The sequence below is a fragment of the Chlamydotis macqueenii genome, chromosome 9 (genome assembly GCF_036417535.1).
Source record: "Chlamydotis macqueenii isolate bChlMac1 chromosome 9, bChlMac1.mat, whole genome shotgun sequence".
Lineage (NCBI taxonomy): Eukaryota > Metazoa > Chordata > Aves > Otidiformes > Otididae > Chlamydotis > Chlamydotis macqueenii.
The window spans coordinates 11,611,270-11,899,627 of NC_141564.1; the positions used below are offsets into that span (position 1 = coordinate 11,611,270).

The window sequence follows — 288,358 nt, forward strand, 5'->3', positions numbered from 1 at the left end:
CCTCCTTAAAAAAAAAAAAAAAAAAAAGTCAAATTAAGTGGAGGGGGGGAGGTAGGAAAAAGCGAAGCAGGTTCCTAGTCAGAAGGATTTATTCTCTTGGTAAAAACAATAGTCCTGGCAGTGCATTAGAGAGATTGGCTGCACTGTCCAGACGTATGCTCAGTTCAGCTCTGCAGACTGCTGTAAAACCTACTTTGGGTATTTGAATTCAAGCCACTGATGCAAGACAGGGAAAAGCAGCCTCACAAAAAGGGAAGCATTTACAAGGTAATTGCCACCGCACATGGCAAGCCACTCTCTTAGCACAAGAACACTGTCTGCTAGGACTAACTTCTCAGTTAGGATTAAGCTTTTTTTTTTTTTTTTCTCCACATAATAATAAGCCTGCAGCTGGACTTATGCACAGATCAAGATTTTGGCAGGTAGATCTGAAATTAAGATCACACTGGGTCCCTGTAACCTTCCCCTCTCCGAAGGGAACCATGCTCTGCTTGCATCTGAAAAACAGAATGGTTAAAACTTATGTATCACAGGGCTATTGTAGACATTGCCAGCAAGATCTGTCTTGTTAACACTGGGAATAAAGATGGGAGCCACATGGGAGATAGCTGCCTAGGTCCTGGGTGGCCCAGCTGTGGTGGCAGATGGGTGGGTTTCCCACTGCTGACATGCTGGCAGGCAGAGGTGCAGTCTGCAAGCGCTCTGCTGCTCCTTGTTCTCCTCAGGCACCAAGGACCCAGTGCTGGTGGGAGACTGAGACCATGGCCACTGCCTCTGAGTGTTAGAAATGTCTGTTAGCTCCTCTTTCCTCTCTGAAACTGAATGCTGTTTCAAATTTTAAAACTTGCCAATTGCTCTAATTCATTTAAAATGGGGTAAAATGCAGAAAAATGGAAATTTGATGCTGCTTAGTTACTTCTACCTTCTCAGCTTTCTCTTGAGCCAGTAACAATTAGATTTTATGGAAAAAGTCAATTATTCCACTTTTTAGTTTGAAACTAAATATTTAGTTTAGAATCATGTTATCAAATTGAGAAAAGTCCAAGGGAAAGATTTTGAAGAAAATTAAAGCATTTTCTTCTAAAAGTAGAAGTCTAGATTTTATGCTAGCAGAAGAGATTTTACTGGGGAAAGGATTAATATACTGTCTCTTCAAAAGTGTGTGTGCTGTTTTTTTTCCACCCCATTTTTATATAAACTTCCTGATATGCCTTTTTTTTTTTTTGCCCCACAGAACTTTTCTTAAACAAAACACCAACCAAAACTCCCTCCAAAACCCCAACTTTGCAAACTTGCGGAACTTGCCAAGTTCTCACAAATGTGTGATTCCTATTGTATAGGTTTCATTTTGACATAGATGTGATACTTGAAAATGTCTTCATTTTCTATGTAAGGGAATAAAATGAATGCATTTGCCAAACAGACAGCTTCTGTGAATGACTTATGATTTTGTTTTTCAACAGAAATCTACCAGCTATGTGCAGCTGGGCATTTAATTCATACAGAATAATTTATGCAAGAAATTTCTCTTTTTTTGTATTCATAAATTATTTTAACATAATTTTAGTCTTAACTGCAGTTTAACAGATGCTTTTGCCCATGAACATATTAATAGACAGTTGTCCTTCCTTAAACTAGCATGAGTTTCCTGGCTTTGTCGTCATGTTCCCATTTAAACCTCTGGGGGTTTTGAGGCCTTGTCATGGAAAAAGATGATTGTTGTGGGATGGAGCTTAGTTGGGTGAAGCCGACAGGGAGCCAGCAGAGAGAGGAAGCTAGCTGGTTTGAGAGTGCTGGAGTTCATGTGATAAATGACATTCTTTACTACTCTGTCACTGCTGGAGTAGAGAGATACTTCTTTTTTATCTGGGAAGCCCTGTGCATGTCCTGTGTCCCTGGCAGGGCTGTTGGCTTGGGCTCGGGGCCTGGAAGCAGCCTAAAAAGACACTGCTTACCACGGTTCAAGGAGATATGTTGGTGTTTTTGTAACAGCTAATCCTCGGGGGACAGAAAATTCTTGTATTGGAAATATTTTCCCCATTCTGAACCAGAATGAAAACCTGAACCAGTATTGCTTAATAATTTCCATATTTTTAAATTTCTTTTGAATTTGGGTATGGTATATGACGTCAAATAATATCCCTCTATACTAACATTTAATGCAGTAAGGATACAAAAGTGTGAAACTTTAACCAAAACAAATCAACAATCAAAGTGATGAATATTGATTTCCATTTCACAGAGCTTTTGGCGAAATCAGCACAGTATTGTGCAATGTTTGATTTTGATGTAAAGGTGCTTTTTTTAAACTGCAAAACATCTGAGCAGTATTTTTGATCAGTTCTACAGCAAGTGCCCTGCAACCATGAGAGCTAATTTAACTATGGTGCTCTGAGTTCTGTAGCTTATGGATGGCAGTGCAGTGGAACAGCAAAGGGAAAGACTGTCCAAGGGGTGCAGAAAATGGACCATCAGTGAATGTCAGACCAGAGGACTTTGACTTTGTCCTGTGATTTTTTTGCACTGGCTTTGCCAATTGTCTGCAATGTTGAGACAAGAAAGACTATTTTTATATATAGAGGGGGAAAAAAGGACCTGACTGATTCTGAGGGCAAGAGGGTTTGCGGCTACCTTCAAAGGGGTGATGCTTGCTGACCTTCAGCTTCATATATACAGCATTTTTCAAAGGTTTTGAGGGAGATCTGGCCCTTCTGAAGACACCAAGAAGGAGAGTGGGCCAGTGCAGGAGGACAGTTTGCCATCTTCAGGGAAGCATCAGCATAACACTGTGACAGGCACTAGGGATAAGTGCTCGGAATAAGTGATTTGTTTTTCCGATCTTCAGTGATAGTGGCTTTTTGTCAAATCAGTTTACCTTGGAGGAAAATGTGGACATAGGAGTCCCTGCAGGAGGAGAGTGGGAAGGGTGTATTTCTTGTCTGCCTGGGATGGCAGTTGTCCATGCAGGTGCGGGCAGGATCTGGCTGGGTTCCTGTGCCCCGGGAGCTGGTGGAGCAGGTCGTCCTTTGGATAGTCCTTCACAGAAGCCTGCTCTAGGGATGCTCCAATACCTTATCCCAGCACAGTTACAGGTAACTGGTACCTATAAAGTCTTGGAAACTGAGCCAGAGTTTGTTGAAGCATGATTTGTCAAGTAGGTGGAAATAGGCCAAAAAGTCAGGAGTAAGGGCTGGGAGCTGTGTTATCAGGGAGATAGATATTCCCACACTTTATTCATGTGGCTATAGCTTAAAATAGTTTAAACTATATTGTAGCAGTAGCTTAAGTTGCTAATTATTTGGAAATATTAATTTCTAGGTAATACAAAACTTCTTTGTAAGGACTGTGAAGGTAGGTGACATACTAATGAAGTCGGCCAGTTTATCTTTAATTAGAAAAATCTTATAAGCTGCCTTAGTTTCAAAGAGTTTGAGCCTCACTTAATACTGCAGAGCTGTGTAATGGCAAATTCATGTAAACCAGAGAATTGTTTTACTGTGATGCAAAGCTGAAGCATTAGAGCTTCAATCCTCAGTTTACACCCGAAGGAGAAACCTCATAGATCTTTTGAACTGTTTTCCTTGTATGCAGTATGTCCCAATATAAATTGCAGAGCTCATCTGTGTTTGTAGCTGCTTGTGGAGCATATTCTCTTCATGTTTTCAGAATTTGGAAGAACAGATGGTGAAAGCTGAGTCTAAATAAGCTGATTCTCAACTAGGGCTCTCAACATGAGTAAATCCTGGATGTTAAAACCAAAAAGAATCCTAGAGCTTCAGGCATTGTTCAGCTCTAACCACCGCATCTCTAGCCTTCTCTAGCCTTGTGCTACTGTGTCCTGAAGTGACACCTTTCTGAGAAAATCCCCATCAAGTAAGGCTGTTCTGAGCAAGAGACCAAATCATACAGAAGGCATATGCTGGAGCAGCCATGGAAGAATAAGCTGCAACACAGAGTGGGCTTTCATACAAATCCTGGCTCTCCTGAGAAGTCATGCAGACTGCTCCACATTGCCTTGGCTGGGAGGCTGAACAAAAGATGTGGTCACCACTCCTCACTTGTTCAGCTGATCCTCCCTAGGTAGCTGTAACTTCAGAAAAGAAAAAGGAAAAAAAATCCCAAATCTAGCAGCAACGGCCTGAAAGGGATCAGTACAGTTTAGGTCTCCATGTTGTTCTTTACACAGTAGCTGAGTCATGCTGCGATGGAAATCAGATTCATTCTTAGACCAAGGAGCTTATTGTGCTGATCAGAGCAAGGTGCGTTTTATGGTGCATTTCATGCTGCATTTTTATCTTACAAGCCCTGCTGACAGCAGTGAGTGTTTTGGCACTTCCGATGGGCTAATTTCAGTGCGACTTTAAGGTTGCAGTAGGTTTCAGTGTGAGCTCCTAGGTATTAATCACTTCCAAAAATTAGATTTAATCAGGAGCCTGTGAATTTTAGGAGCTGAAGCTTAGACTCACTTTTAAAAATCATGGCTCAGTTTAACATGAAGCAAATCTTTGGACAACCTTGGACTTCTGAAAAATTAATTTAGTAGTGAAGATTAACTGAGGGTTATCATGTGCTGCTCCAACTTATTCTTGGTCAGGTTCCTGTAGGATGTGAAGGGAAGAGTGACAAAGGAGAGGCTGTGCACTGCTGGCAGCATCTCCCCTGCCCAGTCATTGAGGCTGGAGCGGTGCGAACGCACAGACGGCTGGCTCAGGTCACCCACTTAGCATGGTGGTTAGTGCAGCAGATGGAGGGATACTGAAATAACTTTCTAAGTAACTAGAAGTCATTGACAGGTCTAGAAATCATCTGGAAAGCTCTAAGGATAGAATTGATTCTGTAGTGGTCTTCCTTACTCCCATTGCACACTGTGGTGAATTTTTAATTTTTTTTTTTTTTTTTTTTTTTTAGAAAAGCACCTAATGAAAATCTTTGAGGTCATTCAGGTAATATTCATTATACAAGCATTTCTAAATCTTTTGAGGAGCCACATTAAATCAGTGATGAGCTGTGGCTATTTTTAAGGGCACCAATGGATCTGTTTCTTTAATAAACCTTGTTAATCGGAGTTTAAATGGTTTCAGAAAATGGTGCCAAGTGTCTGGAATAAACCAGTTTTCCTCAGACTTCTGAATAAGGTGGGACATAAAACCAATTTAAATGTATATTAGTATTACTTTGTTCATGCAAATGCATTCACACTGTGTTTTGGACTGTATATTCATGGTACACACTAAGTGTGCCACTATTTGTTCACTGTGGATGTTGCATGAGCATAAGGGAATATTCCAAATAACTTTATAGTTTTATGTACAGCAAATGAAACATCTGTAAAATGGCTGTAAGTGTTATTCCTTGGTAAGTTTAGCTGGAATATCTGCCTGTAGTTACAAATACATGCAAATAGTGTTCCTTATGTGTTTGTTTTTTTTAAGTGAAAGTTAATTGTTGGCAAAGCTGTAGTTTACAGTTACCCTCCCAGAGCACCTGAATGACTCTAACAGTCAGGGAATCTGCATCCGTGTTCCTGCCTGTATACAGAAATCCTCTTTCAGGGCTTTCAGATCTCAATTTAGGGAAAGACCATTGCATTCTCCCATGAACCAGGCCAGTGTGAAACCCTGCCAGATACTCGCATATGGGGTGCTTGTTCAGAAGGGGAGGATGCTTGTTCTGAGCCAAATTTAGGGAGCTAGAGGGTCCATGGCAGTTTCTCTATTACTGATGTTCAGTTCTGTAAATATCAGGGCCTTGGTGCTTGCAGGCAGATCCTTGCAGTAAACAAAACAGTTAAGAAACAGAACAGTGATAATTTTTTTTTAATAGACCTGATTCAGCAGAAACTAGAGTACTTGGAAGCTAACGTCAAGCATGGGTGCTTGATACATCAGAAAAGGTGCTCCAGTCGCTTCTCAAATCAACAGTGACAGCAGGGCTCTTGGAGTACCAGGAGGCAAACGTGCCTGGACCATGAAGCAGTAAGAGCAACACCACTTTCCCTGCTCTGCCAGCTGGAAACCTCTGCTTGTTCTGTGGCAGATAAATGAGCTCTCCCATGGGTGAGGAAGCTCTTCCTCCGGGAGCTGCCCCAGGCAGTGGGAGTGTGTGCAAAGGGGGAAAAAGATAGTGTGTTTGGATTTAGGGTGGTGTGTATTGGTGCTCTGCAGCTATTGTCAGTGTGCTGGCACCCCCCCAGCAGTGGGTGTAAGCTAGTGTGCCCTGGCTTTTGAAGGCTAAGCTGCCTCCTCCTTGCTATAGGAGAAGAACATGCAGACAGATTGCTTATATGACACTGCTGGCTGGCTCTGAAACCATGTCATGTCTGCCTTGCTGAGTATGGTTTCTACTGCTTTGCTCTGAGGTTTTTGCTCCTGTTGGTTCCTGTAGTTAAAATAGACAAGCACTTGCTCTTTACTAGCCATAGTGAAGTGCCTAAAGGATATTGCAATGTGTTTGACTGACTTGTCTCTGGATATGATCTCTCCTGGGGTAGACATTATATAGTTCACCCACTCTTGCATCATACTTGTTTCTTTTTGATGAACTATTAAAATTGTGTTGGGTGAGGACACCATGCAAAGGGGGAAAAGGACTTCACAAAGTTTTGCTAGCCCAAGAGATGGGGAAAGTAAAGTTTTCATCTGAAAATAAAGGTAAACCAGAGATAGTGAAAGAGACAACTTGGGGGTGGGGTGGGGGGGGAAGCTGGTGAAGGAGAGAGAGATGAAATAAGGAAAACTGAAGAACTTACATCTTCAGGGCTTTTGTTCCACACTTCTACAAATATCAGGCTTATGTTGCTTTTACTACTTTAACAGTGCTGTTGAAGGATTAGCCTTTCACCTTGGGTCTTTTTTCTTAATTTTAAAAAAATTTGGTCAGCCTTCAGCTGGCAGTGGTGGCTCCCTGGGGGCCTGTGGAATGCCTAAGTTTTTACAGTGCAGCAGTAGTGTCAGGGATGTGACTCTAGCAAAGCTTGTAAGAGTGTTCTTCAGCCTAATTCTTAGTTTCTCATGCTACTGGCAAATACTTAGTTTCAGTTTTAGTCTGCAGTTGCTGTGAATATCTTTCTTATCTTTTTCAATTTGAGTATCATCTTTGGCAGCGATTCTTCACCCCCCTCTTTGTTTCCTCTTTCCTTCCTTCATTCATTTCATTGTCTCTTATGTTTTCACTTCCAGTCAGGTAGGTATTCTGAAGTTCTGGGCTATATTTAGAAGACACTGTACCTCTGGAATAAGAAATCTCATGCTTATGAGATATTATCCTATTTCAACTCACTTGTATATAATTTGCTCTAGGCCTGCATAATGCCTAATATTATGGCATAAGGTTATTTCTTTCGGTGTTTAGATTGTTAGGCGTAGTGCGCTCTCTAGTTTCAAGTGCTTATTGAATAAAGCACCAGTGTTTTCTTTATGTCTATCTGCCTTTGCTGTAGCACACCAGAAGCAGACAGCTGTCGTAAAGAATGGTGTAGAACAGTAGCTGGAAAACATTCCTGAGTATTCTCTACTGCTTCTGGCATGAGAATTTCAAGCCCTGCCAGGTCCTTGGAAGGATGATGTTAATTTGACTTGCTCAGATTTGGGATCCTCTGAGGGCTGAAATGTATCTGTTCTTCTGTATCTCACATATGATTTTTGTAGAACAGCATTGAGCAGTGACACTGAATTAAGTGGGCAAAATGTTGTTTTTCCCACTGGTGGGAAAAAAAAAAAGGCTTATCTGTGGGCAGAATCATTCCTGTTATGTGTATCATGCAGCAGAGCTTGTGCAGCACTCACTGCCTCCTTGGGTGTCAGAGGAAAGATTACCCAGAGCCAAGGTGGGCTGATGTGGGAGGAAGCCAATGTGGTTTGTTAACAGTGGGAAAGCTGGAAGGGTGTAATTGGAAACATGAAGACTGGGGTTTTCCTGCAGAATTCCATGGAAGTATGAGACAGTCATGGCTGGTGGCTTTTCTAGCAGTGCAGCTGCAGTGGGCCCATGCTGATGGTGCCAAGGGGCTGTTAGGAACAGAGCCAAAGAGGGAGATGGAGACTTGACACACCTTGCGTTAACTGTAGGGAAATCCCTGTGCTTTTCATAATAGGAAAGACAAACCTGGGCCATTGATTGGCACCATGGAGCTGACAGACATTATGGTTTCCTTTTTGAAGAATTTGTCTGTGCTTCTTAACAGATGCCAGAATGTCCAGTAGGTTGTTTTAAACCTGGCAGCGTGACTTGCACCACCAGGCTGCGTTGAAGGGGATGTTTGCTTGGCTGGTGTCCGTCATTGCACTAGGCTGTCCTGTTCCTTGAATCACTTGAAAGGGCTGAATAGAGAGAAAGACAAGTACTGCATTGGCAGACAAAGTTTTCTTTCATACTGTCCAGAAACTTGCACTCCAGTATGTGATTATGATGTAAAAAATGTATATGTAACTTCCCAAAACCAAAGCAACAAACAAACCAGTATTCAAGGAAAGCCATGTTCAGGTGTTTTGTCTAACTGAACAGTAATATCCACTGCAAAAAATAATTGCTGAGCTAAAGGAAGGAGGTGACTTCATGATCTGAAAATTGACTGGTATTGGGACCAAGGCTGTGGGTTAAATTAATGCTGGTGTAGGAAATTTGGATCAGACAGAGAATTTTCAAGTTCTGAAAGACTGTTTATAAAATAAAAATGAAAACAAGTCTTTTACAGTTCACTGAGCAAAACTCATGTCTGTTGGGATTATATTGCCAGAGATGAGCTTGCTTGTGTAAGTTGTTTAAAATGCTCAGAACTGGTTTGCTTTAAGATGTTGAAAAGGGTGATTACCCTTTTTGCTAGAAGGAAGTAGAGGAAAACCAGCTTCATTTTTAGAATAAGTTGTTTCCAGTCTCTGAAGTGGGTATTCAGGATATTTTCTTTATTTTCTGAAGTCCATAATTAATGTTTGTATCCCAAGAATTCTCAATCTCTGTGACAAGAAATAATTTTTTGTGTCTGAAATAGTTATGTATATTGCTCCATTTATGTTGTACCCAAACGTACATAGCAATGAGGATGTTACATGCTCAGCATGACTTGATAGCTGACAGCAAAGTACAGACCCGCTTTCAAGAGGAAAGACAGACCTATTGTATAGACTATCCTCAGCCCAGCAAGGCACACAACTTGCTAGGTGGAAAGGGGGTGAACTGCTCTCATGGCTTCAATGCAATTAGTTCAGCTGATGAAGTTATGCACGGGATTAATCGGTTTGCTGAAGATGGCACTAATGTGGTTACTATGGAAAAGTTTTAGCTTTTAACATTGCAATATAATGTTAGCTTCCAATGGCCTCCCCTTTTGGTAAGGATGCCAAATCTTGCACTTCTGTGAAAGTTATCATCGTGACCTGGTATTTTTAGTACAGTGTCTTTTTGGACTGGCTCTGCTATGTAGCTGGGATTCATTCTGCTGCTTCCAACCTTAGCCAAATGCTCTCTGCAGTTCAGTATGAAATTTCGTTTATTACTTCTGAAACCTGAAAGGTTTAGCAATATTGCAGACTTCAATCTTTCCTAACATTTTGGCCTTCATACTAAGTATGTAGTCACTACATTTTGACAATACATTTTACATTTAATTTTCCAAGCAGTGTTTTATTAGATTAACTCGGATAGGAAGAATAGCTTCACATTTATCAGGAGAGTGACTTACACGTTCAGTCAAACACTGTGTGGTATTGAGCAGTTTAAATCTCCAGCGTATGAACTGTAAATTAACATTAAAGGCCTCTCTTAACATCCATTACTCTGTTTAAACAGTCGTGCAGAATTACTAGTTGCCAGTAATTTCTCCTTGAATACAAATATATAATCTGTTCTAATGTTGTTTTAACTCTCTCAGTCTGTGTGTCATGAAAAGAATATCTTAAAATTGGGAAATGGCAAGGCTGAGTGGTGTAATGGATAATGGAGACGTTTATTACTATCTACTAGAAGTTTCAGGTTTGCTTGCAGCTCAGATTACCAGTTTTCCTAAAAGTCAATGATACTTGGTTGCTGAGCATGGGCCTGGAGAATAAATACCCATCCTACTAGGACCACTGATTCGGCCTCTTGATAGTCTTAGCATAAAAATCTGACCTGTGAAGATGTGAAGTATGCACCCTTCTATTACAAGGGGTGATCTTCTTTACTGACTAAAGTGGCCCTTTAAGGCATGAAGGCAGAAGACTGTGGCAAGTATTCACTACAGACTTTCTGATAAACAGAGAATTTCAGACCCCAGAGCTCTCCATTTATCACATTGCTCATGTGTGAGAAATTTGGACATAAGCACAATAAATAAATCAGTAGAGGCCCCGTGGAGTATGCTATGTGATGCATTTTGGAGTAGGATCTAAGAGTGGAACTGTTGATGAAGAGCTTGTCATTTCCAGTTGTGAAAAACAGCTTTGCATCTTTATAATACTGCAGCAGTTTATTGATTTGCACTGTAATCTAAGGATTGGGATCCATGCTTCCCAGGGAGCTTAGGAAGCCTGGTGACATGCATTCAATACTTCTAAAGATTGAAATCAGAAACTCTGGCTACTGAAATCAGGACTGTGCTAGCACCCATCCATAATAATACCTTCCTATTGTGTTGCCACATATTCACCTCACTGCCGTGCGTCTCTACCTGCTTATCCTGCCTCCTGTTATCCTTGCTGTGTCCCACTGCATGCTGTACAGTGCACAGCATGGGGCTGTAAAACCTTACCTCCTCATCCATTCTCCATCTCTTCTTGCAACCTGCTGTGCATCTTTTCCCACCTCATGCAGCTAAACAAGGCAAAGCAGGGAGTTGGAAATTCATTAGTATTTCTCACAACTTGTTATCATGCTTGAATATTATTTGTCTTAAACCACACGGGAATCAAGATCCTTTGAAGGTCCTTGATTAGTGTTTAGGGGAAAACAAAATGCTAGTTAAGCTTTTCATCTTTTGTAACAGCATATAGAACTCCAGTGTTCAAATTTATGCTTAAAACAGCTGTTCTGGAGTTACATTTGACCAGAAATTAATTCGCCTGGAAAAGAATGACTAAAACTTGATTATATTTAAGTTTGTATTTCAGCTTCCGTATGTGGTGAAATAAAGATCTATTCAGCTTTATGATTGTTCATGGAGATGGCTTGATTTTTATTCTTGTAGATTACAAATTTCTTGCTTACTCATTGTCTTTGTATATTAAGAGTAACCTTATTTAAAACTCCTCATGGTTTAACCTTCTTAGTGGGAACATTATCACGCATACTTAGTTGAAACTTCTGTGGTGAGAAAAAACACATGCTCTAACAACAGAAGCCTGGCTCTGTCCCTGTATTTGCACTATTTAACTGATATGTGCAAAAGCTGATCTGTGCTATAATGCTTGATGTTAGTATGTGGCAGCTAGCTGTATGTATACAGGCACAATTAATACTTTCATCCCTAAAGTGTCGTCTTGTTATTTTATGTCTAACCACCGCTGTCCTCATCACTAGTGTGATATTGGGTGCCCAGCATAAATGGGGAGATGGACAAACTTTATCTTTGGAGCAGCCAGTCTTAAGATATAGCTATTTTGCAGAAATATTAGATTAGAATGAACTAGCTTTCCTTGAATAACAAGAAATGAAACAGTCAACTTCTTAAATCAAAGCGTATGTTTAGAATAATCTGGCAAAACAACAAAGCTTTTCCCGGTGTGTAAGCTTTGTGTACTGTGAAGCTGCAATGACAAATGCTGTGTGGAATAACTGCTGTTGCAGTAGTGGTCGTGCCTATTCAGTGCAGCAATAAAAGGGGGCCTGTTGCTGTTTCATAGACTCAATGTCTCCTACTATCGGTGTTTATTTTGTGGCAGCCTGGTTCAACCCTATATGGACTAGGCTATAAGGTGCATTTAAAAAGCAAATGTTGGTCTGGTTATCGAGAGAAGTCTATACTGTGAGCATGAAGGAGCTTGATTTATCCAAACTGAGGTGCTGCAATGCATATTTTAAGTATTTTTAGCTCACGTGCTCATTGGACAAAGAATCTTCTGCTTCTTCCTTAGAAGTGTAATAGCTACTGGAGTTGTAGCTATCCGGACCTGTTTAGGACCAGCTATGTAAAAAGTGCTGTCACCATGTGAGCATGAATATGTTAGGAAGATATTTCTCTCTTTCAGCTGACTAAAGACTATAAGCGGCATTCAAAGGCCTGAGTACGTGTGAGGGGCATGGTACAGTCAAGCATTATTTGAGATAACACATGATTGTAATGGATTTACAGTGGCCTGGCAGTGCCCTACGTTTTTTTATTATTAAAAACTGCTGTAGTCAGAAAACCTGCATATTCTTCTAGGTATATGGATGATGGTAAACTCTTTCACGGGGGGAGCAGGCATTTAGTTAATAAAAATCTAAGTTTTCTTGGATTTTTTTTTTTTTTTTGTGCTTAGTATGTTTTCTAGCATCTTGCTCACATAATAGCATCTTTTATTTCTTTGGTCTTATTTCTTGTGATTAACGCTCTTCATGCCAATGGATTCATCTGGGGTTGACCTGCAGTGTGTTCAAGCTGGAGTTTGTACCCTCCTAATCCTAGGTCTCCTTCATTAATATCTTCCTTGTTTGTAGCTTGGATGGATCCTGTTCTGTCCTGTGCTGTCACTGGTCTGTGAGCAGATGATTCATAATTTTCAGTCAATTCATCATTATTTATGATATAATCTCTGTCATCATCCTTCAGTTGATCCTGTATTCAAACAAAGAAAAAGATCAGTGGGAGACTCTTGAGGAGGATTTTTGTTAAAGCTTAAATGAAAAACAAGTGTGATGCAATTCCACTTTTATTTTATTTCATTATTTACTTTTTTTTTCAGGTGTTAGTTTACCATCTTGATGTTGATTAAAGCAAATAGTTGCTTACCATGTTCTGCTCTGTAGCAGTGTTGAGAAACATACACTTCAGATCTTTAAGATAATTTCAGTGCTTAAATACCACTGATGGATAGCCAATACTTTCAGCATCTGGCTGAATTATTTGGAACATGTAACTCATATTTGAAGCTCACAGTATTAGTGGCCATTCTTGAAAATGTGGCAGTGTACCTTCTGAGACATCATCTCCACAACCCTGAAGAAACTATGTAATTCTTAGCTTTAATAAGCTTTGGAAAATGGATTTTACCGAAGTGTTTCATTGAGTATGGCTGGTTTTGAATTACCCCTTAAATACAGTTAGCTAAGCTAGGTACTTACGCTGTATGCACTGGGGCTGGTCAGCAGTCTGGCAACAGGATTACACCATTCAGGTAATGTCGTCGTGAGAGGCGGACCGGTGTGGGTTAAGATAGGTTTTAGATATCTGTGAAGTTTGTTAAAGAATATTTCCCATACAGATGTTGATACTAACATGCTTCTTTATTACACAAAGAAATTTAATTTTAAAGCATAAGGGAATCATTTAACTGAATGGAAACATAGGAAATACCATCTCTTTACTCACCTATTTACTGCATACATTCACCTGTCATCAGTCTTGTCTAATGTTTTTCAGTAACAAGAAAAAACCCTGAAACTGAAAACCAAACTGCCCACCCCCAAAACCAAACCCCAAGCAGAAAGCAAAAAACCCAAACCACTTGATGCTCAAAATCTGTCTTGAAGGGTACCAGAATAGCTGAACAGGATGTGTCGAGGGATACATAAATGCAGCCAGAGCTGGAAGAGAGGAAATGTGCACTACATTATCCTGTTTACTATTCTTGTCTACTGTTTGCTGTAAGTGTGATCTCTTATGCCGTTTTAACAGGAAACAATTTAAGATGCAACCTTATCAGCTACTTTATGTAAGAACAGTAGTGAACATTTTTTTAAACACATACTCAGCCTTTTGTAAAATCAGTGCATTTCTTCAATAGGCAAAGTATATTTCATCCAGTATTACATTTCTTTATCACTGGGAGTGTACATAAGTTGTTCTCTGTAATACTTTATTTTCAGCATTCAACGCATTTGTCTTAAACTTCATACATTAATGCTCCTTTATATAAAATGATGTAAATAAGTTAGGAACAGGCTTTTTGCTATTGACTTGCACCTGTCTTTCCAATCTTTTCATCCAAAAGTGCTTCCTTGAGATAAAAGGAAAAACCTGCTCATCTTGAGCAATTATATCATCCTCGTATCTGTCAATAACAGCTCTCCCATGCGTCCCTCAAGCTGACTTATCTTCTCTGCTACTATTACTTGCAAAGTAATTTGCAGTGTTCTTTGGGAAGCAGGTCTGTCAGCTATTTTTGCTGCTAAGGAAAACCTGCTTTATTGATTGTCATCCCACTTTCTTCCCACTGCTCCTTTCTCTTGGTTGCTTGCTCATGCTCTCTCCCTCTCTTTCTCTCTGCTCTTTGAAGAAGAAAGGAACAAATGTAAAACCGAGTAGTGATTAGAGGTCTGCAGCTGTATTGTAGAAGTACAGAGTAAGTAACAGTGGGTCTTAAATCCTAACCATTCCAGTGCCTCCTTTTCTTTCACTATTGATTGTATCACTGTGTTGCACACAAAGTAAAGATTCTGTATCCTGAAGAAACAACCTTATGATTACAGTTACAGGTTGAAAGGTTAAATTACTTGCTCTGCTGTCCTCTATACTACAGCCATGGAAGTTGGTCTGTAGTATCTGGGTTTTGTGTGTGCATTTTTTAATTAAAAAAAAAATTGCATCTGTCAGAAGACTGATTTCTTCATCCAAGGTCATATACTGAGTTAGTGTGAAAAATTAATAGAGCCTGCTTCAAAAAAGATTGTAAAATTTTAATATAAATTCTTCTCGGAACTATATTCAAGGTGGGAATTTCATGAGATCAAATTGTGTAGGGAAACTTTAGATCCTTTTGCTTCTGTAAGGGTAAAATAAAATAAAAATCCTTTTCTGATCCACTCCCAATCGTGTTTGAAACCTCCAAAGTGCTAAGCGTTAAGTTATTATTAAAAAGCCATGTATGAAAGCCATCAATTAGAGTTGTTTTGTTTTCACTGCTTCAGAAAAACCTAATTAAAAGGCAAAAAAAAAAAAGAAAGTAGGAGACTAATTCTAGGTTTTTAATCTTTGGAAATATTGGCTTTGTTATTACAAACAACTTGAATTGTTTGAACTGTGTTGTCAGACCTAGCATGAAAAATACAGGCGTGTAGTGGAAGTTAAATTTGATTATACTGAGTCCTGTCTGCTCTGTTCCTTTATTCTCTTCCAGAATAAGTAACTGAAGATGAATATTACTCTAGGTTTCCTCCTTCATCTGATGATCTCTGAGCTAGGCCTTACTTCTAAGCAGCCTTATAACTTTATAATGATCTTTTATACCTCTCAGTAAAAATTTGAGTCCTGTTTTCCTCTCATGCTTGTGTGAAGCCTAGCACCACATCAGGTAGGAATAGTGGGTGCGTGCTGAAACAGGCAATCTACTTGTTCGCCAGAGTCTTCAGTCTTCTGAGCCACCACCACTTTTAGCATAGACTCTTGTCTGGTGTGTTTAACCGGTGGCTGTGTGTGTGCCCTGTTGTTCTTAAGTTGAGTGAATGGCACTTCATTTGGGCTGCAACAGGTGCTTTAAGTCCTCTTCCTTTTGCACTTGCTCTGACATGTTCATTTTACATTGTCCATGCACAATGGCAGTGAAGACAATTTTCTTGTGCTGCTTGTGATGCTTCTGATTCTGTAACAAATTATTTCTTTGCTTATTTATGTAGTTATTATTCAGCCCACTAAAGGAACTTAAATTGCACTGGCCTATTTGCCGTTGTTTTAATAACCTATGCCATAAGTGTTTTCTCTTTATTTTTGACACAGTTGCTTTATAGTATTACAAATATAATCACATCATTCAGTGCAGCATGAAAGAGGAATTCTAATCTATGTGCAGTGCTGGCATTTCAGAACTATATCAGGCATGGGTCTACAGCGTTTTAAGGCTGACAGGAAGTCTTATCACACTCCAGCTGTTCTGGCTGCATCTCCTAGCATCTCCAGGGAGAAATAATTTAAATAGTGTAATAGAAAAGGTAGGTATTGCACTAAGGCTACTTCAGAAATTGGAAGAAACTATGTATAAACATCTCAGCGTAACTCAGAAATTACTACCGAACCAAATTAATATTCAAAAGATAGCAGGAAAATATTGTATCAGTCAACTGATTTCTAGATTTGCACTTCAGCCCTCCATGGGCAGAACAGCTTGCTTACATCTCTCAGATTCTACACTGTACGACACACAGTGCTAAAGAGCATTATTAATGTAAAGCTGGTAACTTCTAAGTTGGAAAACTGAATTCAGGATGCCTATATGTGCACATCTATAGAATTTTAATCCATATACAGTGCTGCCATGTTAGTATTTCTTACTTTCATAATCAAATACCAATTTTTCCATTGATTTCCCCACCCCCCATCATGGAATTGTGTAATTTTTACTCTTTTTTTCCCCAAAATATTATGCTTGAAACAAACATCTATTATGGAAGTTTTCCTCCTATATTGTTGCTGTTTCACAAAAATACAGATAACCTGAACTAGAGTTTAAGTGAGAGGTCTCAGGTAGTCTCGATGAGAAACAGTACTGCTGCTAGCTGTACTGCAGGACATCTAGGGCTTCCATTATGCAGAAAGTTCTGATATTTTTAAAACAGTTGTATCAGGATGAAAAATCAGAATCTCAAAATTTCTATTCTTTTAGCCAGTAAGCATCAGATGACCACACTGTTAAATTGACATGTTCTGTCCAAGTTTTGAGAATGGTTGGTATTTATCGTTTTGATAAAATAATGGTATTAGCATGCTCAAATAGGGGGAAAATGTTCTGGCAGAAATGTTGTGGCTGTTCTGACTGAGAGTTAAAGGAGGTTCACTTCCTCCAACTTTTTTTTGTTGGAGGAAGAGTCCTAGTCCACCTGCACAACACCTTTCACACTCACCCAACAAAGCAGATGATGTGGCTACAGTTAGAAATCCATATGGCAGCTCTGCTTCAGTGCTGTCGTGCCCTGTGTTTGGCCCAGAAGCTGTTTCGCCTTTTGCCTGGTCGCATAATGGGGACTCAAAGTAATCCCATCCTTCCCAAAGGGAAATCAGCTAACACTATAATATTTACTATTAAAGCCCCAAAGTACAGGAATTCTTGTGATACGAGTCAAAATTACTTTTAGTCACTTTTCCAGAGAGACTTTTCCTATATTAAACTGTGCTGTAAATACACACTTGTTAGAAGTATGTTATTTACTATGCTATGGCTAGGCACTGTATTTCTACTGTAGGCATAAATCTCTAGAGGTAAGTGTCACCACTCTCAGAACCTATCCTTTGGCAATATTTTTAAGATTTCTTGAGGTTTGTAGCCTGTTTAAGTATCACCTTTGTGAATATTTTTAAGTCTGAGTTTGTAAATTAGTGATGTTGTGGGTTTAATATTACTTTGTATTTATGAAGAAACATACATAAGAAAGGTATCAAAGAAAAGATGTTGCTCTGTCCAATCTATTTTTCTGTAGGACAAATGATGCTTTGTTTTGGTTTTTTTTTTTTACTGACTCCTGCTAACAGCTGATTCAGATTATTTGGTTACTTTATACAACAGCTTGTGTGCATGTCGGAGCTGGTGAGGCACAGAGACATCTCTAGGTCTTAAGTGCATGCACAGTAGATTAAAATCACCCAAAGGAGAAATTTTTTAGAGGGGTCTCTGCTCCAGACTCTTGCAAGAGAGGATGATGTTTTCTCACGTACCATGGAATTTTCTATAGAGGACAGGGAGTTACGAGTGTAGACTGGTTGAAAAGTGCAGGATATGGTTGTATTAGAATTAATTGTTACAATAACAGGTATGTTTCTGAAAAGACTGAGATCTATGTGATTTTACATGTAAATAGAACCTAATCTGCACTGTGGAGAAAGCTGAGAGGAATCACTAAATCTGGTATAAATGATATTTTAACTTATAGTTGCTACTAGTGAATTCTGCTCTAATTCTTTGTGACTTTCTTCTCTTTTCATAGAATTTTTTTTTTTTTAAAGAAAAATCCCACTACTGTTGTAACTTCAAATACTGAACAACTGAGGATAAATGGAATCATACTATAGTCCTGCAAAGTCAAATAGTCAGGTGTATATATATATATATATTTTTTTTTTTTAAGATTCTTTGTCTTAAGTCTGAGAGCAGGGAGGATGGATGGAAATGAGTGGTAATAAAAACTAGTTCAGTGAATCCTTACAGGAAAGTCTGTCTGACTGTCAGTTTCTAGAGCCAGATATAGTGTCAGACCCAAAGAATTAAGTCTGGCTTTTATGCAGAATATGGCCAAAAATTTGCTGCTTTCAACTTTGAAACTGGAAGCATTGCAGAGATGTGGACAAAATGGAGGGAGTTAATAGAATTTATCTTAGTCGTCAGGTCTTTTTATATATAAGTAGCTGTGGACTGAGAGGTGGCTTGTTCTCTAGTATGCACCAAGTTAAATGTCTGGGATATTTGCAGACCATGGGCTTCTAGTTGTGAAGCTCACTGAAGCAGACGGGGAAAATGAGGCATTTTACTCAAGTTATTTGAAGCCTATTACATCCTGAATATAACACAACACCTCCATGCAATGAAAAAATCCAAGATCTAAATGGAGACTTGTTTATATAATTGAGTGGGTAATGCAACTACTGTTGAAAATAGAAGGATAGGGCATGCAAAAGGATAGAAGAATACTTGTATAAGATTAAAAGGAATACATGAACAGGCAGTAATGTCAGATTAACATCAGAAAGAGCTTTGGAAGATGCAGACTATATGAGGCAGCTAAAGGGAAGAAGAAAACCTCCCTGACATCAGTGGTAAAATAACAAGGAAATGACCCTCCACCTAACAAAAAAATACCCTCATCAAAATAGAACCAACTTAAAAACATGCACCAACAGAGAGGGACAGGAGTCAGCTGCACACAATGAAGAGATAAGACTGGCACTAGCAACATCAACATTGATGACATGCGTGTGAGTTTTCAGAAAAATGTGTTATTCAAAGTTGATGTTATTAGTAGGATTCATCTCCCTTATCTTCAGACACCTTACAGTATTATATCAGGAAGAAATCTAATCTACCAGTCTCTTTCATTAATAAAGAGAAATGGCTAAATCCTAAGGCAGTTAGTCTCATCCTGCAGTGCTGGAGTTAATTGGAATGAATTGAAACCAGGATGAATTTCTTTCCCTTTATTGACTATAAAAGTCTGAACAACTAGATTAGACTTAGATGCCTAATAATTAAGTAATCTAAAGTTTGCTGAAATGAATCTCACTTCAGGACATAAGAAAATAGAACTCCTGAACAAAAATAGAAGAAACTAAACACAGCATCCTACATACCAAGGAAACTAGAAGCGTGTGAAAGGCATCCATTTTCATAATTAGGAAATACTTTATTAAATGCATTCAGAAGAAAAAACATATTTATTGCAGAGAAATTGATATTATTATGGCATTAAAGACAGCTGCAGAAATAAAAACTTTAAATTAAACTTGTGGAAACCTGAACGGTCATGGAATTCAGAAAAAGACACTTCACCTCAGAGAAAACTTAAAAAGATTTCCTGGCATGTTTGAAAGCATAGAAAACACCTCAGGACATTGCAAAACTGGTCTACCAATGGCTCGGCAGTAGGCTTTATTTTCCTGGAGAAAGGGAACTTCTGCATGTGGTACATCTTTAGCATGATTGCAGAACTGGAGACACCATTGGCCTGAGTAAGCTAAATTATTGCATTAGAAAAGATGAACACTGGTGTGACCTGGCTGTGCATAGACCTTTAGGGCTTTAAAAAGACTCTGATTCCAGCTGCCTCAGATGAGATCACTTTCAAGCTCTTCATATGAAGTGCATTCATTGTATAAAATGCTTCAGCTCTGGTACTGGCAGAGGGAGCGAATGTAGAAGAGGAAGCAAGTTAGCAGGGATTTCTGCACTCTGTGTGGAAGACTGTTTCATGAGAATGTCCTTGGCATCACCATCTGCCTGAGAAAGATTCCAGAAAACAGATGTGTGAAGAATGAGGACTGGCAGTGGTTACACGCCTTGCTAATGACAATCCTAGTACCGGTGGCACCACGAACGTAATCATTTGCAAGATGCAGGGGCAGCAAAGCTTAAAGATTAAGCATGGTGAAGTACAAGTACAAATCACTTTTTTTTTTCCTCAAATGAATTACTTCAGTAATTCACAGAGGAAGAGAGAAAAGATCTGAACCAAATAAAGTGAAAACTATAAAGCTTTTAAAAACTTCTAATAAGTAAATTTTATCAGGTACAATGAACTTGCACCAACTAAGATGGATACTGAGGGATAGCAATGGTCGTAGTGCCTCTGCTCTGGGAGAGGAGAACTTGGAGACCCTGAGGGTGGTGGAAGGAGTGGGATAGTAAGAGAGTAATATGAACAAGACTTTCCAAACAAGATGGGCATTATTCTGCTCAAACTAAAATACTACAGTGCAAGCACGGCAATAAAATGGCTGCAAGAACTTTGTAAGCAGCAGCTGGAGTAATATTTTTGTTATGGGCCTTTGGTGATATGGATTGAGAGCTAAAGCCAGTGCATCAAAATCATACTCATAGGAAAATAATTATTTGGCATCTTTTCAGAAAGTCAGATCAGCTATTTCATTGTTACATAGATATAGCTGCACAATAACAGTTAAAATAGTTCAGATCTGCGGAGAGTGTTTGTCAAGTCTCCAGCTTGTGCACTGCCAAGATTCAGAGGATGCTTTTGCAGTTATAAAGGTACAATTTGAAAGGGAAATATGATTCTATGATTCTAAAGTCCTGTAAATAACTCTTCTTGCGCAATTTTTTGAAGGATAAGCTGTGAATGTGGAGGAAGGTTTGGAGGAACAATGTGTCTTATATTCTGATGCTTGTTTGTGTTTGTTAAGATGCCAACAAAACCAGAGAAACAAAAGTGATAATTCACGATATCTTTTAGGGGAAAAAAAAATTAGGATGATCTCCCTAAAAATAACAGGATCTCTCTTCCTCTAGTGGAAGACTGTGGAATAAAGACTAAATAAGGAGATGTGTGTCATGCCAGCAGGGAAGAGAACAGTAGCTCCAAAGAAAATGAAAATTGTGAAAGTCTTTTGAGGACTGGTTGGTACAGTAGTGAAGACAGACCCGAGAGCTGTTCTCTTGGCCCAGTATGGGTGTACAAACAGAACTGTGATAGGGATGTTTGTATCCCTACAAAACACAAGCAGGGCACCCAGGTGACCTGTTCTGAGTGAAAACCACAACAAATCTGACAGCGACAATGTGTTAATGAAATTATATTATTGGTTATTTTTACAGTTGTGAGAAACCACACTGATTCCAGATATGGAAGAGAATGAAAAGCACGATCGGGACGTGGTTTAGCACTTTTGCATAAGAGTATTTTGTCCAGTAATGACTTGTATTTCTGGCCCGTTAGGTAATGAGTAAGAGGTGCTGGGGGTGCCTTAAAAAGAGCAGCCTTTTAATCTCCCTATGCTGAGCTGAGCTGCGGAGAGCAGGATAGCCTTTGTAAAGCCTTGTTAATAGAAAGCTTGTTTAGTTTAATATATCCTCTAAGAATCTCTAGTCCTGTGAGCAGATTGGTCCAGAGATTGTCTTCAGATTCTCCAGCAGCTTTTTCCAATGTGTAACCCGTGTTATATGCACAATTAGCTAGCTGGATGAAGTTGTAAGTCTCTAATAGCTTTATGAAGAAAGCACGTTAAGAAGTGAAGGGCTCAGTGTTGAGGAAGGGAAGACATATTGCACAGGAATAGATTCCACTGTAATCCAAAGAAAGCGACCTTCTGGCAAGCCAGAACTTACTTTTTAAAATGTATTTTAAAACAGAGAAAGACCAGCTAGAAAACCCTCATGATATGATGTTCTCTAAGAGGTATGCAAATTTCAGTGCGAAGAACAATTGAGGGTAATGAATGATGGCAGATTGTCCTAGGAAAAAAAAAAACTGAACAAGGATAATAGCAGCTTTTATACTGCCAAGAGTGAAAGAAATGTGAGGTATTTATCCTAATAATACAGTTGAAAATTTTAAATAGGTAAACCAGGATATTCTGTTTTGGAAGAGTGGCAGATTAAAATAACAGTACAAGGGATACATATTAGAAGATACCAAACTGCCTTTTGATCAGCAGAGAAACTTATCAAACATAAAATAGAAATAGGGAAAAACTAGCACTATAATTCCAGTTAGGATAGTTCATCTTACTGCTGCTAACATCACACTAGTCTGGAGTGGGATAACCAAACTCTTACGCTCCTCTTGGTACAAAAGGCTTTCCTGCGAGCCTGTGAATGCTGGGGAAAAGTATGTTGAGTGAGGAAAGGGTGCTGTGATGGAGAAAGTTTGAAATGCATGGGGCAGAGGTGGGTGGGTGGAGTGGGAACAAGACAGATTTTTTGCAAGTATGAGAAGTGACTTCTATGGTTTGCTTAGAAATATAGTTGGGCAAAGGTGGAAAAATAAGATTATTTTTGCTAGAGTGAAGACTTGAAGGGGATATAGTTTTGCAAGGGATCGTATTCCAGATGAGAAGCTGCAATGAGATTTTTCTAAGCCTTTCTCCTGCTTTAGTACACTTTTAAAGGAATGTGGGACTTTAATGACATTAAAGGGCACTTGCTTTCAGGCAAACAGAGATGTATGATTTTACAGTAGGTATTCAAGGTGTGGCAGCCATTGCCTGAAGAAATCATGGAGCCTGTGATAAAGGGAAGTGTGACCTGATACTGTAACACAATTACAGCTGTGCAAGGTAACAGGGCATGCCAGACCTTATGCGTCTGGGAGGTGTGAGGGAATTCCCCTCACTTTTTTGTGGTACTTGGAGGGTTTTATTTCTTCAGTTTGCTGCTGGAACATCAGCATGATGGTAAATAATGGATCTGCCACAGTATGAGTAAATCTACGCCCTTGTAATGTCATTGCTGTGTTTGGCAAAAGTATAAAATGATTTTGCAATTATTTTTAATGGATTATTTTGACATGTTATTAGAGATGTTGCAGGTATTAGGCATCGGTTTCAGAGAGGTTAAGCCAGTCTCTTAAACTTTGCCTGCTTCATGTCTGACAGTTCATTATGTTTCCAGTGAAAGATTCTGGAAATAAATTATGAAAAATACTTTTGTTTTAATTTGGCATAATTATTTTGTATTTATTGGTGCAATACGCTGCACACATGTACCAATGCTGGCATTGACCCAAATACAGGCAATAATAGAGGTGGGGAAAAGTACAGTGCAGCATGAATGAGCATGAGGTTTTCTCATTCTCTGTGTTTCATTACAGATGGAGGTCAGCTATCGGGGTTTCAGTCAGGAGTTGCTCGTAATACGAAAGCCAGCTATCCTGTGCATGAGCAAGTGTAGCTGTTCCGTGAATGTGATTTGGTTAAGAAACAGATTCATTGAGATCACTGCTTTTCTTTCCCATCTCTGACAACTGTGCTCAACTCCTAATCCAGATCTGATTTCAAAACTGCTACTCAGATTTCACTCTAATTGCTCATTTCCAAATACCTTCACATTTTAATTGATTTAAATGTAGATTTGTATTCAAAAGCCTAACTCTGTGTGAACTTAGGCTCAGTTTATTTTTCATAGCTATTCTTTCCCCGCATAAAACTAATGTAGTCATTTGCCTTATCATTTTAGAAGTAGTACGGCCTGTTCTGATTTGGTGAACTTAAAAATTATTGCTTGGCTGTCATCAGACAGCTTAGGTTGGATGATAGCATTTGGATAGCTAGGCCCATTGATCTGTTTTACTCCTGTGAAAAGGGGGGGAGTGAATTAGAACGGTAAAAACAAGAAAACTCATGGGTTGAGATAAGAATAGCTTCATGATTGAAATAATAATAAATTGTAATGAAAAAGAAAACAACAAAAAGAGGAAACCAAACCCAAGAAAAAAAAGTGGTGCAACTGCTCACCACCCACCAACTGACACCCAGCCAGTCCCTGAGCAGTGATCAACACCACCAACCCCAGCCAGCTCCTCCGAGTTTATAGGCTGAGCAGATGTCATATGGTATGGAATATCCCTTTGGCCAGTCTGGGTCAGCTGTCCTGGCTGTGCCCCCTCCCAGCTTCTTGCTGGCAGGGCACGAGAAGCTGAGAAGTCCTTGAGTTAATGTAAGCACTACTCAGCAACAGCTAAAATATCAGTGTGTTATCAGCATTATTCTCATACTAAATCTGAAACACAGCACTATACGAGCTCCTAGGAGGAAAATTAACTCCACCTTAGCTGAAATCAGAGGGCACTTGTTTTCAGCAGTGTGGTTGGCTCTCTCCAGCATGTTCACATAGCTCAGCAGTCTGCTGTGGAAGTGAGGCAAAGCTTCAGGGACTTCAGCTTTCAGGATTTATGTTAGCAGCCTTGCTTGCTTTGGTTTCCAGGGATGCCTGTGACTAAGACCTGGCAGATATAAAAATGACTTCTAAGTTTGTGAGAGGAGCATGGATAGCCTGGCCCTATAAATAACCTGTCTTCTGCAATGACATAGCTAGACCTAATTCAGTAACAGCCAGAGTGCTATGGTGCAGAGGACAGAAGATCAAGCAAGCAACTGAAATTTTGTCTGGAAAAAATGCCTATGTTTCTCAAAGTGTGAAAGAGCTTTGAGCAGCAGCAGCTATGACACGCCTCCTGCTTTCCATATGAGCTAAGGCAATGGACCAGATTCACTGTGTGTGAACTGCAAGTCCTGTAAGGTGTTTGGAAGTGATAAATCTGAATACAATATAGGTTAGTTCGATTTCTAACTGAGGTGACGTCAGGTATGTGCCATCTAGACTGAATTGTTCATGTTGAACTGTAATAAGCTCTTATCTAGAGCTTCACCATTAAGACTCCCAAGGCAAGGCACTCCTTGGCATGTCACCCAGTGACTGACATCACAGAGTCCTCCAAGCTCCTGTCAGAGGCATGCGATACCGCCACAGGCACCTGAATTAGCAAGGCTTTCTAGGACTGTGGTATGGACCACTACATCTAGGTTTCTGTCTTGTTAATTAATAATCCAAACTGAAGGTCATCTATTATTTATTAGGAGAATGATAACCTTTGTTAGTTTTTTTTTTTTTTATCAAAATCTATTATGGTGCCTTAAAAAAAAAAAACAAAACCCCCAAAAAACCCCCCAAAAAACACAAGGAAACCAAACCAAAACAAAAAAATATGCCCCCAAAAAACCACACTCCCAAAAAACCACCAAAACAAAACAGGAAAAAAAACCGCAACCTCCTAAAAACTCTGTAGAAAGTGTGGAAACTTAATGCAGTGAGCTTATAAATGTGTTTTATCTTAGCAGAGTAGCAGTCATATTTTTGAGTACTTAATAAATTTTATGTAACACTGCAGTACAGAAATGACTGGCATCAAGGTAATCTCTTAGAAGATACAGAGCTTGCAGTGCTGTACCAGGAAATGAGCTGCCTGAAAGGTTAAAGTAAAATTTTTCTAGAAAAAGTGTAAAAGAAATAGGGAAGAGAAAAGGGTCAAATAAATGTTTTGATTTTGCCAGAACTGGAAATTTTTACTGTCTTGCACTAGACATAATTTAAATTTTCAATAAATTATTTTAGACTATGTTTACCTTCACTCTTAATATTGTAAATTGTAAAAAAAAAATTAAAAAAAAGACCAGTCCAGCATTAGTGAATCAATTAGTTTTAAATCACATAATATGAATTTTAAAAATACACTCATATTTTCTGATGTTTTAGTACTAGAAACCTTTTCCTATCTCTTTAATATAGCCCTTGGAGATACACCATTTTAGGCTGTATTTGGAACATTTTTCCTGTGACTTTCAAGAAAAAAACCTAACACAATGACAATAGCATCTATTTAACCTCTACATATAAGGCTGTTGAGAATGTTTTTATAGAAAATGGATATTGTCAGACAAATCTAACTTTATCTTTGGATGAAATTACAAGTTTGATAAAAAATGACCCGCATTTAATAAGCTTTAAGGCATTTTGATAAAAAATTAGCTCTCAGAAGTATCAATAAGACATATATTAAATCGATTAAGAATTGGCTGGTTGATAGACTGGAAATAGTAATTGCCAATGGAGAAGTGCCATGAATTGGTGAATGTTTGAATGCAGGTTTTAGAGGGGCCAATAGAAAATTTGATATTCAGTAATTTTGTCACTATGAAGTCACTGATGATAAAACATGTGGATGATGCAGACTATAAATCACGATAATGACAGAGCAGCCGTGTAGCTGTACCTGGATTGCCTGGTAAGCTGGTTTCATTCAAATGTATTTCCTCTAATATGCATTCTGGAAACAAGTAAGCAAGGAGGGGCAAACGTCCCTGTGATGCTGGTGGGTTGTAGTGCCATGACTTTTCATGAGCTCTGAGGAAAGTGTTGCATGCAAACAGCGAATAGAGAATACAAATAATGTGCCAATGCTTTTTGTATTAGACAGTAGCGAGACCAGTTCTGGAATACCATGGCCAGTGTGGTGGTCCATGTTTTAAAGTGGTTTTCAAAAAGTTGGGAAGGATGTAAGAAAGAAAGAGCCCCCTCATTCTTCCCCCTAAATTCTAAAGATAAACGAAAAGCTGAAGTAGTAACTTAATGAACTTTTTAAGTGCCTTTTCGTGATACTGGAATGTTTATTTTTTTAAAAAATAAATTAATGCAGGCAATAAGCTAAATCTGTGCTAAAAGACACAAAGTAGGTGTTTTAACAGTGACTAACTAGTGGAAAATATTCCTAAGGGAAGTAACGAACTCAGCATTGCTGCTATTTTTGGATTACAAATTGATACCCTCCTGATACCTGGTATCCTTTAGGTTGCACAAGTTTTTGAAATCAATACAGAATGAAATTTAAGAGTCTGATGTCCAGGAGTTCAGACTTGATAATTTAAAAGGTCTTGTGCAGCCTAAAATTAAAGCTTTATGAATGTAATCAGTTAACACCTTAGAAGCCCTGTGTGGTGGTGGGTGTTATTCTGGAAATTGTCACAGTAGTTCTTGACTATTGCACACCCGGGAAAGCTCTCTTTCATCAGTGAGAGACTCAAACTACAATTCCTGGAAGATGCTAAATTAACATTTATAATAGAAATAACTGTTTTCTCAGATGAAATTTTTTCTGGGTTTATGTGCCTGACATTTCAATGAAAAGTCAGAATTTTCCAAGAGCACTTTCATCCAGTTGAAAGCTGTGGGGGTTTTTTATTATTTTGAAAGCAGTTTTGATGGAAAATATTTGACCAGCACAGTTAAGGCTCAACTATATATACAAATAGAGCTTTGTCTGACCTAGGATAGTCATCAAGGACAGAGGATTTGTAAGTATTTTGGGTTGAGTCTGACCTCAGTACTAAGTAGTCTTTGAACACCTCTTGAAGGAAAAGGGTAATCCAAGGACATAAAGTTACATGGAAAATTGGATAAAATGCCATGTGTTTTAAATAAAAGCTGATTGTGTCAGACTAGGCCAGTATTTATCTTTGATAAGATAACTGATTTGCTGGACAAAGTTGAAGTAACAGACCAAATAAATATGTAGGTTTAAGTAAAGCATATAAGGTACATGGCCTCATGGGAAAATATCATTTGAGAGAGACAAAAGGGAACAGTATGCATTGGAAGATGGATAAGATATTAATTTTCCATTTAGCCAGCTTGGGTCATCTTGCAAAGGGCATTTAAGAATGGAGAGAGGTTGTATGGAGCGTGCCTGAGGCCCTAGTCTCGGCAGCAGTCACGTTACACGTAAGTGTAGGTTGATGCACAAAGTAGTATTCATAGGCAGATTTCATAAACAGGTGCAAAACAAAACCCAGTGGTGTCATCAGTACTGAGGAGGATTAGATTACTTGAGCAAAAAGATAATCTTGAGGACAACAATAATAGAAAGGGAAGAAATTTAATAGTATAAAATACAGTCTAGCACCTAGTGACTAATAAAATGAGAACACACTGCGAAATATTCTTGTTCAATACATTTTCTCCCTTAGTTGGCAAGTCCTTATTTTTATCACTTGTAAGGCAAGGAGAGCTTCTTAGTCGCAGTGCAAAAGCAGGATGACTTTGAGTGTCAGTAAACAGATGCAATTTGCTCAACAATTGCTTAGATAAATTTGTCATACCTTAAGAGCAGCTTTTCAGGATGTTTCTTGTAGCTTATAGATTTGGTTATGTGAAGATGCCACTTGAATAACAGGGACTTACATTTGTTTGCAGCTCTGTGGATGTGAGTGCAAGTATATTGATATATTTGTGGCTTTTCATCAGGGGCCATGAAGCATTATAGTGGAGAAATGGAATTAATTTGATCCATTAGGCTTGTGACACATTTTTAAAAGCAAAAGCATATAAAAAAATCTGTCTGTTTAAAAGAATTTGATAATAATCTTTTCCTATATTTCAAGTTTGACTCTTGCTTAAATGTTTTGTTTTAATCTAATTTTATTCTGACAAATTTGCCAAGTGTTTAATTACTAGCTGCTCTTTGCAGAAACTATACCAATAAGGTGTAATCATACTTTACACTTCCATCAGGCACTGTATTTCAGTGCTTCAGAAATATGACATGAACTTAACAAAAATACACCATCGGGGAGGGAATCCTAGCTCAGTCAATGATTTGCTTTGTAAATGCCTTTTTCAGTTTATCATTCCATGAAACAGGATTACTAGTGTGGTATTTGACCTATCTGAAGTATGTTGTAATCTGCTCTGTTTCTGAGAATTTATTACTGCATCTCTCTGGTTCTGATTTAAAGTATCTTTAAAATATCTTCAAAGAGAGTTACCATTTGAAAAGCAGAGGCCTTTGCATCTATAGTTCAAACTCAAGATAAGTAGACAGATTTTCAAAAGAACATGACAATTCTTGCTGAGTATTGTGGCTTGTAATTATAACTATTTTTGACTCACATTGTGTTTGTCGGACAAATGAGAATTTTTTAAGGGGCTACGCTTTAAAAGATTCGTATTGGTTATTTTTGAGACTGAAAGAGACTTGAAACCAGAAGAAATTAAGATCAAAAGGAATTAAGAGTGACTTTTATAAAAAGCCGTAAGGTACTCTATCATTGGAGTGACTTAGTTCCAGTTTGAATGCCAAGTTTTTAATATCACCATCAGTTACACTGATTTACCAAGTAGACAGAGGTACGAGGCAGGTAGTATAATGTTTTGGCAGTCTTAATCTGAGACAGCATTTGAAATGAAAATGTGTTTAGATGACAGATTCATATGCAGAGTAAAATGATTTGTGTCTTTATCTGCAGTAATGCCATCAACCTAAATAAACTTGAAATTTACTCCTCTCACTTTACTCAACCCTTTAAACACTTTACTCATCTGACTTTTGCAATCAGGGATCTCAAATAGCTTAATCTTACACCAATCTATTGAGAAGAGGCACTTTTTAATAAAGCATTTTAAAAAATGTTATTGACACAAGTAAGTGTTACCTGATTAGATCCTTTTCATGAAGTCAACTCTGACAGCAAATTAAGCTGCATGTCATAAGATTATGTTGTCATTTAAAAAAGAAAATCCCCTGTCCTTTTGAACTGTGTGACCTTGTATACTTGTTTGTGGGATGGTATAAAAGAAATGGAATGATACCAGACTTCTGAAATTAGCAGTACCAGACAGGTATCTAAAGGGGAAAAGATGGGAAAGGAATCATACTGCAATTCGAACTCCAGTTTGTCATAATTATTTACTTGAGCTTCCTTTGAGAGTTCAGCCACTGTGGCCATGAAGCCTGCTTGTTCGTAATGATATAAATGGTGCTCAGATACCTGTGTTGTTATTTTAATGTTTCATCCAGTGTTGGCAACAGGTTGTCTGCACGTGCTGAGGAAAGGTATTTGATACATAATCTGTCTTTGAATTAGGAAGCAATTAATTTGAGCCTTCCATAAAAGCTAGGCATCTAGCTTTAAAACTTTTGGCCTGTTTGCAAACATTTGTGTTGTATTTTGTTTCCTAGTATTTGTATTCATGTGCTTATGCAGTGGACAAAAAGCAACATCTTTCATGTGCCTCAGAGCAATAAAAATAAGAGCAGCTAGCCTGATGTCCAACATATAGCATTAAGGATATTCTAGAAGTTATCCTTCTGAACTGTTGTGCTGGTTTTGATTCCCCCCCCCCCCCCTCTCTTCTGTAAGAGTGGATCCACAGTACGTGGAGTTCACAGGCTTCCACACTCTTTTTATGGGTCCTGGAAAAGACTAATTCATCTTAGTTAATGTGGGTTTATGTATATACCACCTAGGTTTTATGCAGCAATTTTCTTCCAAATGTCTGAACTTTCCTAATTGATACTCTTTTTAAGACGTGTAAAAGATCCTTTTTTGGACTTACTATAAATTGTGAAACTTCTCAACCTTTGTGCATTCATTTGTGTCTTAAGGAACAAAGTCCTGAGCTGCTGTAAAATACTCAGTTTGATTCCTCATCCTCTTTAAATGCTGACTCCTGAATTAATTCATGCACGTTTGTTTAGGTTAATGATATTATTGCAGATGAGTAGACACAAATTACAGCATATGAATCTATAATCTAAATATATTTTCCTTTCAAATGCTGTCTCAGATTAAGACTGCCAAAGTGCTATACTGCCTTTCTTATTTTACCTTTACCTACTTTGCAAATACTTTCACAGGGTGTTTAAAGATTTACCAGTTAGGTGTTATATTTTTTTATATGTGGTAAATGATTTCTCTTTTCCTAGAAGGACAATGGCTAAAAAGGGAAAAATAATAGTTGATCAGCAATTGTGAATGACAAATTCCAGAAAAGCATGTTTAAAAAGAACTTAAAATGAAAGAGCTGACCCTTTAAAAGTCAAACTTCCTCCAGTCCAGTTACTGTTCAGTGATGCTGTCCGGCAGGAGGAGAAATTGATTTCCTAAAAATCTGTAGACTATGCTGAGTAATCATAAGTTGGTGGTTTTCACTTTATTTTTGCTAGTGAGGTAAAGAAAACAATACTGGAATGATGGTAGAAACCATGGAGATACTGTTGTTTATCTGAACTCTTGGAGGCAGTTATTGGAGTGATGTGACCCTATGCTAACACTATGAGACAGGATGATATTTTGGTGGCCTGTGGTAAACAGTTTGGTGAACTGTCATGATTTCCAAGATGACAGGTCTTTGACATTAAAAAAAACAAAACACCTCAATCTGAATTTTATGGTTCACAAGGCAGTGAAGCATGTTGGAAAGTGTATTACACAAGAAACAAAAAGGCCTACATTTTTCCTAGTTTGCTAAACACGCCTGTTCCAAGTCAGAGCCGAGCACAGGAAGGTGGTGGTGATGTACAGTAACAACGTATGGCTGTCCTTGCTGTGTTTGTGAATAGCAGGAACTATAAAAATAAGTTACATTCTGTATAATTCTTTCCTTGGTATTTTTTTTTTTTATTCCTAGTTATTTCTCTCATAGTATCAGGCTGACTGCCACTTACAGTGAAGCACTCTGACAGTGTGGGAAAGGTGCCTGAGAAGTGCACGTTTCCACTGCTGTCACTCTGGGAAACTGAAGTGTTCTCCTGTGAACCTTCTCAGGGGAGCAAACTGAAAGAAGTGGAAAGAATTTAAGATGTAGAAAGATTTAACAGCAGAGCACTCTCTTGACAAAGAAACTCTTTGGCGCCCCCCCCCCGCCCCCCAAGAAAAGATGACAGCAGATTATCTCTTATGGTGCAGTAACATTGTCTGAATGGGTGTATCGGGCTCCTGTGTTTGTTTAAGGATGAGACAGAACTCTGAACAGACCTAACATCGTTTTGAGATGCCATGTGTCAGGTAGTTTTATTTGCATGTGTTATGATTCCATCGCTGAGGAAACTGAGACAACTCATTCAGTCTGTAGCCATACTGTGCTGAGCTAAATCAACTTCAAGGTCTTTCCCTAGCATTAACAGTGTACAGAAAATACTCTATTTTGAACATTTTTTTTCAACAACCAAGGGATGATTGTTTTAGGAAATATTTGTGATTCACTTTGCTCTCTCTTCCAGTTCTGAACTTGCCCTAATTATCTTTTTTATATTGTTTGGTTAAAGATCAAAATTAAAACTAGGAAAAGTAAAAAAAAAAAAATCAAACACTAAAATAATAAAGAAACAATGTTTTTATTGCTTTTCATTTTGTAGTCTCTAACTTGCTCTTATTCAGTACTTTTTTACCCAATGCAGGAATTATTTCTTCAAAATGAGTTTACCTTTGGCTTTTGGGCATTAATGCACTGATTTTCTTTCTACTCCTGAATATTATCTGATCCTGAAACTGGCTACAATGAATTATAGAATGTTCCTGCCAAACACAGCTGCTTATCTGAGTTTTATTGGGGCTGAAATTTAAAATTCCTTAGTAGTGTGATGATGGAGCTTTAAGTATTTTCTCACAAGGGTCAAATTGTATTCCCTTCCTCCTTGCCTCTCCTCTTGCATCGCATTCATGACCAGCTGCAGTGGTTATGATCTCACGCAAAGTGTTGGGGTGAATCTCTGGGCATTTCACCTTGTGAATGTGGGGGATGCGATGGTAGGAAGGAGTCATTAGCTGAGATAGGGAACTAGCAGAGTGCATAATCTATTCTTAAGCACTTGAGCAACACTGTTGGTGCAGCTGTTGCTGAAAGGTGAAGCTATTGCTGCCCTATAATTCATGAAGGAAGATTCTGACTCAGTGCACACAGCCTCTTTTCCTAGGTTTTGCAGGGTACTGCTTGCTTCCCCTCTACCTGCTCAACTCCCAGGAGATGTTAGAATAACATAATGTTCAGATATCTGTCCCCAAACTGACAACTGCTATTAATAATTCATAATTTTGTTTGTTAGTAAGAGTTGTGTTTACAAGGGCACCATAACTTCAAATCATGCACAAAATTTAATGAAAACTGTACTGGGAAAGAACAAAGAGCGTAAAGGTTTTATAAAGTGATGATAGGAAATTAACTTGTAGAAAAGAAACTAAACCAAAATGCAATTGTGAAGTATGGAAAAAACCTCAACACGCTAAACCCACCATTTTCCTTACAATGTGTATGACAGCTGAGTAAAGGCGGTATTCTTTTTTTTATTTACTATCTCTGTGTTTACATAGCATAATATTAATTCTAATTTCTCTCTAACTGAAGTATTGATCTCTGCTTCTTTGGAGAACTTGTAAAATAAAAATAAACCATCCTTTTTGCAAGCTGTTTCATGCACCTTCTGTTGTATATTTGATATAAGTAGACTGTGTCATATGCTTTGCAGAAAATTTGATTTAAATTGATGAAACATATCATAAGCCAAAGCAGTCATAAAACTCCTAGCACAGCACAGTCTTGATGTTTTGGAAGTCTCAGGGAGTTAGCAAAAAGGCAGGATGCAAAAATTGGAACCAGAAGGAAATACTCTGTCTCAGATTTTCAGACTCTTTTCCCTGTTTGCGTTTCTGAGTAAATAAAACCTCTATGTGTCAATGCAAGTGTGATAACACATTAGCACAGCTGAGTGCAGTTGTTTTCATGAGACTATAGGCTGGTGCTGGACACACCTGAGTGATGCCTACCAAATAAAAGGTCTTGGCAACTGTCTGTCATGGTCCACAGAGAGAGGATGGTTATTGATAAACACCCATCTAACAGCCTCTGAGAAGGGAGAATACATTTGTGTTACAGGCAGAGTCCACTCTGTTCTATTCTTTGGGGTACTGATAGTTACATTACTTAAAGAAAAAAAGCAAACTCCTCCTTTATTTGCAACCAACATGCCTAAATGTCACCTAGTCTGAGAAGCCTTTAAAAACATTCTCAATCTGGGTAATTAAACTTCATTTATATCATTGAAGGATTAATCAAGTAGCTTTGCTTACAGGCATGGAAAGACTGCAAAAACATTACTAGAAACAAAGAAATATTCTGAGGTTTTGGTTCTAAGGGCTTAATATAACTATTCATATGAAGAAGTTTGCAAAATAGGTGTAGAGTTCTCTGGTTTGTTTTAGAAAGAAACTTTTGGAGTCCTGTTCACATCAGAGTTTTTGATGAAGGCATAGCGTGCTGATGGGTATTTAAATAGAGTCCCCGTGACCCTACTTGTATGTGTGTGCAGATGAATCTGTTCACACCGGGAGCCAGTGTAAAACAGATGTTACCTTTGAAAAACTGATCTGTTTGTAAAGTTTGTTTATTCTGTTTGTGTTATTAAAGTTTGGCATCTCTCCAAACAACTACTAGAATGCTCAGGCTTTTTACTGTGTTTTGCTACTTAATTTGTTAGCTTGGGGGACATTTATATTCAGAGCTGTACCACTGAAACTTAAATCGGGTGTTTCAATCATAAATCAGGTATGTTCAGTGTATAGGGCAGTAAAGGTGTCCACTCAAGGTTTTGCATCACTTTAAATCAGTAAGTTTTAAAATATCACCACTGAGCTAGTGTGATGTTGAATAAAGATTGAGTGTAAGTTCTCCAACCTGTTTAACTGGGTAATGTTGAGAACAGAGGAAGAGGGATTTTTCATAAGTAACACTGGCAGACCAGCAGTCACATAAAACAAACTGCCACCTGAAAATATTTAACAAGCTTATGCAACCCAGTCCTCCAAAGATGGATTACTTCCCTTTTCTCTTATCCTGTCTAGCCAGTGTGACTGGGCAGGACTTTCTGTTCTGAAACAGAAATACCCAGTGCCACTGCCTGGGTATTCTGTTCTTTTGAGAACAGAAAAGGAAGTAACTGATTTTTTTTTGTAACTAGCTGTCAACAAAGTATGGTGGTAGTTATATAATAATTAAAAAAAATGATGTAATGAAGATTTTATGTGTAGTGATAATATTGTTTTGTTACAATAAATCTAGAGATTCATTTCTATAGCCCTCTCTAATAATCCATTTTCTCAGCTTTCTCCCTGATGTTACTCATTTGTGTAGGTGCCATGTAGCATGCACAGGAGTGAGAGCTAAATCTGCTGAGGTACTGTACAGTCCCCATCAAAACTACTCCTGAAATGGATTATTTGGGGTACTTTGGTGTTGTAACACTCAGTGCTGCACTACCTAATTGAAGGATCCCAAAGTGCCTGCTGGAATCATGAGCTTTGGGCTCTATAATAACAAGACTTAAGTATAAATAGACTTGACAGTCCAGATAAGTGAGAATGTGAAGCTGCAGAGGAATGAGATGCTGAGGGAGGGTGCGAAGCGTAAGTACTTCTCCTTGTTTAGTGCTCTGCTCTGGCAGGCGCTACCATCAGTGGGTCTCTATCTCTTCTTGGGATCTTGAACTGGAATCTGGTGTTAGACATCTCTGAAAATAATGCCTCCAATATTTTCCTTACATGAGGCACAGACAGGCTTTAGAGTCCATTCTTCTTCTCTGCCTCATGGAGTATTTAATTACTTAGATAAGATGAAGTAGCTGTAATGGGAGAAAAATGACAGATATCTGCACCTGAAGAGATTTCCAGGTTTTTTTAAAAACTGAGATTCAGTCTTTGATGCAAATGTGTGGCTCTTTATAGGTTACATAGCCAGTGAGCTCTGGTGGGATGGGGAAAAGCTGCACTCAGATGGTCTTGTCATCTTCTGAGCATGCCTAAAGAATAGGAGCCGGCTGGCAACTTAGGCAAGGGATGGCAGTGTTGTGAGTCACTCCAGGATGACAACAGCAGTTATAGTTAGGTTGCATGCTTTTGCCCACTGTTGGAAATACGGACATGTGGGGCAGAAATTCAGCCACTGCAAAATGTAAGTGCTTCTGGGGATAGTTCACAAATGAAAAGGTATCATATCTGCCATTTAGACTGATAAGCATCAGCATATGTGAAAGCTTGGAGGCTTCTGACTTGTTTTGGACGCTTTCAGGAATTATAGGATACTCTGGTATGCTGCTTCTCATGCGCTTGTACCTTTAGTTGAATATACTGAAAGTGTCCTTGAATTCAGTGGTTTTGTTTATTCGGGTTTATCCTATAAATTATGCTATAGCTATATGAAACAAGATTAAAGCTCTAAATATATCAGGAGCATAATACATATTTTAGCTCAGCACTGCAGCCATTTGAGAAAATTATTTACACAGAGAAATGCAATAATAGAAGCGGTAACTCATGTGAGACACCTATGCAAATCAAGTCAGCATCTACTAAAAAGCAAGAAGTAATTGATATCCTTGGGTGACAGACTAAAGAGGAAATAGAAAAGTGAGAATTACTGTACTAAATCTAAAAATTATTGTTAGAATTAGAAAGTCTGTTTAGGACATCTACCTGCAAAGTGGAAGAAGAATTTATGGAATTTCATTTACACCTGTTAGCCACGAAGACTTTCCACTATGAAAAATGCCAGCTAATCTTTAACTTTGGGCTGATCGTCCCTGCTTGTAAATGCAGCACCGTCCAGTGTTGAGATGCACTGCTTTCTGCAGGCCTAGGTGCTTATCCAGCAATTATTGTCCAGTCATGCTAAGGATTTCCTGTACCGAAAAAGCCAGGTGTGTGGGCCATAGTACTTTCTAATAAAGTTGACCCTTTCCCAAGGCTATAACTGCTTTTATTTTAGTACCCAGACTGACTTATCCTCTGCATGTTTGAATCTGGACACTAAAAAAAAGAGGCTGGTAAAGTCAGTAAGAAAGGTGTTCATAGCAAACATACAGAAACAAAACATAGCTAAGTGAGCATTTTGCAAAAAAAAAAAAAAAAAAAAAATTAGCCTAACTACTAGGTTTTGGCCATGTTAGGCAGTTCTGCTATAGGACTATTTTTGTGTGGTCTTAATGTCACTTTAAAACATTAGGTGAAATAATCATACCATACTTGATATCTCATTAAAGAGGTGGAATAGTGGTCTGCCAATTAATAAAAAAAAAAATAATCAGAGGTACTTGTCCTCCCAAAAATGTTTTTTCTCTATAATTTTTCTTGGACTATTCCTTCACCAACTAAATGTCACTTGCCTCCTCTGCTCAGCACCCTGCTCCCCCGTAGCCAGGGCTATGGCAAGACAATCATCCCAAGTGGGTCCAGCCACTGACAAAAGCAGGAAAGGAGACAGCTGGTACTGTGGGAGACTTCCTGGAGGAGCTCACAGGGAAGAGGGGAGGGCTATACAACTGGCTAGTTTCCTTCCTTGGTTGCGGTGTTAGACTTAGATTTGTCTGATATTCCTCGTTTCACTACTGAATTGAGGTAAGGCAGTTTATGTATCTTGTCAGGTCAGCATTTGGTCAGACACGGATAAAACAGCATCCTGTAATCTCAGGTGAACCTCCTCCCTACTAGTGTTTTGCCTTTTTATAGTTTCTGTTCCAGGTATTTTTCTCTTCCTTCATGACTCACTCTTTAATATACAGGTAATAACTTTTTTTTTACACTCAGAATTACATTCAAAATTTATTCATTTAATATAACATGTTGTAACTCATCATCAGTAACAGCTACCTTACTTTTTTTTCCACCTTCCTTTATATCTAAACCTGTAAATACTTCAAAAGTAGCTGTAACGTTTGACCTCTGTGATTATGAAGCCTGAAATTTGATTTTTATATCTTTGCTCTATGGTTTTCTATGTCAACTGAACGTTATGATTGAATTAAGTTTGTGGATTACATTGCAAGTTTCTTGTATAGTACTCAATACAAGTTGTTTTTGCAGATTAGATATAATTTACTCTAGCTTTTAGGAAAGCAAGAAGTGATGGAACTGCTTGATATCTGTCCAAAGAACAGCAGGAAACATTCAAGGTTCTACTCTTGAATCTAAACATACTCTTTAGTTGTGACTTGAAACATGTGTGCTCTGCTGAAAGAATGCTATCCATTGAAAAAAAAAAAAAAAAAAAATTCCTTAGTGTTGTTTGACACTTACTACAGTATGAGTAAAGCACGAAGGTGTATTTTAATTTTCATTCTAGCTTGGATTTATCAGGCATTAGACTTTAATATTAGGGACTGAATAGTTTGTGTGTTAGCTAGTATAAAATTTTTAGCTGCTATTATGTAATTTGATGGTATTTGAGACACATTCTGCTTCTCCTATGAGGAACATCTAAATAGTTGAACTCTAAGAGATTAAATAGTCTGTATCTAAATTCAACAAAAAAAAAAAGTGGTTTTAACATGGAAAACGATTGCTTAATACTTCATGTGGAATTATACTACTCATCCCTCCGCTGTTCTGAAGTTCAAGATGCATGTTCTCCACACCTATCAAAGTAACAGCTCATTCTTCTGTCCATGGCAGATACTACTGCAGCTGCCAACCTGCCATTATGGTATGGTGTAAGGACACTATGTCCTTAAACTGAAAAGAAAAACAAGCTTGTCTTTAAGAAAATCTTCTTAATCTGGTTGGTAAATGTTACTAGATCAACATTACTGATGGCAGTTTGTCTTAGATTGGCATACAGTATTATCTGCTTCACAGAAATATGACAAATAAAAGGGCAGATGATGAAGGCATCACTCACTCTGAGATTCTCATAGTGATCTTTGATGAAACTCAGAGCCACACCAGAAACTTCAAGAAAAGAGAACTAAATCTAGCATATGATGAGACCTGAAGGTCACACATCATAGGTATATCACCCATTGGTAAACATGGTTTTTTTGAGACAAGATTCAAAGGTAGCAAAATAAAGAAAATATCATAGAATGCAGATTAAAAGGAGCAAAATATAGGGCTGTGCCACACTCCTTAGAATTTCCAAGGCTAGGGATGCTAGCTAAGAACCAGGGCTTGGATATATTCAGTTAATCTATGAAGCCTCTATGTGGCAGCTTGATATGTGAGATAAATCAGATTCTCAAAGAGAGCAGCTTTCTGCATAAGCTTCGATATGTTTAAAAGGTTGCCAACTAGTAAAGACAAAACATAGCTAACATTTTTAGTCATTGAAAAATGCAAGAAGGTGCATTTTAGTCCCATTTTTTACCACCTGTGGTACTTTGGAACTATTTCCCCCAAATTAGATTACTGCAAAGGTAAATAATATCATCTGACAAGAGCTGAAGTAGAAAATAAACAGAATCTCTGAAGTAACCATATGTGCTCATCTGGGTTTTCCAAGAATAGCCAAGGCTGGCACTCCAGCTGCAGGAACCAGTGAATCATTCCCCTCAGAAGACACATACATCAGTTTTTCTCCCTTAGAGGGAAAGAAGGATGAGAAGAAAAACGTAATAATAATACAAGGAAAATCAAGTCTATCATGAATTTTCAAACAGTAAATCAAATGGATATGTCAATTTTGGGGAATATATATTTTTAGTTACTATAAGGTGTTAGTTTGCATACTGTTAAAATGTGTTTTGAATTTGTGGTGGATAGGAAAATAAGAATATAGGTCTTCTAACATTGGCAAGTGTGTGCATTTTGGAAGGGACAGATGTTATTAGATTTCTTCCCAGTAGGAAGTCCTCTGGAGTCATCAGGCTTCCGCATTTAAGTAGGTCAAGGAAGGCTTCTTCCAAAACTTGTACTGTTTAGCTGCAAAAGGGGAAATTATTCCTCTTTTTTTTCTTGTCCAGAAGGCCATATTAAACCTGACCTCAAGCTTATGTACAGTTTTGCTTGACCTTTGTTTAGAATCCATTCTGCTAGAAAATTGCCTTTTGTTGTCACTTAAAACACATTTCACTGTCAATGCTAATCAGTAATTGGAGAGAAGAGCCTTCAGTCCAGTACAGAGGAATCCTGACTTCACCATGTTAGTGGAAATGCTTCCACCTGTTCTGATGGCACTAAGATTTTCTTCCACCTAGTTTATTATATCAATTGCTTTAATTATTTTTTCTCTTTTTCCTCTGGATTACATAAAAACCATTATTTTCACAGAACAGCATATGCTTCTGTTGTACAGAAGCATTCAGTTCTGTATTTATGCAATGACACATTTGCACAATTGTGGCATTGTCATGTCTTCATCACTCTTCTTTATGAAAGAAATGGTACTTTTTTGCTTCTCTTCAATTGCATAACATCTGCACAAAAGCAGAATTCTCAAACATGCTTCTTGTTCTGTTATTTCTTCCAAACATCAACGTACTTTTTTTGTAGCAAGAACAGTGACTCTGCCTGCAGACAGCATGCTGATAGCGTAAGAAATGCTCATTAGCCAGTTTTGTGGCTTGCTTCTCTCATGACACCGAATCTAATGAGAAAGCTTTGATAAGAGCTGGAGCAATAGCAAAATAGGTATCTATCAAGTTACAGTTTTCTTTTCATCATTTTTAAACATTCTAGTTTTTCTCTCCAGACTGTCTACCATAACACAAGCGTTGTTCCTATCTCTTGGCAAGTACTGTTATATCCACAACTTGTGAAAATAAAAAAAAAATCCTCATAAAAAGTGTGAATCATCTTTGAATGCTAAGTTACAGGTACAGTTTATTGTTACTGCATCTGTAGAAACAGACCTGGGTCAACAATTGGTACCTTAACTACTGTGTATTGTGGTTTATTCAGCTGCAAAAAGGGAACAGTAATATTTACATCATAGGTGATTTTGAAATAATAAGTGTTGTAAGGTGCTTTGAGACCTGTGCTGACACACTCTACTGATACATGCATTATGGACCTTTGGTTTGAATGTTGGGTGGAAAACCCCCCCAAATCTGCATGCATTAAAATGCATGGAAAAGCTCCCTTTGACTCCAGCGGTGCTGATCGTGGCCCGTGCAACTTCTGTGAAGTTACACAGTGAAACTGCTCTGAACCGGGGAGGAGAAGCCTGAGAATCCTTTAACTTGCAAACACCTATCATATGCTTAGATAGGTGGGGAATGTAGGGGCTTCCTTAAGAGCCTCCTTAAAACTTCAGGGGATTTCTAATTCAGCAGTTCTTGAATATTTTTGTATTTTGCAAAATTTACCTCCTAAGATTAGAGCCATTTTTAAGGGGGGAAAAAAAACCCAAAACATAAAAGTTGTGCAATATCCTTGATTTTTTTTTTTTTATGTCCAAGCAGTGTAACAAAATTAAGACACATAGCAGCAGCATGAAAACAAACTTGCATAGTGTTTTGACATATGCATCTCATGGAAGGATTGCTAATTGGTGAAAATGCCAATCATTACAGAAAGTGATTAATTCTCGGGAGTAGATTATATCTACCAGTGCCGCATGGCATAGAATCAATGGTGTGGGAACCAGCTGTGACCAGTATTTAAAGTACGTGGGAGAAATTTCAATCTTCAAAATAAGTCCCCCACAGAAAGAATTGCACTTTTATCCTGTTGTAAACACAGAAAAAGAAGAGTTTGCTTTTAAGGGAACACTGGAGTACAGAAAAATAAGAAATTGCTGAAGGAAAAAAAAAAATCTATGTATCCATATTTTTAATTTTAGTAAAAATGAAAAATAGTCCCTCTCGCCCACTCCACATTCACATAGTGGTGCTGGAGAATGAACAGCAACAGTTATCATGGGAGTGACGTGGCCTGGGCCCTGTAAGCACTCAGTTGTTTCCTGACAGCCAGAGTACGTGGGTTTTACAAAAGCCCTGCACTGGGGAGTGGGTTGGTGCTGCTGCTGGGGTTTCACTGGGACTGCATGTGCTGTGCTGGCAGAGGGTGCAAAAGGAGTGGGTGAGCTGTACCTCTATTCTGGCCCTTTCTTCCTAGATATTTCCCTGAGTATCTGTGCTGTCAGCAGTGAAAGATCTTATTAGGCATCCTATAAAAATCACATAGTCTTTTGGCCATTCTTAACCTTCCAAGACTACACCCATACCTTACCTCAGCATCTAAAAAGCTGTCAGCTCTGTGAGCCAAGACATCATTTTGTTTATGGAATGCCAAACTCATTCTGATTTGTCACTTATCCTCTAGATTCAATGATACCCCTGGTACTGCTGTCAGAGGTGCAACCGCAGCTTCTGCAGGCTGCTCCTGCTAGCTGTTACGTGAGCTGGCTCAGGCTCTGGTGGCAACGCGACTGCAGGAGCAGCATGGCCTAGCGTGGACCAATTGTTAGGGAATTTACTCATTTTTCAGGACAGGCGTTGTGGCTACTATAAGCAAACAGGCAAGAGTTATCATAGTCATTAGCCTGATTTAGCACGATACACACCATGTTCTCATCTATTGGGAATAAAGAGCAAGTTAAGTTTCATTAACAGGACATTATCAAATGCTTAAGAAAATCAGAAGATAGGCTTCTGTTCACACAAAGTTATCAAATTGCCTTCTCCAGTGACTGTTAGTCACAGCCTGTTGGTGTTAATAGCTTACAGTTTCCTAAGCCGTGGCCATGCTGGTGGTATATCGAAGTCAAGAATGAGAAACCTCGAGACTTGCACTTGAATTCTCAGAACATCATCTTTTAGAAGTCTCTAAATAAAATATAAGCTGTTAAATGTGTTGCAGCAATGAAGTGCTGATTTGCAAATGGAGTCAACTTAGTGCTTTTGTCAGAGAAAAAAAGGCAAGGATTTCAGCTACCTCGTAGTTTCACAGAGTACCAAGAGGTGGTTTTTTTAATGGAGCAGTGGGCAGCACTTCTTTTCTTACCATATCAAAACTACTATTGCAGAGAAAGGCTTTTTATTATCTGCCATGGAGATTTTTCTAGGTACTGGAGAAAATACCACAGTAGGCTTTGCTGAATCACAAGTTTGCTGGCTTGCAATTTTCAGGCTCAAGGTAGAGCCTACATTTAAATATGTGATCCTGTATTTCTCCCCTTATAGATGAGTTCAAAACACAGCAGTTGGTCCTGTGTGGAAGAACAGGAATAATTACAGTGGTGGTAGACTCTGTGTAATTATGGAAATTGCCTTGCCACAGTAAATGGAGAGGTTCTAAATGTCTCAGTTTGGAGTTTTATTATATTGTATATGGCTCAACTAATATTTATGAAAAGGGTTGTGCTTGGTTTTTGCATATATCTAATTCATGTTCTTTAGCATATGATCAAATATGAAGTTTAAAAAATACAGTTTGTATATACGGTAAAATCTGCTCTTAAAACCAGTCATGAGGCGTCTTTAAAGACTATTGAAAACCATGCTACTGGTTTGGATGAGAAAATGGATGATTCCAATAAAAACAATGAATCTATGGAACTAATACCTGTTGATTCTGTAGATCTTTTAACTTATAGATTGGAGGTCATCAAAATACCGTTTCTTCTACGCAGGTGGTGTTCTTAATGGTTGACATGCAACAATTTAGATCAATCAAAAAACCCGTGTGGGATGATCAAAAGGATCAGTCTACTAAGGAAGCATGACTTACGATGTTTATCAAAGTTTCAACTCTTCAGGTTTTATTAGACTTCCTTCAGACTTTTCAGAGAAAATATTTCCCATAGACAACAGCTGAGTCTTAGAGTCTGAAAACATTAGATATGGTATCAAGCAGTTGTGTTGCAATCTGTTTTAGCAGCAATTTATTAATTAATGTATGGTCAGATATTCTAGGCACAAAGGATTCTTAAAAGATGATGGGTTTTACAAGTATGCTCCTAGGGGATTAGTATTTATTGGTAGCCTAATACAACTATAGAACATTATAGACACTACAGACAAGTGCTTATAGATGGCAGAACGGCAGCTCAAAGCCATCAACTTAAAACAAAGCTCATGGTTTTTTTTTTTTTTTAATTGTCTTACAGATACAGGGGGATCTAAAAGGCCCAGTACTTTGTGCCTTGTTGACGCTTCTGACTTTTGGTGTGTGCCATGATTTTTTTTTCTTCTTTTCTTGTCTCTTCTTAGTAAAGCCTCATTTCAATTTCCAAATTCTTTTACAGCTACAATGATTGACCAGAGTTATATCATATGGAAAGCATGTTATCTCCCCTTGTAGATTGAAGCTATTTACTACAGCTTCATCTTCTGTCACGTATGCCGCAAGTACATCTTACGAAATAGATATTCTGATTTTTCATTTTCTATACTACTTTTTTTTGATACTGCCAATGAAGTTATCTGAGAATGTCACAGGCATTCTGTAAGATTGAGAGCGTGCACATCCTCACTAAAAAGTGTGCAAAGAAACTTGTATCTTATGAGCCAGCAAAACAAATGATCAAGTTTTCATCTGATCTTTTGCTACTTTTTGCTATGTTTTACCAGTAACAATAGTCTTTGTTTTGAAAACAAAAACAAAAACAAAACACCCCCCTGCAACTGAAACAAAAGAAAACAAAACCAACCACCCAACACCTAAAAGTAAGACTTAGGAAAAAAAAAAAACACATATAAAAAAGCAATGAGGAAAACGAATAATTCTAACATGAAAACATTGGCGTCTATTGGAAATTTCAGCTTGAGCTGAGCTACAGATTTAAGGGCCTTTCAGACTTGGGTGAAGATTAAAGACAAAAAAATAGGTGGGGAAACTACCAATCAAAACTAGATACTGACATAAGTGGAGCGAGAACTGAAGTTGATGAAGTGCTTCCCTGAGGATGAAAGAGCTTGAAAGAAAAACCTAAATGCTAACTCCTTAACAGTCACTGTCTCAAACCCCTGTGCAGAGCTACACTGAAGAATTTCAAAGGTACTGCAATGCTGGCAGTAACATTTGGTGATTAGAATTGAAGATTTATCAGATTATGAGGATAGAAAGCAGATACATTTTCAAGAAAATGTCTTGGAAATAATTTGGCCATCCATTGAAAAGGCTAGTGCCATGATGAATGCAGAAATGTCACTAAGCAGTCTCTTAGAACTGAAGGAAACTTGGAACACATTAAAGTGCATGTATTTTGGCTACATACTCAAACTCATTAGATGATTAATCTTAAATCAATCAGTGTGAAGGAATAAGCATGCCGATAGAAATGTTAAATATATTCCTTAGCAGGAGAGCAAAACAGTTCCCTCAGCACCTGAGAGAAAACTGGAAGAGGTTAACTTCAATTCTGTAAATGGCAGCATGGGAAGGATAAACAAGTGAAATGATGGTTAATGATTTCTTCAAAGCTTGATTTATCATTCATGGCTTTAATGCAGATCTACAAATCATGATCAGCTGCTTACTTCCAGCTGACCAATGTTGTCTTCCTTTGGAAATTGCATTAGGAAGGCTCTAGAATTAACTTCCTGCTGAAAGTTGGCTGTTCTCATTTCACACAGCTAATGTATTACCTTTTCTTTGCATTGTTGCATTGGTTGGTCTTGAGCTTTAATTTGCTGGCTAAGTTTGAAGCCATAAGCATCCTCTCCTCATCTTCCCAGTTGCTGTAAATTAGCCATGGCATTTCAGAAAGAGAGTTGGGTCATATGCTACTTTAAAATGCCATCATATCTGTGAATAGAGCAAATACAACTTTAAATGTAGGCCGCTTTTCCCCCTAATATATCAGTAATAATTTGCCTTTAGATTTTTTTTTGGTGATATACTATTTAATAAAGTAGGAATCTTAAGGGAATACTGAAGCTGAGTGAAGTTTTCACTTGTATTCTCACTGAATACATGTTTTACATGCACTCTGAAATATGTCTCTTCTTAATATCTGCCTGATCCCCTTGTGTTGTCTGCTCTCCATTCTGCTTGTCCCTACAATTTACAATTTGTGTCTGTATACACAAAGTTTTTTTAACCTAAGATATACTTATGAGAGCATCTTACATCATGTAGCTGTTTACTTGGGTTACAGATCTTGAAGATGGTCCTTCCAGTGTTAAGACACATGTGAAGGCTGTGCCCCTACTCTGCAGGGAAAGGGCGGTAGTGTAACTGGGTGCCCTTGTGCTTTCAGATTCCTTGTGCTCAGCTTGGGTTTACTCTGGCTTTCACAGCAGACAGGCAAAAAGCATCTCAGCCTTCAGCAGGAATGGTCTGCAAACACCATTCTTACTCATTACTCAGAGCCAGAAGAGCTCATTTAAGCTTTATTTCTATGATTTTTATTGTGTCTTGGGGCAAAAGGAATCAGGAGTAGTTTTTTCAGCACCTGCATGTGAAGGAGGAGGAAGATCTTGCATTCCACACAGCTCAGGTATCTACCCTTTCATTTGTCAGGACACAGGGTACCTGTAACGGTGGCTGTTGTTCCCAGATAGTGATAGTTATCGATAACCACTGAAATGTATGCTGGACCAAGCACCCTTCAAGACTGGCTATTCTTGCCTGGTGCCACCATTACATCGATCTTCACAACCCAGTTAAACAGGAAGGAGTTACCAAGGAAAATTCCACTGTCAGTTACAGCAGAGCTAATGCACAATAACTGACTCCATCTGTGCTGGATTTAGCACTTGGAGCAAGAGTTAAGTTATGTCAGGAATCATATCAATTCCATTCATTCCAAGGGGCTTACTTTGGATTTATTTTTTCATTGGGTTGTTTGTTGTTTTATTGACACTAATCCAAGCTGGCAGTGAATGTGTGTGCTATTTTTGCATGTAATTATCTATATACTTTTAACGTATGCTATTTTTGCAACAATTTGCATAACTATAGTTTTAAAATAAAACATAGGCAGCATAAACACAGAACAAAGAAATCACTTCTATGCTCAGATAACACAACTTTTACAGATGTAATTAATGCACAGTCTCAGAGGACTGGCTGAAATTCTGTGCACAATCATTATAATCCCTGACCTTCCAAGCTCTTTATCATTTACTCTGAAATTTGTTGCTAGATGATTTTTTCTCTCTCCTCTTTTGCTTCTATTTCCCTGAAATGTGTGCATTCTAGCAGCAGTCATCAAGACTGCAGGTATTGAGACACAGGGTGCAGAAATATAAGAATCCAATCATCTCCTGACTGTGTGTGATAGATCACAGCTCTTTAGAATCAGGCTTGAGCACTGTCTGATAGTTGCAGTTTTGCACACAGTAGCTCCAAAAAATGTGCATTGCCAAGGAGCTTACACCCACCTCTGTAAGCAACTAGAATCTGAATTAATGATAATAAGAATTGTTCATACATCAGAAGGAGAAAAGAATGCAAGAAAAGTAATTTTTCTCTTGAAGCAGCCTGTCTAGTTGACTCTGTCAGAAGGAATGCATACCTTAGGAAATCAGTCTTCTCTTGTTAATTCCAACTGAAATGTCTCAAAAAAATGTTTCTTGCAAGTGTTTTGACAGAAAGTACAGAGAAGAATGAGAGGCCTATTCCTCTGGTACTTCAGCTGGAACTAACATAGGAAGGCTTTTAAAAAAGAATATAGTGAAGGGGCTCTACAATCAAAATGGGAGCTTATGCATCAATATACAAGCTAAGTAAAGCTGCTATATCTGAAAAATTAAAAGCAAAACAAAATAAAAAGCAGGAAAACTTTGCTGAAAAACAGAAGCCTCTTAATAGATAAAAAATATTTAACAAATGGAAATAAGGACTTTAGTCCTCTTCTCCAGTGTCCAGAAGAAAAAGGGCTCGCAAAGGCTGATGCTGACAGCTCGTAATCTTATGAGAGGAAGTCAGGAAGGGCCCCATGCACATCAACTGCAAAGCGAATAAGCATTTTAATTCAATCTGTCAAAATTAATTAGAAACAAGATTAAAAAAACCCCTCACAATCAGATGAAGCATTAGCTTGTTAATGTTAATTCCTGTTCTGTTATTGTTTGTGATAAACTGAGTTATAGCTTTTTGCTTTGCAGCTGGTGAACTGATCTACAGAATCTGAATGTTCTTTTTATTTACCTCAAAGTTTGAGCAGAAAATATCTGTCTGTAGTGACAGGCTCATAGTGTATCTCCCCAGCTGGGAGATTTTGGGGGCAAGGTCTTGCTGAGGCTTCTGCTGCAGGAGCTCCCCTCCCACCCTAGGGAAGTGCACACCTCTCAGGGAAGGGTTGTGGAAGCAGCTCCCAGATGTACCTTATGAGGGACTCCTGAGAAAGCATTTGATTTGCATTTGCCCTGAGCTTCCAACCTGATCTCATCCATGGCTATGGCAACAGAGCCCAAAGCAAAAACATACAGAGATGTAGATTTATTTATTACTATATAAGAAGTTAAAATAAAATTGTAATTTTCAACTATCCTTTAATGTTATTGGAAATACTGGTGAAAGAGGCATAGTCAAATAGAATAGGCAGGGTTAGCATTTCACACTCTAAAGAATAAACCGCAAGTCACCTGCATGATTAGCCACAGATGTCCTTGGGTTCCTAATCATATCCCTATGCATGCTGAGAAGCAACCTGAGTGGAGAAGCAAGGCATCAAAGAGGTAGACATGTCAGCATCACTGTAATTTGGAGAGGATTGTGGGGATATTTTACTTCTGCCTTATTTCCTAGAGTGATGTGATAAGTTAGGTGTCCTTCTACCATCCCTAATTCATTGAGACAGCAGTGAAGTCAACCAAAAAATCTCAGCTGCCAGGTGGGTTACTGGCCATTTTTTACATAATAGTCTAGATATTAAAGCACTGATCTAGGAAGTGAAAGGTCAGGATTTTTGTTCATCTTAGCTCAAGAAGGTTTAAATGAACTGTTTCTATTTCCTAAAAGAATATCCTAGCAGGCAAGATACAGAGCAGCCTGTGTGGAAGGCATGCTTTATTGAATTCTGCTACCGAGGCTGCACCATTGTGTAAGCGAGAGTGAAAATGGGGGAAATAACAGTTGTCATATATTATGCTCAAGATGGACTACATGTGTATGTATACATACACATTTTCTTCATATTATTTCTTCTGTATATTTTGAAGATTTAAGGTATTATTGAATTGAGTATTACAGGTAAATAAACATAAAACCTGCTTCTTTTCATGTGTAGCAGCTTGTGGAACATTCAGATCCAGAGTTGCTTTATCTGCATTTTCATGGATCATTAATAAATAGCATTTTCTGCATAGCACCAAGGATAAGTCTCTAGCTTAGCTAGAAGGACCAAGCCCTAAAGACCAATTACATCTTTATTCACTCCAGTTCCCACTGATATTGGTCATTATACAAAGAATTGATAGCAGTTTAACTACGTCTTAGCAGAATGTATATATGTATTTTTAATCTGAGTTTTAATTAAATGTGAATGAACCTGATATGCAGTCATTTGTGCAGCAAGTGTAATCATATTTTATACATTTGAAACTTTTGGATGCCTGTGGTACATAAAAAGCACTTTATGGGTACTTGCATTATTGCATATTTCATTATAATGTATTTCTATATTAGATATTCTATTTATGCAGAATCCAAAAATAGTTTGTGCTGTGTAGCAATGCAAATTTCAGTGAATAATCCACAAAGAAATTAAAAGCCTTAACCATTTGTGACATGCACTACTCTGTATCTTTAATGAGGACTCAACCTTTGAATAAATCATACTGGGCTTTTAATGAGTAAAAACCATTTCTGTGCTTTCCCATTAAAGAAAGATCTATCACTTCTTATCTTAATCACATTGAAAATATTAGGGCTTTTAATTGCTGTTCAAAATTCCTCAAATGGGCCTGTCAACAGTTAAAGTGTAATTCAGGCTTCTGTTCTCGAAGGCTGTGCCCCCCCTTCCATGTGGTCACTGGAGAATGAGAAAGCATGAGTAGTTTGACCAGGGCTATGGAGGATAGAGCAACAGCTGAGGAAGAATCCACTCTCCCCATGCTTTCTTCTCAAGGAATCCAACTTAAATTGATGTAGAATGGAGTTTATTTCCCTGTAGTTTGGGGAAATGGTGGACTTGAATAGGGATCATTTGTTTTACTAGTGTAATTGAGACTTAATGATATCGCAGTGGTGTAACAATCACAGTTCAAGTAATCTCTGATTACACCACAGGTCCTTAGTGGTGTACCAAACACAAAACGAAACAAGAAAGGAATCTCTTGAACTACTTATGGGTGTTGCAAAGCTGGGGCTTTCTATTCTGTAAAACAGGTAGTACTGAACAGATGTTTGGCTAATGAGGATAAAATAAATAACAATTTACTGTTTGAAATATCAAGATTATGGTCAATATCAGTGGGTTGTTTTAAGAAATTCCATATTTCAAAAAGTGTAGAGAAATGCTTCATTTTTCAATTGTTTTTCCCTATTTCTATACCCAAAATTAAATATTTAAACTACCATGGGAAACAATCAGTTCAGAAAATCACCAGTTTGCTTTTAGCAGATTGAATAAAGCACCTCCTATAAGTTTCTCATGAACAAACAGCAAAACACTCTTCATCAGCACTGGCTAGGAACTTTTTAGAATTTGGGTGAAATTTTACCATTCATAGCACAACTATGTTCTCAGTACATAATTACATGGAAGACCAAAAAAAAAAAAACACCCCAAAACTGTAAACTGTCTGCATAAATAATACATACTTTGCAATAATTCTTAAATAAATATTTAACAGATTAAAAATGTTTTCCAGGTTTAATACATAAGTTAAACCTGATGAAAATAGTCAGATCAAAATATTTATTCCATTCTTTTATGTAATTAAATACGCATTTCCTAACCTTCTCTGATAGTATTTCTTGCTTTGCGAAATGGCAAGTCCAGGACACCGAATCTGCAAAATTTTGGAATTATTTTCATGATCTTTTAAGTAAACTATATACACTTTGTCAAAGTTACGATTTTTACAATCTAATCATTATTCCTCCCCCTCTGTGCACCTATATGACCAATTGTGACTAAGCCACAACGGAAGCATCTGGAAATGCTCTGTGCTGCCACCTATTCTACTACTACTCACCTTTAAGAACGGCTCATTTTTCTAAAAGTAGAAGTAACAAAGTTCATTAAATAATTGTGCTATCCCATTCTGTCACAGACCAAACCCACAGGCTAAGTCATAACATCTTCCTATGTCCCTCTGCTGCTAAGAGTGGAGAGAAACAGGTTTTATGGTTATGATGCTGGAGTCAGAGTAGAACTGGTGCTGTGATTGGAACTGCAGCTCATTTTCATCGTACATCAAACTGGACTGTTTATGACAACTAGGTCCTAAAAATCCTGTCACTGAAATTTCTTTAGCTTCTGGGCCTGTAGGACAAGATATATAAATCTGAATGCTATATTTACTATGAGTAACTAAGTATACCACACCATGCAAAGAAGGTCAGGATGATAAATTCTGTCAAATATCTGTCACTGAGAAACCTGCAAACATGTTCAGCTGGAAGGAATGCTGCTAGCTTTACAGGAAAAAAAAAAAACAAAACCAACAACAAACCTCTGCTAGAATGACTTCTATCTACAGAAATAGAGTTCCTGAGTTCTAGGTCTACATTTATGAAAAATAAAAGGCCACAGCCTTGATTTTCAGAAGTGCTCTGCTGGTTCTTTAGGCACCTAAATTAACAGATGGTGTTCCGACAGGCACTATAATCTGACTTCCATTGTACTTGAAGCTTGTAGTGTAGTGTAAGCTGAGAGGCAGCCTGTGTCTCCCCTGTTCAGGACTTTTGCGTCCTCTAACAACAATTAAAGTGAACTCATAAGGTGTGGTGATCTGCTGCAATACCTCATGCAAACTTGTAGTCAGTCCTAAATCAGTATTTTCTTTCTGATTTATCCTCTCCATCTTCCATTAGCATCTCCTTGAAAAGAAGTGCTGAATTAAGAACTGGTATTAAGATTGGTTGGTTCACAATATATTTGAATGTGTGATGATGCACATGTTCTAGTAAATCAGGCATCTATTTCAATATCAGAAAATAGAAAACAACTCTGGAATTTCTCTGCTGCAAAAAAATTGCATTATTTTGAATCACTGATTGCTAGAGATTTCTTAAAATTAGAGGCATTTTTTTTTTCTTACACATTTGTGTGTGTGTGTGGGGGGAATATTTTTTTTCATACTTTTGCATGTTTGCCTCAGCCTTATTGCTGGTTCTGTGTTAAAGTGTGCTAAAGTAGTTTAACTCAACTCAAAACTATCATAGCCAACACAAACTAAGGATACCAACAGTGTGTATTCCAGAGCAACCACCTGAAACTGGAAGAATACCAGCATACAGACTAAGCTTCCAATTAAGACCTGTATGGAGGGCCTCATCCACACCCGCTGAAGGCACTGGAACATGTCAGTGACTTCAGGGGTTTTGCATCCAGATACCAGCTTCTGTAAAAGAGTTCAACTCAATAATACTTTCCAATGGAAAATTGGAAAGTGCCCTTTGGCATTCCTGGTAATAAATTTAATCATACTGAATTCCTTTAGTCTCACAGCTTTTACAGGAATACCACTATAATTTAACATTAATAACAGACCCTTACTAGGAAATATTACTAATTTCTTGTTTAGATGGTGTTATCATTATCTTGCTGTGACAATTGTCGCTGAAAGAGAAGTGCCATTTATAGATGGTGTGACACAGGCAGCATGTGCTGCACGCACATCCAAGCATTCTGATATGTGCTAAGTGACTAGAAAGGCAACAGTAAACGATATATGTGCAGAAAGATGTTTTAAAACACTTTAGATATAATGCAAAGTAATTTTTTGCGCATACAGGGCTGTAAATGAAATAGTAAGAGACTTGAAAGAAGCTTTTAAGTTATGCTTGATTAAATCTGTATTATAAGCTTCTGGTAGTCTTATATCATACTTAAGTCTCCTGGGTGCTGCTAGGTATTGTCAGCCAACAAACTATAATTTCATGCTTGAGTGGACTAATACAAGCCTAGGCTTCTGCTTCTTTGTACATTCATGCTACTGTATGCTGTAATAACAAAGTGAGAAAGGGAGGAAAAATAAAAAATTGTCATATGGAATAATAATCAATACTTATGAATAAAATAGGATACTAAGATGGCTTGACCTGTATTTTGTTGAGGTCAATAAACTGTGGGTCCATTTATTTCAGCAGGCTTTAGATCAACTCCTTCAAGTTCTGTATTTTGATTTGACAGCTACTGTCACAGACAGCTATGCAGGTAGAAGTAAGCTGCAGAACTGGATGGTATTTTTTTTAAGCGTAGCAATTTTTCTAGCTGTGTCTTTTGTCCATGCTGGAACATTTGGCTCTTGGTCAGTAACTATTAATACAGCACCTCTGTATAAAATATGCCTATATGAGGAATCTTCTGTCTTGGTAGCGTATGTGCTGAATCTTTCTTATGCTAGATTGTAAATCTTGATGCTGTATAGTTTTAATGTGCTACAGCTGTATATGATGGCTTCATACAGCTGAAAATAACATTAAGGGAAAAAACGAAAACACTTCTGTAAGCTGGATTGCCTGACTGAGGCCTTGGGTGTATGAAGTGCTACGTGCTCTTGGTGGGACTTGTCAGTGTTCACTGGTCTGCCTTGTAGCTTCAGAAATGGCCCTTGGTAAATCTGGGAGGAATGGCTTGGATGCTTCAGCTCTTGGGTGTAGTGCAGGGGTTCCTCAGGCCAGGGGGACTGGCTGCTCGCCCGTGGGCAGGGATGAGGCACATAGTGGTGCTTTGCAGAGAAGTGGGCTTCTTTAATGCCAGCTGCCAAAACATACTGAAGGAATCAGTTATACCCAGTTAAAATTTTTCAGATGTGTTATCCCTGTGTCTAAAGTGTGGTTTGCTGAAATTAAAAAAGGCAGATTCAGCAGCATTGTAGACAGGAGTTTTACCTGTTCCCTGCCTCCTTCCCCTTCACTCCCCTGGCTCTGGCAAACCACGCAGAGGGCACGTTAACAGCCTCTGCTGAGAGCCCTGCAAAAGCCAGATTTCTGAGGGCTCAAGAGGCTCCAGTTCCACTTCTCTAATCTTTTGTCAACTTTCTGACCTATTTGGTGGGCTGCCAGACTCCTATGCAGTTAACGAGCTTCAGAAACATTTCAAAAATACTGGGAAAAAAAAAAAGAAAAACTTTGACTTTTAAAATGAGCTTTGGAGTTGTTTTGTACTGGAAAGATTAACAGGTTATTTCTTCTAGGAACAATTTTATTTTTAAACTTTAGAACTCCTTGTGGGCTGAGGATTGTACTTTCTAGCTATTCAATATTTTAATGCTTTTTAATATATTTTTACATGACAGAAAGTGACAAAGTTGCATAAAGACCCATGTGTTTATGTTGAGGCCACGGGGGTCTGTGAAACAGTCTTCATATTCAGTTGTGCTCCTTGTTATCAGAGACTGAGAAAACCCCTTGAACAGCACAAACAAAAAGTATGCTATGTCAACTGACGTGGATGTTAAATAGAAGAGCTGGCGATTCTACATCTAGTTGTCTAAAATAAGCTGTAGGCCAGGTTCTGCCTTAGATACCATGCAAAACTCTTAGAAAAATCAATGCCCTTTTGATGCAAAGAACAGAAGATAGATCCTGGCCCCGCATGTCTCCAGTGGATAAGAACAAGAATTTGATAACAGCTTACAAAATGTGGTGGGTTGGTTTTTTTTTGGCCTTACTGTGAATCTCTTTTCACATTAAAGCACTTCCTTTTTTTTTCAGATCACAATAATAGTGACATGCTTGCTCTCTTTACTTGTCCCATGCCTATGCTGTTTAACCGTTACTTTGGGCATTAATTTTCTTAAAATCTCATAAGGTTTCCCCTACTATGAAGGTTTTAAAGAAATCAAGAGATTTCACATAATGGATTTGCTACCAGTGAAGTAAAACCTTTTGCACAAAAAAGTCCTCTCCCAGAATGACTTATTTATTGTATTATTTTATATAAGAGAAAATTACACTATGAAAAAGAATGTGATATTTCTATTGCCTTGTCAGTTCCTTTTCTCCTTTTTCCCCCTACCTTCATCTTTTTCCCCCCCCTTTTTTTTTTGTTTTGTTTTAAACATGTAAATAGCCCTTTTTGCAATGTACTGAATCTAAGTGTCAGGATGAAAAATCTAAATAGTAAAAATGTCAAACTTTTTCTCCTTTTGATTATATTTTGTGGAACCAAAATTCCTGCAGCTCCCTTCTTCCTTTATGGTGGGGAGAGGGTGGGTTCAAAGGCTTATATTTTGCAGTAAAAACAGCAAGAAACCATAACAGATAATCTTTACGTATGTCTTCATGCAATAGAAGGGTAAAAAGGATCATATGTCAAATTGACATGAGAGAAACTTCACAAATTAGAATGATTTTTTTTTTTTTTTTTTTTCCTCTTGCATATTCAGCATGGAATTGTTTAAGAATTATTTATACAGGTTTCTTTCTGTGAATGGAGGACAAACTAAAGTCACTTATTATTCTGGTTAATAATTAGCCTTGTTTATTAGGTTAATTTGCAGAGTTTCAACATTCTTGTGTCCTTGGAAAGGCCAGGAAATGGCACCAAATCAGATATACTGATTATCTGTGCTGTAAATAGAACAATGAGTTTTTCTAGATCACATGCTTGAAAATGTATTGTTGGAATGAGTTTTGAACCAAGTTCAGACCATTGTTGCTAATGATAAAATACCTTCCAGGGACTCTGTACCGCTCAAGTTTGCAGTGTTTGAGCAAGCCTTATGATACAGTCAGCTGTTCTTGTCATGTTCATGTTATGATATCCACTATAATCCATTTACTAGGATTTGTGCTTTCCTTTCAGTTTTTAGTATGATCTGCTTGTAACACCCGCAAAGGTGATTCTTGTGCTCTATTGCCATATCGATACTATGATTCCTGCTTGCCAATTCTACGTTACTGTTTGTGTGGTACCTGAATTTGCTTACATTGCATTATGTGATGCTTCTTTGATTCATGATTAGACTGAAGTCTTTCTGAGATAAGATTCTTTTCTCTGTTTGAAAACTGTCTAGCAAAATGAGGTTCTGGTCAAAAACTAGGACACTGTGTGCTATTTTGCTATTTATCACCAAAGTGATAAAGAATACCTAATCAGGATATTAGTAAGTAAGAAACCTTTCATTCTCCAGCAGGTAAAAGAAAATGGTGTGCACATGCATGCTTACAGCCTCTTGTCTTCTCCTTCCAAAGATGTCTGTCTCTGATATGAGAGTGGCAAGTTAACCTGTAAGGAAAATTCAGCTGAAGACCTCAAAATGCTGAATTTTTCTTTGATTGTCAGTTCACCCTGGAATGCACTTTTGCTTTTAGTGGCTTTTTCATATTCTCACAAGCACAGAATAGTACTTATCTTACTTCTTAGGCAGCCATTGTGTCTCTTTTATCCACATACAAAGCACAGGAGAAATAAAATTATAGGTGCCCTGGTAAGTTAAGGATAATAAACTTTTGAAGTCTGCAAATAATACAATTCCTTTTGGCTGACTGATTTCAAGTAAGTGCAAAGGACACAAACAACCTTTTTTTTTTTTTTTTTTTTTTTTTTTTAAACGGAAAGGAATGCATCTGAATGATGGATAACTGCAGCGCCAGTAGAAACGCTTTTAGAAGTCGCTTTATGGAGAATTGGCTTGCTCTGTCCCAGACTCCTGCTTCTATTCAGCGCAGCTAAATGTTAGTTCCTCAGATTGAAAAGAAATCTAAAGAAGGAGAAAGCTCTCCTACTCTCTAGTAGCGTGCACGTCAGCCGCTCGAAAAGCAAAGCTCTGTGCAAGTTAGACAGCTATGTTGCTATCGGTAGCTTGGAGCAGTGTCGAGGACGCAGTGGGCCTATGGTTGCAATACTCACGATACCCATGCTAGGCAGCTAACAATTGTCATATCTCTTTTGTGCTCTCTCACCCCTCACGTGTGCCAGAGACAGACAGCATTGGTGCTCTGGTCAGGTTGTTTAGCCTTTGAGGACCACATCACAGGCAATCTCATCCTCACCCCACTGCCAAAAAAAAAATGATTAGACTTGGCTGCAGCTGGGCCCAAAGCCTGTGTCTTACAATTTAGCACTTACTAGGTATTCAAAGAAACTTACCGTGCATTTGAAGTCTGTCCCTCTTCCTTCCCTTCTTGCTTTCTTCTATTGTAATCTTGCATGTGTTTTCCTGTTATACAGTAACTATTTTTTCTCAAGGCAAGTTTCAGTCTATCCTGATAAAGTGCAACATAATGTAGGCTCCTCCTTAGGAAGATGGTGAGCATTTATGGATGGAAACAGCTTAGCACATACATTGTGCTCTCTTTGTTTCATCTTCAGTTTCAGTTATTTTTGCACCTTTGTGTTTTAGTGCAGCAATCCGAAATCCTTCCTTCTCCTCTCAATATTCAGCATGAGAAGCTGGGAGAACAGTGTAGCCATCTTCCTGACGGATGCTACAAAACAGCTAGCAAGGGCAAAAATGCCCCAAAACGAGGAAGCAAGAATTATATGAATACAGAGAGAAAAAGAAGCCTTAGTGGACAAAAAGCCTTGTATAAGATCATGCTAAACCAGAAACTATTGCAGGAGTTCAGACTAAAGTAGCTGGAAAAACAAGTGAAGACTGTTTGCAAGACTCTTATGTTTGTTTTACCTTCATTTTAGTGGCAGATTGTAACTGGGAATACAGGCCTATGTAGAGGAGGAATTCTGGCTCTAGTCAGGTACACAATGTCTTAGGACTAAGGAGGCAAAAACCAGTGGTATTTGCTGGAGTAAGCAAGTAAAGAGGTTTGGGACTGAGAAGAGTTGAAAGCAAGTTTAGCTGTGAGTAAAGTTACAATTTTGTTGTGGGATGCTCTGGGATGGAACAATTTTGCTCATTATTTGTTGGAGCTCTGTCCTTTATACACAGGTGCTTGCCCTTGCAGGACGAAATGTCCACCTACTTACTCATTTGTTAGCTGAACTTGGTGACATTTGCCTTGAAAAAAACACAAACAACAATATAAAGCTATATGTATAGTGCTGAATTATAGATCTTGGGGTTTTTCCCTGATAAATTCTTGAAATACTCACTGGAATTTACCCTCTGTCAGATACCAAGTGGTGGGTTTTTTTTTTTTAATTGTTTATATTATTGAGATGAAAATCCAAGATACCTCTAAGTACTTAAATGTTCTATTCTTCATTTTTATTATTATAATATTAACATTTCTTAGCCTAGATTTTGGAGAACTGTATGTTTTTCTCGAGTGTCAATACCTGATTCGAAGATAAATAAAGCAAACAACTATTATTGAACCCAGCTGGCTCTGGAGGAAGCTCCTACTGTTTCTTTTAGAATAAAAATAAAATTTGGTACTCAAATAGAATTTCAGGGGTTTTTTTTTTTGTATAGTTGTACCTTAGCATGGCACATTGCCATTGCCTGAGACCACTCAACTAAGTGCAAATCGTTCATTACAACAGCAAGGAACAGCACACATTTTTTTATTTCCTCAGTGATATTTCCTCCCTCTGGCTTTTCCCTTGTGAAATAAATGGGCATAAGAGGTGTTATTGTCAGAAGAGTGGGTAGATTTGTGTTAATGCCCAAGAGCAAATGTCAAACTATAGAAATGTCAGTCTTGTATGCTTTTGAAGTCTATAACCAGATAGATTATTATTTTGCTGTATCTTTTCTTTGAAAACTTTATATTGCATAATCCTTTATGCAATCTTGTATTCAGCACAAATAGTGTACTACGTGACAATTTCTTCTTCTAAATTTAGCAGCACAGCTTTGTAACATTAGGCAGGGAAAGACAAAGGAAGTTTGGGTGGATAATTTCTCTCTCCCTGAAGAGAATGTCTTTCAGAAATAGCCATACCAAAGAAATGCTCAGAGCTGTGTGTCACAGCATTGGTGGGTTGAACCATTATTCTGTGCAGGTCCATTGGAATATGTTTTCAGGATTGGTAAAATGTAGAAGTATTATTTGTAATAAAAATATATTTTTAGGATAATGGCAGGGCTATAGTCTCTGAAAATCTGAATTCTAAAGAAAGATTATGACTTGACTGGAAGAGAGATGACACTTATGAATAAATTTGTTCTTTTTACGAATATTATTAAAAAAAAACCTTAAAATATTTTCTTGAAATGCAAAAGACATGGTAACCAGACTTTATAGAATAAAGCATCAGGCACTCATATCAAAGATCTCTACCATACAGATAATCTCTGAGAAGTCTTGCTTCTGTAGCCTTTCATTTTGCATATACTGTTGTCTGACTTTTTCATATTAATTTCTCTTTCCGTTCTGCCTCTGCCCCTTGTTTTCTAGTTCTACCCTTGTTGTCTCTTTCATGTTTTTTTAACTCATGCCTCTGCCCTGTTCTCGTCTTCCACATTTTGTTTTTTTGTTTGTTTGTTTGTTTGTTTGTTTTTTCCTTCAGAGCAATTCCCCCCCCCCCCCCCCCCCCCCCCCCCCCCCCGTTCATCTGTTCCTTCTGACTTTTATAGTTTCTAAGATATAGCATAATCACAGGTTCTTCCTTCTGAAAAAGAGTTGGGACTGGGTGGTAGTTAAATCCAGTTATGCTGGTATTCAGCATTAACATTTCAACATATTTTTACGTTATACATATATATATGTATAACATTTACCTCCTATTTCGAAGTATTCTTGAATAATTATCCTAGGGAAACATTTTAATGCTGAGTGCTTTTTGACCCTTAAAATTGCTCTGGTAGATGAATTAAGGCACTACATTAATTTTTAACCAAAAAGATGTTTTTTCCATCAAAAGTCTCTTTGAAGAATAACTTCACTTGAATACTTTAAGGAAGCTGTATTCCCTGAGAGTTACATTTTATCAGCTGAAATATTTAATCCTGGCTTGCTGCAGCTGGTATCAGAAAAACATACGTGTAGCCTGAGTGTTAATCTCTACTCAGTAGTGCAGGGTAATGGACCAATAGACGTGCTCTTGAATAATGGAGACTACTGGTAGAGCTCTGCCTGTTCAGCTCCTGAGCCAGTATGCATGGAAATTAGCAGACGGGCTTCTCTTGCATTGATCGTATATCTCTGTTAAAGGCTTAGGGTATGGCTGTTTCTGTGGGATCTCACTGACAGCTATGCGAAGCCTTTGCAGAGTCAGTCTAAAATGACAATAAATTAGAATGTCAGCTTTTACCATCTTTGCATAGGCCTCAGTGACCTTGGCTTTGAGAGGATGTTATTTTTAAGAATATTTTTATGCAAAAGACATGGCAATCAGACTTACTAGTATTAAGCATCAGACACCCGTATTCAAGATCTCTACCGTACATGCCTCAGTAGGAATGTGAATAGAAGCACGAAGGTTCAGGAATCTAGAGAATGGGAAACATGAGCTCCAGGGAAGTCCTGGGAGCTACATCTTCACATTGAGTGCATCTTTCTCTGTTTGCAAGAGGTGTGGGTAAACCACTGTTGTCTTATTTTCACTTTCTTTTGGGCAGCTACTGCCTTCTGAATCTGTGAGCAGGCAGCAGCCATTGGGCTGCTTCAGTCTCTGACCTCCTGGTTTCCCAAGCACGGAATTTACACCCGATCAGATCAACAATTGGATTAGTTTTATCCTGAAATTTAAAAAGGTTAATTTATTTAAATGTATTGTCTATATACTACCATAGGGCAGAGCTTCTTAGCTAGTTCTCACTCGCCATAGCCTCAATCAGGAAGGCGCTGCCACTGCACTGTCCAGTCTCTCTAGACCTTCTGTTTCTTTGAGCTTTCAAAATTTCTTTTCTGTGCTAAACACATTAAAATAAATTACACTTCTGTTTTTAAAAATATAATTGTTTTTGGATTCTGAAATAGTTTGAAGGTGCTAGTTGTTATGCAGCTATCATCTATGGCTTACAACAGAAAAGGATACTTGTGGTCAAAGCCATACCATATTCTGAACAGCCATGCACTCTCAGCTCTGGTTGTATTTTTATCCAAGTTAGATGCACTCTGCAAAATAAACAAATGAACAAAGTGAAAAGCATTTTCATAACAAATAAAACATGGAGTTCCAATATTAAAAATACATGTCAAACCGAATTACAATTAACTGCACTTTTTTTTTTTTTTTAATTTTAAAAGCTTCTTTGACGCACAAATGTCATCTCTGTGAATCAGTTCAGGAGGAAATTGGCTTATATAGCACACTTCTTATTGCTATATACTCATTGGAAGAATAAAGCATTTACTTTTATTAATTATTCCAATTTTATTAGGCAGCTGAAAAGCACTATATTCTGAGATCAATAAAATGATATTTCAATTTAATTGCCATTGAGAGATTACTTTGGTTTACTCCTACAAGATTAGATGCAATTTTTGTATGTCTAACAACGTGTCATTCCTTGCTGTGCCAGTTTGTCATTCCCCCTTTCCAAGGGGAGAGGAACACAACTGAGTAAACAAGACTCAAAACATTGCTGTCCATTCTGCAAGCTAAATCTGGGATGTGTGGCATAGGTAGATAGATGGACTGTCCTTTTACTCAGGCTCATTTTTGGAATACTACATTAGAAACAGTCATCTGTACAAAGATAGCTAGTTTGTTCATACTCTGAGCATCACATCAGTACTTGCAGAAGAAATAGTGGCAGGGTGGAATTAGGAATGGGATTGCCAGTTCTTGAAGAATTCATTATTGTCTTGTTTGTGTTTTGCTGCAAGTTAGATTATTTTAAAATGGTAATGTTTTTATTTATGCAATTTTAAACCAATTTATCTAATATTTTTTATCTTTTAATCTAATAATATATGGTCTGATCCTCAAAACTGTAAGTTCTAGTTCCAAGCCAACTGCACATGGGAACTTTTACACTGATTTCAATGACTTATGAATTAGGATATATGGAGACAGACACCATATTGTAGCTGTTATGATTTCACTAATGTCACAGGTGATCACAGTGGACTTAAAAATGCACCAAATAAACCAAACATTATTCTTGGGATCTATTTCCTTGTTACTAAATTGAGTATTTTAGCAACTGCTCCTAGCAACTGGGGAGGCTGGAAGCGAGGGGAAGAAGATGGTACTAATCCCTAACTGGGCAGCAGAACGCACTTCTGCATTTTGGCAAGACGGATACAGATTGGGAAGGGGTTGGAACATTTAAGCAGGAAGTGTGATGGCAGGTAAGGTTTGTGTTAGGTTGGAACAACAAAAACTCTGAAAGAAAGAGGGTGAAGGACTAGGGTAGACAGGTACAGGGATGAGAAAGAGAAGGACAGGCATGGCAATAGACATACCATGGAGTGGGCTGCAGCAAGCAGCCAATGAGTGCAATGCAGAGGAAGGCTGGTTAAAAGCACAGAGAGCTCTTTAAAGTGTCCTTGGTTTGACTGTTAATGTTTCCAGAAGCCATAGAGGTGTTGGTTAATTTCTCTTTCCAAACTCATTGTGTATGTAGTTTTCTCTTGCATTCATGTTCCCATATGAACGTAGTGGACAAAAGAGTCTACACCAGAGTACAATTCTCACACAATTTGCTGGTCCTGACCTGGATCTGTTTTGTTTCTTGCATTAATGTTTATTGCTGCTTTGTTCCACATCTGCTCTGGTGGCCTGTAAGCTCTGGCTTGTTTGAGTTCTGAGTTTGACATATGTTGTGCCTTCTTCCTTTTGTATATGAAATCTGTGTTGCGTTATCAGCTTTTGTATTAATGGGAATCTGGGTAGTTATCCGTAGTGCAGCTCCTGTGTAACCAGTACAGTCGAGGACTGGCAGGAGATGTTGGTGTGAATGCTTTCAGGCTACTGCAGGTCCTTGGATCCTAGAACCTTAAAAAGTGACTTTTCACTTTCCCTATAGTTCAGAAAGGTAGAAGTAGGGGAGACGCTCCACCACCTCTTCTGGGCAACAGTTTTCTTTCTGGGAAGTGAGAAAGCCAATGTTTCTCATCTCTCGCTTGAGAACTAACCATATGGAGATTATTCTCATTAGTCACTTGCAAGAAATTCACCAACCAGCTGGCAGATTAAACTGATGGGAAAAGTATAAATAATGTCCTTATTATACTAATAAAGATATAGGGATGGTTAAATAAACTATGAACACTGGTTTCACAGAGATGATACTGATAGGTGTTTTGCAGGCTATTTAGTTTTCTCCTGAGATCAATACTACATCTACAACATTTTTTCAAAATACTTGTAGAAAATATATTCTTACACTGTCTCACTAGAGATTAACACAGCAGAATTTCTGAGATACGTAAACCATCTGAATAAAATATGCTATTGATTGTCTTTGTTTACAGGAAATTAGTTAAAAAGCCCACTGCCATAAAAGCTTTTGCTTTTCTTTTAATACATCAGCTTTGTAACTCTGCTTAGTGATTATGTATCCTGCATTCTGCTTATCTGTGTTAGCTTTCCGTGTTTATACTCTGAATGTGTGAGATATGCAGCAAACTGCTTTTGTTTGTCTTTGTATATAATTTTCGATAAAACAATATATATTATATGTAGTGTGCATTGTCATTCACTTCTTTCAGAACTGAGTTATGACAGTCCATCAATAAATAAATATGAATGAGGCTATTATTTCTTCAGTGTTTATGCTTATGTTGTGATAATGATTTGATGATAAACACATTTAAGGAAAGGCAAGGCAGAACTGACACAAAGAAACTGAGTGATGCTTTTGATGGACGAGGTCATGGTATGGTGAAGTTCAGATACTAATTATTGAGAAAGATGAATTTAGGGAAGGAAAGAAGGAAGACCAAGATGAAGAGGTAGAAAAGGAAAAGGGTTATGCAGCCGTATAGTTGCTGTTGCCTCTGATGCACTGCTTATGAGGTGGAAGATGTTTAAGGCTTTTTCTACCCCTAAAAAATCCAGGTCTGGTTACACAAGTGGATTGAGAGGTTCCCACAGCAAGATACCTTGTGTCCTAGTAGTCAGAGTGGTCATAGAGGAGGTAGATTTAAATTTCTGTAGCACACCTTGTTGCTTCCCTGTTCTAGCTGAGTACTCTGGCTGAGAAGGGAAGAGCCTAGAGATTTATTTTCCACTAATGTTACTGTCTTTTAAACACCTTATTTGTGAGAAGATACTCAGGTCTTATTTCTGGTACAATCCCTCTGAAGCTCCAATTAATGGCACTGACAGTTGGCACGTGGTTTAAAGTTCATCTGGGTGAGAGCTTTAACTGGCAGTGGGAGATACAGGCACTTGAGATGTTATTTGTCCAGGGATATATGCAACAAAAACAACTGCTTTCACTGTGAAGACACACTAACATTGGAAGAAAACGAAATAAAGACATCCTATTAGAAATAAAGGGAAAAAAAAAAAGGCAACAAAGGGGAAGAGGAAGAATGAGAGAGATGAGATGAAAGAGAAAATAAAAAGAAATAACCTGACATAAATTGAGTAACTGTGATAGTTATTGAGTTAAAATGAAGAGGGCTACTGAGAATGCCACAGAGGTTTGAATTAGTAGAACACTGAGATGTCAAATATAAAAAAAGTCAGACAAATGAAAACAGAATACCATGGGGCGGGGAGGGGGGGAAGGGGAGGAATAATTGGAGCAGCAAAACTATTTTCTAAGGTAAAAATTTACTACTATAAGGAATGCTGACTTGGACATGATAGGGCATGAAAGGTGTTATACTTATTTACATCTTCTGTGTTGTATTGCTGAATTTTGTCAACAGAGATAGGTGTTAATTCACAGGGCACAGTTAGGACACTGAATGTGTTATTGTTATTCATAAACATGATTATTTTCATTTTTAATAAAAGGAGGAGAAAATTAGATGCCTATTGACTTGTGAAGAAATCAGGTTTTCACAAAACATACATTCACTCAATTTTACATTGCATTCAGCACTCTCTTAATTCACGAGTGCTGCAAAGTAGGAAATTTCTGGAATTACATAACTTTAAAATCCAAACAAGAATAGATTAAGATTAAGGTTCTGTGTCCTGGCCTTGGTCAAAATCTGGGGAGAGGCATTGCAAGAATTCTTACCAAGATGCTTAGGAGAGTGCTATTAATGATTAGTCCTCTCAAACTCTGAATAAATCAGTATCTTGGCATGGTGCAATGGCAAATGCTTGCCCTTTTAATAGTGACCGAGTTGTAAAACTAAGGATATGGTCAGATATGAATGACTTTTTTTTTTTTAAAAAGAAAAAAAAAAAAAAGAAAAGAAAAAAACCCGTTAGGACAGTTATGCATCTGAATTTCACTCAGTTTCAATGAAAGTTAAGACCCTAAATGCCTTCAGATACATGCAAATGTGTAAATGTTAAGAATACTCAGTATGTAAGATACAGTAAAATTCTGCCTAATGGTATCTTTGATGTATTTTCAAACGACTAGAGTATCTTATTCATGTCTTGATCTAACTTATTTTCTACATTTATATCACTGTTGGGTGAATTTCAGCTCCAGTTGTGCAGTTTGAAAAAGTGCGTGGGATGGTATTACCTAGAAACAGAAACACCGTGAGCATCAGTGCTTTTCTGCTTTGGCAACTTGTCAGCTGTAGCACCGCTTCTGCCTAGTCCTACTGCTGTTCTGCTTAGCGTGCTGAAGCATGTCATGTCTCTGTGTATTGACTCTCCATAGATTTCTGTGGTTGTTGCAGGCAGTGCTGCATTTGAAATAATGCCATACACGTGTGACAAACAAGGGAGGGTGACAGATGAATAGCTGCAGCTTGTTAAATCGCATCCTTTAGTTTAAAGCTTTCAAGTTCACTGTGTACTTAGGTTTCCATATTAAAAATAACTGAAAAATATTTTCAGAATCCTCACCTACTAGAATCGAACATTATACATTCTCTTTTTTCATTCCAAGGAATTAAAGACTGTTCCAAGGTGTCTCATTACCATGAATGCAGCAGTTCGAAGGTGATAAATATTTGGATTTGTCAAAGCAATACTTCCATTTTGTTTATTAGAACTTTCATTTTTTTTATCTTTGCATTTATTTATAATTTTCTTCAAAAATATAACATTTTTAGTTACAAAATTATCCCTATCTCCTGTCTCTGTACTTTGTACAGCAAAGATACTTTGCAGCTCCTTTTTATTTTCAACCTGCCTGTTTAAAACATTTTCAGATGTAACACCATTTTTGACAAACATGATCTACCAACAACTGAACAATTTTTAATTCAGTATGTATATCTAAAATCCGGACATACCTGGCTTGCAGCTTCTGTTTTCAGATCTTCATCTGGATCTATGCCAACTCTGTTAAAAAAAAAAAACAAAACAAAACAAAAAAAAACCCAAAAAACCCAAAAACCCAAAACAAAGACATATGGTAATGGTCTGATAGATTGGAGAGCTTTGAGGGTAGACATGTTTCTCCTGTGCCACTCATTTCCTACTAAATGAGAAGTGCAGAGAAGAGCTGGCAAAACATTAAGATCACTTTTTGAAACATGGAAGTTCTTAATAAGTTTTCAGGAAACTCGAGATTCTTTATAACTGCCACTCATAACACCTGAGATTAGATCTTTACTCTGGCTCTGGGGAGAGACAATCAAGTCATTAACCTGTGCTATGAAAGCCTTAATTACTGGCAGAAGAGAGATGTTGAGGAGGAACTGGAGTTAGAGAGGTATGTGGAGGATAGGACTGCAGGACTCTGGCGTTTCTAGACTGTACTGCGTTACGGACAACTTGTAGCATTTGGAAAGGGCTTTACTGGCACACCAAGGTAGGGAGAAGGAAACCAGAGGGGAGAGGAGATTGCACAGGGTGATGTGCAAGATGAGAATCTAGGTGGCATTTTTACTAGTATGGACAGGAAAAAAATAAAATTGGTTGTTAAAAGTGATGTGCTGGAAGAATTGACATACTGTGAATGCGGCTGATACTCAGAACTGAGGAGAAATGCGACTGAGAAATGTTATGAGTTGAATGACAGAGGCTTGTCCTGATATTCACACCAAGAAAGGAAGGAGAGCAGTGAGAGATGATGAATAATGAACCTTCTTATCACGAGAACCTGAAGCCTACAGCTAAGGTGACCAATGGCCCCTGAATGCCTCACAAGCTCCCACATAGTATCAGGTCCACCAAGCCAATGCAGAATTTACTGATGCAAATAAAATGTGCTTTTTCACTAGGTGTTCATTTAAAGCTGTGTTATTGTTTTTCTGACAGTCTTCCTTCTTGAGTATATTTTTGCTTTTGGTAATAACACATAAAAATAAATAATATCAAGAATTACATACATCAGCATTCTTTCCGGTAAATATTATGCACACGCTTAGTCAGAGACAACAACAGGAACTGTATGCAAAGTAGTTGCTTTTTATATGTAAATATTGAATGGAGGAGAAAAAAAGACGTTTGTCTCTAACATAGCTCTTCAGTTTCAACAAATCTGAGTCCTTCAGGTGTATTTTTATCTTTTTAATAAAAATAACGATCCTGGTGCTGACTCAACAAGGAGACCATGAATAGCTAGGGGTTTTTTTGTTTGTTTTTGGTTTTTTTTTTTTTTTTTTTTTTTTTTGTCCTGTTGTTCTTTAAATTGCTAGAAGAAGCTTATGATGGCACTAACCTATTCATCAGTCTGGAGTAAAGCAAGTTAGGTATTTCCCATTTAATTAAAATGGAAACACTTACATGGGAAAAAAGAAACATTATGTAGAGGTTTAACCATCTGTCTGGCATTGGATTTGTTATTGTCATGTACAGAACAGAACAGTGGTGTCTCACGCCGTATCTGTGCTCAGCATTGTAAAGCCACGCAGTGTGAGACAGCCCTGCACTGCACAGTGTACAGCATAACCACAGCGGGATGTGAAGTCTGAAAAAATGGCACAAGTGCAGGTGCGATGGTCCCAAACTCATTAAACAGGTCAGAATCAGAGAGAGAATCCCAGTCTTCTAAACGCAGTTACATGCCCTGTTTATTAGACTATGCCTATTTGCTCGATGTGTTCACCGACAACACAACTTGGCCAACACAGGAATAGACCAGCAGTACAATAGTTAAGGGTTCTGGAAATAAAAAAATTCAAAGCATTTACGCATGACAGGTGCAGCTGAAAGGCTACAGCACAAACTTCCCTACTCTCTTCTCATTAATGAGCTTGACTTGACCTCAAAGAATCAGTCTCCTGGGACAGAAGTAATTTAGCCTTCATGCAGTTCTGAACTTACTGCAGTTGAGAAACTGCCAGTTCTGACTGATTGTGTGTGTTGGAGTTGTGATGCGTTTATTATAGAATGAGCTAAGACAACAGAAAACATTTCACCTGGGACTGAAAGGACTGCAGTAGCAAATGTGGAAAAGGGTGGGCAACAGGGCCAATAGGAACCAGAGCTTCTGGCTGTAATACTGTTTCATAACAGTTATAGCTACTAACTAATCACACTGACAATAGCAATCTACAGGCATAGAAAAAGAATCTGAATTTAGAGTTTTGCAGAATATGGGGTATGCTTAAGCTTCTCTGCAGGTATAATTTCTAATCCTTATAGTTACATGAGACAGCTAGCTGTTTTGCTTTGCTTATTCTGCAGACTATAGATTATTACAATATGGCACACGTGAAGATACTCACATGAAATCTTAACAGGAGTACTACATTTAAAGCCAGAAAAAACAACAATAAATACATAATGAAATCACACTTCTGTCTTGGATTTTTCACATACGAAAAAGAAAAGGTGGCTGTTAAGCCACATGAATGCCACAGAGCCACAGCTGATGCTTTCCTTTGGTCTGGACTCTCGTTTAAAGCACAAGATCAGATGCTGTTGCTGTTTTTCTCATGGAATTGTATCTCACACTAGAAATCAGTGTGCATAGCATACTCTTACATATTGATTTAAGGTCCCTTGGGAAAAGGATCAGATCATTCTTTGCATTCTATGTGAAAGTTTTTAAATAGCAATAAATAATATAATAATTTGAACATTAGCAATTTTATTAAGTATGCACTGAGCAGACTTAGTTCATTCAGTTCTGAAATTGAGACTAATTATTTCATATCCAAACATAGGCTTGGGAGCCTAACATGAGGCACCTAGCATTGAAAATCATGGTCTGCTATAATTAACTCTGATATACTTGACATGAACTAGAATGCTATTTTAAAATTGTAAATGTTAAAAGACCAAAGCATAACAAATTATATGAGACAGTCAAGACAACTGAAATTAGGCACAGATACACACTTCAAGTTTACATCCCTGACTTCCTGAAGAGACCTGCTTGATCTAATGCTACTCCCACTAGAATTTGCAAACTTAAATTTGTAGAAATTACTATGAAGGTTTCCAATAAATACTCTATTGTTAATATTTGTATAAACGTCTTTGCCCTTTTAACCTTCTCGGTTCTCTGTTTGTGTCAGGAGATTTAATGGATGGTCAGAAAAATATTTTCTTAGTATTTTTTCTCCTTTCCTGCTGTCAACTTTGTCTCTTTTCTCCTGTTATCTTGTTTTACTTCTTGCAGTTTCCCTTTTCTGTCCTTTTGTTCCACTTTCCTAGTTGCTCTATATTCCTTGTTCATTGCTTCATGTTTTTTGTAAATACTGTGTGCTTTTATTTCTGCCTTTTTATTTTTGCATCTTCTTGTTCTATATATTAAACATTTAGGATGCCTTCTCTTCCATCAAAACAAATGCAATGACTGTTTAATCAGATCTGTATTGCAGTGGAGTTTATCCACTCTATGTATTTAGATGGGCTTTAGTAATGTCTTAGGTTCCAGTGCCCGAGATATGAAGGAATTCAAAACCAGGGAAGCTGCTCTGTTTTGTTCTTTTTTTTCTTTGTTTTGATGTTTGGTTGGTTGGTGGCTTGGTTTTTTTTTTAATGTTTTTTAATGAGTGTGTGTTTTTTTTTTCGTTTTTAAATATTGGCGGGATAAAAACCTGGATTCAGAGATTGTTCAAAGTTGCCATAGTCAGAATCTGGAAGCAAAGCCTGTGACTTCAGCCCATGTCTAGCAATTAAGCCTAAGCATTGCTAGGAACTGTGCATTAGTCCGCAGAAATAACCTTTACAGTTGACGGTATTTAAATCCCTGTGTGCTATCAAGTGCATCATTTTCTTAGCAACAGTCAGAATGCATTTGGTAACAAGAGGAGGAATTTTGTCACTGAATACAAAGCAGTTGATAACGTTTTTCTTATGTGGTTTGAAATGAAAATGGATGTAAATTGCAAATTGTCAGGGAAACCACTAGTAAGAAATACAAAATCAATCCATAGGAATACTGAGTAATAAATCACTATTCAGGCATTGCAAACTTTTAATTCCCTCACCTCAAGTCACCACAAAGTCAACACTAGGATAAAATGTCTGCTTGCTACAGTGAAGCCAAAGAAAATGTATAGCCTCATGTCTTCTTGAGGATCTAGGCATGCAGAGCAGAACTTTTGGTGTCTATACTTACAAGTGTGATTCGCAACCCTTCCTCACTTTAGGTGCTGGGAAATCTGTAAATAGAGACGTTTGTCTGAAATCTGAATTCTAATTAATGAGATTCTACTTCTAGGCCTGTGTAGGCTGTCTGTATTTGCAGAATGGAGCCTGGTTCACGCAAGTTGAATCTTGCCTGCAGTCCCACCTAGTCTAGTTTACACCTACCATATACTCACACTAATTAACTGTGTTTCAGATGAAGCAGCCAGGACTGCTTTTATTTAAAAACGTGTCCTGAGAGCACATGGTTGATTCTATCCCTTTTTTATTTAATGACTGATCAATTCAAGTGTCCTGCAAAGAACTGAGAAGCCTGGTTTCATCCGCCACCTCAAACTGAGGTGATTCCACACCACAACTCTCTGCAGTGGCGTAAATACCAGCCTGAGGACAATATGGGTGGTGGCCCTATCCACTTTTCTGCTGATGTTGTCCTGTTGTGCCAAACATTTTTCAACTTCAAGCACCAATTAAGCCCCAAGAAACAGTTGTTTATATGTGTATTATTTAACTCAGCCAATGATTTAACAAACAAAACATGAGGCTTGGGAAAGTTTACAAGAGAAACATCTCCTAATATGAGTAACAGTCTCCCTGATCTAAGTGTGCAATGGTGAGTGTGTACCTGAAGGAACATGCTATTACAGAGCTGTCAGATAAGGGTCTGAATTAGCCATGTCTCCTTTACTTCCTTTTCTAGATCAGTGAAGAAACAAAGGCAATTTAGGAGAAAAAAAGTCTGGCATCTCTTTCCAGTTGTGGTGTCATACTGTAAAATGGAGACAATAATACTTCCTCCACTCCATTGCTCATCTATTTTATGTATTTAGCTTGTAAGTGCACATCCTTCATGGTGCTTGTACAAAATGTAGCTTTAGCAGAGCTATGAGTTTGTTTAGAACCCTAGGAGTGCTGCTGTAAAATAATTAATAACAATATTGGCTTCTTTGCTTGTCAAAGGTTTCACTGGAAGAGCTCACTTTCTCAGTGCAATTGCCTCAGCCTTCCACTGGCTGTCTCATTCTAACTAACACAGTCTTTAAGCCTCGGCTTATATCTCAAAAACTGCACACAGCAGGAAGGGTTTTTTGAGTAAGTGATTTATAACCCAATTTTCAAAGATGGCCATTAAACAGCATTTGCAACAGGAGTCTTGAATATTTTTGCATGAATAAATCTGAAGCTTGTAGCTATCCATCATCAGGATATTGCATTCAATACAGAATTATTAACTGTAAAGACTAGAAACATGAGCAAAATACAAAAAAGATTGTTTCACCATCTCTAATAAATCATTACAATTGAAATTAAAAAACCTTCAGGATAAATAACGATTGCTCAGGCCATTATTCTTGTCTATGTGGCAGTAAGTGTGATCTGTATTCCTAACAAACTGACACCTAAAGTCTGCTTTTACTTCTAGATTGCTATATTGCTGCTACATATTGCTATTGCTGTGGACTGAGGCTGTCAAAAACGTGCTTTTTTTATAGTACAATATTTTGAATGACATATAAACCCCACGGAAAATTATAGCGTGAGCATAGATCTTCAAAGTTCAGCTCAAGCTGATTTTGTTAATAAATGAAAACACTTCAAAGCAAGAACAATCACTTGTGTCTCACAGCAGAAAGAACAAATCAGTTTAATTTCATGCTGTGAAGGATTAAAATAAATTATCAGGTAAATGATGCTTCCTAAATGGTTATAAGACAGCTGTCATGTGGCTAATGCTTTGTCTTATATACACAACATACTGAAGTAGAACAAAGAGTATGATTTTAAATCTGTAGAATCAAGTGAGTAAGAGATAAGTGTTGCCATAGTTTGACTTTTGAACTTGTAATTTTACAAAACTGGTAAGATAATTTTTTTGGAAACACTACTGCAAAACGTTGCTCCTATGGTAAAGGTCTATGGGCCATTTTGGTGGATATACAGAAAACTACCTGGTTGCAGAGTTGGTAATTAAACTGAATTACTATGATAACTGTATAAATGTCTTCCAAGTAAAGAAGGGCTGCAATGCATTAAGATAATGTGTAAATGCAAACAGAAGATAAGGTTGAAGAAGGAACTGTAGTGCTCTATAAGACATCCACAAATTATAATCTCTAGATGTGATCTTAAGTATGAAAAAGATTGCGAAATTGTGGATAATGTCACTGCATAAAATTTTACCAATCACTTCCCAACAGCTGTGCAGCTGTGTGAAGTAAAATGCTAAAGTTTAAAAATAGATGACGGCTTACACTTACATCGTGCACTTATGCGGTTGGTAACTAGAACGATGAACTGGATCTTTAGATATCTGGTATCTGATTCTCTATTCTGTTAATCCTATTTTATCTTGATAGTGCGGGAGGGGCTAAAACAGCTTGGTCACTTTGAAGGAATGAGGTACATCTGTACGGCAGAATGCAGTATCAGATGTGTTACAATCAGAACAGCATGGCACTCCAGCTCAGGAGTTCTGAGAAGCAGTGATTCACATCCCAGTAACACTTCTGGCATACACAGTAGATTATAAATGTCATTGTGCTATGTGAATATACTTGCAGTGAGGAATTAGGCCTCTTGCTTAAAAATATAAACGAGAGTTGACTAAAATGAGCATTGTTTAACTTCTGTGGAATTTTAAAAAATCATCATTTGTAATAGTGTCAGTACATGTGAATAGAATTGGAATAAAATCAGCGCGAAGGCTGGCAGCAACCAAAACAACGTGAACTTCCGTGTGGCAACAATATAAGAACTGGGACTTGTTTTCAGATTTAAGGAAAGATCATTGTAGTAGATTCTCAGTCTAGAATAAGAGATGTTTGTTATATTGTTCATTACGTTATGACACATAGGCTTACACCAAAGATTACCCCATCTAGCTGGATAGGAAATGCAGGTTGTGTATTTATGTCCACAGACACAGTAATTGCATGAACTACAGTGAATTTCCATGTCAAACTGGAAAAAACAGCAGCTACTGACTTTGCCAGACCCACTCTGCACACTCACTTTGCACTAATATATACTACTTATAGCTAACTAGGCAGATCTAACTCGTAGCACATGGCTGCAAGTCAGTTCAGGACTTTTTCATATTCAGGCAGTGGGCTGCATGTGATTGCCATTTTAATGCTTGATTCTGGAAAATGTAGGGCAAGGCCATTTTACATTTGTGTGTATATATGTATGTGTGTGCAGTCTTTAGGGATCAAAACTCACAGTTGCTTCCTGCCTCTTGTACTAAGAGAGTGTGTGAGAAATTTGGTGTGTCTGTGCTTTCCCTAGAAAGGTTTTCTTGGACTTCACGGGAGTTGCCCAATTAAGTATCTTCAACGTGTGGCCCATAGACAGCTAGTGAAACGCATGGACCCTTGGCAGCAGTGTTAATCATCCACCCAGGACGTCAGCTGATCAGTACCATTTTGTTTCTTTTTTTTACTGATGTCTCTTCTGTGAAACTCTCCGTCACTTAACTCCCCCCCCCCTTCATTTTTGGTTTTCCTGTTTATATATGTTTATAGTCATATGTTGTTCCTGTATCTTTTATTGCGCTGTGGTATGCGATCCAGCAATCTGGTTTGCTGTTTATAGCTCTACTTTGCTGAGTAACAATTCACTCGCATGTCTGCTCCTGCCTCAGGGAGAAGAAAAAGCCTTTCATGAAACGGTGTTTTAGTAGTCCAAATCTAGATTAATTATCTTTCTCTTTTAAAGTATGTGGAAAACTCCACCACTTCCCCCCCTTTTTTTATATCCTTCTCTAGAAAATGTGTGTATCAGATGCAATTGTTTTTCTAGGAACCTGGCAACGTTCACATCTCTCTGGCAGTCTGGCAAAGCTTTGTTCTATTCCCCATTCCTCAGTAAGGACTGGCTTGGATGTTGTCTGCTTGTGTGTCAGCCATTCCCCTCCCTCTGCTCCAAAAGAGCACTCTTCTCTTCATCCTTCCCTTTTCCAAAATGCCCCCACTGGTTTTTGTGTAGATGCTGAATTGCAGTGTGAGGGGAGGTTTTCACAAGGCGCTCAGGGTGGGCCTAACTGCTCCCATTCAAGTCAATGTCACTGGTGTCATTGACTTCAAAAGGAGCAAAGTTAGACCAGCACAGAGTGTTTCCAAAGAGCCTTTCCTTAATATTTGTGCCATCTCCCAGCATTCCTAAACTATACAGGGATGTGGTGGTCATTTTGCACTTATCATTGTACTGGCATCGCTCATCTGACATACGTGTCATTAGCAGATGGACTGGTGAATGGCACTTTTGGTGTTGCTCTCATTTGCTAGTTTCTCAGTGAAAGAAACAGTTTGATGCAGCTCATTTATGTAAAAACCAAGATCTATAGTACAAGGTAAGCATTTTACTGCCTGCTTTTCAAGCATTCTATAAGCTCTCTCTTATTTTGAAGAGCAAGTGCAATGAGAAAGTCCAGAACAGTGTCATAAGGCTACACGGCCATAGTCAGTTAATAGTCACTGCTCTTCTCAGTTACACTCTTTATTTATTGAACAGGTATGTGATTCCTTGTAGGCAGACATAGATCTATGGGAAAAGGATGGGAAAGATTGAAAGTACAGTAATCCTCCTAAATTTTTATTTTTAATCTTGGCTACAGAAAAAAAAAAAACCCAAACTCCATATCCTCAGCAAATCTAAAATTTAGGGTAACACCATTGCTGCCAGCAGCTTTCTAAAATGAATCTCTTATGCTAAGAGTAGAATATTTAATATGTTACAAAATAATAAAAATCTCGGTTTATTCTAAATTGGAAAAAGTCTTTTCAGACTCAATTGAGATGCAGACACGTCTGGAGAAAACCATGGTTACAAGGTCACATCACTCAGGAATACTACATTGTGATTAGAGACACTGAAAAATAATAACACGTGAGAAAGAATGTAACTTGAATAATGTTCTAAAACGGCCAGAGAATTTTAGATGTGAGGAATGTACATAATAGTAACTGGGATACACAGTGCAATTATTACTTTCTCAGTAAGGCTGCATTTTGCTATTTAGTGTTCACCTGAGTTTTATGTTTCCAGTTTAGAGGTGGGACTCCTAGAACAAGAGGATCCCTTGATAACATATGATAGCATTAATGCAGCATTGACTTAGGAAAATGGATGGAATCTGGTACCTCTTTGGTGGTAATGAGGTTATTTCTTTGAGTGCCAACCTAGTAAATCCCAACAAAGTTGAGCTTTTGAAATATTACTGGATCACAGCACAGACTGGCAAGTCTGTCATGAGGTGACTGTGATGCCTCCCATCCAAACTCTTTGCCCTGTATATGTTTTGGGTGGGAGGGAAGAAGGTATGTTTTGATTTCCCTTACTTTAAGCCAAATGATCTTGTATTCTGAATAGCGCCTATTAGGTCTGATATCAGCTTACATGTGTTAAGGACAAGTGATCATGCAGACAGAAGGAGATACTAGTAATGGCAAGAGCTTTTTTTTTTTTTTTTCTTTAATTTAAGATGTTGTGAAGTGGAGAGGTATAGACACACAAAAACATCTGTTTCATCCTTTGAATAAGAGGCAGTATGCAAAACAGGATATTGATCAGCCTGTATATGCTTTAAGAAATTCAGTATTATTACTATACCTCTCCCCATACTGTGATGAAGTCTACAGAGCAAACGCTCTGTACACAATTCTGAAACTGTATTAATAAAAACAACCCTGGAACATTATTAAAACCACATTTTCAGTTAATGTAAAAAGACAAACACCACTGCATTATAAGTAGTATCATTTTTGCACATAGCAAATGTCCTAATTGCTACTTTCATGAACTTTGTGGAGATGAATATAGCTTTCAAAAAAAAAGAAAAAGTCAGGAATTAGGCCATTTTGTTGGCATCTTACTTAGACTACTAATGAGCTTTGCCAGCCAGGAAAAATGAGAACTGATTTTACAAAAGATCTGTATAAGGAAAAGAAACAGTGCTTAGATGTATTTTGACAGTTTCCTACAGATGAGGCTAGTTAATTCTTGGCTCAGAAATAACAGTTCCCTCCAGTGCATTATGTTAATGACTTTTCAAGTAGTAAAATGTTTGTTCTCTGAATCACTTTAGGTGTCTGTTCCTTTATTTTCCTTTAACATAAACAGCACAGCTTTGGAAAGAGGCCCAGGCCGTTGTAGATGCGATACATTACTGCTAATGTGATTAACCCACAGTGAAACATTAAATGCTCCTGAGGCATTCGTCTAAATAATGAGATGACCAACTCTCCAAGTTCCCTGGGCTCACGGCATGGGGGAAAACATATCATTGCACTTCATCTTTCGCATCAATGTTTGCAATTTATCACACAAAGCTGGTACGGGGAGCAGTTCTGTGCACAGCCACTGTAACTGAAGAGTAGTGCTGGACAAGCTGAATGTGCACCACAGCCAAAACACTGAGCAAATGCTCCTGGCTTGGCTGCTGAGGGCTGGTGGCAAGGTACCTTGCCTGAAAGCGGTCACTGATCTTTCCATTTAGGCTGCTCTTTTCAGAAGCAGTCAGTAAACTAGCTGTGTTGCTTAAGTTTGTATTTAATTCCTGGTTTGAAATACGTTCACCTAAGTTCTCTCTGAAACACTCAGAACAGCGGGAAATGATAGTAAGGACTTGTACGGATGGACTGACCCGAGGCTGTATAAAACAGATATATGGTATATTGGAGAATGTGCCTTCAAAGATGCTGTATAATTGTTTTGTCAAAAGGCAAATCAAAATGGTGTTTCTGAATTCTTGAAATGGTCTTAACCATGCAGCACAACAGCCTTTAGAGCTGAGGTCCTACGTTCATAGGCAGATACGTTGCAGTTGGTAATCTGAGTAAGTATTAACAGGATTTTTCAGGGTTCCTCATCTAGAAGTAAACATTGTAGGACAGAGAGTGCTCAGTTAGCTGCAACTCAGTCATATAAATATAGAAAAAAAACCTACTGTGAAATTAAAACATGCTTTTATTTTATTTTTATTTTAGTTATCTGTTTTCAGATCAGGTGCGTGCTTACTAGATTTTGCCAACTCTGGGCATTCACCTTCTTTTTACACTTGAAATTACAAATCAAATTTTATAAAGAAAGAACCTAGGGAAAAGTCAGACTGAGTAAAATGTTCCAATCTAAACTGGAAGAGTTTTGCTTAAATTTTCATTGTCTGATGTGTGCAGTGTCAACAATTATTGCCCTTTCAGTTTTAATGGCAGAGAAACACCTCTGCATGTTCATGTTGAAACCCTCTTTAAAGACATTTTATTTTTGAAGGCAATGCTCTAAAACACTCATTAATGGAAAATTTAACTTTTCATTTCTTTTACAACACTTTTTTTTCCCCCCAACAACAAAGAATAAAAAAATCACTCAAAAAGTAATTTTATGAAATTTTGTTACTATATTGAAAAAAAAAAATCTATGTAGATTATATGCTTCTGATATAGTAAATATCAATTAAAGTGTGATAGTCTTGACAGAGAGTGGCTATACGGAAATGCTGGAAAAACATGTTTCCCTTCATCTTCTAGTGCTTATCTCATACCATGTTGGTTTTAATTCATGAATTGTTTTATGTCACTATAATCTTGGTCTGATAATTGCACTGTTTAGTTTAGACAGTGTAGATTTCAGTTGCTTTTACATTTGCTTTTGCAATATAATCCTTCCTTCAGGAATTTGACCATCTTTACCAGTTTCAGGCAATACATTTAGAACTTGTGGCTGTTTCAAATAATATGTAGGCCATTTATATAAAACTTATTGTCTCCAAAATAGATACTGTTCTATAGTTATACCATTTGCAATGCTAGACAATGCAAAAACTATTATTAATAAAAATAAGCATGTGTGCATGCTCATAGACAGACTCTCCAACTCTGAACTACAAAGGTTCCAGAAGGAAAAAATATTCTCTAGTGTAGCTGGCAAATTTGGACCAGGTGTAATCCATGATAGTGTAAGTTCTCCTAGTCACACAGTGATCATGGAGCAATATTGAGCTTTGATAGAACGTTATTCAGGTTTTTTTTTTTCCTTTTTGGTTTGCAGGAGAGTTTTACTTCTACAACAGCAGTAACAGATACATTTTTACCTTAGTTGCTGTATTTATCCAGAACTATAGGAACTGACCTTATTTTGTAGTATGTAGAGTCCCTTTCTAGAGTTCAGAAAGTACAATAATTACAAATGTTAGGGGGTTTTTTTGTTTGGTTTTTTTTTTTTTTTTTTTTACTCTTGAATATAGTAGTCTCACATTTTTAAATATACATGACTTTGTAATAAAATTGTTCATCTGGAGAGAATAAGAGCTTAAGTGGAATGTAAATGATCTAGAAGCCCAGATCTGGTGCCCTAACTTAGGTGAAATTCAACCTATATACATATATTTGCATAATGTCATGATGTATTCAGAAGAATTTAGGAAATATAAAGCACTTATTTTGCATTTGTGAATGCTTATTCTGGGAAAGCAAAGACAACACTAGCTTTTTCCTTTTGTGTCAGCAACTCAACTGGGGCTACAAACCTCTTGATTATGCTAATTTTGTCCATCTCAAGTCCAAAATTTCCTTCTTTTTTTTTTTTTTTTTTTTTTTTTTTTTAATAATGAACTGAATTGGAGTTTTTGATTTGCTGGGGGCTCTCTCCTAAACATGTGCTGCTTTGAGATTTTTATGGGGCCTGCACCAGTCCTTGCAAGCATTTTACTGAGTACCTGGGAGAAGGGTTAGTCACCTCCGTATTGAATAAAACTTACTAACTGTGAAACTGTAGTTAAAGTTTATAAAACACTTGCATTTCAATTAATTAAAGCCTTTATCTTTTTATAAGAGCATTTGGAGACATTTTTCAAAGCTTCTAGGGATTTTTATATTTTATTTTCTTCTCCTTATAATCCTGTACAGCTTGAGCATAAAGCCTGAAGCAGCCAGTTGAGGTCGGCTGCCATTTAGAAGGAGTGCAGTGGAAGAGGAGTGCTGGGAGGATGAGACAGGGAGTGTGCCATAAAGATTCATAGTTTCACTTACGCTTCTTGTGTTGCTTTGCAGTGTGTTGGCAGCTGTTTTGCCTTGTAAAAATAAGTACAAACTACTTGTACGTAGCAACTATGAGCCAACATCTGAATTCAAACAGGGATGACAATGAAAGCAAGAGCTTGCATGAGATAATGAAGAGGCAAAGTGAGAAAGTACAGAGCGAGAAATTGCCTCAATCAGAGATTCCCAAAGCATATTATACTTCTGCCTACAGGCCAAGAAAATAAATGAACCTTGTTATGACAGCCTGCACCAGCTGAGGATCTGTCCCCATTTATCCGCTGGCACTCAGCTTCCCTGGGGCTCTAAGTAATTCTCTGTGGCCGGTGACTTCAGGCACATGTGCTAGTTCTGTTGGTGCATTCATAAATATCTGATCCTTTGACATTGGCTCCAGGTCCCTACCTGACTGAGCAGAGCAAGAGAACTTGATAGCTGAAAGGCAAGTCTAATGCTTACAATTCCACATGCCCTGCACCGTAATGAATCAGTAAACGTGGTGAGACAGTGCTTCTTTAAAGCTAAAGGATTTTCCTTGTGTCTGAGGTACAACATTGGGATCCAGAGAGGGTATATGTACAGGACTTGATTTGTAAAAGACAAAACCTGTTTTAATTTTTTAAAAGCCCTATGAAATATAACTTTTCGTCTTGTTGAGAAAGGACACTTATTGACAAACTCATCAATAAACTAGGCTATTTAAAATGGATTTTGTGTAGTTTTTTGTTAGGATGATTGCTGACTACTCGGAGTGCGGTAGAAAATGCCCCAGGGAGCTTGCTAGCTAAAAGACAAGACTAGGAAGGCAAGAGACACTGTGAAACTCAGGAAAGATTAATTAATTTCACATTTCAAATGTATCGCTCCTTTCTGGGACATGCATCTTCTTTCTCTTATGTAAGTGTAGTGCACATTGAGCCATATATATTGAATTGGATTGAAAGTTGTGACACTTGCTTAATCTAAATTGAAGAACTTGTCACTTGTTTATGATTCAGATTTTCAATGTAAGTGGCAAAATAGCATGCAGCCATTATAATTAGATTTGATAGTGATAAGGCTGTTATATATTTATTTACACGGAAAATATCTTGGATTTATAAAACCAAAATTTTATGTACAATTTCAAGATTTCTTTTACAGTATTTGTCATTGCATAACAAAATGGTGTCTCTCTTTGAAGAATTAAAAAATCCAGAAACTGATAATATATTTAAAGTGCATTGAAATCAGTTACTTCTTGCTGAGATAAAAGGTAATTTTCTTATTTAAATCTCATAGATGTACTGACTAGCAAATCACTGTTGGGTTGTTTCTGCACTGATAATTCACTGTAGAAAGCCTGTATTCTAGTGTGATAAGCTGTTTACTAAATGCTGAAAGCTCACACTGCTACACAGAGCCTAGGTTACTTAATATCTGCTTTTATTAATCTTTCACATCCAACTATTCTAGAACAATTTGATAGGTTTGTCTACGAAGGGTGCCAGAGCATTTCTTCCACTCTGCATTTTAAAAATGAAGAGAAAGTTCAGAATTTCCAGAGGAAAGTTAGATGAGAGTTGAAAGTTTCAGGAAACTTGAAGCAGCACGGTTCTCTTCCGTCACTGAGTTCCTCTGCAAACCCAGATACACCCAGTTATACCAATCTCTGTTTTTATTTGTTTAGATTTACAAGAAGATTTCTATCACAGCCCATATACTGTACAAGACCATTAAGGCCTAATTCTCTTCCCAGTTAGCATCTTTTTTTTTTTTCTTGTTGGAAGACAAAAGATATGTTTTTTTTTTCCTACGCTTCATGTATGGTTTAAAAATTGAATTAAATGTTCTGTCACTGTGTGAAATACTTGATAACAGAAAGGAAAACCACAGGAAAGCTTTAAAAAAAACCTGAGACTGAGAAACTTTGTTTTTTTCAGACCGAAACAATATTTTAAGTCAAAATCAGATTAAAACTTTCATCCCTTCAAAAAGAAACAATCATTTCTTATTTTCTTACTGAAGAAATTCTAATATTCTTTGTCAAGCAAATGGGTGAGGAATGACCAAACACACTTTGGAAATTAAGCAAATTAACAAATGTGAAGAACGTATTAATTTCATAGCCTTCTATTTTTTGGGCCAGCTGACAGTATTACACAGTTCTTAAAATGTGAAAGTTCAGCGAGTTTCCAGAGGAAAAAAAGCAACAATATCTGACAAATAGAGTTAAGAAATATCTTAATAAATACCTACAAAGCAGGGATATAAGATTCATCTCAGTAAATGTGATCATTATATTTTCCAGAGCCGGGATTTTGTACTACATACTTATCTCAAACTTTTAAAGGCTCAAATTATTTTTCTCTGCCTTCTGTACCCTCGAACAATAGTTTTGGCACGTGCTTGATGTCAGCTGGTTTATGCTTTCACCAATTTAATTTTGCAGACTAGTTAGGAATAGGAGTCTACATTAATGTGTCATATTTTTGTAGAAAGTAATTTATCATCAGTTTTGTTCTAAAGTCCCAGATAATTAATTAAGAAGTTCCCTAGCAGTATTTCCAGATAGATTTGTTTCATTCCTTATTTGTAGTTTTAACAAATTAATCATGTTGACTGCTGCATAGCAGCCACCTTTTGTATGACATGGAGATACGTTTTACTGGAAGAAAAAAAATGACTGCATGAAATAGAAGAAAACTTTTGCATACTTGGACATATCAAAGCAACAGTATTTTAAAAGATAAAATAAATATTTTAATTGACACAAATACTGCTGGGAACTATAGGTTTATTTATAATTTTCTGGAAATATCTATAAAGTATTCTGGGCTTTTGGCATGTGGAAAATTCATCCTATCATTTATTCCTTGTAAACTGAAAGGCGTGAATCTTTCTTACTGCTGTGTAATTTTCCCTCTCTCCTGTTCCAAATATTCTAGCAATAAAAGTGTATCTTTCATTTCTTCCTTCCTTTTCTGTTTTCAAGAGCCATGTGGAGCTAGAAATACAAGGTATGTGAGATGGGATTTAACTGTCTGCTATGTTAGGAGACTGTGCCCAAAATTAGATCCCTCTGGACAATAAAGACCAACCGAGTTGACAGCAGGAGTCAGGTCCATGTCATACACAAGTCACAACTGCAATCCAAAATCTTCCATTTAACAGCTGCCCAGGACTGCCGTTCACAATTGGAGTCAGAAAGCCCAAGTCCTCTGTATTTTGGTATTTTATTTTGTTATCAAGGACTATTACAGCACAAATGTTTATAAACCCTGTTTAGTATCATTCAGGCAAAATGTTATGGTGAATAACTCTGAGAGATCAAATGCACTCCTTATCTTAGCAGAAAAGTACCTTGCAAATAAATGATAGGCATTTCAGCAGATCACTGAGATTCATTACCTGGACGATTTCTCATTTTCAGACAGAAATGAAGGGAAATTACCCATTTTCTCTTTTTATAATAACATCCAATACATTTAATGTCCAATTTCACACTGCTTCTTAACTTATAGCATTTACCAGACTAATTGTGCTCTAGCTACTATTATAAAGCAGCTATTATGTTAACCCTTTCAGCATGGGTGTGCCCAAAGAAGTTTTATTTACTCACAGATAATTTTATGTGTGATACTGAACATCTCAGGGTTTGAAGCAGAATGCATTTCCCTAATATGTCTTTAGTCAGGGACACAGATGACTTCCTATTTCTTGTAGATGCCACATACACACTGTGGGTATATAGAATCATAGAATGGTTTGGGTTGGAAGGGACCTTCAAAGCCCATCTAGTCCAACCCCCCTGCAAGGAGCAGGGACATCTCCAACCAGATCAGGTTGCTCAGAGCCTCATCCAGCCTGGCCTTGACTGTTTCCAGGGATGGGGCTTCCACCATCTCTCTGGGCAACCTGTGCCAGTGTTCTACAACTCGCATTGTAAAAAATTTTTTCCTAATATTAAATTTACCTCCCTCGATTTTAAAACCATTACCCCTCGTACCCATAAACCCAGAAGAAGTGGCAAAGACCACCAGGCAAAGGGAAAGAATCACATCTAGAAATATTTTTGTATAAAAAAAAGATCTTTGACTAGAATCTAAGCCAATGTTTTAGTCTCTGCTACTACAGCAGATCAAAGGGAATGAAGTGATAAACCAGAATCTGGCCTTATGCTCTCTGTGAGCCATGTCACAAATAATCAATAGAATACCGTGCAAATTACTCAAATGCTTAATCACAATGATTTCTAATGTGCTTGACCAAACTTCAAATTGCTGATAGTTAATTATAGTGGCTAAGTGTCTTATAGCTGAAGCTAAAACTCTGCCTCTTCCTCTGTCCTCCTGCATCGCTTGTAGCCACTGGTGGACAGAGAGTGACTGACAGCCGTGAAGGTTCCTACCTGAGTCAACCCTAAACTCCTGTTTTGCTGTCATGTTGTGTGGGAGCAAGGATGGGGCTCACCAGCAAAGCTGCGCATCTTGAAAATAACACTTCTTTGATAATTGTGGGACAGTGGTTTCTCTGAGCTGTTGTTTTGGACTGTCCATGAACTCACACAAATGCTTCCCTGTTAGTTTAGTTTTATTTGAATAATTTTCAAGGTGTTCTTTGCAGTTGTGAAACTTGCATTTTAAATAGCAGTGTAGATTCTGTGACCCAGTAGTCTGCACTTAAATGGGTAATATTCTCATGCTGAGGAGTGCCTAGGGAGTCAGCAACGTGGTTTCTCATGTGTATGCAATCAGTATTTTTAGTGCTGGAACACTCAAACAAGCATCAGTATAAAAGATGCCAGGCAAAATGGTGTCCTTTAGGTGTTCGCAGGTGCAGACAGTTGGCCAACTAAGGACAGTAATAATTTTAAAATAACTGCAGTATTAATGGTTAGACTTGTTACATTAAATTACAGCTGTTTCTGGATTTCAGAGGGTTTCGTTAAGATTTAAAAGACCTTCCAGGCAAAGACAGTGTGATCTCTGTCGAAAGTGTATCTGGGTTAAAAGGAACTCAGTGGGCAGAAGTGGCTTGGCTGAAATGGGGCTCTCAAGAGGAGTGTTTATTGCAGCATGATTTAAAATACTTACTGTACTATGGCTAAAGAGGAATATGACCCTGGAAACAAAATAGCTTTATTTGTTGGAGCTATTTCTGTTACTGAGAGGGAACACCAGTTAGACTGATTATGAGTATTCTAAAACCAAAACAAATAATAAACAGTACAAAGTGTACAGAAATATAATAGTACTTGAAAACATACTGCCTTTAATTGAACTGTTTGTTTCTGTGTTGTGGTGACTCGCAAATTACAGTTGAAGATACTTAGGCTGACATTCTGTTTTCAATAGTAAATCAAGAGATGCTTCACTTTCACAAAATTGTTTTCCAGGACTCTAGAGAAAATATGACCCAAAGGAATACAGTTATAGAAGAGAGAATGTGCCAAGGCCGGGAGAAAACATTTAGTTAAACCTCCTTTTCTAAACTGACCTTCCTTCCTCTTGACAAATAGTGAAAGGCAAATGTGTTCAAAGGAATACAAGCAAAACAATTAAGCAGTTTCGTAATAATTTATAACTATTGTATTATGGATTATTTGAAGAGATGAATGTATGCGCTTCGCTGTTGAATTGAGAGTATCTCGAGGACTAGCAGTGTTTCAGGAGGGATAATCCTTGTGCACCGATGTGAGGCTGAGAAAGGAAAGCTAAGATGCATTTACTCAGAGTAAATCTTCCACTTAATTTAGGAATATATGAGGAGCAGTAAAGATCAAACTCCTGTGTGAATCTAGATCATAACAAATGACTCGAAGGAGATGTACTACCTCATGCTGTTCTCTATGAGCAGAGCAGAACTCAGTAATGCAGTACCATATTCTGATGAGGCTGCTCTTAACCAGGTGACAGGACCACTTCTCACTAAGGTGTTATTCAGTGCAGGTTTACTGTCAAAACTCCAATAAGGAGTATATATTTGAATTGATTGAATGATTTAGTCTATGAAGAATAAATAGAATGACTATTGAGACAACTCTTTTGACTTTGGTGGCTTCATAGAAGTAATAGAAATATGTATACATGTAATCCGTAAATGATTTTTCCTTTCCTTCAGTGCTGTAGATCTGGACAGGTGGCTACTGCGTGCTTGGCCCTTGCAAATGAGAGATTTTTTTTTTTTTTTTTTTTTAATGCTGATAACAATATTGCTCCTAGTTTACCTGCACTCTACTCCTAGCCAGTCAACGTTGTTTCCCATACAAAATGGAAAAGTCTCCACAGCAATGATAACCTTTTTGCTTATGTACTCATTTCAAACAGATCTGAGGAGTCTCAATTCATAGGATGTGAATCCTCTCCTCTTATTTGTTACATGCATTAGATTGTTTTTTCAGTTGTATTTTTTACACTTGACACATTTCTATGTTTTGTGTTCTCAGAGATCACTGACTATATTAAGGTATGTAGTGCTAATGTAGTGCAAAAGAAGCTGCTATTCACCATCAGAGACCTTCTTGTTCTATTGATGCAAATAAAGTTTTGGAAGTGTATAAACTTGACATTTCTAGGTTTAGTTTTGCTTAGTTGTGCAAAGAGAAATAACTGTCTGTAGTTATAAAGCTGGAATCTGATCTGTGAAAAAGAATAAGTGGAGCTCTGGGAAACCTCTGGAAGATAATCCAAAAGTCTGGGTCAATTAGAAGTGAGGGAAGGCAGTAGTTGAATATTATAAGACTAGTTGGTTTGATTAATTTCATGTCCTGATTTGGTGCTTTCTCACAGAAGAGTGCAATAAGGAGATGCTCCTGCTGAGAATGTGAGTTTGAACAGCCTCGGTCATCCCCCAAAAATGCGGTATGCATTAATCTCTGGCATTAGTATTTAGAGAAAGTTGGAGGTTTGGAACTGAAGTTAAGTGAACTAGAAATGGCATGTTTTTAAGGGCAGCCAGGCACACAGACATAGCCAGATTCTAAAATACATGCCAAAGGCAACGGCCAGATAGGCACAGTATTAGAAGTTACTATTCAATGCTGCTTAGTATTTATTTAGAATACAGAATAAAAATATCCTTATTCACTTGAAGAGATGCACAAAGAGTCTGGAAATCCCTTGACAAACATTTACACAGGAGATGATGATAAACAAACAGGACCTAATACCTTGCACAATGCTTTTATAGGACATGTTTTATTAACAGCTTTGTATTTTTCCTCTGCCTGTCAGAAGAATCCTTTATCCCCAAACCTCTCATTGCAGATTTACTGTAAAATGTAGCGCTCTATTTTTAATCAGAGCATGGGGAATGAAGGGTGACATAAATCCAAAAGCATTAGCAGGTAATACTGAACATCTGTGAAGGCACATTTATTGAATACTTAAATTTGACTGTGAACTCATGCTTAAATGGCTATCTTTGTTTTCCTGTTGATGTATCATGATATTATTCTTATACACTGATGCAGGTTTATTCATTGTCTGCTAAGAGCAGTATATTGTAGTCCTTTCACATGGGGAGTAAAGGTAATTTTTTTTTCTAGTTATAACTCCCAGAGAAGCCAAAAGACAATGTATTATTTAGGAACATGGTGCAACCAATTCTGCTTTCAGAATGCCAGCTGATAAGACTGTAACAGACTGTGCATATGCCTCTGTACTCAGAAATGTTATGTTACCGTGCCAGACAACTGGGAACATTTAAATAGGACCCAGTTTTCAGAAAGGAACATTCAACACTTCCTGAAACTCAGTTTCAGGTATATAATACAGGAGACAGCTAAAATAAATAAAACATTTCTGTTCTTATAGAAGAAAGTTTAAAAATCAGATTTGCCAAGCATTTTAAGACTCATTTTGAAGGCTACTTTGTATGGGTAAAAATATTAGAAAAATAATGAGAATGACTGGTATGGGTTTCTTTTAAAACTGTATTTTGACATATGGAGACACAAATTCTGCCATTAGCAGGTCAGATTTCCAAGGCTTTAAGAACCTTTCTTAGATTCAAGCTATAGTTTAACTAGGAGCATATGTTTCAATATGATTCATTTGCTAAATGAAGGGACCTATAATTGTGAACCTTAATAAACTTGGGAGAACTCCTGGGATCCATTTAAGCTTCTTTTCTAAAAAGCTCTCAGCACAGCTGGCCTCTGCAACCTTGTGAGATAGCTGAGTGATACTGCTACATTAAACAGGAGATGGAAATGGAGCCTTTTTCAGTAGCACGTGGTTGGTTTTGACAGTATATCTTACTACATGTTTTGGCAACAATTTGCAAGTGTTGTATAAGCCATACATATTCCTGCAATAAATCAGCTGGTAGTTATCTCTGGGGGACACATCTTAATCTTTTCTCTAAAAATAGTGTGACAGATTATATTTACATTAGGTTGAATTTTAACTAAAAAAAAAAAAAAGCACACCTGATGCTGTTGCTGTGAGGAGAGGTGGAAGATTATGGAAATTCCAGTTATGGAAACAAAGATTGATTTTTTCAGAAGATGATTACTACTATTATTTAAAAATTGTCATTGTTCTATTCCCTTATACTCTTTTGATGTACAAGGAGTCTTGGTCACCATTATGAGAATTTCACAATGTAAATTACAGACAATGCAACAAATTATTGAAACACAGTATAATATATACACAATAATCTACAATAAGACTGTACAGATCTTGAATACTGTTTTTCACCTTGACTGTCACTAATGCATTATGGTAGAGCAAACGGTAGATATGAGTGTTAGTTATTTGTAATTTGTTATTTTTATCTATCTTCAACTTAATGGATGATAGATTTATTTATGTTTTAGAACCAAAATGTGGATAAGTTGGTCTCTAACCTATAAACTCAAGCTCTTATCTCTAGGAGGAGGCTTTACCTAACCTTGAGGAGTTGAGTTGCATCTCCTGAACTACTGATAGGAACTGTAGCCTATTCCATATAGCTAGAATGGGCACAAAATAAATGTCTGAGAATAATATTTACTTCCTCCACAGTCTCAGAAATCACATGTTCCTCTTTATTATTCTCTGAATGCATCCTGTTCAGTTAAATACATTACCTGCCGGATAGTCATTTTATGATGAAATATTTAATTGGCAAAAAAAGCACACTTTAGACTGTTATTTGCTTGATTGCTGTATTTTTGACTGTTCCTGAGAAGGGTTACCTATACAGCAACTTGCAGGTAACGTAGGGAAATCCAGTGAAGTCACTGTGACCTTAAAGCAGCCATTCATATATTTTTCTTTTCCTGTACGTACCTAATTTTGATAATGTGAATAACTTTATTTCTAGTTGTTTAGATTAACTGATCAAGCACTGTGCTTTGGATTTGAACCATAGTGGGAAATCTGGTTCCCTAAAGCACTGGGGAATCACACAGAAGTGGTTTCAAACTACCCTGGCATAGTGCCTGATGTAAGTTCACATCAATTGAACAGTTAAGGGCTAGCATGAGACCAGTCTCCTACTTTCTGTACTTACAGACATAGTTGTAGCATTTCACTGCCTTCATCCCTTTTTTTTTTTTTCTGTAATTGATGACATACCAACCCATTCCAATGACTCTCTTCACAGACAATCATAGAATTTTTGTACTCATAATACAATTTGCCTTGGCTTTGTGAGCTGAACCCTCCAAACTGGCATGAAAAATATAATCTCTCTCTTCTAATTTTATGTTAAAAAAAAAAAAGGGATAGATGCAGCTCAGAATTGCTGTTCAGACACAGCTGCAAGCATACTGGGGGTAGTACACAAAGCAAGGTGGTGTAATTGGAGCAGCCCCATAACTCTCTCATCAAACCCAAATCTGCTAGAATCCCTACAAGTATCGACTGGCATGAATTACCATCACCTTTAAATACAATTACTTAACAGAATTACTTAAGACTAAAATGACAAATGATGGTAGCTGAGGACAAAATCCTATATTGAGGTGTAATAAACTATAAAGACAGTTAAATATATTCAATATAAAAAGAACTCAGAGCCTCAAGTTACATTTGTCATTAAAGATACCTATTTAAAGTTTTATCTCAGTGTGACCACTCGCTCATAATTTATGAAGTTGTATTTTCTGATGTCAAGAAATTAAGTGGGAACTGTGAACCTAATAGCTTTATAGTGAGAAAATCTATATCCCAGTTACAAAACCAAATTATTTGATTGGTAAATCTGCCCAGCAGATTTGCTAGGATTCAGAGGAGATCTCCAAACACATGAGCATGTCAGACCAATAATGACTGTCTACTTTCAGTGTCTTTGGTCAAATCTGTTGTACAGGTGGGTAAAGAAAGAAGCACATGCTTGCCTTGAACAGTGTAAATAGTTAATATGAGAGTCAGCCCCTCACTTGTGGTCTGTGAGCCTTCCCACCTCTGGGTAGTACTAAGAAGCAGAAGAAATGCCATTGCATCCAATTAAATTGCTTGTGGTAGAGAAAGCACTTGACAATGTTCATTTAAAAATTACCTGGAGAGCTAGACCAGGACAGGCATCTAGCGAGCAAAGTCCTTAGACTAGACACATGACTACTGCCCATCTCCTTTTTCTCCCTTACTGTGTTCTCAGAGTTGTTCCTTAATCTGCTGTTATAATAATCCAAACTGATTTGGTCCACAAGATCTAATGAGAATATTCATTTTCACTCATATTTCTGCTGCCATGTAGAGCAACTCTGTTGCTGACTGACAGTGCAAAAGTGGCAAATCTCAGAAAGATGGCTGATAGTGGCAAAGTATATCCAAACTGTAATGAACTTGATTGACATTATGGGATGTAGAGATGTGATAAAAAAATAATCAAACTGTCACAGAAACACAAAGCCCCCACATTGCATTTGGATGCCTGCATTTTATGTTTATACAGCACACTTGTACACTAGTCCCTATTATGTCCGCAAGCTTTTATCTACGCTCTCTGTTAAAGCTCCCATTTAGTTATCTTCAGTTGGTATTTTATAGCAACAGTCTGACGTGAAGGCTTGTTAATCAGACATCATTTTGTAAACAAAAATAAGGAAGTCTGAATTACAAGCCTATCTTGATATTGAGGTTTTTTTTGTTGACCTTATGAACCATGGCAGTGAGTTCTAAATGGATTGTGAAGTAACCCGAACTCAGCAATAGCATTACACGCTTGTTAGAAGTGGAGTTTCAAAAAAGCACACTTGGCAGGACACTGCATTTAACTTGGATACTCTTTATTCCAGCTTCCTATTTCCCTCTCTCTTCTCATTTAACGTCCTTTGTTATTCATTGCTGTCTGTGAATACGAGTGACTATGAAGTAATTAAAAAAATAATATAGTGAAGGAGCATATAGAAAACAATGAGTAATAATTGAATGGCTGAATGATGCACCAATACTGGTATATTTTCTCGTATAATCACATTATAATCAGAAATACATTATTTATGACATGTTTGGGTAATAATTACATTTTTAAATGAGGTAAAAAATCTACCTTTATTGCTTGCTCTTCAACCTTGAGGACACTGTTAACGCTAATTCCCAGTGTCTAACAGGAACAGTAGTGAAACAGACTCTTAGGAAATAAGGATGGGTCTGACCTAGGTCCAAACCCATAATGAACTTGAGAAGAACCTGTTCTTTGTGGTCTGGAGCCTATATCAGGGAGCCAAATACTTCTTTTGTGTTTGTAGAGCTCTATTCAAAAGCATTTAAGTAAGCCTTAGTTGTAGGAATTTAGTGATTGATCCACAGCAACTGCATTCTGTTTCGATGATTAATATTGTAAAGAGAGTACTAACCTGATCTGAAGCCACGTAAGCATTGGTGTTGTGCCCCCGCCAAATACCCAGACCGTGAAAAACACAATAAGCAGTGCTGTTGTAAACATCATTTGTTTGGGTTGGGATTCTGTGTCTCGAATAGCCAGTGCAAATGCTATTGCACCACGTAAACCTGACAAAAAAAAAAGACGAGTGATGAACGTAATGTGATGGAGAAACAGAATGGTCCTCTTTTCAGCCGAAACCCAATTCCAAGGGCAGAGGGAGTTTTGAGACCATGATCATACTTATAAAATGCTGAATTGTGCTAAGAGAAAGGACGAAGTTTAGTGCAATGTAAGCAACTTTGCAAAAGTGGACAATTAAATTATTCTCATATTCACATAATAATCACGTTTGTTTTACATCCACTGAATTCTTTGTCTTGAATAATTGCAAATTAAATAGTAATCTGGACTTCATGCATGTTAAAAAATAAATCTATCCTTGTGGTTTTTTACTGACTGCAGTGGGACTACTTACGAAATCAGGTACAAATGAGAAAGAGGACTGGCATTAAAATCTGTACCCAGATAGCCTACTCCTTTCTTGGAAAAAAAAAGAAAATTTCTTTAAAATGTCTTTAAAAATCTTTCAACAGTCAAAAAAATTATGACTTAAGAACAATGTATAGTTTTTAGAAGATGATTTTAAGTATCTAAAAAGGAGATGTAGATTTTTGTACTTGAAATATTATAATAGTTGTAAAATTATACAACTACAGAGACTGAATAAACAAAAACTTAGAAATGTGTAGAAAACGGCTAACAGGGAATTTAAAAAAAGCTCCATAGGTAGTAATAAGCTAACTAAATAGGTCTTTATAGAGTGCTACATTTAAAAGAAGAGGGGGGAAAAAAGCCCACTAGTGCCTCCAGCCCTCAGGATGCATAATACAAATAATACTCTATACTTTCCAATGCTTTTAATTTGTCTATTTAAATTTACTTTATTGTTTTCTAAAAAAAAAAAAAACCCAAAAAACACAGAAGTGTAAAGAGCAAAGCCATTACATGTGTACAACACATACTGAATCTAAAAAGTACTTTGCAAGTATTGAGAGATTAAATCTCATAATTAAACCTCTTGTAAGGCACTGATGGCATATACAGAATCATTTAATCAGCTGCTAAATGCAGCTATTTTTGGAGTAGAACTCTAAAGCTCTTTAAGATTACATAGCTAGAATGTGAATTATTTGGTGTAGAAGATGGGCAGTTTATCCAGAGAACGACACAAAGCTGCAAGGAAGCACCAGACTGCAGTTACACTAGCTGAAAATGGTCAGCAGCAGGAGGTTTAAAATATGCTTTTATAAAGATAACACTGTAGTCAACAAGTGAGCTTGTCCTTGACTTTGGTTTAATGTAAAAGACATCTCTAAGGATGCACATGGTTTACTCTTTTCTTACGGAAAAAAAAAATCAGCTCATTTTAAATATGTAACCGAGGAAGGAATAAACCATGACTGAAATGGTCTTTTTGCAGTGGTTATAGTGCTAATCTAGCCCAGATTAAATGCTTAAATTATTGGTGCCTACATTTTGGTGGCAAACAATGCTGCTTTCCACAACTGTATCACAATGGTATGTGCCATATTAAATCTAGAACATCTCTTTCAGTAAGAGGGAATATTAAAAAAAACCCTTTTAATATGTCGTTAAGACTCTCTACTTCTTGAGCACTGGATTGGGTATTTCTTCATTTTAGAGAAACAGTGAGTACTTTCACTTTTTTGTTGTTTTGGTTTGTTTGTTTGTTGTTTTTTTTCATTTAGAAAAGGCTCAATGTGGTCTATGAGAACCCATTCAGTTTCAACTAGAAATACAACTAAAGTAAAATAAATAATCAAACAAAGCATTTGCTTCCAACTAAAGCAGTGGGAAGCAGATGAATATAACCTAAATGAGAAGCAAGGAACACAATTACATATATCAAAACACATTTCAGGTAACAACACGGAAGAAGGGAATTTTAACAACCTCAGAAGATGGTAAGATACTGAAACAGACTGAAGATAAGGAAGGTTAGGTTTTCTGTAACAAAAATATCAACAAAGCAGAATGGAATGATTGGCTCCAGTGGACATAGGTACCTCAGCAACACTTGGAGAGAGTGGCACAGTAGAAGGAAAACACTCTGATGAACCATTAGCAGATTCTCTCCCCTCATCTTTCAGAGATGCCGCACTGGCAGCAGCTCCACATCTGTACTATGATCCATTGATCCTTTGGCTCTATCACAGATTTCCTACCAGATTTTTCTGCTAGTGGTGCCAGCCATTAGGGATTCATCTTTATGAGATACTCTTTAATTAAAGTGTCAGGGCCCCCAGAGAAAACCACCCCCAGCATTAAGCTTCAGAGGCCCACAGAATAGAAAAGGAGCATCCTATTGGGCTGTTATCCACCCGTTGCTCACACTCCACAAACACACATCACTCCAAAGTCATCCCTCTGAAGAGCCTTTGAGGGCACTAGTGTTTGTGGGTAGTGCGGAGAGACTTTCTGTATTTAGGTCTGGTGTTTCGGTTCAACTGTAGTTCTCTGCTCTTTTTTTTCTTGCTTTCTTTTATCTTTAGCTGATTTCTTTTCATATCTGTCTTTTTGGAAAAGTTCACTTTGATACTTCCCACCACCATGTATGTATGAGTGTGCAGATGTAAATGCCGGCACAACACCTGTCTGTACACAGGCATTCTTTTTCATTTTTCTTCTGCATTTGTGTTCCACCCTTTCAGACTCCACTGCTGCTGTAATGTCTTATATTAACAGCAACCACCCCTGTAGCATTCTGTGTCCCAGAAGACTCTCTTGCTGATTTATATGCTGTAGAGAAGAGGAAAGCATGGTAAAAAGTAAATAGAGATATTGGAAGAAGAGTGGAAGGTAAAGTACTGTATCTGTGAAATAGTCCTCTCCTGGTCATGTGGTAGTGATACCCAAATATCAAACACGTTATTGCTGTTAATAAATCTATCTTCATCCATTTAGTTTCCTTCCCTTTTAATCTTATTACCAGTTAAATGTATCACAGCAGGGTCTGAACTGAAACGAGGCATTTTTCATGCAGCATAGGCCACGAGTGTATACCGATAGCTCCCTTACAATTTAAGACATTAAAAAATTTCACATGAGCAGAGACTGCTGGCCTGCTTATTTTAGCAATGTTGAACTTAATTTGAGAAACTCAGGCTTAATTATACAAGGATGAATCTAGTTTTCATTCACAATGGAATATTATCAGGAATCATGATTAAACATAGTTGTAAAAGTGAATCCACTCTCTGTAACGTGTTGTTAGAGGAGTGTCAGAAGCAGATGAAGAGTGCAATAAATCAAAATGCTACATAATCCACTTCCAAGCCCTAACTCTTCCACCTTTTCTCAAATGTATTAATTCTCCTCAAAAAGCAGAACTTAATGACTTCAGTAGAATTCTTTGCAGAGTAAGGTATACTCAATTGCTAATCAACAATACACTTGCCTGACCTTAATTGCTTTTTTCAGACTTCGATATTCATGGTGATTATAGCAGTAAAATTCAGTAAAGAAAGTAGTAAATGTTTGGTGCATTTGGTAATGATAGGATGGAAAACAAGACTAACCACAAATTAATTTTTTCCTACATCTGAGAGTGTGATGCTGTGGCGAGTGAAGCCCAGATTTCCCCGTGATCGATGAGAACCTGGTGCTATACCAGAATATTGCTGCTGATCTTGTGAAGGCAATAAGCTCCTTCCTCCAAACTCAAATTCCATGCATTGTTTACTCATATCAGAAACGTGTATCTCTTCTGGCAGTCACTGTCGTTTCTGTTTATCATTATATACAGTATGATCAGTTTATAGTAAATAAGAATGTTATTGATAACTAAGCACAATTCTTAGTGCACGTTAAAATGTACAATTACACAGAAAATCCCCACACCCTAAGTGTTGTGTGAAGTGTGAAGCTGCTGGCCATGTGAGAGGCAGGTTTTTATTGCTCTACTTGCATATGACGCTATTTATTTTTTTATAATGTTGTAAAAACATTTTTCTCTACAAAAATAGTGTTTCTTTGAAAACAGTTAAAAATTACTTTCTAAGTATTTTAACATTGACATTTTAGAAGTTTTCAATACTACTATTTTCAGTTTTCAGCTGCCAGATTGTACTGGAAAGCTAATGTGTGAGTGCGAGTTCTCATGTTCAGTTGCTGGCTGCAGGCTACTTTCTGCTCCTGGTTCTGTGGAGAATGAAATTTGACTGGAGAAAATGAGGCCAGAAAAGTTGAAGAATAAGATACATTTTAGAAGATTTTTAATTCTGTACTTCATCTGATGAAAAGTAAAAGCAAAAATGGAGCCAATGAGCTAGATAACTCATGATATGAAGCTGTTTTTCATGCTGTTGTCTAGCTGGCCACCTGCTAGCTTTACTGGAGTGATCTACATATACATCTTAACCGGCTAATGATTGTAGGTGACCGGGCAGTCTGAAAGCCAGTTCCTAATGGATGTATGTCGTCATCTCTCACTACAATCTAGCTAGTATTAACCGACATTTTCAGTGGCAGCTTTTAGCAGAAGGGTTGAATGGATATAGAAATGAACTACTGTGTTGCTCTCAAGAGAGGTGGAATTATATAGACATAAATGAGGCACCCTGATGGGGAGTACTGCTGATGAGGAAGCTTGAAATGTGGTGCATTGTATTTTACTTGTTATCTGGCTAAATAGATCAGTGTACATCAAGGCTGTCAATCAAGAACTTTTTTTTCCATTAAAAAATGGAATAGATTTTTGTATAAAAAGCAGGAAATCTAAGAAAGGAAAAAAAAAAAAGCACTGACTTTATAATTTTAGAAAACTATTTCATAAATGGCATCGAGGGATCTGTGTTTCTGTCTTTTACTGAAAAAAATATTTTTAGCTTAGTGAGTCTGCTAACTACCATCAGAAAGGCAAGCAGAGGTATTTCTAGCTTCTGCGAGTCCAAAAATATAGAATCCTACTGAGATTTTAACAGTTCAGAGAATGACGTGCAAATCAGAGTAGAACATGGCTCCCTCTTCTGGATTTTTTTTTTTTTTTTTTAATTCTACAATGTCAACCAGAGTTAAAAATCAATAAAATCGGAATTTGGAAAATAAAGTACTCAAATACCAAGCTGGAATACATGTGAAAAGATCTGTGGAATTAAAGCCTCCTAGTCTCCTGTTTCAAAGTAAAACTGTTCTGTAAGCTAAAGGAATCGCCAGAGACCATGTCTGATTTGAGTATTGGTACTGACACCTTAAAAGTTGGGTATTTATTTGCTGGAATGTAAGCATACTATCAGGTATACTACAGGTGCCTCTCAAACAACACAACATAAAAACATGATACTTCCAAATTGTCATGAAAGTGTAGACAGATGGGGAATGGGTTGAAAGACTGGCTTCCTGGGTGGTAGATTTCCAAAAAGTTAATTAAAATAGGTCCAGAGCACAGTGAAGTTGATGAGAATACATCCATTTGCTTCAGTAGCTTTGAAGTGACTATCTTGAGTTTTAAGATAATGATATTTTTGTGATAGATGTGGCTTTTTCTAGTGATAGATAACTATCTTTGTCGGTTGTTAAATGTGGACAGGAAAAATACCAAAATAGCACTTACCTGAAAACATCATCATGTGCTGAAAGTTCCTGGGAATCTTTTGTTTTCGACCCAAATTCAAAAGGAATGAAAGAGGGTATATGTTGCAAGCTCTTGCTACAAAAACTGCCACCTAAAATGTAAGATGTTGAGGAAAATGGTGGAGGAACTACTGACAAAAACAGAGTTAACTTAAACACAGTATTTCTCCATAGTTATTTAAAAAGTGTAATTAAAATTAATATGAGATTATCTTCCATCATATTTTACATGTCACATCCTTCTGGTTCCAATTTCATTATAAAACTGTGCAGTGGCTGCAATTGTCTTCCCCAGACATCCTGGTTTTATATTCATCATTATAGATCCCACTTCAATCACTCTACTTTTAGTCATCACATTTGTGTCACATGTGACTTCATCTTCAGTCCTTCAGTAAAATGCCTGTCATCAATTGCAGAGACAGCATTATCGCCTTGAGCAGCAATTTGCAAAGAATAAATGTGCTTTTGGACATGATTACTTTCTTATTTCCTGACTATTCATATTATGTATATCTAGCACTCTTTGCTTTTTTTTTTTTTTCCCTTTGGAGATTCTTCGAAAGGAGTTCTTTATTACTCCTCTGTGAAATGATCCCAAAAGTTGCCTTAATTAGAAACATGAGGCTATTTCAGATTTTTTTTTTAAAAAAGATACTCAGAGCTCCTTATATATGCTTTTAGCAGGTTCTATCCTCCCCTTGCTTTCTAACTCTTAGGTCTCAATTACGTCTCTCTCAGTCTGAGATATACTTTGGACTGTAGAACAGATGAAGTACTTGAGTGGCAGTGTCCGTATGTATCAAATCTGCTGGGCCAAGAGCTGCTTAAAGTTCCTGTGGACTTGGGAGAACGTGCATTAGCAGTATTTGCTTCACACGCATTCTGCTCAGCTGCCCAGTGCAACCCCGTTGCAGTCTGTTGGAGAGCCAGGTCCCTGCAGTGCTCTGCAGCACAGTCCCCATCTGGGGTGCCGCGTGCTGCTCTCACGTTCAAAGGACTTCCCATGCTAGGAGTGCAGAACACGGTATTGCCCGTGCCTTGCTGTGGTGGTGGGGTGCAGTAGGCTCTTGGGATCCTCTCTGCCATCTATCCCACCCTGTAGCCGAGGGAGCTGTGATGCAGTTCTTATTATCAATTTGGAAATTACACATAAGAATTACTGTGAGTAAACAGTATGGTCCCAACTTTCAAAGCTATTATCGTTCATCAAAAAGCGATAAACAAAGGGCTGCTGCTCTGAATAAAAAAAAAAAATTGTGTAAATTGTCAGCATTAAAAGAATCAATACCACTCACCGTACAAGTAAGCAACAAATTTCTTGAGAAACCATGGCAGAATTGGAAAGACTCTTTTTCTTACGAGTCTCTAATGCATATGACAGTGTAAATAAATCCATGTACACCAGAGATATCAAAAACAAAGAAGGAAAGATCTGAGCAATGCTCTTTGGTTTTTAAGGACTAAATATCATTTAAGTAGCTTGGGGAAATTTTGCTTATGGCACATACCTGTCTGGAGGCAGCTCTACAGTTTGTGGATCTCTACTGACTCTGGACAGGCAAAAAGATTTTGTGTGCCTGAACCTGTCCCCACAGATGTGTCCGTTACACATCGCAGTTTCCCACCCGACTTGTAAACCAGTGGCAAAAGTTCCCCAGCTGGTTTAAAGCTTGCCTTGTAGCAGATCTGCAAAACAGCAACTGTCAGAAGCCCATGTGTTTACATGCACTGAGCCATTGAGCTGTTGAGATATACGTAATAAAAATGATTGCCTTTAGACTTAAAAAAAAATTGATTTTTAGTATTTAAGGAAGTAATTGGTCTGCTTGTTGCCATTTGTTTTTACATGGAGGACACATTCTTTATATATATATAAAATATATATATACATGTACATAGAGATACACTTCTTTAAAGCAAAGGATACAGATGCACCAAATATAAAAAGAGGATTGAAGATATGGTTTTGGAACGTGAATAGTGCGAGTCCCATGTAACAGAAGATGACATTCTCAGCCAAAAAATTCATGAACTCGAACAACTTAAACAAGAGAGAAAGAACATAGTTATGACTCATGTCTGTAACTACTGTTTATCACCAGGTTCCCTTGGAATACAGAACTGTTGATGAAAGGAACAGAAATCACCTATTTCAAGGGTGGATTTTAAAACCATCTAATTTGCTCTACAGTATATGTGGTGTCTTTTAGCTTTAAAAATTGTAGTTGGTTGCATGTTCTTCTCTGATTTGTGTATGAAAGCTTGACATAGACAACTGATAAAATACATAAACAGCAAGTAAGTTATACAAGCTTCAATGCAGACTGCAAGGAAGCTGAGGGATTTTAACTTCACTTGTGTTTACACAGGTGAGCCTGGGAAATGGCTCCTGGTTACACAAGTGGCTGCGCGTAATACGGCACTGGGTATGGGTACGCTAATGCTGAGAGAGGAAAAAAAAAATTCTAAGTGGACTTTTAAGAACCTGTGCTTTAAAATATAACATGACTTTTTAAATTATCATTAATATTATCCTGCAGATGAAAACTTTAATTGCACTGTATGGACATCAGTATCAATTACTCATTTCAAACCAAAGTATTTAAAATATCATTTAAATGTATTATAAAATAAGCCTAAAATACATGATTACATTAAGATTTCTTCTATGAAAAAAAAAAAAAAAACAAACAAAGCCAAAATATTCATGTGCCTTGAGGGGATGTTCTTGATTGCATTTGAAGCTGATTATATAAGAACTAATAAAATAAATTTTCATATTTATCCACATCTGGAAAAAAAATCAGTCATTGCTGCCCTAGAACTACAGAGGAGAGTAAAAGAGGTCTGTTCCCTTTCGAAGTAATTTTTAGGGTTAAGGAGACTATGCTAACAAATCCTGATGCAGCATTAGGGCCGAAGTTTGTCAGTTTGTCTACAATCAGTCATACGTCACTATCCAGAATGTTACTATGGAGACACTTTATTCATCCTCAATGTGCTTATGTATTTTTTGTATTATGTTTGTGCTTCTAAAAAGAAATATCCAATAACAGTCACTAAGATCTAACAAATGATTCTGTTATAATCATTATTTAAAACAAATTTCAGAGGCAAAATGGTATAAAACCCAGTAGTATATGGGTAGATATTTCAGACCCCGTGGCAGCACCATCAGTTATCCCAAGCACAGGTTCCATAGCTCCCATTTTGTGCTGCAATGCTGAACAACATGAAAACAAACAAAAGAAATATTTGCAAGTTAGTAGATTTACATTATTTAAATTACATTTAAGTGGGAGAAACTAGTTGTCAAAAAACCTCAAAGTATGGGATCTTGCAACTCATAGAAATTATTATGATAAATCTGTGCATTTCTATTTTGGAAGCACATATGATCCCACTTCTTTGTGGGAATGTCATCTGACACATTTTTCTGATGCTTTGAACAATATCTGGACTGTTGTGACAGGATCTACATATGTATATATATATAAGAAATACATTTGCATATATATATAAATCTTTTGAGGAAAAGGTAGTGCTATGAGGAGCCACAACTGCATACTTTAGGTGTTGGGATAAGATAAAGGTGCTCCAGAGGTTTTAACCCTGAATGATATTTCCCTCTTCATTTACAAAACCACATTCAAGACTTAAAGAAATGTGAAGTAGATCTACTACTGATGCATTTTAGAAACACAGCTTCTGAAACTAAAGTTTCTCTCTTGTATTTGTCAAACTTTTTGTTGCCATACATTTTTTGAAGGAAAACAGGTTTTGCTATATTATTGCTTTTACTGTATACTTTTCTTTCTCAATTGCTTCTCAATAATCTCCAACAGTAAATTCAAGCTTTTACTGTTGCCTGACGTGCTTTCATGACATTACTGCTTTTAAACTTCTCAATCCTTGTCTTCCAGCAATCTAGTCAAGATGCAGTTTTTAGGTATTTCTTGTAAATTCAGTTTAGTGTATCTTTTTCATTTCCCTATAAATTTACCTCCTTTTCTGGCCACATGCATCCTGTTTTTTCCTACTTCAGTGCGACTTCAAACCTTCAGAATAATTTCAGTAAGTGATTTAAAAAAAAAAAAAATCCCTAGTTCTTGACTACGTGTTTCCAATCAACATGAACAATATATACTTCCTTTGCTCACTGGGCCAGTTCCCTGTGCCACCAGCACAGGCCTATTAGTTTTTTTAGCCTATATTTACAGTGTATCTAATGCTTTTTGCCACATCATCTGTCTGAAACAGGCAACGCTATAATCTGTTGCAGTTCTTGAATCATATTGCTGGACATCAACTAGTTTTTTTTTGCAAGAGCAAATAAAATCCAAATCTCTTTTTTTTTTTCCTGTGAATTTTGGTGCTGAACTGTGCTGAGTTTTTTCCTCTCTTATCTCTGGTTTCTTTGCCTTTTGATCTGCTATCAGAGCACTGCCAACTTGCTAGAAGATTACATCCAGACTAGTTTCCTTCCTTTGTATAGCAAAAATCCAGGTGCTATTTCAATAGCTAATTTAGAGCAGGCTCCTTCCTATTCCAGGCACAGCCATGATATAGTCTCTTATGAAAGATTCCGCTCCTTAGAATGGTAAAACTAGCTCGTTAGCTTCTTTCAGCGTCTTCTGTATTCCCCATATAGTTTGCTCTCTCTTTTTAAAAGTATATCACTTATGACACAATTATTCATGGAGTGCAACCTATTCAAATTTCTCACCCTGACTTAACAACAACAAAAAAATCAAATCAAATGCTTCAGAACTAGTTATTGTCATAAGCAAGATCTGAAGGCCTTTTCCTGGAACATGATGCTTATGGATATAATATAAACCTTATCCACTGTCCTCTGGACTTCACTTTTATCCCTTTATTCAGGGATAGTGTTTTATTTAGTATTTCTTCAACTTCTGTGTTTTATTCAACAGTAACAGAGCCCATGGAGATACTCCATTAAGCACTTAACTGTCAGCGCTGTGCAGCATAAAGCCCATCAGAACAAAACAATTTATTCTAAAGAGATCTTCTGAAAACCATGTTAAGAAATAGTTTCCATAAAAGCATTTTCCCAAATTGTTATGCCTTTCACACAAATGTTTCTGTCAGTGTTTTAAAGATGAGATATCAAGACCTTTTGATGAGAAGCAGAAGAATAGGAGGAATAAGTTTTCATCTGGAATTTATAATTTCCTGGGACACCTAAGAAGTTCCAAGAGAGAGGCCATACATGTTAGCCTCTGAAAAACACCTTATTTTTTTTTTTTTTTGTTATGAGTAGCCATAAACCACGTCCATGCTATGGTCCATGGTCTGCTTAAGTGTCACTCAAAAATTTCCCTTATTTTAAATGTATGTACTTGCAGGTGGGATTACTTGCATAAAAAAAAAAAAGAAAAAAAAAAAGAAAAAAAGTTAGGATTAGAATCCTAGATATGGAGTCCTTGGAAGTATTTTGTCTATAACCATAAATTCCCTTCCCTGGCCTCCCGCACACACAGCTAACCTCCTTCTACTCTAAATGAAATTGGCATTAAAGTGCTCACATGCGGCCATTAGTGTCCCCAAGGCTACCAGAAAATTATATTAGAAACCATGTTAATATACCCATAGTAATAAGACTTTTTTTTTTTCTCTATAAAACGAAAAAACCTCATTTGTAATGTGCCATTTCTACCTCTCCACAAAGTCTATAAATCTGTTTATAGCTTTAAAGTAAGAGTTGTAATAAATCACCAGTGTCAACACATTGCAGAGTAGAGTATTAATTACAAAAACACCGGTTGAGAACAAATCTGGGCACTTGGTTTAGGTGTTTAGCTTAGTGAGTTACTGAAACCACTATTTGCTTTGCTTTGGTTAATTTATCTGTAAAAAGTGGATATTACATAAAAAAAATTGTATTTAAAATTTAAAGTCTGTTAAAATTGACATACTATTTATGTATTTAAAAAAGCATCATTCAGCAAATATGCTTTGTTTTCCTATTACTTTCAGCCATTGTAAGTACTAAGGGGGATGTGTAAAAAATCAGTTTTAAGTTGAGACATTGTTCTGGAAAGTGCCGCTTGCAGTTCAGCTCTCACTGGCAGAGGAAGGAATCGATCCAGGTTATCTATACCTTAAGCCTTGCTGTAACCACCAAGTTTGTCTTATACCAATATTTTAGTTTAACTCAAATGACAAATTTTATACGATATTCAAACTGTATTAGTTTTCCTTGGAACGAGATAAAGCAAATGCCTTCTTTTTACATCTTCCTTCCCTCTACCCCCATTGTTAAGTTCAAGCCAATTAGAGAAACAAGCTATGCCAAAATAGATTTGCAACTTGATCCATTTTATAGAACTACTTAAATTTTCACTGAGTGTTAGAGAGATTATCTAGGTAAGTAATTAATGCACCTAGAAGATGGGACAGACAAAGTTCCAATTTCAGCTGCAATAAAATTAGAATTATTCAACGGAGCATCAAAAGAAGAAGAACATGCTCTATGCTACAGTCCCCTTGTTGGCGAGATGAAATATGTAAGATTTCTCAAATCCTAATATTTTAAACAACATTTTTCATCTCAAGGGAATAAAGTCAGTATGAGAGTACAGGGTAAGAGTAGAATTACAAAAAGCATTCTTTCTTCTCAAGGGAATAATATTAGTATGAGGGTATTGGGTAAAAGCTGAATTACATCCACAACTTATTTCCAGCAAAGTTCAGTGAATTTTACTCACTGATGGCAATATTACATTGTTTCACTTGATTTAATAGCTGCTGAAGGAATGTCATCCACCTCTTGCAGGTACCTGTAAGCCTCCTCTATTTGCACTGACTTTGCTAGCAACGTGGAGGAATGCCATCTCTCTAGGGTTACGTCTTATGTGAATATATTCTTGCATGACATCAAAATAGGGAGAGTTTTAATAGTCCAGCAGCAACTAGGAAGCAAAATTGGTTGTACTTTTTAAGAGAGATTTGAAGGTGACAGACAGCTATTAAAATCCCAAGCAGTCAATGTTAAGTGATGGTTATGAAATTTATTATATTTTAATAATGCTACTTAATTAGAACCCAGCTATCAAAAATGTTCCATGAAGTCAAGGATATTGATAAATCAATAGTTCATGAAAATTGCTTTTTCCTGACTATTTTGAATGAAAATATAGTGAGAATTCAGACTACCGTAATTTTTCTGAGCCTTTATTATAGCCTAATTGCTTTATTTTAATCTTTCTCTTTTGATTAGAGGTTTCAAAATCAGAAAAAAAAAAGTTTGAATTTGAACCTCTTGCCTGACATCTTTTATACAGCTATAACGAATTATCACAGCATAACCATATAATGCTCATTTCTAGAATAACATGCTTAGATGAAAGAATTAGCAAAAGTAACTCAAATTCATGATAGAATATAACCTTATTTATGGTGCTAATTTTGATATCCAAGTATATTTGAATCTAAACTTACACACACACTAGCAGAGAGAGATTCTTACAAGATCTTTTAAGTCCTGGGGCAAAATGCTGGCCTTTTTTATCAGTAGACTTTGCTACTGCATTCAATGAATTTCACCCCAACAGATTTATGGAAGGCACACAATAACTTTCTATTCCACTATAGAGCTAGGAGGTTTAAAAGATTCGTAAGGCCTGAGGAAGAACTGGGAAAGTAAAAGGAAAAAGAAATAAAGAAAACAGCAGCACCAAGGGAGAGGAAAGGCCAGCAGTATTTTGTATTTACACAGTATGGATTATTCTTTCTCACACAAGCCACCAAAGTTCAGCTTGGGAGAAGCTGGATAAACTACTGGCACAGAATACACTTCTGACTAGCAACAGTAGAGAAAAAAATGTTGGCCCAGACATCAAGGCAAATCTCTTCTTTTATTAAAAATGCCATAGGTCTTGAATGGCTTTGCTGGACAAAAGTTTAAACCTAAAATGTTAAGAATTAGGCACCTAAATAAGAATCTTTTTATTGTTCTAAACTACTTGGAGCAATGAAAATCACAGGGAGAATTACTTACAAAGTAAAGCATTCAAAAGTTCTAAAAAGGTTTGACCTCAGAGGTGAATGGAAGCTTAGTTTGGTTATTTACAATGAATCTGTCAGTATCGTTAATTACAGAATTCAAATTAATCCTCAAAAAGAACTTTGTTTTTTGATTTTATCAATCAATTGACAAGTAAATGACTCTGTTCATAATCTAAGACTTGATATAATAATTTCTTATATGTGTAAGGCATGGAAAGCAGTAGTAACTTTAGTGTGGACTTGTGGTAGTATAGGCAGATTCAGAGCCTCATGAGAATTTATGTGTTGCCTTCAGTAGACTTTGGATCTAGCTGTAGAGAAATTAATTCTTCTATCATTAGTCTTGCTAAGTTGCCTAGGAAAGGTTACCACAAGCTTTGTTGGTTTTGTTCAAGCATAGGTCAGTTTGTAAGAGAGGGAACCTTTTCAGATCACTGTCTCCCTTTGCTGCAGCACAACCAGCTTTTGCTGTTATAAATCAGGCACTAAGTTGTACTAAAAATAACCCAAGAATGACACCTTAATGGAAGGTATCGCCAAAACAGAGAGGATGATGCTGTTGCTCCTACAGCTTGTCATCTACGTTATTATTTGGTTCACAAACTAGACACTATTGTTTTCAGAGTGCTTATTTATCTTAAATTCCTGAACTCCTTGGCAGGCACAAAGGAGGAGGAATCATCAGTGCTCTGTTGTATCAAGCTCGTGCTCAGGGATTACTGCAGGTGAAGCTCTCTATGTGTACTTCAGCAGGACTGTATTGTTCTGTAAGTAGTAAAGAAGGGTTCTGCTCAAGATGGGCCATAACAGGTTGTAGCCAGAAAACTGTTTGAAGGGATATAAAGAACATTTGACTTATCAGCAATTAATGATGGTACTGGAATCACTGTGTTTAGTGATGAATTTGGAAATTTTTGGGAACATTGATAGCTGTTCTGTTCACTGATAGAGGGATAGTTATAGCAATGGAAAATGAAAAGGCTATGAGCAGCCTGTGCTGTTTAGGATTAAGCCATTGTTCTTGTAAAGCTGACATCAGAGAATAAACTATATGTAGAAAAAAAAAGAATTTAAAAAGTGCAAAATAATAATAATAATAATGAAATTTATGACCTCTTCTGAACTTGAAAGATACTTTCTTGGAAGGTGTCCTTCTGGGGCAGTAAATCGCCAATCTGGTGGAAGCAGGGACATTTTGCAGTGACAGTGCATCACTGACCAATGGTTAAAAAAGCAGCAAAAGAAAGAAACAATTTGTGGCTTTGCCAAAGCCAATTTCAGCTAACAAAGGAAATTTAGATGCTTTAAAACATGACGGTTGTCCTTCTAGTCAAAGAAAAATAGTAATGTTCTCTACGTAATCTAGTTGTATTTAAAATTGCAATGACCTAATACAGCTTTTGTGTTTCTGCATTTAGAGGAACTGCTGCTGATTTTTCAAAAGTTAAATACAAAATCAATCATATCTTCCTTTTTTCACCCCTCTCAAGTGTTTTTTTTTTTTTTTTTTCTCCTGCAACTTGCCATCACAGTCCTAACCTCAAGTGATCAATTCAATTTCTGAGGAGGACAAATGTGATTTATTCAATTTTAATTTGCTGAGAAGAAATATTTTCCAATATTAATTCCTGAAGTGAGTTCATAAAAACAATTTCCTTCCTTGCCATGTTTTGGGTGTTGCATAGGAATTCAGTTAGTTTTTGACATATTAGGAACTAGTAACCAATATAAAGGCCTTTAATCTATCCTGAAGAAGAAAAAAAAAAATTATTACATCCGTTATGTCTTTTCTCCATGCTTTCTAGCGAGAATCAAGACTGCAAAAAATTGTGATGTTCATGACTAAGATTTTCATTTCACAGCAAATCTAACATATTACAAGACAAATATTTGCTCTCTTTGCACCTGTTCTATAGAAATTATGTTGCAGCTTCTATCTACCCTTATTGATGCTTCCCTTTACAGTCTATAAAACTACCTGTGGAAAAATGCTGTAGAATTGTAAACCAGGAAAGACTATTTTACCTCAATCCAGAAAACAGTAGCTGTATTTGCATGTGTTTTTCTGATGACATACTGTTTTGTTTCTATTCAGTGCCTGTTTTAAGATAAAAGAGTGTTTACTAAATAACTGTACTACTTTCTGTACAGTTCAGGATTTTCCGTACATATGCTGTTTTGTTATAAGTTTGTTTATAGAGACCAGAGGGGAAACAGACACAAGACCCTACCTCTTTCTAACCTAGGGAGAGCACCCTCCGTCTAAGAACTATTCTTGCTCTAGCTGTTGTTGAACAGCATGAGATCCTCATGATATTAAGCTCCATTTATTCTTCTTAAACACCTATAACTGATGAGCCAACTTTTAACTACATTATCCTGGCAGAATGCTACTCTATAGTTATGTTTGACAGTATTATTTGCAGATTCTTGTACCAGTTTCTGAAGCAGGATACTGGAGTAGTAGGTTCACTGATCTGTTCTTACATGGCAAATTTTAGGGAGGGAATTTGGGGATTTTTTTTTTCTGTTTCATTTCTACAGTAAAGCTTAAACAGCTTCCCTGCCTCTTGATGCAGGCTGCTATTCAAGAATCAATGATTCATTTGGACAAAAAGATTGAGAAATATGAATAGCAACTATGTTTTTGTGTGTCACATTTTTTTGGTTAAGTATTGGAGTATGTGACACTTCTTACCTAACAGTCCTCTACACTTAAACATATAATCTAGAGTGCCTGCTGTATGGAGATGAGGTAAATGAGACCTAGAATTTGAGGAGGATTTCCTTGAACATTAAGCGTGAAGCGTCCGATTTCTTAAATACAGAAAATGTCAGATACTGGCTGGTGATGTACTTTTTGAAAACAGTACAAAGGACCACCTTCTGGATAAAGCACCAGAAAGCTGTCATCAAATACAAGTTAGCTTCAAAGTGGCTGCAACCTTCATACTTCCACTGTTAGTAAATAATTGGCTGTGGTGAAGGGCTGTCTAACACCCTGCACTTGTATCTCTGAAATACATCAAAAAATTGCAGATGAAAGATAATTGCAGAAGATAAACCTCAAATTGAAGAGTGGAAATTATCAGCATTGTTTATATGTGCATTTTCCGTAGCATGGAGTATATATGTGGGCATGTGTGTATGTGCCTGCATACACTAACAGTATCTGTAAAAGTCAATGGAGATGAATATGTACTATTAAGCACAAAAGATTAATAAAGGGCAAATATTAATAAAGTCAAAGCTACAACAGTTGGGTGTTGTTAGGGTGCAAAGATTGAAAGGTGAAATCTTGCCCCCAAAGCAAGTATACACGAATCCGTAGTTATTTGACTTTAAATTATAGTTTCCTAATTAATTTCAGTAGGGCAGGTTTGTGTCTGGCTATAATGTGACTCTGACTGAAACCAACAGAATAGAACACATTGGAGAAAGTATTGTAAAGAATTCCGGTACTTTTAGGTCAGCTGTTTAGTATTTCTTGTGTTGTGCTGCCGTTTCGTACAAATGTCTCTTTTGAAGGTAGAAAATACATTAATCGTGTAATAGAAACACAGCTGTGCAGTCACTAAACAGACGGGATGCTGACAAGTGCTTTAGACTATTATAGTGCCTTATTTACATGTGTTTGTTTTCTTCTTGCAGCTTATTGTGTGAGAATTTTAGTGTTAGCTACATATTTCTACAAAGTTCTGACCAAGGCTTTTGTGCAGTTTTTTTAGCTGATACGGAGTTCTGCAGATGACATCCCTAGAAAGAGAATTATAAGGGATCAGCAGTCATGAAAGAATCATGCAAGTTAAAAAGGAGAGATATACAGAACTTATTTCAGATAGCAAGACTGGATCTTTGTCAACAGCAGTTTGGTAGTGTCAGAAATCCCACAACAGCTCCGATTCCCCAAGGCCCCGCGTTGCGCCAAGACTCTCTGGGCAGGGCACAAGCCCTGCTGTTCGCAGGGGAAGCAGAAGCCTCAAAACACCAGTAAAGCTGCTAGCTCCCAAACCACACTGGCTTTTTTTGGTGAGGTCAGTGCACATTTGTGACATAACGTTTGATGCTCTAGAAAGATCACAATGTTACCTATCTAACCATGCAAGAAATAGCTACTTTAATTTCTTTAGCAAACAGTGTCCCCACAGTAAGAGCAATAATGGACATTGACACATACTCACGCGAGTGTGAGGCAATGCAGGGTTATAACAAAGGAATCTATTAATAATGGCCTCGGCATTAAAATCTGTGTAAACCTATGTGCTTAATAATTTTACCGTGTTCCAATTTAGCAATATACAAAACAGATGATGTTTTCTAGAGGTTCATTTCATAACTGGAGAATTTATTGATAAACACTGTACTTGAAATCACCTAACACAGTAATGTGAAGTGTCAGTGTTTTAGACAAAGTTATTTTAAAGAGAAAATTATTACCATTATGACACAATTATATTTTAAGAAAGAATCTGAACATTTTTACTGACATTATCATCATATTTGGAACCTCTTCATTTAGAGCATGTGCCAAATCTCATTAAAGTCAAAGGGCTTTGGTTCATGACATGAAACTCTATTAAATTAGTTTACCTGTATGAAAAATTATGAAAGGTTTAAATGAAGAATCCTACCTTTATTTTTTTATTTCTGTCACAAATTCTCAGATGAGAGTTGTAACTGCCTACATGTTTAAGGGAATGTTGTAATTGTCAACTTTTGTAAAATGTGAAATGGAAAACGATATAATTTAAACTATAGGTAACAATACATACTCTAAGGTTACTTATATCTGCTCTGTTTCAGCACTACATGTTGATGGTGCAAGAATATGTTCATAGCCCAGGATTAGATTGATTTTGGTTTGCTTTTTCTCTCTATGGATTCCACAGCTGCAGTGACGAGGAGGGTAGCAATAATTAGGAAAGGACTTGATTTAACAGCCTACCTACTTAGAGGAAATTCTCTTCACAAAACTATAGGTGTGCTTTACAGAGGTGGGGTACAAGGCTCAATCTTTGCCTGGACACAGACTTAAAAACTAGGGATAAGTGCTATCCCTAAGCTATCCTAAGGGATATCCCTAAGATATCTCTACAGTAAGAAGAACCTTTTAGAGGTCATTCTTTAAACCTTTTGTGAGAAGATTGAGACACATACTATAGCAGATGCGTGCAAAGTAAAATTACATGATCTGCGTAGTTATATAAACCAGACTTTTGGTTCTGCACCAAGCCCCATACAGTTTGACTCCACTGCACAGATGAAGACATATGAGAGTCTCATTTGTGATTCAGGGCACCTTTCAAAGAAACTACAGTATGTGTCTCAGTTTGGAATTCCATTACATATTTCTCCATATGCTAATGAGATTTTGGCCTATAGGATTTAATTCCAGTTGGTATATGTTAGCTAACTGCTGGCATCTGCTACTATGCTGTAAAGAGTAAACTGTAACCTTAACAATCAAAGAACTTTATTAATATTTAAAGAAAATGTTGAATGTTTAAACAGATTGTAAAAACTTTAATGAAGCTATTTGGAAACTAGTTTGCATATGGCATTATGCTCCTTAGCCTACCAGCATCAAAAATGACATCATTTTTCAACAAGATGAGCTTATCTGTAGAAATACTTTCACTACAGTTCTGGGTTTCTTCAGGGTATGAATTCTATTTGAGCATGTGTGTTTTCCAATTCCTGTGCTTAAGCAAAATGAAGGAAAATTGTTTTCCTTTGTTTATCAAGAAACGATATATTTTTCATAGGTCCAAAATACTATTTTTATTTACAGGGGAGTGCGTGTGTAAGAGTAGAATATGATATGCCTTACAAAATGCTGATGACAAAGGGACATATGCTTGATAGGAACTAATGAGGCCAGAGTAAATCTGCAGATTCTCAGTTAAAGAATCACTAAAGCAGGTGCAGAAAAATGGAGATGCAAGAATGAAATATAGAACTGAATATTCTAATGAGGTTTCTGTATATGGACACCTAATATTTTCAGTATTATGGATATGATAGCAGCTATTTTATGATATGAATAATAAATTATGCAGCTAATTGCTGATATACCATTGTTAAAATCTACCATTTATCAGTTTACTTGGAGCAATGTTTCTGAGCTGTTTACCATCATGTAGCTCGCAGCTAAAAGAGAGGAAACAATTACAGCATTTCCACATAAATTTAAGGGGACCTGCACATAAAGAAACTGCAGATTAACATCCTTTTAGCATAGTTAAGTAATCAGGAACATCAGTCAGATAATGAGGGATTTTGTTAAGAAATAAAGATTGAAAGACATGGTAGTATAATTCCTTTTGCAGAAATCAAGAGTTTCTTGTTTGTGTTCTTATAATTCTTCTTGTTAAACCCATACAGTAAGCAGCTTTAGCTTTCTTTCTAGCATTATACTATTCTACAGGGTTCCATAAGATCTTATGGTACATCTGGTCAAACAATGCATCTGGCACATTTCCAATCTTCAGCTTTTTCTGCTAAACACAGAAAATAGCTGTGCAGAGAACTGGAATTCATTGTATGCTTACTGTCAATTGCAATCCATTTTAAAGGTAATAATTATTACGAGCACTGTGCATGTGGTGCATGTTCAATTAGAGATAAGAAGGCAATTTATAAATGAGGGCAGCCTGTTTGTAACAGACCCGGGGGCTCTACAGAGATGCACGGAGTTAGCAAGCTATGCGGTCCAGCTCAGGAGCCCATGGCTTAGCCAGCCTGCCTTGCAGCACTGTGGGAGCTCCTTAGTGCCTCAGGAGGGAACACATGGGACGAGAATGAGGGGCTGCTTCTCCTCAGGGTGCGTAGGCTAGAGCTGTAATGACGGCAAATATCAAGAGAGATATGAGCTTTTGGACTTGGAGAAGGGTCTAAAACTCTACCTTCTATTGTTTTCAATATATGTTAGGTGTCTTAAAGTTAACAGAAATTTCTACCTACAATTTCAGGTATCTACTATGCTAAATGCAGCATAAGCCATTCTTCTCCTTCTTTTTTTTTTTTTTTTAACTCTGTGCTTACGACATTTTTATGTCTGTATCATTTTCTTCTCTCAGAAAGAAAAAGAACAGGGGAATTTCTGTCCTGCCTGGTAATTTTGAGCAGGTGTAAAACAAAGGTGTTGCTATAGGCCTTGCCTCAGGAAGAATAAAAAAAAATCAGCGTGAAATATAAAAACAAGAGCAAGGTTTTTCCCTAATGTAACTTAGTTCCAAAGTGTTTACTTTAAGAAAAAGTGGATAAAACAAGGGCAAAACTGTAGTTACACTATTCCAACAGAAAGGAATCTTCCCGTATGCTATTTCAGTTTCTTATTCTTGTTACCTGAAGTAGCTTCTTCTTCACGCCTTTCTATAGAGCACTGTAAGTTGGTCACCTGGACTCCTTCCTGAGCAGCACTACCTGAAGCCCCAGTCCCACTTAGGAGTCTGAACTTACAAGGGTTCAAGTAGGTTGGCAATTAAGGGGGTTTTGTTCAGCTGTAGAAATGGAACCAGGAGACAGTGCCCAGCACAGCTAACTTTTATGTTTAGTCTCCACTTAAATGGAAGAAAGGACTTAATGCATGCAACCTGTTTAATGGTATCTAGGAATTTGGACTTTATTTGATCATTTAGGCAAGGACCTCTTGTATACTTTTTTAAGAGTGTCAGACCTGAGTGTCATGTATTAAAAAGAATTTCCATGTTACCCTCAGACAGAGTATTAGCCATCAAATATGTTGTCTTATATCAGAGAGCCAACAATGCTATATACCTCAGAAAATAATGAAAAACATGCTATTATGAAATTTTCCTGCAGGCACTGTGATTATGGTTTGAGAATTGTGGATTGTTGGGAAAACAGATTCCTCCTGCACAGCACATATACAAAGACTGATTACAATCTGGTACTAGCAGTAATCTTGTTTGAAAGATAACTTCCTTTTCTGTCAGTCTTTCTCTCTTTCAATCATTTGTGTGGAAACAACTAACCTCTTGCAGTGCCTTAAAGGTCATTTCTTCCCAAACAGAGCTCCTGAACAGATCACAACAGCTGCCAATTAGTCTGCTCATTTCAAAAGGATAAGAATTATGTTTTGTGGTGGTTGCTGTTTTGCTAATTACATTAGGACATTTTTCTGTAAGTAAGGTTTTCGTCAGCCTAGAAATACTCTCGAATTTTTTAAAAGTCAAGAGATTGAATTGGAAGAGCCATTATATCCTGACATTTGTATGGCCTTTTCTTCTTAGAAGTGTTAACTAATTCTCTACAAACAATCCAATGTCTGATAATAGAAAATAGTAGGCATTAACCAGAGATAAATTAATATAGGCTGTGTGCTTCAGAAGTAAGCACAGCTCTAATTGCTTGGCCTCTTAAACACTCCTATAAATAGCAGGACCAAAGCCACAGGGCACACATATGTCCTGTGTGACTGGGGAGGGTTTAAGATCAGGGCACTAAACCCATTTCATTTTGTGTTCTTGCTCCCTATGCGTTTAGAGAGTTGCTTCTCCCAAATGCAATATGGGTGCTAGGTATCCGTAGCAGGACCCCTCTCAAAGAGCAGAATGACGCAGTTTTGGCAATAGTAATACATAGCTCTCTACTCAGCCACTCCTCTTCTCTCACAGAAAGATGGAAAGAGTAGCTGCAGTTCCTGGCGTGTGCTTTTAACAACCTCAGGAGAAAGCATTCTGCTGCTGGACCAGAATTTGCAGTGCATTATTTATTTTCTTATGAGGAGATAGCTGATGGAAGATTCCTGTAAGATAGTCACTGTATCATTTATCTAGAGAAAGGAGACCTGTTGTTTCAATTCTGAGTGTAGGTCTGCTTACAAGTTGTTTACAAGATATTTAGGCTAGCAGAAAAGCAGTAGAATGACTCGATCACAGTGGTGGTGCTTCATTTGGATACAGTGAGTCAAAAACTGCCTTCATCAACCTCTTTGTCTTTAGCCCTACACAGCTCTTTTTACTAAATGTTGTTTGATTAATTAATCTCCCCTCCCACCCCCCTTTCAGTAGATTTGGGCACCTCCATTGATGTACTTTACTTTTTAAGTTATACTTTCTTATTATGTTCCTATTTGCTTCATAAGTGAGTCTATAATTATAGATGGAACAGCACCAAGTCTAAAGTCTATACTGAGGCTGTTTGATGATGTATCAGGGTCAAGAGACTATAATGATTTGATTTACAGTTTTTGAGGGATTAAAAAATGTTTCGTGACTTTTGTCAGGCTGTTTAAATTAATATGGTTAATTAGCATTAAATTAATACGCTTATAAACACAACCCTTTTACACTAAACTGTCTTTGGAATACAGCTCACTTTATGATCCAGCAACCAGCTGACTATCTCTAGCCTGTTTCCTTGTTGGAAAATGTACAGCGATACCATAAATGAGCTAAGCAAATTTTGAAAGCTTAATGTATTTTCAAGGGATTTCCAGGAGATATTAGCTGCTCCTCTGCAAAGGGATGACTGTTAATAATCAGAGATAATAATGGCTGCTCTATAGTGTGGAGATTAAAATCTTAAGCAAAGTACTATGTCCATCAGTGAGCAAAGCCCAAAGACCAATCTGATCTTTCAGCCCTTTGTCTAAGTTAATTTGCTTAAGCAGTCCTAGTAAAACTACATCCTTTGTAAAATTACTCAGAGGAGCACTGAGTTCTCTTGTTTTACCTTTACCTCGTTCTTAAGCTTGTGTGAAACCTTGGAGGTGAAGGGCCACTGAAATCTTAATGCGGCATCTTGTGCATACTGCACGCCCAGTGCAGCTGAACAATCAGGCCAGAAGCTTTTGTCTATAAGGCAGGTGTTCCCTAATGGCTTTGCTATCAGGATCAGCAAAAATTGTAACTGTTTGACTACTAATGTGGTTAGGCTATCACAGCTAATTTGAGAAAGCAACCTTCACAAGCTTGTTAGACACAACTATTTCGGAGGTGACTATGTAAACAAGGCTTAGACTGCTGGAATGAATGGAGACAGGCAGGGAAGTATGTCACATACCCCCTTGCTGGCTGGACATGCTTTGCTGTGCCTTCTAGTAATTCTCTGGCTCTGCTTCCATAGGAGATGCATTTCAGAATTCCCTTTCCAGAATTTATAACTTGCTAGCACTGTGTTTTGTCTGAAAGCAGTACTCTTCATAACCTCGCACACTAAACCAACCAGAGGTATTGCCGTGTTCCCTGGTCTCTTCATTGTGGCTGTTCCCTAGAGTAAATGGTACATAACCAGAAAATGGTATAACTTATAAGTATGATGAATAACGTTTATAGCCATTAGAGAAAGTCAGAAGCTTCTCTTAATACTCCACCACTAGGAAATTGTGCTGATCTTAGTTTGGCATTTGAGTGAAACTGATAAAGGGCAGAGAAAAAAAAAAAAAAGTAGCGAGGAATGTCTCACGGTATTGTCCATGCATCCCTTTGTGAGCTGACCTGTAGGGATTTAGAGTGCTTTCAACAAACCAGTAATTTCTATTTATCTAGCAACACGCTGCCCAGCCACTGACTGACTTGTAGCTGAGCAAATCAGCCCAACCCAGCTGTACCTCTGAAGAACCTAATGTAAAATCTGAACTATAATGTCCCAAGACTTAGAAGCAACAGTTTGCCTGCAGCATAATGTGAGGTTATACTATCAGCTGTAAAGAATTCTAGGGAAACCTGCACAGAATCAAATAGCTTTTGATCAGGTCCTAGCAGTTTCATCTTCTCCTTCACTAAAGATACACTGGATAAATTAAACTTTAAATGTATGAAACTCAGGAGCACTCTTTGTTTGATCTAACCTTGTTGCCTCGGACGGCAGTGTCAATTTTAATGTTAAAATCACTATGACCATAGTCAGGTCAATGATGATGACTGAAAAATACTGCCATAAAACATCATTCATGGTAAAAACAAACAATAAAAACCCACAGAGAGAATGTTTATAAATACTTATCAAGAATCGGGATAATTGGATTGAATGAAAACTCTTTAAAACCTGCATTTTCACTAAATCTTTGTTATCTTACTTTCCTTATGACAGTGTTAAAATAATTCATTGTTTGTGACGAGATTTGTGTTACTCTATACTTTCAGATTGTGTGAGTTTCAGATGCTTGAAATCTAATATTTTTCTTTCATGGAATGTTAAATGGTGATTGACTGGATAATAAGGATACATGGGGACTAATAATTACATGGCATCTTTTAACAGGCATTCTTAATAGAAGTTCTTAAATTCTCATTTAAGAACTGTAGATAAGTTTTCATGTTATATCAATATCTGAAGAAAATAATATCAGTCTTTTTTTTTTTTAATACATTCTTTTAGAGCAGATGATGAGGTATTATGAGAAATGCAGAACTCGGCATCATGGCCAGAAACACCACCTCAGTCATTGTATACTGAATTTTACCATCGAGCTATGAAATTTTAACAGCTAGTAAAAAATGTAAAGAAAATTACACAAAGCAGTCAAGAAAAAGCATTTGTTTAAAAACAGCTACACAATTTTACAATCTGATTTACAGTTTTAAATCTAATTTCCATGTTTTTTTGTTAGCTTTAGCTTCAGCCTTAACTCACTATTTTGTCAGTGCGCATTACAGTTTACCGGTCCTTATTGAAAGATCTGACATAAGAGAGAAACTGCCTTGGAATAATTCTATAAATGAACTGAAAAGCTTTTGATTTTAGCCAGTAATGAGTAATAAAAATGACAAAGATTGAGAGCAAAACCATCTGTCTGAGCAAGAATATTCATTTAAAATGTACTGAAGTCATATATGGTTATGAGAATGCCAAGTGTGTGGCTTAGAAAATTTCCTTGAAGAGAATTCTTAGGGGGAGAGAAAGAAAGAGACAATGCAGGTCTCGCTGAAACAGCTGCATATGAAAGGGTAATCTTTGGATTATAAAATAAATTAGAAGAATTCAAAGGAATTTAACAACAATTTTTGAACCATATCGTAAGGGAGGCTGCGGATTAAGAGCTTATGAGGGAAGAGAAAAACAGAATAGAACGGGTGCATAAAACTCATAGCTCCATAGAGAAACAGATAATCCCTTTTCTGTGTGTTCAGGGGTAGGTTCAGTATGTTTTGCACTGTTGAATGGAAGGGACTGAAAGAGTAAACATGAACAAAACCTAGTATGCATTTAAACTAAATGCTAGTTAATTCAGTAGTTGAAAAGATTCATATGTAATTAAAAATACCATGGCCTTTCTTTTTCTCTTTCTCTCTCTGAGGCTATGCATCACTAAATCAGGCAGATGAATCCCTGAAAAAGCCTTGTAACAGTTGTACACAAGGGTAATAATGGCATATGCGATTCGCTATTTCTGCAAAATAGAATCAATTCTATAGTAGATATGAATGTTGTTCCCTTACAATACAGCTGTATCCTACAGAGAAAAGTTCTCTGCTGGAATATTCTTTGAAAGCATCAGCCTCTGCTGGTATGAAGAAATGCAACTGAGAAGACATCCTTTTCAATAGCTAACATGGTATTCTGGAAGTACTGACCAGAACCTTCTTTGTGATTTAAAATCTGAGAGAGTCTGACAGTTGAACTGATACGGTGGTCAGTATTTTTTCTGTCAAACTGGTTTTGATAGAAAATTGGATTTTTTATTAAAGTGAGATGTGCAAGAAGTGACAAAATTTTCTGTGTAAGATTTTCAGTGCTTAAAACAGAGGAATTGCTGAAAAGGGTACAGATTACATCATGAAAATTATAGTCTTGGACCATATGTTTCCATTTTGTTCTAGCAGATAGATTTTCTACAACCTAGTGTTCTTGGGACATACGAGTCAACATTAAAAGGGAAGAAAACTGCATTTAAATGACTTCTTATGGGATCTAGGTAGTGGTAAGGTAGTCTAAAATTACTTTTTGTGCTGAAAAGTATTTTGAACATTGTAATGCCATATATCTTAGTACTGATAACAGCTCCAAGTTTTGAAAAATAATTACAATTGCACTAGTCACTTGTTCAAATAAAAACCAGATGACTAAATTTCTTATCTCTAAACTCTAAATAACACATTACCTTTCTAACTATGTCAGATTTTCAATGAGGCAGAAATGAAACGGTGCCATTGCCCAAGTCTGTGGGCCAGAATGCAGTTTATACAGTCCCCTTGCAAAAATCGACATGGATCTGATCTGTCAGACCACTTTTCTCTCATTTACCAGAGTTCTTTGATTTCCTTTTACCTCATAGCATTTTTGTACGGAAGCTAATGTAAGCTATTACCTCCTTACTCTTTATCTCTTTGACTGACGTTTTGGGTCTTTTGGGAAGAACAGATTCTTACAGTTTTTGCTTATCCAGAGAATTGTTACTGTTTTCCTGGCAAAATTTCCAGTCTTTCCCCTAATGAAGACATAAGCCTCTTCCTTTGCATTAATGAAATCCCATCCAGCTATATTCCAGTGTCTCTATTCCTCACAGCAGTTGAAGACAAAAACTCTGTTATTTCGATACTCTACCTGTTTAGTTCTCATTTTGGAATCTGATGACAGATTGTTGTAGGTATAATGAGCCTGTGTGACTCCACAGAAAAGGACTGCAACAATACCTGAAATTCAAAGAAAAGCCAGAGTTTAGCTGCTTCTACTTTCTTAGGTTCATGAAAGGATTGCATAAAAAAAAAGCTAATTAGACTGTTAACAACATTTTATAACAAAAGAACTTAAATATATGAGCATCTTACAAACAAACTATATTTTTTTCCTTTGCTAATAATCATGAAGGTCTTGAAAATTCTACCTGGTCCATTACACATTCATAGCATTTCCACTGCTGTGTATTTGGCCCAAAACTGTAGAAAATTTGTCTGAATTAACACATGGTAATATCTGACTGTAATCTGACTGACAGGCAAGGCTAACATAATTGTAATATGAAGGACCTCAGACTATTTGAAAATTTTGGCAGAGACTGAATAAGAAAGGAAAAAAATAATTTTATTACATTTAAAGGATTTGAGAGCTCCTGGTACTGAATGAATGCAACAGGGGAAAGTAATTTCAGTTTGTGCCTGGTTGTTAGTCTTATAAACAGTGTGCAACAATGTGCAAAGTGGACAACACCACATTGCTTAAAAATTATGCTCTGGCAGGTGCAATCTACATTGCCCAGAGTGACTAGGTCAATGACTGTAGCCATGTGGCAGTAATTATACTTACCAGCTTGTGGGAGGTCTTGAGGAGCAGGCTAGCAGGTTTGTCAGGAATAATAATAAATTTGTATTATAGTGTTATATCTTATTTTAATACTTTCTCCCTGGCCCTAACTCACTAGAATAATTGACTAACATCACTGTAATGCAGTATTATAATTAAAGTAGCCAATAAGATTGTAACTGCAATTTCTTGTCAGCTCTGGGCACAGATAAGGCAGAAGGAATCCACAGAGGGAGAAAATGGAAAACCAAAAATAAGTGTCTACCAGTAGCCGTGTGTAAATGCCCATGGAGGAAGAAAGCTCTGTGCTTATCTTAAACCTGGGGCATGTCTACATAGGTAATTATTTACATAACAGCTCAGGGGCTGTTCGTGTCCATTCCAATCATCGTTCCTCTGAAAACCTCTGCACACATTTCCTGAAGCATGTGAAGCATGCGAGCTCTGCTTGGTTTCTAGATGCACGCTACATGAGCAACAACTGGTTTTGCACAAAGCCAGCCTGCAGTGCGATCGCTGCCTGCCTGTGATCTCCAGGGCTCACATACTGGCCATTTTCCACCATCCACCCCCAGTGCTTTTCAGCCCTACTACTCACTGCCTCCTGTCCAAGAGCTACCACATGCCCTAATTAGCATTTTAGTTCTGCTTCCTCATGGGCTGTTCTGCAAATCGTTAGGTATTTTTTAGCTCAGAGGCTGCTGACTTGTACTGAAATAACACTGATGAATCCAAGGAAACACATTGAAGCAAGAAAGCGAGCAAAAAGATACCTGTCCAGGTTTAGGCAATATCCAACCTTGCAATGTTACTCTGCAGCAGCTTTCTAGGCATTTATTGAGTTAAACTAGCATGAACTGAACATATTTCTACTGCAAGTGAAGAGCATGAAGTAGAATTGCGAAAATAATCCCCGTCTGTGCCTTCAGTCTTGAACTTGAAACTGAATAAGGCTTCCTCCAGCCTCTCTAGGATGCTGACTCTCCTGAATTTACAAAGGGTGAGAAGAGGCTCAGTAAAGAGGCAGAATCTAGAGTGCTGCAGGCTTTAGCACAGCAAACCCAATATAAAACAATCTGCTACTACTTCAAAAGGATTAGTAGAAGCACCCAGGCTTCATACAATCACAGGAAAAGTGGATGGTAATGTACTGAACAAGTGTCAGGTGAAAGTGCTGGTGCCTCGATATGTTGTTTAATATGCTTATCCAAACCTCTAAATCCTTGCATTTTAGCAGCAAGAGGGCCCTGGAGGTAGGTGAAATATCCTCTTCCACCAAAGTGCAGTGTGGATAAGGAAATGGTAAAGTAAAAATTTAGATAATGTTGAAACTATTTCATTTGAGGGAGAGTGTGTGTGTGGGAACAGCACATTGTCACATACCAGTTAAAGTAATTATTACCTTACCATGTCATTCTCAAGTTTCTAACTGTCTTTGGACTGCTAACTGTGAAAATATTGTCCAAAAAAAAATTTGCTTCTTTACTTGCAAGCCTTTCTTGTTTCTGGGAAGAACTGAAGCCTGGTATTAATATGTCTTAGATAGAAGAAAAAAGTATGGAGTGTAAAATTCTAAGATGAATTTGGCACAAGGGATAACTGTCATCAGAAAGAAAATGAGAAAGCAAATCTTTTTTTTTTTTTTTTTTTTTTTTCCCCAAAAACCACTGTAGACATTTTCTTTGCTTCTGGGTTCTCTTTGTATTGTAAATTTACCTGTACTATGTATCTCTGCAGCCATGACAAATTCCACTGAGCTTTAACTGCTGTGTCTTTGGTTTTGAATATTTATTTTCTTATCTCTGATTTGATATTTATTTTTTCAAGCTACACTAAGACTTTTCTTTGCAGTAAATAATGTGAGGAGTAGTAGTGAGATTGTCACTGCCTAAATACGTTCCAGGAAGTTTATGTTTTTGTGAGGTCTAATTGTTCTCTTAGATGCATTCAGTTTTTTTTTTCCTCAGTAACTGTATTTGTGCAGAACTGATCCGGGGAGTTTAAAAATTCTCAAGGTATTAATAGCATACAATAGGATGTTCAAACAATGACATTTCAGTTAAAAAACACACCCAATCAATAATGTTGCTAAGTATCACTAGCTCCAGACTCAGTAACAGAAGTGGAGATAAGGGTTTCTGATTCACTTTCTTCAATAGGAATCATCATCATGCCAAGACTTGCATTTTTAAAATTAGCTATTAAATTGAACTACGATTATAAAATGTTTTTTGACTGCTAAGAAACTGTTAATTATGGGTAGTGAGAGAACTGAGTGACATGAGGAATAAAATGGCCTAAATCTGATTTTACAATAGGAATAAATGCTCTGAACCATGCAATTATGCAAGTGTAGGAACCAGATAACCTGTTTCCAGGGAAGACCAGGGGAATGCAGTGGAATATTTAAATTCCTCCAATTGAAGGCTTTAATATGTACCAGCCATGCATCTCACAATGAAGGCTTCATTAAAAGGCTTGGAGAAAATTTTTTTGTAATGCATTTCCATAAAAATGATTACTTAAGAATAACGACCAATTACATGTTAATGCAACTACAAAGGAAAGAGAAGTACCTAAAGAGGCAAACACAGAACGTTTTAGAAGGAAAAAGCAATCTGGATTTTTTTTTTGTAAGACTATTAAAGCTGGATTTTGAAGTTAGCTGGGCAGCAAAATACTGTGTGAACTGCGTATGGCACATAAATTAGACGGTTAAATTTTTGCAAGCTTTCTTTCACAGAGAAACTGATAAGAACAAATATGATAACACTGGAATTGTAAACAGAAAGCATTTATTAGATGGAGGGAGGCAGATAAAGCGCGATGGCTCTTTCACCAGTCCTTAGCGCTCAGTGCTCTACCTCTGCGGGGCTGGAGACCCAGCTCACGTTTCGGGGCTGTTACATTGTTTCATTTTTAAGTGGCACGTGTACAATTACGGAGATAGTTAGTACTGCAATTGCTGAACCAAATGCTAACTAAAGTAAACAGGGGATGCTTTGAGTTGAAATGGTTGATCAGCTGTTCAGTGCAATACAGCCGCTTGTGTCTGTCAATAAGTTACTGAAATTTTTCACTTAATATAAAAAAAAAATGAGAAACCTTGCAGTGAAATGTTGATTCTCACCAGTAAAGTCTCAGCTGCAGCTCAATCTCTTTGAAGAGGCTTTATCAGAAATGAAAGCCTACCATTTTATTTGATGTTTTTGCTCCTTATATAAGTGAGAAATAGTGATAGCTTGTTAGCTGCTTATACAATCGGAGAACTTAGTCTTATATCAGTTTTGTTGAATACTTGTAGTTGAAATTGTTACTGGTTATAGGATAATATAGGATCAAATAGTAACTTATATCCTTAAAAGTACTTTGCTGATGGTGTGAACATGAACATGACAGTGTGTTATAAGCATTAATCTAAAAATAATTCCTATATTGTCACTGAAAGACAAAAACTTTTTTTGGATCACTTCACAAATAGGCAAAAGTGTACTGTCTGTCTTTTAGTCAGAGAAGGGCAGTATGCAGTGTGCTTTTAATGCAAACCTACAAGTGACTGGCCACAATTTAAACTTCAGAATTTGCTAACCTGAGACAATAAAACTGACATTATGTCTCCATCTGTTAGGTATTTTAGTGGTAAAAAAAACCCAAACAACATATTTAGAAAAAAACCCAAACAACTCAAACCTGTACCTTTCTGTGGAAAAAAAGAGTGGATAAAAAAAATATATATATTACTTAATTTGAAAAGATCTATAAATAAAGTTGACTGTTTTTCATCCCGACTTCAAAGCATTCCGGAGCTTCAGGGATGCCCCTCCAATGATGCCCAACGTACTGCAAATCCCACAGTACAGCAAGCCATGGGAACTGGTCTCTCATGAAAGGCAGTGAAATGTGGCATAAGAGAACAATGAAGACTGGATAATAGATAAATTATTTAAATCAGGTAACATTTACTTTGGAGTCATATTTATCTCAGAATATCTCCACAGCACCTACTGGGCACGTCCCAGCGCAGACTGAATGTGTGAGTGGCAGGAAATGAGGCACTGCCTTCTGCATCAAGTGGCTGCAGTAACAAGGCCATAAACCCAGACGCAACAATATCCCTATTCAGTCTGTTTTCCCTGAGGGTACGAAGTGTGGCTAATCATTTTCTTGATACTAAAGCTAACATTTAAGGCTTCTTTCACCAGACCTGTACCAATGCAGTACCCAAGCTGTGCTTTGTTCATGAAACTTTAATCTCTGGAGTTATTTAAGGTTGATTTTATGTTGAAGTGAAAGAAAGCAACAAAAGATAGAGCTGAGGGAAATTTTTTAGGCCCTCATCTGAGGACTGATCATTCGTAATGCACCTGGCTGCTTTAAGTGAGACCTGAGCTTCAGTGTTGTACTTTCGTAACCCCAAATGAATTGCTGAATTCAATTCAGATTGGAACTTCTATGTTGAGACATAACAGGTTTTATTCTAGACATGCTAAGAGTGCTTACCCTGTTTGTTCTAAACCTATTCACTAGCAATAAGACTCCACTATCCTCCTTTTATGCATCTGGTCATTGATCTCAGCCTAATGCAGTGCTAGAATATGTACTTTTCTCTAAAAACAATCACCTTTCTCTTCTTCCCTTACTGTCTTAAAAGGCTGTACCTATGACAGGACCCAAATTAGCCAGACCCAAGCGCTGAACTCAAGTGTGTGCATAGTCTGGTCAAGTGATGCTGTTGAAAGGGTGAATGGGATAATTGAAACTGCACAGAGCATTGGATCTAGCTTTTACATCAGCAAAGTGTGTTTAGAGCTTCCTCTAAAGTACAGGATCCACCTGACATTCCCCCTCTTAGAATAGCACATAGATCATACAGAGCCTTCTTGGAAGTCCTGCAGGAAAGTAATGGATTAGTAATTGGTGGCAAACTAGCCCAGTTGTTATCTGTCTCTGTGCAGCAGTGCAAATGCCATCTTCTTATCTATTAAGAGCCTGCTTTTCTAATTAGACTCAAATTTTATCCTTTCCTCCTGGGAGTGGCAGAACTACAGCTTAAGAGAGTTGAGGTCTCTTTTCTCTTTCCTTTTGACCTAGATGTCAAGCTATCCCTTCTCCCTCGTTACTGGGAGGAGTCTACCTACTTCTCTGTATGACACAACATAGTACATTACTTATGAAAAAAGGAAAGAAAACCACAAAGTTTAGAATGTAAATCCCAGAATAACTTACTTTTACAGAATAACGTCAGCTCTGTGAACTAAAGCCAATAAGGTACTAAGCTGCCTTGTGCCCACAGTACTCAGAACTGCAGACAGAAATGTTTTGTAGATCCTTTCTGAGAGTGATACAAGACAACCTGGTTACAACATTTTAGAAAAGCAATGAGGTAGATGATGGATCCAAGATAAATTACAGCAAACAGGTAGGAACAGTGAACAGCCATGAGAATAAATGCACTTTGTCAGCAGTACTAAAGGAAATGGAAGTTTGTGACATTTGTTCTTGCTATGTCTTAAATAGAAAGGTAGCACAAAAATGTCCCAGTGAGAGACCAGATGTTTGAACTTGTTCTGGGTACATCAGCTGTAACAAGCTGCTTATTTATTTCTGGAGGAAAAGCTTTCTCACTAGGTAGACTGCGCTCTCCTGTGAGCCTCTGCATAAGAAAGCAGGTGTCAGACCTATCACGGAATGTTCAGACAAGAATTGCTGAGGGTAAAGAAGCAGCAGTAATTTATTATCACAGGCTATTTCTTTTATAATGGTCAGAAAACTGGGCTCTGAAAAACCAGTAAAGGAACATAGATGATCCCCTCCAACATCTTTTCTTCAAGATCTATTGTCTTTCTTAGTTTTATATAGCACAGGTCTTCGTCATGTAAAAATCAGGGGCAGTTGGCTGTAATTTTGATGCTTTTACACTGATAAATTCTATATGACCTTGAATTATGCACTAATTGAATACATATATACACATAAATTCACGTACATATATTCAAGTGCATTTTTACAGGCATATTAATCTCTTTATTTGCGTATCTACTTAGCTAAAATGGCTGTAGATAAAGAGGGTCTAACTGAGGTGAACATTAAATGCCCATGTTCATAATGGAATCTTTCACAGACTGAATGGTCCTTTAAAAATTAGCAAATTTTGTTAATTATAGAACAAGAGAACAAGCAGTCAATAAATGCAATATGTACTCTCTTCATTTATTTTGACAAGTGTTTAATTTAAATTATTTATGATTTTTTTTCATAGACTATTAGTAAATACTCTATAATGGAGTTTGAAAATGAAAGCAACTATATTAACACTGACCTTAAAATAGTACCCTGTTACTATCACTGCTTAGCAGTCAGGAATTATATACTTTGGGGCAAATCAGAAAGTGCACAAATTAGATTCTACTGTATAAGAATCAATTTATCATGCATATGTCACAGCTTGATGATACAGCTATAAGATTAATTTATAATTTACAGTTATCAGTATAACAGTAATTGTGTAGCCATCCAAGATTTTTATTTTGATTTGCTGGTTTGATCACATCCATTTTTCAACCAGGATCAGGGCAATATCTTGTGTGTTATATATCATGGGATGTCTTGAGGTAAAGAATAAAATATTTCATTAAATGTTCACCTGTACTACTCTCTATTTACATTTTATTTAAGAAAATCTGTAAACTAAATAAGTGAGCTCTACCACCTACTATACTTACACAAAAACCAGTATAGTCCATTATTTATAAATTATGACGTACTTCAATATTAGACTTCAAAAGGCTTGTAGTGATTGAAGAACTAGTGTGGAAAGCGTTATAAGAATAAAATTATTTTGCAATTACATTACTTAATAGCTACAGGGATATACTGATGTCTAGAGTTAATCCTTTGAAGTTCATTTCGAAGGAATGAACACAGGAAACAATATCCAAGGAAAATGAGGATGAATATAGGCGTGAATGTACAATGGATCAAGTTAATATTTGAAGCAAGCCTACTGAAGTCAAAGACTTCAAACTAGGAATTTAGTTCATTGAATAAAGTGGTTCAGCAGGGTCCTTGCATGATTATGATGCCCTCTTAATTCTGATGATTGCTTTTGAGGATAGACACACTTGACTGTAAAAACAGACAATGTATGCATCAAGAAAGATAAAGGGCAAAGCAAGTAAGCTGGGAAAGACTGGAAAAGGTAGAGTATGGATTAAGAGCTAGGTGCTGGGTGTGTTGTGAACAATGGCTATTCCTTGGGCTTCCTGCACCTTCTGCAACAGATGCTTTATACATAACATCCCTGTGTGGGAGACTGCACACAATAACTGCTTTTTACACAGATTTCCTTACCACGGGTATGAGAAATTAGAGCCAATTCTGAAATCTATACCTCCAACAGAACCAAGTCAGCTGAAAATTTCTTAATCAATACAGTAATTCTCCTGCTGAACTGGAAGTTTAAAGTCATATTGTGAAAGGAGGAGAGTTGGAGCTATTTCAGATGAGACTGAGAGAAGATCAAAGCAACATCAAAATTGGTTAAACCAGACAACTAAAAATATCCACTCTAAAGTGTAATGTTAGAGTACTGATAAAGTCAATGCATTTACAAAACAAAGCTTTGAACTTCTGAAGCTACAAGAAAGGCTCCATGAGTTTTTTCCACTCTAACAGCTTCTGACAAAAGCCTTTCACAGAAACTAAATGACAATGACTCAACTGAGAAAACTTTTTAGTTTGAACTTTGCCTTCTCACAACAGTGTAATGAAACAATTTCCACCTGAAACTCAGAACACACCCATGAAAAAAAAGGAGAGTGACAGACCTAAAAGGGCTTGATATACTTCCTTGGAATTTGTGTGTTGGCAGTGCAATTCTCTGTTATAGGCCTATATAAATTTCTTTATTTATAAGAAATAGCTAAATTTCCCCAACAGTTTTCTATTTTTTTCTATTAAAATTGGAAGTTTACTTTGGTTCCACTCTCTTTCTCTGGCTCTCTCTCTGTCCATTTAAAATACCTTACCATGGGTACGGTAAAAACTATCTGTGCTGTTCAATAATTAAGTCTTTTATTTCAGATATTTTACATATTGCAAAAGAAAAGAGAAGTGAAACATTCTTCAGAATGACTACCAGGAGAGACTATGCTGTCTGCCATCACATTTGTGGGATGCAAAATAGACAAATGCAAATGGTTTCATTGTCTGGACAAACAGTCTGTTCCTATGCTCAAGAAATGGAAAGTACCTTTGGTGCAGCACTGAGGCTCTGAAGTATTTTAGTGTTTCCCTTACAAATCCCCTTTTTGAGTATAACATATAACATTATTGATTGTGCATTTGCTGAAACATAGCAACCTTTTTCTTAGCTAGGAATGTATTTTAAAAGTCTTTCCTTGGAACTCATTGGATTAGGAGTAGGAGGCAGGTGATTAACAATCATGCATCTTTGCTTCCATTTTTATGTAGTAATCATGTCACTTTTTAAAGAGCTGTTAAGACACAAAATGGACTTTTATTCCAGCTGGTATCTGATTTTCTCCATGTGATGAAATATCACCCTTTTGTTCAATTCATGTGCTCTCTTTTTATTCATTGGCCTGAAGATTTTGGCAGTAAGCGGGATGCAAAATTGTATGTTTAACAAGGCAAAGATGCCAGAAGATGCAGATGTTAATGCCCATTCAGAAACAGTTTGATTATGTGGCTAATATTAAAAAAGTAACATGCTGGCTCCATAGAAGTCAGCAAAAATTTAACTGTTGACTTCAAAAGGCTTTGAACAATTTTGCAAACAAACCAACATGGGCTGCATTAACACTTCAGTGAGCAGTTTTCTTGACTTTCCCTGACATTAATTAGAACACTAGATTTCAGAGATGACAGCATCAAGAACATTAAAATGATCATGGTCTTAGAAAATTTGTTCTTTCAAATCACACTATACAATAGGCTGCTCTGTAGATAAACTATATCCAGTTAAAATTTTTGCCTAAACTTCTGTGGACTCTTTAATGCAGTTTCTGAATATGTACTTCACTGTGATTGTACAATTTCTTTCTCAGTGTTAATGAAAAAGTAAACAGATCAAATATCTTTCCACCTGTCACTGGGACATGACTGCACCTCTCCCTTTGCAAAAGGTTTTGATGTCGGTGCACTGAACAAGATTAATTTAAAAAAAAAAAATCCAGAGGTAGCTGTAACCCACTGGCAATGTTGAGGATGACCCTGTCCTCCGTTCAGTCATTTGATAATTGTGAAAAGGAGGAGGGACCAGGACGTGGAGGGCATACCGAGGAGCTCACAGTCTCTGACAAGCACGCTGCACTGTCTACTTGCTTCCTCATACTTACCATCATCTTTGGTCCTAAAGCTGTGGCACGATTAATAGTGGGACTAAGAGAGAGGGGACATGTAGGGGAGGATAGGGAAGAAAGACTGAGGACTTCAGCCTGATCTAACAAGTCTTTGTCTGGAAGAATAATTCAATATCTCTGCAGATTCATTCTTAAAGATGAAACCATCTCCAGTATAGCAACTAGCTTTTAGAAGCTTTATATAGGATGTCATGCCCCAAATAAACATGCCATTTTCCCATACTAGAGGCATATTATAAAACTGTTTTTATGGAACAAAATGCAACACTTACCTGTAAGACCAGCGGCTTCTGCTGATAAGAAGGCACTCCAGGATAGCAGGAAAAACAGACCTGTCTCCAACATAGGGAACTCACATAGCTTTGTAAATTTTGTCAAGTGCTAAAAGAATACTAAGGAAAAATAAAAACCCGAGTGTTTTGTAAGCTAAAATTGCCCCCAACCTGATAAAGGACAAAAGAAAGCAAGCCTCCCCCACTATTCTCATCTATACAAGTTGAATTCAGGAAAAACTGCACAGCTTCTAAATTATCTCAAAGAGGAAAATCCAGCACAGGTTTTAAACAGGTTCAATTCTACAAGTCAGCTATTTCAAATACTTTTGTGGTATTTTAACTAATGCCTAATTGGTTGCATTTGATATTCTTTTCCCAGAAAAAGGGAAAAGAAAGTAATTTTGTTCAGTTTTGTAAACAAGCTGGCATTTCTTTACATTTGCATGAATGCAAGAAAGAAGAAAATCGCTGCTCTTTCTAGAATAGTATTTCACGTGATAAACTGATAGTATTTCACTGACAAACACAAGAAAAAATGCAGGGCCACAGATTTTATTTCTAGTTTAGGTAAACTGACTTGATTTGTAGTCTAGGGTTTGCCTTGTATTTTTGTATAATTGCTGCTAGTCTGCAGTTCATAAATAAGTTGCTGTAGTTCATAAACTTATAGTTTAACCTCAAAAATACTTCAAAACACTTTCCTAAATATGTAATTATTTACAAATAGTAAAATAAAGACTAGAGTCTTGCCTAATGTTAAAAGGAAATTGGCATATTAAGTTCTTTGTGTATTCTGACAAGTGAAATTGCTTGTCAATTTATGATTTAATTGTTTGTTTTCAAAGTCTTGAATCAAGAGTGAAAAGGTTCAGGCTCAAACTAAAGATTGTCAGTCTTGGATGTCACACATTTTTTCCAACATATATATAGGTTTTTCTCTCTGAAAATAAACCATAAAGGATATCAAAGCTGTAACAACACCATAAGAGGATCCCATAGCAAATGATCCAGCAAAGATCCCCAGGAAGTTTCCCACTGACTGGAAGAAAGCAGCAGCATCAAACGCATTAGGATTCTCCTTGGGACTGTAAATGGATATAGAGCTGAAAAGAAAACAAAGGGATGGGGGAGAGGGAGAGAAAAAGGAATAATGAATTCAATCGCATTGTTTTGATATTGGAATCAATAATTGAAAATGGGCATTTTTAGGGACTCAAAATGCAAAACAAGGCTTCTCTGAGCTGATAGCAGATGGGAGAGCAAAGCAGATGGAGACTGGAGGGGGAAATTTTCAAGATATCGCACTGGAAATCAATAGTCTACTGCCAGTCAGTAAACATTTTTATACTAGAAGTGCCATAACGAATATTGTTTCCAGGCCAACTAAACATTGAAAGGTGGTAGGTGTATAAGAAAACTACAGGGAAGATAAATAACTTTAAATTATTTATTGTCCATATGTCTTCAGAGGAGTCATATATTCACAAATATTCTTGATAAAAAGTGCAGCTTTACGGCTGAGGCTCAAATGTGTGACACAAATCACAGTAGGTACCAAATCTTTTCATAAACCACCTAGTAGTTTTCCTCTTGGTATAACCCTTCATAAATAGAGCTGAAAGTATACCAACACCTCAACAGTAGGAAATGTTGTGGACAGAGTGAATGCTGTCCCAGAGAAAGAAGCTGCTGCAGGTCATCTCCTGAATCCCACCCCTGAGTGCAGCCATCAAGGGTATTTCTGAATGGGAAATGATGCTGCTGAAGGGAAGGCCATGCACTAAAGCATATTTTTTTAGTTTCAGTGTTGTTATTTGCTGCTAGTCAGTTAGTGCCCAGAACAGTAGTAACACCAAATATGTATGCCTTTTTTTAGTTGTTGAAGCATTAAATTTAACAGATACAAAATAGCTCTAAGCCTCCCAAACTAATTAAGCAACACTTTAGATCTTTGTGGTTCTGTTGTTTTCGGTACTGTAGGTCTTTTATGTTCATTGTCAAAGAAAATGTACTGAGCTTGGCATGGGATTCCAGAAAGCAGCTTGCATTGCTGGAAAATGATTGGTATTTTAAGCATTAAAAATTTAGAAATTTTAAAATATTTTGAATATTTTAAGCTCTTGCATATTAAGAACGTGATCCCTGCAGTCTTGTATCTTCCATCTGGAGATGAGGCTTAGAGATGAAGCTCTGTATGGAGAATTTTCTAAACAGTTGCATTCATTTAGGAATCTCCAAATAACATGAAGATATGGGAAAACAGATCTCATGCAAAAAAAAAAAAAGGCACAAGGATTCTAAAGCCATATCGTGCTGAACACTTATCCAATCCAACAGAAATTAGTAGGCATCAAAATCTGATATCTCCAGTTACGCTGATTAGCACTACTACAGAACTAGTGAGATGATTTGTAGCGGAAAGCGCTATTAATATAAGTACATAAAATACTGTTCCCAGAGGAAATGCTAATTGGCAACATGTTGCTATCTAAATTTTCAGTCCTCTTTCAACTGTGACTCTCTTAGACCTGGGTCAGTTATAATTCTTTGCTTCTCTTGCTTTCATATATTTCTTGACATGTTTCTTGTCTCTGGTCTACTCAAAATTTATTGTTTTAGATCCCATGTGAAATAAAGAACTATATTAAGCTATAGATACATTCTCTAAATTGACAGAGTAGCTCTATTAAAGGAAATCCTATCAGCTGTGATATTGAATGTTTATGGTCTAATTTGCTAAGTGTATTTTGTATACTCAGGGAGGGCTTTGTTTAGCATGTAAAGTTGAAATTATTTGGGTAGTGCAAGCAGAACTGTTAGAGCTAAAACTTTTAGGCATGTCTCGACAGCAAAGCAGCTGCTTGGTTCTCCAATATTTGTTCCAAATAAGTAAACAGAGACTGCAGCAGTTGTTCTCTATTCCTTAGTGAACTATAAATCAGGAATCGATCTTTTGTGCCACCGGTGCTGCCACAAGCATTGAGTGGTGAATTCAGAGAGGTCAACCTGACCACGCTCTCAGATTAAGCAAAATTCTTCTGTTATATTTGATGGGCTCTGCCTACAGAAGGGATGCTCAGTAATAAAAAGTAAAACAAAAAATCTTGATGTGGAGTGAAAATTTAATAGCCAAATGTAAGCTATAGCCATTAACTGGCTTTTTGTTAAGTATGTTAAGTTTAAGACAAGAAAAGATGACTTTGTTAAGACCGGTTAGGGTTTTAGTTTGCTCTCTAATTTACCAACAGCTGTCACGTATGGAGAAAACTAGAAGAAAGAGACCTATTCTTAATGTAGCTATTTCAGGAACAAATATGGAATGACTCATTCTTACTGGGAATTTTTTTTCTACTCAGTGTAGCCCATAAACCCCATGACTTTTTAAAAACACCATAACACAACATAAGCTCATTACGCTAACTGTGGTTTCTGGTCTAAGTCTTCCCAGAACTCAGGTTTCCCTACAGCTCAAAGAGTGTTTAGTTCTATTTTTCATTTTGCATTGTTCTGTACTAGAGCTTTTTTTTTCAGAATCTGTTTCTTCTTTAACACTAACTTTTATCCCTTTCAAGCATCTAAAATACATTCTGATTTACCAGATAATTTTTCTATATGAGCTGTATTTCAACAGAACATAATTTTATCCTGTTTATTCCAGTACTTCCTGTCAAGCCAATTATTTGACCTAAAAATGAAATTGCAAAGTTTAACGCTGGAGAGAACCATAATTAAACTTACAGTGCCTCTACTCTTCTTCCTTTTCCTCAGAGAGCAATTCAAGAAACACACTGGCATGACTTTCCATTTCTGCTGTCTGCTCTCTGTGCCTGATACAAAAGGGGTTGATTGCAGTTCATTAACAAGCAGTGTGTGAGGGTTTGATACTAAATTTGAAACTGTGTTTAGTTTTTAAATATTAGAGGCTTTCTAATTGTTGAACTAGCGTAAGAAAAATAATGGGTTTATTTCTGTAAATTTGTATCAGAGGTGGATTAAGCAAACGCTGAAAATTAATGCAGTAGGAAACTTTTCAGAGATTGATAAAGGAACAGAACTAATGGCAAAGATATGCTTTATCTGCCACCATAATGGGATAGAGTGGAGGGGCAGGAAGAAAATACTTTTGTTGGATCCTCACTGAGTGCTTGATAGACATCTCATAAACACCTGCCCCAGCCCCTTCTATCTGTCTATATGTAAGTTTGGTAACCTCTGTCTCTCCTTCAGGTTGGAGTTAAGAATAATACTTAGCTTACTTGCCAATTCTTATAATGATTAGCCAGCACTCTCTATATTAGAAAACTATTTAACAGATCCCTTTTTCTTTCCAGTTTTTCTGTGCTTCCTTGACCAAATAACAATGGACAGGACCAAGTGCTCTCACAACTTTCAAAAAGGAAATACAGGCAATATTTACTTATACAATACATTTCAAGTTAGGATGGTAGCTTTTGTTTGAAACAAAGAAGGATTAACAGTTTGTGCCAGTTGTACCACGCTGATTATTCCACTTCTCTCCCCTCATTTGGTAAGATCATGTTAGGATGAAAGCACAGCATGATGGCAAATGTTTCTTTCTATGGACTGACATAGGGATATAATACTAAAGGTGTCTATTATTAGCAGAAGTGCTATTGCAGTAGAAAGAGTAGTTACATCTTAATTGATTACTTTTTACATTTTCAGTTATTCTCAAGGAAAATCTCATTTATTCATAAGATCATTTTTCTACATGTAAGTTTTCCCAGCCTGTGAATGTAACACAATGTATTTTCCTTTTTTTTTTTTTTTTTTTTTTTTTAAATGAAAGTATTTAGGATTAGAGTAAAGATTTTTCAGTAAGTCATGGAAGATTTTTGAGGAAAAATCTGTAGATGAGGTTAAATCTTGCTACCTTTTGTTGTTGTAAAGGCCTGACATGCCTAGGGCTAGTGTGGCAGCATCAAATAAAGAGATGTTAATCAGTTGTAACTAGCAGAACAGTACAAAGATCCTTGGTTTTATGTAAGCCAAAGTGATGTAATATGTGTATTAGATGAATTTTAGAAAAGACAATATGCTGAAGAGAATACACTCAAGCATCAGAAGGAAAATGTATGTAAACAGCAGAAAATTTCTAATAGAACGATGTGGAAACAATGAATAGAAATAACCAGAAAACAAACTGGTTTATTCTTTTCTTCCTTCTTCTGTCTATTTGACTGACATGAAAACAAGCAGCTTATTATCTTTGGAGAGGAAGATTTCTTTCCAGTTGCTAATTCAAAGGGCTTCCTCTTATCCAGTGGCCTCCTTCCTATTTGCCACGCTATTATGATCCACATAATACTGTACGGAAGAGAATGAGGAACAGTCTGAAGAAAAACAAGTATGTACCTGAAAATACAGGAAAGTCAGATATTCCTTAAAAATACCTTCATTGTATGAAGTGAGATCTCCCTCAGGGGATAAATAATTATAGAACTACATGGTGATTTAAGCAGCTGCTAATTAAAAAAAAGTAAAACAGGCCAGGTAAAAAAAAAAAAAATCCAGAGTTCAAGGTTGTTTTTAAGAAGGAACAGAAGTTTTTTTTTTTCTGACATTATACTTAATCAGAAAAAGGTAGGTCATTATACTAAGCTGGAAAACTTGGAGCTTTCAGAGAAGTGGATTGAACTGATCAATTTCTGTTCCCACACAACTTTTTAACTATACAGTTTTTCTAAAAGTGTTGGAAGGAAGCTGAAAAGTCAGAACTGTAATTTTCCCACAATGTAAGTTTTGAACTAGAAGACAGATGTGACAGCGCATGCATAGCACCAGACACCTGCACCTTCTCTTGGCAAGTTTTAGGTTGGTAAAGCCTTCCAGACTTCCTCATAAAATAGCTCCTCACACAGTAAGTAGATTAACTATAAAAATGAAAACAAATTAGAGAAGATTGGGATGTGAGTATGCTAAGCCAACAAAAGCACATATGAAACAGAGGTTTGCAGAAAATTAAGGAAGAGCAAAGAAGAGACACACCAGCGTAGGAAGGCTTTAGGATTAGCAAAAGCAGCCAATTGTAACAGTAGTTTGAGGCAAATATATAGAGATGCTCTAGATGAAAGCTTCCAACAACAAACAAGCTTACTGTATTTTTTTCAGACGCGTTTAAAACAGTGTAAGCAACACAAATGCACAGGAGGTGCATTAAAAGAACATAAATGAGTCTTCTGTACATACTTCTGTGTAAAGAAATCTGTCCCCCTGGAATTTATTCCTGATGATATTGGCAAATGTTTAGAGAATTGAGGCTCCAGAAATATGGATTTCACAGAAATATACATATTAAGCTTCTTATTTATATGTGTATAAGAACTGAAAAAAAAAAAAAAACCAACAAAAAACCAAAAAAAACCCAAACCAAAACCCCAAACTTACTGGTGGCTGAGTTATTGCTCAAGTGGCTAGCATTTGAACCTTAATTTTTCTGGATATCCAAAACTTTATTCTCCTTGGCAATACATCACATAATGGTTTTATTCCACTCGCAACCTGGTTTCAGCACACTGCTAGTAGTGCTATTGGTTTTAATTCCAGAGAAAAGGTGCAGCAGTTATTTTAGAAACTGTCTTCTAGCTGGGATTACACTCTGTTCCTTTTTCTCTGCGTCATGGGATATTTGCCTTCCTCTCTTTTCTGTCCTTACTTTTGTTCTTTCATAGGCTTTTCCAGACTTTAGAAACTATTATAGGACATTTAATTTTGTTTACTTTAAACCAAACTAGCAGTTACTGTTGTTGGGTATAAGGCTCTTACTGTTTATGGAAATCTTTCTCAAAATGAATTTGTTACCAGTTCCAAAGTTGATACATGGCAGTAGCTTGCAGTACAGTCAGAGAAAATAATGAGTAGTTTTTGTTGTTCAAGGTAGATCTTCGTTCTCATGTACCTTCACACATCAAGGACTGCAGAAAATCCGTCATTCTCTCTCCTTCTCCTCTGCCTCCCTAGCTGTTACCCTTAGGTAGGCTGCTCTACCTCCTTAGGGAGCCTTAGAAACCATCTCTTTAATCATGGTGATCCCATTCTTGCCCTGAAAATTCCACCACCTTCACCTTAAAAGGACCTGGTAGCTCACCCATCTTGATGGGTTTCCTGGTGCCCAGGAAAGACCTGTGCAAGCCCCGCCGAGAGAGATGCTGGGAACATCCCCCTCTGTCCGATCCTGATCAGAACTTGGTCACTACTGACCTGTAGTCACTGAAGACAGGTAGAAAGGAGATGAGATGTGAGATAACAGCTTTAACAATGAGTGATGATGTAATAGGCCTGCAGCCTGAACAATTTCAAGTCTAAAGTCATAGCTGATCTGACGTGGAGCTTCTCTACCCCGTGCATCTGAGACATGGTATGTGCTGTCCTAATGCGTCTCTACAAGTATCTTAACTTTTCATTACCTCGTTCTCAGCAAATATTACCCTATTTTTGTCTTTGACAGAAATAAATCCTGATGAACAATAATCTGGACTGAAAATTCTTTGTAAAAAAAATGTAAAGCTTTAATAGTAAAATATGTTCGCATTTATCTGAGGCTTGGTATAGGAATGTTTCATTCTTAAATGACTGCTATTGCTTCTAAATGTCTGGTTTTCATAAATCTATTTGAAAATATCACAGTAATTTTCCAGTGAGCCTGTCCCATATCTTTGAGAGGAAAGAAACACATCAGCAGATCGCGGGTCATCTGTGACAGCATGTGCTACGTTCTGTGTTATGCTGTTACCAGTGTCTGACTGTCCTTACTTACGAGCTGATCATATCAAAAGGCACATAATTTACAGATTTCTGTGCCTTCAACTATGATCCTTTCTCTTTTGGATATCATAATTGTAATCCAACTCAGTGTTTAATTTCCATTATTTTCAAACATTGCATAAAGAGAAATGGGCTGTGTATCTAAAGCATCTTGAAGTCTGTCCTCCCAGTTAGGAACCTCTTAGTGGCTTCATCAACTGCGAAGAGAGTAGAAAGAATCAACCACCAAGGAGCATATATATATATAGATATATATATTTATATATAAAGTAAATTATTATTGTGTTAATATGAAGAGCTGGATTTCTCATCTGCCTTGCATCTCTCTGTAACGACTTGCAAAATAGAACTTTTAAATTAGATAGGTACTTTAAAAAATATGCAGTTTTTCTGCATAGAAAACATGACTGTAAAAGTTACAAACAAGAGATGTGCCAAACCACTAACTCTCTGAGTTAACAAGATACAATGACTGAGGAAAAAAAATTATACAGTCAATATCTGTAGGAAAAAAGAAGGAAAAATCTGCTGTATCATGCTAATTAAACAACCCAGGCAGAACTATATCCAGTAAATAATAGCACCTCATACTTTGTGAAGGGCATGTTCAGGCACCAAAGAAGTGCAATAATCCCCAAGATACATATCAGCTAAAACTATTTCCTGAACAGAAAGAAAATGGAAAAAAAAAAAACAAACCCAAAAAGAGAACCTGAAATTTAAATGTATATATTGTCCTATTAAGGAAATTAGATGTATTGTATATGTTAACAGTATTACCAACATTTGTCTATGACGCTGAACTATCTTTTTGCCTTTCTGCTCCTGATACCTGAGTTGAGAGCTGTCATCCACTATCAGCTCTCTCACTTCTAGACCCAACCATCTGAACTTGTAAAACGACCTAATGATTTCTGTTTCTCTAATAATAAAATAGTGTGTGGCACTTACTTTCTTCATATATGGCTAGATCTTTATCTCCTATCACCTTTATATCGTTCTGCTTCATTTTTCACCCTTTTATTATACTTCTATCTGAGTCACTAGCATCCAAAGTTACTCAGAGCAGAACTGACAAACATTTATAAGAAACATTTGCACAACCTTCTGTTCATGTGACAGTTCTTATCATTAGTCTAGGGTGATAAGACCCTGAGATAATTTTCAGTGAAAATGATATATCTCTTTTGAAAGAGAAAAGTTGAATTAATGTGTAAATGCAAGTGTTCTATAAGCAGAGGGAAAAGAGTTTAATATGCTCTTGAAGGCTTAATTCCATTCACAGCTCAGGTTTATTTGTACGAAAGTGGCAAAACATGATACTGTGGGACCTAATTTACTCTACACGCACAGACTGCAAAGATTAAAACTTCAGAGCATGCTGACAAGACACTGACTGATATGTCCCTAAGAAGTAGGGAAGGTGATGACTGGAAGGATGGGTGGTCTTAATTAAACCCCCCTTTCATACTAAAATTGTTGGGATAACTCCAGGATGAGACAATGAAGCCTTTCAACTACCTTCCTCTTTTACAGTGACTGCACTCTTGCAAATAAATGCGACATTTATCCATGTCAGTTGAATTCTACCTCCCTGTTGATAAAACGCTGTAGCCTGATGGTTGCCTGCACTGAGCGATACACGTTAGAACGCTGCAGCAGATCACTGCTAAATGACTATGATTTACTGTCATTCTGCTTGAGCGCTCTAGATGAGAAACTGCCTCAAACTGCTATTACAATGATGAGTATCTGAAGTAACTCCACTGATTCAAAGCAGTTGCTCAAGATTTACACTGGTGTCACAAAAGAAAAAAAAAAAAGTAGAATATGACCCAAACCCTTTAAGGACCATTTTAAGGAGCTTGGTTAGCCAATGAAAAATCCTTTGCCCTTATGGGCAACTAGTAGATTAAGTGCAAACAGTTTGCACTGAACCTTTACTGAATTGTAATTTTATTAGAATCACACAGCCCATGTTTTTGCTCTGGAGAAGTTTAAGACTGAAATAACAGAAAATTATGTATATTTTATACCAGACACTACTCCCCTCATTTAGGGTTTGTCTCATTGTCGTAACATTGGAGCAGAACTCTCACTACACCTGTCTGCAGTGTGAAATACTGAGGGATGAGTAGCAGCCTTGCATTTGTAGTAACAGCTACTCCTTGTTCTTCACAAATGCATAGTCCTACTTCCATCACCCTCCTTTGGGGTTTAAATCAACTTCTCCCTGAGAGTTAGCTGGTTAAACAGTACTGCAAGTACACTATAGTCTTTTCTGAAATCCTCTTGAATGAAGGGATGAGTGGGCAATATCAGATTGCTCAGCTGATCAATGAAAGAACATATACAGCAGGTTTTCTGTGGCCTCTGCTTCTGAAGATTCTGAGACTGATGTATTCAAGGGTGGTATGTCTAATTTCTGTTCACAGACAGCATTCCAAATTCACAGGTGACCTGTTTGTAGACAGCTCAGTACTCCCAGAGACAGTGTGAGGAAACTCTAAGTGCCCAGCCCCCCTCATCTTGAGGAAAACAAATAGCCTGTTCTTTCACTGCTTCTCTGCTCTTTGTCAGTAAAACAGGCAAGAATCCCATTCTTACCACTGGTCTACCAAGCCTCAACTGGGCCACGTAACTGCCCTGTTTTAAGTGTAACAGAGGCTGTAAAGCTTACCTATGAATGTCGAAGAGGAAGGATAGAATTGGGAGCATGCTACTGGTGATATGCTGCAAAGAATTCAAAGCATTAAGTGAAGGAGCAGGAGAAACTGAAAGGAAACCATATCTTTGTGGTTTCTACCAGATGTAAGTCTCTTAAAAATATAATGTATGAACCACATGCTTTCGTACATTTTTCTCAGGTACAACAGAAGTAGTTTCAATGTTTCTTCTGTTTTTCCTTTGTGTTACCTCCCTGAAATAAACTGTCTGTGACACAAAGGTAATTCAATGAAGCTGGACTAAATTATAATCTTTGTTCAGAGCAAACCTAGAGTAAGTAGTTGGTGAAGCATGAGTACTCCTTTTCTGTTAAGAGATCTGTAAGCTACAGTTTGTGTTTAAAATATTATATCTTAGAGCTAAGTTTGCTGCTAGAAGATGCAGGTAGTTGCTAGAGAAGATGAAAAGTCTACTGCCAGTACTAAAGTGCTGTGCCAAATTTCTGGCCTATCAACAGCCTCGGGCTTTTTTACTTCCAGAATGTTGTCTGTAAGAAGGCAATTGATGAAGATAAACTACATTAAATCCCATAAAATTAGAGTAAAAGGAGTCTGAGAGTCTGTTTGAAGTTTTTTTTTGCTATTTCAATGTTCTCCCTCACCCATGCCTAAGAGTCTCTAATGTGTAATAAATAGGAAGAAATGTGATCCTTGGTATGTGTCCATAACATGGTATGGGGTCCCTGTACAGTGTGTGCTTGCAAACACATTTTATCATAGTCAGAAGGGGTTTAAGTAGGAAAATAGTTTTACATTTCATGTACATTTTCAACATCTGGAGTACAGTTTCATAGAATCATAGACCCTACTGGTTTGTCGATCTTCTACCTAGATTCTTGTGTAGCTTTTTTTTTTTTTTTTTAAAATCTTAATGCTCTGAGAAACATTAGAAACATAGGCAAACAAAATGGGCCACGTGATTTCTAATGCACCTGGACCATACACTGGATGACCCTACCACAATCCTGACTTGGAACAACATGATCTTGAGGTTGGTGCAAAACTTCCCTATTTAGCCACATTTTAATAGGGAAGATAGTACACTATGACCTCAGGTAGCATAGAATGTTGCAAGCTATATGAAGCAAAAGCTTAAGGGAAGGATAATTCATTTTGAGCTATTTTCTGTTAGCACTGCAAACTGCCTGTGAATTTTTCCTTTGCGTTAGACATTAGTACTTCTCAAGGATGGGTCTCGTATTTTTTTCCACCAGTAAAGACACACCCAATGTACTCATTTGCTGTGTGTGTGCTTCAGTTGAGAACATAGCTAGGGGAATGAGATTTTCAAATTTTGGTCCCCCTATCGATTTTTTTAATGTGCCCACCAAACAGATGAGAATTTTTGTCTCTTGCTAATCTGGATTTGAGATGAGCCAGTAATCTAAAGAAGAAAATCTTTCTAATCTCCCGAGCAATTCAATCCACCTACATTTCATTATCAAAAATATTTTCTATATTTTTCTTTTTAAAAATGGAAAGGCTAGGGGAGAATGACTTTGGCATTGTCTGAATGAAATACTATCCCATAACAGAGTTTCTCTCACAAATATTAGTTCCACTTCTATTGCTTTATAATAAATGGTGGCAGCTGTTGCCATGGCAATTGTCATTTTTAAAAATGTATCCAAGTGAAGACAAGAAATGCAGCTGTTATCATGAGAAAGTCTAAAATAAATCCAGATGTGATTTGTATGCTCTACTGTTGGCAATAATAATGTTAGAAACAGAACATGTTACATGTTTTGTTGTCTTGATATACTGGAGCTGAGGAGGAGGATTTAGGGATATTCTGAGGGATATTCTGAATTGTAGGTCTCTGTTCCTGATCCAAATATAGCAAATGAACAGAATGAAATTTCACCTTAGGGAAAGGCTTGCTAGAAAAGCTGGTCAGTTTTGCATGGAGAATGGCAGTAATATTCCTGAAGTTCTCCTCATTTACCTTTCTGGTAATATGCTAACTTTTTGGTTTTTACAGCTTATAAAAAGAAAAATCCAAGCCATGGTAGAAATTTTAAAATTGCAGTCTTACCTATTTGTTGCCTTATCACTCTGTAGCCTGAAGTTCTTTAAAATCACTGCTATACCTTTAATGTTAGACATAGAACATTAAAACAAAATTACTGGGCAGTAAGGTGTAATCCCACAAATCCCAACACATGTACATCCACTGGAAAAAAATCAACTGTGTTGTGAAAGTATAGTCCATTAAAGTCATGTTAGAGAAAAAAACTATTAAAGAGAGAATTTCTGAGAAGGTGATAAAGGAATAGCTCTGGACTTATTTCAGAGTGAAAAAAAAAGTTTGGAGTTATATCTGTAGCAACCACTGACTGAAAAGCAATTGCCCCAAGCATGGGCAAGAGAGGTGTTTATAGAGACAGACTGTGTAGTCTGACAGAGTATAGGACTTGGGCAGGGTGGCAGATGGGTCGAAAAGTGGCTTTGCATCTGTCTTGTACCGTTTCTCCTTGCCTAGGAGCTGCAAAAGACTACTTTGGCTGAAGCCATTCTAAACTGTAGCTGGCTATCCACAGCCTCAATGGTTCATTTCAGCAGCTTCAGGGTGCTGAGAACAACAGAGAGGTAGCTGCTGAACCTTGTGGAAAATGTTTTCCTCAAGTGTTAAGTCAGTGATGATTATGATACCTGCAAATACCCTTTACTCTGGAGGATTACTCAGCTTTATTCATGTTAAAAAAAAAAAGCGAACAAAAACAAAGAGAAGGAATCACCAGTTAGATAGTGAAGTTAACGTGGATAGAATTTCGATCCCAAACTTTAAGGCAATCACAATGGTAAAAATTCTTTTTATCCTTAAAGATTATAGCAAGGAAACATTCCATATTTCTGACTTTTATTTTCAGGGATATTTTTCTCAAAACTCGTGGTACAGTCTTTATTTACCTATCCCTGCTACAGGAGTTTCAAATTATAAGCCAACTTTAAACACATGCCACTCCTGAAGAACAATCTAAAAGTTAATTGGAATCTTGAAAGTAATCTGGATAATAAAATACTAAAAAAACCCCATAGTTTCCTAAATATACTGTAAATCACTTAATCAAAGAGACCTAATACCAAATATATTGGATGGGAGTTCTTGCTTTGATAAGATGCATTATTCATAAGTACACATGCTAAGGTTTATGGACATATAACTGGCAGCTAGTCATGATGTATTCCTCAGTGGTAAGATTGAAAGCGTTAAGTAAGATCTCTCTTTGTTTAAAATTAAGGTATTACCTGTGGCCTAGATCTAATGCACTCTCAGAAATGATAGGCAGCCAAACAGACAATTTTTCTTTCTGGATTTGTGAAGACTCCGTTGAAATATGGATAAACATTTAGTATAACGCACTAATTTCCACCACTTAGTTTTAAAATAGATACTTTCCCCAGACAGGCAGTTCCATGAGGCTTAAACACGGCTATTAATAAAATTAAAATAATTCTGACTAGCTTCATTACCCTCGTAATGGCTAGAATGAAGGAATCTTGCCTCACAAACTTTTGCATTCACCTCATTCTAACAATGCGCAATGAAAATATTCTCCTAGCTATGGGCTGAGTCTTGCTAGTCTAGAAATAGGATGTAAAACTGTGAACATCCCAAAATTATGGTTTAGAAATACATTTAATATTACTCAGTATGAATAAAAATACTGTAATAAAGAAGATATACACTGTTACATGGTCCAGGAGGCTGAAATATTTTCTTCAGGAATATTTTTCTAGCTATAACCCTTTTCTGGTGTGTCTGAGGCAGAGAACAGCAACCTGCTAGGCACTCTATTATTCTCATTTCTCTCACTATCTTTTCTGGCTGGGCTTGCTACCAATCAGTAGAACAATACAGAAAGGAACAACTGTTTGATTTCTTTTAAGTGAGTATAAATAAGCAGTGAATGGGGATATAAAATGAAAATGCTGTATGTTTAAAAATGATTTCACTTTTGTGAGATTTTGTAATGGAGAAATTACTAAGGGAAAATTGCAAGTATCAGTTTGTTCAATGTATTGTTGGGACTATTTTGTTCAAAGTTTTAATAATATTTAAACCTTCCTTTTGAAAATGCAAATTCTAGTGTCAGTAGTTCTCCCCAAAACTGTGCTGAAATTTAATTATGAATCCAAATAACATATGCACATGCGTATTACATTCAGAATATGTAGGTCATTATAATTAGCAATTAGGGAACATCAAAGTACTAAACACATTAAGAGGAAACTGATAACAAGAATAGATTTTTTTTTTCTTTGATACAATGGTCTTTATAGGAAATGTTTGCAAGTTCCATTTCCCTAAACGCAGTAGCAATGAACAAGCTTTGTCACGCTGCCCTATCTCAGAGCCACTTGAACAACTGCTGCCCTGAGTGTTTCCGTCTTTCAGTCAGGCAATGCCTTCATTTTATTTGGTTGGGTTTTTTTCATGGTTTGTGGATTTTTCAAAATGACACCATTTAGACGACATTTCCATGTTGCATTTGCACTTTTGGTGAAGACTATTTCTTTTTTTTTTTTAATTTAGCCATTTTGCAGAACCAGTATAGAGAGAATACCTTTGTGTCTAGCTGGGACAGAAACCTTACAACCACATAATTACAAAGCTTTCTCACTGCACCACTTTGAAATTGAGACTTGTTACATCTAAGGGGAGGAAACAGGAAATTACCCATCTGTTACTCATGTGTCTTTCACCCTTGTGAAATGTGCCAAAATTGAGCAGTTTTTAAAGGTTTCTGAAATGTTTAGTTGACAAATCTCAGCAGAAACATCATAAACTTCATCAGCTAAAAATCTTCTAAGATCTTATTTGTATTAGGCATGTGCCATCTAAAACCTAAATTTTTTTTTTCCCCTGTAACTGCTGCTCCCCAAACTCTGCCGTCTACTATTTCACCAGCCTTCTGAACTGACCAGCAGCATCACTATTTCATTCTTTGTCTCCTCTGTCACAACACAATAAGGAGGATAACAAAGAGGTGTGTGTATCAGAAATAAAGGCAGGGTATCTCTTGGCTTTAGGGATGAAGAAGACTGGGTTAAGAGTTTACAGTTCTAGTTTATCTTTAGAAATAATTTATTTCCATCTCAGATGGGAGACAAAAGGACTGGTGACTGCAGCAGAAATGGTGGAGCAGGTCATGCACTTCAGGGGGTGGGCAGAGCCAGACAGAGATGGTGACCCTTGTCCATTGAAAAGATAAAGGAGAAAGAAGCAGGTGGAAACAATGAGAGAGTGGAACTTTATAACCACGGGAATAAAGTCTGAGAATAGAAATTTGCTGAGTCTCACCATTTAAGTAGCTATGAAATGCAGTAGCTAGAGGTATACAGTCTCTTCTCCTGCTGTGCCTGGCACTCAGAGAAGGCAGCTGCATCCTACTGTTATCAATTATTCTCTTTGCTTAAGTGACAAAAGTATATTCTCAAAACATTAAAGGTGAAACGTGCACACTGAAATAACGTCTTGGGTATAGAGAGAGGGAGGTTTCTGTGTATGAAAAAAATAAACTGAAAAATATTATTTTTTAAAAGATATTTACAGAATGTGCCGCTCAACTCCTCTCCTGTAAGATATGAAAATATATTTGAGACATTATGTAACTTTTGAGTACTTGATAACATTGCATTATTTTGATGTGCTTTAAGGATGATTCCCTATGCATACATAAGTATATATGTGCACACACAAAATAATTTCGTATCAGTCAAAAGTTATGTCGGTTCACTCTAACAGACTCAGTAGCTGAAAGATTTGAGTCTAAAAAGATCAAGGCTTGCAGCAGGAACCAGTTTACCTGATGTTGCTGTTAGTAAGAAAAAAAAAAAAAGACTTAGAGCAGGTTAGAAAGATGAAATTAAAATTAAACTGTATAAAGAGCACGTAGCTTCTGGAGGGGATCACAGAGGGGATCAGTAGAGTCTTTAGTCTTTCCTAGTGCGCCTGGGTAGCCACTGGAAATATGCAGGCCATTCTCCCACAGTAAACAGGTTTTTCTTTCATGTAATCATAACCTGATCTCCAAAGAATAAAATAATTTTGATGGGAGTTTATCCTGTTGTTACAAAACCTCTGTCTCTTTGAGAAAGCTGTACTCTTCAATACTATATTTCTGGAGAGGATTTAAACGGTGAAGCAAGCTCTCCCTCACCTTTCCAATACATACTCCTCTTCTGTCTTCCCTGCCAAGAAGACTTGAAAAATATTTTTATCTACTGCAAGTACCAGATAAACTCTTATGTACAATAGCTCATCCAGAGAGGATAAAATGAGCTTTCTTTTGGAACACTTCAAGGGAAATAGTATCAATACGTTAATTTTAAACTAAAAGGGAGTTGTCTCTGTAAGTAGAATTAGACTCTGTATGTAATTATCTTGCTCTCAGAAAATCTGTCTTATTCACTAGAGAAAGGTTATTTGGATAACAAAAAACATCTGGAAGAGCTCAAAAAACAAGCTGACTCGTACCAGGGTGTACTTCAGTTCTGAAGAGTTCCCAGTAGAAATCTTTGAAATGAAGAAGCTTTGACGCCAATTCGGTCATTTGTATGGAAAATGTAGCTAAATAATTGCCTCTTAGATGTGACTTGCAAGTGCTGCAAGCAGCGTTCTTAATTCTGAGCTTGCATTTCATAGCTTTAAATGTTACCGGTTTGTTTGTGTGTAAGTGGACAGAAATACCTGCAGCTCGTCTGATTTGATTGGATATGACAAGTACAGACATTCCCAGCTGATTTGAGCTAAGCTACATTTTCATACATCCCTCAGGGCAATCTCCATAACAGTACTCTGTGAAATCTATTCTTGCTTAGCAGACTGCAACTGAAGGCTGCCTATTCAAATAAATCGCATAAACAAAACGGAGCCAATTAGATAACTTATAACTAGAAAGACCTTTAGTGTGTATTAACTAGAAGCGAAGTGCAATTTTAATGTGGAGCTGATATTGGAAAAAGGGAGATGAAATATTAAAAAGTGTAAAAAAGACCATAGTGAGAAGGATTACCTCCTGAAAACATTCTATTCCAAGTCTCTGTTTTCATACTGAAATTCCATCTATAACAAGCATTACAGAAATTCCATACCATTTCCCTCCCTGATTTAAGCATAACTCTAGTCTGTACAGTAAGGCTCATGGAGAAAAAAGAAAGAAGTTTTATTAAGCAAGGACACCATCCTTTTATGTGGGGTTTCCTCTATTCTGGGAAAGAAGCTCTTTTAAAGTTCCTGTTAATAGCAAGTTTGGTTAGTTTCCCAGTGCTCACATCTCCTGTTCCAGATGGTCAGTGACGTGAAACTCTAATTATCATCAACAAAATAAGCTGGGACTAAACCCTTCCTCAAAGGTAAAAAGAGCAGATGGACAACCATAATTTAATCATTATAGAAATAATAGATGGAAAGGATTCCTCATCCACTTTTTAAAATCACTCACTAACTTGTTGCAGTTAACTCCTTGCTATATTAATTTTTATGTTCCTGTTATTTAACTGCTTGAAAGGCTGCTTGGTACATAAGCCTTTTTAAAACTATTGGGAATAGCAGTCAAATTCATCTTGTCTAAAGGGAACCAGAAAGTGAAATGTTTGGTCTGAGCTTCCATCCAGCATTTTAATTTCTTTCAGGTTTTCCAGTAATACTATTTTACTCACTTCCACAGTGTTACAGTCACCCCTTCTTGGGAATCTTCATGGGAATAAAATCACAAACAGTATTTATCTGGAATGAGGCTACGTCTGAGTCCAGAGATCTAGCAAGCCATTTGTCCAGAACTGTAGCTCAAAGGCATTGAAATCCCTAGATCTTTGTGAAGAAGTCAAGGGTCATGCAAGTCAGCCCCATGGAGCAACTCTTCCTATGCCTGTTGTGGTCCAGTGCTAGTCTCACTTTGATCTGAGTGTCCCAGGTCAGGTTTGGCAAAGGCAATCACTCATCTAAGCCTGCTACTGCTCAAACTGAGCTTGTAAAAGCCTCCATTCCTCTAGTTCTGACAAATTAATTTACATAAAAACAGCTACAAAGAAAGGGTCTGAGGACAACTCCCTGTGTTTCTGTCAGAATCTCATGCCTTCTCTAAACTCTGATTCATAGACTGATTGCAGCGCACCCCTCTTTGGAACTGGCTGTCTTAATTCCTATCCTTTTCATAGCTCTCTTTCATCCCCATTTCACCATCTCTTCCCACCCTTAGAAATCTATATGCCACCTATTTTCTTTAAGGAGGAAAATGTTGCATGTGTTAATCCTTTTTAACTTTTTGTCATCTGACAGATGACACAGGTGTTTGTATTTCCCTCTTTCCTTACTTGGTTGGAAGTGTGTCTCTGTGCATACTTTCTACAATTGTTGGCATGGAATGAGGCTTATACGCTTTTGAAAAACAAGTACGAGCTGAACAGTTTTATGTGTAGGTACGCTAAAGCTATTAGCTGTGTGTACATAAGAGCCCACTTACAAATAGAAGGGGTTTTTTCCACTATTACTTACAGAGTGATGTGTGAATAACATCTTGTCTACACTCAGATATATGTTGGAAATAAATAGAATATAAATTAGTTTCTTTTTCACTCCAGTGGCTGAAACGATATAGTAAAAGACACTAAGAAACTGCATTAATATATGGTTAAAAACATGCCTGAAAATACAAAAGCAATAGAGAAACAAGCATTATTTTTTTCATGTGATGAGTCAGTACTGAAGCAATCATATTTTTGGCTATTTGCTAACAGTGCCTAATAAACCACTCTTTTTATCTCCAGGATTTCCACTTCATTCATGTATCAAACTGTTCTTAATCGCATATAACAGAGTTAGTAAATCCATTCCTTGCCACATGTCACACATATCACAATGTTATGTCCTGTGTCCCCTGGTTGCCACTCACTTGTTTTGATTACTTGTGAAAGACACTGCCAAATGTTGAGGTCCCTGCTGCTCATGTATGTGACTTCCACACTATCACCTCTTCCAGAAATGGGATGAAACCCATCGGGCCCACTGAGCAATGGTACAGAGCCAGCAAAGAAATGAAGTCATGTCTTTTGCATAATGATGATACGAACGCTTCTGCTATTCACTACAATGGAAACCTCTCTTGTATAAAGTTCTCTTAGGTAACTTGTTAGCAGGGAACACATATTAGTATTCATTACTGCCTTCCACACCCTGCACTCACTGAGCACTCAGCATGAGAAAGATTAAATAGCTCTGCTAAATATACTGTCTCAATGCTAACGACCTGTTCAGCTACTTTACAGTCACATCTTAAGCTATTCAATGTTTTTTCTTCAACTTCTGCCACACCTTTTTTTCAGAAAATTTCTCTGCAAATGTGTCAAAACTATGCCAAGTCCAAAAGTACAGCATGTGCACTCAAAATGTATGTGGATGTGATCTTCAATATGGTATGAAGACAGAACAATGAAAAAGGAATGAAAGTGATATGAGCTTAATCTTAATGATTTCCTCAAAAATATCCTTAAATTATTCTACAGTCTTCATCACACACAACTCCAACTGAAGTTACTGGAATGTTTCTCAATTTTGGTCTTTAGAATGTGGTCCACCACTGATAAGTGCCTAGGTACCCAGACAGTTCATTGTGTTTGTCTGTAAAGCACTATCTACAAAGCTAAGCAATGATAAACATTCCTGGGTCTGAAATCTATGAATGAAATAGATCACCTTGAATGTTGCATCCTGTAGCATGAATGCCATCTCCAAAGCTGAACAAACTGCTGCTCTATGATCTTCAGGGATTTGGATGGCAGAAGATTAAATTTATAGCTAAGAGAATGGCTTTATGTGTGCTGGAACATTTGTAAGTTAAATTTTGTTGTTAATGTTTTTTAAACAAAACCTGAAGTTACTGAAAACCCAGGAATTAGAGGACACAAACAGTGGTAAAAAAAGCTGTCATCTGGAATCTTTTATGAAAGTATTCACTACATCATCGACCAGCTCCCAAAAAAGCAAAATATGTTATTCTATGCAGTATGTATTATGACACAGTGACACAAGAAACATAATCTTAAATATGATATTCTTTCATTCTGGAAGCTACAGAATAAAGTCAGGTAAACTCCGTGGTGACAAAATACAATGTATCTGAAGAACTGAGAATGATTTCTTTCTTAAAAATTGCAATAAAAATATGATGGGAAACATCTTTTCATAAAAGTCTGCCATAACCTGTTGTCTAAAATTAAATTCCAAATAGTGAAACAATCTTTAATCATAAAGACTATAAGCATATTTAAACACATGCAGAAGAAGCTCAAATATCTTATTTTTCCTACATACGTTTTGTTTGTTTGAATGTTAGCATACATAAAAAAACTTCTACAGATAAAGCTTATGCTGTAAATAGACATAGAACGTGGACACAGGTGCCACGTCAGTTTCCTGGAAAACAAAGTACATAGCAAAGATTCATGGCATAATTAGTCATATAGTTTTTTTTTCTGGGTAAAAGCAGACATGTTTAGTCATCTAATAAGTACTGTCTTGTAGCACTCTTATTATTTTTCTTGAATATATTGAATCCTTGACATAAAACAGGCTAAAAAATTACTCATTTTGGATATTTAAATCCTCATTTTCTTCCAAAGTGTTTATTTTCTGTGAGAATTCTCAGAGACTTTATTAAAAGTAGACTTTTGTCCTAATAATGAAAAATTGTAAGCAACTCTGCAAGTTACTTATATAAGTGAAAATCCTTGTAACATCTACAATACCCTTGCTTATAAAGGCTTTTGTGTGTATGAGCTCTCCCAGATGCACAACAGCTTGTCAGCCTTTCTGCAGCCACTGCTGTCAATTCGATTCACAGTGATCCCTCCTGCACGGATTCTCTTGAAACAGCACAGTATAAAAGAAATCTTGCTGTTATCACAAACATCCAGGTGTCTGGTATGGCAAGATGGCCGATAGGAGAGTTGCTAATTTGCCCTGGAGAACTTGTGTTCTGGGTCAGTTTTTTTCTGAGGGCACTTGGCCACAGTGCCTGTACTGTTGCAGCAACACACGTATTACATCCATATGAAAAACATAGGGTTAGCTGGTCCAGCTGCTGTCATTCCTAAACTGTCATTCCTAAGTGATAAACAGTGTGGGAAAAATAGAGGTTGGAGGAAGAAGCTAAAGGAAAAGAGAGATATCAATGTAAAGCCTTGCTGGCAGACAGGCATACTAGCTGCACCTTGCCAAACTGCCACAGCCAGCCTTAAGGGCATTCCCTCTTTTCTCTTCTTCCCTTTCCTGCAGTGAATCACTCCTGCAAACATTAACTTGGTTATTCTGGTAGTTGATGAAAGACACTGTGTATTCTCTTATTCTATTTTCTGTTTACCATTGCACAGGGTACAAAATTACTTGTTGCTTTTCCAGATTTGTAAACATTGTTCTCACACCTTTTTAAATAGTCCTCTATTACTGTAATTTTGAACATGTTGTGTTTGCACCATCCTGAAAAGAGGTATGTGTTACAGAGAAAAAAACCTAGCTGTTCTTTTGCAGTGATAGAAAAATAATATTCTTCATTTAAACTTGGTTTGGCTTAGTGGGGTGTTAATGCACTGAAGCTGGTATTATTAACCGTATAGTTTTATGCAAAGGCTACAGGAAGGAAGACCATGTTAGGTTGCAGAAACATTCTGCAGAAGCTGATTATTTAAGCCAGAAATCGATGACACGTGAAACTGATGATGCATATATTCTCTTCACACTCTACAAATTACTGAATGTATTAGAGAAGTCAAGGTATCAGTCACACTGAATATATAGAAAAATACACTAGTTTTCCAGTAATAAGAGATTCTATAGTAAAAAAGAGTTGTAATCTCCCATATACATACAGCAAAGAAAATATAAGGAGATAGCCAGCATTTGTATCAGACATCTTTCTTATAGATTTCTGTATACATGTACAGTCTGAGGGTCATAACCTAGACTGGAGTACTGGGAAGAGGAGAGGTTAGAAACTCATGAATCATGTACTTTTTTCCCTAGATTGGCTTTGCAGTTGAGTTGCATCTTTGAAGACATCCATGTGTTTTGACAGCACAGCAACTGAAAACTACAGACACTGAAAATCTTCTGGGTCTCCCTGAGTGCCTTGTAGACAAACTGTTCCACAGTCTATAGGAACCTTGCACTAACAGGTGAAGAGTCTAAATGAGCTATAAATGTCTAGGCCTTTATTAAACAAAGCCAAGTGAGAGAGAAAAAAATCTCAGACTTTTTTGTCACCTACACGCTTCTTTCCGATTCTAGTAGCTGCTTTAATGCTATTCTGTCTGTTCTCTCTACTCAGGTTTTTATTCTTTGCTTAGCTTTCCTTTTGCACATCTTATTATCTGATGTACTAGATGCTTTCCTAAGTGACACATTCCAACCACAGTCACTGAATGTGACAGCCATGCTGTATCTGATCATGAAATGCTGTGCTCAGACACATGATGGCATTTGACAATACTACTCTTGCTCTAAAAACAGCGTGAGTTTAGTGTAGGCGAATGTAACTAGACTACTACTAGACTTCCTAATTAAATAGGAATGCTATTTTTTTTTTTGTATTGTGAAACAATTTTGTTTGAGTTTTTTGCAGTTCAGTTGTTATAAGTTTCTCCATGGGGTTTCAGACAAAATATAAAGCTCATTTTTTTAATGACTATAAACTCTGTTTTTCTGAAGGACAGGATAAACCCTAGTTCAAGGAACTGTATTTTAAGGAGAAAGGTGGCACTGAATTGGGGCTTACTGTGAAGCATCTTCAAGTATCCCAGAACACTGAATTTGATTTTGCAGAGTTCTGTTACTTTTTAAGATGATCTGAGAGGATTATTTGTATTTCTAGCAAATCTCCAGGAAGCATATAATACATGTAGAGTGAGGATAACTTGAGATCCTGTTAATCAGGTACTTAGCATCTGTGTTTTTAGGACAGCACATACTTGTGTGATTTTAGCCAATCGTTCATGATCTGTTTGAGGATTGCTGAGAATAAAAAGGCTATATATACATTTTAGGTAATATTATCAGCTGAAGTTCTATCAGATTCAATAGGCAGAAGTACAAAAACTAAGCTACTGTGTGCCACTTCGTGGTTTTAATCTTAGCAAATAACAGATTGCAAAAAAGTAAAAAGAACCTATCTCCAATTTTATAGTTGTCCTATGTCCTAGGTGCTCAGTCAGCATTATTGTTTCAAGATATCTTGTTTAGATGAGAAAAGAAATAATATTAAATTCAATTCAATTCACACATTTTACAGAATATACTGCTTTCTAGGTTGAAGAAAATGAAATAAAATTGTATTCTGGATACACAGTTACCATTAACAGTATTTGATTTCTGGTCTTTAACAAACTGAGAACAACTGCAGAACTATATCTCTGTGATGCAATCTTCTTATGTTCTATCTATATTTGCACAAACTATATCAGTGAGACTTATATCAGCAATTAAGGCTTGTAACTATCTCATTAAAGAAAGAATAGAGATGAGTGTACTTACTATGTCAGCACAATAGCCACAGCATCGTTTAGGACACTCTCTCCAAACAGGAGTGTGTACAAATCTGTATCCACATGCAGCTCATGGAAAATGGCAAGGACTGTCACTGTATGGAGACAAAGCAAAGCGAGTTTGTTATTTTCATATTCCTCTGGCAGTTAAAAAAATAAAGCAATGTTAGAATATGGATTTTGAGAAGTCCAGTCCTATTTATTACCAAGTGGATAACAGTAAGTTAAAAGAGATCAACTGAAGTGTACAAGATCCTTAAATCCAGCAAGTCTGTGAGTTTTGGGGCCTCAGCTGAGTTAGGAAGAAATTTTGCCTCTCATACAGAGAATCATGCATAAATGAAAATGTCACAGCATATTTTACTGTGCATAAAGGACTGTGATCTTATGACCAAGGAGAAACAAGGGTGCTGAAAAGACTTGGATTTTGCCATGGACTTTGTGTATGATGAGAGTAGCAGTTTACCTGTTTTAAGGAGAAGAAGTTGTGTGTGCCCCATCCCATAAACTGTTCAAGGCCAGGCTGGATGGGGCTTTGAGTGACCTGGTCTAGTGGAAGGTGTCCATGCCCAGGGCAGGGGTGTTGGGAGCAGGTGATCTTTAAGGTCCTTTCCAACCCAAACCATTCTGTGATTTGATGATACAGTAACACGCATCCATCTGTTACAAATGTTCACTGAGGTACATGTCTAACAACCTTATACGCTGTCCCACCAACCCCTTTAATCTCAAGTGTAACTTATCTGTAGTCATGAAGCTCTCTCATCCAGATCAGGATATTGGATACTTGTAACCCATTTTAAGGTTCCTTCATCATATCATCAATTTAAGTCCTTTCTTTCTCCCTGAATTATATGCTATATTTTATTTTTAGCTTATCAGTGCCATAGAAAAAAAATAGTGTGTTGAATTTAAATTGAAGTTGGGCAAATCATTTAGACACACATCCTCAAGGGCATTTAGACACTTGGCTCATATTCAGGTAATTAAGTCCTATTGATATTAAAGGTTGCCTTAGTTATTTTATGCCTCAGTTTTCTTACTTGTAAATATGGGATCACAATCCTTCCCAAGATCTACTTAGTATTTCGTAATCTCCAAATGAAGAAGGTAATGCATGTTCTTTGTTGATATTATTATTCTGTATTTTCATGGATGAAGCAGAGTTTTCTCTTTTCAAACAGAATTTAATGTAAAGGCCCCCAATTATATGTATGGTTAAAAATTACACAGGAACTCGCTGCTTCACTGCTGCTCATTCTAGTGCATAATTGTGCAATTGTCTCAGTCGTCATAGCCCAGGAATCCCAAAGATTAGGACTGTCTCTGGGATGCTGTGTTAACATCTGACATTTCAGAAATGAAAATTATGTACTTTTACATTGGGATGACTGCTGATAATTCACACAAAACCAGGGACAGATGGTTATGCTTTGTCTTAATAATGTTTCTTGGAATTTTGAAATCATACTGATAAGTTTTTCTAAATGGCATTTAAATATCTGTGTAATCTAAAAATCAGGTTATAAACCCCAAATAGATTCTCAGTTCTCCTTTGAGATTTTATGTCAAAGTGATCTCTGTTGATGTGTTATCTTTGAAGAATTTTGGAAGTGTTGTTCTAGTGAAGACAAGTTAAGAGGTGTGTGTAGCTGAACGTTTGCTGATATAGCTATACTTAAATTAGCTAGTTATATTTAACCATCCTGGTAACCTCATCCATCTACTCCCAGTGCAGTTTTAATTTAAACTAGGAGATGAGTTCTTTGCTTAGAACAGCTCAAAAGTGTAGGAAGAAGTTTTATTGGCAAAAATATTTTCTTTGTTTACAAATATCTGTATTCAGGTTTTTGCTTGATGAGCAATGCTGTCTTAATGTGCTAAATGTGGACCCAATTTAATTTCCCATTCTTTGATGTTATTCGCATAACAACAGACTTGTTTTCTAAAACTATTTGCCACTTCCAGATTTTGGTTATTAGCTAATTAGTTTGGGCTCACATTAATTGTCCTTGTGATAATGATAGAAGGAAAGAAAAGAGTAATCAAACTGCAATGTACTGCTGGTATGTATGTGTGGCAGGCCAAGCCAATTAGACAGACGCCTTCAGATTCCTCTCCTTCCTCTTGCTTCCTAGGAAAAGAGCTTTCTTTTCTGGCTTTCTTTCCCAACTCTACTCCAAAAATCTCACTTTAAATATTTTCAAATGAAAGCAAAATAATAAAGCAAGCAACACAGTAATGCATCAATTGTCTCTTCTGGGGGAGAATCCCTAGTTCACTCAATTCTCAGGAGGTATCTTCCATTTCAAATGTTGCAATGGAGGTTACTTGGATGTTCTTTACAGTATTGCCTTTCCCTGACTGAAGAATTCTGGTCTCTGCTCTGGCCCAAGATACAGCAAGCTTCAGCCATACCACCGCTAACAGATATTTATCTGATCTGTTTTTAAAGAACTGAAGTGATGCTGGTTCCACAAGTCCCAGGGGAGATTAACCTGCTCTTCAGTATTCATACAGTTTATAAATGTAGTTATTCCTGAATGTCTAACCTAAATGTCCCTTCCTGCTCTTCAAGTCTGTAATTTCCGTTCCTAGCCTAATGAGACACGAATAATTTGTCACATTTATTCCCTTTTTCTTTCTAGCAACATTTTGCCTATTGCAAAACTCTTTTCAGACATCTCTTCCCTAAACTCTCTTCTTTCAATTTCCTCCTTTCAGTAATGTTTTCTAGCACTCCAATCACTTCTAATCAATCCACATCTTTTTTGAAATATAGTGCCCAAAATCAGATCCAAGTACTGTAGTTGACACTTGCTGTCAAGAAATAGAGTGAAAAGGTGCTGTGGAACATGTTAATAAGTCCTGCTTTCCTTTTTCTGCTATGTATTGGTACTTATGACTCATTTTCATATTGTAAACTTGAAATCCCTTTTAGCAGTGAATGCTCATTTCTTATCTTCTATGAAGTTGATTATTTCTAAGTGTAGCATTTATCCTTGTTGATTTAAAATTATTGCAAGAATCATATTGAGTTCTAATCCTGTCCTTCGAAGTGTTTGCAATCTCCTCTCAGCATAATATTCTACATTAAAGAAGCATCCTCTGTTGCATTAGCCAACTCAGTAATAAAAACATTAAGTAGTACCTGCATGAGAACAGAGAACTGCATAATCTTTGGCATATCCACCCTGTTTAAGAGTTCAATAAAACATTTTCACCTTGTTTTGCAAACCACCATCTAGTCATTTCCTCAAGAGCACATCTGCCTTCCTTAATTATGAGAATCTACGGATGTAGTTCAGAATGGGCATATCAAAAGGGATGTGATGCTCTGCTATTGAAGAAAGTTAATTTAAATTACTCTCTGGATAGAACAATGCTCTGTGAATAGTCATCATTGTCCAAAGTAGTCACATAATGTTTTGTCTGATGGATGACTTCAAAGCTGAAGGAAGTTAATTTAAAAATTCAGTATTTGCTATCATATACTACAGTAATCTATCTAATCTGCGAGAACTTTCATATCTAAGTAAAGACAATAGATACTACATTGCAGTAAGTGTGGCCTCTGGCTTTCTGAAGGCACTTTTGAGGAACAGGAAGTAGGGCTTTGTTTTTGTGTGATAACATCTCAAAGATTTGTATAATTCATTAAATACAATATGTATTATAAAAATACCAAACTACTTTTCATTAAGGTACACAGCATCTCTTCATCTTTTATTTCAATCTAAGCATATGAGGACAGGGATAGAGATAGGTCAAGAACTAGATGGCTAGAAGGACATGTAATTGGGGGAGAGCAAACAAATACCTTTTATGGCAGCAGAAAAACAACACAAATAGAAATAAGATGTATGAGAGCTTGTGACTCAGAAAGGGTTGTGAACTTAATGAAAAAATTCAGTGATGGGAAGCATGAAATAGTGGAGCACCTAAGATTTTCACAGTACTTGTGCCAATAGAAATCTGATTCACTTCTTCCTTGGAAGAAGTGGACTCGCATGGACTGAGGTAACATCTGCTAGATGCTAAGCTTAGCATTATTTCGGTTGTACCCAAGTCAGAATAAGTGTCTGTGGAGCTGGTTTGTGAAAGACATCTTTTGACACACGTAGAAACAAACTGGCTTTTTATGAATTCCTGTAAAAAGTATGTATAACTGAAATATCAGCAAACTACAACAGTCCCTAAGCTAACTACATCCAATACTTCTTTGCTATTATTTTTGAAAAGAATAAGGAAGCTCAGAAAATAAATAAGACCATTATATAAAGTACTGGTATTATTGTACCTCAATCTTCTGACTAGGACTATTAATATCTTTTATAGCTCATGGGCCTAAATTCCTTTAGAAGGGCAGTATCAAATGGTAAGAAAATAAGATGAGAGAAATCTCACTTATATTTCCTATCCATTTTTCTCTAAAAACAACAACTGCAATTTTAATTATAGTCTCCTTTCCCTACTAATCAGTCACACCACTCCCAGATTAGTTCAGTGGTGAATAAGAATAAAGCATAAAAACATTTTAATTAAAAACACATTTATAAACAGTCTTACATAACCAGTGTATAAAATTTATTACCTTGCTGTATTTATAAATTATGCTTCTTCATGCAAAATCCTTTGATTTTATGACAAACAGAAACTGCTCTTTCTGTTAAATATCCAATTTTATCAATAACAGCAGCACAACTCACAGCTTCAGTTCAGCTGTAACCATAGTAACTTCAAATAGAGAAGAGCCTTGTGATTATCAATAGGACCAAAGGTAAGGGAGTTCATATAGCTCAGAAATAGCTGTGCTTCAGCAAACCTTGTGAAGGTAAATCTGTTTTCTATGCTTAAAATGTCAAAAGTTAAAAAAAAAAAGAAGTGCTAAAGATATATGACACGTCTTTGGATTGGAAGGTCATTGCACAGAATGCGTTAATAACAACAGCTAAGACAAACTACCAAAGCTGTGCTTTCCAGCTCTGTTTTTGTGGCTAAGGGAGAGGTCAAATCTTTTCATTCATGTGCCAGTTTTGTTTGGCCATTCACCTTATTCTTTTACAACCACTAGTACTCTGAAGCAGTCTATTGCTGTGTCTGCCTTGCAGATGTCAGAATATCCTTACGCGTGCTCGCACGTGAGCAAATCTCATTTTGCAGGTCCCTGATGCTCAGGGACTGAGATGTGAGAGTTTTTTGAGGCATCCCAAAGTATCACAGATGTTTAGGGATCACAGTCTGTAGTGCAAAACACAGTCCTAAGTATATCCAGTCATAAACTAATTTCCTTATCTTAGTTCAAGTGCTAGTTTTCTATGTAAGGGAGAGCATAGCATGCAGGAGCAATCATTCGTCTGAACTAATTTTATGCAGAAGTCCGTATCTTAAAGATCTTTAAATACCCTTCAAAACAAAGACCTATGGAGTGCTATGACATTATTTCCTTCTTCCTAACAATATTAGCAACTTTTAGCTGGCATACATTTGTTTACTGCCCTTCATTTAATGTGTAACAATCTATCAGTCATTTTTACTATTACGAACAAGGAACTAAATCAAAACAACTTCTGTCAAGTCAACAGATCAGTTTTTAACATCTTTTGTGACTTAAATACTTTCTACAGCCAAGGGAAATTAAGTCTTTTTTTTTTTTTTTAAATGATCTTATAATCCTACATAGTGAAGAATTAAATGAAAAATCAGGTTGCAAATCTGACAGGCATTTATTATTTCATTTAGGACAGTAATATTATTCTATTCTACTTCTATAAGATTAACAAAATTTTACCAGAGTTGTCCTTTTAAAAAAGCTAGATATCACATATAAAATTATTAGACTTATTATTTTATGCCCTAGCATGTGTTCGTTCTCCAAGAAAACATTTTAACTGATTTTGGAGTTCCAATGAGCTCTTTACATGGCTTGAGATTATAATTCACTAGCAATTCCTACAACACAATGAAATATTTTCAACAATGTCTACCATTTAAGTAAGAAAAAAATTAATTCAAAATTGTCTAAGTCTTTCTAAGGATTCTCTAAGGGATTGGAATTTACAGGTAAGATTAATAAAAACATGTAACAGCTTAGAATATTGTGAATAGGTAATAGAGGGAACAAGACTGAACATTTAAAAACTCTTGGACATACAGAGACACTCAATATAAACAGAAGAATCATTACAAACAGTATTAATCAATGATAGTTTATCACACTAAAAGTAGTTTTCTCAACTGCAGTGTTAGCTTTTTAAGCCTATTTAAAAATCTAGGAAAAGTAATCCTTGTCAATTCTTATTCCTTTTGGCAGAAGACGAGCTTATCTTTTTTTCTCATGATAGTTACAGATTAATCAGTGGTGATTGAATACTATTATAATAAAAATCAGTGCATTTGTCTTATATATTTCTCCCGATAAGTTAACATATTAATTTGAGAAACTAAATAGTATTGGACTGGAAAATGGGAGAAGAAACTAAGCCAACTGCAAAACTCTATTCGTAGCACAGTTAAGAAAATGTACTTGGAAGCTGTAAGCAACCTTTTTTTTCCATAAGCAATTTATTTTCCTAGGTTTTCTTTGTGCTTTCATTTTATGTGTTTTTCTCTTGCTTTGAGAATACATTGTACATTGTCTCTTTGTAGATAACATATTAAAAAATCCTTTTTTCACCTCCTCCTTCGCTATTGTCCCACAGATGCAAAAAGCAATACTTTCCTTTCAATATTAGAATACTCTTATTAACATTTTTAACAGAACAAAACCATGAAACCTCGGCTAACTTCGAGTTTAGTCCTGTTTTGATTAGGACGCTGGACTAGAAGACATCCAGATGTTTCCTTCAAATCTAAATGATTCTGTAATTCTGTGATTCCAAAACTCACTGAGTCTGTTTCCCAGACTTAGCTCTTTACTGTAACTCTAGGCTTTAAATCTCATATCTGCAAATTCAGGTCAACCTGTTGGTATATGTCTTTTTAGAGTTATATTTATCATGAAACGCTCCACTCAAATTGTGAACTGATACCTTATAAACTATATTTATATGGCCAAATCTGAAAGCTAGGTTCCCCATGTCCTTAAACTGGGTTAGATCACACATGAATGCAATGTCTAAATTATTAAACGTGAGGCTCCAGCATTACAGCGGTTCTCATATCAGCAATGAACAGATATGCATCTTGATGACTGGAGAAAAACATTCTTCCAATCGACCTAGCAACTTCATTTATAAAGTTCGTGAGCTAGACTTAAGTAAATCAGTTATTCAAACAAACATAAGGGATCTCTGGAGCTAATTTGACTTAAGATAATCAGAATATCAGACTTTTAACAGCTATGGGAATAAAAAATCCAGAAGAGAGACTTTGAACATTTCTGTGGTACACGCAGTCGTTATGTTCTTATTTACTCCTCTGACTTTTGAAAAAAGTAATTTGCTTTAAAGAGTTACCTGGATCTGTGGCAGACATCAGTGATCCAAAAAATAAACAGTCAGTGAAGTGGAATTCCCATCCTTTTAACTGGCCAATGTGTACCATGGCCTTCACAAAACCATACATTATCAGCCTGTCAGGGGAAAGACAAAACAGGCATTCAGACACAGTATACACCACTGATGCTTAATTCACAGTATTAAGCAGGTTCTTATTCTCTTCAGCTTCTTTAAAATAAACGTATCACATGAATATTGAACATAAACTGCTGTCATATAAAAATTCTATTTCCTACTCAACTATTCAAGAATTATATTGAAACGTCACAAACAATTAAAAAGCAAAGACTTCTGAATAATTGTCGTCTGCTTGTAGCAGAGGACAATGCTTTTAGCTGTTTATTTTTCAAAATGAAAGATAATGTAAGCTTAAGAAGACATTATTAAGACTAATTTGTCTAATGTTGTAGAACATTTAAACAAAGACAGTTCTACTATCAGCTTTGTGGCTTGCTCTAATATTTCTAAATGAATTGTTTTATTCTATCAGCTTTTAAATGTCAGCTGTACTCAAAGTTCCAGATAAGTATCTGTCTTGTTTAGAGACTTTAATAACTCACAATGACAGTGACGCAAGAAAGTCACACTCCAAAATACACTGCTAAATCCTCACCAGTTGCACAGGAAATGTTATCATTGGTTTATATAACTAGGTAATGCTATCCGAGATGTGCATTCTAACAAGACACTTGAAATATTTTGAATAAAGGAATTCACTTGCTGTTAGAACCTGTAATAGATTTTTCAAATTGTTGTACATTTCCAGTTTAGTTAATAAAAATTGCGTTGCATTCAATACCTTTTCCATAAACACAACACATACATTGACAACTGTACTCTTCTAACTAGAGAATTAATTTAAAAAATTAATTTAAACAGAGCTGCATGCATTCACACACTTAGCTCCATTTTGCCCTCAGCTATACTGCTAAGATGTTTCTGGTCACTTAAGTACAGAAGAGCTGAGTGGGAGATAAAGCGCTACTAAACAAACAGACTGAGGATTAATTACAAATTCTTTTCAGATGCTTTACAAAGCGGTAGATTTTCTGACATATAGTTAGCATTACATTAAGAAGGAAACAGATAGGTCACCACAGAATTCCCCAATGGTCCTAAGCACTTGTGCATGGATTTACACAAACAATTAGCCACCAGTTGTTCTAAAACAATTCATTCAGCTGTGAGTCTCCTTGACTGACCAGCTCACCTTCTCTTCATTCACAAAGAATGACAATTGAAGACCCTGCAGTGAAATCAGTCTTTTTATCCCCAGCATAAACGTGTTTGCTTTAAGGAATGAGTTCTTCAAAAACTGACTGCGGTGCTGCTATCTTGATTTGCAATTGTGTCAAAAGGCAACAGTAATAGAAGCGAACGTTTGCATGCCTCTTGGAATTAACTGCCCAAACCTACTTGCAGTTTTGATCAGAGATACTCTTCGGACTCTGCTGTCTGTACAGAGCTGCAGATGAACTGGACAGAATTGGACTCAGGAGCCTCCCATGGATATGGGAGGTCTAAGTTTGTCATAAAGTTTAGTACTGTAGAAGACTTACAGAACCTGGTCTTAGTTCACACACTGTTCAATTCTTGGCTGCACTGAAAAGGGAAATAAAACTGAAGATTGGACTAAACAATGGTGCTGATTTAGTCACTGAGATGAGAACCCTTATCCAGCAGGGAAAAGAGAACAGCAAACACAGAATATATATATTTTTTTAAATTCATGAACTACTTAATCCATTTTGGTAATGGTAAAGTGGCAAAGGTCCAATGTTTTTTCAAACAGAAAGCCAACTAAGTGCAGACATACATTTGAATTATGTGAGGGAGTGCTGGCTTAAATAAACCACAAGAATCTGTACTTGTACCTCCTCCACCTAACACATATGAAAACATGCACAGAAATAATTTCCTATTGTAAATTAACTTTTAAACCACATTGGTCTATCTTATCTTTAAAAGCTGTATATACATTGATGTGATCCTTAATGATAGGTGATTTCTTACTAGACACAGTCATACAAAACACAACTTGCCTTTCACTTTAAATAACTTCACAACAACTTTAAATAACTTCAAAACAGAAACAATTTTTTATTATAATTTTCTAATAATCTCAAAATTTGATTTCTTGTAATCTTTTCCTAACTACACAAAAATATTCATCTAGAGGCTGTTTTGAAAGCTAGAAACCAGGGGCAGTTCTGAACTGGAGTAAGTTCTCTGATGTTTGTAAAATTAACAGAACTATGGCAGTTTATACCAGCTGAGAATAATTTAATAAATTCAGCATAATACAGGATATACTCATGCATCCACTAAAAAAAAAAATGGGAATTTACCTTATTGTCTTTCTCTAGATATATCATAAACTGAGCATGTCATATTTTAAATAAAATTTCTTTTGTTATCCTGCACATGATATCAGATTTTGTTCTCAGTTTTACAGGTTAGAACTAAAAGAAATTCCAGTTCTAAATCATAGGAGTTACTCTGCATTTTATACTGGTAAAACTGAGATTACATTCTAACTCTGCGTATTCCAGTTTGTTATTTTTTTTATTATTCAAAAATTTCACTCTGGCTTTATCATTGTCTTCAGTGACAGAGATTATTCAGGTGACACAGTCTAATATATAGTCAAATTTAAATAATAAAGTGATTTATTGATGAGAAATGTTAGCAACAACTCTTTTTAGATTACTAGTTGATGATGTGGTGTGACTTTTCCACTAGAAATTGAGAAGCTGGATCTCAGCTGGATACTTCAGCTCCCAACAACAGTGATATTAAACACAATCTAGTGCTACACATCATAACTGTTCTTAATGGAAATCCAATGAGGAAAGCATACCCCAATGACAGCAGGGCATTAATCCCAAAGAAACACCCTGCACTGATGTTCCTATTGCTATTATAAAGTAGAATTGAAAAAAAAAACAGTCTTGTTGACTTTTAGGGCTGCTGTAATTTCATTTGATACATCTAGGTTATTTTTAGCAAGTTTACACCCACCAAGTCTCAGCAAATCTGATTGCTTTATTCATCTTCAACAATCCATTTAATATATACGTTTTAAAAAAACATCAAAATATCTGTTAAAAAGTTGTAAATAAGTCAGGGTCAATGACTGAATTTCTTCCACAATGTTCCTGTTCCACTAGAATGTGTTCCCAACCCAGTGCTCACTGTTGACACAGAGTAGGCTATTAGCAGAAATCAAGTCAACAATATTAGGAGCTCCAAATCTGTTTAGTAGGATGGTACTTCCTTCTTACAATTCCTGTCTGTGAAATATATTTTTTTTTACTTTTTTATTAATCTAAAACACTAAATTTTATTATTATTTTAGAATATCAGAACTGAGATCTTCAAGGCTGCATAAATGAAGTAGTAGCTGATTTGCAAATCAATGTAACCCTAGTTTCCAATGTGGCTTTGAAAATATTAACTTTAAAATACACTTGCAAAGTAATTTCATTTAATATACTTTTTAAAATCCTATTTTTAATCTATATTTTAAAATCTTTGGGAAAGTAGTTGCCCCTTAAACTATGAGACCTTTATCTTTGTCTTCTACATGTTATTTCTCTGATAACAAACATTATACAGTAACTGCTGTTTTCTGTATATGTCTGGATTTTCTGTGCATCATTTAGAATACTGTATTAGCCGCTTGAGATACTGTTCTTTTATTTTCCCAAAATAAAGTAGCAAGTAGTATTCTGTGGAACAAAAAGAATGAGGCACAGGTTCATGAAATTATTTACATAGGATACTTATGCTGAAAATCTGAATCCTCAGAGCTGCTGCCTTAGAGCCCTGCTACACTTAATTTTCATCTGTAAAGGCTCTTAACTCTCAATAGGTCTTTTGGGGGGGCTTTTGCAGCACTACATAATGCATGTACTGGTCTAAAGAACCTTTGGGATTCACAAACTAGTGAATGACTCATCTTGTCAGTGAGGTTTGTTACAGAGATGCTGAGACCTGGCCCTCACAAAACATAAAGCTGAATGAAAAAGAGGTAGCTCTACTTCACAGTCCCTTTTCACTCAACTTTAATAGAGCAAGACATGTGAAACCCCACCTGGAGTACTGTGTCCAGCTCTGGAGCCCCCAACATAAGAAGTACAAGGACCTCTTGGAGTGGGTCCAGAGGAGGCCATGAAAATGATCAGAGGGCTGGAGCACCTCTCCTGTGAGCACAGGCTGAGAGAGCTGAGGCTGTTCAGCCTGGAGAAGAGAAGGCTCTGGGAAGACCTTATAGTGGCCTTCCAGTACCTAAAGTGATAGGACAAGGGGAGATGGTTTTAAAATAGAAGGAGGTAGATTCAGATTGGACATAAGAAAAAAAAAATTTACACTGAGGGTGGTGGAACACTGGCACAGGTTGCCTAGAGAGGTGGTGGATGCCCTGTCCCTGGACACATTCCAGGCCAGGTTGGACGGGGCTCTGAGCAACCTGATCTGGTTGGAGATGTCCCTGCTCCTTGCAGGGGGGTTGGACTGGATGGCCTGTAAAGGTCCCTTATAACCCAAACCATTCTATGATTCTATGTGAACCTCAGATTCAAAACCCTGCTTTACCTTGTTTACCTTCTTAATTTTTCCTTGATACTAAGAACATGCCAAAGAGAGACTTGAGGTTCTCAGTGCCAGGAAGCTGCTCCACCTGTTTATCATTAGCCATTATTCATTAAACTAAACAGCTGGAAAGTGCATGAATATGAAAGTGTGATGTGGTTATCGGGTGATTTGAGTCCTCATCCTGGGTGATGGAAGTCTGAGCTGGAGCCTACACTTTGAAGTCTCATTCTTTTCTGCTCTGTCCCTCCAGCTTTGTATAGGTAACTTAAAGCTCTGAATGCTGCTAGATGACAGTGTCCCAAACCAGGTCTTTTCTGCATCTAGGAATATATGACTGTTCAAGGAGCTACATACTATCAGTACAGAGCAGGGAGTTGATTTGGTGTTGCTTTACCTCCGTATCAGCTTCTTACTGTCATGAGTAAATATACAAATTTAGCAACTTACTTGTGTGATCAGAAACTAGGTGATTAGAAACATTATACTTTAGAAAGAAATGGCAAGTAAATTGATCACTAATAAACAGTCACTGAAGACTTCTCAGTTGGACTTAGTGATGGTTTGGTACAGCAAATAATATTTGTGAACAATTGATTTGGTCATGGATTTGGAACATTAATAAAGTAGACAATAGAAGATTAAAACTCAAATTAGCTTTGCTGCAGGACAGCTGACATTGTCTACACCCAAACAAAATTTTTTGGAAAGTGTGGGGAGGAGCCCATCAAGCTAGAGCAAGTATTTTGCCACTTCAACAGGAAAATAAAAAAAAAACAGTAATGTAATGAAACACAGGAGAATTCAGAATTTTCCAACTTGCATAAGCAAGTTTGGCAATTAAAAAGTGCCTCATCTCTAAAAAATGCTACATACAATGCTGTCATTACACAGTAGAGGAGATACCATATAAATATTTGACTTGCTGAAGTAAGAATAATCTTCTGGGAAACTGAGCTTTAACTACCGTAATTTCCAGAATTAATTGGCAAGTCAACCACCTAAAATCTCAGTACAGCAACACAAAATAAACTTAGACTGACAAAAAAATCAAAGTAAATAACAGACACTAAAGAACCAGAAGAAAAATTCTGCAAGGCTTTAATGACTTCTGAGCATTGGGTTGTCCTTACAGTTTTGAAGCTGGACTGAATTAAAGCTTGCCTGTGTGAAAAAAAAAAGGGGGAAGAATCTCCATATGTAAAAGGTTCAGGTTTTTTACTACCACAGTTCTGCTACTACTAATCTTTTATTGCCCTGCATTGAGAAAAGGTGTTTGGAGAGCACATTGGCTGTCTGGGTACTGCTGGAAGTTTCCAGTGAATTTATTCATTTAGCTGCTCTCTAGGAAGGTTACTCTGGGATTGGGACATTCTTGAACTAGCTGCTGTTTACATGCAGAGGGAAAAAAAAAGAGCTCTCTCCTAAGGACTTTACAGAGTAATTACTACACAAGAAACTATCTGAATACTCAAGGAGACTTTTAGATGCAGCTCAACAGAAGCCTATTTTTTGCAAGACTTTCGTTTAGCAAGAGCTGGTTTTAAGCAGGGATCTAAAAAGAGATAGTGAAACCACTTTGGGGATTTTTGGGAAGCTCTTGTCAGAGAGTTCCAAATAGGAAAATGTCTATCCAGCACACTGTAAGAGAGACAATTGGTAGTTTTAAAGTGGAGGCAGGCAGGGTACGTCTGATGCAGAATAGAATGGGGAGGCTGGAGGAAAGATGCAAAGAAAGAAGCTGTCAAGGGGCTGGGAGAATGATTTTTAACAGAAGCAATGTGAATAGCACAAATGGGATCAGACCGCATCTGGGAAGGAAAGAGATACTGGAGTCATCAGTGCAGCAGAGATGAAAGCCTGGGAAGAATTGTAGCCATATGGGTAGATGAGAAAGGCCATATAAGAAACAAGTCAGTAAGCAGCATACTCGACTTATAAACACACAACAAAAGGCTGTATTATATTTAAATTCAGCTGGTAAAAAAACAACCCAAGTTACCGGCATTTCTGGGAACACAAGACAACATGGTGTCCAAAAGAACTGTTGAGAGGGGCTATATATGGATGAACAGTGAACAAAGGTGGACAAGATGACAATGACAGCCAGGCTACCTTTGCAGATGGTAGCTTAGGTATGTGAGATGGAAAAAATACAAGTTGAAATAAATCCTACAAGTCTCTCGTGGTAAAGATACGCCTGAATGGTGCAGTTAGGTTAAAAAACTTGTGCTGAGCTTTGCTTTCTAAAAAATTCTGTCTAAAACGTCGGTTTGCATAAAATGGTATCACAGCACTTATCTATCTGCATTAGAGCAAACTGAAAAAATTATGGCAACAAATATACATTGGCAGGTTGGTTTATAGGATGCTGCTTCTTTGATAAGTAACTGTATCCTCACATGCAAGCTAAAGGGAAAACCTATCAGTTCTAAAAGAATCTGCTCTTAATTTAAAGCTGTAGGGGACATTAGAATATAACAGAAACTGTTAAGTGAAGATGTACCATGTACATACCACATCCTCAATACAGATAGCCCCACCTGCCAGATGATTTTATCAGCAGCTGTATTTTCTTCAGTTTTGTTATTAATTGCAATATCACTACTGAATGTCACTGCTAAGGGTCTTTATTGTTTCAAAGGTTTAAAAAGCATAATTCCAGATTTAAAGTGTTTGTGCAGTTGTACTATGAGCATGAATGAGACTTGTAATTTAAATCTTTCTTGCCAAATATGTTTTCTAATCTGCAGAGAATTTTTCATGTCATATTTTAACTCCCTGAAGAATCTTACTCTATCTAGACATGGTTATCTTGTAGCCTGAAGCCAGTTGAACATAGCTACAGATTGTAATCATGCAAGCAAAAGATGAAAAAAACCTGAATTACATTTGTTTTCTTTTCACAAGGAATAGCAATATTATTAAGCCAACAATAGGAAAAGATTATTTTATTCTTGCTCATTTATGAAGTAACATAGTGATTGACTGATTGATATCACAACAGTAAGAGTCACTAGTCAGAATTTTAAATGTATGCTGAAAAACGTAATAGTAGAGATGAAAATGAAATACTCATTCCTTTATTCTCATCTTTCTATTTCTACCATACCAATATATTCCTATAACTTTTTTTTTCTGTGCAGTGGAATGCTTCACATCAAATGTTTTGGCTACAGTGATTCATTATTTTAAAGTGCTCTGTGTACTAGTATATTCTTCTTTTTGTCATCTTTTAAATCAGTTTTGTCACTAGAAAGGGTATTAGCATGGATTTTTCTTCAATAAATCATTTGCTAACTTATCAAAGCAAGATAAAACCTCAGTGAAGTGTCTCAGGTAACAATAAACCAATAATAAATTTACCTTAAGCTATTCTGTATAAATCACAGAGGAAGAAAACCCCTTTGGCTATAGAAATAACTGGAAGAACGGAAGAGAAACTGGCTTTACACATCCACTGCATACCTAGTTATCTGAGGCACAATGACTGTTCAACAACTGAGTAGTAGAACTATATGTGTGGCTTTAGCATCAATAGATCTGACAAACAATTTAAGTCAGCACAGCTGTACTCCTGGCAGGATATTAGGTGATGAAAGAAGTGCTTTTGCTTAGCATTTCCCAATGAGCCACGGAAAAGATCTACCACAAAGATTTTTTTTTATTAGTCACAGATTATCTTCTGTTTGCTTCTTAAATCAGAAATTTTCATGGAAGGTCTAATGGAGAGAAACACATCTTACACTTCAGAGATATGATGTATATGAGTAACAAAGGCTGTGTTTCAGTAGCCATGGTACTATAGGTAGTCCTGTAGTACTGGACTTCTGGAAAAGTGATGGCTGTTCAGGGTTATTCAAACAATCAAGCAAACAGATACTGAACGTGAATGAAAAAAAGCCAGCCCAGGTTTCTATATCAGTCAGTTTGGGGGCCACTGGTAACAGCAAAAGTGAAGAGATCTGAAACATGCTTCAAAATATTTATCTCAGGTTCTACAACCTGCCTTTATTGGTACAGGACTAAAGCAAGAGACTGTCCTTGCACTGAATCGGGGAGGAGTCCATGGAAACACACTCAAACATAGCCAGTCATGGGCTTCAGCAAGCTGTGTGTATGCAAGATGGGAGCAGAGGCCTGTGCTGGTCTGTCATCACTGTGTCACTGAAAGCAAGCCCAGAGGTTACTGTGTTTGCTGCATCTGAACCCTTTGCTGTATCTCTACCCAATTGCAAGGGTGTCATGCCTGAGTGAGCCAAGTCTAACTTTAGGAAAGACTAACCATATTTGTGTTTGATGCTTTAGAACTGGCTTGAATGAGACTATGCAGAATGCCCAAGTGGTCAGAAAGCCTGAATGTCTGAGCCTTTGCTTACTTAAAAACAACATCCTGTGAAGTCATGTTCAAGAAAGTAAAGAATTGCTACATGTCAGTCTGAATTTTATTTTGGTTAGTCTTCTGTAGTGTATTTGACCATGGAAAAAAAATCTACTGATATAGAGATGCCTTCCTATAAAACGGAAAAAAAACCCCATTTTGCCCAGGTTCAAAATTTCAAGATACAATTGTAGATTTTGTGAAGTAATGCTACCAATGTAGTGAAAGTAAGTGAGGAGTGAAAAAAACGGAGTATGGTGTGGACCTACATTAGCTGAAAAATTAGTTGAGGCCACCAGGCATAGCTGGAAACTGTCAATAAATGGTATTTCCGGATTTCCGGTTGTTTGGTTTTTTAAAAGTCTTTTTTTCTCAGACTGATTTTCAAATAGCCCTTACTGTACTATAGTTTGACAACATTTTGCATCAAAGACATACAAACCAATTCACCACAGCTCAAAACTGCACGATATTATTTAATGTGTTTTTAATATTGCTCTAATGAGTATAACACAGCTTCAGGATCCCTGTGTTCCTGAGCTCTATTTAAATGAGAGGCATTACATACATAAAAACTTGAATCTCTTTGCAATGAAAAACCTGCACTTGATCTTTGAGTGATGAGTAAAATCTCATAATTACTTGGGCAAATGAGCCATGAAACAGTCAACTGTACTGTGTGCAAATCATAGTGCCACAGAGTATTTTATTGCACTACAAAGTGCAACATTACATTAAGATTTACTTTACTCAGTATTATTAATTGAGAGAACCTCTAATAGATACTGAATAATTGGCAAGCTTACATGTATATTTTGAGACAAGTATCTTCATGACAGTAAAAATAAAACCTAAAAATCAGATAAAAGATTTTCCAGATACAATAATGATAGATTATTTTATAAATGCCTAAATTACTGTTGTACAGAAGGTGGTAGAATACCTAGTTTAAAGAGGAAAAATAAGGTAGTGACAGGGTATCACCTACAGGAGCTAAAAACATTGTAATTAAATGTCAATAAGTCTGCGTTCTCGGGTTACATAACTGTTGTCCCATACTGAACTAAAACATAAAGTCAGTCAGGGTGTCAGGTAAATTAGATTTGCTAATTAATTTAGGCAGCAATGAATTCAGTTCACCAATGTGAATTTAGCCTGGTTAAAACATTCATGTTTTTTTTAAGTACAAGAAAACCTGCTGCAGCCAGTTAAAACATTGCCTTCTCTAAGAGAAGCTTCTTTCTAGTTCTCAGAGGAGTGAGTGCTTTGTATTCTGATATGTGAAGACCCCTAATCCCATCTCATTATCAATATAAATGTCTGACTTTATTAAGGAGTCTGCTAAGTCCATGGCTTTAACAACACCTGATAGCATTAAGTATCACAGATTAGCTAAAGACCAAGAACAAAAGTTTGTATCTGTTCTCTTCATCTTTGATCAGCTTCAAATGTGCTAACCTTTCATATCATTGAGTATTACCTCATTATTATATTGACAGAGGGATATATGAGGATCATTTTGTCTTTCAACCTCAGGAACATTCTCTGTGTCAAAAAACCTGTTATATGAGTTTTCTTCAGAACTCCATGTAATGGCAAAATCCTACTTTCAGAAATAGGTTTCAGGACAGTTTGGAATGTTAGTATGAAAGACCTGTCTAGAGAAAGTCTTCAAACCTCACAGAACTGAATGATTAAAAGGAAAATAAAGTCTGATTCAGCAGAAATTAGGAAGAAAAGTATTTTGTGTCAGGAAAGTGAGAATCAATAATGTTCTGAACTCCCTCTCCGAGTACAGAAACATTGCTAGATACTAACCTGCTATCAGTCAATGTGGAAGACAGACTTATGCTTCTGGGTATTATTCACTCTGAACTAATTCATTAATAATTCAGCTATTCTCTAAATTTCAGAATGAAAAAACCCCAAAGATTCTGAAACAACAATATTTTTGCCCTACATTTAAAAATACAGTGTAAATAATGAATTTTACATATAAAATATGAAAGTATTTTCATTTACTATTTCCTATCAAAATACATGAACTCTATGATCTTATATTTGCAGTAGGTTTTCACTGGAGTACCTGATGTTCCCTTTAAATGAGCTTGTATTACCATTAAAAGATAATTACGATCAGTTTGTGATTTCAGAATAATGTAAATTAGATTAGAGAAGAACTTGCTGTAAAATAGTGCATGAAATGAACTATAGAGAAACATGTTTGAAACCATTTAGCCTTTTTATTGCATTAGCTCAGTCAAATAATGATACAAGTGCTCAAGAACAAAAAAAAAAGAGGAATTCATACCCATACTGTAAGTGGAGATTGTCAGGTAACCTAGGTGGACATTTAATTTATAGTGCAGTTTTGAAATGTAAAATATATTTTTTGATGAAACACTTGAATGTTTGCAGGACAGACAGGGACCTTGCTAAGGCTTGGGAGATTTCAGGTATTGACCTGGGCTTGGTACAATCTCCCATAGAAATAAGAGACACTTAAGAATATAAACCCTGAGTTTCACATTTCTAAGTTAGGGTGTGGTTACTTCTTGGGATATGATTCAGTCTTCCACCAGATTTTCTTCCTCAGTAACTGAAATTCAAAAATTAGACCTCTGAAACTCTGAGAATCTCTGTAAGTGTGTAGATAGGAAAAGAAACCTATTCAACCTTTAACAAATGTATTAAGTTTGGTTTTATTTTTTATACGGCATCCTTCTGATAGCAAACAAGGATGGAGGAGAATTACAAGATTTTTTTTTTGTGTCTAGGCTAGCTCCTCTTTCTAGGAACATAAGAGTACTAATATGCAATGATGTTCATTGGTCAAGCGAAAACAGCAATTTTTCTTTTCTTGGGAAAAAAAATTAACAGAATGATAGGAATACAGATAGGTATAATGTGACATTAATCTACTGTGATAGACTTTCAGAAATAGGAACTATCTAGGCCAGTAAATAACTTCTCAAGATGAAATTATTTTTCCTGATATGATTCAGAACGAGGCAGCAGGACATGAGCTTCAAGATACTGTTACTTAACTTGTGGCAAACAGGTTATCCTCCCACTTATACTTCTATCCTTATTTGGCGTGCTGGAGAGAAATATTTTTTCAATACATAAATATAGTATCAGAATGCTGAAGAAGCCTATTATTGTGCTACTTATTGAATGGCATGATATTATTTAACACCCTTATTTAATAGGTTTGTGGCTTCTGAAGTTATAATAATAAAAAAAAAATTACATGAATTAGGGTCCTATAAAGAAGCTGAGTCTGCAGTTATGAATCTGCAGTATTTATGAGTTGTATCTTCCCCAGCTTGGTTATATTACTATATTGGACAGATGGCATTGTTTTGTAGGTACCCAAATATTTTAATCAGATCTTTCACACAGTGTTTTGGTTCTGCTCCATAGAACATAGCTCTTTCTTCACTGTAGTTTTGTTATTTTTATATCAAAATGCATCAAATAGGCATCTGTTAAAACACTTCTGTAATTATGGCTAATTATGATAATGACAATGTTGTGCTGAAGATTTGAGTTTTTTCTTTCTGATGCCAGAAAACATCTACAGCAAAGATATCTCAGTTACTTACATACCTGAGGAGCACTAGGAATGGGGAAAGAGTGAAGACTGGGCAACTAGATGGAAATAAGACTTGTGTTTCTACATTCACTGTCCATTCCAGTCCCTATTCCTCAGGCAGCCTCAGGGAGTGGCTTATACCAGTGACTGGCCTGAAAGAAGGTCCCAAAAACTTCCACCAGATTGGTTACCAAAAATATCTACCTTCAGCTTCAAGAGGACTTTAACTTGCTTCAGCCTTTTCATAGAAAATCCCTTGGGGCAAAGACTAATAATAACCAAACACATTGCACGTTATGCAACTGCTCTCTGTGGAGAGTGTGAGGGATGGGATTAGAGAAGTCATTCCCTAATCCTGTGCTTTTAAGTACGTTTAAAAGCAACTCACAAGTTCAAGGTAATGAATGACAATGCAAATGAAAACCTCCTGTCCACACTACCAAGAATATACTAGATATTCAGAGTGCATTCTGCTTTTTGTCAGATCTGGACGGAAGTGATTCATAAATTTCTGCTCACAGACTTCAATCTTGTAAAAAACCTGGTGTAGAAATTATTTTTTTCTTCTTTTAAGGGAGTTCATGCTGCACAAACCCCAACCACACAGCAGTACATTCTGTGGCTCAAGGTACACCCATGATCCTCCCTAATAAGAACCAAGGACAGGTCTCGTTTAAGCTTAGGAATTGCCATGAAATTTGGTTAGCTATTGCTAGCAGAAGGCAGTAGGTGGATCTTATTGCTTATTCCTTCTGGTTTGTAAGATATAAACCTATAGGATCCTGCAGGATATATGACTGCTGAACCTCTAGCATAAATCTACAGATGTGTCAAGATCTATTTTACTCCCTTTTCAGTTTTTCATTTCCTTTCTCCTGAAGGCAGAACAACCTTCTAAGGAATTGTATTTTATTTTACTAACACTTAAGAAGATTTACACAGCTACAAGTCAAATGTATAAGAGACTTTTACGACAGCATTTCTGAGCAGTTTTGTGGAAGTAACATCTTTAGCACAGATTGACTTGATGCGTCTCATGAAGGGCACTTTTCTAAACTTCCAGGCCTGCGCATGCCCAGTTACAGGACATGCTATTCTCATTACAGGGTTTTCATAATGGTTGTGTGTCTTGTTTAACAAATAAAATTTCCTATTCTACAGAATGAGGTTTGACAATCTTTAAAATCTAAAGCTACTGCTGTAGCTTTTAGCTGAAATGATTAAGTGGAAAATTGCCTTAAATGTTTCCTGGGTGAGGCAAATGAATTATAATTAAATTGATTAAATGGAAATGCAGTTGTGAGGTATTGGCTGCTTTCACATGGAACATTTACTTTGTAAATATCTGAAGAATAAATGGTTTTGATGATAAAAGATTGAGATATTTGTATAAAAAGATTTTGACTTTGGAACAGCTCTTACATAGTGGCAGTGGATTACAGGGGATATAATTCTTAAATGTGTATGTAAAAACATCAAACTGAGGGACAAATAATTTTTGCCTAACTCATGTGAACTGTGAATTATATATCAAATTAAATACAAACATGAATAAGGCAGCATATCAGATTTGGTTAGCTGAAAATAACACTAAAAAACTGGTGTTTCTCCTTTTCTTCACTTGCTCATATTGAATATCGTTCCTAGACACTGATTCATGTCAATAGGGTGTAAATACAGAGTAACTGCACAAATAATTTTGGACTTACATCACTGTTTACTGGGCATGAGTGTCAGTCCCTGACACCACTCTGAACATGTTTTGTATACTTTATTGGTCTTTGAGAGCGTGGAGAAAGAGTCCTCTTTTCTTTTGTAGGCATGAACAATTCTGTCAGATGAATCATATAAACATTCGCCTATCAGTACACCAAATTCATATGATAAAATGCTTTATAAGACATAGCGTTTACTAACATAAATTAACTGATAATGAAAAGAAGAAAAGTAAACTCAACTTTCCCTGTAAGAGCAAGCTGATTAGTTGATTGCAAGTTACACTTTTTGATTTTTTTTCACCAAGTCTGTGACAAGTGACTGAACAACATTTTCCCTTTACCTCCTATATTAGAGCTCCTTCAGTTGAACCAAGGGCTATCAAGTAGCAAGCAGAGCTGGAACTTAGGAACAAGGAATGATCTGTCCTCACCTCTAGCACGTCCCTTGTTTGACAGCGTGCCAGTTCTGTGCTGTTACAGCCACCTCCTTTTCCTATAGGGACCTTTAACCTGGCCAGGTTACAGCACTTTTGTACTGGGTGATGGAAACAAAGAGGCTATATGAGACCTGAGAACCGTGTACTAAGCTTAAACTGATCTTAAGTTTCCAGGTTTGTACAGGCAGAACAACACTACTGGTTGGTAGAATCAGGCAGGTGCAACTTACTCTGATTCAGAGTAAATGTATAAATATGTGTCACGTTGTGCAGCTATGTGTCAGAATGTAGCAGTTGCTTAATAGTGCTTATCACTCCAATAAAGCATGTAGAACAGGGAATGAGAAATACAGCCAACAATCAGAACTGCAGGGGAAGTCTGGGTGAGAAAAACACAATGTAATTATTATGGCTAAAGCTAGTGAGGACGTTTGGGCAAATGTCACTATTCCTGCAAAAGTGTACCATGGGATCTTTATACACGCATTATTCAGAATTTTACAGTTCTTCCAGAAGCACAGCTACCCTTGCATGTTGTTCTAGGCAGTATTCTATTCGAGGTGAAAGGAATATTTACTGAACCACTGACACTGCTACATTATGTTTCATACATGCCAGCATTGGCTTCAAAGATTCTCACCACAGCCCTCTATCGATGTGGGCTAGGACATGGGTGGAGTTAAGTGGCTTTGTAGTAATGCACTACAATCAGAGATTTGACAAGAGGCTGGAAAATATTTTTCCAGCAATAAGACTGATTAGACATTCACAGCTAGAGCTGAAGCACTGTAGAAATGCAAATAGATTTGTTCTCTATAATGGCAGCAATTACTGCTTTGCATCATCCTATAGCTGAATCAAAGCAGAGAGAAAAGAGCTGACACTTTTGCACACTAGAATTGCTCCTTCATTATTTCCATGCTCCCAGGTTTTTATGTATACTGGACAAAGTACCCAAGAATGCACTGCAGAGTAGCCTTTTAAGGATGGAATAATGAGCTGTATGGTCTAATAGCTCTTTTCTTGCTCTAATTTCTATGCCTCCATGATCCACTCCTACATTTCATCACTTCAAAGATCAGAGAAAGATTATATTCCTAAATGAGCAAGAATTAAGAACATTCCCTTCTTGGGAGGACACTGATATGAATTAGCTGATATTGCAACACTAAGTATTGCCTACTATGAACTACAGTAACTTTTGGGTTTGATACTAGACAGAAGCTGTAGCAAAATTTGTTTAACACACCAACACAGTTCTATAGAATATCTATTTAGACTTCACTATAAGCTGTAAGTTGCAGAAATCTTTTTTTTTTTTCTTTCTTTAATCTCATATGGACAATCAATTACTCAAAATGCTTGCCAGTAGCAATTTGTACCATAGGTTGAACCACAGTTCATGAGATACTGTTCGGATGACATTAGAGAAGTCTTTCTTAAAGCAAGCTGGGCCTCAACAGATGGGAAAAAATTTTTTGAGAATACTCACAAAAATGAAAAGTGCTTTGGAAAGATGTAAACATTAACTGGTTTAGGCTGCCTGTTGGTATAGCTCCAAGTAATTAAGTTAGTAACTATTTCTGAAATTTCTTAACAAAACTTTAAAAATTGGCCTTAAGATCTCTACTTCCTTCAGTTTGGAGTTCTTGCTATGTTAACTTGTCTATGTTTTGGAGCACTGAGAGGGTTAGAGATGTTACAGAATTGCTCACACTTGTCCAACACGTACTGAAGTCAGCAGATGTTTGGGCTGTACAAGGAAATGACAATGACAATGTTTTCTCTAGTAACTGAATGGATGGTAAAAACCAAACTATATGAAAGACAAGACAGAAGAGGACAGCAGATCTGTCTGCAGTTAAGCAACAGCACTAGCAACAAGGGATCAGGGAATAAATCTTGATCCCACTGCATAGATGAGGAAGCCCCAAGACTGGAAATGAATGTTAAACACCCGTCCAGTTGCACGAAGCCGCCCGGGCGCCGCGGGGGGCGATCACCAGCGCCCACCAGCACCCCCAGTCCGCTTGTGTACTGCGCTTTGGCACCCTCTGCTGCCCACATCTTGCCCAAGCAGCAGGTTTTTACCGAGGTAAAACCTAGTTTGAAGCAAATAGCGTTTTCTGGGGCACATAACTAAAAGAATGGATATCATTGTCTTCCAGTAGCTTTTCACTTCTCAAAACGTTGCATGAGCTTGTTTCAGGGGTGTTCCCAGCTCCCAGTACAAACCCAGAAAGGGAGCTCTAAGTATAAATTTGGTGCAGTTTGTTTGCCACGTCCTTTGCAAACAGTTCAGCTGGCTGCAGTTAGGACATGACACAGCATCAAAACAACTGGCGGGATTCTGCACCAAAGCTTCTGGCCCAGAAGCCAATCTGCTGCTACCATGCAGCATGAGACTTTGACCCGGCCTAAGGAGTCCCCTAGGATGGATTATTACCGATTTTCTTGTTCTTTCTCGTCCTGCAGTGTTGCAGCTTGAGTCTGAAGAATACCTGAGTCTTGTTTGTCCTAGAAAGACTGTTTGTATCTGCTTTTGCTGATTGAAAACATTTTCAATCTCAAATTAATTTTAGTGAGTGTTAGAACTTCTGAAGGGTATAAAACGGGTCCAGGAGCTCCATTTACATTCACTGAAGCTTGAATCTATTTGGTGGCATAGAAAACAGAACTGCCTGCAACACCTTGCCAGGAGAAAAAGTACAGATCAAAGGAGGAATCACAGCACTAAGGATTTTATGTTTCCATTGCACTTTGATGTTCAGTTCTCGCTCCCCTCCCTACCCGAAGCAAGCTAACACCAGTGTGTGACTACATGCTTCTAAGTAGTTGAATCTGCTTCCGGCACTTTCCTCCTAGTCTTCCTTGCTGCATTTGAAAGATCATCTGCCTCCCCAGCATCTGTTCATGAGTGATGATGTTCAATGCTAAAGGACAAAAAAGGGCATCCCAATGGCAATTTTATCAACTGGAAATCATAAACGAGGCTTTCAAAATGGGCTAGCAAGAGGAAATTAAGAACAGGTTAGACTATAATGATCAAGCAGATCAAAGAATTGAGAGAAAGAAGGGAAAGTAACTCAGACATCTTTTAGAAGCAAAAAGCCCTGCAGAAAAGGAAGTACGAAGGCACAAATATCTCAGCACAGTATCTTGGCACTGCACTGTTACACGTTCCCTTGAGACGGGCTTATATAGTATCACTATGGAAAGAAGAGAGCATTCCAGCAGGGATTTTGGCTGAATAACACTACAGTGTTTCCATCCCCAACATGTTATAAAAACACCAAAAGAAAAATAATAAGTCCTCAAGTAAGATTTTTATTAAATGACATAGTTCATACTCTTTGGATTGTTCAGCTTTTAGTTTGCACTTGGATCATGTTTTCCAGTTTTTCTTCATAATGAAGCATAAAAAAAAATCATAGAATATGAATTTTTTTTGGACAACATAAATATCCTCAAATATCAAAGAGAATGAGGTTTGCCAACAAAACCAAGTTTGGTAACACAGAAGTGTGGCACACCTTTAAAATGTGTTGCCTGGCTTCAGCCACCTGTCCTGGCTGTCACCAAAGGGTTTTGTCCTTGTAACACAATGGGGTTTGTTGTTGTTGAAAAGAGATATGTAGGCAGAGTTTGAATAATTAATTCTTTCAAAGCAGAAGCCACCCAGAGGCGAGTACATAATGAACAGAGAAAGAACACAGAGGAGAAACAGTTTTGAACAGTGCAGCTACAATCGCCTTGTTTACAGCCCACAACAAGCTAACCTCATGGTGTGGCATTTTTTTCTCTTCAGCAGAGAAGCCCTTCCTGAGGCTCTTTAATCAGGGGCAATATTATCTGAGAAGCTTTGTGGAACTTTGTCCTGCATAAAGCATTTGCGGGGAATTATTGGGAAATGTGTTGAACTGATACCAGTGTGCTCTACTAATGGGGAAGCAGCCTGCTTGGATGCTTCACAGCTTTTCCAAGTAGACCTTAAACCCCGTTTAAAGAATGTATGAGAAAAAGAAGAATTGGTCCTTACATTATATTGAACATTTTTACCTTTAGAACACAATGGCTGTTTATCTCTACCCTGCACTGAAAGCCTATGAAATGACAATTTAGCCAGAGAATGAGGGTGGATACTCTGAAGGAATGAAGTCTGAATAGCTTATGAACCTTGGGTGACTATTGCCAGCTGTCCTTATTAGGCTGGTTTCTTCTCTCTGAACACTGACACTCATGGACATTTATTGGAGCCTTACAGATTTTACTAACAGGCACCTGTTCTTAAGGCAAACATTGAAACCAAAGGTGCCTTTCCCTCACAATGAGCTTTGATCACTATTTGATGATGCTCTCCTTGCTACTCTAATCGGTTTGTTATCCTGGCTTTGCTACTCTTGTTGCTCTTTTTTTTCCTACTCAGTTGCTCTACCAGCAAGGGAAAAGTCTTGCTACCTTCTTAGCTCGCAGACACAGTTAAGAGATAATAATACTCCTTTATTACATGCATCACAAACACTTTCAGCCAGACTGTGGTGTGACGGACACATGAGGGAGTGCTTGTGGACACCTGTGGCAGTTATTCCTAATTATTTTAATTCCTTGTATTAGTGGAGTACATGAACTGCTTGTCCGATAATGTTGTGCTATAGTAATGTTAATGCATTGCAGGTCAATCAATCATTAATAGATTAATGTGTTATTTCATTAAAAAAGTCATCCTTGTAATATGTAAAATTATACAGAACATCCACACCACTGAAGAGACAGTTTTGCAGGGAGAGGGAGAAGTTACTTTATGTGTCTCGGTTCCCTGGAAGAATATGACAAAATGCATGTGCTTACAGTTATCATTAGATCTTAATTTTTGGCAGGTTTAACTACTACCTTCTCTTCTCATTTATTTTTAAGTGAGTTGTGTGTTCGTGAATGTGCCAGTTTGATAGCCCCAAAGACAGAGAGCATCTGTTTGCCTATAAAGGAAATATATTTACAACCTTCACTTCCACAAACTGCTCCCCAAAGAGCGCTTCAGTCACACACTTCAGGGGCTAACAAGAGGATCAGTAATGTAAAACCCCTGTCGTCTTGCCAAGATTACTAATGAGGCTGCAATTTGCCAGTGCGAGGTTGCAACTGTAATGGGTTTTGCAGTCTATCCCTTTTATGAATAGTGCACTGTAAGAACTAGTTCAGGCTTCTGAGGCACTTCCAGTCCTGCAAGTGTTCCCATAACTAATGTAAATTTTTTAGTGATGTCCTTAAATCATTGTGTCACGATTCCAGTAACTAAGTCAATATGTAGGAATCTAAGCAAAACCATCTGAAAATCAGGCTGATCATGAACATTGTGAGATTTAGGCACAGTAGACTACAGTTTTAACTAAGATTCCCTCGTATCCATGACATCCTTAGTTTTCTAATAATAGTTCATCAGAATCGTTTCATTTACTATGCTATTCAGAATCCTTGGATAGATCAGTGTTTGATGAGTGAGATGTAAAGGACAATGCTTGTTTCGTAGCTGGTTGTATATCCTCACAGCCACTGCTCAAAGCTGGAGAAAAGAGAAGTGAGTGCCCTGGCTCCTGCAGACTTTGGAAGCTATTCCTGTCACACAATAAACAAGAGAGCTGGCAGTGGCTTTTCCTGATTTGGAATCGGAGCGTTGCTTCACTCCAGTTATCCTGAACCCGGATGCCCCTGATCTAGGCCCACCCTGTGGATAGCTGCCCCCACCACTAACCTAGAGAACAGCTCTAAGGAGAAACCAGGCACTTGGAAAAAAAGTTTTGCTTGACATAAAATTAAATGTTTCTTTCCCTCCTTAATAATTTTCTTTAATCACCTAAAAACTAACAGAAAATCTGCCTTTGGATCAGCTTGACATTTATTCTACCGACTTTCCCCGCCCAGCTGGGTGCATGCCACCCGAACGGGACAAACGGCGGCGAGAAGGGAGGGGAGCGGAGCGCAGCCCGCCGCAGCGCGGAGCCCAGGCGGTGTCCGGACGAACCGCGCATCGCTACGGCCCCGCGGGCCGCGGCTGCGGCCCCGCCCCGGCGGGCGGGAGGGGAGCGGCCGGGCCGGGCCGGGCAGGCGGGCGGAGCGCGGCCGCCATCTGCTGGCTGCGGGCGGCGCCTGCAAGGGCAGGAGCGGGGCCGGCGGTGCCTGGAGCGGGGACGGGGCAGGCGGCCCTCCCGCCCCGAAACTGCGTTACTTTCAGTTTTTCTCACGACAGTACCGCATGCTGTCGTTAAATACTGCTGTCCGCTGTTTCTCTCGTTGTCTATTTGTATCTTAAAAGTGATTAAGAAAAGGGCTTGCAGACCGTACAGCCACACGTGCAGCATGTTAGACGTACGACAAAGTTCAACAGCAAAATGGGACCATTCAGAGTCCTGACAAAAACATGAGTAAGGCTCTTGCCCGAGACGCCTGACTCAGGATCAAACAGAAATGTTCCTTTTGGCCAGAGGAGAGGGCTGCTTTGGGAAGGTGCCAAAACGGGGTTGTGATTTGGAGAGGAAACCAGATTCTGAGTAACCCAGCTACATCTGTAAGCCCTCTGGCTCTGGCAGTGCTCTCCCATGCTGGCCTCACTGAGGCTGTTATCTGTTCCATTGTACAGGAATTTTTGAGCCACCTGAATGGAGATGGCAAAAAAATGCTTTTCAGACGCTCATAGTTGTACAGCAAATGGCGTACCACAGCCCAGTGATCAGAGCAGGGCACAGGGCTTTGGAGTTGTCTCCCAGCTCTGTTGCTGACACTGTGTGAACAGTCACATGCCGTAACCTGTCAGCAAGTGCATTTTTCCACATCTAAAGCGAGAGCAATATTCTGCTTCTTAGAAATCAAGCTGAACTGAAAAGGTATTTTAACATCTTTGAATGAGAAGGTCTGCGCGTTAGATAGGTTCGACAGGGAATATCGCTATGCTGTAGCACAAATCGTGGGTTTCTGTACAGGCCAGATAAGATAGCATTAATAGGAAGGTTACTGAAAGCTGGTGAAATCAAGTTACTGACTATGGAAGGACTTGTGGGTGGAAAACCTGCTCTCCTGCTGAGCTCAAAAAAGTAATGAAAATTGGTTTGAAATCCAGCAGGCACTTGGTTACTAATGCTGTTCCTCAGAGATGGATACTGAGATGCATGCAAAACTCTCCCAGACAAGGCTCAGAGTAACCTGCTCTAACTTTTGAAGTTAGCCTTTTCATCAGAGGATTGGGCCCAAGGTCAAGTCCACCCTAAATTATTCAATGACTGTGACAAGAGTGGTGAAGAGTGATCTCACTCAGAACATTTTCTGAAGGGAGAGAAACTGAAATCAGCTGTATCCATATCCTGATGAACAATGGAGGGCAACTGCATAAACCAGGTGACATGATTTGCAAGAGGACTGAACAACATCAGATAGGTTCCTCTGCTGTCCTAATTTCATTTTATGATACATATGTTCCATGGAGATTGCATGAACGCACACTCTTTCCCCTCCCAAATCAAATAAATGAAGATAATTCTCAGGGAACATACCTGATATTTTCATGTGCAGTCTCACTTGGATTAAATGAAATAGGTGAGCAGAACTCTGGAAATAATCCCTATTCCTCAGCAAAATGAGTCTTTCCTTATATTCACCGCTGAGTGGGTTGTAAGGATGGGTGAAAGGAAGGTGAACAATTTACAGAAATATTTTGGTTTTCATTTTCAGTTTGAATAATAGCAATCTTCTCATACAACATAAAGAGGCTATAAAAAGGCATTGATGGTACAGTATCTAGGTCAGTCAATGCACCTATACGTGACCTTACATTCTTGCTGACGAGTTTCACTATTAGTCATTGTCTTTTTACAGATCAAGTTGTTTTTTGTTTTTTTTTACCAGTGATGACATCCTGCTCAGAATTTCCAGCCTACACATAAATACCACATAACAGATAAAAGCACCACACTCCCAGTAAGGGAGAGGTCAAAAAGGAGTAGAGATTGTGGTCTTTTAACATTTCAATTTTTGTTGCTGCTAAGCTTCAGAGAGAGGATGGTTAGCTGGGGACAGGTGATCGTGTAAAGAGCAAGCAAGTACCCAGTCAGTATATTACAGAAAATAAAGTAATTTTTTTTAAGGTATGAAGCTGGCTATGAACAAAGGCTAATCAGTATTTTAAGAGACATCTTCATATATAAAGTCCTTGCTGCAGCAGGAAGTGAAATAATCTTAGTAATTTTTCTTCAGTACGACTTTTTTATTGCAGACTCCGTATTTCAAAAAAAGGCGAGGAGAAAAAAAAATGCCTGGGAAGCAAATTGTTGGATATGGATGGGACTAAGATAACTGAATGAAAAGAAAAAGCGGTAGAAAAGTTGAAAGGAATGGACTAGGGGCAGAATACGTTCTGCTGTAATGCCTGTTGTTTATAGCATCACAGGATTGTAGACTAACTTAGGTTAGAAGGGACCACAGAGCACCTCTAGTCGAAATTCCTACTGAAAGCAAGGTGAGCTATGAGATCAAGCCAGAGTGCTGAGGGCTTTAGCCACTTAGGTCTTGAAAACCTCCAAGGATGGAGATTGCACAGCATCTCTGGACAACCTGTTCCAATGCTTGACTGTCCTCAGGGTGAAAAAGTTTTTGCTTATATCAAATCAGACCTTTTTAAAATTACAATTTATGTCTGTCAATTTGTCCTCCCACCATGCACTGCGGTGAAGAGCCTGGCTTTGTCTTCTTGATAACCTCTCCTCAAAGCCTCTCTTATCTAGGCTAAACAAGCTCAGTTTTTTTCAGCTTCTTCTTATAGGGCAAATGTCCCAGCCCCTGTCCATCTTCGTGGCCATCCACTGAACTTGCTGCAGTTTATCAACATAGTCAAATGTCACTGTGGAGTTCTCAGACAGAAAGTATTAAGAGGAGAGCCAAGACTAGGGGAACACTGTAGATTCTTAATTAATATTCAGAAACAACCAGGAGCTGAAGAAAAGCTCTGTATACTATTTAAATGTTATTTGTCTCTCACTGTAGAGAATCTGACTATCTGATCAGGCCAGCTTTTCTAAGTCCTGTCTCCACAGAGTCTAGAATCTAGCCCAGAGCCAACATGAAAGCTGGTGTGTTTACTAAATGTTTCAGCCTAATAGCAATTGTCCTCTATAAAAGATTTATCAAATGCAAACAATACTATTTGATCAGCTGTCTCAGAAGAGGAATATGTAAAATGCTGGTCGATGGGTGGGTACCCTGAGTTGGCTTATTTTGAAATTTTTAAGGTAACAGGTAGGACATCTGTGTCACCCTCTCCCTTTCTGCTCCAAGTCAAGCACACTAATGAGTTACTGCCTGTACTCTTCCAAATTTTATCTGTCTAACAGTAAACTGGACAGTTGGAGGAGACTAAAGGTTGGAGGAGGCTCCTACTGAAGCAGAACAGGATTTTCCTGCTCTGTTTTAAATTTTTGTTACCCTTTTCACCCTCAAGGAGCTCAAAACACTGCAACCAATTAAAAAATTCCTGTTTACTTGATAGAGGTCATGTCACCACCTAGCTCAACCCAGAAGAAAGCGTGGCATGGCGCACTACCTAGTAAAGCCATACAGTTACGTATGGCCTGAAGCAATGCATAGCATGGGCTGAAGTAGAGATACCTTCATCGGTCATATGCTTTGTGTCCAGGGTTCTCATGCAGTGTGGAATAATATCTGTAGGAGATGGAAAAAGAACAAATATACCAGAGTCAGTATTCCTCCTCCTCCTTCTGTTTTCATCTCCTCTGTAACCTGGAATTGTTCTGGAAAAGGGCATGTACTTTTGAGAATGCCAGTGGACTGTCAGGATTTGAGGCCAGAAGTGATGCATATTTTGCATTTCACCAGGTCTGTAGAGATGTTTTCCCTGAAAGTTAATAGAGACTGCAATAGTCTTGCAAACTTGAGACTTCCATATCATGCTGCAGCCAAGGGAGCTGGATTGCACAGGTGTATGGGCAGTCTATAGCCAGAGAAAAAGGGGATGGCAGTCTTTGGGGAGACCACATTGGTTATCAGTTCTTAAAGGATCCATGAAGATTTAGTGGACAGGCTGGTATTAGGTTGATGGTTGGACTTGATGATCTTGGAGGTCTTTTTCAACCTTAAAGATTCTATGATTCTAAGGTCAGGTAAGAAGACATCAGGAGATCTATCCAAAAGTATTTATTCCTGCAGTAAAAAACTTCAACTTCCGAGGCAACTGGGAAGAAACTTTGTAAAAAAAAAAATCCACAAACAAACAAAACCAAACAAACTCTTCCCTCCAGTGTGGAGTTTCTTCTTGGGAAATAGTGACGCGAGTGTTTTTCTTATTTTGCAACAAATGACATTTGCATGTTTTTCAGAAGAGTGCATGATTTAAATATTTTGCTAGATTCCTGGATAACCTACTGGGTATCAAAGAGCAAATTAAACATCCTTTTTGATTTTAGATGAATCTCCTGGTATTCCAAGTTCTGTTTGTCTTTGCAGTCCCATACCTTTAGTGTTCCCTATAATACAATTCTTTCAATATCCTTAGTATGCTGAGGGGTTCTTCTGGAAGATACAAATAATTACACCCTGCTGTTCATCACATCTGCTTATGAGAAGAGAAACTGTTTTCTGCATAATCAGCTCTGCTGCAGTAAACAATGTCAGATGTTTATTGCGAAATAACTACAAATTCTGACTGAACTTGCAGCAACACACATACTCGAATGCATCAAAGTACTCTTGGAAGAACTTTCAGCTCTGTGTGGGTGTTAGTGGTCTGGGAAACACTATTTTATATCAGTGTCTTGATTTAACACAGCTTCTTATGCATAAGTTGACAAGAGGCTTTTTAAACTACTTTATAACTTTTAAAACTTGTAGAACTCTGAGAGTTATGTCTACAAGACAGCCTCTTGCGCTTTTTACTCCCTTTGCAAAATTCCCACACACAGATATGATGGGTATATATTTTCACGCTTCTCTAAACTCATATTTTACTAACCCATTTTGGATTCAGCAAGCATTTTTAAACAAAACTGATAACCAGGAACTACCCTTTGCAACTGCAGCTGTGAGCTGCGCTTGCAACTTCACAGACTGCAACAGCATTATTTTAGATTTGGACCAACCAGAGAATCAAAGCTACCATATTGGGGCACTGAGCTGCACATTAATGACTGAACACACCAGGTCTTTTCCTGCCGGGGCTCATGGTTAGGTTGCCTGCTCTGGAGAACTCCGGAGAGATTTAGCTTGGTTTTTCAGCTAAATCACGCCTGTTGAGTTTCCTCAAGTCAATACAAAAATGGTGCAGTCCTGCCTCATGACTGAAAGAAAACACCTGCATTCACTCCAAGATGAAATGTGAAAGCAGCCAAAAAACCCCAAAGGGTACCAACACAGGTACTATACTCTTAGAAAAGTTATACTACATTCAAATGAATGCCTGCTTACTAGTTTTGTTTTTATTTCCAGTCATAGGCTGAATATCTGGCTTCAAAAGATTAATAGAAATTATTAAAGCCAGACATCTGATGTTCAGGGAGTTTTAACACTGGGGAGGGCAAATAGTCTGTATATAATTTTTCCTTCCTTCTCCCTCAGTTAATTTCTACAGCACCAAGACACTTTGACATTCGCCCTCACCAGTTTCTGTTTGTACCAAAAATAAAGCTTTTATTCTTGCTTGTGGGGAGGTTAAGCATTTGCTATTTACAGGTGGTATGTGGAGGAAAGATGGACCTGGGGCATTTTTTTTTATCATTGTTTGGTGGGAACATGCAGTAGAAAACAAATTAGAAAAAAAAAACATGACTTTTCTTGTATATGAACTAATTCTGAATTAATACAAAAGCGATCATCTGGGAAGGCAAGAGCTTAGGTGGTATAGCAGCAGATAATCCTTGTAAAGGTATTTGCTTAGTTTCTGGAGGGCTCTGTAACAGAGAGATTTCTTTCTGTTACCCTTAACCTGGCCCCATTTTTCCTTACAGAAACAGTTTCCAAAATCCAGAAGAATTCCACAGCACTATACAGCAGATTCAAGCCAAACAACATTTGGTTTTGCTCTGCTGAAGCATATAGCTACAAGTGTTTAGTTTCCAAGTTGTAAAGTCTATCCTTAGCCCTCAGATGAGAAAGAATAGTCAGATCATAACCTCAAGACTGTGTCACGTCAGCAGACCCCATTTGTATATTCCATTAAGCTTCAATCAGAACGTAATACAGAACACACCCATAACCTAACTAAACATCCATCTAGCATTTGCCAAACTACTGAAATATCTATGAAAAAAAAAACCCCTAAAACCCCAGTCATGCAGTACACAGTAAACATAACCATTGCATGCTGAACCTCTCAGGAGTGTGCTTCCGAGTGCTTAACAAGAGAGGGAACTTGTGTCTACTGAGAATATGTCAATCTAACAATATATCGATGTATCAGTATCAATAGTCCTTTCTCATGTTACTATAAGGCCAGCGCTAGCTACTTGTTGAGAAGAAGGTTGTAAAATAAGGTAACTTTTCAGGAGGGAATAAATACACCACACACACCAAAAACAGGTCACATTTTTTTGTTTGTTTTGAAAGATTGTCTTCTACTAAAAATGATTAATTGTAAATAGTCTGTTTAAATGGTGTGCCAGTGGAAGGAATTGGTCTCCTAATCTTTAGAAGTATGTTTGGGTGCGTTTACTGATGAGAGAACAAAGATTGTATAGTTATGTCAGCATGCTGATTTTTTTTTTCTCAAAAATATTTGAAGTGTATTTTATATTTCTTGATACCTTTTTCCTTCTCTCATATATTTATATATGAGTATAGGTGTGTATTAAAACAAAAATTGTTCTGGTTTTCAAACAAAACCATTTAAGATTCAGTATTTGAAAAAATAATTTAGAAAATATTATAATTATTATATCTTATCATATAAGCTCAGCTTTTAGTGATCATATGCAACAAGCACTTGAATATTAATTTGGAGAATGGTGAGGAATGGCAAGGGAAAGGGTTCTTGACTGCCTGTGAGAATCAACTATGATTATTTATTTCTTACACTTTAAATGTCAGAAGAGACTTATTTGTCCAAACTGTTAGTCATTGCAGTTAAACACAGATGCACAAAAGAAATATATATATTTTTTTTAAATTAGAAGTTCACTTTTAATCACTGATTACCATGAAACAATCTGATATATTTATTCTAAAGTAAGCATCCATACGCTCATAGATTTGTACTGGAATTAATCAGGCCAAAATAACCAGCTTTGGCTCTAGCTGGAATATGGAGAAGTCCTACCTCTCCAGCCAGAGACGGCTATACAAACTGAGTAGCTAATATAAACACCTACATCTTTTCCTGTAAAACAGTGAGGATCTTGGAACAACTCTTCCTAACACCAGTTTTATTAGCTATTTGTATTTCGTAACTTCACTGTCTTGAAACTACAATTACTCTATTTTTTTCTGATCCAAGCCCTATTTATCTCAGCTTTACTCAAACAAAACTCTCACTGCAGCCACAAAGATGGATCAAACTTGGCCTAAGTTGTCTGCAAGCAGTTTGCTATTTGAGTTGCACAGTCAGAGCACTTTAAATTCCAGAAAAATCAAGGCTTGCCAAATGTACTAGGCAGGCTGGAAAAATATGAGTAAGTGACTGCAAACATGCTGCATTCTGAATATCTAAAATGTGGTTTTGGCATTGCAATTCGAGAGAACCCAAGTGAAAAAAAAAAAAAATCACGGATAAGGCCAGCTTCATCAAGTTAGTGCTCCTGTGCACAAGCATCTTGGCCCTGTCTGGCACTCACAATGCTGATCAAAGAATGCAAGATTATTTCAAGAGGTGAAAAAAAACTGCAAATCTTTCTGCTCCCCTTGCCACTCAGTACCTCATATGTTGCTCTGACAGGTTGTTACCATAGCGTCAAGATTTTTCCAAATACTTGAGTATTTTTCCATTATCAAAACTGAAAATATCTATCATGAGCATAAATTCTGGAAGATGTATTTCATCAGATAGCACAGTTTATTAAAAATAATATGTAGGAGAATAGAAGAGTATTCTTTGTAAAAGCTATTTAGGCCCTTCTCCCTGCTTCTTCTTAAAAGGTAAAATAAAAAAGGCAAGAGGGAGCAGATGTTTATTTAATTTTTCAGCAGTCCCGTTTTCTTGGGCTCACTGAGTAGCATCAGCTCAGTGCTGCTTCAACTTACAGTCAGTCATCAATATAGAGCTAATATCCAGATGCATAGTAAGAGATGAAATAACCCCATGCAACAGTCACACAGCATAGCTAGCCAGCTCACAATGGCTAGATAGCTAAGTGCAGAAAAACCCTGGAGTTCTGGAGGACATAAAGTTCAGCATGAGTCAGAAGTGGACTTCACAACTGCAGCTATGAAGGCTAACTGCAAATCAGGTTGTGTTTGTGAAGTCAGCAAATTAAGAGAAGTGATTAGTTTCTTCTTCTTGGCACTTGTGAGGTGGCATTTGGAATAATACATCTAGTTTTGGACTGCAGTACAAGAAAGACTGATAGAAGACAGTCCAGCAGAGAACCACCAAGATAATTAGGAGTCTGACAGGCAGGAAGTATGAGAAGGGACAAAGGGCTGAGTTATTTCAGCCTGGAGAAAAGCAGTTTAGCTTTCTCTTCTAACCAGGAGGGAAGCTAACTGGTGTCTTCCACTAATAGATAGTTATAGAGAGGATGAAGCCACCTTCTGAGGGATGCATAGTGAAAGGATGGGAGGGAATGGTTACAAGGTGAAGCAAGGGAAATTCCATTTGGGTATACAGAAAAACAATCTTTGTAGTGAGGATGGTTAAGGCTCCCACAGAGCCAGTGGAATTTGAATTCTTGGAAATATTAAAAACTCAGCTGGACAGAGCCCTGAGCAAAATGGATTTAAGTTTGAAGCCAGACGTGCATTTATTGGGAGGTTGGACTGTAGATATCCAGACATTGCTTCCAACCTAAATTACTCTCTGAGTTTATGAAACTCAAGTAGTTTCAGCAAGAGACTGCCCACCCTGCATCAGCAAAAGCCTCAGAGACACTTAACTTGTATGATTTTTCTTAGGAGTAAAGAGCTGTCTCACTTATCATCCCACACTATTCTTCAGGAGACAGGAAGCTGGAACCACTGGGAGAGAAAAGGTATCTGTTGAGAGACTGGATCTTATATGATATATCATGTAAAGCCAGAGTCAGAAGACTCTGTTCACCATGAAGGGGACAACTTCAGCAAATCTGCAAAGTCAATATGGCTTGGAGTCGGGGAATTTCTCCTTTCCATCATGGAATCTCTCTGCATGGATCCTTGCTAGTCAGACTTGGTCCAAAGGGCATAATTTGGCCTTGCTGGGAGAGCTTGGAAATTACCATAACTTGCATGTGTGTTAAGTGACCGAGGACAGTATTACAGCTAACGTGGGCAGGCATTCCTTAGAGCAGTATTAAGTTGAAAGCAATTATGTTTCAGTACTGCCTTCACAAAAAAAAAAAACCCAATCCCTCTTACCCCTCCTTCCTCTGCCCTCAGTGGGAATATCTGATTATAGCCTTTTCACTCAAATTCCACACAGTTCCTTTTTCTTGATGCCAGAAGACAGCCTTTCACTCAAAAAGAAAGATTTACAAAGAGAAGACAGGCACAATTGTATCAGTGTGTTCTGTGACAACTTTTTAGAACTCTAAGAGTTTGCAACAATCCAAATGATGTTCCTGTTCTTTATTAACAATATTTCCCAGCCGTTTCTGGTTTACAAAGACAGGTCTGGTCCTTCTTTGTTATAGGCTGTGCCCTGTCACTACAGCGAGCCCCAGAAGAGGAGTTCACAGTGGCGTGCTCTGTAATTCACTCAGGCAGGAAGAGCACAGTCCCAGTGAGAGGCTGCAGGTAGACGTGGTCTAAGCCCATGTGTATTGATGTACTGTACGTGTATATGTCTTGTGCATATATAATAAAAATTAAGCACGTTTAATCATATCTATGCACAAAATATTTGTCTACAGGAATGCAACCTAGAAATACCTCAGGGTTCTGTCCTTTCTTTTGTAACAACTATAGGTCTTCATTCCTTCTCTCTTAGGATGTGATTATTACGTGACTTATTTTTAGTTCCCTTCAGTGAAGTTTTTATATAATCTTTCTTCTTCATGCTCTCATTATCCAATTCTTATCCTGACATGTACATTACGCAAACATGCTCCACAATCACAGAAGCCCTATTCTGAATATATTATTTGCCTTCTCTGCAATGATTTCAGTGGGGATTGTGGGTTTGTATGGAACACAGTACAAGCCCAGTGCTGCTCACTGCTTACTCCTCTACCTTAGGGTTTCCTTTGGATCTTTGTCCTTGACTAAGGGTTTGAACTTTGAATTGCGGGACCTAGTAGGAACTTTCTGTAGTAGATTCTATCTGCATTTTTTTCTGCTTTAGATAAAATAACATGGATAGAGGAATGACGGTATTTGGTAGGCTAAACTCAATATATTATATTTCTCTTAACAAGCTTATGGAAGCTGCCCTGGCCTTTTCCATTTACAAAAGGCAATGACACGTATCAGAGCTCAGAAACCAAATGCAGGTTTAAGAGCATCACTGGGCTGGACAGCCCTACTCCTTTTCTGCAGTCTCACAGAGCTATTAGCAATTGGTTTACACAAGAGAAATGTTCAATGGCTAAGACAAGTGAGGTCTTACTGTGGTGTATATTACTGCAAATAAAGATGAAGGAAACATATGAGTGGTGCAGCTATCCAAGCTGTGATCTTCATGGATCTATGATGCAGGCATTTAGCCCCCAAAGCAACAGTGCTGTGATACTGCTGTTTCTCTTTCACATGGACAAATGCATTTGGAGCTCTATCACAAGCTATAGAGTCTCACAAAGAAATGAACAGAGTAGTTTAAATGTAGGGATATCAAGCAACCAGGCAGCTAATTGCTCTGATTGTTTAATTATTTATTTTGTGGAATCCTGTATATTCTGAGTCTTTAAAATTCCATGCGTGTTCTGATTAGAAAAGAAGGATCCCCAAGATCCAGAGCTTTCTGCCTCACATCCTTCTCCAGAGGAGAACAAGAAATAGGAGAGGTCAGAGGATGATGAGGTGCCATTTCTCAAGGACAGCAAAATTTCAGAAAGAAAAGCAGGAGTAAGCTTTTCATCTCCAATAAGTAAGACAGGCACACTGTCTCCTGGAGTTAGATTTGTGAGTGAAATTGAAAGTATCCTTTCTTGACTGGTTTCCTTTCACATGAAGAGGAAACAGGTATATACAGAGCTTACACTTCCTTGTATTTCAGCACAGAGGGTGAACATACTTTGAATGTTTCTTTTTATTGTGGAATCTAAAATTTCCTGACATTTGGATTGACCACAGCTTGCAGAACATTTAATAGCCACAGTGCTTCAGGTACATTATGCTTACTAAGCTACTTGATTATTAAGAATCTAGGATGTCAAGATAGATACAATTAGACACCTATAAAAGAGCCGTTTTAAAATAATTAACCTCTTAAGTTATAGCTCATTCATGTGTTTTACTATTATCAAAGTTACATTAAAGGAGAAAGTTCCATCTCACAATAATGCCAGCAAAGAGTTTATACCTTGATGCAGCACATATGTCTTTACTTAAAGGTCTGTTATAAAGAAAGGGAAAAGACAGAAATAAAAAATTAATTGTTTCTAGAATTTGAAAGTGCTCTTCATAGGTACAGAACTTTGACTAGTTTTAAATTCAAGCGCCTTCACAAAAACTGAAGTGTTTCCATAAATTTTTCGATATCATGCAGAGATTTAAATGGTACATTTTAGAGTTCTGTGCCCAGGACTACAAGTAAATCCTACAAACTGCAGTGTGTTTCCTATCTAAAACCTGAACACCAGAAAGTTCTGTGACTTTTTCCCATTTTGACTCTGCACAATTCCAGCAAGATCAAGGCCTCTCAGCAAGGCTTACGCGCTTACATGCAGCACTGCTCCATCACCTAAGACCACAGAGACTCAGCTAGCTCAGCTGTCTCTGCACCACTCCGTAGCACAGAAATGTCATGGGATGCATAACGATGCTAAAGGTTAAACTGTGAACGCTGCATTGCTTTTCTCAGTAAGGCTCTGTGAAGGCACAGACAGCCGCTTACTGCAGATTCCAGCTCTGGTCATTCATTTTCACATGCATCAGGAATTTCTCAGAACATGAGAGCTGAAGTGTCTGTGTGGCATTCATAAATATTGTGAAATGCATGCACTTTTAAGATCCCAAAGGCTTTTAAAATGGTTTGTTTAATTTTGATTGAGCTAACCAAACAGACAAACAAAAGTTTCACATTATGCCACTCTGGACATATACAGTCCATTTCTGACTAGCAAATCTTTTCTTTAATTAGGCAAATTTTGAAACAAAAATAGAAATTTTTCACTAAGGAAGTATTGAAATAAAACATGATTTTTTGCCCTTCTGCTTTTTTCCCTTCCTCTTTCTCTGCAGAAGCCATTTAGTCACATCCAGGCTAAATTCACACATAGTTCCAGACTGAGGCTTTGCATATGATCTTCAACCAAAAAAGTTTCACTTACTCTTTGAAATTACTCCAGTTATTTTATATATATATATATATATATCTCACTAGGTATCTGTTCCTCCCCATTTTGAGATTTAAAGTCTTTCCTTTTCTGCTAGAGATCTGCTTTTCTCTAGAGGGAATTCTGGTTAGAAGTACAGAATTTCAGTCAAGAGAATGGTTCTGTTTCTCAGGACAGATGGTTAAAGCTACAGGGTTTTAGAAAGCAGTTCATGTTTACATCAGTCACAGACCAGAAATGAAGGACACAATTTCCTTAATGCCCTAGACAGTTCTTACTGTTTTGCCTTTTCCATCTCAGCATTCCCTGATAAGGAATTACTTTATCTGCTACACAAGTTATGAAGTATATTGACCATGCAGGGTCTGCAATTCTTTTTACAGTTTAGTTTCTAATTGAAAAAATACCAGCAATAACAGCAGGCGGCATTCACTTACCCTATGACAATGCAAGAGATGGCAGTTCCCAAAAAGGCGTAGGTTAAAATCGATCCTAAGTTACGAAAAAAATGTCTCTGGGGAGAAAAGTTTAAAAAAAAGTCCTTTATAATACAGTCAATAAAAGAACATTCAGAACAAGTTGAAATACTGCATCTAGAAGTGCCATTTGTTACAAGATGAAACAATATAGGCTACATCAGTTATTTCAGAAAATACAATTTAAGATGTTTAAGTTTGTGCCTGGTTGAATGTAATTGAAATTCCCTTTTTTTTCTGTATCCAGACAAATGCTTCAGTATCATAACAGAAGTTGATATTGAAAGTATCTGATGCAAACAGTATCATAACCCTATCCCTTGAATAAACAAAGCTCTCATTATGCAGCATATAAAACACAGATAGGCTGCTGCCTACATGCAGTGTCACCAATTCAAAGTGTTCTCTTCTGTAAACAGGAGTGCCCAGGTGTTATAAACCACACAATGAAATCTTTGGACTGATGCAGAAAGAAAGCAGAACGAGGTCCATGCATCTTTCATTTTCTTCCACTCCTGTCAAGTTCTTCCCATGCAATGTAATTGCTAACTAACTCTTTTCTCTGTCACTGACCTGTTGGATTTACAAAGCAGCAATCACATTCAGTCACTTTTGTAATATAATAAAGAGACACATACCTTCTTTAAACTATATCCAGCATGAAATATAATGGGTGGCAGCAAAATATTGAAGAAGATGGAAGGATCAAATGTCATCTGCCAGAAAGGAGAAAAGAGAGGGTAAGAACAAATAAAGAAGCATTTAATTTAATAGGGTAGGTTTTAATTGCAACTTCTTATCTGGATTAAGCTCAGCATCAGCTTCAGTGTCTGCAGGCCAGGATGTTATGCTGAGTAATTTTCTTACAAGTATTAATGTGTAGTTCCTTACTGCTTATTTATGTAGAATACTACTTGAAAAGTGTTCCTTAAAGAGGGAAATTAGTCATGCACTATTTTACAGGGAACACATACAAGTAGTGTTACCTGTGGTACTAAGTATCTGCACTAGCAGACATCCAACTTGACAGGTTCAGACATGGGCTACCTGTTCACTTCCAGGAAAGACACATCATGAGTGTTGTTCCTCAATTCCCCACAAACAAAGCAGTGATAAAGAAAAGGCATATGCCTCCAAAACCAAGGTAATGTTTCCTTTGAAACATTGCTATTCAGGCACAGACAGAGCTGGCTAACATTACTTAATGAACCCTGGCTGTCAGCTAGTATGTGCTTTCCAGAACTACTGCACATGAAAACTGTGCACATTTTGAATATCTTTATTATGTCACTCGCTTTCACCTAAAAGTGATCAAAAATATATTTTACCTCACATTTTTAGCAGGTAATGTAGCTAGGTAATGTAGCTCAGATGTGACATAACTCATTAAACTATAACTGTATAATCAGTTCCTTTAAGGTGCCAGCACAGGTCTCTGTTGTCCTAAAGTTTCTCAATAAACCTGCTGACTGCTTCACTAACATCATTTCCATCGTAACACATCTTGTAAAATATAACCAGTCCAATCCTGTCAATCAGTTTTGGGCTGCCTGCAACAAAACAAGCTCTAGACTCCCCACAGTTATTAGCTCTTTCTACTTCTTAACAAAATGTAAGTGTAGCAAAGCACAGATTGTCCTTTTTGGCAAAAGGACTGCCTGTGCAGACAGGAAATTCACAAATGTCATAAAGCCTCTTACAGATTTCGATTTGAGGGTTTTTGATGGCCTTAATTATTAGCAGTTACATCCTTAGTGCCTTGCTGTTTTTTCTATTTGTGTATATGCTGACAATGTAAGTCATATTTTCATGGCAATGAAACTGTAATTTGCTTCTGGTGACAGTTACCTATCTCTGTGTTACTGAAGATGCAACCTATCACTGTGTTATGAAATCTGAGAGGCACTAATGCTATCCTATTGCCTGTATATCTTTTATCTATTTTATAGGCAAAGAGGTTTCCATGTATCTTCAATAAGCTAAGGACTAGATTCAGCCATTCTGCAAAAGACTAACTGGATTTTCTGCAAAGACATAGCTAAGGTGCTATTTGCTTTCAGGACTGAAGGTACGCTGCTGGGTTAATCTCTTCGTGGTTCCAGTTCCAAGCCATTGGCTGGCACAGCGGCAGACACCACTTTGTTCCCTTTGCAGTTTTTTACACTCAAATGCCTGGGTAATGTCAGCCCTGATCATGCAAAATATACCTTTTTGTTTCTACAACAGCCAGAAACAGTTTATAAAATACCCATTAAAATTTTTAAAGTAATGCTAGAATGAGGATGATGTTAGGCAAGTCAAAAAGTTCTGATTCCAGCTGTTGTTGGTACAACATGTTCAGTCACTGCACTTCATTACAAGTAGCTTTCAATAAAACAGAATCTTGTTTAAAACCACAGCACTGCTTGAGGAAAAATATAATAAGCTTGTATACTGTTTACTGTTCTGTCAGCAGGCTGTACTATACCAATACTTCTAAAAGCGACAGGATGTAATTAATGCAGTGGCTTGCAGCTCCTTTTTTTTTCAGATAAACTGATATTTTAAGCGTACAGTACTCTAGATTAATTATTTAGTGTCGAAAGAGTAAGACCTTGTCCTGTTTTTGGCAGGGATGGAGTGAATTTTCCTCTCAGTAGCCAGTGTGTTTTGGATTTCGTATGTGAAGAATGTTGATAAACACAGTGATGTTATGAGTTATTGCTAATAAGACAAAGGACACTCTCTGGCTTTCGAGGTCTCACTAATGTGCAGGTGGAAGAAGCTGGCAGGCATACAGACAGAATAATTGACCCAAACTGGCCAAAGAGAGTATTCCATGCCATAAACGTCATGCTCAGTATATAAGTGGGGGTTGCCCACAGTGGGGGGGCATCACTCACTTGCTGGCATTGCTCTCTCTACCTTGCTCTCTCCCTCTCGCTCCTCTGCTTGCTGCTCAGTTTCGTTTCTGTGATCGCTGCCCGGGACGGGCTGTATTGGTCACTGAGCATTGGGCAGTGAGAAATCGTGCATTGTTCATTTTGTATATTTTAGTATCCTTATATTCTATTCTTGTAATTTTCCTTTGCTATTCTAGTAAACTGTCTTAATCTCAACCCAGGAGTTTTCCTTTCTTCCCAATTTCTCTCCCTCATCCCTCTGGGGACAGGAAGGGAGAGCGAGAAACTGTGTGGTGACGAGTGCTAAACCACCACAGACCTGCCTACAAAATTACTCGTGCCTTCTAGCTACCAGACAGCTTGATTTGCTAAACAGGAAGAGAGCTCGGCCTTTTTTTCCATTCTGCTTACTTTGAATTATAAAGCTGAAAAAAACTAGCAGGCACATAATGTGCCAGCAACTTTAGCTATGCTGGTAACTTCACTGAAAACATGACAGAAGAAGGGTTTTCCTCAATTATAAATTAACAATCTCAAATGTTAATTTTTTAATTATTTCAGCAAATACATTAAAATATTTTTTCCATAGGCATCAGAAATCCTGACTGCACGTTTTATTATTCAGAACCGTGTTCTAAAGGATACATGTTGGTAAGTTATGCCGCAGTCTATTGTTTCTGGTAAATGCACTTAGTAAACTCCTATACTGAGGTCAAAAGGGAATTACAGTTGTACAAAAACCAGAGCATGGTGTGATCGTGTTTTCTGGTTTTTATGTTACTGTTTTTGCCAGTCAGGAAGGCTGCCAGGCATTGTTATTGTCTCCTAAATACTGCTGAATTCTTCCCTCTTTCCTTTTTTTATTTATTTTCTTTTTAAGAGGGCATTGGCCAGAAGATTTTAAAGGAAAAAGGAGTGAAAATCCAGGCAGGCTGAGGCCTCTCCAATAATTCACAGTTGAGACTGTTAAGAATCTTCCAGCAAAGTGAGACTATGGAAAGAACATTGAGCAAATTTCTATAAGGGCAACAGAAACTTCTGTGCAAGTTAGTGCTCCTTTCTCATAACACATCAGCGTCAGTATATCAGGTTAATAAAGTTGTTCAAATGTAATGGATTAGTGCACATGCCTTGGAAACTAAACACACACATTGACTAAGACAAACCTCTTGCAACCAACTAGCAAGAAAAAGGATGAAGATTCAGCAAAATCTGACTAATCTGACTGCCACAGTATTTTCCTGTCTCCACCCACCACAGCTGTAACAGTCCTTGACAGTCTGGTTCTTTCTGAGAAATGCAAGAGCCTGGCAGTAAGGACAGACAGGCACACAATGGTGCTGCATCAGCAAGGAATTTGAACAGATGGTTAAATTCTGCTGAGTTCCTCAGTGCACATTCTAAGCATAACTTAAAAGTTTTTATAATGATAACCACTATGATACACAGGAACATGTATTATTGTGCTAGATAAACAATAATACTTGGAAAAAAGCAAAATATATTGCAATATTGTAAAAAAAACATTGGGTAAAGGCTTAGAAGATTCATGTGACTATGTGATGTCTTTCAGCATAAAATCCAGGTTTTAAAAAGTCCCTCTGGACTCATGAGTTCATTAAATTGCTGTCATTTTTTTAAGAAAGTCAGTCTTACAAGAAATAAATCTTGCAAAGATGGGGAAAATATATATAATATAAAATATACTTTATTTATATAAATGAAAATACATTTATATTTATAAAATAGAAAATATTTTATTTGTTATATACTGGAAAGCAGAAAAGGCCACAACATTGTAAAAGACTCTGTAAACTTCCTCCCACACTTCCCTTTTTGCATCCAGCCTGAATTGCCACAATGCTGTTGCCCCAAGTGAAATCCCCCCTGAGGACCACTGCAGTAGTGAATGAATGTATGAGCACGTTGCAATGCTTTTAAAGCATTATAAAAAAAACCAAAACACTTATCTATGGAAGTTTACATATTTACAAATTTATATTTTGTAAAATGTTTAGAATTTGTAGTTATGTCTGCTGTATACTGGATGTAAGCTTCCCTTGCATTATGCTGCCAGAGCAAGCCACTTTTAAGACAGAGGACAAATAAACATCTAACTGGGGTTTATAAAGTTTTGGTGGCGATGAATCCAAGGTAACAGCTGTGTCTGCAAGTGAACTCAGTGTCTGCAGGAGGTGAGACTGCCATCTAAAAGAGTTCAGGCAACTATTCTGGAAGCATACAGACAGTTGTATGCTAAATGATTATCAGGTTTCTACCACACCTTATTTCCTTCCCTGTTCTTCTTCCTCACTTACCCCTCTCACTCTAAATTCAGAATAGCCTCTCTTTGTGTCACATTTTAGCTTGAAACTTGTTTTCCTCTCTCAATGGTGTAAATAAAAGAAATACCTTACATAGCTGAGAACAAAAATAAGATGGGTTTTACCTTTTGAAGCATTGCATTGCCCTGGTGACTATTGACATTGTGGTGGCTGATCTCTCTTTTGTATTGATATTCATAGACTTGATTAGTTATATTAATTAGTAGAGTGGATGGTCCAGATTTCAGCTTTTCACATTCATAAACATTTCCACTTTCAACATCTGATGCTTTTGTTGCGTATCTTATAATTAATCCCATTACAAGGCCTGGAGAGTAAAAAAAAAACCAAAACAAAACAAAGAGATTCAGGTACTTTTAAATATCTGATGCTATGCAAATTACTGATTTGGAGAAAAATCAACTCTTATTAAAGCTAGGACACCACTTTCTCAGTGTTTCCAACTTCACAGAGGTATACTTCACTCAGCACTTCATGGATGACCATAAAATATTCTTCCAAAATGTTAATTTCATTAGACTACACATGTAGGTCTGACGTATGCTCAGTTGTACTCCTGTTTTTGTGATATGTTTGCTAGAGTCATTCTGATACAGTTATTAACAGAGTTGCTCAACCACTGCATTTTCAAAGGATGTTTAGAAAAGGGGGGTGCCTATGTAACTAATGTGCTGTACTGAACATATAAAAATCAGCCATGCTTTCGGTCATTTTACACACTTCATTCGTGGGGCAAAACTCTGACACAGTATCCTCAGGCACATTCTGCTTTCTGTAGAAGGCTGTGTGTATTTTGAGATTGTATAACATGGGAAAATAAGAGCAGGAAGAAAGAAAGGAAGATCAAGATTGGGATTAATTGATTTGACTATCTACTGTTTAGGACTCTTATCTAAGATGGACATTCTGTCTCCTTTTACAGTTAATAGAGAGGAAAAAGTACTTCTGCAATGGTCCTCTGGAAAGTACACTTCTTTCTGTTCACTCTAGTGGGAGCTTGCGTAATTACCTCAGGATAGGTGACTAATATTTAGCTAGATAACATTTCCACCCTCAGAGATTTGGATTTAGTTTCAAATTTAATTTCCATGTTTCTTTTATGTCCTATGTGCTTTAACTTCCATGTCTACGATGAACAGCTTTACAGTTACTAATTATGAACACATTCATAAAATGCTAATACTCAGATTAAATATTGATGGAAGACATCTAAGCATCTAGATAGATATACTTACTAAGGAAAGATAAGAAAGAAATGAAATTACAGGAAATAGCTGATAAGCATCTGAAAAATATGATGTTTAAGTTGTGACTATAAATGCTACAGAGATAAATAGGATGTCTTTGTTATTGTCACATTTTCCCAAAACAGAAACTCTCTGAACTGCAGCTTTCTAGCATACGTGGAAGGCAAGTTTGTAGCTTCCTGGACTGATGCTACAACAGAGTAACAGCTGTATTGCCTGCTTACTATGCATATGCATTTATGCTTGTTTTGTATCTATTGTTCAGTATGGTTGGTTTCTTTAAATGGTAGAGGATTTAGATAAGCAGTAGAAAATCCCAGAGCCACTTTCTTAAGTTGTACAGCATTTGTGCACTAAATGAGATAATAAATCCAGCTGTAGTAAAAGACAGAATTCCTCAAAATTTTAGGGGAGAGCACATATGGGAAAAGGAAGCAAGCACTGCACGTGCTACTGTGAAATGTGACTTCTATAGTGGTCAGCCCCAGATGTCCAAAACCATGAGTCAGAATCCAGGAAACCATTAATTAGTTAGAACAGTCAAGGTTTTAATCTTACTTTTATTAGATTTCCTCTAGAAGAACCACATATTTGATTTTCAAATATAATTCCAAATACATTAAAAATTCAACTTCATTTGATGCTTGGACAAGACTTTATGTTTCCTTCTCATTGTCTGGAATAGAAGACCTCTAGTTTTTCCCTTACCGTTTTCGTTCCTATCACTCAATGTCTTAAACTATAACCTCTGTTGCACTTCTGTTATCGGATATTATATAGAGTTAATCAGCTCAGGTAACAGAAATGTGTCTACCAATGCCTATGCAGGGACACTGGCAGAAAAAGACTACTCAAGAACAGGAATATCTGACAACACAGTTTGCTAGAATCAGTATCAAGTCACAAGATGGAATAGGTTTTCCATAGTCAGGAGAAATAAGTGTTTTAGACGAAAGTGCCGTTACAATCTGTTCACCCATCCCATTATCTCCTCTTTCATTTCCCTTTCCTTTCCTGCTGCATCCTCTCCGTCTGCTTACCAAATTTCCCTTTATGTCCCTCATTATCTTTCCCACAATTCTGTGCTTGCCCAACTTCTTGTCTTGCTGCATTTCCTGGTCTCTAACATTTGCCTGTTCATTTACAGCATTTGTCATATTAACTTGCATTTTCTGGATGGTTTTACCTAGATTCTCACACTTATGTCTTCCAAAATTATGTAGGACAATGTTTTTTTCTACTAGCCTTGTTTCAGTTACACCGGCAACAATTAACATCATACTTATTTGTACAAATATCAGTCGTCTTGCTGCATACAGAAGACAAGACTTTAAGGAAATACTGCTGCGTTTAACTGAGAGCTCAAAAATAATGAACAAAGAACTGAAAACATGAAAGTAATTTTTAAAATAGGAGTTTAAATCCTATTATTCAGAATTCTTCTTCTTTAGCCTTTGAAGTTTACCTGTTTATATGGCTTGTACACATACCATTTTCAGAATGGAAATATGGAACTGCTCAAGGGTGATCAGTGGAGAGTGGCTGACATTGCCTCTACCATCTCTGCTGTACAGCCAAGTGGACTACTGTGCCCTACAACATTTTCAGATTCCTAGTATGTGTGTCGTATTGGCTAATGTAGCATGTACTTTGAGTCAAACTCTGATAGTTTTAAAAATGAAAACAAATGTTCTCAATTATAGTAAGGCATTGCATTATTCAAAGGCAAATTATTTCAACCTGTAGTGTCAAGTTTAGAGTAAGAGTAGAGGACTGTTCTTATTCTGCATTTTGTGAAGATATGTTATCTTCAGCTCTAGTCTCAAACTGTCTCTGTAGGAATTTTCTGGAATGGAAACAAATGCAAGTATTGTAGATCCTAGTCCTGCAAGACAGCTCTTGAGTATAAATAAATCCATTTGCAGAAAAGGAATATTTTAAAAATATGAACACAGTAGCTGTAGAGAAATAAAGATCAATACTGACTGAGATTTACAACTGGAATTAAGTTTGCCTTTTGGGTTTTCTTCAATCAGCTTTAGATCTTGTCCTCTGATAGAGTCCAGATCCAGATAATGTGCAGAGCCACACAAATAATGGAATGATAATGAAAGAACAAGGAAATTGTGAGAGTATCCAGCAGCATATAACTATTGGAGAAATTACATTAGAGAAGATTCTAACAATTGATATTCTCAGGGCATCAATGGGGCTTTGAGGTCCTTGTAGCTCTCAAGAAAATTCTATAATGTATTAAATTTGAACAAAATGTGGACAGGATCCATAATGATGGGTTGATACAGAATATTCTCAAATGCTCTATGGAAGGTTCAGACAAAGACAATTACTATCGCTACACTATATTGCAAGTGTCAATATAAATAATGGGATATGTGCTGAAGACCCTACATAAAACCCCCAGTGAATTAAAAATCTGGGAAGAGTGTGTTTAATATTTTAGTAGATGTATCATTTATGGAATGCACTTTCTGCTTTAAATCATTATATAACATTTATTTCATGATAGAATTCAGGAGCACAGATTACACAGTGATAGAAATAATTCATTTTTAAATAGGTGTATAATGTACTTTCCACTACTTCCCCTTCCAAACTGAAATCATGCTTTTGTAATATATCTTCTGAAACATTCTTTATAGGTCATTTAAAGAAAAAAAAAAACACATTTGGGAAATATAATTTGGATGCATCTACTATGAAGAAAACCTAATATTTTCTAATTTCCTTGCAAACAATGTTTAATGGCAAAATAAATAAACATGAAATTTTTCTCACAAAGTTCTATGGACTTTGGTATATACAAGCATGTATGTAAAAAGATATCTTTTGTACAAATAGTTGTGATTTCATAGTGGCACACACACAAAGCTTGGCTTTACCATATAATTCTAGGAATTTGTCAGTTAAAACTGCCTGAAGATGAGTCAGGAATGATGCTGCATCTGTTACCTGACATCACAAGCAGGTATTATACTGACATACTAGTTAGCCTGAATAAAGAAGTTTCAAATAATATTACATCACTTAAGTATGAAGATAATTGTAAATGCAAACTCTTATGCAAGGCTAAATTTGAGTGTACTAGCACAAAGTAGAGTACCTATCTTGTATTCTAGGAGTCCAAATCCAATTACAAATGTTTTCATCTCAGCTTCCCCTTATTTAAGACATTTTCCTTCAAAACTAGTACCAAGGCTTCATTTAATTAATTAAGCATATTTATATAAATACAGGATTGAACCAGAAAAGGTTGTAACTGATGCTACAGATTTCTTTTAAAAAGTCTAAATTTTCTTTAAAGTAAGATCTTGCAGCAAAATCTCACTCTAACTAGAGCTTAGTCATATTTCAAGTGAAGGCAATGCAGGTTTTCCAATTTCTTCAGTGGAAGCAGGATAAAATCCTTAATAATAGATGAGAGTATTGGAAGGGATTTCTTAAGTCACTCGTGCCAAACTCCTAAGCTAAACAGGACTGTTCTTTCCCCAGAACTTTATCTAGTCAGCTGTTAAAATGCCTTCCTTAATATGACACTCATGGATGTAGTTTTAGTCATTACTTGGTTTTCCCAAATACTTCAGAATTTCTTCCAAATTTCTTTGTTGGCTTCAAGAATGCTATTTCTTTTTTAATCTACCCACTACAAAATGTCAGTTTTTGCCTTGATAGTGATTTTCCCATGCCTTTCTCTGACTCCTGACAATCCATCTTCATTATGAATGTTGCAGTCAGGAATACAAAGACGTACTCTCTGTTATTTTATTAAGGGCTAGGGATTCCTCTTTCTGGGACTTGTTACACATCCATTGCTGCCTTTGAGAATTAGGGGTACACAGAACACACCCACAGCTGAAAGTAAATTAGAGTTATTCTGCACCAGAGGCATAATGGATTTAGGAGCTTTAAGAATCATATTGCCTAATCATTAGGCACCTCCACCAAAGTTGATTCAAGAACTCTGATATGTGCCTCACTTCTAAACGTGCTGCAAAGGATCCTCAGAAGGGACTGAGGAAGGGCTACTGTGAGTCCGTTTTCCCATTGCACACCTACCAAGAGCTAAACAATTTGAGGGAAGCAAAAAAAAAAAAAAGAAAAAAAGAAAAAAATCCCACTCCTCCAATCCCCTCAAAAGTTCAGGAAGCATCTCTAACTACTACAACACAAAGTCATTTCTTGTGAGTTTATTCTATCATTCATCCTTTTAATGTTTTCTTTCCACTCCGATCAACTAGTCCCACAGAGCACAACTTTGAAGGCAGGTGCATCTTCAATCAGCCTTGCTTCCACCCTAATGGGTATCAACATTCCCTAGGGGTGACAACAGTTCAAGCTGAGAACAATTTCAGCCAAAGTTGCTAATTAACCTAGCTGGTCAAAGGCACAGATTGTATTGGTGGGTTGGTGCTGGGATAATTTTTTTTTGTTTGTCTGCAGATTTTTTTTTGTTAAAGTTTAATTCTGGCTGCCTACTTGCAGGAGTGCTTTAGCCTCTTAATCAGAGGTAACTGGTGGCACCTGTATGCAGCCCTGATACATATTCTGGGGAGGATCAGAACTTTGGATACTTACACTCAGTTTTTCATTGTGCTAGCTCTGGGCCATGCCCCCAGTAATGTAGAAGGCTATGACTTATGTATTATATGGGGAATTTGACACCTAACATTTTATGACTGAGGTATCTAAACATATCATGCCCTGCAGGAGCTGGCTAATAGGCCAGTCTTTTATTTGGTCTAATAGTAAGACACCATCTACTGGGGTCTGGTGCTAAGAGAGAGGCCATCTACTCTTTATCTCAGAGAAGTGGCATTCAGTTTTTGCTATTGCTTGCATAGATAATCTACCACTCTAATTCTGACTATGCTGTTGGGTAGAAAATTGTGCTGGTAATGTACATAAAGGATGCTCTTCCCTTTCTGGGTAGAACAAAGTTACTCTTTCACATTCACCTGCCTCCTTGACATCTAGAAATCAGGAAGTAAGTTGAGTTTACTGTTTGGGGTCTATTTTTCAAACCAAGCTACAGTGTGCAGAGAAAATTGTCTTCCGAGATACTGGAAAACAAAGGAATGAATGACTAAACAGGTAAGTTTATATTCTTCTTCGTTGTTTGTGAGTGATTTTTCAGTCTGGAAGTCACATATCTCTCACAGTAAAACAAACAAAACAATTTCAGTGTATAAATGCTATTACGCTAAATGCCTTGAAATGTGCATATATATACATGTACACATCATTTTTTTTTTTGTGAAATAATGTTGAATTCCTGTTGAGTTAATTCTTGTGAATTAATTCTGGGTTATGCTAAATGCTTTGGAGCTTTTCTTTGCAACTGCAGAAAGATTTTTAATTTGAATATAGCTATATTTAGAATCATAGAATCATGGAATGGTTTGGGTTGGAAGGGACCTTTAAAGCCCATCCAGTCCAACCCCCTGGCAAGAAGCAGGGACATCTCCAACCAGATCAGGTTGCTCAGAGCTCTGTCCAACCTTGTCTGGAATGTTTCCAGGGACGGGGCATCTACCACCTCTCTGGGCAATATTTAGTGTTAAACCATTGCTTTGATTTAAAAAAATAAAATAAAAAAAAAATCTAGTTTTTTTAAAGTATTTAAATGGATAGTTTTCCAGTATGGGCTTTTTTTTTTTCTTTTTAGCTGAAACTATTCAACCTAAAACTGCATTTTCCTACAAAGCTTATAAAAAAAACAACCAAACAAAACAACCCTTTTATTTGTTCTGTACTTTAAATAGAACTTTCTATCAGGCTGTTCCTAGTGTTCAGTTTGTGACTGTTCAGCACTTTGCAGTAACTGTGAAACTTCTTCCTGTTTTTGTATTACTGTGTGTTTTGGTTTTTTTTTTTTTTCCCCCCTGGTCTTCCTCATATTTCACTTTCTCCATCCTTTCCACTGCTATATGCGTAAGGCACACTGTCTTGACAAGGAACACAGACCCATCTATCATACTGTGGGGGACAGTCTGCAAATAAGTGGCCATATTCTTCTATCCCTTGAAGCAAAATTGTCAGTTTCTTGTGTTGCTATTTGCGTATCTAGCAAATAGCTCAACAGGCTGCAGTAAAGCAAACTGTAGGGCAGACACTTTTGGTTGTACAGAACAAGTATAAAGCAGAACTGTTCTGATAGTGAAGGCAAAAAAATAAGTGAGGGCAGGATTTAGCACACTGTCAGTGCTTGCTGCTATGAAGGTTTTCCCCCAAAGCTGCTGCCTGTTGATCTGACACCTCTATCATGACCTCTGAAAGTCCACTTTCTTTTCATTATTGCTATTCCACAAAGCTAAAGACACCTAAACCCATATCCAAAATTCCTAAAGATAAAAAGGATATCATCAGCTTTTTGGACTGATGATGAATAAGCTTTTTTCTCTGTTTGAAGGTTGCCATAAATAATGCAAGACTAAATAGATAGTTTATTTACAATCATGAGGAATGTTTCCTTTGTTCATGAATATTTTAATAATTCCAAAGCTCTGTCCTTCCGGAACAGTAATCTCTTAACTCATCAAAAGAATATAATGAAGTGGTTATCCTCATGATGTGCAGATTATGTTCTGGGCAGGCAGCAAAACAGAACAAATAGATAAAACTCTAATTAAACACTAATTTATTTGTGTAATGTTGTATTCTCCCATATTTCATTTCTATTTTGATAGGCTTTTGTCTAAATCTTCAGCAAATGTCGCCAGCCACACACAAAAAACCAGCACAATAGTGTAAAGGAAGCTACTATAGAAGAGTCACCCATGTAATTAGAAAAACATAGTCATAATTTACAAGTTGATTGTAATTAATATATGGCACAGTGTTTAATGGTTTTCCTTTTGACAGACGTTAACAGAAATGCAACAGGCAAATGTATTCTTAGTGATGCTTGTACCCCATTAAACCCCAGTAGCTTGTACCCCATAAAACTGTTAAACAACAGTCTAGATGATGTCTGACAATGAAAACCATTGTATTTAACTAAATATCCTGTGATGTGTATTTCAGTCTCAACTGATTCAGTTGAGTTCAGTGTGTTTTCTATGTGCAAGAGATTTCAAGATTAGAAAAAGGGCATATAATTAAATATTTTTTTCCCATAACTTCAAAATAAACACAAGGCAGATGAGAATGAAGAGATCCCACAGACTTCCTCACTCAGGTGTTAGGGGCTCAGTGACTGGCTTAATACAAGAGTTTCTTGTTTACTTGCTTTCCTTCAAAGTATCAAGTCACTTGTGAAGATAGTAAGTGAGCCAAGAAGATGAAATAGCCTGTGTTCTTGAAATTTCACACAGGTAATTTATCTAATGAAATAGATTGAAAAGGATACAAGGAAGACTGTGATCTTCAGCTGCAGTCCTCCTATGGAACTGAGATAATCTTAAAATGCTTGACAAAGAAAAAGCAAATGAAGCTTTTATCTCAAAATGTAGGGATCAGTTGCCTTTTCTGTTGCAAGCTTGCAGTTCAGTCTCAGTTTTTTGCATGCTGTGTGCCATGATAAACAAAAATTCTTCAGAATATGCAATCTTAACAAAACCATTTTTGGGTATTACAATGCTAGAGTACGTGATGTGCATAGAATGAGTCTGAGTCAAAACAGGCTGGCATTTAGATACGTAATGACTGAGCTGCTGATTTATATCTTCCATTTTGACAGTGTTACCCTCCTATATGTGTTTTATGGTAACAGAAATGGAAGTCACATTTCTCTCACAGTAAAACAATAGCAAGAAAGAATGACAGGAGAAATCATGTAAATGTATACCATTAAACTAGTGAGTGCTTATTATCAGTGGATAATGCAGAAAGTTCTACATGTAAGTGATACACAACATTGCAAAACTTCATGAAAGAAGATTAGAACTAGATAGGCAAACTGAAATTACAGTACAATGACAGCATTCAGAAGACTTGAGAGCGGCAGTCTTCACAGTCTTTTTCAAAGGCACAGAGAAAAAAAAACAAAAGAAAAATTTCAAGATCATTTAAACTTTACTTGACAACATAGCTGGATCCACAAGGCTTCTCAGTCTAACACCTTTGAATATTATAGAAAATAAGCATGGAAAACAAGCAAATTACATAATCTCTTTCACTGTGGGCATTTCCTTATTTTGAAAACAGTAAACTCCGTAACTCCCAAAATGTCATGCAGTGGCTGGCTGCCCACAGAGGAACACACCGTGCACATTGTGAGGATAACCAGCTCATGGTAGTCACGCCCTTAGCAAGTCAGCATCTAGCTACTTCATGAGAGATGTTGTTACGTTATTATTTTACTGTACAGTTATGGAGCTGATGACATTTCATTCAGCACATTTTCTAGAGCTTTGTCAGCACTTGATCTCAAGTACCTGATCATAAATATGCACCTAGTCCCATGTTAAACTGGCACTTGAATTTATACTCACCATAAAGCATAGCTCCTCCAGTTTCATGCAGAAAGCGGAATCTATGGTTTTTAAACAACCAAATTGTTAATATTGTAAGAATGAGCAGAAAGTTAAAGACTAGCAGTTCCACAGCTCCCTGATGATAAAAGCGATCTTCATCTTCCATTAATGCATATTTCTTCAACTTCTCCATTTCATTCCCTTTATGGAAAATATGTGCAAAATAAAAGAAAAAAAAAAAATCACAGGAAGGAAAGTATTTTCACCTTTGGTACCAAAAAGTCCAGATACTACAGAAATTCACAGCAGGCACATCTGTTTCATTTGCAGCCTCAGGGTAAAGTGCCCCAGCTCAGAATTCAGCTGGATTCTAGTTACAGCTTCCTGTTTCTCTCTTAAAGCCGCCCTGTCTCATTTTTAATGCTACGGTTGCATCGCTGGTCTGCGCTTGCTCCAGCTGTTGATGCACAAATCACCTCTCAGGCTCAGGCTCTCTCAGTTTCTAAAATGTTGTGGTAAAACTTGGTCTGTGCTCATAATGTTTGTTCCTAGAGTTTACAGCATAATCGCTATCCTAAAAATAATATTTTGTCTTGGTAATTTAAGATGGAAAAACTGACATTGAAAGAATGGCATAGTAACCTTCACTACATTTTGGAAGTTTAAGAGTATTTCCTTTTTCCCACTTTTAAGTGTAAATGGCATAGAATAAAGGTAGCACTTTTGTACAGTGCAAAGACAGAAAAAGAAACAATGAATAAGGATTTCAAGATTTAGGCCTTGAACTTTTATTGATCTTGCAGAAAGACTGAGAGATCTCTGTAAAAGCAAAGGTCCAATTATCTAGAATTGAAAGCTCTTAAGAAATCCTATCAAACTGAGTAATATACCGTGGAATTTGCTTTCCATCATTTCTGCTGTTTGCGTGTTTCCATTTACATTACTCAATTAAGCCAGAAAAACGGTAGAAATTATCTTACTATTTATAGATAATACTCATAGAAACTTTTCTGTCCGAGCCCAAGGCTGCGATATATGTGTTATGCTGGAGGATCACAAATAAACTCTCATCAGAAAAAAACCCTGATTCTGCTTCTCATTAAAAAAGGACAATCTTCTCATTTTTTTTTGTCACAATCTCCTAATTTTTTTTTTTTTAAACATTTTGGTCCAAACTAATCTGTACAGTACCCATTCCAAGTCAAGTATTTGTCAAAGGTGTATAAAATGGAAATAAATACCTAGATATCTGTACTCACAGTAATTTCAGGGCTGTAGCGCGTAATAGTATGAGTGTTCCTAAGGAGGCGCTGTTGCTTCAATCTACAGTGTTTTAAAATAATTTTTGCTTGTCAGTCAATTCTGTTGTCTGTATAAATTAATTTCACCACATTTTACAGGTTTTCATTTTTTCTTTCGCTTGGTATGAAAAGCAGTTTCCTTCTAGTTCTTTTTTAATTAATGCTTTTTCTGTGCTTACCAGACATTTTTTTTTCAATTTCTGTCACTGGTTTTACTTTGTCCTCTCCACTGTTTCAGTATCTTCTCTCCTTTGTGCTTCTCTCATTTTCTCTTTCACTTTGTAATTTTACCTTATAATTTCCAAACATAGTCTGGAATATTTAAGTCAAAACTGTGTTTCTGAACTGAGTATCAATGGAGTCCGTGTGAGATGAAAATTTGGCAAAAACCATCTGATACTTCCCAAATTAATGAACCATGCAACTCAATTTCAAGTAAGGAGAAAACTTTTATATTAACTTGTACTTTTTGACAATTATTTACTACTCTATTTTGAATGACAAAATAACATATAAGGGACTTGGGTGCACCAATTTCATTATGCAACTTATGCAACTCTTCTTAAAATCTTAGTTACATAGCCAAGGCTTGTAACTTTTATAATGGAGAAAAACAAAAATGAAGACTTGATTTGGGTATCATATTAACAGTTTAGAAATGACAGTGACCTTAACTGAGACTGATCATCCATGTCCAATGTGGAAATATCAAAAGCAAAATAATAATAATTTGAAAATAACCACATTAGTATCTTATGACAATGAAAAACAAAGATTTATTTATTATGAAAACCAGAGTTCTTTGCTAGCCTGGTCAAATAGGTAATTTGCAGGTGCTTATAAAATTAATGGAAAAGAAGCACAAAATGGTGAAAGGAGGTCATTTTATACCAAGAATCTCAGTGATTAGACTATTCACCTCAGATTTGGGAGACCAAGTTCAATTCCCTTTTCTATTTGAATTTACCTGAACCCATATTTCTCACCAGAAAATAAGGAATTCCTGAGTTTTACTGCTAGAGCTGTTGCAGTATGAAGTATTTGAAACACGTTAATTTCCCAAAGCTGCGTTTCCCCTTTTGCAAAATAGGGTTACAATTCTGCCCTATCTCACAAGATAATTTGATGCATGTTTGTGAAAGTCACCCACTATAGCAATTTGCACCATGCCAGAACTTAAATGGAAACAAATAATTTTAGATTTAGTACCAGATTGGGATAATAAACATAATGTATTGACTCATAACAGGAGGTGGAAATGATGGGAATTTCTGAGTTATTTGTTCTTTTATCCATTTGTATACTGGTCACATCAGTTACATTAAAAAAACCAGTATGTGATCATAGGAATAAAAGGTATATTGCTTAGGAGTAAAGAGGAAAGAATTTAGATTGCATAAACAACTTCAATTCTTTATTTTCCAGTCTTTTGCTTCTCTCCTTTAATATGAAGTATTTTGGAGTGTATTGAACATCCTGAGAAAACTATTAAGAATATGCTGACTATCACATATACACTATAAATTGCTAGGCAATATATTAGTGGGTAAAAAGTAGTACAGTTTCCTTGCCTTTGATTTCCCAGTGAAGAATTTGGCATAGCGCTTTTAAGTGTGGTTTGTTTTGTGGGTTTTTAAAAATGTGCTTGCTTATATGGAAAAGTATAATTCAAGGGGAAAAAAATTAAAATCTAACTTAAATGGTCATGAGGTAACCAAAGACCAGACTTCGTTCAGGACAAATTTTCTAAAAAGTGGGCACAATGTGAAAACAATTAAATTGTGTGGTGGTTGATCAGTCATGTTTCTGTGTGTGAAACTGTTTTAGAAAGAACTATAAGGTCATAAGAGGGAATGGCGTGTGGTTGGTTTTGGGGGGTTTGCTTCTTTTTCTAGAGAAGCACTGAAGGCGTTTTCAGACTTCTTTTATGTAAGAAGACATTTGTATCAGGAAAAGCTTTAGTCAAAAAATCATTGTCCTCAGGAATCAGAATTTAGACACTAGTAATCTTGCTTCCGATATTACAAACCCTTGCCCTTACTGAGAAAATAAGGGGGGTTTTATGTTTGTTTGTTTAACTGTTTTTATTTGTTATTTTGTTTCTACAGAACTAAAAATCACAGGCTTATTCCAAAATTCACTTTTTTTGGTAAGTTTCTGAAGTTTAAATCTTAACAATAGAAGGGCTTAAAAAAAGACTGTATTTGAAATTAAGACCAAGTGTCACAGCTCTACAAACTTTTCAGCATATGCTTAACTTAAGTCAGTTAAGTCACTGATTCAAGTCTCACTTACTGAATAGGTTTTGGACTTAACAAATTAATCTAGACACACACAATTGTTTTGTTTGTTTTGGCACCAGACTGAAGAAAATATCTACATCTGTGGAATACCATTGACTTGATTCCTTACAGATAGTACAATGCTTTCTAATTTTAGGATTAGGAATAGCAATGTTTACATAATCCACAAGGCTTTTAGGAATTCATTAATATTTGTAAATTATCTGAGATCATTGAGTGAAAAGTGGTATCTGAATAAAAAGTAATCTTAATATCAGCTTTTAGCATTCACTCAATTATTTTAAGTTTCCTCTACAAATAGGAAATAGTGCTTATTTTCTATTCCTTCTGTATCAGATAAGGCATTTGAAAAATATCACAATGGCAAAGGATGTAGAGAAGGAAAATTTTCCTATCTCAGTTTTAAGTTACTAATATTTTCTAAGTGGGCCAGATGTTCAGCTGCAGCAATCCACATAAGAGTTCACTACTATATTATTGCTATACACTATCTGAAATATGCAAAAAAAAAAAAAAAAGAAGATATGATGATTAAGGCAAGCTATCTGATGCAACATGTTTGCAATTGAGTATTTTATACTTACATTACTGAGGGAAATATACTGGAACTAACTGGTACAGGACATTAAGAACGCTTTCTGCTTTTAACAATCTGATGACATTTTGGTATGTATAGGCTACTCAGAAGGATGCCCTAAATGTTCAGGATCATACATGGAGAATAGCCAATGTGAAACCTCTAAGTAATAAAAAAGCCTGTATTAAAATTTTCAATCTAGATAGTTTTGTTATATTTGTGACGAATGGTATAACTGCTTTATTGTTCTCTGTATGCAATATTATTTTATTAGAAGCACAGCTACACAGAACCAGATACCTGTGGAGCTAAATTAAACCAAATTGCCTCTCCAGTGTTTCTTCAGGAATGTTTTGCTAAGTACAGTGCTGGAAAAAAAAAAAAAAAAAGATAAGTCTGGGTAGATGAGAAGCAGCTCTACTGAAAAAGTAGAGCTTTCTATTAAAAAAATGACATGGAAACACAGTATGGCCTCAGAAATCCTTATCAGTGTTTGAAGAAAGATCTCACTTGAAAAACTGTTGGCAATGTGAACTCATAATCTGTTTGATTCTTTATGTGCTCAGGTCTTTCCACAGTCTTTATATGTAACCACATTTTCAGTGGTATCCAGCCCCCTCATCAATTTCCCCTCCTAACTGGAATAACTTCTCTCCAAGTTTTAGTTGGTTTACAGGTCAGACAGAACGACAATGTTTTGCAGCAGCTGCATTACATTTGCAATATGATAACAGATGATAATCAAGAAGGAAGGGATCTGGATAAAAGAAAAAGTTACATTTTGGTTTTCAGAACAAGCTACCAGGGAATGGTATGAAGGAAGTTTTCACAGGGAAGATATTTTGAACGTTATTTAACAGGCCAAGAGAGCCAAAATAAGTTTCTGTTGGAAAGTAGTGTTTCAAGTAATTCTCATACTGTCATGCTCTTACTACGAATAATATTTGCTTCATTTCCCTTGGCATGTCATTTTTTACGAACACGAGGTAGTAGTCTTGCTTATTATCTGTGTTCATTTTATCAACTCTACTGTATGAATTTCACAGAGCAATAATCCTTTCCTTCCTTAGCTTGGCAGATGTAGAATTCTACTCTTACAGAAACTATAAAGATTGACTAGAAAGCAAGAGGAGTCTTATAAATCAGTAGAGAGATTCTCATCTTGAAAAATATAAAGTCAGAAAAGGAGCACAATGTAAAAATTGTAATTAATTATAGTTAGTGGGAATTCCAAGCAAAGAGACATTGCTTTAGCAGCATTGGCAATTACGCAAGCATAGGAACAGCCAAAAGTGAAAACAAGTACATCTACATATGTAAATAAAAACCTAAGCAAACCCAATTCTGAAACTGATAAATCAACCACATGGCCAGTGCACAGATAACAAATGTTCTGTAACAGCTCACTTGCACAAAATCCCCAGACAGAGAGGAACGGGATTAGTGGGATCACAACCGGTTATCCTTCTTTAATCTATTCCAGCCAAGATCTGCCTTGCTAGCTCCTGTTTTGATACACAACTGCCTATGAAATACTGTGGACTAAGGCCACTTCAGGCCACTAAACCCATGGTAGTGAGCTGGGTCAGTTTAAGGTAAGAGACTCTGGAGTGCAGTTAGTTTTTTCATCAGTCCTCCCAGTCAAATGAAAGGGGTTGGAAAGGGCCAGTTGAATCAGGCAAATCAGCAAATAGCTACAGGACTGGTGCCACGGCCAGGGGTTCAGCTACTTAGACCATGGGACTTGCTTTGAGAAACCTGGTCTGCTGGGGGCTGATGGGGTCCATCTGTCAGAAAGGGCAAAGAGCATCTTTGCTCATAGGCTTGCCGAGCTGATGAAGAGGGCTTTAAACTAAAGTTGCCAGTGTTCTGAGGGAGCTGGCAGATGAAGTTGCTAAGCCACTGTCCATCATATTTGAGAAGTCGTGGCAGTTTGGTGAAGTTCCCACTGACTGGAAAAGGGGAAACATAACCCTCATTTTCAAAAAGGGAAGGAAGGAAGACCCGGGGAACTACAGGCCACTCAGTCTTACCTCTGTGCCTAGAAAGATCATGGAGCAGATCCTCCTGGAAACTATGCTAAGGCATATGGAAAATAAGGAGACGATTGGTGACAGTCAACATGGCTTCATGGGGGGCAAATTGTGCCTGACAAATTTGGTGGCCTTCTGTGATGAGGTTACAGCACTGGTGGATAAGGGAAAAGCAACTGATGTCATCTGTCTGGACTTGTGCAGAGCATTTGACACTGTCCCGCATGACGTCCTTGTCTCTAAACTGGAGAGATGTGGATTTGACAGAAAGACCACTCGGTGGATAAGGAATTGGCTGGATGGTCTCACTCCAAGAATTGCAGTCAATGGCTCAATGTCCAAGTGCGGACCAGTGATGAGTGGCGTTCCTCTGGGGTTGGTATTGGCAATGTTTAACGTCTTTGTCAGTGACACAGACAGTGGGATTGAGTGTACCATCAGCAAGTTTGCTTATGACATCAAACTGTGTGGTGCGTTCGACATGCCAGAGGGAAGGGATGCCATCCAGAGGGACCTTGACAGGCTTGAGACGTAGGCCCGTGCAAACCTCATGAAGTTCAACCAAGCCAAGTGCAAGGTCCTCCATGTGTGTCAGGGAAATCCCAGGCACAAATACAGGCTGGGCAGAGAATGGATTGAGAGATCCTTCTCCTCTGCCCTGAAGAGAAGGGGTTGGGGTTGTTGGTTGACGAGAAGCTCAACATGAGCCAGCAATGTGCCCTTGCAGCCCAGAAAGCCAACCATATCCTCAGCTGTGTCAAAAGAGGTGTGGCTAGCAGGTTGAGGGAGGTGGTTCTGCCCCTCTACTCTGCTCTCATGAGACCCCCACCTGGAGTACTGCATCCAGCTCTGGATCCCCCAAATAAGAAGAATGTGGACCTATTGGAGTGAGTCCAGAGGAGGGCCATGAAGATCATCAGAGGGCTGGAGCACCTCTCCTATGAAGACAGGCTGAGAGAGTTGGGGCTGTTCAGCCTGGAGACGAGGAAGCTCCAGGAACATCTTATAGTGGCCTTCTAATACCTTAAAGGAGTTTATAGGAAAGCTGGAGAGGGACTTTAGACAAGGGCATGTAGTGACAGGACAAGGGGTAATGGCTTTAAACTGAAAGAGGGTAGATTTAGATTAGACATAAGGAAGAAATTCTTTACTGTGAGGCACTGGAACAGGTTGCCCAGAGAAGTTGTGGATGCCCCATCCCTGGAAGTGTTCAGTGGGTTGGATGCGGCTTTAAGTGACCTGGTCTAGTGGAAGGTGTCCCTGTTTATGGCAGAGGGGTTGGAACTGGATGATCTTTAAGGTCCCTTCCAACTCAAACCATTCTATGAATCTATTATTATAACTGCTGGGCCTCAATATATTTTGAAATCCGTTCTGCTGCTGCTTAGAAGAAGAAGGCTTAGAAGAGCCTTCTTATAAAATCAGTTTATTTGCTGGTTGCTATTGATTTTCTCCTCTCTTTTTTTTTTTTCTGAGGTCAGACTCTGCTTTTACTATTGCTTACTCTGTATTGCTGGTATTCTATCTACTTGGATTACAGAGTCTCTAGCGACAGAAATAAGGCCACATAATCTATACATCTAATACATTACAGCTATTACTCTTAGTCAAAAAATAGCTTTAAAAATACCTTCTGCTTACTGGAATACATTTTTCTATACAGAAGTGTTGGTTTGGTTTGGTTTTTTCCCCTCCTTGGTTCAGAGCCTGTTTTATTGCCTAATCAAAATACAATACTAATTATGATGAATCCACATTGAGTTGAGTGGAATTGGACTTTTAATCTCCCAAGACAATTGTGATATTTCTGCTCATATGTCATTGTCTCCAGGCATTGTATCAACAGAAGAAAATCTTTTCTCCCTTTTGAGCACCAATGAATTTAATGCACCCTGGGATGTAAGGACCAGCTCAGCATACTGTAAGGTTCAGGCTGGAACCAACATTTACAGAACAATTTCAATTAAGAGAGCGCTGAAATACTTGTGTGTTTTTTCTCTCTGAGAAGACAGAAATGCCAGCACTTCTGGAGATACTAAAGCTCTGAAAGAGAGAACTGTTTGCTTCTACGAGTTATCAAATTACAGTTGATCTGCTCTGTTTTAGATAGTTCTAGCCAATAGGTTCATAACAAAGATGAATTCTTATGAAATTATGATAAAATGCAATTATCTACTTATGCAGTTTAAATTAGTCCACTTTGTTAAATGTTAGGATTATGAAGGAGCTATTTCCAAGTTTACTTCTGTAGGTTTAATGTTCATTTTCAGCTTGAACTACTGTACTGTGGTATTTTTTTTTATATTTTAGTAAACTGAAAAAAAGTCTAGATAGCAAGATTTCACTTCAATTGTAAAGAAAATTTTTAAATTATTGTTAAATTTTAAAATTGTAGTTAAATTAATATTTAAATTATAGTTTCCCATACATTTGTGCATATCCACTGGTTTAGGTTTAGTTACCTAATGTATCAGTCCCACAGACTCTGCTGCAGGCTGGGAGGTGTGAAGGCAAACCTTAGCAGTAAAAACTGAGGCAAAAAGGCCACTGAATACCTTTGTCCTTTCCATGTCCTTTGTCACTAGTTTCTCTGCCCCACTGAGCCATGGGTCTACATTTTCAATAGCCGCTTTTGCTGCCAGTGTACTTATAGAAGCTTTTTTCCTTATATCCCTAGTAAGTTTCATTTCCAACCGTTTAAGCATTTCTCTGTATGCTCAGGCAATGTCTCTGTGTTCCTCCGGGGTTGTCTGTTCCTGCTTCCACCTTCTTTGTGCTTTCTTTTCCAATTTGAGCTCAACCAGGTGTTCCTTCCTAATCCACACTGTCCTTCTGCCATGCTTGCTTGACTTTGTGCATGTTGGGAGGTTCTTGTGCTTTGAAGAAGCTATCTTTGAAGATCAATCAGCTCTCCTGGGCTGTTGATGTTAATAATACCCCACCTTTCCATATTGAACAGTGATAGCACATCACTGATTCAATTGTGTTGGGTATACAGTAACTAAAGGCATGCAACTGAATCTGACTGTCACGCAGCCGCAAACATTTCGACTGTAGCTGACATTTAAATCTTAAAAAAAAAAAAGGCAAAAAAAAAAAAAAAAAGCTGACTGACAAAGTATATTGCTACAGTGCTTTTGTTTTTCCTCAGGTAGATTGTTCAAATGTATGTCACTATGTCACTTGGTGACTTCTGTTTCAGATACAAATGATATTACATTGTACTGTGTGCTACTGATTTAACTGGCTGCTGCATGACAAGGAGTGTGTTCTCATGAGTCGAATCTGAAAGTGTATTCCACAAGAGGGCTCTCTTTACACGTGAAATGAAAATCTGACTTCTAGCAGCACTGTATCTTCTGTCGACTTCAGGTTAAAGACAGTGGTTTGGTTTATGTAAGAAACGTATTGTAGTGCATCAATATACTGGATAAGACCCCGTTTGGAATATATAATTACTTTTGTGACTTCATTTTCAGAGGAAGCATGCTGGTCTGAATTATTTTTAGTCTGTGAACATGAACATTTTGGATAACTCCTAATTAAATTAAACATCTCGCCCAAATTCATATCTCCCTGAGGTCAGTAGGAATCAAATTAGGGCAAAATTGTTATCGTATAGGTTCTGACAATATAATTAAAGTATATTTTGGTGGGAGTTTATGTTTACATACACTAGCCTTTCTTATGTGAAGATAACCCTGCTATCTTCCTACCTGAGAGCCTAAAAACATATTTTATTAAAACAGACCTATGATGAGCAATGCTGTTTTCATCTCTATCAGTATCCAAACAGCAGCTGTTCCTGTTTTCACTTGAACACTGTTTTAAAACTTGTAAATAAGAAATATTAAGAACAGTTAACCATCGTTCCTACATAATCACACTGTGCTATCACCATCATCAAGAATATAGGTTGTGAAGAGAAATAGGGCTATGTTTGTAAAGAAATGTAGGCACAAGAAGTGCAGGCAGCTGCTTTTGAAAATCCCAGTGGACTTAAAATCCTATTGCTGACAAGGTTTAGCCCTGCTTCCCTCTTGTAGTAAGCGGCCTTTCTTTAAGAGAATTATGTCCAAAACATAACTAATTTAGATCTGGGAATATCTGCCTGGAGTGCCATATTGCTTCTCTTACCCAAGGGAAAGCCTGAACTGCTCCCTCTCTCATCACGTCTAGCCCTTGGCCTGTGCTCTCTCTTCCTTTGCCGTTGTCTGTGTAGGTTCCGGACAATAATTTCTCTTCGCTCTGAGCCATGTTTTACCCTTATGTTGCTTTTGGTTCCAACCTTCTTATTCACAGACCTCTTTTGTTCCAACTGACAGTCTTCAAATATTTTTCTCTTGTTCTCTGGAAACTCTAGTTGCTATAGAGACACCTGATGATTACAGAGACAGTGACTACCTTTGTTAGAACCTCAGTTGCTATAGCAATGAATGTTGGCTATGGGTTCAATGAAATCTGCTACATGGTTCATGCCCTTTTACACAGCAATACAGCTTGTAAGAGCTTCTTTTAATTGTTAATGCTCAGTAATGAGACTGTCAGCCAAATTCTGTTCTAATTGAAGTCAGTGGGAGTTCTGTCATTAACTTCAGTGAGACCACAGTTTGGTCCTAAACTCCTATGTGCATAAATTCCAAAAGGAATCCACTTTCAGCACAGTGGCAAAGAGTGTGTGGTTTCATTCAGTTAGTAACATCTGAACTCGGTAACAAAACTGGCATGTCTGTGACTATATTTTAGTAAAGACTGATTTAAATGATTATCTCTTTTGGAATATTATAGAAATAGTCAATTCTCAGATCAAAAATATTGTGGTCCTTGGTGGAGGTGTCTGTGTATGTATTCTTTTAAAGAGAGGGACTGCAAAACAAAAATGTAATCTTAAAAATTCTTGGATAATACGTTTTTCTTCAAGGAGAAATGTTTTCCTGTTGTTGCTTTGTGGAAATAGTGACAGAGAGTAAACATTTTCAAGGAAATATCTTCATATCCCAGAAGGGGTAACCCTACTGAAAAGGTAGACAGAATGCTATTCTTCCAAAGGCCATTATTTCTTGGCAGTTTCTTTAGAATTTTTTTTTACACTATGGGAATGGAAGAATGTCTTAAAGTCAACTTTGCCTTTGAGCTATTTCTGTTCTATTTAAGGTATCCTGGAGGTAGATTTAAAGTTGTGGGAATCCAGTTAAAGTACAGGTTGAGATTGGAAAGCGCTATATTTTATATTTTGAAGAAGCTATCTTTGAAGATCAATCTTATGTTTGTCTTGTTAGGTAATACCCAAATTTTCATATATTATGACTGTTGTAGTTGCTTGTTCCTTCATCTAGTGGCCTTTTCAGGAACTCATTACTGTTCTCCTGTTTATCCACTGTTTTGGTGAAGCTACGTGTAAAGCTGCTGTGACTGTGTGTCAGAAGAACAGAAGTTCTTCCCCTTTATCCCCTCAATAAAGTCTAAGTTACAGGCAAGATTACAAAATGTCTAATTTTCAGCATGCTCAGAATAAAACCTCTGACACGCCCACTTCAACAGCTGCTGCATAATTAAAAAAACTCAGAAGCCCTCTTATAGACTTCCACCATGCATATTTTGCATAAAAATCTGCTTGTTTTAAGCAGTCAGGAATAGATGAAAGAAAATAATGAAATTACCTGAAATAACTACCATTGATCCCTTTCTAAAGATCTGTGGCAAAATGATCACAGTGGAGTTTTTGGTATGCTAAGAGAAATTATGGAATGGAGAAGCATTGTGATTATAACAGAAAACCTGAAATCTTTAGTAAATCACACCTTTTATCAGCACGTATTTTGTACAGATTACTACTAGAGTCATTCCCCAGATACTGTCAGATGCAGAACACTAGAACTCTGTGTGTACTCCCATGCTTTTGGTGTGCTTACTGCTCTGTAGCATTTTTTTGGGCCCAGGCCAAGACTGTGAGGGAATCCAGGCTCACTTCTCTTTCCTTTCCCTTCATCTAGTTTCCTCAAAGTTTGGCATTTTTTCTTGCTGCAGCAGTCATTTCTGTTTCTCTTTCTTCATCTGCTCTCCAACATAAGCTGTGGAAGGATTCCAAAATAAGTCATGAAAAAAATCCTCTCCTACGAGTTCTGCTCTCCTCTGTGATCAGTATCCTCTGATGATCAGAGTCCATATTAGGTATTTATTTGTTTTGATACCAGCCTCTTCGGCAAACTGGTTGTTCTTGCTTTTTAGGCATGCTAGGTTATCTGTGAATAGACGCTCATGAATTGTTAACAACTGTCTATTATGAGTCCTGTGCAATTATATTTTTGATTTTCTGATTGATTTAGCATCATAAAAACAGAATGAAATAATAATTCAGGTTTGCAGGGACTTGCAGGTATCATCTGGTCCAAAGTCCGAGCCAGCTTAGAACAGGCTCCAAGTTGCTCAGTGCCTTACTGTTTTGTTTTCTGGATCTTTAAGTTGCAGGTAGAGAAGAGAGGAAGCAAGCAAGTACTGCGTTCAGAATTAAGTTAGCAGTCTGAAGAAGCCATATACACAAAAAACATCTATAACGTGGAGCTGAAATTCAAAAGTTACACATAAATTCCATCGTACTCAAAGAATCATATGGTGACTCATACATTTTCATTCCTCTGTCAGTCTGGTCATGGAATAACATTAGAACTTTTGTTTTTGTGGCTGAAGTTTCACTTTCTTTGGCATTATGTGAACATTTTCCACCAATCTGTTATGGGAGACACAGAGGACTGAAATACTGAAAATTCTTGGAGACTAGTAATTTTGGTGAGATTTTCCCCTACTCTGCTTTGCAGAAAACTTTTTTATGAATTATGTACTGACTAATCTGTTCTACTTCTGAGGCATGTGAGGAATTCTTTCCTGTCTTCTAACATGAATACATAGTGTATTTTGGATTATTCACATACTCTGCTTGGATGCCTAGTGCATTCTTGTATGATTTATGGACAAACTGCATTCTAGTATTTGAAAGAGATACATTATTTTCCATATCCTTCTGGTAAGAATACACTGTCTGAAATGAGCAACAAACAAACTTACAGCTATGTCTACTGCTATCTGAGGGAGAAGAGATACTAATCCTTTGCTTGAGGGTATTCTTTCCATCGATGCCCCATGTTAAAATTGACAGTTCTCAGGCACTGGTAGAGAGAGGAGCTACAGGGGCTCACCATCCCAGTTTACTGAAGGCTTGGAATAAGGCTAGATTTGTGTGTCTTCAAATCACGCATGTTGTTCTGGCAAGTGCTCCTTAAATACTTAACTGATTAACCAGTGCATTTCCAGGACACTGAGACTTCCGTGGATGTTCATGTCTCTTACAGCTTAGGTGCTTCTTAGGAAAAACAAAGTATCTTCTTAACATCCTTTAAAAGTAAAGGAAATAATAGGAGAAATCAGCTAAGTATCCCAGATATTAACTGGTAGGAAGTTATTCAAGTAGAGCTAGCATTTGTGGTATTGCTGCTTTGTTCTCAGACTTGCTGTTAACAGTGTTCTTTATTCACCTTATTGTCCCCTCTCCTGCTAGTCATCTTCCACCTCCACTGGATGCAGGCCAGGAGAAACAGTTGTTCCTTATAAGGCAGCTTCAGCAAAAAGAAAGAAAAAGGGTGTTGTAGTTAGTTGTTATTGCTTGACTTTTCTCGTCTGGAGCACAGCTTGAATTGTTCCATGAAGAATGTTCTCTCCACCATGTCTGACAGTATAAAGCTGGCAACACTCTGCCTGCTGAGTACAGCCCTCCAGGTGTACAGAAGATAGGATAGGTCCTTGCTACCAGAACTAGGATTCCTTAAAATGAGAAGAGCCATAAATAAGGGATTAATAGATCAGTATCTCACAGCAGTCCTTTTTTTGTTTGTTTTAGTAGCAGCAAACCCCAGAACTTTTGTGTATCCATATATTCTGTCACTCCAAAGTGCAGTGAATTGAACTGGTTTTGGAAAAGAGGAAAACTTGCAGCTTTGTGACGAGCTGGATTTTACTGGATTTGGAGACATAACAGTCATAAAGATTCAGCAGTCCTCTTGTTGTTGCTTCCATCTTCTTCCCACCTTCTAAAGTTATAGAGAAATAGCCTTTCTTCATATATTCCGCAATATTCCACATGGTAAAAAACAGGGTCTTTTGAGGGTGTTAAATGGGTTATATTACATCATAAAACATGCTTGCCAGGTTGAGTTAATGTGCAAGCTTAAAAGTTCTCTTTGTGACTCTGGAAGACTCTGCCAGCAAAGCACAGGCTATTTTGTTTGAGTATTTTTTAAGTCCGGTTTTGAACATGGCCTTTTGTTGAAAGACACATTATGGGTAAGCAAAAGGTCAGTTACTAGAATACTAATTAATTTTTAGGGGGTTTAAAAGAAGTTAAGCTGAAAATACCATTGTCTGCCTTCATGAGTTGTTTCTTTATCTAGGAACTATGTATGTTAAAAAATATTTGGAATGTAGATATTGTTTTATAATGATATATATTTCTCATATTTTAAGATGGTAGAAGAAAAGAGAGAGTATGTTAGTATTCTGGGAATACAATGGGTTGCATTTTCCCCATGAAAATTCAGATTTCAAAGTCTCCTAAATCCCCTATAGAAATCAGTTTCATGGAATTTAATAATTCACATCTCACATAAAAGCTAGACTTCTTAGGAAAAAAAGTCAATAAAAATGTTTTAATATATTACTTAAAGTTACTGACTAATACCTCATTCAGCATATCCCCAAAATGTATATTGTCCATTGAAAAATACCTTTTACTGCAATGTTTTGTTTTGTTTTGTTTTTTTAAAAAGTGGGTCACGTACATTTTCACGTGATATTTCAAAAGATATATGGCATTTTAAAAGATGTGTATAGAGCACATCTTAAACTGAATTACAGTCATAGTAGGCAAACAGAGGACTGTTTGCATACCAAATGGGAATTGGCAAAAATTTGTCCTTCCTTAACATTTTTAGAGTTTCTACTAAAATGATAATTTTGTAAAGGAAAATGGTAAGATTTTTTGATATTGAAAGAACCCCTTTGAGACAGTTCTTCTCAAATTTATCACTAATTTGAAATGGATGTGAGGGACCATAAGAATAGCTAGCCAGATAAACAATGTATTTTAAAATGAACTTTTGGTCTGGAATGAATTCTACGGTTAGCCTGATTAGTCATCTGCTTAGCCACAAATTACTGTTATTCTACTTCGGCTTGGCTTTTTCTCTCTGTGCAATCTAAATTCAATGCAGACACATTCGTTTTGCAGTTCATAAACATGATATTGCCATATAAACAAACAATTCACTACTTGTTACTTGTGTTCTGCCATTCTACCTGGATTCATTATAAAAATGAATCACATTTCAGATTTTTATATATGAATTTAGACACTTTAGGCTTCTACTTGTGAAAATACTAGCTAAAATTATTAAATAGAGTATATGCTTTATCCTAAGGAAGCATTGAAATTACATTAAATTGTCCAAACATCTTCATGTGAGAAAACATTTTCAAAAGTACTGTAAATAGATTTTATTTCCAACATTCATATCAGTAAGCAAAAGTTGCTAGCAATACCATTTTTTGAGCTTCTGTTGCAAAGCAAATAGAAGTTAATACAGTGTTATTTAATGGGGAAAAAAGACACTTATTTCTTAAATAATACCAGAAGATGTTGTTATTTTTAAATATGATATGCTGTTGAAGAAAGCCTGCCAGTAGCTATACAGAAGACGCATCTTTTCTTTTAACTCTGCCTTCCACTTCAATCCCATTTGCAGAAAACTAACGTCTTTGTTCCTTGTGCACTAAAGTATTGAGTGGAACTCATGGGCCTACATTTTTAAGTCACTTCCACAGTGCACAGAGGTTTCTATGGGAGAATGGCATTTCTAAAACTGCAGACTCACAGAAAGTTGGGATCTTGCCAGTCATTCAGCTTAAACAGTAAAGTATTACAGTGGCATACCAAAAAATATCTGTTCAGATATGGCACTTGTAACTTCTGCAGAACTATGACACATGCTTGGAATCTTCTGGGAAATTAGAAAATCCCATGCTATAATCAATGCTTTGGGTGATGTTTTCATTTTTCCTGTAAATCTACAGTAACAACTGCTTTGCCGCAGTTTAAGACAGAGTAAGTAAATCAGAAACATATGAAATACCCTTCTCCATTTTTTCAGAAGTGTTTTGTACTCCTACAGTTGCACTGTAGGAGTACAAAATTATGGTTGTTAAATGCAAGCATACATATTTTTTTTGTGTACCTCTACAGTGTGAAATGTGTATTATATCACAAATAGGTTGAAGGAGAGCCTTCTGTTAACTGAACAGTGTGCTGAGGAAGATTAAATCAACACCATTTAGTGCCTTACATAAATAAGTGTGGAAAAAATATGATGGAATCTTTGCATTAGGAGGTATTTTTCAGAACTGCAGACCTGGTTATTCAGCATATCTGAATACATGGTGCTCTTACTATAAACTCTGTGGTCTTTCTTCCCTTGTAGCATTTATGTCTAGGAAACAAGATTTTCATCAGTAACAGCAGCATTTAGCCAGTCCTTTAAAAATTTCATTGAAAGAAAAAAAAAAACCTGTCACAGTGAGTTGGTTTACTGTCCTTTCCCTGCTTCAACCTAAGGTTGAAGTCTGAGTTGGGCCACAAATGAAAGAGTAATTTTATGCCAATCACCATCTGTGCAGCGCCACAACATTACCACACATTCTAGCATCATTCAGAATGCTATGAAATGGAAGTTGCAAAGACATGCGTCCTTGCCTCAGTACTGAGATGTACTGATAGTGCTGCTTGGGAACACTTAAGCAGCACTACTTCATGATGGTTCATTCTGTTACTGCTTAACCTATTAAAAGCAGATTCTCATCTCTCTTGCATCTGAGGAAATGAGATCACAATATGGCCCCATAACAGTGACATAACTCATTTGCTACCTGATGTGTTACTCCATTAAGTACCAATATACCAGCCAGTCACAGATATAATTCCCTACTTGTTTTACTCCTGCTACACTTTCAAATGTACTTTTAACGTTGGAGAATTTTTCTGCATGGAAATATAACATCATCCTTAAATTGAGACCATGAAACATTGCATCTGGCAACAGTGATTTTGATACCTACAGATAGTTTGAATTAAGCTAACTTTGCTACTGAAAACTGACAGGGCTTACAATTATGCCATCACTAGATCTGCAAAAGCAGAGCAGGGAAGCAGCATTTGTAAGACTGCTTTGTGCCAGATGGCACACCATGTAAAAAAAATCTATTTGAGCTCTTGTGTTCTTGCATTATAACCAGCATTATAACCAGCTGGAGTAAAGTACAGAAAGTATGTAATTTTGCCGACCTTGTCTCTGTAGGAACTGATTCAGAATCAGAGGATGAAACTATTGCCGTTTTGCCTTGGGAAGGCCATTTCCTTTTTTTCTTCTCTCTCTCATACAAGATGTATCAGTGATTGATAAGGATTGCTGCAAAACTTGCTCTGAAATGTGAATGATCTGTGAACATGAAAGACATGCCATTTTAATAAAATAACACTATAATACTTCTTCTCAATCCTATGACCTCAGATAGCTAGAAGTGAGTTTCTTTGGATTGCAAATTACAAAATACAGCTCTATTCATTCATTACATGCTGGAAACCACATATTTTCAGACCATGATCTTGAAATCAAACTTCAGACACAAAATCAGGCTGCTCTGTAATTGATCTGCAGACTTCCCTGGATAAACCACTTCAGTCTGAAGACCCAAAGCACATTGCCTTCTAACAGTGTGGCCAGTAAGCACCAGCCTTTCAATTACCTTCACGTTCTGTCATTAACTTTCAGTCAATTACAAAACATCAGGTAGTGCACTCACAGGGGAACTGTTTGAGAACGCTTATGACTAGATATGTAGACAGGGGAAAAAAAGCAGCTTGCTCGCTCGCTCTCCACCAGCACAGGTTGTTTAGGTGGATGCTCTTTATCGCTTCATCTCATAACAGAGAAAGATTCTCAGATTGTCCATTACTATCATGGCTGCACCCTGGTAGAGTTCTGAGAGAGAACTTGGATACAGCAAAAGTTTGTTGAACTCAAGAAATTTAAAATAAAATATTTCTGAATTAATGAGCCCATGTTTTCTAAGTATGTAACCAGCAACAACATATAATGGTCTTTTATAGAACGTAGTTAAAAAAATATGGGGTCATCTGTCAGACCAGTGACTAATGTGTGAACTACTAATTTTTCAACCAAAACCAGTGAAAATCAAATTTGAAATAAATGAAAATGAAACAAATAGTGCTACGTTAATTGTATCCTCTCATTTCTTCCAGAACTTTAATTTTAAAAAATCAAGCAGACTGTTGCTTTCCAGGAAATATAGGGCATCTTTTTTTTTTTTTTATTGCTGTTTATGTCTTTAGTCATTGTTTATGACCAGAATAACACTGCAAACATTTTTAAGCTGACTTTGAGCCTGGCAAATGTTCAAGGCTAATGCTACTCATGAAATCGAACTGGAGGTATGAAGAGAGGCCTTAAACTTACATCATTTTGAGTGCTTTACAGTACAAACAAGAAAACCTATTTATTAGGATAGTCAGAAACTTCAAAATATATATTACTGGCGATGCTGTCTTCATTGTTGTCCAAATATTTGACCTTGTCAAGCAATTTTCCTTTCATTTTTGTTTTAGTCAGCAGCAAAATAACTGAATAACAGCTTCTTAGAATATATTTGTTTATCTTATGTCTCTAGTCCTTTTCCAGTTAATGAAAGTTTAGATCATGCAGTGAATTTAAGAGTAGGAAAAAAGAAACCAGCCTCCACCTCTGCACACTGTTATCCTGCAAACAAGGCCAGACAGTAGGATACTCATTTTATTTAGCTTTGGGTTAAGCTTATACTTTCTAGTTGTAATATTCAAACCGTAGTAAGTAAAATTATTTTAATGGGAGTTCTGAACATGGTGCACTTGCACGCCAAACCTTTATTTGAACACAGGTGATCACATTTTGCTCACTGTCATAGCACTAAGATGATTAATAGATACGAATTATGTGTATAATTTGCTTTACCCTTTTTTACTATTGTATAATTTATGTTCCCAAACTCATCTTTAAAAAGTCGTGAACTCTTCTGTCTGTGATATCCCTAATGCTTTAGTTCTCATTAACTAACTATAAGAGAATTAAATAAGTTTTTTTCTTTTTCATTCTGTTGCTATTTTTTTATCTTTCGATCTGTTTTGTGATTAGTGAATCTAACTTTACTCATTTCTCTTGTTCTTCCCACTATGATAGATCTATAATTTGATCCATATGCTAGTTTTCCCACTTTTAGACTACTGCTTCTACTTCTATATGAGTACATCTTAACACTCTTGCTTATTCTGAATATGCTACTGTATCCATGTTATCCTAGAATAAACTATGCCCATGCAGCACTTTTGAGGTCCATTTAAAAAATATTTCTAGTTATACAAAGCAAAACTGAGTATTGCTTCTGTAGATAAATGTTGAAAGTCAAAAATACACTGTGGGCCACCATAATAACAATTACAGAAGGAAAAGATGGTTTGTAATATCACAGAATTTCAAGCTTGGTTGAAATCTTGCATTGAGATTCTATGCATCCTTTCAAGATGTTAATCTCCCAAGTTTTTCCTGACCATTCCAGCTCTAACGATGGTTGTGGTTATGCTCCCTATTTTTCAAAGACACAAATTCAGTACTTTTCCCCTTTTTGATATCTTCACCTGTTAACTTTCTGTGATTAGAAAATTTTAATTAGCTGTCAGGTAGCAGATGAATCAGTGGACTTTTCTTTAATTACTGAGTGGTTAAACCCATTTCTCTCTTTCTTAATGAGTTTTCTGAATTTTTTTCATGATTTTTTTTTCTCCCACTTTTTTTTTACTAGTGATTTTTTATTCCATTTTAATTCTCTGCTTCCTAATAATTAATTTTTATCTCACTTAGGTCTGTAGCCACTTTGTTAATCACTGAAACAATACTCTTGCACTTAGATGTGCTTCTTACAATTAAAGAAACATATCCTTGTGGATTGTTTAAGCTGAATTTCCTGTGGCTCTGATCTCTATAAACCTCAGCTGTGTGGACATAACCAACTTTCCTGAAAGTTTGGGGCATCATTTACCATAATATTCCTTATTCCAGTTGTCTTTATTATGAGGTCTGCAAACACATAGCCCTTGTTATGGTGTTCATCTGCAAAGCAGTGTAAGTACTTATGTTTTTCTGTATGCGAAACTGTTGGCTGAAGTAAAAGCTAGCTAGAAGTGGCTTTTAAGTTACGCCAACTCTACAGAAATTTGTTATTTTTTATTTCTCAATGAAACTTCAGTAGAAGTGCTAAGAGGTGACAGTATACATCAAATCTATTTGTCTACCTTGTGGTATATCTAATATTGTAACATTAAAAAAATGGATTGCATTTTCATGAGCTTCATAGTTTCTCAGACCAGGAAAGAATATTAAATAATCCAGTCTGGTATCTTACACATTGTATACAATTAAATTTCAGTCAGTTATCCCTTTATTGAGCTAAATCCATTGCTTAATCAACGAACAGTTTATTTTGTAATTCTGAATTGGAAAAATCATAGAATCACAGATGGATTTAGGTTGCAAAGGATGTCTGAAGATCATCTAGTCCATTTCCTTGAGGAAAGTATGTCCAGCTGGACATTAGCCTTCAGCTAATTTCACAAGGCCTGAGTCCTGCTCTTCTAGGCTTCTTATCAATTTGTTATAAGACCTTGGGACAGCAGTGGTATGGCTCTGTTGTACTTTACAGGTAGATGGGAATAAGCTATGCCTCCATGCTCAGTGCTGATGTCAGCTCTAAACAAATAGTCTTTGGCTACAGTTAAGTGTGACACAGTGTATTCTGCCTCTCGGCAAGATTTTTTCCAAACTTGTAAAACAGCAATGTTGAAAGATAATTCTGTTTCCAAGACATTTTGATTGTTTTATTGAATTTTTTAGGAATCCTCAGTGGTTGGTTGACTAAAAAGAAAGAAAATTAAAAACTGCCTGCATAAGCCAATATGAAATTGTTCTAGAGAATTTTTTTCCTTGCTGGAGATAAGAATAAGCTTCGCTTGTGTTAGACAACTAGAATCATAGAATGGTTTGGGTTGGAAAGGACTTTAAAGATCAGCTAGTTCCAATCTCTCTGCCATGGGCAGGGACATGTTCCACTAGGCCAGGTTGCTCAAAGACCCATCCAACCCATTGAATACTTCCAGGGATGGGGCATCCACAACTTCTTTGGGCAACCCGTTCCAGTGCCTCTCCACCCTCACAGGAAATAATTTCTTCCTTATATCTAAATCTAAATCTACCCTCTTTCAGTTTAAAGCCATCACCCCTTGTCTTATCACTAAATGCCCTTGTAAAAAGTCTACTGAATAGTGATTACAGGCTTTGAATTTTCTAAAACTTTTTACCAAAGCAGCCAAGCCTCCTGCAATTAGGAGAGATTTGTTCCTAGACTAACTAATCACTGGACAACCTGGAACTTTTCATAGCTCCTAGATGACCATAGTGCTGATTCTGGACTAAATAACATTTTTAACAGTTACAAAAAAAAAGCCTTACACTCTTTTTTTAATTGTATTTTTTGGGGGGAAGAGGTGGGCTAAATTCTTAGGTGGTCAGACTTTTCTTTGCAACCATGGCCCTTAAAATTTTTTAGAAGTTTGTACCTCCTGGTATGGTTTGTTATTCTCCAGGTTCTGTTTCTCTAAGTGTTCTCTTTCATATAAGAGTAATGAAATTAGTTTGAGTTTATCCACTATTGTAAGATGTAAAAGCCTCATTTCACCTTTTGGGAATTTTCTCCCTTCCAGAAAAATCCAAGCTTTATAAACAGTGTTAAAGCAGAAGAAAATCTCTCAACTCTCTTTAGTAGTCCTGTTCTCATTGAGTCAGTGAGCCTTCCATGCCTTTAAAAAAGCCTCTACTGTTTGTTGCTTTAACATACACTTCTTTGATGCTCTCACTTATCAAGTATAATTGTGTTTAGAATCAGTGGTTCCTTTGTCATTTACACTTGAACTTATAAAGAGTTCATGCTGGTACATCTGAAACATCGTGTCAGTTCTGATAACAACTGGGACACCTGTGACTTTAGTTCTGACCTATGTGGGAGAAAACAGGGTGCAAAGAGTCCCCATGGGAAAAAAAGTATCCTTAGTTATGGAGGGGCATGAAGGCAGTTAGTGGATCAGGGTAACGTTTTCAGTGTTTAATCCTTTACTTAGAAAGCCTAATCTTGACTGCAATGATTTTCTAATTACAAGCCAATTTCAGACCTTCACTTCCTTAGCAAAAACTCTTAAAATGGTGCAATCCCTTGATTATAATTATTCATTCAGTTCCTTAATTATATTTATTTACAATAGAGTTTGCAGTGTATTACAGAAGCTCTACTTAAAGACACAGTTATATTGGCAGCCCTATTAAAACCATTTGAAGACAAAAAGGTAAGTGGTACTTTTTTTTTTACCTTGTTCAAGACTTGCTTTTTAAATTCTTTTTATAAACTTTTTGAGATTTAAGATATTCCTTTAGGTTAAATTTTCACTTAGGAAATTAAGAAAAAAAAAAAAAAAGTTACTGGGCCAACTTCCAGACTTTTCAATTCAGCAGAAGGAAGAAGGTCTTTGGGTTGTTGTGCCTGTATTCACAAAGAGTACCACTACAGCCAATGCTGTGGTTTTCAGCTCTTGGCCCTCAAAGTGGAATCCAAAATCCTTTGTTACGACCTATGGAATACAAACACAGGATGGTAGGTAAGTAGCTTTGACTGATGGATGCAATACATCTGGTAGATGTGTCCTTCATCCTATTGAGTTATGCCATTCAGGTGGCATTGGCAAAGGACTGCTTACTGTTGCTTTCAATTCTGAAGGGACTAAAGCTTGTAAGAGATGCTCAGCCCTTCTGAACACAGCAGAACTTCAAGCACGTAAGTATTTTTGCTAGTAAAACATGTCTCCATGGTTAGATTGGAACTTCTCAAAATTTTAAGATTTTGAGAAAATGAATCTTAAACTTATCTACCAATTTCTACTTGTGTTCTATCTTTTGTACATCTAACCTTAATTTTTAAACATATTTATTGCCATACAGTATGTTCAGTCTTTATTCTTCGTATTTTACCCTCCTTACTAAAACTAAATTCCTGTTATCACAGTTAAGAATTTATTTCTCATTACTACCATCCTCATTAGTCATAAACTGTTCTAGCACATAGTTTGTAGGACAGTAAAATTTATTTCATTTCTCTTTTCCTTTCAGATAGTTAGTTATTCCTCTGCCAGGTGGAGCTTTAAGATTGTTTGGCAAGTATAGCATATTCAAAATATTTAGCTTCCTCCAAGATTTCTGTATTGGGTTTATGTGCCAAGGTTTTGGTAGTGGGAAGGCTGCAGGCGTGGTATGAACATACCTTAAGCTATATTCCTTAAGGAACAGAAAAAACCTCAACTATTAAAACCGTAGTGTCCTTTGTGTCAGCAATTTTTAACTTATACGTTTCATTTCTATGGTAAGTACTTTCAGAGTCAACAACTGTTTCTTTGTTTCTTAATTTCTTCCAGTATGACTTAATTTTAATGAGCTTGGTGTTTCCTACTCTTGAAAGTTTGCAAAATGCAGTTAAAAGAACTTCTACATCCAAACTTTCAGTTAGGTTTTTAAAAATATATCAATAAATGGACATGAAAGCAAGTGCTTAAACCCTTCAGCTTACACTGAAGATCAAGCGTTTTAAAATACGATGTTTTATAAACAGAATAATAATGGACCTACTGTCAAACAGTTGATCTGCCAACAACTTTCAAATATTTGCATTAGTTTCATGTCTGAAAGCCAAATATAGTAAGATTAAATACCTTATTGTTGTTTTATATTTGGAAAGGCAATGCTGTTTACAGGGTATGGACATTTAAGGACAAGCCTACTGTCCAAATATCCATGTAGACCAATATCCTGTCATTAACTGCATCTACGAAGTGGATGTCTAAGAAGATGTAGGAATAGGGTGGACATATACTTTCACCTAATACTTCTGCAGACTTTCTGCATCTGAGCAATCCATTTCAGCTCAAGGACTTCCACAGTCAGATACAATTCCTGTGTACTCAGTTAGTCTCAATGTGCTTCTCTTTTGTGAACCTGCCCAGTCTTCCTCAGAACCAATATAAGCTCTGAGTGTCTGCAATGCCCTTTGGCAAGGAGTTCCACAGCCCTATTACCCATTGCACTATTTTTTTTTATTGCTCTGAGAGAGGATCCCACTAGCTTAATTTGTGGGTTTTTTAATTGGTTCTTGTAGTTCTTGCAGTAGAAAAGATGATGAACATCTGAGATCTATATCTAGCCTTTCCATTACACTCACCTTCTTGGACTTTTATCATGGTATGTTTTTCTCAAACTGAACAGTCCTGGTTTACTTAATTGTTTCTAGTAAGGAAGTTATGTTTTTGATAACCCCTGAGCTCTTCTCTGAACTTTTTCCAGTCCTAGTTTACTTTTTTTTTAATACAGCAGGACCAGCATGGTGAACCGTAACACAGGATTTTAATTCTTTTGACCCTTTTCTATGGCAAGAAATATTCTACTTCTATAAGTAATATTACAGATTTCAATCTGACTTGTAATCTTTCTGTATTATATTTTCCTCATCTTTAAAGCAGGGATAACATAAAATACTTCTATCACAAAATTGTTAAGAAGATTAATGGCATTATTTCACTCTTACTGACATAAGGAACACACTTCATACTTCCTCTGCCTGCTGGACCAAGCAACGCTTTGTTTAGTAAGTATCTAAATGGCATAGCAGAATGGCATAGCTTAGATCTAAAGACATCTCTGAAAACGTAATGTACAGTGTAGCACAGGAGGACAACAGACTGGATTTTAGTTCTATGGGACATTTAAAAAAAAAAACAACCCTACTGGGACAGAACAATTATATATTCCTCTTGGAAAGTCTGGCAAGGGAGGAAAACTTCTTCAGAACTATTGAATTACTATAAAATTTGATAACTATTGATAATAAAGACATTTTCTGAAACTGAATTACTTGAAAATCTTCTAATCTTTTGAATTTGACAAAACAGTATGGAAGGGACTTGGTTGTGTTACCCTTAGAGCAGAAATTTCTCATGGCACAATATCACATTAAAGCTAGGGCTTTAGCTAATCTTCAACAACTCTTAAGACTGAAACTGAAATAAACCTAACTCATAGATTGGCTTCCTTTGACATTAGATGGGTAGCTTTTGAAATGCTGATGTCTTTTTTCAGGTTAAATACATTAAAATTAAAAGAAGAGACATTATCATCTTTAACATATATATGCAACGGCAACAAACAGCAAGCAGCTGCTGTTGTGGATCACAGTTACCATAGCAATGCATTCCCAGAGTCACTTAAGAGATTGATTTATAATAACAGGGGATTTAGTAAAGAAGAATTCAAAAGTTGCCAATAGCATTCCTGTGGTTTCCTGTATTATAGATTTTCACTGTTTACAATAAGATAACTTTATTAACAGATGGACAGTCACCACCAAAGGAATACAATGAGGTAAATTAGAGAGTTAGTTTTCAGTTCCTTTCTTCCAATCTGAGTAATTAGTTATAAATAATCCTTTGAAATCAGTGACATCAGACCCAGGACAGCTCACTAGAAGTCCAGGCCAATGTCCAGTCTATGATCTTCTATTTAATTTGGTGCAGTCTTATCAGGTTCATACTTACATAAAATAATACAACAAGGTGAAGAACTTTCAGGGGCCCGCAATTTCCATGCCATGAAAATTCTGATTACTATAAAATAAAACTTGCAGACTGATAATTGAGTGGTATATAGGAAGAAAGAAAAAAAAAAAAACACCACCAAAACAACCTAAACCCTCCCAGCAGACAAACCTGAAAATCCATGTTAAGTAATGATAAATTTAAATAAACAGATGTATCAAATGATACATAATACTTACACATAGAACTACTTGAACAAAGTCAAGCTACACATAAAAGTAGCAAAATTCTGCACTCAAATAAAAGATCTTATGGTAAAACGATTGTATAAAGTTTGAAGACGAAAACAAATAATTGTTTTCATTGAGAATTTCAAACTTTCCATGAGAAACAGACTTTGCACAATAACATAAGCACTGAAACATTATTGTTACACATACTGCATGAAAATAGAACAAAAGTAGATGTTGACTTTAAAGGACAAAAATAATGCCCATCCTTAACCTATACTTGAAGATGCGAGGAAAGAGAAAGGAGAACTTAAAAATACTTTTGCAAATTTTGATATTCAAGTTCAGTGCTATAATCAGCAAATGTTCATATCATGATGATAAAGCACATTTGCCAGGATGTTGATTCAGCAAAATAACTTGTTTCAGCTGTTCTAAGCATGTAATACTTAGACAGCTATGAAAAGGAAAAAGAAATTGAGGAAAAATATAAAATTACTCAAGGCAAAAATTCTACAGAGCCAGTATTTCTGTGTTATTCTGCTGCATGTACAGTATGTTACGTGCATGAAATTCAACCCAATTTAAAATTTGATGATTATTTATTAAAAAAGTAACCTTTGCTTTTTAATTTTTTTTTGCTTGCACTCTAAGTAGGAGTTAGGATTGTACAAAGACAATTAAAACACCAATTTACTGCAATTGTTTATTGGTTAAAGAAGGACACTCCCTCCCACCTCTTATACAACAGATTAACCTAAACCACCTTTTAGATGTTATGTTTCCAGAACCACACTACTGATTTAATTTTGCTGTACAGTAAGTGGTACAACATAGTAAAATAGATGTTGAATCTGCACAAGGTAGAACACAGAACACAGGTTATGCTACATGGCCTCAATCAACTGCAGTGTCCCTCCCTCTTGGTCTCTAAGACGATTGGGATACCTGGTTGGCTGGACAGATAGTTTACACAGCCCAGCCACACATCCAGCCTTCTTCAGATATGTTCTCTTTTCTGCCAAGAGATTGAATTTGAAAGATGTCTGAGAATACTGAATGTTTGTCCCAATCTGTGCATATTGCCCAACGCAAAAAGGCAAAATATTCTGAAATCTCAGGCATGCCCTCTGCAGCCTGACACAGCTGACACACGCTTCTGAACTATGTGTGTGGAGTCAGTCTGAGGTATGTGAACAGAAATTTATAAGCTCTTGATTATAAAGGTGCAGAACTTAGAATTGTTCTTCCTGGCACATCTTTCAGATGTGCCCGGTTAAAGTGACAATGATCCCTACTTTTAAACTGACAAGGTGATTCTGTGATTCAATGTGGGAATGGGTCTCTAGATAATTTAAAAAAAAAAAAAAAGGATAGTCTAGACTATTTTGCAGTATCTGCAAGGATTTTGAGATAGCTGTCATTTTGGACAGTTGCTCATTCTGTAGTTTGAAATAGAAGAGCTCAGGGTGAAGTGCCCTAGTAAGCCAATCTGTTATCAGACCTTTACATAGAGTTGCTGGATTATCTTTTCATTCTAAACTGTTTAAATTCTAGGTGGTTGTTTGTTTTTTTTTCATTATGGAGAGAAAAGGCCTGGATGTATTCAAGTCTTCTCTGAAATCAATATACTAGATAATTAAATTTTGTGTAAGATGTCTCTGTAGCCATTCGGTCTGTGATTTTCATGAAGCCTCTTGATGTCTCTGAAAACAGTGGGAATATATTACGTCCACTTACATTAAAGGTCTATGCATAACTCAAAGACAAAATTGTTACGGGACATGTAAAAAAATCCATATATGGAGCCACCAGTAACTGTTAGAATGACACTTCATAACATACAGTAAACTGAGATCCTATTGTTGAGCTACTGCAAAGAAGCCCTCTGTAACTAAATTAACCTGCTATACATCAGAGAACTTCATGCACTTGCACTCCACTGATGGTCTGCATTTTCATTCCAGTCACTGGAATCTTTGATGAATTACATTGTCACATATAATGAAGTCTTCACAGGGAAACTACTGTAGTTTATCTTGAAGCTGAGTCAGAGGGAGGCAACTTCAGAAAAAGAGGAAATACATATATTGCAGTGCATTATCTAGTTTATTTTGCATTCCCCTGCACCTTGAAATGGATTCCCCTTTCCCCTTGAAATGGACCAATCTTTACGAGTTACAGGATAAATGTGTCATTCTTGCAGAATTAATAATTTTTTACTCAGTTGTTCTCCCTCCTTTGCTTTTCCATACCAAGTCTGCCTCAATTTTTTTTTTCACTTTTCAGTCTTCCAGATGGAATCGGTTGCATCTTCCTTTCAGTCTCCTTTGTTTCTTTAAGCAAAATTTGTAAATCTGTGAAACCAAATTATAGCCACATTGTGTAAAAGTGCAGCCTCTACCTTCCTTTATCCCTCAGAAACAACCCCCAAAGCCTCCAATGAATACCAATGAAACGAGAAATAATAGCAACTTTTATGTAACTCCGAACAAGTTTTCTGATCTGTTTAGAAACAGCAGATTTATTTATTTGTTTATGGATTAGGAATGTCAAATGCTTTAAGAACACTACAATATTGTTGGAAAAGCATATTAGTTAAACTATTTAAAAGATTCTTTGTACTTTAAAATGATGTTTTAATCTAGCAAAGATTAAAACATTCTGTTTATATTCAAAAGGATCAAGCTGTTTCCCTATAACTGAGCAAATAAGAAAGCTTGAGAATTAAGCAATGTAGAAAACAAACATTAATTCAATTTATTTGTTTATATTTGGATTTGTTAGTAACTTACTAAGTTACAGACTAAATGTTATTAAATGAAAAATCATTACCAGCAGGTAAAGAAGACCAAACATGTTTGGCTAGTGAGCTTGGAGTTTACATCCAGCAAACAAATCAGTTCATCTTTCAGGATCTGTTATAACTATTTGAAATGTGCCATCAAGCAGTGTGTCCACAAATGAAGACTTGAGTTAAGGAAGACTATATATATTGATTTTCTAATAAAACCAGTGGTTTGTAGACTAGAGCTTGCTGATTGTATAATTTGACCCTACAAACAGCATTTAACAAGGCACGTTGGATGAGATATGGTCATGCTTGATAAACACCAAGAGGTGCAAGGTCACACATTCAAAGGAGTGACAAAATGTCAGTATGATGGATTCTTTAAGCTGTTTTTTTTTACATATAAATGTCCAAACACAGTACATAGGGAGATAAGTACATGATAATGTAAAAAGACAAATGTATTTCCATAATTCTAGATACTAAGCACTTAATTTTTTTGTATCATGGAAATTAAATAACTGGAAATTATCCAGTTTGCTACAATTCTTCCCCCAGTGATCATACTGCACTTTTGGGATTGAACAGACAATATGAAGATTGTCTGTAAACTTGAGAGAGTACAGGCTCACTTTAAGAAAAGCAGTACTGAAATAATTAAAACTTTCACTTTTTTTCTCCTTCTTAATATCTTTTTCTCTGTTCCTTGTTAGTTTTACAGAACAGTTCTTAAACTGCAGCCAGTACCACTGACACAGAAAGATTGTGAAGGCAGCCTGCACAGCACACGACAGTCTTTGTTCACCTGACTAAATGGGTACAGCCTGTTCTTCCCTCCAGATTTGGGATGGGATGACTGCATTTCCAAGGACTGAGGTGTGCTGGTCCCACGATAAAACCAAGACATCACCAAACACATGAACTGTCCGTGCCAGCACTGGAATTTGAAACTGGAAAACCTGTCCTGTGGGCCCAGCAAACCAAACTGATTTGTGCAGGTGAGTTTACTCTATCGGTAGTTTGTAAACTGCAGAGTTGTATCAGGTGTTTTGCACGAACCTCAGTGCTGCTTTCCTGATAAAAAGCACCGTAAATGGGGCACGAAAGCCAGGGCTCCAGCTACAGCAGGCTGCCAGCCACCAGCCAGCCGGGCGTGCCGGCATCGCACGGGCCGTGCCCTCCCCGAGGGCGAGAAACTGGGTCCCGCAGCGCCTGGGCGTCCCGGGCACTCGCTGGGTGCGCGGGAGCCGCGGCACCGCGATGCGTGTCAGCGAGCAGCCGCTTAGCGGCAGCTCTGAGCCGCGCTGCCGCCGGTATCGCCGGGCCGGGCGAGAATGGCGGGACCGCCGCGGCCACCCTTGAGAGCGAGCGGGCGGCGCGCGCTCGCGGCGGATCGTGAGGGGCGATGGAAACCGCACGGGCAGCAACAAGGCCGGATCCCGCCGATCGCGCAGCACCGCTGGCCAAGGCAGCGGCCCAGAGGCCGCTTCGCGCTGGCAGCTAACGAGCGCCTCTGCCCGGGGCCACAGGCCGAGAGGAAGACAACATGGCGGCGGCAGCAGCAGCTGCCTGCCCGTCCGCCCCCTACCCGAGCGGCTCACGAGCCCGCCGGGGTCCACGAGGAGGAGGCGGGAAAGGAGCCTCGCGCCGCCCCATTTCTCAGCGCGCACGGACCCCCCCAGCTCCCAGCCCGCGCGTGTGACTGCCCCTCCGCCCGCCTCCGGGGGAATGTAGAGGCGTGGGCCGCACGCGACCGCGCCGCGTCACCTGCGGCCAACCGCCGCCGGCGCTCGCGCGAGGCCCCTCCCCGGGTGGGCGGGGGCAGAGGAGGGAGGAGGAGACCCCTCCGGAGCGGGGGGGGGCGGGCGGCTCGCGCCCACCTCCGCGGCGGCGGCAACGGCGGCGGCAGCGGGAGGGGCCCCTCCTTCGGGGGCGGGGCCGCCCCGGCCGGCGGGCTGCTGGCGCCGCCTCCCTCTGCCCTCCCCTCCCTTCCCCCTCCCCGCCGTCCCCTCAGTAACTTGGCTGCTTTTTATCGGGCGAGCGGCGAGGCGGAGAGTTTATTGGTGCCGGAGCCGCGGCGCGGCCGGGGCGGGGAGCGAGAGCGGCGGAGGGCGGGGGGGGGCGCGCCCCGGCCCGGGGCCCGTCCGGGACGATGCTGCGGCTAGTGTCGCTGAAGTTGGGGCGGCTGTACCGCTACGTGAAGCTGGCGGTGCTGGGCAGCCTGGCGGCGGCGCTGGTGCTGAACACGCACTCGCTGCTGGCCTCGCTGCAGCGCAACGAGCTGTCGGAGCGGCGCTTCCTGCAGCTCAATAAGTGCCCGGCCTGCTGGGGCACCAGCTGGTGCCGCAAGTTCCTCAACGGGCAGCTGCGGCTGGAGAGCTGGGGCCGCCTGCGCCTCTTCGACTTCTTCAACGTCAAGAACGTCTACTTCGCGCGCTACGGGGAGCCCCGCGAGGGCAGCCGCCGCGTCGTCCTCAAGCGCCTCGGCTCGGCGCAGGAGCTCGCCGACATCGACACCAAGATCTGCCGCCGCGCCACCGGCAGGGGCCGCTGCGACCTCCTGCAGGCCCTGCACGCCACCGAGTTCGCCAGCCTCAACGGCGACGTGCGGCTCCTCACCCCCGACGCCGTGGAGGGCTGGTCGGACCTGGTGCACTGCCCCTCGCAGCGCCTGCTCGACCGCCTGGTCCGCCGCTACGCCGAGACCAAGGACTCGGGCAGCTTCCTGCTGCGTAACCTGAAGGACTCGGAGCGCATGCAGCTCCTCATCACCCTCGCCTTCAACCCCGAGCCGCTGGTGCTGCAGGTAAGTGCGCCCGACGGCGCCGGGAGGGCCCAGGTGGGCGCCCCCCCCCCCCCCCGCCTGCTCTCCTTGGTGCTGCACAGCCGCCCCCGGCCGGGTGGGGGCCGGCGGGCCCCTCGCTGGAAGCCCGATCCCGGCCGAGCGCCCCCCGTGGCCCTTCCGGCCCCGCTCCCCCGCCGTGGCCGGGGTTCGTTCTGCCGCCGCGCCGGGCGCACGCAGCTGTGTCTGTGCGCGGGGAAGAGTGGGGAAGCGGGCCTTCAACGGCGGCGAAACGCTGGGCTCCTCCGCCAGTTCTTTGCTCTGACAGTGACTCTTATGTAAAGATTAGAGGTGTGTGTGGGCTGAGGGAGGGGTCTGCGATTCCACTCTGGGCTGGAGGCGTTTCTTCATCTCAGTCAGTCTCATAGTTTTTGTTTCTTCCTTAACGTCTTGGTGCGTTTTCTCCATTTGTCTTCCTCCTCGGCGCTACCATGCCTGAAGGCTTTAACTTGTTCTCCGTCTTTCTTGCCTTTCTCGTCGAGGCAGGGAGCTTGCTTTTCTGTTCGGTTGCGAACGGTGAAAGCAGCAGCTCTTCTGCAGAAAGCCGTGGGGGGTGGCATGCTGTAAAGCAGATGCTTTCTGCTGGCTTATGTCTTTCTTACAGTTAAGTGTTAGGCTTTAATTCTATGGCATCTCCCATATTACATATATTCCTAGGCAGATAAGGGAATCGGTGATTAGTTTCTTAGGCTGTAGTTTAATAGATAGTGGGTAGAGACTTAAATGCCACTGTGCTTTCCTCGTCGAAAACTGACTCATGTGCTATGTTGTGTTCTTATGTGAGCTAAATATAACTTTTGTTTTTCTCATGGTAAAAATTAGAAATGAAACAGCAAATAAATGAAAAGTACTCTCTTTTCAGTACTTTCTTCTTCAGTTAGATGGACTGGTTATGTGCGCAGTCCAGAAACTTGTGCTTTAACATGTAATCTAAATTTTTAGGTGAAAAATTTGTGGGAAACTTTTATTCTGTGGCACCACTCAGTTGCTTCTATTGCATATCTCTTTAGATCGGAAGCTTTGCATTTTGGCACTTAACATTATCGAGGTAACTCCAAGTGTGCCTTTAGTGTGTAAGTTTGGACTCAGAATTGTTTTGTCTAACTACTGGACTGTCCTTGCCTTTATCCGATGTATGACAAAAAGAATATTTGCAAATACGATTGAAAGCATCTCTGCATGATTACTGTTATAAACATCTGCTGTTTCTCCAGTAAGAGGCCAAGAAATATCTAATGCTCAAAAAGCAGTGCTGCAGGCTTTACCCTCCAGCAAATTCCCCTACTGCTTCATTTGTAGAGAATGTATTTATGAACTCTACTTAATTAAAAATATATTTTCTAGTAGTATGCCTTCTGCCCTTCAGTCTCTCCATGTACAGCTCTTGGGTTTTGTTTTCAAAGTTTCCAGTTTGCTTCTTGGCAGATTTAGGATACAGTATGTCTCTTGCATTTTACTGCAAGTGGAAAAGGAAACACCCCTTAAGTAAGAAAATCAAAACTACTGTGCTTTGCTGAATGTAGTTGGAAATTCTTTGAGAATTGATTTGTTTTGGCAGTATTTCATACGACTTAGTTTTGGTTTTGAACACTGATTCCACCATACTGGGCATAGACCTAGATGGCCAGAAAACACCTCTGTATGTTTCTTCGTAATTTGCAGGGCCAATATATTCTTTACAGACAAAGGGTATGGCACAGCTGCAGCATTTACTACTGTGGGATGGATCAAAGGCAGTGGGGCAGCAGTGCTTGATATAAGAGCCTTGATTCTTGTCAGCTTCTTGTTAAGCTGTGGATGAGCCCTGAGGCTGTCAAGCAAATCTGTTGAAGAGGTGAAAAATCTTTGGACATGAACCTAACAAGCACTTTGGTCACCATTTATCTTAAGTGATGGTGCTGCTGAGAGGTTGAACTGGTGGGAACTGAGACAGCCTTTACCAGTGCTTTACCAGTGCTTTGCAGAGTCTTGTAAATTTTGATGAATAGGCATATCCTGTAAAATATTTCTGGGGAACTTCAGGCCAGCTTTATGTGTTGAAACACTTTTAATGTGTTTCCCAGAAGAGTATTCATCAACTTCTGTAATGGGTACTGAAGGTTTGAATACCTTCCCTCAGCTGGGAATGAAATATCTTTAATATTTGAATCTGAATGAACTCTTCTCATTTGCATAACATGTCACATACCACTCCATTCTCAGCCTCTACCCGAGAAACACGTAAGGAACCGATAAATCTCTGTTATGCAGACATTGCAACAGCAAGATGCAAGGCACTCTTTATGAGAGGTGAAGTTACTTTCCAGAAGCGATAACTGACTACTGAGAAGTTTGCTTGTATTTATATATAAGATATGTAAAAACATCTTATGGTATAGTCCTTCTAGGATTGATGAGGGCAGGTATTGTCAGGGGAATGAGACTTGTAGGTTTGTTCTAAAAATCAGCTGCTTCCAAGAAAGGAAACCTGCATGATGTCATGTGAATATTCAGATTTTAATTTCAAATGAATAAAATGGATGCATTTAACTGATGCTGTCTGTCACCGGAAAGCACAAGGAAAAGTATTGCTAGTTTTTGCCAGGAGCTTTTCATGAAACACTACTGTGACTGTTTAAAACACTGTAATGAGTAACAGTCTTGGTTTAGAAGCAGAGATAACTTCAAAATTCAGTGTTCAGTGCATTCAAGTTTTGTGTTGTGTATTTAAGTTACAGGAGCAGCCAAATGTAAATAGGCAATGAATTTAAAGCTTGATCTTTGATTTATATTAGAAAATTCACTGTAATCATCTACTAGAGCTAGTAATTTGTGAATTTTAAGACTTTTTATCAGAGATTGGGAATTTTAGTTTGAAGCCTGTTTAGAGTATGGATTATTCCTTAAGTGGCATTGCTTACAAACTGCATATTGTCAAAACTAACTTACAGCTTTTGTTGTAGGAAGTTTTCAGGTGGGGCCTTAACCCATAGCATGATATACTTTTGTTACAAGTCTCTGAACAGTAGTAAAACAGCACAGTTCTGTATAGATTACTTATTGTAATCCTAACTCGGTATTTGTGTTTTTTATAGCTTTCTTGTTAACCTTCTTTGTCCACATTAGTTAAACAGTTGCATAGGTGTACTCAGTGAAGAATTCAGCCCCTTTTGCTATTTTACTTCATGAAGCAAATGGAAGGACAGCTGCGTTATTATTTGATACAGTTTACATCTTTTCTAAATGCTAAAATATTTTTTACTTTCATAGAATCTCACTAAACTAGTCAGTAATTAAATCCTCTCATTTTTTATCTGAATTTACATGTGAGTGAAACAACCTGTATGCAAGGGTTGAGGAAATAGTTTTTTAACTTGAAGTGTAAATGTTCAAGATTTAACTTCTGATAGATTTGGGTTTTTTCCTTCCTTTTTCTAATGGTCCTTTCCTGCAATAAAGGTAAATACTTTTTAATAAAATAAGGTCTGGTCTGTAATCAAAATTTGCGACATCTAAGCCAATATTTTATATACATATGAACAATTTATTTGGACAAAAGCAACAATAAAACTTGCTGTGTTTCCCTTCAACTCATTTAATGGAAACCAGAGTATTATAAATAGGAGTCACCTGGAGGATAGGATCTGTGCATGGCATCTGATTCATAATTGAATATGATGACTGTGCATCAAACACTTGCAAAAATAGGTCAGCTAACGTTGTCTTGTGAAGAAATAGCAAAACTTTAAAAATAAATTGGATTTCCGACTGAGTACAGTGTGAATATTCACTTCTTGCAGAATTCATGGAACCAACATGGATATAAGTAGATTTATCCTGACCCTATGACTTTTTATAAACCACCCACCTTCTAGTTTATCTTTTAAAAATAACTGTGGTGGAGAAACTGTCTTCATTTTTTTTAACTGTTATGTGTGTTCAAATAATGGATGTTATTCAGCTTTGTGAAGTAAGATGATTAATTTTTATCTTCAGTGGTGAATAGAAACTGAAACCTACTGTTGTAAAACCAAAAATGCTTGTTGCATATTGTTAATTTCCATAGAGGCTAAGATTGTTGTTCAGTCTTTGACTTTTATAAAAATAGTTATTCTCCCCGCCCCCCACCCCCCTCAAATCCTGGTTAAGATTTTTTTTTTTCCAAAACCAAGGCAGTTCAACAGAAAGATTTGGGATATAGTTAAGCTTTCTCTAGATGTACCTCTTATAGAGCTTCTCATAGAAGCTCTTCTTACAGAGCTTCTCATAGCTTCTTCTCATAGAGCTTCTGCACTGATGTCTATCAGCCTCCCACCGCAGCTGTTTCTTAACAGTTTTTTGAGCAGCTGTCATTGTGCTGTGAGCTGCTGTGCTGTGAGCCATGGGATGCAACCACACATTGTCCAAAACATGAAGGCCTGTGGTAAAGTTTTAAGTTTTGTACTTAAACGTGAAAAAAATCTCCAAAACCAACAATGCCCCCAAAAAATGGGCAAAGTGGATAATTCTTTGTTATGGGTATTGTGGAAACTACAGTATTAACTCACTACTGCTGAAGTAAGAAATTGTTTCTAGATAAGAAAATTGTGTTTTTTCAGTAAAGTGGTTGTATTTTTCCTAAGGTCTTATGGTTAGCTGTGAAAGTTTACATCTGTCCTGCTGAAACTGATACATAGGTTCTATTACTTGTGGCAGAAGTACCTCTAGAGCTGGTCTTGCAGTACTTTGTTCTGGCTATTGTATTCGTGTATAGTGCTGCCAGATGCAGTATTAAAATGACAGCACATTTCCTTTGTTTTCAAAGCAAACTTGAAGTTTACACACAAACTTTGCTGTTAAAATGAAAGTAAATCTGGTCTTTATGAAAAGTTAAAAAATAGTTGGTTTAGATCAGTTGTTGATAGTCATGTTACCTCCAGTTGATTTGAGGCTTTTAAATAAAAAATTGACTATCTGCAATTTCATCTATTATTCCATTCTAAAGATTTACCATAATCTGCTGCAGATTATTATAAATCATTACTTTCCCCTCCCCACTTACAAATTAGTCCCATGCAGTTGGACTTTTTTTTTTTTTTTTTTGAAAGCTATTTTTTTCTTTTTGCAGTAAGTGTAAACTAGGCTTAAGGAATGTCTCATGCTACTTTATGGGTAAAAGAATTATTTTCTTTTCAGATCTTATCTTTTCCTAAAATTCTTTTTTTTTGCACAAATCAGTTGAGTGACATCTGTAGAAAAGATAATTCAAAAAGCAAGGAATTTAAACTTCAAATGTTGAAGTGAGGCTTTAGTCTTTCTTGGTTTCTGTTTTACATACTTCTAAGTATTGTGGAGAAAAGAATTGAATTTGTTGTCCATCTCTGAATTTCTATTGTGCACATTTTAAAAAAGAAATGAAAAATTACTGTTTTGTTGAATTCAGGTTCAGTAACCTCCTGTTATGAGACTATTCCACTGATTTGATTGCATTGAAAATTAAAGTGGTTTTTTTTTTTTGCATTGACATACAGTGTACATATTAGGCTAGAACTGGCTGATACTTGTCATGTTACTATATTTAATTATGTTCCTTAAATGAAAACTATTTTCATCTTGCTTGCTGGTGAAACTTTTCTGAAGTGACGACATGGAAGTAAAGTAAAAGAATGTTTTAGAATACTGTAGAAATTCTTCAAGTTACTGTGAGGTATGTATTAAAATAAATGTCTGTCTTAATCTAAAGGCTGCTGAGAAATCACTATACAGACTTAAACAGAAACCCTCCTGATAGATTGTAACTCTGAGCAGTTGTCAGTAACACAAAAGAAAAGTGTATTACCCTACATTCCAAACCTTGAAATACCCATGTTGTCCATTTGCTTCTGGTATGTCTGATGTAGAGGGGGAGCTGTATTTTACTTTCCTGAATTAAGTAACTGAGGCTTTGTTTTAGTCTCTTTTGATTTTGCAAATTAACTTTCAGAAACAAGAGTAGGCCATCTCTGCTAGGAATTTTTTATAGTGATATATTCCAGACTTGTAACTGATGAGAAGTAGACAGTAATCTTTTTCATCTGTTGAAAATTTAATCTGAACAAACTTTTACAAACTGTAAACTAATTTGAACAGGTAACAAACAATACAACATTAAATTTTCTATACTATGGTTCTTATGTTTAATCATTATTCATTAATTTGTTTGGAGAGATTACATACCTCTGCTAACATTGTGAATGAAATACAACTTTTACAGTTCAAGTGTTCAACTTAATCATTAAGCAACTTCTAATTCTGAGTGAGTTCATGTTTAGAGTTGTCTGTGTATTTTTGTCCTATAGGATGTCAGTTAAGCCTGTATGTACTTCTTGTTGATATGAATTGTATACGTAGTAACTGGTTGAAATGTAATAAAACTGAACAAAAGTCAAATAAATGAAAGAAAAGTAGGTGCAATCGGAATACTAGTACATGGAATATTCAATGCAATCCACTCTTCACTCTGTGTGTAGGCTATACATATGTATTTGCTTCTGTGGGAGTTTTAGTTGAATGTCAAATGATTTGGCATACAGTTGAGAGTGAAATTGTTTTCATTATACTCCCTAGCATTAACAAATACATTTGAATACACATCTTCTAGAATGCAGATCAGTTTCTGACAACAGAAGGCATCTATGTCTTGACCTCCTTTGATCTGAACAGTTTCATTGTAAAATCTGATCTCCAGGTCTGCGTAGTTCCAGAGCTTTACTTATTTGCCTTGGTGACTAATACAAATGCTACTTCTGTTTACACTACAGGATCAACAGTAGCCTGTGAGAGTGAACTAATTTTTTTTCCTTTTGAGGAAGAGCATATTATTTAAGTTCTGCTTGCCATTCCAGTTTGTGCCTGGGCAAACAGAGTTTAGTAGGATGATTTTGCGAAAGTGTCACAAAGAGTGTAATTTTGCTGTGAAGGTCTTCAGGATCATAAGCAGCAGGAAGAGAAGTCCCTGCTCCGTTTTTCATATGTTTTTCAATTCAATTATATTTAAGGTGTAGCTCTCTGTTTGTTTGGTTTGGGTTTGTTTTTTTTTTTTTTAGATAGAACTCACTTTATACAAAAATTGGTAGTGACATGTAGCATCTTCTGGAGTGGTTTTGAAAATAAAAAGCATTTTTTTTTTTTAATGGTACAATGGAACAGTAGCTCAAAGATGTCAGCTGATAATTAAACTGTTTTGGCTTTTTTTTTGGACTTGATTATTAGGATGAATTATATGCTTGATTATGATAAACTAATATTCTTTTAAGTGTTTAATTCAAAGGGGATTTGTGTTATTGCAGACTACAATAGACCTTATCAGCTTCAAGCTGGTGAGTTTTTACCGCATGATCTAATTCACAGCTCTGAACATTCAAAACCAGTGGCAGATTTGTGTATCTTCTCATGTTTAGACAGATGGAAGTGAGGAAGACAAATGCACTGATCGTGTGTTTTATGCTTCAGTGAAATGATAAATTCACCCTATTAATTCTCAATATTTATTCTGATACTACAGTGTATTTTTTAAAAAAGACATAAATGCAGTATTATTCTCTCAGGAACAAAGTGTCCTTTGTCCCTTTGACGGGGTGGGCTTAGGTTTTTAAGCCTCGCTTAAAGAGATATCTTGTGGCTACATTAATTGGGGCAACGAAAATAGTTTTTTGATATATATGTCACCGGGAATGGAAGTTGCAGAATTTCTTATTGTATGTACTGTTTTCTATTTTTCCATTAGACTATTGTCTTTCTCTATTCACAGAGAAATATGTATAACAACTTTAATGAGGGAAAACTTACTAAGCTACCTGCTTGTAGTTTTTAATATGCATTACTATATTTTAAAACACTTTAAAAAGCTTAATTGTCTTTGGTTTCCATGGCATTTGTGTGTATATTCACAGATAAAATCTGAGCGGGAGCATCAGAATTGCAGATTCTTTTGTCAGATAGCTGTTCCTTGTTTGAACAAGAGCTTAGTTTTTATCTTAATTGTCAAATGCACATTTTAAAGTCTTCAAATAGCATATTCAAGTACAAAATTATCTAATTAAATATTTATACTAATAATAATTTTAGAATTAAAATAAAAACTGTTATGTATTACTTCACAGAAATGTGAGGTTTTTGACAGCTATCTACTGAGCTTTTTGTTTCTAAATGGAAAACATGTTTAATGCCTGTACAAATGTGTGTTCACGTCTTACTGGCTTTCAGAATTTTAATGCATGAAGAAAAAAAATTCTCATTTTAAGTTAGCTGCAATTTAATCTAGAACAATTATTTCAAAGTAGAATAGTACAAAAAGTTACAAATCTGTGCTTGCAAAGGCAATAGATCTGCACTTCAATTAATATTCTTGTCAGATTCACCGAGTGAATATAAAACTGCTGAATGAGGCACTTATACATATTTTTATCCCCTTCTTCGGCTACTGATTTGGGTAATGAAGTGTAGATGTGGCTGCTACATGCCAGTTGGAAGGGAGCCAAAACAGAGATGTTGTTTGTACATGTGCAGATGTTGGCAGGATTCCCTGCACTCCTGTTGTCAAAAGATCTTTTTATTGCCACTGCGTTATAAATATATCTGTGTTAGAGTATGGCATGCAGATATTTTACTAGTAAAGTTTGGGATGTTCACCTCTTAATAAGCCAAACTGCTTCTAGAATTTCTTGTGTGAAATGAAATTCAGTGTACACAATGCAGGAAGCATAATAGATAAGTGTACCATTGTGACTAACGCTGTACTTTCAAAAATCAGTATAATCCATTACATAAATTCCTGCTGCTGCTGGAAAGGAAAGGTGCTCTTAGCTCCTTTCCTCTCTTCTGCACCCGGCTATTCAGGCCTTCTCCCTTCCTTTTGTCAGCACTAGTATGGGATGGTGGTGTGGCCGCTGATCCAACTGAACACCAGTCCAGCAAGTACCAGCTGCATTGCTTTCCTAGTGACATGGAGGAGGGGATTGAAATGAGTGTGCTTGATGGGTTGGGAGGGATGGACACCTTCACTGCCAATGATAGTGTGGCCTTTGCCAGGTTCAACTGTTCATGGTTGAATTTTTATCTGGAAGAGGAGACAAAGGCATAAGCAGAGCAGGACTGGAATATAGGAAAGGAGAGGGGTGGAAAAGAAAAGGAATGGGGTGGTCCAAAGTCATGCTTAAATAAAAATATTTAGATATCATTGCTGTAGCAATTGAATTTAATATATTGTATTGAGTGCTGATAAAATCCAGTAATATGAAAATATTATGCACAGTTGATTAAATCAGTTAAAACTATGTTTATCAGAAAATGAAGCTGAGTAAATTTTCACCAATTTAAGGTACAAATTTGTTTTTGTAAGATATGGTTAGAGTAGACTTGCATGGGTACAGGACTGGAAGGCACACATATTCGGACTTCCTCAGTACTAAGCTGTGTGACTTTTTCCTGGTAGATACTGGTAGGCAGTATTTTGAACCTTCCTGTATGCCCCTCGATCCCACTCACTGGAATGAAAAATTTTTGCTTGCCTAGAGTTCTCTGGAGGTTATACTTTAGCTCATGCTTGCTTCTTTTTGAGTGAAATGACATGTTCCTTTGTAAATAACTGGTTTCATTTGATAGACAACAGCCATCTGCTTATTCGTTTGTTTTCATCCAGGACTGAATACAGTAATGATAAATGTGCACGAAATCTCATTTTGGTGGTGTTTATTGATGCTCAGGCATGAGTTTTCACTATATTGGTCTGCTAGTGGAATAAGTAAGAAACACTGGATTAGCACACACTTCATTTGTTGGAAGGCTATCTGGCTATTTTGCTAACCACAAAACAAGCAAAAACTCCTAGCCAACTTCTTAACTGTGTAATGTATCACTTGACTTGCCTTGAACTAGTGGATATGTGGATATTTGCCTGTACTTACCATCTTCATAAATTGCCCTGAAGCCCACAGATAAAAAACCTGAAGACTGGATAATGTAATCCTTGTTGCATAGTAGATTCAGTTAGTGAGAGACGAGTTCTACCCATTGATATGGTATCACAGCTTGCAAATATCATACTGATCTCAAAACCATCAAATTGGTTCTGTATCATCCTCAGGATTTTTCATGACCAGATTTGCCTATGTGGGTAGATCAGCTGATCAAAATAAAGTAGAAGTCCAGATATTTAGGCACCCTAAAAACTTTGAACCTGTTGTGTTACTAATATGGGTCTGATGTCCTTTGGACTATCCAAGGAAGATTCTTCTCAGCAATCATCAACAGTTATTTCCCCTAAAATTGTCTTCCATGCTTGCCATGTTATAGGTTAGCTAAATGCCTTTTGCCATAAAGATGGCAAACTATGTGAACAATAGATATTAATATTATTTTAATTTCTTCACATGTACCATATAGACAAGATTAGCTATGTGGAAACTTTGAAGAATCCTTGAAAATTCTATAAAGGACATCTTGAGCCAGAATAGTCTGTAATGGATCCTCAGCTTCCAGTATGATCAAATTATCAAATAGTGTTAACACATAAATGGGTATTTCTACTGTCTCAAAATTATCTTTAAAATATTAAATAATTTTAAGACTGTAGATGAACTAATTGCACTGTTCTTAAGTGTTCCAAGCAAGCACTGCTGGAAGCTAGGTACAAGTTAACCTGGTACTCAGCCTTCATTCTAGATACAGGCTCAGTTACTGCCTCCATAACATTTTATTAAATGCTTTAATTATATAAAACAATAAGTGTTTAATGACCATTAAGTCATGTCCTTTTAACAAAAACCACTCAAGTGTGGAAGTGGGCGTTTTTCATTTGTGCAAACTAGAAAGCTCACCTTCTTGATGAGAGTAGCTAGATAACATTAAACAATGTGTCCTAACATTATAAGGCTTGTGTTCAGAATTGAAATCTTAACATGGTAATCCTGTATGCTCTGATGCTACCTTCTGTTAAGTAATTAATGGTTTTGGTAATCATACTTGCCTTAAGCTTTTCTGTTCTTAACTTTATCAAAATAGTACAGGCTGCTGTTATGCTGGAGGTTTAAGCGTCTTAGGTTCTCCTCTGCCATTGATCAGAAGTACATCGATTCCTTCTTCTTTGACAGGTATATATTTGGAATAAGGTGTATAAACAATCCTTACTTTACATTATGAAAACAAGGAAGGGCTGTGAGTCACTTAGCCTAGAAGTTGGCAAGGAGCATGTTTCCAGAGCAGAAACTTCATCCCTGAATCTTTTCTCCCGTCTGAAAGGCCTTTATAAGAAGGACGGAAATGAGCACGCTGTAGGTAGGTGAACTGGTTTGCTGTGCTGGAGACTCTACAGTTCTGTGCTGGAGATTTAAAATGGGAGCCATATGGAGTGTTCAAGTGACGTTCTCCAGTATCAGTGGTGTAGAGGTGGAAAGGAATGCCCAACCCTTTTCTTTACCTTTTTTGGGGGGGGCTGGAGGGGGAAGTACAGTCTAGACTCTGAATAATAACTACTCCTTTTTCCTAGTCACTTGTATATAGTTCTGTGCTTCTTCAGATAATGATTCAGAATGGATGAGAAAGGAATTGTAGCTGTCTATAAACTCCTGGGAGAAGTTGCACCATGGAGGCACTTGTATTGCCCATACATAGAGGCTTTGATGTACTTCAGTAAATGTTTTCTTTAGTAGCCTTTGTACCTAAAAATTCCATAACTAAGATTCCAGTTTTGTAGTGAAGTAACTTAGTAGATGGAGACAGTCTCTCCACTTTTTTTAACCACCTGAAACCTGCAACTGTTCTTAAATGCTGAGAATTTGATATAACCAAGAGAAACTATTGTTGCAGTGCTGAGGAAGTGTTCCAGTTTTGCTTTTTCTTCCTGTGTGTTTACCAGCAGTGTCTTTTAAAAGGTAGAGAAGACAATTATAAGAATTTTCCTCTTGGATATTGCTAGAGGATTCATTGATCCAATGACCTTTTAGGTCAGAGGCCAGTTAGTGGTCTTTTTAATTAAACTTGATTCCTGCATGGGAGCATGCTTACACAGAAAATGACTAGCGAAATATGCAAGCAAGTTTTGTGAGTAAAGATTGGAGTATGTATTGGTGATTTATATTATTGTTTGACTATTGTGATCTAAGCAAATCTATTTTGTTTTTTCAGGATTTTTTTTTTAACACTAAATTTGAAGTCTTAGTGTGTGAATTGAATATAGCTTGAACTTTGCTGTTTGCATTTCAAGAATAAGTATTAATTCTTGGTGGTAGATGCAGCTTGCAATTCCTCATGTATTCCAGAGCTTCTAGTGTTTCTAACGAACATCAGTATTCTAACCTTGGCTTAGCGTCAGCTGATGCCTAATGCTTAAGATAAAATGATCAAAACTATTATCAAAAGAAGCACAGACATAGGTAAAATTAAGGATTGCTGTTGGGGAGGTGTGCGTTCTAAGGCTGTGGTGATTGGGTATGTAAGCACTCTAACTTTTCTGAATTTATTTACTTTTTTTTAAGTGGTATACGTACATAGAAGAGTGAGTGCTGGGCACCTCTTCCCTGACTGGTCTTGTAGTTCAGATCTGTTCTACATGATGTGTTTCCTTCCAGTGTCTCTTTCCTCAATTTACTATAAATGTTTTATGCCATCATGGATTCCAGGAGGTATAAAACTTCCATTCAGACTGAAACCCACCATGCCATTCAACCCAGCTGTGGTAAAACCTTTGCTACACCATCACTGCAGAACTGATTGAGTTGTTTGTGATGACATGCTAGCAAGGTAGTGCACAAGGAGGGAACATGTGCACATAGTGGTATCTCCTAATTGTTGAAATTAGTGTACATTGTATTCTTAGTGCTAACTTCTACTCATTTGAAGCTTCTAAATGTAATATTTTTATGGTGGCTTCCTGATGCATACTATGGAGGATACCTTTTAAATGCTTGTGTGTTCGTATTGAAGCCTTAGGGCACATTCACCACAACTCAAGTAGGAAAAATATACTGGTGTGATTTTTTTTTTTAAATTGTTTATTGCTTGTAGTATGTTATTATATTCAGACTCTTGTGTTAACTTCCAAGAAAGCTACTGTTGGAGACAGATTTTACTGTTGATAAAAATGTTATGTGTCTGTGTGTAATAAACACACAGTATGCAGCATTTAATAAAGTTAATGAGTACGAGACATATAAGAAACCCTAGGCTTTCTTTTCTACCTTAATCTATTCTGTAATCCCTTCTGTGAGAGGCCTTCTGTGAGAGGGATGTCAAAGGAATCCAGTCGACTGGGGAAAATGGGAAGGGCAGGGTAGTGGGGAGAAGGAGGTGTCACTTTTTAAAGCTTTTTTCTTTAGGTTATTAAAAAATGATTTTAATTAAAAATAACATGCAAAATTATCTTGGTAGGAAGTACACTTGCATTAGTATAACAGATGCATATAAAACACCAATAGAAAAAGATATTTGGTGGAATTGTGCATGTGTATATTAAAATATATATGTATATATAGTGTATGGAAAGCTGCATATAGGTTGTCTATTATCTCATGTCCTCTGTTTCCACTTAGTAGTCCAGCATGGCCTCTTGCTCACATAAATATGTTTTGTGTTGTTTTTTTCTTTCCCCTACAAACTCAGAAGTATGTGAAATGTTATGTTGATGGGTATTTATAGGTGTCTCTCCTAAATTTTATTTAACATCCTTTGAAAATCTAAGCTGTTATGTATTAATGAAATTTTTAAAAACTTCTTTTTATATACAGAGTTTTCCATCTGATGAGGGTTGGCCGTTCGCAAAGTACTTGGGAGCATGTGGAAGAATGGTGGCTGTCAATTACGTTGGAGAAGAGCTGTGGAGTTACTTTAATGCACCGTGGGAGAAACGAGTGGATCTGGCCTGGCAATTAATGGAAATAGCTGAGCAGCTGACAAATAATGACTTTGAATTTGCACTCTACCTCCTTGATGTCAGCTTTGACAACTTTGCAGTTGGACCAAGAGATGGGAAAGTTATCATTGTAGATGCAGAAAATGTTCTCGTAGCAGACAAAAGGCTAATCAGACAGAGTAAGTCTCTTCTTTCTGTCCCTTCCCTTCACTCCATGTCTCTTGGTTCTTTCCCTGCAAGCACAATATTTAAAGTCTATGTAGTGGCTAAATACCCATTTTCTGGGCTTTATAACTAGACTACTAATTAACAAACTAATTAGCTTTTTTTCTGCAATTAGACTACTAATTAACTTGACCAATTTGTCAATTTTATGATGCGTTGTGCTTGTGTGAACTTGATTTACACATACTTTTAATCTCTGTACTCCTGCTTAAATGGAGAGATGGGTGTGGGAGTAGAGGGTTTGGATGCTGGACGGGTTCCTACAGATGGATGGACAGACAGACAGACAGATGGGCAGGCTGGCTGACTTTTCTACCTTAGCTAAAATAGAGAGGTTCCTTTTGTCTTTTCGAAACGTCTGTACAGACAGAAGTCTTGGCATTCTATTTTCTGTGAGTGACAAGACAGTCTTACTGCCCTCTTTGTCTTAGTTACAGAGTCTGCCTCTGGTTCAGTTAGTTCAGTTGTTCAGGTAGGTGCTCTGTAATAATGGAACTGAAGGAATGGGTAATTTTAGTGCTGTTTCCAAATGGGAATAGTGAAAATTCGTTCATCTTTCTGTCAACTGTAAAAGCTCAAAGCAGTGGTAGCAGGAGAGATGTTTGACAAAGTGGCTTTACATGGGTTTATATTCCTTTTGAGCTTATGAGGACACTTTACAGACGTAAGGGCTAGAGACCTTGAACATGAAACCCTAGATTCTGCAGAAGTTCATGGCAGCAGGCCAAGTGATTCCAGTTTGCTTTGGGTGAATGGATTTTTTTTAAGCTTTACGAATAGACTTCATATGCTGTGCTACTGAATTAACTTTAAGACTGTATTTTCTATCCACCCACTTTTCTACAAGGAAGTATGTTTTTGGAAGGTTTTTTTTTTTTAGTGGTATGGGGTTTGGTGTTTGTGGTTTTTTTTGTTTTGGTTTTTTTTTTAAATTGGATCTATTAAACATTCTAAAGGAGGTTAGATTAAAATTATTTGAGCCTACCAGGAAAACCTCTTAATGTGTTGGATATCCAGTACATTTACTTCAGTACTTATGAGCCACACAAATAAACTTTTTTTTTTTTTTCCCTTCTTTTTACACCTTCTTAAAATAATATTACTTAAGGCTTTGACTTTTGGAGCATGTCTGAATTGCTCAGTCACAAAGATGACCACAAAGATGAGTTCAGATGAACTCTGAAAAAGTTGATGCATACATGGAATAGGAGCACGTAGCTTCTTGCAGAAGCTGAACGCTGAAGGTGTTATGCTTACAGCTGTTGTGTAGAATTCTCAGGCTAATTTGGATCTAACTAGGATTTTGCTGCATGATTTTCAATTTAACAATTAATCAGAAACACAGAAAACAAATAACACAAGAAAGTTCTCAGTCTTTGTATAAACTTGACATTTAATACTGATTTAATTAATCTTCTGGAAAGTTTCATTAAACAATCTTTGTCTAGAGTGATTAATATGCCTGTTGAGATATTGAATATGTACATTCTGTCCAATTGCACTGTACAGTAATATGTAATTGTAGTCTTTGTGAGATATGATATTTGAGTTTGCTGAGGTCCTTTTTTTTCCCCCCATTCTCTTTTTCTGGCTTTTTTTTACATTTTAAGTTTGCTGTTCATTGTACAAATTTTACATCATATTTTTATCATTTTAGCAGTCATCCCTCAGTACACTTTTTTTTTTCCTAGACCAACAGTCGGCTCACATACTACCAGACACAGATAATTTTTTCTTTGTACATCGCAGTGCTAAAAGACATGTGCTAAACTATGATACTCCATGATAAGGACTTCTTCTTAAGGCAGGCAGTAATCTAGAGACTTAAGATGAAAGTTTTCGAACAAGAAGTAGTAAGAACTTAGGAGCTCTCACATTTAGTAACCTTTATGTATTATTATTGTATAAGATATTTTCTGTAAATCGGGTTTTAAGTTAAAGAAATCTTTGTGACAAGGCTACTAGTCACACCTTCAAATTTTGATAACCTTTTAAATATATATAAAGAAGGGTTTCTACATATACATAAATGCCATCTGTTTTGTTGTTTTTTTTTTCTTTCTTCAAAGATTATATGTAATGCATCTACTTTTTTATACACACTTCTTAGTTACTACCGTGTCTAAAGTAAGAGGTTGGAAGATAACGTTTTAGAAGATGATGGCAATGGCTTTGCAGTGGTTTTTTTGTTCTTTTGTAGACTACTTGCCAGTGTTAGTTCCCAGGGCAACTGGAGAAACCAAATCTATGTTGCTAAAACAAATCAGGTTGCTTGTTTGTTTTTCTCTCAACTTCAACTGTGGATCATTCTCTTGTACTTGTTTGTGCTATGTTTTTTCCTCTGGGTTTGTGTGCAAATGTAGATTTCATGTGTTTAGTGTGCTGTTTTTTCTGCCTCCCTCTCTTTCCTGTCTATTTTCCCCTCTTTCTTTTTTTTCCCTTATTTTTTTGTATTGCCAGGCACACTTCAGCAGAAGGATATATCAAACTGTCAGATGCAATCTTAGACTAAAACATTTAAGAGTTCATCTAAACAAAGTTATTTTGTAGTTTAAATAGTACCAGTTTGTTACGTATTCAGCTTCTGATTATATTCAGACACACGTTCTTTCCTCCTCTCTCACTTTTTTTTTACTGTCTCCTTATATTTCGCAGATAAACCTGAAAACTGGGATGTATGGTATGAAAGCAAATTTGATGACTGTGATAAAGAAGCTTGTCTGTCCTTCTCAAAAGAGATTCTTTGTGCTCGTGTCACTGTGGACCACAATTATTATGCTATTTGTCAGAACCTTTTATCAAGACATGCCACATGGCGTGGCACTTCTGGAGGACTACTTCATGACCCCCCAGCTGAAATTGCCAAAGATGGCCGACTTGAGGCCTTGCTGGATGAGTGTGCCAACCCAAAGAAGCGATACGGTAGATTCCAAGCTGCAAAAGAACTGCGTGAATACCTTGCACAATTGAGTAATAATGTGAGGTAGTCCACAGTGAAAATTTTTTGCAACACTGGCTAAAACACTATTGCAAAGACACATAGAAGATGAAGTTTTGAACTTATGTATTAAAAAGAGAAAATGAATAACCTGTAGTTTATCAGTTTTCTAAATACCATAAAAATATAATTTTATGGTGTTATAATGATCCTTTGCAAACAGACAAGGTACTTGCTGAATTAAAGCTTGAGCCACTGTTGACTCTCCTCCCGAACTATTTAAAAGGGAGTAGGTCAAAAAAGACTGTGATAGCTTAATTGACAGCTTGCGTGTCAAAGGGTACTTTACATAAAACTGCATTAGTGTCACAGTTTTGTGAAGCTGATGTTCTTACTTGGAAAGTCAAGTTAGACTCTTGGCCTGTTTTAAAGGTCTTTTTCCTGACATCATTGTCTCATTTTTGTGTTTGTTTAAACACCTTGAAGTGGTATTTCCATCCAGGTAAATCTAGCTGTCTGTATTGTTTGAAGTTTAACGGGCTTTCATGTTAATGCTGTGCAGTACATTCCTACTGTGAGTGCAGGATTCCCATGTTTACTGTCTAATTTTAGGGGGTTTTACACTGTATTTTATTATGCCTAGACATTGTGTATTTTTTTTTAAGATCATCATAAACTCAAATGTGACTTGAACTAACATTCATTTGATGTCTTTTGTAGTTCTGTCAAAGGAAATATCACTTAATGTAATTATTGTACAAAACTTTTACCCTTCATGCCAGTATATACACATGACTGTTTAGCAGGAAATCATGGTATGAGCAAACTCTATTTTTAACAGAGATAATTTGAGAATTGGAGAGGGACTATAATAAAAAGACCTGTATTAATTTAAATTGGGGATAGAAGCTTGACTAAAAATTAAAAAATCCCTAGTCCAGTGTAGTTAAGCATAAACCAAAGAAAATGGTTTTATTAGTTTCTAAACAAATAGTAAAGAAAAAATGCTGTACTGTAGTGAAGCTAATAATTCTCAAAATTAAAATTTCCATTGTCCTAGGTTACTCTTTGAAGAACTTCTAAAACCGTATGCTTATGCTAGAAGAAAACCCTAACTTGAATAATAATGTTTAGAAATTTAGCAGTTTGTTTTACATCCTTGCCAATTCTTTTGTATTCAAGTGTAATGGAGTTTACTGAATATTCATCTTTTGGTTTATCAACTAAATTGATTAAGCTGTATTCACTCTAGACACCTTTTCTTGCACGAGGTTTGACTACTGCCAGTGCAGTTAAAATTGATTTGTTGAGATTTGTGTAAATCTGCAGTTGTTCTCATAAATTACAGTTTTTATAAAAACCTCAGTTACTAGTACAAGAACTCACTTCAAAGCTTGCTCCTCCTTTTTTTTTCTTTTTTTTTTTTTTTTTTACAACTACTGTAATGCTTTGTTTTTCTGAAGTCTTATTCATAAAAGATACATTTAGGAAATGTATGCATATTACTTCTTGTAACAGTAATGAAGGACTCTAATATTTCTTAAATGTGTGCGTAATACAGTATTTCGTACAAGCTAAAAAGAAATCAGAGCAAGGTAGTATGTGCTACTTTGAGGAGCAAAGTTCATATGGCTCTCATACTGCATCAAAAGACTGATGGAAACTGTTGCATCACCAAATTGCTGTCAGTGCAAGGTGAGGAAAATGCAAACTCACTGAGTGGTCCTTCTTTCTCAAAGCTCAAAAAGTGGGGCCATATAAAGATGTAGAGTGCTTTTTGGTTTCTTTATTAGAGATATTTTAGAATTCGAAATTCTCACTTTAAGTCATCCTTGCCTATATAGTCTTAATTTGCTCCTAATCCTTTGTCTCATTTTCTGAAGTTAGAATGCCCAATGCACCTTTAAATTTTCATCTCTCCTCTCATTTAAAAAGCATTTTACATACTTGCCCTAGCACAAGCTGTCAGAGAAGGTCCATGTTATTTTTTTCATCATAAAATCCACTTATTTGAAGAAAATAGACTAACCCTCAGACAAGCTAATACTACTCTACCATAAAAGTCTTGACTTATCACTTAAGGCTTAAGATTTTTAAACATCTACCACATTTCCCAATAAGCGAGTGGAGCATGATTGTTAAAGTTCTAAAAAAACCAAACACTGCCAGTTCTGGTTACTACTTGTGGCAGTTCTGTAACTGTCAGAATGTCCTGTCAGATTTGGTTTCCGGTTTAGTTCCCTCAGAAATAAGTGACTATAGCCGATTATAAAAGGAATTTGGAACTTAACAAACAAACAAACAAACAAAACAAACCACTACAGGGAAAACATCGTGGAGAGCAATAAATCTTGTTCCGTTTGCACCTATCAGATATTTATTGTACAATAACAATTTATATTTTTAGTCATTGCCCATTATTATTGATGAACACAGTAAAATATTTTTGAATGAGATGTTTGGGGTTTGTATGTGCATTACAATTGTCCTTTTGTACTGTAAGTTACTGTTTGATTGGAATATTTTATCAAAACTGTCTCCCTGTGCCTTTATATTACGAGAAAGTTGTTTCTGCAACTTCTAACGATATTAATAAAGAGTACTTTAAGAACCTCATCTCAGATATTCATTTTCAGATCAGTCAGTCTTTTAAGATTGACAGTCTAGGATGCATTAAAATATACATAGAACTGATTTTTGTAGTGTTACAGAATGCACCATCGTCAAAAGTGACAGATAGGAACTTTTTTCCCCCTCCTCCTTTCTACTACACTGTTTGATCCAATGTATGAATGATCTGTCAGGAATCTTTTTGTTGTAGAGATTGTCGTAAGTAGGACTAATTTTCTTAAAAACAACTTGATCAAGCCATATCTTTGTGTTCTATTAACTGAAAGAAAATATTTTCAAATGAAACAAGTTGATATCTAGTCTCTTTATTACTGGAGAAACTTATTTTTCATTGTATTTAGAGTCATTTATATTGCTAGTGCCACTGTCTCTCCAGTACAATATTCTAGCAGTTAATGTAATATAAATATATAATAACTTTTGATGTTTCTCCTTTGCTTTGGATTTTTCAGTGAGCATGTACATTTGAAGCCTAAGTCCTGGAGTTATACTAGAGCATATAGAGAATTCTGACTTTCTGAGCCTGTGTAAATAACAGAAAAACTTGTCTCAAAAACACTTAGATTTTTAAAATTTTTTTTAGTTGTACGCCTGCTGCCTCAACTTACATCTCCAGGAACAGTGAACGTGCAGATTGAAACTTGTAAACTTTCTGTTGTGCCTCAAAATTCAAGGTCATTATGATCTTAAGAAGAATCTAGAATGAATAACTACTGCATCTTTTCTTTTAACAGTTTCCACATATAGCATAGTCTGATCTGGTTGCCTTGGACTTCAATACAGAGTGTATCTGGTACTTTCTTAACAGGTACTTTTTTATTGTGAGATACTCTCTAAGGAGACACTTCAAATATGTTAAACTTTGTGTGCTACTCCAATTTGCCACAAAGACTATGTTAAATGTGATTTTCTGTACATTTATTAGAGTAGAGACCTTGGCTGCCTTTAAAAGGCACTCAAATGTTTTGGTTCTCCACAGTCAGTTTAATGTTTTTGTAGACACCAGCAATGGTGCTGTCATGGATTCCTGTTTTTTTTTTCCATGTGATGTGTCTCAATTCAGTACTAATTTTAAGCTCTTTTGTTAGTTACCTATGTTGTTTGAAACCTGCGATTTGGAGATTAGGATAGACTGGACTGTGAAACCTCTGTGAAATGCACGTGCCTAGTGAGCATCAGAGAAATGTTCCATTATGGAACTGTATTTCTCAATTTGAATACTTGCTGCACAGCCTGCTTAAACCACTTGTGAAGTTCCTCATGGTTTCTTTCTGTCTCACAGTCTTCCCAACCCTTTAAAAATCCAGTCTATCAAATGGAAGCTACATTAGTGTTTATTTCACCTACTTTTTTTTTTTTAAGTTGCAATATACAGCCCTGCTATTTTATTTCATAGCCTTCATCTGACTAGTTCACTCATTATTAGCATCACTGTTATTTCTACTTTAAATGTCTTCTAGTTTTTTATTTTCTCTTTCCTCTCTTCCAGATCACATTCCAAGATGTAAACTAGTTTAAATAGACATTTATCTCCTTCTAGTTTCATTTTAGAGTGTTTTGAAGAAATTTTTCCTATGCCAAATTGTCATTTTTTGTAATGCGACTCTCCAGATCTGACAAGTGTCGGTTTGCCTGGGGTACTGCTAAGCATCAAATTATTTTTATATTTCATACTGATTTTTCTGAACATGTTTCACTATTCTTCCAGGCAAAAGCCTTTGGTAGTCTGACTTGTACTGTACACTACACTAATGAGCTAGATGCAGAAAGGCCCTGTGGCTGCTGGATGTCTTTGTAGAGTATGCATGTGATGTTAGGACAATGAAGAGTCTGTTGTTTTGGTAGCAAATGAGTCTTGTTGCCACGCTGTGAGCATGAGAATATACCTGTTTTCTGTGGTTCAAAAGCTAGACAAATTTAAGGAGCATTAGTAACGAATATTTGCCACAAATACTGACTTGCATGTTCAGGTCAGAGCAGGAAAGTTCTGACTTTAAAAGAAAAAATATCTAAGGCAGTTTTTTTTTATATTTGGTGGGTTAATTCCAGTCTTCTAAGAATAGAAATGCAAAAGCAGAATATACTTCAAAGAAAAATAGACTGTTTAATATACAGCTTGTGTTCAGATAGAAAAAGGAACATTTTTTTTTTAGGTCAGGGTTTCAAATAGCTTGTCTCTTAGTCAAAGAATTTTAACACACATCTTTCTATTCTGAACATGATGCTTTTGTATATGTTTAATTTTTACTACAGATTCTAGTTTTTTATTTTATTAATGAGGGCTTAGTGCATCCATTTAATGTGCCCTTGGTATAACTACAGATTCCTAAATAGATGCTCTGTATCTTTTTAAAGGAATAGGGTTTTGAAAATTCAGTTAATTTTTATTTTCTAGGGTTTTTTTTTTCTCAAAAAACAGTTCTGAAAATCCTCAAAATAGTTGAGCAACTGATTTCACTGCTGCCAACCATTAATGCAGTTTAATTTTGACTTGAAAGTTCTCATCGTCTCTGGTTGTTCAGGCTGAAATAGGAATGTCTGGTTTTCTGTAAAATCTAGCAGTTCAGTGTGCAACAGTGTCACGTGGACCTTAATAGATATTTTCTCCTTACAAGAAAACTTACATTTTTCTTATTTTGTGGGGATTTTTTGGCAGTTTTGTATATTAAAATTTTTAATCTGTGCAGTTTAGCTTACAGTTTCACTGTTGGAAGAAGGGCCTACCTCCGTCTGGAGAGAGCACGACTAAATAATGATCAGAAATCCGAGGAAATAAAAAATCAGGGGAATATTTTGAACTTGTTGACTTCAGTGCCTCTCAGTAGAAAATTAGTATACCAATAATGGGCCTAATTAACTTACTGTAGATTATCAAGAGCAGTTCTAGTTGTCTATTTAGGTACTCATTTTAAAAACGACATGTTGAGATGGTTGAGCTTAACATGCTCATGCTTGCTTTCCTAAGGGTAAATTTAGAGTTTTGGCAGAAAGCAGATGTAGTTGTCAACAACTTCTGGGAATTGCTGTCTTTAAGGGAGCTCGCTCTTTATGAACAGCCAGCACACTCAGTGAATGAGCAGAGTTATTTGTACAGTGAATGCACAAAGTTACATGAATATGGCAAAGCATACTGTGGGTTATATTTTCCTGAAACTCATCTGCTGCTTGTCATTTAGTTCTAATGTGGAGTATTAATTAATATACTTTAAAAAAAAACTATTTAGACTTATATTTTAGTTTGCTTACTGCTTTATAAAAGCTATACCTGTGAACACTTGACTTCTTTTTTTAGAGACTGGCAGCTGTCACTTCATTTGTTTTAGAGGGACATCAAACTTGACCAAGGGTGGAAAACCATGTTTCTTGCTCAGACTACAGCCTTACACTCTTTGAGTTACATGGTGTTGATTGTGTTTGTTTTGTTGGTGGTGATGTTCTGTTTAGAAATGTCCTAGTTTACAAAGGAGGAGAACTCCACAGGGAAGATAAAAAGAGTTTAAAAGCTGTGGCTTCAGCCATTCACCTTCCAGTTCTTCTCAGCTGTACACACTATTACAGTCCTCCCCATTCTTTTTTTGCAGATACTGTCAGCTATTCTATTACAATATTTTTCTACTTCTTTTTCAAATTACTTGGAATACTGTAGCTTTTTTTCCAAACACATTATACAAAACTTTACTATTAGAGTTTTTGTTAGAAGAGGTGGTACTTTGTCTCTGCCAAATAGTAAAATTATATATACATATGATATTAAATTATATTTCTTCTTTTTATATCCTGTTTATTTTCAGCATAATCATTAAGTACAATCATAGTATAAATAGATCAGATTTGCTTTCCACTAACTTTGTATTTTTCTCCTTAATAATTAATTGGCAATGGAAACAAAGGGTCATCTCATTCCTTGTTCCTTTCAGGAAGGTGGAGATTGGGTGCAAAGAAACTGGCTAATGGAAGCATGGTGGTATTTAGAACGTGAAAAAATGTGCTACAATACAAAGTGGATCAATAACTAGTTTTTGATAGGACGTATACTTGCTGTGAAGTACACCTGCCGCATCACCAAATACATACACTGTCAGAAATCTTTTTTTTTTAATCAGTTTTGTAGAAATTCTTTGCTTATGGACACAGATGTCTGAATTTCTGAATGTTTATAATGTATGAGACTGCATTATCCAGATACTTTAACAGCAAGTACAATAGGAAGAAAACAAAAACCTATGAGGTCTTTGTCCCCTGAGCATAGCCATTCTTTCCCTGGTATGGTCTTCTGCTGTGTCTGCTGGTACGGGGTTATGTCTCTCCTACCGAGTAGTTCAGTGCAGCAGGAGCTGATCAGCGTTGGTGAATGTACCGTTGGTCCCAAAGCCTCTACATCTTTGCTGTGTACGCATCTTGAGATTTTGCTTCAGCCTAAAATGAGGTTTGTCTCCTTGACTGAATATCTTCAGTATGTTTATGCTCAATTAGCAGTTTGTACTTGTATGTATCTGTTAGGGCTTGGAAGACATTTGACATGCACATGGAGAAGCGCTTCTGGCTTAGTTTTCTCTGCAAGGAACCTGGTTCACGTGCATCAACACTGCTGTGCCACCAAACCAGCACCTGGAAGTGAGAAGGTGATCGAGAGATTAACTTCAAATATGCCTTACTGCTCCAAAACAAAATGTTAATGTAAACACAGACTCTAATAGCTAAATGTGTTCTTCACTAGACAGAGTGAGAGGATCCTGCATTGACTGAACTTCCTCTGAGTTCTTAAGGCTATAATAATTTATCTTATTTATTCACAAATATCATATTCAAATATTATCTATATATATACAAATGTATATACATGTATGTACACATATACACAAATTTTACATATATAAATATATAAAATTAAATTTGTATATATCTACACACATGTATATACATGTATGTACATATATGTATACTTAGCATAAGCTACTACTGCAAAATTCTGATTGGATTCCAAGTTCTCGGCTAAGACTGGTGTTTTACTTCATAGAAGTGTTTTACTTGTGAGAATTCTGATAACCTAATTTCCCTGCTTTGTTGTCTTTATCTAAGTCACTTTGATCAACAGATCTGATGTCTAAAAACCTAAAGACTGATCTTATATTGGTGTTAATCTGTAACCAGTCCTTATTTGGAACAGACTAATGATTTTCCTATTCTAATTTTAAGTCATTTTTAAGTAAGTTTTTTGATTTCTAATGTGATAACTGAGCTTACATGCCACTGTTGTATTTATATTTTAGTGCCTTACTGATAAGTAACTGTGATTATTGATTGTTTTGATAATTTCAAAGATCTTTACATGCAGAATTAAAGCAGACTGTTTATTTTAATGCCTGGATTTTGGAGGCATGAGAATATTCGTGGGTGTTGGAGCAAATGTAACCCCTCCCTCTTAAGGCTAAAACCTTGTGAAAAGGAGAAAATATATTCTTATAGATGACTTTTCATTATATCTTTTTTGTTCTGCATTATTTCATACTTGTCTGGAGTTACTCTTCATGAGACTTATCTAATGATGCTGCCTTTATCATATCAAAATCTTGCAAAAAGTTAAATTTATATTGCACTTTTGCCAAGTGTAACCACATTTTTATATTATGACTGTTTCTAGACACTTTTCTGTATTTGGGCTAGCAGTCCAAATTGAACTTTGACTGCCCACCAAAAACATCACTTGTATCAGACGTGGATTTACCCAGGATAAACTCTCTTTCCTGTCTGTTACTACTAAAATTGATGTGCGGTGTGGATACAATTGCAGTTACACTTGTCCTGTCTTTGGTCTCTAGCACTGCTCTTAATTAGTAGATTATCCGAACTTCTCTGTTACGTAGACAAATAAAGAAAGTTGTGCCATTGCTTAGGTACCATTACAGTAGCCAGAATACGAGGTATATTTGTGTGAATTAAAAGTATCTGGAACTGCAAGCAATCACTGTATCAGAAATTTCCAAATCTGCATTGCCATCAATCTTGATTTTAGCAAATATTAAAATTTCACAAAGATATTAATATGCTAGCTGATTTGGAGAGAGATCAGTTCACCAGCCTTAGACTACAACCTAGCAGAAGTCCAGAAATTAGAAACAGTGGTTTAGGAAGTGAAACAAAGAATGGTAGCACTTCATGGAAGAAGCAAGTACAACTTGGGTAAGTAAAGCATCATAAATTATGCTGGAATTTATCAAGTACACTTTTTTTTCTTACTGTCTCAGCAGGAAAGGAGCATTATAGGAATTCAGGGTGCTGAACAGCAGTGCTGAACAGCAGAGCAGCGTTAACCACCAGTGCTCCTATGGACTCCCTCACTAGCCTGGATTTATTGCTGTTCCTGTGAGATGCCAAAGCCCCAGCCATGCTAGAGTTCATATCTAAACAATGAGCCATTCCGTTGATTAATCTGCTGTTGCTGTATGGCAAAGTGCTTGGATATGTTTTAGCTGTGACAGGTGGGTTTCTGTTAGTCAGTATTCATATAGCTCACTCACGGGTCATGTAAGGTACCATGTCATGTCACACTTGCTTTGTGATCATGACAAGCATAGTGACAAGGTTGAGCATCAGAGACAGGAAAGAAATGTTTGCACTGTACAAATAGAAAAATCTCTATTTTTTTTCCTTTTGTGATTAAGAAAGCATACAGCAGATCTTTTATAGATGTGGGATGAAATAATTAAAAAAATGGTAACTTTGTTAGGAGGGACATGGTTTTCATCCTATAAATTTTTACAGAATACATAAAAAATCACAAATTGTTCAAACTTGCTTTCTCTGTTACTAATTAAGCCTATGTTAGATACAGAAGAATGTTTAGTGGATCACAGGTAACAAAATTTTTGTGGTCAGACACATTGATCCAGATACTGTGTTTTAGTACTGCTTGAATAAGTGAATATTGCGTTGTGTGCTGCTGTACATTGCAAGCAATGTACTGCCTGAGTAATTTTTCTACAGTGTTTGTGTAAAAATTTTAAAAAAAGGCTGATAGTTGGGATCCTGCTTGGCCTGGGGCTGAGCACCTGAGCAGTAACGTACATACGTGCCAGTACCCAAGAAAATCTCCAAAGCACAGCAGTTCCTAAGTGATTCCACGCTTCTGCGTGTGTCTGTTGTGAGACTGTAGGACTCTTTTTCTGGTCATCCTATTATGGGATCCTGCTTCAGGAGACCTGTATGATCTATGTCATCTTGTATGAAAATGTCTTTTTTTCTTTTTTTTTTTTTTTCTTCTATCATCTTTGAAAATGTGATCTATAGACAGAGGTGTCCGTCTACATAAAAATGATACCTGAATTCTTACTTGTATCTCCAACTATATAAGCTACTACAGGGTAAAAGTGCCCTTCAGATTCAGTGATCTCGAACCTGAACTAAAGAGATGAGTTAAAACACAGGGGAAAGTGATTAGTAATTGTGAAGCAATTATATATTTGGATTACCTGGCAGTTCCCAGTGAAGTCAATGGTTCAGGGTCAGGTACCTGAACACTGGGGTGGCTAATGAACTGCAGACATGGTTTAAATGGATACTGGCAGTACTTCACTAAAGTAATATTAATAGTGGACTTTTGAGTCAAGGAAGATAACTTTCAAATTAAAGAGGCACTGTTTGGACTTGAAGACCATCCCTAACAAGATTTCAGATTTGCTGTGGTTAAAGAACTGTTCCAGCAAGTGGCAGACCTTGCTGTTCTTTGGCTTACAATTAATCTTTCTTAATTTCTAAGTCTACATTTTGAAAAATGAGGTACCTGGAAGTAGGGAGTTAACATGATGGAAACATAGCCTTATGTAGTCATTTATGCCATTAGTTTTTAAAGCTTTTTTAAAAATCTAGCTCAGATTGCTGTATTACTTATTTTTCTTTGGAGCCCATGTTGTGGACAATTGAATTAGATTACCAGATGCACTAGTTTTTAGAATTTCACAGTAATTTTAAACAAAGAATTTAAAACATGCTTTTGGTCTCAGCTGTACATCATGTGATTAGATTTAGCTTTTTATGATTTTAGAAATGAGCAAAATGTATTTAAACAGCTCTAAATTATGCTTTTGATGGACAAAAACTAAGTGTTAGGAGAGAAAATGTGGTTTTGAAGAGAAACAAAAGTGTGTCTCTCCCTCCTATGTAATATTAAGGAAAGCCTTCGATGAAAATATATAAAGGACACAGGATCTCATTAGCAATATTTTCCTGTATCTATCTTTTTTTTTAAAAAAAAAAATATATAAAAATCCTACCTAATACTTGGAGATGTAGGAGATACGGGTTTAAAGGGGAACTGAAGATGACTACAAATACTGGTACAGCGTAGTGGGGACACTAAGAGCAACTCTGATCAGGACTGTGACAGTTACAGTCTCTGAGTGCCTAAAGCCTAAGGCTTTGCGTATTTTTAAAAGTTGCTGTGATATAAATTTAAGTCAAACGTCAGCGAGTCGCTCACAGGGTAGAGGTGCCTTTTGCAGAGGAGCTTTGCCCTGCTCTTGTGTCCCTCTGAAAGGGCAGGGAAAGGAGCCTCAGAAACCATTTTGCATCTGCTTACATTTGGTCTTCCTCGACATTCAAAGTTTTTTCTTTTTTGCTATCATTTCCCATCTTCCTTTCCAGAGAAGGTAAAACCTTCAACATATATGTACAATTAATTCAAGGCTATGTCTTAACCTGACTTTGGGTTTGAAAAGGTAAAGGAGTTACTGTTTAGATGCCATGTTACTGTTTCATACCAGATCAGTCACGGAGTGGGCAGGAAAAATTGGGCTGCATAAAAACTGCAGTTAAATCAGTTACCTACAACAATGCCTTAATCATCTTATTGATAATTCAGAAATATTTGTAATTCATAGTCTTCCAGGTAGAGAGGTTTTTCCTATTATGTAGTTGCTTAGGTTAGAGAAAGCGAGCTAATTGAAAATATACCATAGCAGTGTGGTTGTAAGTCAAACTGCTCTTTACTTCACATGCATCGTAGGGAGAATGAACCAAGTTAAAAAAAAAACCCCACACTGGAAAGTCATCCAGAGAGAAGAGATTACATTTAGAAGAGCTTTTGTTCCCAGTGAGCTACACATGGTAATTTGCATCTGGTATACAATGATATCAGCATACTGAATTGCAGGAAAAGCAGGTATTGGGGGGGAGGGAGGGGGTCAGAATCTGTTTTCAAGATGTATTTGTGCTCAATATTTAACAAAAAGAAAAGAAATATAATTAGAAGACCATGAACCAGGGTAAGAGTTGTTTCTTCCAAAGAAGAAACAATGAGAAGAGGATGTCTGCTGAAATAGACCTTCAGTCCAGGCAGCTGAGAGATGTCCATGGAAGGAAGTCTGTTCAGCAGCCTATAATCGCCCTGAGGTCCAGGTAGATGTTGATCTTTTGTTCTGCTGATTTCCTTTTGGTAACTGCTTTCTGCTGTGCAATCAAGACCCAGAAAAAATTGAGCTATATTTTTCCTTATCTAGCAACAAAAGAGTCTAAGGGCAAGTGTTGGTGGACACTGGTTGCTCTTCAGGAAACAAAAAAATGTTAGTGCAGCAGCATGCAGGTGGAGGCAGAATGCTTCACCTCCACAATGTCTCAGAGTTCAAAGGACTTGGGATATATTATTTCCTAGTTCAGTTTGCTGCAAAGTGGTAGCTTGCAAAAGGAAGCCTACAGTGGCAGGCATTAGCCAGTCTGCCTTTGCCAGGGTCCAGCTAAAGAGAAAACCATGTTTAACTCTGGGAATAGCCGTATATCTTGGCCATTCCTCTGTAGTTACTGTGACTGGACTGAGTCCAGTTTCTAGGCAACTTCTCTTTCACCAGTATCTCACTGTCTGTATGTCAATGTAATAAAAAGGGGTACTGAGCAGTCATTCACAATGGCTGAGCTGTATGGTCAGATTATTCCCCTACACAAAAACTACTTAACAGAGTATCCAGATCATATGTTTGCAATTCAAAGATCTATGTTATTTAATGATATATTTAATTGAGGCCCATTCTTCTCTATCCTTTTGATAGGGCCTCTAGGTTCTTGCTAGTTGTCTTATTTACAGATAGCTGTAAGTAGCCCTTTGTCGTTCACAGCACTTTGACAAACCATGGAGGGAAATGAGACAGCAGTCTACAAATGCCTTATGGCTTTTGTAATTTTGAATAGATGTCCAAGGTGTCAGAAATACTTTGAAGTAATTTGGTCTCTTAATAAAAATGTTGCATGCATTCAAGGGCTTCAAAACCAGGCAGTGTTTCTAAAATTTATATATTTTATATATTGAGGGCAATTTTGGGGTCAAAATAGTCACAGGTACCCTTTTTATTCATCCTCGTTTGTACATCTGCAGTTTTTTTTCCCAGTATGTTTGGGAATGTTTTAATACTTACAGACCACATTTTCAAAGCTGTGCGTGGAAAGTGGTAGCATTTATCTTACTTGCTGAATATGCCAAACCCCAGCAATATTTAACTACTTTGATAGTGTAAATTCTAGATTATATCCTCTTAAATACCAACTTGTTTTTCTAGTGAAAAAAGAATAAAATAATAGAAGTGTTAATTGCCAGTTAAATAGTACAGCAGGCTGTGGCAACCCTCTCACTTCCTCCCGTTTGCTGTGCATAAGGTCTCTATTTTAATGATAGAGGATCTTCATTACAGTAAACCAATCTATAACAGTAAGATTTCTGTAAAAAATGAAGATTTTGGTGCCAACCTTAGTTTTCAGCAGAGCAAAACAATGCCTGGGGAAATTAAAAAGGAAAAAAGAAAAAGAAATAAAAGAATCTGAGATGATCTTACCTACCCACCCTCATGGAGAGGTAGTAAGATGTAGACTGTTTAAGGTTTTTGTCCTGTTACAGGAACCCAGGGACATTCTCACTCTGAATCAAGTCGAGCACTAATGCAGCCATGAATCCTTGAAAATCCCTGGAGAGCTCTCCCAGAGTAAGTACTGAATTAACTCACTTCCTGACCTGCTATTCCACCCTGTCCCAGAGAAGTCCTTCCTCCAAAAGTCCTTGGAAGACAATGCTATGTTTTGAAGACAAATAGTCCAGAGAAGCAGGGGAAAGGTTCTTTGACTCTTCTACCAGAAATATAGTAAACATACCTCATTCCAATCTCCTTTCCCCTAGGCAGCACTTTCCTTTTGCTGCTAACTTGTACTGTGTTGAAGAGCAGGGCAGGTCACTGTGGCTTACCCAGAGACAGACATCTGACACACATTTATCCCTACTGAAAGGACATCTACAGCTGGGGTTTCCATGAAGTAATGGTTGAGCGCTAGAACAACACTGTGACAGTGTGTCAATGTTTTTGTAAAGTTTTGAAATCGAAGGGTTTAATTTCCCTTACTATTGTGCTACCAGTAGGTGCAGTACGTTACCAGAGACTTTACCAGTTTTTGAAGGCTGGTATTTGTAGAGAGCTGTTTCAGAAAGGGGAATATGGATGGCTGCTGCACTGAGATCATAAATAGGAGATGTGTAAAATACTTAAGTGGTAAGGTTGTATTTTACTATTGTTATTTAAGAACAGGCTCACATTTATCAAAGCAAAGCCTGGACTTGCTTATGGTGCTGTTAGAAATCTTTATCTGTATGACATACGTAGTAACATGAATAATTATACCATTATTAGTAGAAGTAATTTATATTACGGTAATCCTTAGGGACTGCAAGGACTGAGCCTCTCCATGAAAGATCTCTGTAAAATAGAGAAGCAAGGAGACTATCTTGATGCAGAGAATAACAATTTAGGCATTAGTCTACATGGAGATGGATCAGCAAAAGATGTGGGAGGAGGTAACAGGAAAACAAACCTGGTCAGTACTGGAAGCTGCTGTTGCAGTTCACCAACCTAACTGTTACCATTTTATACTGTCCATAGGCATGGTGGCAGCAGGGAACTAGGGAATCTTTTACCACTTTACAATTCAGCAAGGAAAGCGTGAGGTTCCAGCAGTGAAGGACACAGGAGAAATCACTGCCGTTGGTGTACAGCATATGGATTTTAAGTAGACTGTTCTAGGCCAAGTCTTTCCCTGAAGGGAACTCTTGAGAGCTGCTGAAACTGTTTAAGCCTGCTAAGCAATCCTTTTGGGTAAGTGAAGTGCTATCTTCAGGGCTTTACAGTGTGGCTGAACTGTGAAAATCTCTCTCAGAGAAGTGAATGTTCAAGGTTTGTACTACAACATCTATATACTTATTTATTTGTAAAGCATGAAATGGGAAGCATTTCCAAGCCTGGTAGGAGAGGCATAATAATCTTCCAGCCGGTTTCCTTTGCATATACTGGGTTTCATAGAAGGAAAATACAGGTGCGTGGGCTCAGAGGCATCCATGAGTCCTCTGAGAAGTGGGCTTGAAAATACCTTGCAGTTTGTTGTAGCAAGTAGGTTGAAGTGCAGAAGAGAGGCTGAGAGGTGGCAAAGAATTGGTTAATCCTGAAATGTAAAATACATGAAAAATCTAGGCTACAGTTCTGATTTTCAGGAAATAAGTATTGCTGGGTCAGATTCTCTAGGATTTTATAGATTGAGAAGTTTTACTCCTTCCCCACCCTTCTTCCAGGTTATGCATACAAATTTTTCTTCTTGGTTTTTCTTCAGCTTTTAGATGTAGATTTACAATACTGTGAAGTGAATGCATTTACATGCCATACTATAATATGGTAATATTTGCTTGTGCAGAGTTTCCTAGTGCAAACTTCTTTGGAAAAAAGTAACTCAAGAGTTCCAGCAGTAACTTTCCTTGTTCTGTCTTGGAAAGAAGAGAGATTCCTTTGTGCTCTCCATTCTATTTACTCCAGTGCGTTCCTGTCAGCTTGAAAGGATCAGAACAAGTCTATCCTAATAGAACTGTTTTTGAAAGATTAACGCTGTGATCTTCCTTATACCACAATGCTGAATGGATTCAGCAAAGCTCTTAAACACACACTAAACTGAAGTTTAAGTGAAGTTGCACAGAAACAAGTTTACATTTGTGTTTGTTTAAAATACGTTTGAGGACCATTAAGTGCATGCATCCTTTCAGGAAACCTTTAGTAGACACCAGAGAAAATAGATTTGATGTAACCTTAATATGCACTGGGATTGCCGTCCATTAACTTTTGTTTTTAATGACCAGAATAGAAAGTTAAAAAGAAATGAAATATTTAGGAAACTGTTATTATGACTACATCAAGCTGATCATGCAACTAAAAGGCTTTAATAATAGTGAAAAGAATATGCTCTGTAAATTTTAGAGTCTATATATGTTTCATTTTTCAGCTGTTGAATAACAAGTGTGGAAACTGGGAGTTCTCTTCAATTTTGCTTCTCCGCTAATTTAAGTATATAATTAGATTAACATTTTTTAAAAGTTTGATCTCCAACTTCCTCTTACAGTTAGAATAATATTTGACTGAAGGAGGGCAGAAAATTGAGTAAACTGATTTAATGAAAGAAATCATCATTTTCACATATCTCTAGTACTTTTTCAGTTGGTAAATAGCTTATGTATCTAGTAAAGATACTTGCAAAGGAGGAGAGTAGCTCCTTAGTAGGCGATGCAGCGCTGTTTTCCTTGGTTTAAAAAGGGACCCAGTTTTACTGCTTCAAATTTTTGAGACTGCCCTTGAGTAGTTATTTTAGAATGTTAACCTTAGTGAAACTAAAATTTATTTTAACTTGGCATGATAACAGAGGATTCTTTTTTTAAGTATTAACTTCATTGAGAGAGAGTCTGAATATCACCTCTTAAGTGCCTAATTCTGACGCTCTAGTCCTTTTATAATTAATGGAGAGGCTCTTTCAGATGGTGATTTAAAAACTACTTCTAGAAATATGAATTTTTACAATATTACCTAAAAAAAAAGAAAATAAAGGAGAGGATAATATTCAGGAAATTCTGCTAAAGAAACAGACAAAGCAAAATACCATTGCACAGATGTCAGATTTGTTTGTATGGATTTTCTGACACAAGAGGCATATATGAATGTGGAACTCTCATTTAATATTTCCCAAATGAGATTTAAAAAGTGAAAATTAAAAGTGATTTTTCTAGTAGTGTGTGCACAGGATAGCTGCTTAAAATTGTAAAAGGTTCTTCGGTATTTTGAACTTCAAAGATGAAGGCTTCCTGAAATGTCACACTTCCATTACATATGGCTCATAACCTTTAAATGTGGTTACAGTAAAACAAAACGTATTTCAGATTCAACACATTAATCCTTGATGAGAGATGTGCAGAGCTGTCATTTTCACCAAGCATTTGTGTATGGTCGCTGGGGTTTTCCAAGGGGTATTCCACAGAGACACTTTGCCTTTTAGCAGGTAAACACAGATTTTTTTTTTTTTTTCCTGGCAAAACTGAGACAAATCTGTCCTCAAAGAAAAGCAGCTCTGTACAATCTGTAGTGCTATCCCCTTTTTTCTGTAAAACTTTCAAGAGCTAAGAAACCCATTTTCAGAATGCTGCCATAACACTGTGCTTTTATTTGCATTTTAAAAAACCCAAACCCTCTAGTAAACATTATCAATGAAGCTGCATATTATCACCCAGGTGCCCTCTGGAACAATCAGTCTTTCAACCTGACTGTTTAAAAATGAGGCGATTAAGCCAATAATGCTGGATAATATATGGTTCCTGTATTTTCTATTTTGGTTTGCAAATTAATTCATAATAAGTGCTAGCCTGCGTACCCCCAACTGTATCCAGTATTTTGGAAGAGTGGTTTTCTGATTAGTTTATTTGCCAAACATGATATGTGCAATGGGTCATTAAGTGACAGGGCACTGAAGCTGTATTGCTTTGGGAGTATAGAAGCATTTCCAGAAATATTTTTAGAAGAACAAAGGCAAATTGTTCAGAAGTGGAAAGTCAATGGCAGTTGGATCCCTCTGCCCCTGTGACTCTTATTCCATAAATTATGACAGAGAGTCATTTCTGAGGGAGGAAGGAAGTTGAATGCAGAAATATCTGTGCTAAATGTAACTCTGGCACCTGAGCAGAGAAGTCTCATAATATCAAATCGGTCCAGGGCAGTGGCTGGTGGGGTGGAGGAGAGAACAGGAAGAGTAAAAGCAAGAAAACTCCTGCGTCAACATGAAAACATTTCAATAAGTAAAGGAAAAGCCTCAGTGATGCAAAGGCAATCGCCCACCAGCTCCCACTGTTTATTTCAACTATTTATGCTTAGTTTAAGACTCTTGGATTTTGGGGTAATATTGTCTTGTGAGGAGAGACGATAAGCTGATCTCAAATGACTAGTGGTTTATTGAACATGACCTAATTATAATGAGGTGAACGGGAAATATTTTCTGACAGGCTGAGAAAAGCTCTGTGGGGAAGAGCTATGCAAGGTTGTCTTAACCATGGCAAAAGGGGATGAATGGAAGTTAACTCTTGAGAGACTGCTCCAGGCACTTGGATAATTGGATGATAGCAGCTGTACTGGAACTCGGATAGAATAATTCAGACTTGTTTGAAGTCATTAAAAGCACTAAATCCACTTCAGAGCAGTGAAGTGATATTGAGTACAGGTCCTTTGGAGAGCCCTGCAGTGAGTGAGCTTATGTCTCTCAAAGGCAGACAGATAGATGAGTGCCCACAGTACTGTTCTCAAATGGATTTCAGTTTTTAGCAGTTAAAATTCTGCCTGTGGAAATCAATGATTACCTATTACCCCAGCAACCCCACAGGACTGTGCTGTTTTTTTGAACACGAGGTTCTGTGGGCTTCACAGTTTTGTATTCATGTCAAATTGCCTGAAATTCATCAGTAAACAGTGGCAGAGAATGAAATCTCTATCTCCTGCTAGTCACATGATAATAAAAATGATGGCAAATGGCCCCAAGAACGTGGAAGCTGGACCAAGAGAACCGTGAAAAGCAGCGGCTGTGGTGGGCTGTGTGCTGTTTCAGGAGGTAACAGAGCAAAGGAGCTGCAGGAACAGGGCAAAAGTGAGTTTCAGTAGAAGCGTTGCTTGATTTTTCTGGCCTCTATTGTTTATCAGCTAAAGCTGAAAAACCTATAATCACCCAAAGGAATTACAGTCTTAGTCTTAAGCTCTCGAGATCTCTCATTTTAGAAGCTTTTCAACTGATTTCAGGAGTGTGGCCTGGGAGAAATAATCTAATACATAAGAGAGGGCATCATTCTGGAGTCATTTGGGGGAGAGAAAGGAGATAAATTCGTTGTAAATGCCCCCTACCCTCTTTTAATGGATACAGAGTTCATAATACAGAGACTTTTAACCTGTAAATTGCTATTACCATAAACATCACTAACATGGCAAACAAATTATTTTTTATCTTTTTGCTCTGATTTTATCCTAATGGTATAGATACAAAGATAGAAGCTAATTGCACAGAATAATGGCTGATTCTGGAAAGAATTTTGATCATTCTTAATGTCTTGAAAAACAAAAGCTGGAATTGCTGGAAAAAAATGAATGTACACTGTAAATTCTCACAAAAGTGTGTTTAGTTTATCACTTATGGACAATTTAAAGCACCTATATACCTGTATTTGAATGCACTTCTAAAACTTATTGTATTATCTTTATCATTATTATAATTTTATTGTGATGGTTTGATTTCAGTGTCACAAAACTTTGGTATCAATTGTAACACATATAAGGTAATATTAAATTAAATGATAATTTAAAAATTCACTCTGATTAATTTCAAATATGGATACAGAAAAAGTAAGGCTGGAAGAAGTGCTAAATACAGAATTTTGACAACACTCTCTTTTTAAAATGTTTTTTTAACATGGTATTCACAGACTGGAAAATATATTTTCTTTGGCTAAGAGAAACAAGTTGTTTCTGAAGGTATTAAGTGAATTAAACTTATTTGCAATGGACTTTGTTGGTTTCCCCTGCTTTCCGTCTCGCTGCAGGATAAGGACACCAGTGCTACAGTTAGGAGAGAAGGGCTGGCCGGTCAAATGCTTGCTGACAGGCAAAAATTGTTAATGGTTGAATTCTGCTAATCTTCCCTTTTGGGATATACTAATTTGGATCTCTTCTCTGCAAACATGAGTTGACAAGAAACCTTGAGGAGTACAATTAAGTTTGAAGCCACAGCTCCTTTTTCAGAATTGCCTGAAATCAAGCAAAGGATTAAAACTTGTCTTGACAGGCACTGTGGCTGTGTAAGCATTGCCTTTGGAGGAAAATAGCCTAACCCTAACCCTGCCACAGGTCTCCTTCCTGAACCACCCACTGCCAATCAAAACCTTGTTCCCGGTGTGGTTTTTAATTTTTTTTTTAATTTTTTTTTCCTCCCATACATAAGTTTCTAAGTCTTTGCCAGGTCTGGAGCTGGGTGCAATAACTCCCTCTTTTACAAAATAAAAATAAAAATCACTGTTCTCCAACAAAGTGCTGATTGAAGATACTATAGCTCAGTACTACATTTGGTTGCCAGTTTACATTTTGTTTGAGTTTTAGATGTCTTATGGCATCTAGGGAATGAAATTTGATCCTGTCTTATTTTAGTGAATGGACTTAAAATTTATCCTTTTAGCCTCACCAAGAGATAGAAAGCTCAGTGTGTTTTATAAACTGGACATTATTTCTGTTCAAACGGAATGAAAGCTCTAATATTTCAGTTCACATTCAGAACAATATTTTTGGTTTTTCTTGCTTTACTTTGGTTTTTTTTTCCTTACCATAGATCTGTAATTTTTTTTTTTTGCTCTGAACAGGGAAGTTGTTTCTGGTAATGTGTTAGAAATGTATTTGTCTCCCCTAGTGTCTAAAAAGGGTTCTTCCTTGTCCTGTATTAGAAATATTACAACCTCTCCTTTGCAAAAAAAGCACATTCTGTAAGTGGTTAATAACAGCATGAAATTAAGCTAAGAAGCAGGTGCCAAAGAACCTAACTGTACTTTTCACAGTTATGAGTAATCTGCACTTCTCTTTCCTAATGCCTTGACTAAAAAGGCTTATTTGGCGTGCGTGCTTCAAAGTGTAATATAGTGCTTCATTTCTCTCATAATTTCTGAAGCTGGGAGCTAAAGTAGTGTTTTTCTGGGCCTTAGCACATTGCTTGATCTTGCAAAGTCTATTTCATGGTCTGCTAGAGCCTAATGGAGATTGTTGGTAATGAGATAACATTTATTTATATAAAAGTAAATTTACTGCCAACTGCCTAAAACTTACAAGCAGTTGAAGTAACAGGTTGTTTTTAGTTCTGAGTTTATTTTAGCAGTATGTAAGAAAATATACAGAGGTCACAGTTTCAACTCCCTAAACGCCCACGCCCCCAAAATACTCTATGTTTATATGTCAAGACATACTGTCTTTGCAAACTTCTAAATGAGGCTGTATATTGCTGTTTCTGTTGGAGATGCATTTGTGTCTGGAGCTTATGCTTCCCAAGCCATTAAAATCATTTGGCAATAAATGCTACACCTCATTCAGTAAAATCAGATCTTATGCGCATCTGTTAATGTAATCACCCTTAAAGCTTAAGCATTTGCAAAAGGATGGGGAACTTCTATAGATGCTCTTGACGGGCTTTGCGAATGACCTTGATATTAGCTGTGTTAATAGCATTTCTCACAGAGAATCTGCAGTAGGCTTTTTGCCTGGAGCCACATGGTAAATTATTGCTGCATTGCAGATCACAGTTTAATTGTTCAAGGGAAGGGGGGAGGAATTACCATTCTAAATTCCCAAGTGAGACCTACAGCACATCAGGGAAGGCCAGCAGACTGAAAAGTCTAATTTTACAATATAGATGCTGTACAAACCAAAAAGAATCAAAAGATTGCTCTTCCCCCAAAGATCTCGTTGTGCAGTGTACACCACCTATGCTTTTTAAATTATGGGATGTGTCCTTTTAGTGTGCACATAGACTTCTTTTCAAATGGTAGTGATGTGGATGCCCCATTTCAGATGTTTAGAGGATGTTTCGTTTGGATGTTAGAGGTTTTGCGTTGTGAGTGGTTTCTAATCAGAGCAACTTCTGACTTGAGATCATCAAAATCACATTCCTTTTGCAAACATGAAACAAGTTATAAGCAACTAGACATCCAGAAATCTTTATGTCAGCCATGTATGCATTTACAGTAGAGGAAAATGAATAGTGGGAAAGATCTGTCTGTTGTTCACAAGGTTAGTAATTGGATTATATATTGATTTGAAGTTCAATTATTTATCTATAGAACAGGGTGATAATGTAATGAGTTCAAAGGTTTTATGAGTTCAAGTTTGAAATAGTGAAGCCATGGTTTAATTTTGTAGGTCATAGCAAACCTGTGCCAATAATTCTTTACGTGATGGCACATTATGTGTGTACCTACTACTTTTAAAGGGGTAGAGACTTAAAAACGTCTGATAGCTCTGTTTTATTAAAACCTGCGTATCCAGAGTGCTGGAGACACCAATGATTAAGGTTTCAAGTGTAGTGGCCTGAGGCAAAAGGCAACATTGTACCTAACTTTCAAAACCTTTCCAAGTTATCTAAAATAATAACTTATCCACTTTTAATCTTTTTTTTTTAAGATTCAGGATGTTAGGGCTTTCTGAGTCTATGAAGTTGACAGTCTTTACTGCACAGGGAGGTTTATTGAGAGATTTAATTTTTACAATCAAAGCATATGAGGTAGTTTAAAATCTGTGTGTGACCTTTTCATGTAAATTTATACAACACAACAGCTATATGGAAAATAGCACTTGTAAAAGACCGCAAGAGAAAGCTAATAACAGTAAGATGGTGGACCAAAGAATGGCAAGCTTAGCCAGCATTATGGGAGGTGAGATTTTAGGTTTTGCAGTGGTGTGCTTTATCTTGCTTTTTGTAAATGGTGTTAGGTTGAAGTTACACAGTTTTGGCTCTTGGTTTTGTTTGTTTGTTTTTATGGTTTTTTTTCCCCTGGAGAGAGCATTTGTTTGGGGTTGTTGTGTTTTGTTTTGTTTTTTTTCCCCTACTTGGTTAGTTAAGAGAGAGAAATTGTGCTTTTATTTTCACTGATGTGAATCTGGAATAACTAAACTGCATTCATATGCAGTTAGCCCAGAACTAGATGGGACAGAAAACCAGAACCTAGCTACAGTATTCATTGATGAGCAGGATGGAGATGAGACTTTAAAGAGGGAGATTTTAATTCACGTCCAAATACTTCTATTAAATTCAGGTTTATGTTTTAGGAGAAGATTTAAAATACAGGTTCAGGAAATAAGTTTAAGGGAAAAAAACTCCCCTTTGATCTGCACATATGCTACTGGGGGAGATAACTTTTGCTCTTTCCCTGCCTTTGTAGCTGTGAAAAGCCAACCTAACACTCAAGAAAGTTTCCAGAGAGCAGCTGAGACTGCAGGTTCAACTGTTCACTGCTGCACCCTCAGTTCTGTATTCCTGCTCTCATCCTCATTTAGGTACTGGCAAACCTGCAGCTTAGTGTGCCAGTTCATGCAGCTGAACTGAAAACTCATGAAAAAAACCCAAGCTTTTCAGCTCAAGAATTTCTGAATTAGCTCCATGAACCAGTTCACTTGGCATTGTTGCATTCTAGTTTGCTCTCCATCACTGGGGAAAAAGATAGGAGGGGTTGGGTGGGACTGGGGTGGGACACAGGTCCTGCACTCCTGGAAGCAGCCTGAGTGGGCACAGACGGGTAGCTAGGAGTTACAGTTAGGTCTCTTCTGGCCAGTTAGTTTAATATTATCTGTAAATGAGGAGATGCTAGTCATTCCTAAAATAAGTAGAAGTGTGTGCCTCTGTGCCCAGAATGGCTGTCTGCCTGTCCTGGGATGGCAAGGTTGGTCTCGAAACAACACATGGTGGGCACTCTGCCTTTTCCCCAGAATGGCTTCTTCCACTGAGGACATGATTTTCCCTTGCATCAGGAAAAGCCCAATTAAAGCTGCAAATGAGCTAAGTAGTTCACTTTTCTTGAATGTAGGTTAATACCAGAGCAGATTTATTTTGTGTTATTTTGGTTTTTTTTCTTCTGAATTTATAAAAGGACCAAAACTATCTGTTCTCCAGGCACTTCAGTCAACCAAATTAAAGCACAGAAAACTGGTGAATAAACGCTGTAATCAGTGTAGAAAGAAAACAGCTAGTAATCACCAAATACCTAACTCAGTAACTCTGCAGAGACAGTGATTAATAATAACAGCACTGCACCTGTGGCACGGTTGCCCTTCAGCACTTTTAAAACACAACACCAGAACATCTTGCAGCACATCCTAAACATCAGACAACTGACTATTTCAAGTCAATAAGGCAGAAGTTTGTAAAGGTGCTGAAGTAGCTTTCTCAGAATGCGGCTGGCCTTGGGGCATTAGCTGATTTCAGCTGCCGCATTCCATGTGGGGGCCAGAGGCAGTCTCTCAGCTGGGCAGGTAGCAGATCTGACAGGGCTTAGGTCAAAAATTGCACCTTGGAAAACTGCAGGTCACTCCTACGTGATATAAAACACCTATTGAATGTGTTCATAGTCACTTGCTTTGCTTAGACTTTACATAAATTCCCTCTGAGTTGCTGTCTTGTCCTATTTCATTCTTAAGATGAATCCATGCCCTGTCTTGAGGCTTGTAGCAAGCTGACCAAACACTGACTGAAGAAAATAATGCAGACAGAAGTTAATAAGTAATATGGAGAAGAGATGTCACTGTGCTTAGCAAAAACGTGCATGACAGACTAAGCATATGGATCATAATTAGCAGAAATACCATGTATACTTTCTAAGAGGTATAGCAGTACCACTGAGGTCATGAAATCATTTAGACGGTATCATTTCCTGAATTGAAACCCAGCCTAGCATTGCAACAGCCAAGGCTCTCATCCACGCGTGTAGGTTTTGGAACAATAAATGACATTTCCGATTTTGAGTTTGTTTTTCAGTAGAGCTGTCATCACCATGATAGCCGGCTCCAAATAGCAGCACAGACCTATCGATATCGGGGGAGACTGTACAGACACAATTCTGTATGCCTAAAGGGGAGCGCTTCCCAGAGGTTAGTCGTGAGACACTCTCCACTCCAGTGATTAGCCAATGCCCCAGTGTGGATCTAGGGTACTACACTGACATGAAATTATTGAATTTTCACCTTCAGATGGATAAATTACTCTACTTTCTGTGGAAGGTTGCTATCTATTATTAAATGATTCCTGTATTCAACATCTGAAGCACTGCTTTGCACAACTACTGCTTTACAGGAACAGGCAAACAATCTGTACAATCTGTAAAACTATTCTTAATTTTCCTGGATGAAAGGTATTATAAAAATGTAAACGATTAATCATTTATCAACATATATCTGGATTTTTCAGTATTTTAAGCAAGTGGCTTAAATATTTAGAGTGTAAAACTAACAGGTCAGATCATACTGAAATGTTAGACTAAGTTCTAGAAACAAAGTTGCTGCGTGGTTTAAAATGTTAAGTATGTATTTCAAAGTAACAGAAGTTCATATTTTAATTGAAATGGGAGAAAAAGAACTTTATTTGAAAGGAGTATGTTCTAGGAACCGCAGTGCTTTATACTGCCCATGATACCTTTTACTAAAATACTGCATAATTCAAGATTCTTTTTTAAAGATATGCAATTTTTAAAGTAGTTTAATCAGTTTTAAGTTGATTTTTGAGCTCAGAAAAACTCATCAGTGCTGAGAGGCAGATGGAATTACAGAGTTATATTGGAATAGAGCTAGTATGGTAAAATATTAATAAGAATGATTTTAATCTACTGTGCATTGCCAAGAACCATTAGCTTGAGAGCAAGCTGTCACAAAGATGTGATGTAGTACAAGTAGTAGTTGGAATTGAGAATGCTAAACAAAATTATATGCAAAGCAGAACTGAATTGACAATTCTACAATGGTATCTATGTGTGTGAAACCCAAATTGAAGGTTATGGATGAAATTCAAAACAACAGATCTGAGACTGGTGTAATTATTGTGCTGAGTTATTATTGTAAACTCTTCACTCAGCTGAGCCTTCCAGGGTACCACATGTAATGAAGTTGAGATGCTCTTAATTTAAAGCTGCATGCTCATATAGGTCGATTCCTCTTGGCAATGCTCAAGTCTTGTTGAATCTTAAAAAGGAGCACCAGGCTTTAGAAAGGTGAGGTGTTAGATGCGAGTAACTTCAGTGGATCCTGATGGATTTAGAGAGTTTTTTGAAGTGTAGAAGGAAGGTAGACTGATGCTATGTCTCATGATTAATGGGGATGTGAGCAAATGAGGTATGCACGAGCCTCAGCTGTGTAGAGAAATCTGAATGTGTGTGCATCTGAGGACAGCACCTGACTGAGATGCAGCTGGGCAAGACGTTCCTCCATTGCTACTTGGATTCAGTGCTCTGCTGTATTTCCCTAAGGTACCTAGCATGGACTTTGAAGCATTTTATAAATTGGGAATATTTGGGCCTTTTATGATTCTTGTACTAGTAAACCTTGATGGACGCTGGGTTAAACTCTACTCTGTTCCATTCCATTCCACTGTCTCCACTACCACCTTATACATTTGTTTTATGATAATTCCTAGATTTGTCAACTGATTTTGAGGCCTTCCCACTCAGGAGACTGCACTTGTGTCCAAATACTCTGTAGCTTGCAGAGTTGGGCTGTTTTAATGATACAATAAATTCCAATTCAGTACTCTTAATACTGAAAAATTGCTATTGGGCGTGTGGCAAAAATGCTGATCCTGTGTAAAACCCTTTGCAGGTTCTGATAAGTTTTTAAATTATTGACAAGTTAACTTTGTCCCAGTGCATTTATGCTGAACAGGTATTATTTATCTTTTTGTAGCTGTTCCACAAAAGTGTAAGCCAGCCTGAATTTCAGAATTCCTGCTTTGGTTAACTTGAAAAATGCAACCGTATGAATCCAGGTTTGAATCCACACATGTCTGCATAATGACAATGACTACGAGAGAACACTTTCAGCGCTCTCTGTGTCAAGGACTGTAAACAATGCTGCAGACAACAGATACGTTGGAAGCTGAAATTGCTATCTCATAATTTTATGACAATAATTTTGACATAAATTTATGACATAGTTTTATAAGCAACTATTGCTTGCCCCTCAAGTAATATGGAAATGACAGAGCTAAATTTAGAGCATTTTGAAGCAGAAACACCAAAATAGTGATGGAGGGGGAAAAAAGATGTTTAAGAGGTTGGAAAAGCACTTTGCAAAGGTCACTGGTACATTTTGGTTTAAAAGTAACTTGCTCTCTTTGCGCACAAGGAGGAGTGCAGGTGTGACTAGTGTTTAAGTGAGATCTCATTTTACCTTTGAAAATTGTATAGCTGCAGCTGGGTGCGAATTGTCTCACTTTGCGTGCCTGTGTATTTGTAAATGGTAGACAGGAAAACAATTTGGACTGTTCATTTTTAAGATCACTGTGAAATACTGAAGCTTATGACAGAAAGTAATTTCTAGAGGCTTTGTATTGTCCTTCAGTACTAATTGACTTCTCCTATAAAACGTACATGTTGAAGAACTGGTCCTGCTGTAGTTGCCCTTGTCATATTTTCTTCCCTGGCATAGATTAGCTATGTAGCCTAGCTGCAGTGACAGGGCTTCTATTTTTCTTCTATTTCAAGGAGAAATGTGAATGACCTCCAAAATGTGACTAAGTGGGACTCCCATGCAGGAAAGATAAGAAGCCTGGTTACGTCCATGTTGTTTGGAGTAAGACGTAGTCTTGGCAAACTAAATATGTCTTCCTAAAGTAAGATCTTGTAAAACAAGACACAGTGACTTGTTAGACCTCCTGTTTGGCTATAGTAATACAAGAGAACTCTACAGAGCAGAGAAAGTTCAGATATTGCTGCCTTTGGCTCCTTGTAATTGCTAAATTTCCCTATATTCATCAGAATTCACTGGTAGTAAGAAGTTGCCAGTTTTGATAGAAATAACCAGAAACCTGAAGTGAAGGGTGAGAAGACTGTAACATGGAGTTGTTGTAATGACTAATGAAATCAGAATGAAAGCTGAATGACATTGATGCCTATGTGATAAACAGTAGTGGGTCAAAATATGAGCACTAATGTACCCCAGGAAACTGCAGTTATATTTAGGAGAAAGAGGGGGGAAAAAAAAAAAAAGCTTGAAACTGGCCTGTCAGGTTGCATTTCTCTTACTTATGTTTTTGCTTTCACTGTTGTCTCTTCAGCTTTTCCTTTTCTATGTGTTTCCTTCTGAGCCTTGACAAGATAGGCAATACTGTTATGTTGACACATTAGGGTAGAATAAGAAATTTTAAAAAACTATTATGTGAAAATGGTTGTCAGCACAACTTTTCTGGTGTTCTTCTAGACTTTTAGTTAAACTATTAGATACTAGAAGCTCCTTTCTAACTCTTACTTCACAATTTAATTTACCAGTTTACCATCTGGGCCACAGCACCAGTATTCTGTAGGTGTTCCTTTTCTCATTTCCTGTGACTTGTCTTTCACACTTGGACTTTTTCGTGAAAGAAAACTCAGCAGAGCTTTTCTGCCCATAAGGAGTTGTCCCAGGTTGTCCTGTACGTGTCTGACTTTGGTGACATGTGTCAGTCTTTTGGTTGTGGCAATACCTATTGTTTTGGCAATCTGGTTCTAAACAAAATACTTGCTTAGAAGTCTTCAAAATAAAAAGCAAACTGCTGATGCAACAGAGGATACAATATGGGGCTGCCAAACAAATATGTGGATTTGATAAAAATTACTTCTTCATGTCACTGCCTGCTCATGTGCCCAGCTTAGTTTTAGGAAAAGACATCCATTCACAGTGGCATTCAAGCATGTATTTCAGTGCTTTACTGAGTCAGAATTTCAATGATCTAATTTATATACTATGATCTAATTTATATACAATGATATAATTTATATACTAAATTATATAAATTACTCATACATGGCTTTGGAGCATAAGTCACCTTTTAGAGATGTTAGCCTTGTAAAATAAACAAGACTAAACCCCAGAGGGAAGAAAACCCACATTCCTTTTCTGTATTTTAGGCACAGGATTCTACTGCAACCAAGGATTCCTCTTCCAATAAAAACCCCTGCGGTGAGTTCAGATATGTGTGTATATATATATATTTGTTTGTTTTTTCTCTAATATGATCTTGGTGATTTGGAGAACTTGGAATTCATGCTCCTCATCTCATTGGAAAAAAATTATATGTATTACCTCATTGTGGTGGAATGGCAGAGGCCTGCAGGCCAGGAGATCTGAACACATCTCTTTTACCTCTTGTAGGCGAAAGAAATGTACTTTCACATCAGACTTTTTCTCTAGGATGGAAGTGGATTTGAAATCAAAATGACATTCTTGGAGATTTTGTTCCTTGAAATAGGCCATTGAGGCTGTCTTTGCTTTCTGAGTAATGAACCATGAGTTGCACCGGATTCTTAAGCACAACCCTGTGTTTCACTGAGGAGGTTTGGGATCAATCACATGCTTTCAATCGAACAGGTGTTGACTTGCTTATCAGTCAAGGATAATCCCATTCCAATATTTGCCTTTTATGCTAAAAAATGATTACAAAACAGTTCTGCTTCTCTGACTCTGACCTTTCCCACTGAGACAAAATGAATACTTTAAAATCCTTATCAACATAATGAATCTCATTCTCATGTAATGCAGGCTTTTATTAGAAAACTGTAGTCATATGTCTTTTCTTAAGGCTGACGATCCTGCAAGTATAGACAAGATGAATGTGCGTCATTCTCTCTGGGATTCTGTGCATTCCTTATTTCTCACAGCTCCTTCAATTTTAGGATGAACATTTGTTTTATCGGAGCAGTCCTGCCAGTCATATTTAGTCATTCTTGGAGACATAACCTTGGCTAGTAATTAATTATGCTCTGAATTTGTTAATGAATTCAGGTTCAGGACATCTTCATATATATTCCTCTCTTATATCCTATACTGTACCTATACCCTAGTCAAACATAAATGCTAGTCTTTGGTAAGCTGATATTCATGGCATGCTTGAAAAGATGGCTGAATTCTTTGAAGCTGTGATCCTGTAAGGTTAGGATCCCTATCATCTCCTGGACTAGTGGGAAATTATATCTGATAGACCTGCTCAGCAGCTTATAACATCAATGCTTTCTATGCTTTTTATCATCAAATCCCTACATATTGCACAAGGTAAATATTCTTCTCCTCATTTTTCAGAAGAGCAAACTGAGGAACAGCAGTGATATCATATGCAACAGAGCACAGGGATTGGAGTAGCACCTTTCTGGTTGTCTCAAGGGAGGAAGTCACACTTCTGTCCCTGTTCCCCCTTTATTTGGTGGAAGAGTCCACTGTGCTAATTGGCACATTGGTGCAGAAGCAGCAGCACTGTAATTATTCTCGTTTTCTGCCCACCATCTAGTCAGGGAGCAAGCAGCCTGGCAGGAGCTGCTTTCCTTCTAACTGCAAGCAGACTGCAGCCTTCACAGGAAAGTTAATGCCTTTTTATTCTTCTGTGGGAGTTTATCTCAGTTTCCAACCTATGAATATAAACATTAGTTGGGAAAATGAAAGATTTCCTTATTGATAAGCCATGAAATTAAATTTTCCTTTGATCTCTGCTGGAAACGATAATATACATAGGTATCTCTGTTCAGGGAAAATGGAGAATTAGTGGCATTAAACATCTAGAAAATAAAACAAAAGCCATGACCATTTTCCTAGGGAATAACGGTGTCATGTTATGCTTTATCAGTATAATTTATCTATGCATTGTGCAAAAAATGAATAATTTCAAAGGCTATTGTGAGGAATAATTAAATAGATGAAAAGTGCCACTATTAAAAGTAATCAACGGAGGTTTTTTTTGTCAGTTGTGGCCAGATCCAAAATTGGTTGAAGTCAATGAAATGCCTTATGCTAATTTAAACCGGCTTTCATATCGCTCCATATAAACAATACAACAGCAAGAAGGCTGCTGTATTGTTTTTCTCTACCATGTCATGTAGTAGCTAAAATATTCAGAAGTTAGATCAAGAATCAAAGAAGCTCATAAACCAAGTCTCAATATCAGTTATGACTTAAGACAAGATTTTGAATGCATTTAGATGCCTAAAGATCAGCTAAAGAACCTACTGGGCTTTTCAAAATCAT

General features: G+C 37.2%; 2 protein-coding genes across 4 annotated transcripts; one reads left to right on the top strand and one right to left on the bottom strand.

Annotated features, from left to right (window-relative positions):
* Positions 1–12,251: 12,251 nt before the first annotated feature.
* Positions 12,252–209,028, bottom strand: SLC9A9 (solute carrier family 9 member A9). The gene is made up of 16 exons (XM_086754917.1): positions 208,753–209,028; positions 199,160–199,362; positions 194,467–194,544; positions 193,790–193,866; positions 159,970–160,085; positions 152,502–152,607; positions 129,427–129,565; positions 128,460–128,565; positions 118,109–118,197; positions 98,493–98,606; positions 96,543–96,654; positions 90,882–91,035; positions 65,819–65,867; positions 60,525–60,604; positions 13,234–13,339; positions 12,252–12,727 (listed from the first exon to the last, which is right to left on the bottom strand). Exons 1-16 carry the CDS (start codon positions 208,925–208,927, stop codon positions 12,506–12,508), a joined length of 1,926 nt encoding a protein of 641 aa, XP_086611043.1. The 5' UTR covers positions 208,928–209,028; the 3' UTR covers positions 12,252–12,505.
* Positions 209,029–239,917: 30,889 nt separating this feature from the next.
* Positions 239,918–260,261, top strand: DIPK2A (divergent protein kinase domain 2A). 3 transcript variants are annotated; one of them, XM_086755060.1, is made up of 3 exons: positions 239,918–240,603; positions 254,358–254,661; positions 257,363–260,261. In XM_086755060.1, exons 1-3 carry the CDS (start codon positions 239,950–239,952, stop codon positions 257,692–257,694), a joined length of 1,290 nt encoding a protein of 429 aa, XP_086611186.1. In that variant the 5' UTR covers positions 239,918–239,949; the 3' UTR covers positions 257,695–260,261. The 3 variants fall into 3 exon arrangements, with proteins under 3 accessions (XP_086611186.1, XP_086611187.1, XP_086611188.1); XM_086755061.1 differs by lacking the exon at positions 239,918–240,603 and adding an exon at positions 240,869–240,930; XM_086755062.1 differs by lacking the exon at positions 239,918–240,603 and adding an exon at positions 251,843–251,910.
* Positions 260,262–288,358: the final 28,097 nt, after the last annotated feature.

Coding starts and splice junctions, on each gene's coding strand:
- DIPK2A (XM_086755060.1), top strand. CDS start 239,950: ATGCTGCGGCTAGTGTCGCTGAAGTTGGGGCGGCTGTACCGCTACGTG. Junction 240,604..254,357: donor CCGAGCCGCTGGTGCTGCAG/GTAAGTGCGCCC, acceptor TTTTATATACAG/AGTTTTCCATCTGATGAGGG. Junction 254,662..257,362: donor CAAAAGGCTAATCAGACAGA/GTAAGTCTCTTC, acceptor TATATTTCGCAG/ATAAACCTGAAAACTGGGAT.
- SLC9A9 (XM_086754917.1), bottom strand. CDS start 208,927: ATGGAGAAGTTGAAGAAATATGCATTAATGGAAGATGAAGATCGCTTT. Junction 160,086..193,789: donor ATCTCTTGCATTGTCATAGG/GTAAGTGAATGC, acceptor TTCCCCTGACAG/GCTGATAATGTATGGTTTTG. Junction 128,566..129,426: donor ATGGTGTTGTTACAGCTTTG/ATATCCTTTATG, acceptor TTCTTTTAGCAC/TTGACAAAATTTACAAAGCT.